The sequence below is a fragment of the Tetrao urogallus genome (genome assembly GCF_951394365.1).
Source record: "Tetrao urogallus genome assembly, chromosome: Z".
In the NCBI taxonomy this organism is placed as follows: Eukaryota; Metazoa; Chordata; class Aves; order Galliformes; family Phasianidae; genus Tetrao; species Tetrao urogallus.
The window spans coordinates 50,367,282-50,655,639 of record NC_136816.1 but is presented as its reverse complement, the minus strand read 5'-3'; the positions used below and the strand labels follow the sequence as shown (position 1 = coordinate 50,655,639).

Sequence of the window (288,358 nt, the reverse complement as noted above, 5' to 3'; positions counted from 1 at the left end):
CCTGGTAGGGGGAGGAAAATGGCCAGTGCATCGTGATTCCTAGCTGCCTATTTTATTGAGTATTCCCAGGATTACCTTGCTTCATTAAAACCCATTTAAAGGAATAGTTAATTTAGAACAGCCTGATGGGCAGAACATACTAGAAATTGTAACTTTACATGAGTCTGGAGTACCTTGAAAGCTCACACAAGGACATGGGTGTAAGAAGAGACTGCATGAAGAAAGCACTAGCACTCCCAATTCTGACTGCTGGTGTGTGGGCTTTCATTCTGTAGTGGAAGGCAGATAATTGTAGATTGCTATCTTTCAGTGGAAGAGAAGCCTTTTTCCCTCACATTTGAGAAGTGAGAGCCAGTACACCAGTAATTACAGTGGGTCATGAAGTAAATTTACATTCTAATTTGCCCTGCATTTATGAGCCTACACTGTATTTTCACGTCAGCTTTCTATAGCTCCGCTATTTCAATTCCTGATAGTGTTTAAGTCTGTTTCCTATGGTAAATCGCTGCTGTTGTAGAGCTCCACTACTGTAGCCCTCAGTAGTCTCAGCTGGGACCCAGCTCCAGTGAAGCCAACAGAAGCCTTTCTGAGATCTTGGTGGGAACGACCAACATCTGGAATTGGTGATTTCCCATTTTCTGATCTTTCACTTTTTATAAGAAATTTCCTTTTCACCTTCTACAACTTTCTGGTATCGATTCCTTCCTGCTTTGCCCAGAAAAGAAAATCAAGAAACTCTGCTTTTCATGACGGAAAACCTTGGAGAAGCCATCTGCTGAACTTTGCAGATCAGAAAAGACTTCTTCACACCAACATGAGTGTTGAAACTAAAGCTCTGATTAGATAGCATCTAATCATTTAGATGGTATCCAAGATCCAACTGCTGTTAGAAATATGACACTGTTCATCAGATTAATATAACATCAAAATACAAACAAGTAACTCTTTGAATAATTCTCGAGCACTGCCAGCTGAAATAGGGACCATATCACATTTTTATAATCTGTTACCAAACCTAACTTCCTGCTGTTGTTGAAGGTATTTTTTCAGGTAGCAAATAATATTTTACTTTCTAAAAGACATTAAATAAGCAAAAAGTAATGGAAAAGGAAAGTCACAGGTGATCTGCCCATTCCACATGGATCCAATTGCATCTAATCAGTTCTTTGGGGTTGAAATTGCTGAGTTATGGGCATTTGGTATGAGATGACTAACGTCCTCTAGGTAGACTCAACTTACGACCCTGGGGACAGAAATCTGTTAAAGTAAAATCTGACATTTTGCCCTAAAAGTGTAAAGGAGTTTTTGATAGTATGAATGCTTTTACTTGAAATGTTCTCAGCTTTCTCAGAACAGATGGGTCTCACTAAGAACAGAGGCCAAGTCAAGCTGCTGGTGTAACTCATCTTTTTGAGTGCAGAGCCAGGTAACTTGTCTTCTTTTTTTCACTTGCTAAGTTTTCTACTGGCCAGCATGTTTTTGCAGTTGCTTGGTATGGCTGTGGAAGTTGGAGTGTCAAAGAGTAACTCAGCCTCACAAGGCACTGTGTTTCATTAGTGTCTTCTTTAATTTACAGTCAATATCCTTTCAAACACATGAGATCCATCAGAAGTCAGACAGAACCCAAGAAAGGCTTGGAATCAAGTCATTGCTGAATTCAAAATTTCCCTCTCAGACTGTGTCCTCCCCTCCTGCATCTCCAGATCATCCTCTGATGGAGAGGAGCATGTCCTCAGGGCCTTTTCTACTATGATCACAGCACAAGACAAGAAGTGATAAAAACTATGCTCCACTGAGTACATACCTCTCATAAACCTTCTTCCCACAGCACTGAATGCAACAGCGTATAGTGCTGAGTGAAACTTAAAAGGTTTTCTTATACAACTTGAATGCATTTCTGATGTACAGCCAAATTTTAAGTATCTCCTGAGCATACGGAATAAGTTGGAAATTGTGTGCGTACAGTCTTACTTCTATAAGACTTGTACCTTCTGTTCCAAATGGAAACGTCACGGTAGTATCTCTGTGATGCTGTGTCTGGGTTTACAATTTCAGCCACAGATGGTTTGAAGAAAAAGATAACTAAGATCTGTTAATTTTTTAACCCTTCTTCCTCCGGCTCCCTGCTTCAGAAGTCTTTTCTTGGACATTTGTGAAAGTCATCATTGTTTTTATCTTTATTCCAGCTATTTTATCCCTAGAGAACAGAATGATGTGCATAGGCTAGGCCCTCTTCTTGCCAGAGATTGTGCTCCACCTGCCCTGACCACCACTGATCGTATCTCTGTGCTGCATGCCAGGCATTCATACAAGACAAGCTATCTTCTACCTGCCTTTCAAATGCTTTCAGATGGCTTTGCTACACCTCATCTTTCTGACAGAACATTTTAGCAGATTTTCTTACCGTATTCCACTGCAGGGCTATAAATTTCTTGGGGCTGTTCATCCTGTGTATATTTGCACATCCTTGATTTACAAATGCCCTGAGCCCAGCTCCTGTTTCTGCAGCCCCCCATGGCAGCTGATCCTTCATGCCCATCAGCCATTGCTCAGCATCACAGCCCACACTGGTAGGATTATCACGTGTCTGTTGCTTGCGCTGTGCCAACCAGTGAGCCCGGAGGCAGGGCTGATGCTTGACACCTGGCCAGCTTCTTCAAGGAGGGGAAAAGGAGGGAAGACATAGGCGATCACTCCACAAGCACAGCTCCCAGCTCACCCTGTGCAACCCAGGGAGAGTTGCTCAGATTCACCCTGGCTCCTCACCAAACATTTAGCATGTGTGGACTTGCGTAGAAGAGAGGTGGGCTTAAGTAACAAACATGTTACATTAGCCCTTCTCCAGTTTCTTTTTTAATAATATTCTTTCACATGGAAACTAAAAAGGAGCACAGACTGCAGGAAAACAGCAGCAAAGCGTAATCAATGCCAACCCTTTCTTCAGTATTCTCAGATTTCTTTATTTCACATCCTCCCCGTAACTATTAAGTGCCCAGCCTCACCACTACCACTTTTCATATCCTACAGAGCAATTATGAACTTTTACAATTACAGCTACAGTGTACATAAGACAGCTCAGAAGTACAGTTGGGAGAGAAATTTCCTTTATGCTGTGGAAGTATTAAATATAAATACCTTGGAAATATTCATAATGCACCTGTCATCAAATCAGTTCTGGGTTGACATCTCGTGAAAGCACTGAGCTGACTGTGATATTTCAACTTCCTTTGTCACTGAGTGCATGCAGAGTTGGGGATGCAGTCCAAAGTGTTCCCTTTGGTAACTGTTTGAGTACACAAGCTGTATCATTTGCATATACAAATTAGATGTTGGTCACATCTATGCACAACTAGACTCTGCTAACTCAAGTGCAGGGGTGATGTGGGCAAGAAGCACACACAGAAGTGTGTATATGCATGGAGTCTGAGGGATGCTAGAAGCCTATCCTTACAGAGCACCTTCAGACTCATGTTCACCCCTCCTATGGAGTTTGCTGATTGTTTTCAAAACAGGCTTACTCTTCTTCACCTGTTTTGTCTCTCAAATCTTAAACACTGGGGGAAGCTGATAGAAAGATGAACAATAAGATATCCTTAACAGTACAGATGAGAGTGAAACTGCCTAGCTGGAGAAGCTTTATGCCCTGTGATTGCTGTATGGTTAAGTCACACAGCAATCACTTGAATTAAAATAAACTTATATTGTCCCAGTGAGGGATTAGAGCAAATTGGGTTTTTACTCATTTATATCCTGATGATCTGGGCCACTTATTCTATACTGTATTTTTATTGTATTTACAGTACTATTGCTCTGAAATGTGCAGTTAATAACACAACTTCCTGTTTTAAATTCTATAGTAATTATCCTCCTGCCAGAAGTGAATTGCTTTTAATAGGATTGTGTCCCTTCTTGGCAATATGAGGTTATGGAGAATTCATTCCCATCCTTATTATTCATGTTCCATATCAAGAGAGTACAAGCTCACAGTATGAAATTCAGTCTCTGATAAAGTCAGTGGCAGGCCTCCCAGGCATTCAGCAAAGCTGTGTTCCCATCAGGGGTTTTACATTCCCACCACACCCTTCTGCTTGTCAAGCTAATGAAGTATCTCCACTAATTGAACTGTAGAGGAAAGCTTAGTCTGTCTGAAGACCTAAAACTAAGTCACATCATTTCTCCTCTAAGCAAATAGGTCTGGCTATATCCTTTGAATCTCACAGTCTCTCCTGCACTTTTAACCTCTGGCTGTGGATATGCAGCATCCATCAGGAGATGCTGCCCTCCAGGACAGCTCTGAAATGACCAACAACCCCCATCATCCACTGTCTAAACACACAGCAGGTGAACAGACCACCTCCTGAGCAACATGTGATGACACAGATCCAACAGCACAGACCTCACCATCACATTTTTTCTCCTTTTTCCACTCTGCTCTTTTTCTGAGTTGTTCCTTTTTGACATGAGAGGAGAGCTTGTGGGTGTGATGTGGCAGCCATAATCATTTTTATCCCCAAGTTAAAATTCTTTATTTTCCTCACTGCTTTATTTTATTTTACTCTGCTTTTGTGTAAATATAGTCACTACCATGCATAATATAATACAAAATGCAAATGTTTTTCGTTATAAAATGGAATAAACATAGAAAGACAAGCACATACATGCCTGCATATATGAATGTGTGTGTATATATTTACAGATTTGTGTTTTTATGTAATATAAGAGAGAATTTTATTTTCATGGAAACCTACTATGGTAAAACTGTCATTTTTTGGCATAGCTGATGTACCTGTACAGCTGTGTTCTAAGATATCTTGTGTTCACGTTCTAGACCGTGGTCTGGAAAGTATTTCGTGAAGTCAGTACCAGGGTACAACTTTTCCTACAGAATGTTTTCATACCCAGACCTTTAAAGCTTGACAATACCAAATCTGCAAGTAGATGATATCTTTCCTGTGACTATTTCTTTCCAGGAGAAAAAGAAAAGAAAAAAGAAAAAAAAAAGGGTATTTCTTGTGTATTTTTGATTGAAATATTTTGTGTTTAGAATTCATATGACATGCCGAGATGTGCTTTTCTACAGAGCATACGTAGCTCCTCCTTTATAGCTGATATTGTTGATCTAACAGCAAGGTATCTTCTGTTTGCCACAGCTAATAACGGAGCAAACAAAACCCATTAATGGATAAATTAATGGAAAATAATGGGTTTTATTAATGGATAAATAAACTCTGTAGAATCTCAAGAGATGAGGAGAAAATAACAGGTCAGGAAGGAAATGTTCAGTAGAAGTCAATATTGTGATTAGAGAGAGGGTTTAGAATTGTTACAGAAGGACAAAAATGTGATGTCAGTGTATCAGGTGAGCCAGCCCATCCTAAAACACGATTGTTTCAGGAATGACCTCACCTGAAGTGAAAAGACAATGCTGGCCTTGAGGACCACTCACCACCCACACCATACAACATAGAGACTGCCACCCCAAGGCAACCAAGCATAAAACTGCCACAAGCTGTGGCTCACCCGGTGTACTATGAACAGGAAAATGAAGCCTCAAAACTCCAGTTCCCTCTGGAGATCCATAATTGTCTTGCCTTGGCCGTGGGGAAATATGTGGAAACATTAGCAAATTGCCTGTCAAACCCATTGTCCTTCCTACCCTGAGCACAACAGAGCTAGTGGTGGCCCTGAAGAGCAGAAAAGACCACCACCGCTTCGTGAAGTTGTGTGGGGAAGGATGTGGCAAGGGCCCAGGCAAGGCTTAGCTTGTTTACACTGAAGCCTTCAACATGCCACTTATTCCTGGACAACTGGATCAAAGCAAAGGACATTTTTATATATTTATGTAGCCCCAACAGCATGTTAGGCACTTAATTTGTTCATCTTAGTCTGGTTCTTTGCTGTGATATTTCAGACAGGGATTCTCATTTATCACATTGATCCCACTCAGGGGCTGGAGCACAAGGTCAGCTATCATTGGCTCTGTCATGCTCAAAGGCTGCAGAGTGCTGGTAATAAAGACTGTTAGATGGGAGGGCCTCCTTTCCTGCTATTTGATGTAGAATAAGTGCAGATGAAAGATTTACAGTTTTAATTCAAATACAGGACTTGCCTTTGACAACTTAATTGTGTTTGCAGAGAAGTTCTGGACCCTTTCTCTTGCCAAGTCAGTGCAGGAAGGCCTCACATCTTGGATCTACCAGGAAGCCATTTAGATTAAAGAAATAGCTAAAGGGACTCTGCATTAGTGCTGATAGAAGCAATAAACATTTGTGCTTGTAGTAAATATGTGCACATTGCTTAAGATAGTACATTTTCATACTTCAAGGGCAGAGAAGGTATGTGTTTTCCTCACTTTTTTCTGTGTCTATATTAGTCTCTATAAATAGAATTTTCCTCCTTTTTTTTTTTTAACAGTACTCATTAAAATCAATTAATTGGCAGGTGAAATGAAAGCCTAGACTGAGTAAGATACTAAAACGAGGTACTCATTGCTTTAATAAAAATGTGATTATAAGTAATAAAGTATAGCTTAAGTGCTATATTCTCTGCAAGAAGGATTGTTTAACATTTGTGTTGGAGCACTTCACAGTTATCAGAAAATTTTCCTTTGTACCTACTTAGTAGGAGCTAAACGTCAGAACAGCAAAGAGAATTGTCTACAACTTGTGAATGACTGAAGACATCCGACAACCAGATTTCTCATGGATAGGTGTAGTTCTCAGGCTGATTGATCTCCTTGATCTTCAGCACTGGCCTCTGCCAGGAGCTGCTGGCAGGGGCAGGCTGCAACACTCTGCAAAGACACAGGGAGAAAGATGATGCAGTTTTTGTTGGCAGATTACGGAGTAATTCAGGCTTCTGGTACAGAAGCACCTAGCCTCTGTTCCTGCCTCTGGAAGAGGTGATTTATAGTCAGATGAGCACTGACAACACACCTTGCACTGCTCATCTTTTTGGAAATGGGTTCTGAAGAAGTGCCGCAGAGCCTCAGCTCCGTGATCTGCGCCTTCTGCTCTGATTGAATCATCCACCCCTTCATACAAATTGGTCCTTTTACAGCAAGGATAGTCAGTATGTCCAAAGTGATAATAAAAAATGCTTCCTCCTTTGTTACACTTGTCATGGAACAAAGATAGACTGCTTCCACTTATGTGGTACTCATTACGAAGCATCTGAGGGTTTTACAATCATTTCTGCAACTGTCCTAATAAAAGGAAATGAAGCATACAGGTGGCTGATGGTTTCCTGCTGAGATTATCCAGAAATCCCTAGCCAGGCATTTTTGTCAGTAGAGATCTGTATCTTCAAGCTCATAAAAGCCTTTAGATCATAGCTATAGGCCTGAATACTTGAGAAGCAGAATGAGGAATTTAACCCCAATCTCCCAGATTCATCATGTTTGCCACATGCACAGCACAGGGTATGTAGTTTCCTTTCTCCAGAAAGAGGCAGAGGCGTTGAGAAGCTGAAGGCTGCCCGGAGTGGGATGCCTCCTCCTCCCATCCCAGAAGTTCAAATGTAATTAAAGCCCTTGTAAGAGAGAACATCTCTGGTCTTTTTTTTTTTCCTCTTTGTTGCCTGTTGAAATCTTATAGGAAGGGGAGGGAGCACATGGGATGAGGGTAATGACCTCCCAAGGCTCCCAGGTAAGCTGAAGAGCACCACAAGTGGTGGTGGATGTTCCGGGCCTGCAGGGCCAGCAGCAGTGGTACCTTCCTGAGGTTAGCCAAAGTAACAAGAGAAGGCAAGCACTTTGCAGTGATGTAGATGAGGCTCTCCAAGAAGCATGTCAAACTTGTGCTCTCTGTTTTCATAAATTCTCTACGTAACTCCCCCTATTCATACTATTTGTTACAAATAAATCTCATTATTTTAAACACATAGCGGAACAACTTCTTGTTCTGTGTTAACATCCAGATTCAGACAGGACAAGAGGCCTTTCAACTGAGAAGTGTAGTCTTCACAGGCCATGGGTTAAGGCAATGCATTGTCTACCTTGTGCATGAAAAAGCAGCTCTCTATTTACAGATCTCCCTGCTCACTGTGATGTGGAGCCAAGGCCATCAGGCACTGTTTACATCAGGCAGAAACACTGGATCAGTGTTTGCATGTTTTTTAACAGAATGTTTGTATCATTTATATGTCCGTGGATCTTACTCACTTCCCAACAGAATCCAACCTTCCTGTGCTTTTCCTTAGTGCTGAGGAGTTTCTCACTGCTAATGAGCTGACAGCACACACTAATGATACACATATGGTTATGGGATGTAGATTTATAAACAAGTGAGTTTAACAGCTCTCAATATCTCTGGATCTCACAGTGCAATTTAATGGTAGAGGGTGTTATATCACCAAGTGGTGATGCTCCTGCACTGAAGAGCACCGCAGAAGCTAGGAGAACCTGCCCAAGAAGACTAGCTAGGTATTTAAAAATTATTCAAGTTGCTTCAGTGATAATATGTTGACAAAAGAGGTTTAATATCAACATAAAGCAGAGAATCATCTGTAGGATTTCAGTGGTTTAGATAGTTTTCTGATTAGGCCAAATTATGCTTGGTTCCGTAAAAAAGGAGCGCTGGAATGGCAACTGTTCACCACCTTCAAAAATCTGAACAATTTTTCTCTTTATACTTGAAAGTAGATTTAGGAGCTTAGCATCAGACACCAAGCTTTGTAAATGTTGGCCCATAATAATGACAGATTTTCCCAGCTGTATCTTAAATCCATTGCTTCTTGTTATAACCTCATTAAGTGAGAAGCATGATAGATATTCCTGTAGCACATCCCTTTATGTTTCTGCAGTCAGTTGTCATCTATCTGTTTTTCTCCACATCATTTACTGTATGTGTAACTCTCTCCTGAGCTGTAGAGAAGGCTCCAGACAATTCCAGCACTGCAGATGTGTGATTTGGGCAGGACCAGTCCATTGCTGTTCCTCAGAAACAACCTTGCCTCAATGCTGGGGTGAAATGCTGCAGCAGACCCTTTCTAATTAGCTGCGAGTACTGAAGGAATAAGTCTTTCCCAAGTGTTGTTCTTATACTGACAGACCCTTCTCTGTGTGGGAAAGCCTCCACTGACCAGAATGGTATTGAACCAAATAATTCAAAGAGCTCTTTGGAGGGTAAATACAATTCCAGTTGATTGTTATGCATCTTGATTGCTTTTTAACAGGGTAAATTAGTCTGCACAGAGCTCTCAGCTGTCACGACAAGGCCATTATCAGCTTCAAGCCAGTTAGCTCAGACTTTTTGCTCTCTCTTCCTTAAAGGCAATCTAGTTATCTTTTGAAAGGACACGCTCTCATACTCTTCTTGCCTGGGTTTTGCTCACATACATGCCTGAAAAATGCTTCAGCATATTAACAAACACTCAAATCTGCTTAGCTGTTCCTTAATAACCAGAATATCTGGAACTGTGGTGTGGTTGCAAGCAGCAAGTAACAGTGGATGAAATGTTTCCATGTGGCCATTTTGGATATTTGATGGCACATATGAAGTGACCTGATAGCCCAGCTGAAGTGCCTCTACACCAAAGCACAAAGCATAGAAAATAAGCAAGAGGAGATGAAAATTATGATGATTAGAAAATCATGACATAACTGCTATTGCATAAACAAAGTGGGACAAATGTGATGTGGGACTGTGACTGAGGGCTACACACTTTTTAGAAGCGGGAGGCAAGGTAGGAGGCACAGGGGATTTGCACTCCATGTGAGAAGATAAAGTACAAAGAGCTGCCTCTGAGAAACTGTCAGGAACAGGTGGAAAGCCTGTGAGTTAAGATTATGGATAGAGCCAATAAATGACTTCTGGTGGTCCGTTGCACTACAGTCTGCCTGATCAAGGGAAGCCTGTTGATGAGGCCTTCTTGCTACAAGAAGCATCATGCTCAGAGTCTCTCATCCTGATAGGGGATTTCAAGCACCCAGATGTCTACTGAAAAACAACATGGCAAGCTGCAAGTGATCCAGGAGAGTCCTGGAATGTGTTGCGGATAACTTCCTGGTTCAGGTATTCAACAGGCCTGGGTCAGACATTAGTGGACCTGGTGCTCACCAATACAGAGGACCTCATTAAAGCATTTAAGATTGGAAGCAGCCTGGGCTGCAGCAGCCATGCTGTGGTCAAGCTCGTGATCTTGAGGAATGTGGATCTGGCAAAGAGTGGAGTCAGGAGTCAGCCAAACTGTTTAAGAAATTGTTGGATGAGATCCCCTGAGAAACTGTCCTTAGAGACATAAGAATGGAATGGAGATAGGAGTTTTGTGAGGGCACCTTTTTGAGAGCACAAGAGCTCTCCATTCCCCAGCATAAGAAATCAGGCAGATGAGGCAAGAAACCAGCATGGCTGAGCAAGGGCATGCTGCTGGCTGAAAAGGGATAAGAAGAAAAAGGACAGCGGGAGCAGGGTTGGGGGGCCTGGGGAGAATATAGCGATACTATCCAGATGTGCAGGGATTGTATCAGGAAAGCCAAAGTGCAGACGGGACTGAACTTGACAAGTGATGTGAAAAATAATAAGGATTTCTTTGGATACACTGGTCAGAAGAGACAGGCAAAGGAGAATGTTCCCCCCCCCCGATACACGAGAAGGAACTACTGGCTTCAATAGACGTGGAGAAGATTGAGATAACTCAGTGAGTTCTTTGCCTCAGTCTTCACTGGCAATCAGGTTCCCCACACCTCCCATGTTCCTGAGACTTTGAGCAGGGATAAGAAGAGCAAAATCCCTCCACTGTAAGAGCAGGGGAAGTCCAAGGTCACCTCATGAGGCTGAATATGTACCAATCTATGAGGCCAGATGGCATGCATCTGAGGGTCCTGAAGGCTCTGGCTGATAGTTGCCAAGCCGCTCACCATCATATTTGAAAAATCAGATAAGTCCCTGATGACTGGAAAAAGAGAAATATCACACACATTTTTAAGAAAGGGAGAAAGGAAGATCTGGGGGACTACGGGCTGGAGAGTCTCATGTCTGTGTCTGAGAAGATCATGGAGCAAATAGTTCTGGAAGATATGTTAACACATATGTGAGATGAGGAGGCGATCCAAGACAGCCATTATGATTTCACCAAGGGCAGATTGTGCCTGACTAGTCTGGTGTCCTTCTGTGATTGAGTGACAACACTGGTAGGCAAAGGAAGGGCAGCTAATGTAGTCTACTTGGGTTTGTGCAAGGTGTTTAACAGGGTCTGATGCCATATCCTGACTTTTAAATTGGACAGACATGGATTTGAAGGCTGGACTGTTTGGTGGGTAAAGAGTTGATTGGATGGTCACAACCAGAAGGTTGATCAATGAAGGTGATCAATGGTTGCATGTTCAGATGGAGGCTGGTCATGAGTGAGGTCCCAAGGAATCTATCTTGGGACCAATACTCTTCAATATCTTCAATATCTGTCTTGGAGATGAGGAGGTTCCAGGGAGACCTCATTGCGGCTTTCCAGTACTCAATGGGAACTTACACACAGGAGGGGGACCAACTCTGGTAGTAACAGAACAAGGGGGTATGGCTTTAAAATTCAAGAGTGGAAATTTAGGCTAGATTTTTGAAAGAAATTATTTACTCAGAAAGTGGTAATACACTGGAACAAATTGCCTGGAACTACTGTGGATGCCAATCCCTAGAGACATTCAATACTAGGTTGGATGGCACCCTGATCTGATGGATGGCAACCCTGCCCGTAACAGGGAGCTGGAACTGGATCTTTTAGGTCCTTCCTAATCCAAGACATTCTATGATTAATGTGTGCAGGGTGTCACAGCACATCCAGCCTTGCATATCTTCCTGGACTTTCCACATCCTTTAAATCAGGATAGTCATTTGCAGTTTGTAAGTATAGAAAAAGATGTGTCAGGTTACAGAATGAAAAGATGCAGCTATGTTGAATATAAGTCTACTGGATGATTTCTGAAACAAATCTGACTTTTATTTGTATGGTCAGCCTGCTTCTTTATTGGAGCTGTAGCAATTCTCACATCACTGAATACTATCATTTAAAATACAATTTTAATTCATATCACTCAAAAAGTTAAACAGTGAGTTGATTCAGTTCCTTCCAAAGAGGAAGTTCAAATCCACTGGGAAATCACAGGCAACATGTGCAAGCTCTTTTGTGGATGGAAAATGATGAGACATCCCAGAGCATCATTATTTCTCACTACTTCCTGAAATCAGTTCCTCAAATCCCCCAGGCTCACAACCCAGTGGATTTATAATTTATCGAGAGATCCATGGGTTCTCAGACTATTCACCCAGCTTTGTGAGGAAGTGAGGGATTACTGGGAACAACACAAGCAGGTCAGCCAAGGTTCACATCTTGACTTAACTGTAAGTTGATGGTGACGTTTTCCAGATATTTACGGGGATTTCATCTTGGGAGATGATAATTTTATAGACACAGGGTGGAATTTCCAGAATCAGATATTTCCAATGCCATGCACATCCTTTTAGGGTAGTGAACACCTTTTTCTAGGACATTTGAAACATGAGGAAATGGCACCGTGCAGTGTAGGTGAGAGAGGAGAGGGGTTGAGACATGCCCTGTATCCCCAGCCACTCTGCATCTCCAGACATGACTCACATGTGCTGCTCAACCAGGAAGCTGTGGGGCTCCTTGAAAGAAAGAGTGACCAATGATTATGCAGAGTCAGTCCTGGGGTAAGAAAGCCCTGAACCTCAGCACGTTTTTTAAAAGAAGTGTGTGTCTCTGAGGCAGGCTGTCACAAGGCCACTTGAAGCTCTGGAAAGCATCAACAAGTGCCTTCTGTTGTGAGACGATGTCACTGTCAGCATTAAGGTTGATAGAAGCAGCAGTTCAGGCAGGAGGATGTCTGAAAAACAAATGGTGCACTTCTAACTCTAAATCTCTTTTTGCTCTTTAAAATGCCAGATGGTCAGCTCATCCAGCAGTTATTGACAAAAGGATAGAGGTGTGAATATTTCTTTACAGATAAATACAAAAGAGCAGGTCTGGACCGTGGATGGTTTCCAGTCTGGATCAGTCACAGAACAACAGGGGAACAATCCAGTTTTGCATGAGGGACGAAGGTGAGGACCAAAAGAGTGAGAGACCACTCAAGACCCTTCTTAAGTATGCTAGTACTCTCCATTTTGAGGATGCAGTTTGACTGGGGTTTGGGGCAGATCAGTGGCCACAGTAGCTGCAGATGCTTAATTTCAGTGACATTGGAAACAATATTTGTTGAAAGATAGAAACAGTTCTCCTTTGAAAATACATCACTGCTGCTTCCTACAGCTGCTCTCAAGTGTTTCCAAAAATGATAAGCACTCTTGCCAGCCCTCATCTTTCTGTCATTATCTCTTATAATTAATAGAAAAAAATGTGCAGGCAGTTTTTCAGATTATTTTTGCTCTATCTTACCCCAGGTCTGCACCTAAAGATGATTTGTCTCTTTTATCTGTTGGTGAAGAGTAAATTCTCTGAGGAAATCCTACACATTTTTGGTACATGTGGTAGAATTCTGGAGCTCAGTCTCCATTAGCACTGTAAGATATACACTGCTTATGTATGCAGTGGCCTTTCAGATTATTGTGCTATCTATTGCAACATGTATTCATAGAGAAATCTCTGAAAACTAAATGTAAAATCTACTGAGTGACCAGTGGAAAGGAACATGCTTTTGTAGAAAATTTTTGTGGAAAAATGAAAGTTTTATACCAGACACGAACACTTTTGATTCTTGCCTATAATATCGTGCAGCTAGCAATAGTCAAAGCACAGAGATTATCATTCATCACAGCGAGTGCCACTGTATATAAGATGAAATGCTGCTGTATGACACTAATGTGTGAGCTACCTTAAGCTGGATGTGCCTGCAGCAGGACTGCATTCTTTCTCTTTTTATGACATCTTTTTTTAATCTTCTCTTTTTTTCTTATTTTCACATATATTTGGCAATCTAGTACCCAGCCAACTTCATAGATTCAATAAAAGGATCCAACAGTTTTTCTTTTTATTATAAACCTCTAGACACAAAGGGTTTGAATTATTCTGCCTGCTGTTGCTTTATTGTCATTTTGAGTGATCATGAAACTCAGTCGTTTTATCTCAACAAAACTTGAATATACTTTGCCAGGAATTGTCCTCTGTGTAGAAGAGAGCACAAAGCCCACTGCCTGTAAACAAGATTTGTGCATCTGCAACTCAAAGACAGACTTGGAAAATATGTTCTCACAGGACTCTGCCCAGGGAGTTCAGGTCTGTTGCGAGTTTTGAAATTGATTTAAAGGCAGAAGTATAAATTTTAAAATGTGGATGAGGTATGTAAACAGTGAATAGGAGCAACCATGTTTCAGAAAAGAACAATAAGGGTAACAGGAGTTTGTATAGAAATGCCACTGGCTTAAGTAACAGTATCTTATTAACTAAATTTGTTCTGCTGAAACCTTTTAAAATCTGGAAATCACTATCGTAAATGCATTACCACAGTCAGGATGTAATTGTATAACTGTTAACAGGTTTTGGACTCCTTTTGCTAACACTCTTTTCCTTCGGGGTAAACATAAATGTAGAAATGGCGTCTCTGCATCATTCCCTGATGAGTTATCTCTGCTAAGAAGGAGAGGTGCCTCCCTCCAGCCTTTCCACCCACATATGTTGGCTGCCTGGATATTGGTTTTCTGTTTTCAGTGATATAAATGTCAGATGAAAGTATCGCTCTGAAAGGAACTGGCTGGAATATAGTGCCCATACACAGATCTGTGACTCACTCCAATGCCCAATGCCTGCAAAGGCTGTGATAAGAAAGTGTGAATGATGTGCCTGTGTTACACACACCATGATGCATTACTTCCTTTGCAGTATCTTCATCCCATCTTTTCTCTTGAATTAACTCAGTATTGTGTTATGCTATGAACAATCCTTAGATGGTTTGCAGAAGCAAAGTGCTATCATTTCAGTCTACAGTGCTTCTACGAAAGCAGAACTACTCCATTCTGCAGCATTTCTGCTTGTGAGCCTTTATATCCTGAGACATAGGCTCTATCAATGAGGATAAGGTAGGAATTTCTAAGGGAATTTATCAGCCTGGCGCTGAAACAAGTATGAAGAATGGACATGTCTAGTTGGCAACCCTACCACAGCAGGTGGATTGAAACTACATGATCTTTAAGGTCTTTTTCAACTGAAGCCATTCTATGATTCTCTGTTCAAGGACTCTGCTTGTCAGATGGATTACACCCAGTAACACAAGAGCCTTTCACTGCAGGGCTCTGTAGAAGTGGCGGAGGATGGGAATCACCTAGATGCAATTAATTTATACCCATTTCTCCAGATGCAGACATCTACACCTGAGCTAGGACATATTAGGGCATCTAACTGAGGTAATCTTATCTTCAGAGTCGGTGAAAATCTGGTGAATGAAACCAACGGAATCTCAGTGCTTGGCACCTTGTCCCAAACTAGGTGCCTAAACTGAAGAGGTGTTTTATCAACTACTCTAACTTCAGGAATATGATTAGCTAGGAGAATAGAGAGAGTTTAATAACAAATGAACCTGGTCATTTCCAGCCTTAATAATGGCAAAGAAGCAACACAAATATTAATGAAATAATGGCAATTCTGTGTGTGCCATCAGTCCTCGGGGACCAAAAATAGTGCTGCTGAGGCTTAAGCAACTTCACAGTTGAAGTCTGACAGAGTTGAGACTTGATTTAAATATATTTCCATATAAGCTTTACTGGTGCTTACAAGGGGTGTTCGTCAATTAGATGATTGGGTACGTACTTCTTTGCTTACCTTGTTGTGGAGGAACTTTGCACATAAATGCTTCCTTTGCTAGTTAGGGTTTTACAAGCATTAACTAATGTCAATAATTTTTTTCCAAACTACTTTTGGCGTGGTTGCCACTATGTTTCATCATGAAATCAAGTCACTAGAGGAGATTCAATTGGTGATTGATTTTTTAAAAGGGGTTTATTTAATGTACTTTGCAGTTTGATCAATGCAAGAAATTCTTCCTTATTCATGAGTGTCTGGCTACGCGGGCTTTAGCTCTCCGCACTTAGCACAGAAAATATCTTTTATTTTTTTTAACTGACAGAGATCCTCCCATCTGGCAGTCAGGAAGACAGAATAAAAGGGTGTTTCCAACAAACACCAGTTTCAGCAAAAACCTTTTTTCTAAGTTTTCAACCAATTTTGGGTCTGCATCATAAAACAAAAGGACTGGGACAAGAAGTGAAGAGCTGTGCTGTGCAAACAGATTGCTGTTGATGTGTGTTCCACAGCTGGACTTACGGCTACATAAGCTTGTTCTGTTGCGATAAAATTTTAACATCCAGACTTCATGTGCCAGCTGATAAATGATGGGGACAAATTAAAAACAGTTTTGTTAGCACAAAAAAATGCTCTGCAGCAGGAGTCTGTCAATTAGGTGCTAGCACAGAATGTTGTCATTATACAAGTGCCTTTTTGGCCATAAACGACTGTCCATCACCTCTACTAGAAGCCTGGGTCTTGAGGATTGCTAGTAGGAGGCTGATTTCAAAGTTCATTAGGATAAAACTTGGCAGACTTGGTTCTCAAGCCAGATGTGCATTTTTTATTTTCCCCCAAAATTGTATAAATCAGTTAAAGCACCTTTGATCTACAGCTCAGCAAACGACACACAGTTCTCCGAGTTTCATATGGAGGCTTTTATTCCAACCTTTGGGTTAACAATGATTTCCTTGAAGAAAAAAAAAAAAAAAAGGCCTTGTAAGCAGCTAGCCCTTCAAGGTAGCTGTTTTGACTTCCCTTATTTCCCCCTTCCTCCTCCACAATATTACTTGCAAATGGCAGATAACAAAAATACATGAACATGCCTGGTAGTCTTGTTGCCATTCTTCAGTGCCAAATTGAAACCACGCCACTCCATAACAAACCTTGACCTGCAATGTAATTGCTCCATTTTTCATGGTTTCTCACCCTGTCTTGGTCATTTCAAATTGCAGTGACCTGCCACCCACTATCCCAGACAAGTTACCATCCAGGAGGCCAGCTTTTAAATGAAACAGGGTTTTAACTCCAAAATGGCATCGGGAATTTAACTGCTTCAAGATGTATTGTGTATTGCTAACTAAAGCCTGGAGTGCTACCTAATATATGACATCCCAGTGGAAATGTCAGCAAATGCTACTGCAGTGCAGAAATAGCAAAAGCTGCCTACAGTAAAGGGAACGAGGGGGAAGATTATAGCTCTACTGGTGAGATTTGTTGCCAGAAGTTTTCACAATAAACATGTAATTAAAGCTGGATTTTCTTTAGTGAATAGTGTCTCAGATTTCTAGAGAATTTTGTAGATTGAACAACACAGACAGCAATACAATGAGAAAGAAAAGGCACTGGAACGTTAAAATGCCTCTTTAGTGAAGAACTGCTTTTAAAACAGTAGTGAGTAAGCCTCAGTAGAGACAGTTTCATACTGATGTCTAAAAACACATATTTCCTACAGTCCCCCTGAAACTTTTGGAGGTCCCTCTTTGTGCTTAGACCTGGATTACAGCAAAGGTGCTCTAAGTGCTCTTCATAGCACCCTAATTCCTTCAGGTGCACAAGAGCATAATGTTTGCTTTCATGAGGGCTTAAGATACAATATCCATTTCTAGCTGACGCTGGTGCAAAATACACCTTGAAAATATAATTCTCCACCTTGGCTCTGCAGGCAGCCTGAAACAAGGGGTTGTGCCATATAAGCCATCTGGGAGTCTTAATTGCAGGGGTATTTAACTCCATCAGCAAACCCGTAACAGAAGGCATCTGTGGCAGAGGAAAAAGCTGGCTGGCCCAAAACACCATCTAAGGCAGACACCACATGTGCTCCACCAGGCTTAGCACATGCAAGATGTAAGGTCTGGCCTTCGTACACTGTGCACTGGCTGTTCCAAGAGAGGATCCATTTTCCTCAGAGCTGGTGGTGATTTCAGCTAACATTGCTAGCACCAGGGTGGCATCCGAGGGGACACCACTCCTGTGAGTGCTACCCTAAGGCAGAAGGGCATCATTCATGGGGAGAGGCACCTGTTATCCTAGCGGGGGGCTTTTGCTTTGCACATTGCCCCTTGATGAATGGCATTAATAAGGCAGGTGTTTTACCTAGCCCAGCCAGTGTTTTGTCCCACGAGAGGGGTAATCTGGGGATGCAGAAGAAGGATGCTCATGCAGTAAATCCTTTATTATTTAAATAGGAAACATTTTTTTATGGGGGATATGAGCAACACTTAAATGCTGCAGAGCTAGACACTCCAGGGATCAGCTGTAAATGAAGGTTAAGCCTTGCGAAGGCCTCTACCTTGGCTTTTTTATTGGGACTGCTATTGTGACTGAGGTCTTGATGTTTTATTACCCTGGCCATATGGTTATGTGGTTTTGGAGAAGAGAGTTTGGCGAGGGGCAGGGAAAAGAGTGGAAGGAAGGGAGGTTGTTGTTATTACTGCGGCGGAACGACTACGTTCAACTTTCCCAGTCTGGTGTATTCTAACTAACAGCGTATGGACTCCAGTCCCACTGTTCTTTTTTACAGGGAAATCACATGGGAATTTTAAATCATTTAATCTAAACTTTGAAAGGGAAAAATAATAAAGTGATTAAGGACAATCTGAAGCTACTTGATAATGTGATGCTGAGGGGATGGAATGACCTTTCATTACTGTACTAGGATGAACACTAGCTGCTGAGTGCAGGGAAGAGGCAGATTTTTCTGATTTTTTTTTTTTTTTTTTTTTTTTTTTTTTTTTTTTGTACAGCAGCTGTTTATGTTCTTTCCATTATAAGAGCAACAGTCACATGGAGCAAGAGCTTCAATGCTTTCTGCAGAGAGCCCCATTAGTTCTGAGCTGAAATCGAACCATGCTAATTTTAAAGTGCTGCAATATAGCCATTTTATTTCCTCCAGCTGTAAGTCTTGACTTTCAGTTTGAAAGAGGGGGCAGAAAGACAGGGCAAAAGAAGGGCTGGAAAAAATAAAACCACAGGAAACCTGTCAATACCTGCTTTTGATATAGGAGACCCTGAGCAAGACTGAAATCACAAGAAGTGATTGAATTATTGTGCTGTCTCCCTCTGAAAATAAGTACAATCCTTCTTCTTTAAATATTTAAGATGCACAAATCAAGAATAATTTTCCACCTGTAAGTCATAGGATATTGAAAACATTGGGAGTGCCTGGAATATCCTAGCAGAGTGCATGCAACCCGGCCTACCATCCCACTTCTCATCAGCAATACCAGTGGGAAATCTTTTCAAAGGGGCAAAGGGGAATTGGGCACCTACCTCCTACTTAGGGCTTACATCCCCTCTGTGCCACTGGAAACCTCCCCTTAGATAAATAATCAATGAACTCTGAAGAATCCATTTCCAGATGTGGAACTGGATTTATGATACTAGAAATTCTCTACAGCGGAAAAGTGCTGAATTTATGGCTCTTGTTTGGATTCTGTCACAACGTCTTGCTTACTAGAATTCTGTTGGAGATTTCCCTAATAACTGATAAAAAAGTTGAGATGAGGCAAATCATCATGGATCAACCAGCAGATGCCCACTGGTTTGCAGGCATTTGCTTTGGTGACATTTATGAAATGTTAGAGTAGTTGTGTATTGCCAAAGTGTCAGCCCACACTTTGCAAGATGTCTATGTGATTTCATTCTACAGAGACAAAAATCGTCTCTTTCTTTACATCTTTCATGAGACGTGGCACAAGCTGCAGCAAGGATTTAAAAGCCAAGAATTGCTTTATCTCTCTGTTCTTTGACCATCAAGAGTAAATTAAAGCATTTTAAAGTATTGTGATAAAATGTTATTGTTACCCACCCTGCTGTTTTTTGAAGAAATGTATCTGAGTCGTGGCACATGTGCAGCTTAGGTAGCACATGAGATGCTTCACAGTTCAGAAGTGGCTGAGCATCAGCAGTAAAGCTGCCAAATTGTAGGGTGAGTGTTCTGGCATTGCCAGAGCTAGTACCTCCCAGCTGCTCTCTGCAGAGTAGCAAAAAATGGCAAACCTTACTGGATGAGATAGCTCCTGGCAGTGACAGGAGGATCGTCTCACTGAAAGGAGAGAGAAGGGAAAATTGCCTCACTTTCTTGGGGCCAGATCTATGGCATTTCTCCAAGACTTGAGCTTTTTTTTTTTTTTGGGGGGGGGGGGGGGGGGGGGAGGGGTAGGGCTGTCAGTGATTTAGCAGTGCCAAACTGCTAGCAACTAAATTCCTACAACCAACATTCCTACAACTGAAGCCTAGCTCTGGCAACTCAGTGCTTTAGTAGACAATATTAAGGTATATTAATATTAAGGTATTATCCTAGGTAAAAACCTTTGTAGCAAGTGTGTGACTGACCCACTTCTGGTCTTCTGAAGAAGTTAAAACATGAAGAAGGCAAAAGGTGGGTTAGAACTGCCAACCAGCAAAGCACATACATGTGTTTGTGCTTTCAAACAGGAGAAACATCACTGCTTTCAAAGAACAAGCACATCTCCTTGCAGCTAGGATACCCATTTGACTTCCAGTTTATTTTTATCATGAGCATTGTAGAAATGCTTGACGATCAGTCATAAAATTTGCTGTCTTGGTGAGACTCTGGATTGACGCTGAGCTTCATCACTTTTGCCAAGTGAAGGCCCAGAAAGGGTGACAATACACATGCCTGCATTCCCTCCCTCTGAACACAGAGCTGGAGAGGGCCACAGTCAGAGCACAGCCCTGGGACATGCTGGGATACAGCCATTAAGGAGCCCACCAGTTTAGTGTAGCCTACAGGCAGGGGAGGAGATAAAAAGGTTTACGTGCTCTGGCCATTCCTCATATCAGAGCTACCACATGGTTGCTATGGAGGGTGGTGGCTCTAGACCAACACTACACAACTGAAAGTCCTATACAGATAGACACCAAACAAAGGTGTCACTACTTCCTCCAGAGACTGAAAACAGCCAAGCGTGCAGTTGTATGAAGGGGGAAGTGTGCAACTGTAGCCTGCAGCATGCCACTAGCAAGATGTAGCATCTAGCCATTGCAATGGAGCTCTGGAGCTACACTTTTTTTTTTTTTTTTTTTTTTTTTATTAAGAAAAAGACACAATGAGTATAGTTGGAGTCCTTATCTATTCCTTTCTCTGTGGTACATTGCACAGAAAAAGTTTTTTTTTATATTTAGTCCTGGCTCCTAGGTGTTACTGAGATTCAGTGACTTCCAAATGCTTTAGATCAGATCTCTCTTGTAACCTTTTGGGGATATACCCCCTACTTGGGAAATTTGGCCAAGTGCAAAACTGACCATGTTGATGGTAATGCAGGCAGGACCAAAGCATGCGTGGGAAGCAGTTTGACACTGGCATAAATCCAAAGCCAACTAGAAGGTAGAGATCTTGGCTGCTAGTAGAGAAATGCTGGATATAAGAACTCAGTGTTCTACACATCCCTGTGTTAGCCAAGTTCTAAATTTCTGCCATATCAAATGCTTCTGGCCTTCAAGCCACCGATGGAATATTTATGCCTGCATATTTAGTTGCTTCATGTTGCACCAAAAGACATGTCCTCCAAGGATTGCCCCTTCAATGCACCTGGGGACCATCAAGTTCCACAGCTGTCACGAGACCAAGGCTGTGTGACCCATCCTTAATTGGAAGTGTGAGACAGTTCTGGAGTAACTGAATTAGTGAAACTCAATGGTCGTAGCAACCACTAATTATTCTAAAATAAGCCAAACTCATCCAATCAATAATTGATACTTCTTATCAACTTCAGAAGTGTTTTCTTTCAAATCTTCATTCCTCATGAGGCTGGAACAGTTCCTCATATCTCAAGGAAGCAGACGGGAAAAACGTAAACCAAGATCTTTGAGACACATGGGGGAAGGTCAGGCTCAGACCCATGCATCTATTTTTTAATCCCTGTCATTGGCTGTGTTACAAAAAGAATTTTGAAGCAGAAATTTCCCTTTGCTTTGATTAGTATTTCCACTTTAAAACCAATGACATAATGTATCCCTTGGGAAGGTAGCAATTTCTGAGAATAAATGAAGACTTGGTTTCTGGATCTTGGAAACAGCATTAAGACCTGCTGAAATGCAAACCAGCTGTTTAAGAAGCTCCTTAGAGGCTTCTAAAAGACAGAAAAGATTTGACAATTGATCTTCAAACATAAGTGTTTAAGTTAAAAATTAAGTAACACTAACAAGACTTTGATGTCTTATTGTCTAAAATTAGACACTTTCTTAGCCCACTGATTTCTTCTGTTTTTCATTTTGTACCAGCTGGAAGCATTATTAACTTGCAGAAATCATCCCCAGTGTGTTAGCTAAACACCAGAGGGACAATAAGGCAGGGACTAATGCACAGGCATCACAAACAATGCAGTTCCTGATGAAGTCTTGTAAAAGGCAAGAAGCAGCTTTTGTTCTTCTAGTCTGCATGTATCTATGCAAGAGATCTCGGGTTATGCCATCAACCTGAAGCTGCCCTTCCAGATCAGTGAGCTTCTGGGGTTTAATCACTTCAAGTAAATGAGCTATTCTAGTTAACAACAAGGAAACAGTTGCCAATCATAGCTGAGAAGAAAGCAGACCTACTGCAGGGCATAAAATTAAATTTTCCAGGTAGTAGCACGTAATTGATACCACAATGTGACCTCTGCATAAAGCAGCCAATTTAGAGCCCTACAGAACAGCAGTTGGGGTAAGCTGGAGTCTGCGACCACCGACAAGTCTGCTCAGGGACAAAGCAGCTGTCTGCTTCATTGGCAGGTAGCTCTGTGGCTCTGCCCTGCATTGAGGGAGGCTCTCACCTGGTGCCGAGAGCATCCTAAGAATATTCTTATACAGACCCATTTTTAGTAGTTTAGCTGGGCTTGTTGGTGTATTTGTTAGATTGCTGTGTGGCAAAATCAGGCTACAGCAAATGTACACATAGAAATGACAAGGAACTGACAACTTTCCTGAACAGTGCCATACTGTTTGTGGAAAACAGAAAACAGAATTTTTTTTTTCCCCTCCAGGCTGCAAGCTAAAAAATTACTGAAAAACTTTTCTGAATAATCCCCTAAAGAAATAAGGCACAGCTCCTTCCAGGGGAACTCTGTACATCCCTTCTAAATCACCAAACTTTCAATGACAAAACACCACATGAAAATGATGATTTCCCTGTGGTGCAGACTCATCCTAGTGCTGTAACCAAAGGCTGACAAGCTTGACCACAGCACAGAGCTGTCCCAGCCATCCTGGGCAAGAGTGACAAACATTGATGGAGAGGGTTTGTCTCAGCTGCAGGTTCAGTTGGCCTACAGCCCATCTCACCATCTCTACCACTCAAAGAGAGAGTCAAGAGTCAGTAAGCCACCCAAATTGGCACCTTGGTTTAATGACCAAAGCAAAGGAGGTATTATCTTATTCTACGCACTGATGCTAACAGAAGGTTTTTCAAAGAACTTCAGATGAGAACCTAAAATCTCATCCACCGTCAATTAAATCAAGAGGGACTTTATCACCAGCACTACCCCACCCAGAATCAGGCTATAAAACCAAAATCACACATAGGGGAAACTTTATAAAGTGACTGTCTTTCACACCTTACAAAATACAACAGCTGCTGAAAAACACGTTCTCATGCCTAGGCTCCTGCAGGCCTTCCTATGGATTTTCTCCAGTACATTCTTCTTCATGATCTTAGTAGGACTACTTGTGTGCATAAAACCACACAGGAGACTACACAGTTCATTGAATCAGTGCCTGGAACAAGACCAGCATCAATGGGGATCCTCACAAAGTATGCTTCTAGTACTGAATATCAAACTCTTTGCTGACATTTTTATTGCTGTACTGCAAGAGCAGTAATGCTGTCTCTCAGGCCACTGAAGTTTGAAGCTGTGCACTGAATGCAAACCTAATAGAGCCAAGAAATGCTACAAATGCTATCAGCAGGAAGAAATTAGATCATATCATTTAGAAATGCTCCTTCAAAACCAGTTGTTTCCCAGATTATTTCTTCTTGTAAGTATGCATCCGTAATCAGACATGAAATTCTATCTATTTGATTAGAAATGCCTCCTGAGTTTGGACTTATTAGAATACAAAACCAAGTGCAGAAGCAGGAAGAGATTTAAAAAAAAAAAAAAAAAAAAAAAAAAAGTCAACCATACAATTAGATTTAGCTCTCTCAGCCATGTAATTTTATGATTGCAGAAAACTGGAAAATCACAGCTCTCCTATTCAATTTAGATTGCAATCAGATTCTAATTCAGATTTCAATTAATATTCTAATTTTAGAAAGAAAAATAAAGCCACAGTAGCAAGGGGAAAAATGAAATGCAGCAACTCTCTCATTCAAAATGGAATGAAAGTCAGTCAAGTTTGTCGGGCTGTCTGGAGATCCCATGCTGTTCCTTACCACCTCTACATAAAAGGAAAGTGCAACCACATCAGACTTGCCTCTTTTTTTTTTTTTTTTGCTTGGGTCACTACCTGGTTTTTCCTAACTCTCTCTCATTTCACCTGCCCACAAACAAGACCAATAGCTGTCATAGACCTCTTTGACATGTGTGAGTAGCACCAATAAAGGAAAGATGACATTTGATTGTCTCATAGTCAAAGCTAGACCTCATTCTCAACCAGCTGTCACTGAGTTGTATTGTACCATCAATATCAGGGATCTCTTGAGGGCCCCTGAGCCACTGGAAAAAAAAAAAAAAAAAATTGTTGCTCCAGTTTAAGAATGAAATTACTTCCTGGCACAGGATGTGTGTGACATAGACCTTTGCTTCCATCCGGATGAACACAGTCCTTGTTTCCAATTCTGGATCCAAGCAAATCCTCTTCTGCTATTCACCTTCTCCTTCTGCAGCAGCTCCCTATGCTCTCCTTGCATCCTCTCACTCAGGGCCTTCTGCACCCACTGTTTTGGCCCAAACCACATTGCAAGGAGCCCTACCCAAGTCCCTCAGCCCATGGAAAATGGCTACCAACAGCCATAAATATGGGTGCCTGGAAATGCTATGCAGTAGTGGGCATCACCAGCATCCAGATCAGAATGGTGCTCTGCCACAGCTTGACATCACACTGGAAATGCTGACCATCCACTGACCATCCTCCAGCCAGTGTGAGTCACTGCTCACACTTACCTTTGTCCTGCAGTCTGCATGATCAAGCAGGTATCTGCTTCTTGATTTCCAGACTGGCTGTGGTCTTCTGCTCCTTCAGAAAAGTTCAGTAGGCTATGAAAATCAACACATGCTGACAATGAATAATCAGGGTACAAAGAAGCAAGCATTTTCCCTCCTCTTAACTGTTTGAGGATCATAAGGAACATTTTGTGAAGCAATCTGATTGTGGAATGTGCTGTGGCAAGCTCGAGTGGGAATGATACTTGAAGAAACTTCTTGAAATTATATAAGAGCACTATATACCAGGCCCTATAAGAATCTGAGATAAAAAGCACAGGACAGCTTTCAGCTAATAGTTTAATCTTGTCAACACTGGGTACTGAAGCCCTCCCAGAACTTGACCTAGCTATTTGTAGTTGACCATTTGCAGAGACATTCATCATGGAGCAGGTAATTGCCCCCAAGACACCAGCAGCACAGAGAGGCAGAGCCAGGTGGTGCACCAGCAGTGGAGATGCCAGATCTGCTCAGATGGCAGCTCAGGTGAGGAGACAGCAATGGTCAAACCAGTAGAACATGTCAAAAGCTAGGGCTTGTAATGTGATGAGTTCCAGAGCCACCACACTAGGGACATGGTGGGTAGTGAGTTGATGGTTGGACTAGATGGGCTTAGTGGAGTTTTCCAACCTTAGTGATTTTGTGATTCTGCGATTCTGTGATTCTTTGAGTGAGCACCAGCCCATGCAGCTGGGCCTGCAGCACATTGTGCTGTCTGATGCTGCCTGGTGCTTGTCCTGCCCTGTCCTGCTTCCCAAGCCTTGCCATCCTACATTTCACAGCATAGCTGTTCCCAATACCTGACATGTAGAAAACTTCTGCTGGCTTTTCTTTTCATCTCAGAGCCTCTTGCTGCTGAAGAAAAAAGAAGCTGCAAGCACTTTGCATCTTGAAGAAACAAATTAGGTTACAGGGCTGAGTGGGGGAGAACACAGCTTCACAGCTTCCTGCCTCCCTGTCCTCTCACCAGCACTTCTCTCTCTCATTCCAGCTATTTCTTTTTTTCATGTGTCAGGCCACAATATTTCAGTGTTAATCCCTTTGTGGGGTAAGAACAGACAGCCTGTCTCCTGAACTTACTCATCATCAGCTAGATAACAACCTCATGAAGAGAAATTCAGCATACTTACTATTTTTGTCCTGATGAAGTCCTCTTTCAGTGATGCTAAGGCCAGCATGTCCTCAGCGGCTTTTGGTGGTCCTGACCTTCTCAAAGTGCTTTGTCTCAGAGATTGGCTGCTAGCCCATGGCAGAAGAGCTCCTGATGCAGCCAGGCTGAGTCCTCATCACAGCAGCACAATAAGGAGTTCAAGAGCCAATCAATAAGACAGCTATCAAAATTAATGTTATGGGCGTCTCGTAGGGAACTTAATTAATTTTATGATAACATCTATGAACTGATAGTTGAGTGTCATTAGGAGATGACTTTGCCCTCAGAGCTTTTGGCAAAAGCAATTATCTAGCTGTGTGGAAATTATTGTTCTGCCTACATCAAAAGTTGTGGCAAATAAAGAGTGAAGATATCAGCTTTTTATAAGCAACAATATAGCCTGTGTGTGTTGCAACTCTACAATTATGCATGTGTAGCCATCCAAAGTTGACTGTTAGTTTTTTGAGACCTTCCTCTGTTGTCTCTTCTCCATTGCTCTCAGCAACACTGGGCTGGTGGTATACATCCTAATGTGAGCTAAGAATTACGTTTTTTTAGCATTTCTGTATAAGGAAGGTTTTATTTAAGCAGTGCAAGAAATAAGTTTATGTTGCAATTACATCTGAAGTTAATATTCTATATGATGATTCTATGAGATGCTATTAACATTCATATATATTTTATTGCTTTTTCCTTTATATGAGTAGTATGCATAAGTGCATGCTCCTCTATACCAACATAGTATTCTGTATTATCATGGGCTATCCTTAATGAAAAGAACCAAATCTTTGATCATCAAGGAGATTCATACTATTTTCCTACACACAATAAGCCTGGACTGAAATCAGAAATTCATGAATTTATAGCTTTAATCTTTCTGTATATCTCTCATTTAGATACAGATCAAGATGGGAGAATGTGTGAGACTTGCTGCTTCTCAAGAAGGCATCATTCTTGCAGATTCAGCAGTTTCCCTGGTGTTTTTGTTTTGGAATAAAATCTAACAGAGTAGATTTTGAAATTCCAACAGAATGAAGCCCAAGTCTAGTTCAGCCTCAGATCTTAGCTCTAAGCTACATCAGCCTCATGCATCCAAACACTGCCTTATGATGAAGAGAGACTAAAATGGTTTCCTTTCCTATTTTAGGAACAGACTTCTGTTGTGTTGTGACACAAATTTGTCTCTCCAATAACCTATTTCAGACATTTAGGGAGGTGATTGTGCCCCTCTGCTCTCGTGAGATCCCACCTGGAGTACTGCATCCAGTTCTGGGCCCCCAGTACAAGAAGGACACTGAGCTGTTGGAGCAGGTCCAGAGGAGGGCCACAAAGATGGTCAGAGGGCTGGAGCACCTCTCCTATGAGGACAAGCTAAGAGAGTTGGGGCTGTTCAGCCTGGAAAAGAGAAGGCTCTGGTGGGACACCATAGCAGCCATCCAGTACCTGAAGGGGTCCTATGGGAAAGCTGGGGAGGAACTTTTTGCAAGAGCTTGTAGTTACAGGACAAGGGAAAATAGCTTTAAACTGGAAGATGGTAGAATTACAGTAGATACTAGGAAGAAATTTCTTACTGTGAGGGTGGTGTGGCTGGAACAGGTTGTCCAGTAAGGCTGTGGATGCACAGTCAGTGCAAGCATTCAAGTCCAGACTGGATGGGGTTTTGAATAATGTAGACGGAGGTGTCCCTGCCTACAGCAGGGAGATTGGAACTAGGTGATTTTAAAAGTCCCTTCCAACTCAAACCATGGTATGATTCTATGATTCTGTGATTTTAGAATAGTATTTGAACACATCTTTTTTGGACAAAATGTAGCAAATCATGATATTTGAATTGGGATCTTCCAATCAGAAAAGATTCAGTTGTCATCTGTGACACAAAAATAAATGGCTACTTTAGAAGAAAAAAATATAATGTTGTTAAAAAAAAAAAAAATCCAAATAAGACTATATCTATATTTATTAGAAATATAATTTGTTATTTGTCTGTAAATTTTCACAGGGGTATTTGGAAATAGAAAGGGGACAGATATAAATAGAACATAAGCTTGAATTCCTGGAATATTTTGATGAACACTGAAAGAACAGAAATCAGCAGGGCACCGTATGTAAAATTTCTGTTGTTCATCTGCTGAGAGTCTTGAAAGCAGCCTTTTTACAAAGAACCACTGTGCTATCTTAATTATCAATGTAGAAAAAGAGTAAAAGAAAGTTTCTGGCTACACCCACACTGACAGGAAATTCAAACGTTTTCAAGCATATGAGCCACTGAGACTGGATTCATTGGGCTGAGGACTTTGTTTTGATGTGTGTGAGATGTGCCTGAGGCTGGAGGTAACTGTGTCAGGCAGATTGAAAAAGAAGGAGCAGGAGGAGGAGGGAGAGGATGAATAGAACACCAAAACATGCTTTTTCTGTGAATGCTTGGTGGGTGTTTCCATGCCCAGCACAGCACAGCTTGCTGCCTGCTGCATCACTGCACAAGCTGCTTGCCCTTGGGCTTCAAGCAGAGTAGCTGGGACTTGCCCAGCAGGAAATTAGCATTTCCTGATGCCCTTTGGGCAGACCATGCTCACAGGGCTGGCATGAATTTTCCTCCTTCATAGTATTTGCCAGCTCCTTTCAGAGACTGACACTGTAATTTTATTCTCTTTCCACATTTCCTCTGCTTGACACATGGTGTACCATCTCAAGTTGTTAATCATCACTGTAAATTCGCTCCGGCTTCCTCTGAGGCGTTTTCAGAAAGACTCCATATTTTTTTATCTAGCTGTATATTTATTCTTCTCAATCTCATTTACATTCAAGCACATACACACAGACACATCAATTTTACAATCACTGTTACCATCAGCTGAAGGTGAACTCTGGCAGCCAGACAAAGCACAGCCTATTTTGATCTGCCAGGCTTAAATGAGCAGAATCTAATGAACCAAAGGCAGTTACAACAAGATAACTTAAAAGATTGGGGGAAAAAAAAAAACAAAAAAAAAAAAAACAAAAAAAAACTTTTATGCATTGGGTAAGCTAAGATTATTAGGGACCAACACATTTGGAAAATGAAAATGTACAGAAATCCAATTTGCTCCTTGGAGTGAGGGGAGGGACTTGGGGGGGGAGGGGGAGGGAAGGGAAGGCTGATTTCCCCATCAGTGAGCTACTCAGTCCATCTACTTACATTGAATACTTTGACTCAAGTATACAGTATTTCATCTTCTATAGCTGTTGTGTTTTTGATTGCAGATTTTCATGCTCTGCAATCTACTCTGGCTGGGTTGTACTTCACAGCCCAAGCAAATAGCAGTGAGCTTTTGTTTCTGAAACAAGACGTCTTTTCACTCAAAAAAGATTTCTGTCTTGGCTACTGCTGAACATTTTCTTTCATCACTAACACTGCAACAACATATTCTTTTCTTCCTGAAATCTAATGACATCTGAAGAACGATTTCAGGTAATTTGGTGAGCCTAGGTTCACCATGACTCACTGCAAAGCCAGCAGGGATTAGCAGGAGGCTGCCTGTATGCTATGCAGCAGTGGTATCCTCAGGCAGCTGAGCCACTAAAGAGCCTCTGGATGAGGTGCAATCAGGACAACCCACACACCACTCTTGACACTAAATAACCAGTAGAGCTGACAGGGGACAAGAGCACTGTGCCCCTGAATGTGTCTCACCTGCACCTGTGCCTCGTTATTCACAGGAAATTTGGCAGAATGCTGAGCAGTGGGTGTATGCTCTGGGCCTGGTAGCTGTGGGGCCTAAAGAGGCTGCTCACTGCAGGAGGCCACTGAGCTCCTCGCAGTGAAGGGGGCTTGCTGAACTGTGAAATAGGACTGACAAAACCACACAAAACAAAGCACCACTACCACCTGCATGCTCCTTGTATGCACACCGCTGCAACGCTGCCGCATCATGTTTGCATCCAGAAAAGCATTGCTGCAAAGCACTGCACAACCAGAGCCTAGCAGATCTGCTTCTTACTCTTTTTGTTCTCTGAATGTACGGATCAGTTCCTTCTACTGTGTGGAGCTAATAAGCTCTTGATAGAGCTGTAACCAGGGAGCTTGTGTTTCTGTAGCTAAGAAAGTAATACAACCCATATTGGCTCCAGGAAATTTTCTTCCACTGCACCCTTCTGATCACCCCTGTGGGTCCTTTAGTCTTGAGAGAGTGGGGAAGGCCCCACAGGGACAATGATAAACCTAAAATTCAGGTAGAAACAGGCTCCTTTACCTCAGTTGCCCTTTTCCACCCTCAGCTGCCTCCGCCCTGCCCCAGCCTTACCCTGCAGTGCCGCGGACAGGCAGCCCTCATTGCTCCCCAGCCTTCATACCTCCCTGCCCACCTGGTGGCTGTCTTTCCCAAGCTCTTCAAAAGCAGAATAATACATGCCTTGCAATTTGGTTTGTATATGTCTTTAATCAAATCTTCCTGTTCTGCTGAACAAATCTCACACTTTCTGTGCCCTACAGATTAGTTTGCTGCTCATTCCTACAGCTCTGAAGAGACAGGCTCTTTTTCAGGTCTGCGATATTGCTTTCATGGCTTATTTGCTTTCCTTTGTTAGAACAGGAATTTGACAAATACACCAACATTGCAAATCCTCTTCACCACATTCTTAAGGATTTCTGAGCTTCCAAAAAAATTAAACTGCTTCTTTCTCTTGCTCAATTTAACAAAGATTACAGATCGCCATAGCATATTTTACATTGTGCTTCTGTAGGAATAGCTGCAGTAATATTACGTATAGGACACCCATAACTCTACAGTGCTGTAGTACTAGCCAAGGAATGGGTCTGGGGAAAATGAAGATGGGAGTATGCTTACCTACTTCTTGGTTTACCCTTCACAGTTTATAAAACACTTGGTGTCCAGACTACAGCTTCAACGGAAGTCGAGGGGCAGCTCTGCAGCCAACAAAAGCAGATGGAACTCAAACAGTTCCAGTCCTTTTAGTTGTCTGCTGTAGCTGAGGCCCACTAATAAGCTGGAAAGCACTGGCTTCCTTCGAAAGAGCAGAAAATCCTCTTGTCAAAGTGTTGCTCTGCACGGTGTTTTCCAGAACAAGCAAAAAAGGAAGATGTCTGAAAAGTCTGGCCAAACTGCTGACCTGGTAGATCTTGGTACCGTGGTTGTACTGCCTCTAAGGGAAGGTGACCAACTGTTGTTTGGGGGTTGGAATGAGTAGCCAGACATAGGAAAAAGTGGGGATCTCTTGAATCAGCTTCAGAGTAATAGGGAGCTACACTCTCAGGCAAAACAGGAGAGGCGTTTATACAGAGCAAACCTTCTGCTACAAGAAGAACTGGTGACCCTAGCTCCAGTAAGTGCGGAGTTCAGCAGTTGTTTCGGCTCCATGGCAAGAGGCAGAGATATAGCACACATTATGCCATCCCTCCCAAAACTTGTAACAAAAATCCCTTTTGTTTCATATTTTGCACAAATGTTTAGGAATCAGCAGTGTCCCTGAAAGCAGAGCTCTTTGGCCAAATCAGTTTTTCAGATAAGGGACCAAGAAACTGTCACAATATGGACATTTTTCTAGTACATACACAATCTTTTAAGAATTCTTTATTCTCAAAAAAGGTTGCAAGTTTGTTCATTGTCATGGTGAGAGCTGGTGGTTGACAGAGCTAAGGAAAGGCCAACAAAGAAAGAAATGCAATGACAGACAAGAGATGCAGTAAGGATATAGAATGTTCATATGGGATCCTAAACTACCCTGATACAAGCAAATGTCCACATATTTTTCAAACAACCTTCTCATCATGGCTCATACCCTCAAGTTTACGGGGGAAAGGACTCATCACCATCCCTTGGCTTTCATGGAGGACCCAAGCTTCCACAAGTTCCTGAGACATCAACCTGAGACATCATTCATTTTCTTTCCTGCTGTGAGAACATAGCCCTCAAGGTACTACTTCCATAGAAAAGCTAAAAGTATACTGCTGAAGAAACAGCTTCCAACAGCTTGTGTATACAGGATCCATCTCTATTCCTAGCAACCCCACAGACACTTGGCAGCTTTTATTCATGGGCTGAAGTGCTGCTGAAACTGTGAACTTTCCAGGATTGTGTGGGTTTGTGTGCCTGGAGTGGTGATGGGGTGGCAGCTTTTGCAGCCCTGTTCTGGCCATTTTCTTCCTGCCAAGGTACAGATGCCAGCTGAGGTCTGGCACCTTGCTTTATTGTGTAAAGGCTGGAAAGACATTTCTCGATTAGCTCTAAATTAACTGCCTCTTGTCATTATGTGTTCCCTGAGGATGGGAGCAAGAGTGTGCTCAAAAAAGGTCGTTAGGCAGCCTGCATTGCATCCTCTCTGGGCACCTGCCAGACTGTGGCTGCCGCTTCACATCCCCAGGTTTCAGGCCTTAATGAGGAACCTTCTGTGTGTCCAGTCTTCACAAGCACCATCTGGCACACCACAGAAAATATGCTCCATTTTCATCGCAAATCTTATGAAAGTTGTTGGTGTGCATGTGTGCGCGCGTGTTTAAAGTCAGGCACTGGTGGGGCAGAGGACCTCCAGAACTTTTCAAGAGCAGAAAAAATCTAAGGAGAAGATGAAACCTGTATCTAAGCTTGGTTTTGTTTTTAGAATATTTCAGTTTTATGCAAGCTTTTCATTGTCAGAACTTCTGTATGTGGACTGTGCTGCAGCATGCTGGAGCATGACTATGTTTATAACTTTCAAGATAAACTTGAGAAATATGAGACTCCTCTTTATATGTGTCCTTCCTTTTCAGTGCACATCACCAAGAAGTAGAATTTGGTTACCTCAAAGTTTACGGCCATGCAGAGGATTTTGATGCACACTAGAGACTGCCTCATTAAATGCAAATCCTTGCTGGAATTCTGCAATATCATTAAATCAGAAATGTCTGTAATTTTTTTATAGTAATACACACATCTTCTCATCTTATCTACTATCTTAGTAGATTAAGCTGATGATAATTCTAAACACCCATCTGTAGCTGCTGAAACACAGTGCGAACAAACCTGTGAACAAAGAACCATACTGCCTGAAATCACAAAAGCTGATCAGAAGGTGGCTGGCTGTGGTCTTTGTGCCGTATCTTCCATCTAAGTGAGAACAATGACGTTTTCTATGGCACATCTTGGACACACTACAGATGGGAAATGACAAAAAAAAAAATGCTTAGTATTTGTAATGTTTCCTTCTCTATAGTCCACTACTGGGATGAGCTGTGATTGTTCCAACCCTGTATGCTGCACGCACCAGCAAGACAAGAACATATTGCATCTAGGGCTGCTGGGAGGCCATGCTTGACAGTGGTAAGCTGAGAGAAAGCAAGCAGCATGATGGAAGAAAAAAAAAAAACACTCAGCAGACCTTTTTTTCCACGATGCAAATTACATGAGAAGAAAGTTTGGAGTTTAAACAATTGAATTTTTCAACAAGGGAAGCGTACATTCAGCTATCAATGTAAAGAAAATATAAACATGAAAAATGAAGGTTAATGTGTCTATGTCAACTGTGATTTTAATGGATGGATGCGGTTATAAAGGTTTATCAGAGTAAGTAGTACGTATGAGGAACAGCGGTAGAGTGCAGACCTGGTTGGATTAGGTTTCTTAGTGCAGGAAGTAGTTTAAGAGGTGTCTCTTCTTGAAGTTTATATTGGACCATTATCTCTGCATGGGGCTAAGATAGCTTTTGGACATGTCAGATTTCACAAAAAGTCATAGAGGAGTTTTTCTGCCAGACCTTTTGTTTGGTACCTGCAGTGGGAGTGGAAGACTTCTGGCTGAATGGTAAATGAACACCAGTTCCTCTCTCCCTCCCTTCTGCCTTTGCGTTCGAGCCCGATTTTTCCTAAAATCTGCAATAGCAGTGCTGTAATGGTGTATTTTATGCTGGAATTGGATGCTGAAATGTATTGTGCACAGTGGAGGACTTCATGATCATTAGCCTAATATATGCTAAAATATTTCAGATGTTCAATTAGGTTAGAATTTCGGATGCAAATTCAGCACTTATTCCATGGGAACTGTTAGCCTTACCCCTCGGGGCTCACATCCCCAGATGATAAGAAATGCTGCATAACCTTCAGCACTGGGGAAATCGAAACAGTGGGCCATTATTCCTTGCGGCTGCAAGCAGGCAGGAAGGAGCTCTTCTTTTCCCATCCCTAATTTGCTTTCCCCGCATCCCCATGGGAGCCGCGGGGGGGTACCGCATCCGAACTTGAGAACGAACGGCAGCCCCCGACGTTATCTCCCGGCGGCGGCCGTCGGGGCGGCCATGGGGATGGAGGACTCGGGAGTGGATGGGAGGGTGGGTGGATGGGTGGATGAGCGGATGCCCGCCCACCCTCCTGCAAACCTAATTGCAGGCGCTGAACGCGCCGGGATATCCGTTTCCCGCTCCACTCGTGGAAACTCTCACGCTTTTGAACTCTCTGGACACAATTAAGGGTCAAAGTCTTCGTGACCGGTTCTGACATTACGGTTTCAATGGCCTTTTTCCTGGGGGCATTAGCATGTCGTCCTCTCAAGTTGAGCTGAGAGGACCTTTGTTAGCTGGTAACTGTTGCTTTGTTAATCTAATGAATGGTTCTTAAGGAAACAACAGAGAAAACGCTTATTAATGATGAAAGCTTCATCCATTATAAAGGTCCGTGCCTCCGAGGATATCAGGAAACGACGGAATGTAGAAGGAAAATTTCAGTCACCCGTCCCCATCAGTCTTAATCATTTGCGGTATCTCAAGTTTTGTCCGATTCGGGAGAAAGAAAAGGCCCGCTTCTCACATGCCCACAGTAAAAAGCACGAACGGCATCGTGGTTATGGGAATTAAGATTTTTATCATTGAAATAACATTCACTGCTGTGTTTGGTGAGATTACTGCACCGTGAAAATAAATGCTGCAAGTGAAAAGTTGGCATAGAACTGGATTTTATGCCACCGATGCTCTGAGACAATGTATTAATTACTTTTCTAAAGACCCAAAATGTGCTGATGTCATCTGATAAAAAAAAAAAGTTTCTTGTTTTATTTTGTATTTTATATTTTATATTTTATATTTTATATTTTATATTTTATATTTTATATTTTATATTTTATATTTTATATTTTATATTTTATATTTTATTTATTTTATTTTGAATCTAACCATTTTCTTAACAGTAGCAGCACTCATAGCGGTATTGCCCAGCCTAATAAAACAACCAAAATTAAACCTGTTCCTTCACCCTGTACCCTGGTATATAATTTTGCACAGGAATATCTGATTTATCACCTCCTAACATAATGAATCAGCTGCTTCTTTTTCATAGTCTGCTCTGCTCACTCTCAAGAGAAATGGGAAGCAAAGTGCTTGCTGTGCAGGGACCTCTTTCGGCTACAGCCACAGAACAATTAACATTACCTCATTAGCTTTTGTCATTCCTTGAAAGCAGAAAAATCCAGATTTTCTTCTCTCCATCTGCTGTCATTATTCAGCACAGACTGCTGGGTGAGAAGTAGGTTGCCTTAATTTGAACAAAATCTTCAAGGCAAAAAGGCAGAAATCCATGATTGCTAAAACGAATGTCCAGACTAAACTGCTGTCCCCGAATGGACTAACTTGGAAGGCAGAATTCATTTATACACCACTAGTAAGACAAACGACTATTAAATTCTCTCCCTTCTTTCCATTTTTTTTTCTTTTTATTCTTTTTCTTTTTTTATGGTGCCATAAATGAAACTCTGGTGTAAAGCTGCATAAGAGACAAGGCACAGCTTGTGCCACAGATGGCTGGCAGGATGCACTGCGCTCCTCCTATTCCTGAATCCTGAGCAACAGAGCTTGTATGGGGAGAAGCAGAGGCAGACAGAACTCGTAGCAATCCCAGATGAAAAACACAGATTATGACCCTGTCCATATTTGGGTCACATATTACACTGTACCAAGAACAGCCGAGTTTTCTGAACAGCATTGTCTGTCACAGACAGGGTTGTGAGGGGAGATGCAGCCTGCCTATATGTTGGGCTAAGAAATGATTTGGTATCAGTCAGTGCCTACTGACAACGGCTGGAGATATAGTTTATGCCTGCACTGCACTGCGGGCTGGGAATATAGCACTTGGGTCCCTGCAGTGTGGGTGCTGATGCATCCAGGCAGCAGGAATGATATTTAACAGACACTGACTCAAGCCTTTCAAGATACCCTTCTGTATGGGACTTTCACAGTCCTTCAGCACATTCAGCATCAGTGAGGTCACTGTAAATGAAACAATGGAGCATTACAGTATATTTTGCCTTCTGTCTCCACATTTCTTGAATTACACTGAATTCACTCCAAGTAAGGTATCACAGCACCGTGAGTTAGGAAAACACTCAGCATATGCATTCCTAGGTGAATTTATTATCAACACTTCCAATGGTCTCAGTGAAAGCTTCTACATCCTTAGCTAGACTTTTCCTGCAGAACATAATGGAAAATGGTAACCCTGCTCCTGAAATAAGGCGTTCCATTACCAGTGAAGTTAGTACCTTTCAGGAATTTGTGTGCAACTTGTCACAGATGGTTAAAGTAACCTGTGAGTGCTCTGAAGTGCTCTTCACAGCAGGTGAGCACAGCAGCATCAGGAATGCCCCCAGACAGTAACGACAAATACATTACTCTGATTGGATGCTGTATGTATACATTATGCTCTTATGCCAGCTTCTCCTGAGTGGTGTCCTCTTTGGGATGCACAACTGTCCTCCAGCTTATGGTACATTGTTCCTAAAAAGTTCGCCCAAGAACTTCAGACCTGCATTTTTCTCCAGCAGATCTTTGAGCATGATCAATGTAAATTAAGGCTTGGTTCAGTAAAACATAGAAATAATTGCTTAATTCAAAGAAAACATTTACTGCTGTTGTTTCTAAAGAGATGGGGCAAATGAACATCAGCCAAACTTGCCTAGTGCAAGTGTGTGTTTGAACAGATAACAGAACCATTCTTTCAGAAAATATTTGGTTGTAATACAAACTCACTGAACATGCAAATACAAAAGCATAAAATTATGATGGAAGGGAAGGGAAGGGAAGGGAAGGGAAGGGAAGGGAAGGGAAGGGAAGGGAAGGGAAGGGAAGGGAAGGGAAGGGAAGGGAAGGGAAGGGAAGGGAAGGGAAGGGAAGGGAAGGGAAGGGAAGGGAAGGGAAGGGAAGGGAAGGGAAGGGAAGGGAAGGGAAGGGAAGGGAAGGGAAGGGAAGGGAAGGGAAGGGAAGGGAAGGGAAGGGAAGGGAAGGGAAGGGAAGGGAAAATCAAAGCTTTCACTCTTCCTCACCCTTTTCACCCCTGCAGACTATTGAGAACTCCTCTATGACATGAGAGTTTCTGGGTGTTTCCAATCCACAGTTTTCTGGATGTGGGCAGCACATTACACCAGTCTGTCAAGTCTTGAAGATTCCATTTTGTATGAGGAGATGAGGGTCAGTTTCACCCAACTAGCACAGCTCATTTATTTCTTTTACCCAGTTAAAAGAGAGCAAGGGTTCATCAGAAGCAGCAGCAGCATTGTGCTGCATACAACAGAAGTAACACAATTAGTATGTCTGTCTGGAAGCTAGCTGGCTATTAGCAATTGCTACCAAAACCAGAATTCACATGGAGGTCATTGCAATTCAAGCAGCTATATAAGCCGACTTTTAAAAGGACAAGAATAAAGTAGCCTGATTGTATTCCCTGGGGAACCTGGTGTTCAGCTGGGAGAGGTTTCAGCTTTGTTAACTGTCTCAGCGCTGGCAAGTGTTTAAACTGGAATAATAAGGTTTAAATTCCCAGGGTCAACAGGCCAATGTGGAGCGTGTATTCTTAAAAGAAAAGCATGCGTTATAAAGCAATTAATAAAACTCAGACCCTAAGGTGGCATCTGTTCCATTTATTTCAAGAAAGGCAATGTAGCAGATCAGCAAATTGCCTTATTTCTTTGTTTGGGTCCATTTAAAAACATATCCAATTGTAAAAGAGTCCCCAGAGGACAACCATCAGGTACAGCAGTCATCTGTAATTCTCCTGGGTCCAACATTGTATAACAAACCATTTCAGCAAAACTGGAAAAGAAACTTGCTGTCTGAAGGTGGCAACTATATGTTGTCACTTTCAGGCACATTGCAAGATTTCATGCAGTGCAAATTTCTAAAAGAATCAAGAAATTACATGTTTGGGTTTGGTCTGATCTCCTATTGCTTTCCTTTTTCTTTCACTTTTAGTTAGAATAATCAGGTAGGTGAGCAGAGATGAAGAAGATACTCATTGAAGATACCCATGGGACACCTCAGTCTGGCAAAAGCTGTAATTGTACGGGCATTAAGTTTATGTATCTTCTCTTACTGCATTTGAAGGATTAAACTCTGACTTGTTTTACTATGAGTTACACCCTATCTTTCCCTACAACAACCTTTGGTCTGTTCATATAGATTGGTTGTAAGTCAGCAGTAGTTTTAAGTTACCACAGAACAAGTTTTGTCTTCTTACAAGTGCTGTAAATGCCACATAGCTTATATAAATCAAGCAAACTACTGGTCGTTGTCAGCATTTGGGCTTGGGCTGCTGCTCTCAGTATTCCAGGCTTTCACTATGTATTTCAGTCTCAAGGACTCAGCCAGCAGTTAAAATAAACAGCATTAACAAATGATTACAAATTTGTAATGGAAAGTAAAAAGAAAAATAAATATACATTTCTTATTTTAGAGAACTTTTGTTTAGGTTTCCCAGCACAGTCTAATACAGTGTGATCATTCGCATCGCTCATTTCAGGCTCTCATGCAGATTTATCTACACTTCAGACTGTGCAAGTAAATTAACTACACACATTTGTAATCTAACCTCCCCACCAGAGCTTATGGAAGACATTAATAAGTGAGAAGACTGTATGTGGGATCTGAGAGTTTGTGCAAAGTGAAGACTGGTGGATATTTTCAGAAGTACCTATATGCTGCCTGTAGGAGTTGTTTTTAATGCAGATAAACTTAGGTTGCTCTGACAGTAATACTTCCAATTTACTTCCATAGAAACTGTATCAGATACAAGAATACAATAACACTATTTGATAGGGCACACTCTCAGCTACAAAACACTGTTTTTCAGCATAATCACCACCATTAGCTACGTGTTTTCACTAGCAGTGAACATGAGCTTGCATGATACACACATAAAAATATGCATGGCCATCAAGGTCATGGCTTGTCTTTGACATTGCTGTCACTGCTCAAACGTACCATCCACTGCCTCACTGTGCTCACATCCACTATTGATTTCCATAAACATTCAGCAATCCTTGCTGAATGTCAGTGGGTACAATTTTTTCCGCAGGGAGGAATTCAGTGACACACCTTTGCTCCGTGTGCACTTCCATTTTGTCATTGTGCCCCTCTGCTGCCATCTGTCACACAGCAATAACAAGTAACCAGATTTTGGTGGGAAGGTTCAACCTTTACTGCCGTATCACCAACACCCATCTCTGAAGCCATGGGCCAACACTGTAAGATAGGAAGTACAAGTTTCAGAGCAGCCCTCATAGGTGGTTCTCTCCTGTTAACCTCACAGTAACAAAGTACCAGAATACTCCTCAAGTTTTGCAGCACTTCTTATGCTGACAAACACAGTGGAAGAGCTAAGTGTAAGAAACTCCACTTGAACTGCTACTGATGTAGATGTTGACCCTCACTTCACAAGAACTGCATGAGATCCTTAATGAGGCACATAACTAAGTGGAAAATGCTAACCAAAAATTCTGTACAATAATTGATCTAATAACACTGCAGCAAAAGTGCATTGTGTTAGGGAACAAATACGCCTGAAAATACAAATCTATCACCTCCATTTTGAGTTATTCTCTAAAATATAACTAGAACCTAAACAATATAGAACTGTTCTTCAAAGCAGTCTTGAGTAGTAAAATACTCTTCCAGCAAAAGCACTGTTCGGTGCCTTTAGACAGCACTTTTCCATGTTTATGCTTTGAAGATAATTTCTTCTACTCTTTGAAACTGGTCCACTTTGGGGATTACGATAATTCAGATGTGTGTGAGCCTGCTTGGAAGCTGCAGTATTTAACTACCAGTCATAACAGTCTTGCAGAAGGCTGAAATCAAATACCTAAACAGGAGAAAGAATTTTGATCACATTTTTGGGGGGTGAGATAAATTAAATCCAAAGTAAACAAGGAACATGCGTTTTCCATGGTTAACTGACTTCATGTCAGTAGTTAATTCCTTTGTTGAAGGCTAATCCTGCCAGGGATGTTAATAACTCATTGTCACTAGTTATTTCTTCTGAAAATTGCATACAGAAGGGTTAGCTTTGTTCAGCTGTTTTTAAAAAATTGCCTATCAGTTAAGCTCTGTGTGCATGAGAAAGCTAAGAGTAGCCTCCTGTCATAAAGCATAAAATTATATTTCTTCTCTTTTGGCAACAAATAATGGCTTATTCCTTTTCAGCAACCTTAAGCCAGAGTAGGAAGCCTGGATCTGCCTCTGTGTTGTTCCACCACTAAATGTGCAGCACCTTCCTTGTCTACCAGGGCAGGAGGCTGGGATGCTGTTCAGATACAGCTAGGAGAGTAGAAGGTTTCTACCTTTCCTTTTTGCCATCTCAAGTAGAATCACAAGGAGGTAAAGCGGAGGGCGTTGGCTTGACACAAAGAGCTATGGTTTTCATTGCTGTCTTCAAAGGAGGCAACACCTCGTCACCTGCTGTCTGTTTCACCTGCCAATTAGAGCTAAGACACCTTTGCTTTGATGTTCAAGGTTGGCCAGCAGCACAGCTTCTTCCTTGCGTTGCTAAATGGTATGAGGAAGCACTTAATTCAAAGCCAGCCAGTGTTTATTAATAGAACAAAGAAAAAACACACCCATGTCTCACTTCTTCACATACTTAAAGCTCACATGGCATTGCTGACCTGTAAGCTGGCTTTTTAGCAGTATCAGTCACCTGACTTTGGGAATAGGAAAATACCACTGCAGCTTGGAAACTGCTGCTTCTCGTGATCCTACCTCCTGACCTCAGGCAGCAACAGTGTCACTTCCAACACCATGAGGAAGAGGACCTTTCTTCACAAAGTGAAGAAGCCTCTGGTAGTTTGTCTTCGTGCATTTTCCAGCTGGAACTGCAGCTTCAGGGTTGCAATTTATTTAGCAGTACAAATCAGATCACATTATTCACCTCATGTGAGCTGCTGGTTGCTCAGTGCTATCGTAGACTGGGCCAGTTAGGCACTCATTTGAGTATTCCAGTTGGCAATTAAAAGCAAAAATTTCCAGGTACATTACTAATACTATTTAATGGTTGGAATGTTATTTATACTGGCTTCAACAGAATAACTGTATTCAAACACAGAATTTTATGAAAAGCTTATGTCTTCCCTAATAGTATGTTCCTACATAAAAATAGGAGTTTGCACAGTAATACTTCCACAGGATAGAACAACCACAGAATTACAGAATCAAAGGGGTTGAAGAGACTTCTAGATATCATCAAGTCCAACTCCCCTGCTAAAGCAGCTACCCTACAGCAGGTCACAGAGGTAGGCATCCAGCCAGGTCTTGAATATCTCCATAGACTCTACAACCTCTCTGGGCAACCTGTTCCAGTGCTCTGTCACTCTTACTGTAAAGAATTCCTCCATGTGTTAGTATGGAACACCCTACGTTCAAGTTTTAGGCCATTCTTCCTTGTCCTACCGCCACACACCACTGAGAAGAACCTGACCCCGTCCTTTTGCCTCCAACCACCCTTTAGATATTTATAACTATAGATGTTTATGAGATCCCAGTGACATTACTAATTCAGAATTAGATGAGGTTCTGAACTCTCTTTTACAAGTGCCCTTTCCACTACCTTCATCCAACAACCAAGGTAAAAAGTCTGGGAATGGTGTGGGTTTTTTATATTTAGAGACCAGCAGTGGTCAGGCTTTGGGGATTTTGGGGATACCAAAGCTTCAGCTATATAAATCACCATGGATATACGTGCAAGAACAAAAATATTTCTATGTTCACCTTCTCTTGAATATATGCACAAAAGTTAATCAATCCTGACTATAAATGATTAGCTGATTGTTGGGAAGACAAAGCATAAGGTAAATTTTTAGGTTCCATTCTCACTGTGACTACAACCTGATGATAGCAATTATCTAAGTCGCATCTGGGAGACAGAAGTGCCTTCTTTTACTTTCTGGAATGAACCTTCCCCCGTGTGTTTTAACCTCTCCAGAAAAGTTCATGCTGGAATATTTACAACTTCAGCGTCACTAGCTTGCTCTAGTGTTAACGCGAGTGTTTCCAAAAACATGGACTTGAGGAAACTTATCTTACGTGGTCTACAATTGCTGTGAAAAAACCACAACTTGTGCAGTTTAAGTAACTAATACTGTTACTTGATGCTCTGAAACTTGTGCTGTCCTGTATCAATAGGAGCTTAGAGATAAGACAGTCAACTGCTGTTGCCAGGATCATAAAGCAATAGAGAGAATAGGTTTCTTCTCTCTGCTCTGCTATTGGTCTGTGACAACATCTCCTAGGACATGTTTACTACAGGAAGCAAGTCTCATGCTAAGAATTTAGTGTGCTTTACATCTTAAAGCAGATACAGAAGGCTGGATACTTCTCAAAGTGGAAATTGCAACAGTGTCATTAGGAACAGGTGTTTATTGTTATCTCTACAGGTAACCATTGCAGATATCATTAAAATCCCATCTCTACCTGATGTGTGTAGAAAATCCTCTGCTTTACACCTTCTGTTTTATCTCAAGCAGAAAAGTTGCTTGGATGGAGGATTTGACTTTTTTAAGTAATCCTGTTTATGAAAGTGCCAGTGTTGCCATCATTATTGCTTGCACTAACCAGAAAAACCCTTGATAGCAGAAAAACATATAGCTCTGAGATGCTCTGGGGACTTTGCAAGGAAACTGACAGAGAAGCAGGATGTGCTGTGACTTCCCTCTTGATGTGCAGACTGCATGTCAGAGGGTGAAAACATGGGGCAGGAGTGTTCTGACAGAGACCCTTCAGTGTCAACAAAATAAGCCCTTCAGCTGAAGGCAAAACCTTTCTCACTGGGCTCATGGCAAAGCAACTTTCTTGGTTTATACAAGTACAAAAATACCAAATAATGAAAGTTGAGATCTGCATCTGAATGCAACCATTCATTTAAGAACCATAGCTGGGCTGTGGTATTTGTTTGCCTGTAAGGAAGGAGATGGGTACAGAGAGGCTGCCTGCCCCCTGTTGCTAAGGTCTTTCTTTTCTTCCATCTTGTTTGCTCTTTAAAAAAATCACATTTTGATTTTCTTCTGATGGATCATAAATTGCAGTGAGAGCTCTCCCAGTGGTCTAATATTTCAGGATGGAAACAGCAGGAGTAAATCAATACCTTCTCCTGCAACCATTTGCACAGTGCCATGCTTCAAGAAAATGAAACAAAATGACAACCAGCCCCTGTCATCTCTCCTCTTACAAGCCCTGGAAGCCAGTGCCAAATCCAATACAACCCATCATTTTAATTCAGTGTCTCTCTGGACAAGAACTGTTGTGTCCTTATTCAGCTTTTTATAAACAAAGTCCCTGTCCAGCAAATAAGGAGAGATGTCAGCCCCACATCAGAGCTCTGTCCCCATTGAAAGTCAGTGTTGTGCTGCACAAATGACTTGTGCTCAGCTCGCTCATGCACTGCAGTGCTTGCTCATTTAATACTCTCGCTTTTCACACGGTAGCCCCTCCAGCACTTCCACTGGCTGCTGGTAAGGCACTGGTGTAACAGCTGCAAGTGGCAGTAGTAGCAGGCATCAAGTGCAAAGAACAGTGGGTATCAGCAGTTCTGTTTAGCAGTGAGAAAACAGAAGGTATGATTCAGAAAAAAGAAAAAAGAAAAAAGAAAAAAGAAAAAAAGATAAACAGCTTTTACTGTAATCACCTCAATCCTGCAGTGCACTTCTGAGACACCATAACAAGTGCCAGTGCAAAGAGATGCTTCAGCTGGAAGGACAGCAAAGCTGGGGGACAGAAAGGACATTTAGGAAGCTCCTTATGGTCAAGTAACTCTGGAAATGTGCTTTTTTGGCCTGAGCCCCATAGAGTCCTAGGATGATCTAAAGGATGATCTAATCTGAAGTGAGGTTGAGAGGAGCAGTGCTCCTAACAATTTTACCAGCATCTTGCAGGCAGAGTGCTCATCCCCTGCAGCATGTCAGTAGCAGTCATGGTTCTGCCCAGACTGAGGTGCAGCTGAGGAAGCCATTACCAGTGTTTGAGTTGGCCCTGCTTGCCTGAAGAGGCAGAGAGTCTCAGCGTTTTCTTGAGTTTCAGGAGAGAAGAAATGAGAAAAAATATGGCAGGCAGAGCAAAGCTCTCCCTTGAGTGTCCTGGATGTCAGATTTGACATGATGGCTAAGGAGAGGGACGAGCAGTCAGGAAGTGGGAATTCCCAGAGCAGAGTTACACAACGTCTGTAAAATATGCAACCTTGGTCTGAAGTGTTCTTGCCTCCCACACTGCATGTAGACAAGGGAAAATTGCCAGGAGCTGTCTGTGCTGGAGTAATCTGGCAGAGGATGCAAGACTGGATGCTGGAAAATGGGTACAGAGGCTTCTGACCATCCCACCACTGCTGGTTTTCAAACAAGAAGTGCTGTTCCAACCTTCCCATGTCTAGCCCCCACTTTGCCCCTGTGGATTTGGTTCTCACTCACGTGAGAGTGTGCAATGTGTTTTTCTCCCTTCTGTCCCAATCCATGCATTAAGAAAATTTGAAAAGATTATCCTTGTTTTCACATGGCATTTCTTTGCTTGATACAGGTACTTTGGAACATATCCAGCATTTGGTCTGAAAGAAGGAAAGAAATGTATAGTAATGATGCTTTGCATTTCCATAACCCCCTGTATTGATCACTTTCAAGGTACCTCTGAGTGAGATTGAGAGATTTGCTGCTGCACATTCACTGTTCTGCCAAGCAGCATTATCCTGCTATCAGTGCTCTGCAGGCGCACACCCTTGGCTCTTGTATGTCTGTCTCTGCTGAGCACCACCACTTCCTTCCCTCTGTATGGCTGGAGTCAAGCGTAATTATGCAAAGCAAAAATGTCAGCTCATGCAACACCAATCTCTGAAAAATGAAATCCCTACACTTGCCTCTTAGCGGTAAGAAGATCACAACTCCCTGGTGCTTGATTCTGATCTCACACTTGTTTTCCACTAATGGGATTTCTTTGACTTCAAAGGAGAAGTGATATACAAGGGAGAGAGATCCTTGTATGGCCTCATGCATATAAACTGATCTCAGACAGTCACATACACACTCTAAAGATCCAACAGAGAAATAATCTCTCCAGGATTGTGCTCTTCCTCCTACTCCATGGCCGATATCTCACCAAATGCTTGTTAACAGCAATAAGTAAATATGAATCCTTCATTTCCCAGGGTCTGACATCGCATCAGCATCAATGGGATTAACCAGCTGGACCCAATCATGGCAACAAGCACCATGATGTCAGGTTTTAATCTTGCCCTCAAATGCTGTGAGCTCAGAGGGATGAAAATATGGCAACAGAATTGTGTATAATAATGCTGCCGCACACAAGGGAAAAATAATTGAACATATTTGTTATGTTTGAAAAGCAGCAGGGAAAATGACTAACAGTTTGTGTGGGGCAGTGTAGTACAATCTAACATGTCTCCAGCTAGCATTTCTGAACAGGATTAAGACAAGTGGCATAAAAGCATCAGATTAAACAGTATGTGTACAATAAACTGCATGTAAATACTACGTACATCAAATACATGTAGATTATATGGCATAGCAGGAAAGAAGTGAGAAATGGATGAAAGTGTAGAACAGCTATGAGGCTTTTAACTTCCCCTTTTCACTTTTTACACAATAGCAGCCCTCTAAGTATCTCATGTAGCCAAGATCATAAATCCAACACATTAGTTACATTTTGTCAGACTTCCCCACTAGTCCAAATTATAGATAAACCCAAATTATATCACTTTCCCCGTTTTCCCACAGTGTCTCCTGGTGAGGGAAAGGAGAAAAAAAAACCCAACAACTTTCAACTACAATAGACTTCTCACTTTTTAAATGAGGTTTATGCTGGGAGATGTTACCTGCATGGAATTCAGCTTTCTAATGCTGCTGCAGATACAGCCTCCAGAACCACAGTGCACTGCAGACTCAACTCTCTGTGAAGTAATAATCACAGAATCATAGAATCATTAAGGTTGGAAAAGACCTTTAAGATCATCCAGTTCATCAACCCACCATCACCATACTCACTAACCATGTCCCTCACTGCCACATCCATACAGTTCTTGAACACTCCAGGGTCTCCAGCACCACCCTGGGCAGCCTCTGCCACCACTCTTTCTGTGAAGAAATTTTTCCTAATATCCAATCAGGCACAGTAGGTTTTTACCCTAACAGACCTAGAAACCACAGAGAGCCTGTCAGACACTTCTGCAGAGTCTGCAGAAAGCATCTGTGGAATGCAAGCCCATGACAGCAGGCTAATAATTGCTGTACAGGTGTGGGCACCTTCACTGAAAAAAAAAAAAAGAAAAAGAAAAAGAAAAAGAAAAAGAAAAAGAAAAAGAAAAAGAAAAAGAAAAAGAAAAAGAAAAAGAAAAAGAAAAAGAAAAAGAAAAAGAAAAAGAAAAAGAAAAAGAAAAAGAAAAAGAAAAAGAAAAAGAAAAAGAAAAAGAAAAAGAAAAAGAAAAAGAAAAAGAAAACAACTAGAATAATAGATATAAGCTGTGGTGGTTTTTTTTCATTTTGTGTGCATGCGTCTGGGAGTTGGGTTTTTCCTCCTAAGATAAAACAGTGTTCTGCACATTAGACAGAAAAAGAGGGTGAGGTTTTTTGTTTGTTTGCTCTTTCTTTCTGATAATAATATATGATGCATGTCAGAAATGAGTGCAGGTAGAGGATTAAGAAGTGTTTGACTTTTGGTGACACTCCTACCTGTTTTGATTTTTTTCAGTGTTTGGAAAGCTATATGAGACCTATCTGTCAGAGAGAGCATGAGCTATGATGGGAGTTCTGAGATTTTAGCTTTGCGCTGGAGTGGCCCAAGTGATCAGAATTCTACCAGTCTAATGTTGAGATGTATTCAATGCTCTAAGAAGGAGAGATCCAGAGAGAATCATAGAATCGTGGAATGGCCTGGGCTGAAAAGAACCATAATGATCATCTAGTTTCAACCTCCCTGCTATATGCAGGGTCGTCAACCACCAGACCAGGCTACCCAGAGCCACATCCAGTCTGGCCTTGAACACCTCCAGGCATCCACAACTTCCTTGGGCAATCCGTTCCAGTATGTCACCACTCTCTGTTGAAAAAGTTCCTCCTAATATCTAATCTAAACCTGCCCTGTCCTAGTTTAAAGCCACCCCCCCCTTTTCCTATGACTATCCACCCTCGTAAACAGTTGTTCCCCCTCCTGTTTATATGTTCTCTTCAAATTTTGGAAGGCCACAGTGAGGTCTCTCTGCAGCCTTCTCCAAGCTAAACAAGCCCAGTTCCCCCAACCTTTCTTCACAGGAGAGGTGCTCCAGCCCTCTGACCATCTTAGTGGCCCTCCTCTGGACCACTCCAAGAGCTCCACATCCTTCTTGTGCTGGGGGCCCCAGGCCTGGACGCAGTACTGCAGATGGGCCCTCACAGGAGCCGAGGAGAGGGGGACAATCGCCTCCCTCTCCCTGCTGACCACCCCAGGGTAGATTTATTTACTGTTTGTTTTGTTTTGTTTTGTTTTCTTCCCCTCCATGCTCTATAATGTCAGTCAAAGTGAAGCAGCTTGTTCTCACAGCAGTATTTGCCAACCAATGCTCCTGTACCAGGCAGGTAATTGCTGAGACCCATGTTTGTTCTCTGGTTTGCCTCTTACAATGATCCACTCAGCCTGCAGTAAGGTTGTTATGTATTTTAGGGCTGGCAAAAGTGACAAGATGCAGGAAGGAAAGGATGAGGCGAATGCTGGAATTCATGCCTCCATTTGTTTAAATCCTGGCACACAGCAGTTATCCACGCAAATACTTAAAAGCAAATTAAGTACAAGCAGCTACGCAGCACCAGGTAATACTATATTACCACTAACTGTGTAATAGCACACTATCAGACCATATTAACCCTGGCTGGTGGGTGTCAGAAAGCCATTATGGTCTTTGTTATTATTAGTTTGTGTTTTATGACTTCACCCTTTACCTTACAGAAATATACCTTAATGCACCTTAAAATACAAAATGCCCTCAGAGGCAACTGGTGTGTTTTGCTTGTGCAGCTACAGTCTCTGTGGCTCCCCAGTGCTCCTCTCCCATTCTCTGGTGTGTCTCAGATGTTCCTGCTGATGAGAATGAGATAGAGCTTAATGGTGGGGAAGGAGCGATAAGGATCTAACACTCTCAAAGTGTGTAATCTTGTTGTCCAATTCAGTGTGCTACAACTAAGCCAAACTTTGATATGATAATTAGCCTATGGCCCCTTTGTAGCCAGCTCTGCTTAACAAACTGGAGATTCTGAAGATTGCTGCAGTTCTCCCTCTCATTACAGCTGCCGCCTCTGAACACTAACATCTCCACAAGTAGGAGGACAGGGAGAGTCTGGGCATGCAGAGTTAAATCAATCCAAAGATTATTTGTATCACATTAAACTTTTCCTGTCATTTGCTTCATACAACAGAAGAGGCTCCCAGATGAGGTAATGTGCATGGAAGGCACTGATAATATATTATGACAGGTAAAGTAAATTAATTTGGAGGCTTCTCTAAACAGTGTGAGAACATTGGTTTTATTGCAGTTTCATCTGTGGAAAGATGGCAAAAATATATCTTTTCTTAGTAATTTAAGAGATTGTATTTTCTTCCAAAATGTGTTGATGAAAACTTCAGCTTCTTAGACAAGGGAGACTCCACTTGACTGGACAGAATCCAGAGGAGCTTTAGCAAATTAAACCAGCTGAAACCATGGCCCGTAATACTGTGTTTACACCCTCAGCCCTGGAGAACATTTAAACAGGACAGATCCAAGTTTCTGCAGCCAGTGGAAAGACTAACATTAATTTCAGAGCTCAACTGAGCCACTAGCCAAACCAAGTTGATTCGTTTTAGACAAAACAGAGGTATATATGAAAACAAGTAAGTCTGATTTTTGGTTTTGAAGTGCAAGTTTCAGGAGGTGAGAGAACTTGTTAGTGAGACCACTCAGGCAAAAGTTACATGTAAAATGCTTCAGGTAAGGAAGACCTGGAATTTCTTTTAACTAAAAGTTTCAAGAAAATCTCTGCAATTTGAATTACAGGAGGAGGAAAAACCTGCAGGAAAGGGCTGCAGACCAAAATGGATGGAGAACAACATTATAAGTCTGACAAAGTATCTCTTTGGAAGGGAGGAAGGAGCTAATCAGCAAAGAAAACTTCATTTGGAGGCCAGGAAGCATAAGGTTGGAGTAAACATTGCCAAAAGTCAAACTGAGTTAGAAGTTCGGGGAGGAAATTAAATAGGAAACAATAAAGTTATTTAGCTATTGAAACACAAAGATTTTAAAGCAGAAAAGATTTTTTTTATACAGGGAGGATTAGACCTAGCGTAGGTGTGTTAATACAGTGAAACTGTTTTGGTTTTCTGTAAGAATATTACAATCTAGAGAAAAGTGGGACAGATATGGGACGAGTGTCGGAAAACCGAAAATAATTCCTCTGAGGCAAGACTGGGATGTGGATGTGCTCAGCCAATGAGGAGCCGATCCCTCAGAGCAAGACTCCTCGAGACTTGGCAGAAACTCCAAGTAATTTTGTCAAACCATGGTGGGAAGGGATCCACATGACTTGGGAACAGTAAATGTAGTAACAACAATTAAGTGAGTGAACTTACATTGAAAGTCATGCTAGCCTGATGGACAAGGAAATTTTAAAGGAAAAGAATAAATAATGAGATGATAATCAACCAAAGCCTGGGGAAGGAACAGGCTTGTCCTGCCAGATAGAGGTTACCAGGTCAGCTGCACACCTTTCTTCTGTAAAAGAGCTGATTGCTTTATTGTGCAAAGCAGTCTGGACAATCAACAAAGCGCTTGTGATATGGGCAATCATTAGTTCAAGTGGAAGAGAAAAAAGGGAAAAGCACACAAACGACTGCCAGAAACTAAGAAGTGCCCTTAATGGGAGATGACAGTGTGTTGTGCTGAAGAAGAACCCTGGGAACTGGGAAAAGGGGCCTGCTCTAGCTGTTTCCATTAAGGTCTGTGACTGAAAAAGAAGCACGCACCAGTGGAATTTGCTAGCAGATCTAGGCAGAAGACTCCTTGGCACAGAAAGACAGTGGAACATGGTACCATTAGAAAAAGATAACCTGCAAGCTTGGAGTAACATTAAGAGTGTGAAACAACACCAGTTTTCAAGTCCAGTTTTCACACCCTCTGCAATAGGAGGACTCTGAGGATTCATCAGTCAGAAATGATAGAGAAAAAGCCAGAACTAGGAATTTTATCTGCTCTCACGAGTTACAGTGAATGACCAGGGTGACACAGATGTACAAAATGCAGATGTGATCCTTGAATTTATTTGGGAAAAGTACTACCAGTAGAAATAGGAAAGCATTCACAGTTTTGTTCAACACACTAATCAGGGGGTTCAAATATTGAGAATTGGACCAGTAACTCACATTTGAGATAGAAACTGCCATATGAGAAAAGGTTAAGATGAAAATTCTCTTCTGTGTCAGGAGACCTGGAAAATCTAACTTAGCAAATGAAGAATGCTTGAAGTACTGACTTCTTGGCTGAGTAGACTGCATAACATAGTATAGTAGCATAGCATAGCATTTCACACAGTAGAATGCACCTTTGAGATTCAAAATCCCAAATATGTCCTCTAGGGATCAGTCCTCATTTTCTAATCCTAGTTTCATTAGATAGCTCTGGGAAGGCATGTAACTGAAAGTACCTATCTCCACCTTTGGTAAAGTATTCTTCTCTACCAGGTTTGGCCTTCCTTACCTGACAAACCCAAAGAAATATGAAGACATAAATTTAAGATGAATGTACGCAGTAAAAATGTATGCAGTAAATTAGAGATACTGCTTTGAAATTTGCCATCATGCCTGAACTTAGGTATACCTTAAATATCCCTCTGAATACATGTAACCAGAGGCCTGACTTATAGAAGGCTGAAAGTAGGATACATCATTCCTGCTTTAAGGCCTGGATCCAAGAGTATGCATTCTCATTTTCAGAAATGGTGTTAGAGAGACTTCTGGGGTGTTTTTGATACAACAGTTTGACATTTAAAGGACTTGCCCAGACAATGAGTGAGGTGAGATCAACCTCTAAAGTTCAAATCTATATTTTCATTTGTCTCAAACAAGAGAGTGACCAAACCTCTAAGCTGTAGGTGTGCTTGAGATATGGGAACAGTGCACCTCTCTTGCTCAAGCCATGTGACTGAGCATCTGAGAACTGAGTACTTGTGAGACTACAGATGGATGAAAAGAAAGGAATGTTGCTTATTAACAGAGCTTGGCTGAGAGAAAGATAGGCAGGCAGAGCAGATAACATGAGTGTTGTTCCCTTAAGAAATTTGAATAAATATTCATAAAAGTGAAGTGTGCCCAGTCCTGACAGCAGGAATGCAGACTGCTGTGTAACCTTTGTTAGAAACAGATTGTATTGCCTTTAAAACCTGGAAGAGAAATGCGTGCATGCTTGTGCATAAGATCACAGGATGAAATGAGAATGGGTCATATCCCTCAAGGTGCTGCATTCAAAGACACAGTTAAAAGGCACCTATGTATTGGGGAAGTGTAAGTGCCTGCAGCACCTCTGATATCAAGCACTTGGGTGCGCTTACTTGATTCAAGCCCTCAAAAATATTACCTAAATTGCATTAATGGCAAGTAGGGATTCAGTGTGGAATTCGTGTCACCTGATCAACGTGGGGCACCTGGTGGAAGCCAGTTCTGCAACTACCCTCACAGTAAATGAAGGGATGATTCACCACTCCTATCTGGTAAATGCCTTCAGGTGTCTCTCTTCTGGTTACAGGAAGAGCTGGACAACTTGCTTACATGACACACCTTAATGAGAGCTAATACTGTGTGGGACAAATCCCTCCATGTAGAGGGAAGTGGAATAAAGATTCAAGTCACAGACATTTAGGCTCCTTTAGACTTCAGATACTTTTGAAGATTGTACCTGGCAGAAAGAAGGAAGGAGAATGAAGACCGGCTTTCCTGTGAGAGACTTCAGGCCAAACAGCTGTGGATCAAAGTGTTTAATAGCTCAGTTGGCAAAGATTATAGATTTTTGTACATTCAGCAAACCTAATCTCGGTATTTAACTTAAGAGTATTTACAAGTTCTCCTGGTGCAGTTGGTGGGACTCATAACCTTTGTGATCAGAATAAGCCAACAGAACATACATGTGCCAGTTAATTCAGATGTTGCTTTCCCTTCTTGCTCCTTTAAAATGACATGAAAGTAAAAGTAAACAATAGCCTTCAAGATTAAAAAATAGAGCTTTCCAATGACAGGAAATCTCCCAAATCAGAAATCCTACAGTAAGAAGTAATTCAGTCACTCTTATCTTCCTGCTTTCTCTGGAAAGTGTTTATCATCAACATGCAACAAGAACACAGGAATTATCATTGCCATTCTGTCTGCAGTCTTCATAGTGTCACAGAATAGAATAGGTTAGAAGTGGCTCTTAAAGATCATCTTGCCTCTTCTTGATTTCTCAACCTGATTTTTTTCATTAATGTTAATACTTCACTTTTCATTATCCTCCTATTGGGGAATGACTTGACACAACAGTTAGGAATGCCAGCTTGATGCAGGAGTTTGTTTACCACAAATGTACTCATTTTGCTGTTTGTGTTCCAGGACTCTGCATACATAGATAAACAAAGAAGATCCTATATGTTTGGGAATAAATCAAATGCAAAGAAAGAAACAGGTAACCCAAGCTAACTCCTTGCTGCCAAATAGTTCTGAGTCCACTGGATACATCAGTAGGATAGGAAGTGAAGCGTGTTACCAAGAGAAATGCTTAGGTGGAGCACTTTGAGGAGATTATACCTAGTCTGAGCACAGAGAGCTGCTTTGACTGCTCCAGATCTGACAAAGGCAGTGTTCACAAAGGAAGGTACAGCAAAAATCAGTTGTCAGTGCATGTGGCACCTCTGCACTCAAATATCCCCATCAAGTAAGTCTATTGCTTATGCACAGCACTGGTACAAGCTACTCATGGACATCCTCTACAAGCTGCTTTGAGGTGGGTGAGATTGGGCAGCAAGCATGATTGATTTGGAGACCCTTTTTAAGGCAGTAGGTTGCTTTTCAGCTTGATTGAGAATGGTCCACCTCAAAATACTTCCTTGAGAATAGCAAATAAAGTTCAGCAACTCTTAAAGTAGAAACTCTGGCACCAGCTTCAAAGGCATTTGTGGGGAGAGTCTGAGTCAAAGCGCAAAGTGGGAAGAGATTGGTCACAACCCTTCTTGTGTGGGCAGATGTATCTAGCATTGCACAGGTGCCATCAGAGAAGGAAGCAACATCTTTCACCTCTTCTCCTTCAACTTTTCATCCCACCATACTTGCGGGGTTGCTTTAACCAGCGCTGTCTTGTGTTTCTGATTCTTGCACAGGGGTGTAGCTCGTGCTCCAATGAACAATACTCTGAAACATCTTAGGTTAGGCTTAAAATACATTGCTTATCCAAAAAGGTCCCAGGGTCCCAGGGCCATTGAAGTTTCACAAACACCTGACTATCTCAAGAAGGTTAATAAGTATTGGCTGCAGGGAGTCAAGATCTGTGAATGTTGTCTGGAAGTGCAAGTGTGACTCTCAGACCAAGAAGGTCATCGTGAGGAGGCAGCCACAGTTTTAGTACTTCTCTGTCAACAACTGTGAATTAATTAGTGAAGCAGGGTTTTTGAATCTGGATCTAGATCTGCATCCACATTTTCACAAAATCCAGCACAGTTGGAACTCGGGCTTTGCTTTCAGCTTACCTCCAGAAACCTTTGTCTTCATGTCTAAACTCAGTTTTGAAGCTATTCCGCCATTTGTTCTTACTCACTTATGCAAACATGCATACGCACATACAGATTTCCTTTCCACCTTTTTAAAAGAGCTTCCATCTTTTTATAACTAAAATTCTTGCTGAATGCTTACATCTCACATCCAAAAAGCAGGCAAACTGGTTATTTTTATGCCTATTTAGCACAGTTTCCTAAGGAAACAAGAAACCTTGAAGATTATTTTCTCTGGTGAAGGGAAAGTGCTCAGGGCTCCCATTCCAGCCCAAAGCTGGTGTGTCTCACCTGGACAGCAGCACCCAGCTACTTGCAGGTAAGGACACAAGAATCATAAAATCGTAAAATCATAGAATAGCCTGGGTTGAAAAGGACCATAATGATCATCTGGTTTCAACCTCCCTGCTACATGCAGGGTTGCCAACCACCAGACCAGGCTGCTCAGAGCCACATTCAGCCTGGCCTTGAATGCCCTCAGGGATGGGGAATCCACAACCTCCTTGTACAGCCTGTTCCAGTGCATCAGCACCCTCTGTGTGAAAAATGTCCTCCTTATATCTAACCTACCTCCCCCCCTTCTCAATTTAAGACAACCAGGCTTCTCTTCTCCAGGCTAAACAAGCCCAGTTCCCTCAACCTTTCTTCATAGGAGAGGTGCTCCAGCCCTCTGATCATCTTAGTGGCCCTCCTCTGAACCCACTCCAAGAGTTCCATGTCTTTATTGTGCTGGAGACCCCAGGCCTGGACGCAATACTGCAGATGGGGCTCACAGGAGCCGAGTAGAAGGGGACAATCACCTCCCTCTCCCTGCTGGCCACCCCTTTTTTAATGCAGCCCAGAACACAGTTGGCCTTCCGGGCTGCAAGCACACACTGCTGGTTCATGTCCAGCTTCTCGTCCACCAGTATCCTCAGGTCCTTCTCCACAGGGCTGCTCTCAAGGAGATCTTCTCCCAATCTGTATAAATACCTGGGATTGCCCCAAACCAAGTGCAACACCTCGCACTTGGCCTTACCGAACCTCATTATGTTGTCATGGGTCTAGCCTCTCAGGTCCCTCTGGATGGCTTCCCTTCCCTCCAATGTATCAACTGTACCACTCAGCTTGGTGTCATTCACAAACTTGCTGAGACTGCACTCAATGCCATCGTTTATGTTGCGGATGAAGACGTTGAAGAGCACCAGCCCCAAGACTGACCCCTGAGGGACATGCTTGTGACCGGCCTCCACCCTGACACAAAACCATTGATCACGACCCTTTGGCTGCAACCAGACAGCCAATTTCTAATCCATCAAACAGTCTGTCCTTCAAATCCATGCCTCTCCAATTTAGTGAGAAGAATGTGGTGAGGGACCATGTCAAAGGCCTAGCAAAAGTCCAGGTAGATTACACATATCACCCTTCTCCCATCCACCAAAGCCATCACTCCATCATAGAAGGACACCAAATTGCCCACACAAGATCTATTCTTGGTGAAGTCATGCTGGCTGTCTCAAATCACCTCTTTATCTTGTGTGTGCCTTAACATAGCTTCTAGGAGGATCTGCTCCATGATCTTTCCAGGCACAAAAGTGAGACCCACTGGCCCATAGTCCTCCAGGTCTTCCTTTCTCCCTTTCTTAAAAATAGGAGTAATGTTTCCCTTTTTTCAGTCACCAGGGACTTCATCGGACAGCCAGAAGGAAGAAGGAAGGTGGAATGGAAGATGTGGGAGGCAGGGGAAGATGCAGGCACTCTTCTGGGGGCCTTAAGTGTGGGGCACTGGGCTGATGCTGATCTCACATACTGAAACTACACTTGAGAGTATGCCACATACTGAATTCAATAAGAAACATGCAACAACCCAGCCACACTGAATACAAATTAAATGGTATCTCACTCTCTTCAAAGAGTGTTGATGCACTTAAGCAGTTCCCAGACACTCTTTGGTTTTAGCAAGGCAAACTCCCATTAATGTCAGCACTACTGGGAGTGGACCAAGAATGTACCACTTGGAAGTGATTTTTCTTTTTCTGAATGAGGGACAATTTTGCCTTTTCTGCCTCTTCCTCATTGGTTGGATTCACATAAAAGTACCTGATTCCTGTGGCTAAGCATGTGATTAACTTGTATGCAAGCCATAAATCCCTCTCTTTTTGATATTTTTCTGCAGCTGAAGAATAGAAATATTTCTCACTAGTCCCTTGAATTCAGCGATTTATAAATGAAGGTAGTGCAGGGATGTTTTTTGCCATTCTTTTGGAATAGACGAGAGGGCATTGCTGACCAGTAAATCAGTTTCAGGTCAAGCCTTCTGCAAATTGTACAATATTAGTAAGATAATGCAGTGTTAGTAAGGTAAATCTTTGTTTGCTTGTTCGTTTGTTTTGTGAGTGCATTCAGACTTTCTCTTTGACAGATTCAAACTTCCACTGCTGCTGCCAGCAGTAAGCTCAGATACACACTTAAGCATCAGCTTTAATACAGATGCTCTGCATGCTCCAGCACCAAGTTATTCTATTTCCCATTTCCTGAATCCTGTATACATTTGCTCTTAGTGACCTGGAGTCAAGCTTCGGTCTGCTTTTTCTCTAGCAACATTCTTCTGTTGGACACACACAGTCCTTTCAGAGATCAGTGGAGGAGACCTCTCGTGGCCAGCTGTAGCATTTTCAGCAGGGAAGTGATAAATGCCAATGATGGGTGATGCTGGTAGGTGCTGAGCTGGCCCTCCTTGAAGAACGTGAGAAGGGAAGATGAAGCGATTTGATCATGATCACAAAGTCTTTACGGTACAGTCCTCTATCTTCTTTCTCTCCACTCCACTAAAATTTCATTATTACTTTTGAAGTTCCATCATGTTGATTTTGTTGTCCATCTGGTCTGAACCAGTGGCAGCTATGTAACCTATATGACAACTTCTTTTATTCTTATACATAGTAGCAACTAAAATTCACTACCGTTTTTCCTATCTGTGTCCTCACATCAGGTCCTAGGCAGACCTCTTCCGGCAGCCTCTCAGGACAGCCAGAGTATACACATCTCTGGTTATTCCCATACATGCCACATCATGCCCATCAGAAGCAATCAGCATCAGAAATTAGATCTCAGCACAGCATCAGCCTCCTAAAAATAAACAGTAATTTGGGTATTTTTGGTAAATTTACTCTTTAGGAACTTAGGAATTGCTACGGCTCATTCTTATGGAAGTGTAAGAAGGTCAAATTGCCCAGCTCCTGATTCATGTTCTCCATGAGTCAGGTTCAGCCTCTCTGGGAGCCCACTGTTGTCATTATAGCCTGGTCTGGACCCAGGTTGAAGGCAATGGGAAAAGTGCTGAAGGCACATGCTGCATTTTTGTTCGTTTCAAAACAAAATTTTGTTCTGTACATCTGCTAGATGTATGAAGGCAAGTGAGATGATGTGGTTAATTTTTACCAGTGAATACTAGTGAGAGGATCCTGAGCTATCTAGCTGCCAGCTAACTGTGTAATGGGCAATGGCCTGTACTTGAAGGGCTTCAAGAAAAGATGTAATCAGGCATTTGCTATCTTTCTTCTTTCCATTAAGTTCAAAGTACTACATAATCACTTCAATTTTCTTTCAGCAGTGATAAGGCTCAAGAATAAACCACAAAGCCTGAACTCTCAGTCAGCCTCCGTGTTTTATCCAGGATTTATCTCCAGCCATCATCAGGTGCTGTGTTTCTGCCTGACCCCATATGGAAACTGGCGTCCAAGGAGGGTCAGGCATTCACTTTCATGCTCCTCTGTGCTGAAATGCTTTTCTTGGCAAGATTAGATAAAGCAATTCCCTTTCATTTGGGGCCATCCCAAGTAGATTCTTCAGAAAAAAATAAAAATAAAAAGTCTACTTTAGACTAATTCTTCTTATTATTTGCTGTAGGTTCATGGCTTGAGACTACGGCCAGGCTATTTTTGCATTCACTGTGCCAGGAATAAAGCTGAGTAATTTTCTCTGCCTGTGGGAAAAAAAATAGATTTTTATCTTAAAAGAGGTATTTAGAGGATATTGTCAAAGACTCTTCTCCTGACCACTACCTGGTCAGAATCTGCAGCATGGCTCTGTGCCAGACTTAGCACAGCTTGGTTTCTTTGCCCTGAAGCCTCAGGGGAGAGAATGAGAGGGCTGCCATTTTCTGCATCACCTGGAGCATGGACATAGGCTGTGACACTCCCATCAGACATCAGAGATGAGGGTTTGTGCCTCTGAAGGGGAAGTATGAAGCATTTTCCTTTCTGTGCTAACATCCTCAACACTTGGCTGTCACTGAGTCTGACATTTAAGAACGGGAATTACCCTTTTAGAAAGCTTCTACTGACATATGTGAAGTCTGGAGCACTACTGATATACAGGGACTCATTTACACAGCGTTGCTTCCCCCTGCCCAGATGGTCCCTGGTTTCTCAGGGCCAGAGCTGCTGTGCCCCACAGCTCCTGCCCTGTACCTGCAAAGGGCATTTGCTCCGACCCATGACCCAAACAGGAGCTGGGGCTGAGCAGATGGGCACTGCAGCTTGTCTTATGTCTGGCCACTGGCCAAACAAGCACGTGCTGATGTACGCAGTTCACTTCAGCTTAGCAATAACGCTGCACTCCTAAGTGATGCTGCTCTCCTTTCCCTGTGCTGCAGTGGAGCTGCAGGGCCAAGCTCTGTTGTGAAACTTGTTGAACAGCAGGGCACAGCCATGGCTCCAATGTGAAATCAATCATGCAGCAAACACCTCCAACATCTGTGCACACACACATGTACTTGCATACACACACAGGCACACACTTTTCCCTCAGTGCACATGCAGGTCCAATCCAGCAGACAGAGTACACCCCAGAAATGAAATCTCTGAGTATCCACAGATCAGCACCAACTGGGAGCTCTCTGGTGTATATCTGTGTGACAAGCTATGCAGCAAGGACACAGAGCTCATGTAATCTGCTTCAGACAGGTGAAATAAAATATAACCAGGAGGGCTGGTATCTTCACCCATTCTTAAGGTTACCAGACACCTCTCATTTTAAGACCGTGTTTGCAGTTCTTTATATGCCAAATGTTGACCATTTGTATTTGTTTTTATGCGTGCTAGATGTTTGCATTAAGTTTCTGTACTGCTGGTTTCCACAGATGGAGAAAAGAAAGAGTTCAGGCACTTTTGAACAGCAAGGTAGGGAAGACGTGTTGCTTTGATTTTCTTTGAAAAGCATTCCAGTGGCCTTTTCTGTGAGCATCTCGGGGTGCCCTGGTACTTTGAGAAAGATTTGTCAAGCTGAATAAAACTGCTTCACTACCTGCACCTGCCTTCTGCCATCACGTGAAAACATTCCCAAATTTGTCCAGACCATTGGCTTAAAAATGATCTCTAGTAAGTGATTTTGTCAGCTGAAGATTTGGGAACTATTCAGACAGGACTTGTCCCCACACATGCTACAACATGCGCATACCTGCAGAGCTCCTGCGTCATCTGTACCAGTCCATCACCTGAGCTGAGTGACCATGCCTAATGGAGGAGCAAAGACAGTTCTTCCTTTTTCTGCCATGACCAGGGAGTGTAGATCAGAAAGCCGCAGACACTAGAGAGAAGCCAAAAAACCTCCCTTCCATCTGTGCTATCTCCCATCATCCCATCTGGAACAAGAGGGACTAGGTGAGAGCAAGGAACATGCTTCAGCTGATGCAGGAAGGAGGGTCTAGTGTCTACAGGGGAAAAGAGAGCCCTATATATTAGGAGCCACAACATACATGATTGTGCTTCCAAGATCTCACCCAACTGCATCTTGAAAGTACCTTTTTTTTCCCATTGCACGGGTAGAAGTCTGCTGCATATTTCTCTGATGCTGAAGTTCTTCCTTTAAATTATGGTCTGTAAGTTTTTGTGGGAAGTTTGTAACCGTTCGTTTTCATGCCAATCTATCCTTTAACTCAAAAAGTGGCTTTCTTACTTAAGTATTTTTTTTGTCCATGTTTGTAGGCTGCTCCAATCTTTGTAGGCTGGGCAAAGACAGAACTATGGTGAGGAACTCTAACCCTAACTCCAAGGCAGAGATGGGATAGGTGGTTCAGGGTGTAAGCCTTGCACTGCAAGCACTCACTGTTCCTCCTCTAACAGCTACTCAATAATCTCATATTTTTCTTAAGGGAGGAACATAACCTCAAATCAATGGACTTCACGTAACACCCTTAGATAGAGCTTGCCAGCTAGGCAGCAATCATAATGTGGAGCAAACTTCAGGTACACAGTCACAATCTTTTTTTTTTCAATATTATCCAGTGTGCAGAATAGGCCAAACTCAAGGATGAAACAAATGTTTTCCCTCAGAACAAAAGATCTGGGACACAAAAAACTCAGGCTATAAATAATCTACTATCCTGCATACTCAAAACTAAGTATCTAAACTTAGGGAAGACTTTTGATCCTGGTCAGTTTATGTTTCAGCTTGCCAGCTCTGAGACAGAAATAACTCTCTCCATCATCCTGCAGAGCTAGGGGGAGGATATACTCATTATTTCTGTGAAACATTCAGGCTTCATAACAGTAAGTACTACAGAAAAGCCCATAGAGCAGTTAATATCTTCATCCTCACAGCAGGATTTACAGGGATGAGTAATAAGTAAGATATAAAGCTTCATATTAAATAGCAAGGACAGAATAAAACAGTGAATAATTGCTCACTAAGGAAACTCTTCACTGTGTACTTACTGAGGTTTGGGTCCGTGGGTAAATTAATATCTGAGTTTCTTAAAATTAAATCATGCTGCATAAAAAATAAACTCAACAGTAATGCACAGGAAATCTGCACTCTGGCATTTCCTATGTTTTGATTAATTGATACCATAAATTTGATAATGTGCTTTGACACAGCTTATTGTCTGTGCATGTGTTGTGATACAAATGGAGGAGAAAAGATAGCTGTGCTTTCATTGTGCCATTCACACTGCCTTACCCTCACTACTCTTTTATTATTCTAGAAAGCATTTCACAGGGTTGATGTGTAGCTCAGATTTCCAATACAATATCCTGGTTTTAGGTGCTTGTCCCACAGAAAAAAATGTGAGAGTGTCACAGGCTGCTTAGCAAAGCAGAGAGGAGAGCTGCAAAGCTGGAGGCTTTGCTGGAGTTATTAAGACTCTTTCTCATGAAAGTCACATCTGTTCAAAAGATATTTTTCAAATGCCTCAGAGGAGGATGGACTGTCAGAATTTGCATTCTGTCACTACTTGCTGGGCCAGCAACTTTCCCCACACTAACCCCCGTCTCTGTCTGAGATGGGTTACTGGCAGTGCCACTGACATGTGTGCAACTCAGTTGTGAAATCACTCATTTGCCCCCTGCCTGATTACAGAACTGACTTCAGAAACTGCTTCTTAGAAAGCAGTGAGCACTGAAGGTAGCTGAGCTCTGTTCGCAGCCGACTCAGGTGTGGTGGCACCCAGCGGCCTTTGTGCCACCTCTGTGCAGTGTGGCTGCCCTTCTGGGTAGTGCTAGCACAGGCAGGAGAAGGATCAGGGCATGGTCTGATCTGATGGCTGCTGGGATCTGCACTACCTGGGGGATGCCCAGTAGCTCTGTGGTGTCTCCTGAGAAGGTATTGCTCATCTGAAGAGAGCTGCTGCACTTCAAACAAAAATTAAAATGAACTGTGCAATTTGTTTTTCAATTAATCGAAACAAATTGCATCAGGCATCACGAAAGCCAGGAGTATAACACTTCATGCATACACACACACACATATATATGTATATATTTGCTTAAATATGTCTGAGTGTGTATTTTATGTGCAGGAATATAAAAGCACTTGTGAGGGAGACAGCAAGCTGCCCGCAGTCACACAGCCCCCTGAGGATGGTTCAGCCCTGTCCTCAGGGCTATCCTATTCAGTATCATGGGAAACCAGCTTGTTAACAGGACTGGCAACCCGCAGCTCCAGCCTCCCATGATAATTACATCGTGACTGTCTACTGCCTTGCAAAAGACTAGGAACTTGGGCAGCACACAAAGAGGAAAAGGCTCAGACTCTCAAGAGCACAGAAACTCAGGAGCAATGATGTGGACACAGTTGTCCGAGTACACAGCCCCAGCTCAGGTTTCCGAGACAATATCCGGCTTTTAATGTGCTGATGTCTCAAAATATAGGTCCCAGGCAGTCTCCAAGTGTGATGGTATAGATTCAATGTTATGTTTAAGGTCATTTTTAATATACGTTCTTTACAGTTGTTCTTTCCTTTTTTATTTCTTCTTCTGTGCTGGAATACATATTTCACGTGATTTCTTTGTTGTAGTTCCAAATTTTATAGTTGTGGCTCTTTTTTTTTTTTAATTCTTTTTTTTTTTTTTTAATATTGGTGAACTTCCTGCTCTGTTGCTGCTTATTAAATTATTCTTTTTTATTTTTTTACAGGGTGACTTGCATGGTTTCCGCTATCTCTCTCTGGAGATCAGGGTTTCAATAAATATATTTCAAGCGGCTCTTACATTGTTTCTCCCTTCTTATTTCCTACCCAAGGGATTAAGAGAAACAGGCCTGGAAATCAAAGAACATTTCCAAAGAGATAAGTAAATGTGGGAAATAGCTCATTTCCTCTGAATCAGCAGCATCAGTTACCTACAACTCCCGCAAAGACCTCCAGGACCAAGACAGGAGATAAGGCAGTTATAGCTAACGTCACTCTTCCTTCTTTCTTTAGAACTTGTTGGCTGTGGGCACTTACTCAGGTTTTTCTGAGCTAGTTCTTTCAGGTCTCTCAATAATTTATGCTTCAACAGTGAAAACTGCCCCAATAGATTTAGTAATGACACTTCAGCTTTGAAAGCGGAGATCACAAACCCCTTCCAGTGATTTAATGCCATACTCCCAGCAGCTTTCAGAGACTTACATGGGCAATTATAACTGTCCAGCCTGGCTGACAGATCCCTGGGCAGGAAACAGAGCTCCCTTTTAGAGTTCTTCAAAACTTCACCTGAGGGCTGCCAGTAATACACAGTAGGTTGCAGAGGCTTCTCCCAAGCCCTGCATTATTACCACCATCATGGTAAGAAGTACTGTCTGCAGTCACCACTGAATGTATGCCATCTTCTTTTCATTCAGCCCCAGAAGCAGGTGAAGCCAATCCTGGCAGCTGCTGGTTCAGGTGACAGTGAGTGCCGTCACTGCAATGGAAAAGTTGTGAAGGAATAATTCTCTGCCCTCAGGTGTGTGTGAGAGGTATGAAGATATCTCGTATGAAATAGGCCTCGTATGAGACCTCTGTGCTGCAGATTGCATGCAGTGTCCAATAAAATATGAAACATTTAATTAGAGTGAGTGTTTACTCTCATTTGCTCAGGACTCCAAGAGCTGTAGTAATTTGATGAAGGAAGATATGAAAAATGAAGTGTGAGAACTGTAATGCCTTCATGCAACACCTACAGGGGGGATAAAAAGGGGAAAAAAACAACACTGCTACCTAAACAAGGACACTGCAATATTTTTTTTTTAAAAAAACTGCAAGTCTTCACCCAAAATAAAGGCATCTCCTTTAAAAAGAACATGACCAAGATACAACAAACAGCCCTGGTTACAGCTATAGGCTTCTCTATGGATTTATTATTTTTTCAAGATTAGAATGAACTGACTGATAAAATCCAGTGGGATGTGATCTTTCTATTAATCAAAGTTATGGTTCACTTGAAAGTTTCCTATGGGACAACCTGATTGTGCATCTCTCTGTCAGCCCTGGACATGCCTTTACAGAATCAGAGTTACAACAAATGCGTGAGAGTTACTTTCTTATCACAAAGACATTTTAAAACAGGCTTAAAGGAGAAAGAGCTGAACAAACCAAAATCACAGGCACTATAGGGCTGTGGTTCATCTGTTTGGCTGTTGTGTGGAAGGGCTGACTCTCTAATCAGGGCTCTGAGAAGGGTATGTAAGTGGCACAGCAGAGGAGGCACTCACATTGCCACAGGAGGAGGGCCATGAAAGGAAGTCTCAGAGGATGCTAGCACCACACTCACCCCTCTCCTTCAATGAGTTTTGCTTTGTGGTCTCCCCTCTATCTCAAGATAGCACTACTTGATGGCAGCCACTGAACAGCAGCAGTCTGCTTCTTCACACGCAGCCCCTTGACTTGCCCATGGTAATCTACTGCTGGACAGGCAGTAGTATGGCAGGCCAGGAACACAAGCAGCTGCTTTGCTTATTTAGAAGTAGGATAGTGGTTCATGCTCCTTCAGGAAGCAGTTTTATAAGTAAGACTGGTAATGAGTCTTACTTATAAGTAAGTAAGGAACTTACTTATAGGAACGATGCAGCTGTGGCAGGATGTACCCAGATGTCTTTAATGCCCAGCACCCAAATCCTAGGAGATTCAGCTGCTGTGTACCAAAGGGACGTGGATATCTGGGTACCAATCTTTTAATGTGGGGACTCTGGTGTATGGCCAAAATTAGATATCTGTCCAGCAGTCCCCTACCTCTTCTCTGCCCAGCAGTCCCCTACATCTTCTCTGTTCCTCAACTCCATTCCTGACTCCTGATGCTCTCTTCTGAGTGTAAGTACATTCCCTCCAAAAAGGCTGTTCCTTCTGTCTTGCAAAACATGCTTGTGAGGTCTGTGATAAAGAGGAGCAAGCACAGATAAAGCAAGCCTTTGCAGAAACTGTAGACTCTGCTACATTCACTTAAAAAGTAAAGCACAAGAGATCAGATGTCATTGGCAAAACAGCCCTAAGTCTACCCAGCCAGCTACTGTCTCCTCAGAGGTCCTTGGACCATCAGTCAGACATCTCCAATCCTGCATGACAGCCCAAGTCAGTTTTATTAGACTGAAAACAAGTAAGAAATGATCTGCTCGTTCATATCAGGTATCTTTTTGATCTGTAGATATAAATATGGCCTTTTTGAGCTCTGAAAAAGGCAAAGGGAAGGAATTCATCTTTATTCTTGATGTGAAGTGAGATATTTTTGCCCATAAGCCTGTGCCCAAATAATATTCCCTGTAGAAACCAGCCATTTTCAGGAATAATTTTGAGTCAAAAGTACATTGTCTCTTATGCAAATATAGATCAACAAATCTTCTTACAGAGACTTGTTGGATTTAGATACACACATTTCAAGTGCATTTATTTGTGCTATTGTAGCATTTGTAAGCTGCTTGATACTTGCTAGCCATGGGCTTTGCAGACCTAAATTTCCTCACCACAAGGAATGTACGTATCCAGACTATTTCCCCCCACTGCTCATCACACACCTAGGCAGACTTGCAGTGCTGGGAGACGCCGAGTTAGTCATGTGACACTGCTTGTGGCAATTAGGAAACAACTCATGCATCTGTTTTCTTGGCATCAGACAAAAAAATGGGCTCACACATCTGAAACCTGTCTCTTAGGAACATTAAAGGTGTGCTTATTGTTTAAACCTAACCACTGCTGTTGAGGCAGCTTTTGATGCTTCGCTCTCTTGGACTTCATGTACAGCTGTGTTATTCCTCCAGTGGAAGGAAGCCTCTCTCCCAGCACCAGTGCCTGCTCCTATTGAAGTCAGAGGAGAGCACGCCATTACCTTGGGCGAGTCTGAAAGGGTGTAAATCAGCATAACGTCTTTCTCCACTATGCTGGAGATGTGCCAGTTCAGGCTGGTTGCAGATCTGCCCTTACAGGTTCATACTTCATCTGCTCTGTGGTTTGCTGATTTCTCAGACTGGAAGTGTGAAGCTCGGAGGACACTCACAGAGGTGATGAGCACAGTCCTAGTGCTGCACAGCATGGCTATATTTACTTTGCAATGCTACACAAGCTGCAAGTTGCTGGACAGAAACTGATGTGATCTGGAAAAAAAAATAATCTGTAGGAACACGCCAGCCTTCTACTCTATCAGAAATAAGGACTTGTACTTCCCTTTCAAGCTCATCTACTCATGACATGCCAATGTTGGTAGACTTCAAAGTCTTCCCTTTTTTCTGCAAGGATCAGTAGTTTCTTAGCTCAGGGTGGGATGAGTAATCAAAGCTTTGCAAGCATGCCATAGAATTTACAAGGGTCATAATTCATATGGAAATAATATATATATTCACAGTTTTGCTCTGAGCTTCTTGTAGTGCAAGAGCAGTGAAAGAAGAGAATCAACATAAACCTCACCAATCTGATCTGTCATGTTTTACAGAGAGAAGCTGCTTGTCCCCAAAGTGTAAGTAACTCCATACATGATACAACCAGGTGAGGGAAATCAGATATGAGTACACTGCAATCATAACTGCTGGCCTAAGTGCTAAGAATGAAGGTCCAGTGGATGAATCAGGCTCTGCACCTGGCTCTGAACAACTTCCTGCTTGCTGCAGTAGCATTTGCGATGTATTTTAAAATACCTTGCAATAATCCATCAGAAGTTGGACACACGGTGTGCTGGCCACATTGTTCCCTCAACACAATGTTTGCTTATTCTTCCCTTTCTCACTTCATTTCCCAGCCTTCCCTCAGAACTGTCCCTGCTGTGAATACTGGCAGGAGAAGAAATGCTGCCCTTTCAGTAGCAATTTTTTCAACACATTTCCCCTATTCATGCCAGCCAAGGTGATTCATTTTAGGAACCACCTTGTGCTGCTTATTCAGTAATCAATTGTGAATAACAGAGAAACTTTTCAAACTTACTGGCTTGTTTTTTGTTTTGTTTTGCTTTGTTTCTCTTAACAGAGGTATGTGTAGTGGCAACAATTGAATTACTTCTAACCAGCCTTAGTAAAACTAAATATGAGTATGGTACATGCGAAATTTTATGTCCCGTTCCCATATGCTGACATGCTGAAAAACATAATGTTCATCTTCTAAACTAACAATCAAACACAAACACTAAGCTTTTTGCCATGATGCCACATGAGGGATAAAACTAGGAAGTAGATTTGAAGAATGCTTACCTACAAGGAGAGAAAATTCAGAAGAATGGAACAAGCATGCATGCTGCAAAGAGATGTGTCAGAAAAGAAGATGGGGCCTGGCCAACACGTCCCAGCACATTTGACTGAGATTCCGGCATGCAGAGAACTGTCACTATGGATTTACCAGAGTGGTTCCTGGAGGAAGAGGCCTCTGAATTATCAAGGAACCTTCTCGAGGCTCTCACAGGATATCCCCCACTCAGGAATATCAATAAAAAAATATGCATTAAAAAAAGCAGAAGAAATGCCCTAAAGGCCTGTGATGATTAGATTGCAGTTAAAATTTTCCAGGATTTCTGAGCCTTACAAGTTACATTGGTGAGGAAGGCAAACTGGTGCCAGGCTTTTTTACTAGGTTGCACTACTTGTGAGGCTTTGCCAGCCCTTGCTACAGTTACCAGAGATGATTCCAGCCTCAAGCAAAACACAGCCTAGTGTTCCAGTAATCAGGGGACCATGAACTAGTCATCCGTTTACACACCGTTTACACACAAACATGCACAGCCCCTGATCAGAGCTTCGCCTTCTGCCCTCAGTTGAGATGGAATTGCCAAAAAGGACTTGTCCCCTCTGTGAGCTCCTTCCCACTTCCTTGCAGCTAGGCTGCTGCAAGACACTCGGTGCACCCTCTTTTGAACATTAAGAATGCAGCTACAGCGGTGAGGTTGCAAGGCAAGGAAACATTCAGGTGGCAAATCTGCAAAAGAGGGTTGTGAGATGGGACCAAATAGAAAAATTGTCTTTTTGCAGTGTCGTGGCTTAGGTTCTGGAGTGGGGCAATTGAGGCTTTCTTTTGTATCAGGTAACAATCTCATTGCTGAGAGAACATAGTCTGTTGTCCCAGACCTATTGTGTAGATGTTATACGGAGGCATGCTGCAGCTCTTTACTCCAGCAATTAATCATGTTCCCTAAATACTGTCGACAGAGGCTTGTTTCTCATTAAACCACCTGAAAGCAGACCTCCTGACTGTCCCAAGAGGAAAATAAAGAAGAAAGGTATTTGTTTCCAGACACAGTTCAAAGGCAACAAAGCTGAGAACTGCTGAAACAGAAACAATTACCATTAAATTTTTTTTCTGCAGCCTGAATGAATTCCCCAAGCAAGATCCTACTGAGTGAGAGTTGCACAGCTGTCTGCTAAGATACTTGACTGCTCTTGCATGCTTTCCCCATGGGGTGACAGGAGGTAGCTTGAGGAATGGCAAATTAGTGAGACAAAAAGTTACTTTCAGCTCCAGAAATGTAGATGGGCATTCACAGCCAGAGTGTTGTGCCCGTTCTTGGCTCCTCGGTACAAGAGAGGCATGAATATAACTGCAGAGAGCACAATGGAGGGCCACAAAGAAATTGAAGCATCTTTTCTATGGTGAGAGGCTGACAGAACTGGAAGTGTTCAGCCTGGATGAGAGCAGACTCGGAGCAATCTCATCAATGTCCATCAGCACTTGAGAAGAGGGTGCAGAGGATAGAGGCAGACTTATTTCAGTGGTGGTCAGTGTTAGGACAAGAGGCAATGGGCACAGACTGGAACAGAAGAGGTTCTTCTGGGATAGCAGGAAACACATACCATAAGGATGCACTGACATAGATTGACCGAGGACACTGTGGAGTCCTCCTCCTTGGAGATGTTGAAGAGCCACCTGGACATGGCCCTGGGCATCCTGGTCTGGGTGTCTGCCTGAGTAGAGGCTGGGCAGATAGACTCAGAGGTCCCTGTCATCCTCAGCCATTCTGGGATTCTGGATAAATTCCTTGAGGTCAAAGATACAGTTGTAAGCATGATACAAGTTACACCAGCATGATAAAGGTCCTACAGCAGCTCAGTGTACATTCTCACAAGAAGATACACAGGTGGTTAAACTTTGATTAAGACATAGATAAAAAGACAGACAGACAGACAGTGATGCACTTGAATCTTCCTGCCCCCTCACTGCCAGTACGACTGGTGGACCCAAAGCAATACGATTTGAACCAGCAAAATGGTGAACATCACAGCCAGAAGTGTCAACCCTTGCAAGTAACAGGTTGAAACTCTTGCAGCTGGTGTACATACAGGAGGCTTGATGTTTGCTGCAAGCCCTTTTTTTTTTTTTCCTTTTTTTCTTTTTTTTAAATTATATTTATACATATTCCCTCCACACAGGTTAAAATGCACCTGATTTTGTGAAATGACAAAACTGCACTTCCTCAGTCTGAACTGTGAGTTCATTGTTTCCCAGAGTGTGTCTTATCTTGGTGCTTTCCTGAAAAATAACTGCAGTCTTCATGCCAAAGAGCTCAGTTGTATCCAGGCAGAAAGGAGGATCCTGGGATATGCATGCAGCAAGCATGTCCTGGAAGAATTTCTGGCTGTTAGCTCTTTGGTGGCCTTGGCAACTCCATAAAAGCTATCCTGGACCCTTAGTTTTCTGGTACATAGCATTTTTGGGTGGTCTTGTGTGGAGGCAGGAGTTGGACTTGATCACAGAATCACAGAGTGGCCTAGCTTGGAAGGGACATCAAGGATCATGAATCCTGCCCTCTATGCCCAGGAATATCATAGGTAGTATGACTTTCCAATTTTCCTATTTGTTCTCAGCCTGTCATAATGTTCATGATCTCTTCTTTGCTAGTATTTACAAATCAGCTATGCCTGCCCTTAAAGTCTGTCCTTACACCATCAGCCATGAACAAAGCAATACCCAAATACCGGAGTTTTTGTCAGTATGTCCTTAACCCTTAGCAGCATTCCCCAAAGCTGAAGGTGCAGGCTGTGGCAGAAGGAATCTAAGTTTTTCAGACAGAATATTAGTACTCAGCATGCAGGATTGGCATTCACTCTGAATGGATCCAGCTCTAGGTCCAGCTCTCAGATTCTGCCTTTCTGCACCATAGCCAGAAGTGATGGCAAATACTCAGCACTCTTAAAGAAACATCCCATACACTGCCTGGATGCTCATTAAATAATGTGATATCAACCCCTCTTGCTAGCTCTGACTGGCAGACAATCTCACCAAGGCCAGTGAGGGAAACAGATGACCACAGAATGGTTTGGACTGGAAGGGACCTTCAAGATCATCTAGTGCCAACCCCCTGCTACAGGCAGGGACTCCTCTCACTAGACCAGGTTGCTCAAAGCCTCATCAGCCTGGCCTTGAATGCTTCCAGGGAGGAGGCATCCACAACATCACTCGGCAATTTTTCCAGTGCCTCACCACCCTCACAGTAAAGAATTTTGTCCTGATATCCAGTCTAAATCTACCCTCTTCCAGTTTCGAGTCATTTCGCCTCATCCTGTCGCTGCATGCCCATACAAAATGTCCCTCCCCTGCTTTCCTGAAGGCCCTTTCAGGTACTGGAAGGCCATTATATGGTCTCTTGGACCCTTCTCCTCCACACTCTCATGGTCACCCTTGCAGACTACACACCATGTGGTGAGACAGTGGCTTTTCCTCCACTGGTGCTTCTGTCCCTAGTAAGTAAAGGAGCAGCTGTGTGTGCCTGGTTGGTATCTTTCCCAAATGCTCCCAACAGTATTTGTTTTGAGTCCACTGAAGCCAATGCAGTTCTTCCCTTTTCTTTAACTGGCCTTAAAAAGATTTAAAAAAATTTTTAAAAATAACCTTAAACTTGCACTTGAATCAGTGCAAGTGGAAGAATTTGAAATTAAATCCTTCACATTAAAAAAAAATAATTATCAGGATTCAAATTATAAAAAAGAGATACAAATTACTTTGAGACTGTATCATACGTTTGTGTGCAAAAATACTTACTAAGATCACAGGTTTTCAGCAACAAATTGCATACAGCATTTTATTCTGTAGCTTTGATAAACTGACACAATGCAGACTGATGTTTATCATGCTTCAGATCCTCTATTGCCTCAGGTATTATTTCTAGACATCGTGTGAAGCCACGGCTTATGTTCTTCAGTCCAAGAAGAATATTTTAAACGAAAGTATTCCAACCCATCTTCTGAGCCCATTGCCTGCAAAAAATCAGCTACACTGAAGATGAAACAAAAATAACCCAGAGAAGCAAAATACTTTTTCAGTGTTGTGCCCAAAGTAACAGAGTTTCGTATCATCCTTTGCAGAGAACAATAACTGTGTAATAAAATCCAGGTAAAGAACAGTCACCACTAGAAATACTATCAGTGAAAAACAACTCTGAGTAATGTTGTAATATGGAATTTGAAAAAAGACTAGAAACTTTCTGTTCACAGTAATAAATTCTGTTATGTGCCTTCCAAGTCAGAGCCTGAATGAAGGAGGTGGTAAAAAACAAATGATATGCCAAGACACCAGGAGAACAATACAGACAATAAAGCTTTTATAGTCTGGCAGACAGGATGGGCAGAATAGATGTGGTAGTAATTCCTATAAAATCAGTGGGTGACCTTTTGAAAGAGATCTCTAGAAGTGTTTGCTTCCCTCAAAGCAGGATTATGTTCACATTAAATTAGCCTACTAGGGTTCTTGAATAGTTTGCCACTTCATCTCTGCACGTGTCCTGGCACACATCCTCCTTCCCATCTCATCATGTTGAAAAGCTTTTTCTTTAAACATAGTAGAAATTCCTCTTGCTGTTGTTTACATGTGCTGCTTGCTTTCACTGTGGATCTCTGAGAGAAGTCTGGCTCCATCTTCTCTGCATCCCCTATCAGCCAGGTGAGGGCAGCAGAAATATTCCAGTGCATCACTCTTTCTAGTGGACCAAACCATCCTGGTTGCTCTGTATTCTCCATGTATGACATCCTCTCCATGCTTCTGTGGGCTCCAAACTCCAGTTTCCTGATAACTTCTTGTACTGGTACTCCAAGATAGATCCACTATTCTTGATGTAGCCTCACAAGTACTCAGTGCAGGAAAATAATTGCTTCCTTTGACCTGCTAGCTATGCTTCTGATAACTGCTGAATTTGAAGCTCAACCTTCTGCACTGTAAGAGACTGCTGACACAGCTTCATCTGGTCCACTAGGGCCAGTGGCTATTTTCTAAGGTAAGCTAGATGCAAGACTTTACATTTGTCTTTGCTGTTGAACACCTGACCAATGTAGTTTAAAGAACTGCAAGAGAGACCACATTGAACACTTTGCTAAAGAAGTCATGTATGGAATCATAGAATCATAGAATTGTTGGAAACAACCGGCAAAATCTTCAAGTCCAACTGTGCTGCCATTCCACTGCCACAACAAGCACTAACCCATATCATGCAGCTCTTCATCCAGATGCCTCTTGAACACTGCCAGGGACGGCGACTCCACCACCTCCCTGGGCACCCATTCCAGTGCCTGACCACTCTCGGAGAGAAAAAGTTCTTCCTTATGTCTAACCTAAATCTCCTCTGGTATGACTTGTGGCCATTTTCTCGGGTCCTGTTTGTTGCCTGGGAGAAGAGGCCAAGCCTGTCCTCATCAAAACTTCCCTTCAGGAAGTTGTACAGTGCAATGAGGTCTCCCCTGAGCCTCGTCTTCTCCAGACTGAACAATCCCAGCTCCCTCAGCCGCTCCTCATAAAACTTGTGCTCCAGACCCGTCACCAGTTTCGTTGCCCTTCTCTGGACACGCTCCAGGGCCTCGATGTCTTTCTTGTGGTGAGGGGCCCAAAACTGAACACAGTACTCGAGGTGCGGCCTCACCAGAGCTGAGTAGAGGGGGACGATCACCTCCCTGCTCCTGCTGGCCACACCATTTCTAATGCAGACCAGGATGCCGTTGGCCCTCTTGGCCACCTGGGCACTCTGTCGACTCATGTTCGGCTGAGCATCAACCAACACCCCCAGGTTCCTTTCCTTTTCACAGTCATGTAGTTAAGTCCAGTTCTAAGTTGCTAGGAAAACAAATTCAGGCATTGATGCAGAACATGAGTTTCTGTTCTTGTCTTGTTTGACAAAGTTTTAGCAATAAACAGTCCCTGAGAGACTTTGGGCTTTTTTGACCTAGAAGATGCAAAACTCCTTAACAGTACCCAAGCTCTATTTCTTTAAGTTGGCTTGGATACCACAAACATCTTAGAAACATCTGTATGGCAATCACTACAGGTCATTTTCCCTGCCAAAGAGTTTAGCACATGCAGAGCTTGAGGTTTCCACAGCTGCATTTTGTGTAGCGTCCAAGCCAGTTGATTTATATCTAGGTGAAGGCTTTTAATGGTGTTGCTTTGTGCAGCCATAGTACAACATCTTCAGATATAAAAGGCGATTTCAAGACTAGTTTCAAATTTCAGTAAGGAAGACAGACAGCTAAGGGCATGTGGGAAGATAATTTAATGAAGAATTGTAGGAGAACTTTTGTGTGAATAATGTAAAAGCATAGTAACATTTTACTTTGTGATTACTATTGGAAAGGAGAAATATCCCTGATGGAAAAGATGGCAAACAGCTGTAGGATTAGCCAACAACTTATAGATGCTTAGAATTAAGGAGTAGGGATGAGGCAGGAAGGTAGTTAGGCCTACCTAAAACTAAGAAAGTATCTAACTGAAATCCAGTAGATGTTAACTAAATATACGTGCTCAGAAACTATACGTATAAGAAAAGTCTGATGTAGGATATTATGAAAGTATGCTCTGGGTGAAACTCTTTTACTTGTTTAAAGAGAGTGTGAAGACAAGTCTACATGTACTTGAAGAAATGGTACAAGTTTCTTCTTTAATGCTATTGGACTGTGGCAGAGATTTGCAACCTGAATTCTCTCACAAAATCGTGGACATTCCTGCTCAGTGGTTCATTGAATGTATTGCTGACACGGTAGCTGAATCAATATCTGCACTCTATTTCAGACCTTTCTATTAAAAAGGTTTTCTGTGCTCAATTTAGTTTTATCCATTTTATCAAATTCATTCATTCAATCGCGTTAATTTTTCATCTTTCTCTTAAAGATTTATTTCTTCATATTATGGATTAGATGGTGCTTTTCTTTCTGCAAAAAAAGTTTTCTAAATCAAAGTGAGAACAAGCAAGCCTCTCATTAGCAACAAGAATAACACAAATAAATCTAGACTCATTCAAAAAGCAAGCTGTAGTCTTTTCTAATTATTTCCATAACCCTAAGGAACCCACATTTCCCAGGAGAGCATCTGAGATAATCCTTGAATATTAAGAAATAAGGAGAAAGTGCAGCAGATTTAGCAGGCAAATTGGAAAGAGAAAGAGGATTGAGCACCTGGGAAAGAGACGTGCTTCAGCATTCATCAGACTGGCAGTTATTTCTCGCAGTTGGGAAAAAACATCCATCATTTTTCATTCCTCGGTCACGCAGATGATTCAGAAAGTTTTACACTACAAATAATGCTGTTTAAAAAAATAAGTTTTTCAAGTACCTGATTGTCATATGAGCAGCAGACTGGGGTATGAAATTTCGCCAAGAGTGCTTAGAAAATCATTTTTAAAATAGGATCCAGGAAATGAATTGTGCCATGGAAATATTTTATTTAATAGCTCTCAGCAAGTTAATATATCTGCGCTTGCACTCTACTTTACTTTTCTTACTTGAAAATGCTTAATTTTGTCTAAATACTAGAATATATAGCTTTTTTTTTTTTTTTAATTTTTTTTTTTTAATTTTTTTTTTTTTTTTTTTTTTTTTTTTTTTTAATTAAGAAAAGCTGGATACTTGTCCCTTATAACATGGAGCTCTGAGGCTTTCACAAAATTTCAACTGGAAACATTGCAAAGATTTTCCTTTCACTCTAGGCAATGTGTGCAGTTCTGAGGTGACTGCTCTTTTTCAATGAAATGCACTTGGGAAACACTGTGAGCAATTTTTGCATTTCTTTTTTCAATCAGCTGTGGTCCCAATCCAGGAAGGTATTCACCAGTCAGCCACAGCTACCCCAGAGCACTATTACTGCCACTTCTAAAAGCTCGAACGATTATGTTCAGGTAACATTTTTTCTAGTGCACAGCTTACTTTATTTTCTCCTCCATGCTTTTGAGTGAGGCTTCGAAAATTCCAGACAGTCCATCTCCCCACGCAGTGGCAGCAGGAGAACAGGAGTGGTGGTGGAAGAAACGATGACTACTGCTAGACTTAATCTCTGGATGAAGCCTTTTCTATGAGTGGCCTCTTATTCCCAAGCAACAGACCCCGTGAAGCTCAATGCATGTCCTGAAGCACCAGATGACTGGGCACTGTTCCCTCCCTGTTAGGCAAAGAGGAAAGAATTCAGTGTTGTCTTAGCAATCTCAGGTTCTATTATAGGCATATAGCAAACCTCACTGAGTAAAGGGGGAGGGAGAAGGTTTGGGAGTGATTTTTTGGTACTTCTTTTGAGCTCAGCAGTACCCCATATGCAGCAAGGAGCCCTAAACTTTACATTCATATGCACTTGCATAAGCTTCCCTTCTCTCTTTGCATGCTTAAATTTATGTATACATATAAATGCCCCCAAAAGCTATGATACATCTGAGGTTTTTCAGCCAGCATTAAATGCTACTCTTTAATCTTGATCTATTTCACAGGTGAACAAGCTCTTCAGAATTCCTGGATTTTGTAGGAAGAGGGAGGGAAGCTTGTGTGTTTGATTTTGGCATTTTTATGTGAAATATGATGACCCAGATACATGCTGATTTTAACAGTCTCTTTTTTTTCATTATTTGTATTTTCAGCATGTAGAGGGCATCACTCTTTGTATATCAATAATTCATTTTACCCATAACATAAATTAAGGTGGTTTGCTTTCTTTTCCTTTGTTTTTCATTCATACACATGCAGGCACAGGCACACATGCATATTAATTACAAGTGGAAGGTGCAAATGACACTACATACTACACAGCATCTGCTCAATCCTTAATTAACCAACCTTCATGTGGTTCCCATGGCAACAATGCTTAACAGACTCCCCTGACTTAGAATATTCAATAGAAAATCTTACACTACATATTTTATTCAAATTGTGGCCATCAGATTACGTTTGTGTTAGCATTGTAGTGGCGGTGTTGATGGGAACAGAATGAGTCCTTGCTCTTCTTGACCCCTCCACATATATTTCCTCATTAAAATGTACAATAATGCTCAAGCTAAGTCACGTTAAGGCAGACTCGGTCTTTTTCGAAGGCTAGGCAGAAGCCCATTACCCCTTTTTTTGTTTGTCAATTTTCTCAAGCTTCAGAAAATGAACAGGAATATTTTTCAACCCTGCTCTTACAACAACCATCCTACGGGCAATTATGAAATTCTCAACAGCAAAAAGGCATTTCCTTGGTGTATTTCCTATCTCTTTATTTCTCATTTCTTATCAGCAGTCTCCAAGCATATGTTTTAGCAAGGTATGTTCCCCATTATCCCAAGGGAATGTGGAGTAACACTTGCTGTTATAGCTAATGAAAAAGCAATATATTTTGGTGACTCATTTAGCAAGGGAAGCCCTATTCTCGTTTTTGGCCACATCCTCTGTGGCTTTCTTCTAGATGCACATGTCTCTCTACACTGAATGGTGCACTATGATGGTGTTGGACTGCTCCACTAGCTAGACTTCAAGACCTTTTTCTTGTCAAGAATGAAAAGCTACACCCCACAGGAGAAAAGTCCTGATTGCCACGGGCCAATTGTGACCCATTGACAACATGGCCCTTCCCATACCCAGCACAGCACCCTGCAGCAGGCCATTTGGATGAAAACTCTTAGAAGAGAATCACAGAGGGAGGCAGGAGCCATCCCTGCTGTTTTCTACCCTGCTTATGCCCAGAAAGCTCTCTCCCCAGAGACAGGGATAGGACAGAGCCCTCTGAAGGCCAAGAAGCTCTGCTCCTTCGGGGACAGGCTCCACTGGTAGGCTGGGGCAGGGAGCTATATGGGGCCATAATCACATCCAACATTTTTTGTCCTGTAAGAACAGTCATGAATAGTATTGCCCCCATGTGGGAAAAACCAACCAACCAACCAATAATGGGATAACAGGACAAGTGATTTGAGAAGGGTCCTGGGTACAATGAGAAGAAGGAGGCAGGAGCAGGTGACTTCAGGCCATGACTGTACACTAGTGACAACTGGAAGGAAGGGCATGTTGGCTTGCAAAACCTCTGTGTCTTTGCATTTCATAAACTGCTGTATCTTTCCTTTGGGTATTAAATTACAACTTTAAACACTGGCTGCATACGGACAGAGTTGAAAAGAATGATTTTGCTATTGTACGCAGAAAACTGTATTGCTCTCAAAGTATGTACAAATTAAACGTTACTCTGAGTTCAGGGATAATCTAATTATTGCTTCCTTTTGAAGTAAGAGAACAATATTTACTCAGTAAATTATGGACCTTTAAAGGTAATACTTTCTTTGAAGATTAAACAACACACACGTTGTCAGTTATTATAACCATATTTGACCCCTTTTGCTCTGTAAAAATAGAAATGAATTTTGAGCTTTCACAGAGATGTTACATTTCAGAAGGCATTTCACTGCTTCATATCCCTGTCAAATGCCTTTAATGAGTGACTGAGAGGGCGAAGTATCAGAAAATCTGTTTGTGTGATGTGTGCAGTGCACAGCTACTCTGCAGTTCACAAGAACTTCTCATTTTAGCATGGAGGGGGCATCAGTGGCATGGAGAAACCATCCTCAACATTGGGGTTGGCAGCAGGTCGGGCTCATAAGTCAGCAAGTCTGCTCTTAGTGACAGGAGTCTAGGGTATATATGTCTTCTGGAAAGGATGCAGAGCATCCTGGTTTTGTGCTAGGGGCTGGTCACAGCATAAGGAAGGACCTCAGTGCAAATCCTGGCATCTCCAGGAGAGTTCAGCAGGTCCAGCAGGACCAGGCAGTGCAATATCATGCTTCACAGCTGTGGATCCTCAATGCATCCAGCCAATGCAAAGGCTGCCATAGACAGAGATGATCCTTCCTGCAGTGAATTCCTGCAGTGATTACATCAAGCTTAATTTTCAGCTCTGAATAGTGTAATTTCATGGAAGTCCCATGTGGACTTTTTTCTTTACTAAATTCCTAAATAGTGTATAGAAGCTTGAAAAACATAGCACTGAAGTGGAACAGTTTGAGTCTTTCAAGCTCAGAATAAGTTCCAAATATCTGAAGGCCCTTGGTTCTCTTTTATGTTCAGGCCCATCTTTGTAATTACCCAAGAATTGCTGACAGAAGTTATAGAAATAATAGGTTGGAAACTTCTGAGCAATGTTTAGGGAAATGTTTCTGCTTATCAGAAAGCAATCAGGAAATTAAGCAGTGAACAGTAATCGAGTTACATTTAATTGAAATTATAGATGGAAGGACTGCATTCCGGGGAATTTCAGATGTTCTAAGCTCCAAATTTCTCAGAACGAGGAAAATTTTGAGTGCTCAGGTTGCATGTTCAGAATATTTGAGAAGCATTTTGAAGCTTTGTCATCTCACAGGGCATTCGGTTGTAGGACTATGACGCAGTCCTGCCTGCAGGACAAGCATGAGTGACTAAGCCTTTGCAAATATGTTAAAATGTTTCTTCCTCCTTTTGGTGGTTTCCCACAATGCTGATATGTTGTCTTTGAAAGTTTTTCTCCTGATCTTTCTGAAGAATTATGCTTTAAATAGAATGAAAACAGCTCGAGTCAGAATTAGAAATTGAGCCAGTGTGCAAACTGAGACTTCTAGTGAAACAGCTGAGGAGTCTTACCCTTCACTACTAATTACTTTAAACTGTGAAGTACCCTTCAGCAGCCAGCATTCAGTCTTGGGTACTGAGCGGTCTCCCGGTGCTGTTCCACCTTCTGCAACCTGCACACAACCAACTCAGCTCTAGGTAGGCACCACAGGGATGACAGCTAAATAGGTGGTTGGCCTGTGTGATTCAGAGGTTCCTCTGAGGTCCTGCTGCTCTCCTGTGTGTTAAAGCAGGGTTGAGTGTGGCACCGGTGATCCAAGCCTCAATGGCATCAAACAGCTTGTTTCTCTCTCAGCTAGGTTTTTGGATGCCAGCCTGCACTGTGCTGCTGCCAGACATGTGATAGCCATTAGGAAACAGATGAGAATGCCCCACAGATCACCTACTACCCATGCATGGATTGGCCATATGCAAAGTTAGCTTTCTGTACCACTTACTTCACCTTCTGGTAAAAAAATAATGCAATTCCAGAAGTAGAAAAGCACCTATCTTGTTCTCTGCCTTCAAGCTTTACATATACACTGAGGACTTAAAGAAACTGATCTTATCAGTTCAACTTCCAACAGAAACCTTGGGCAGCAGCTTGAAGTTAGTCAGATTTGTTTAAGATACAAGCCACAGCATTCAACAGGAGCAATGGCATTTCCAACTCATGACTTACCGATGAGAAATTTTATACATCCCTTGTCTAGATACAACGTGGAGGCTAGCTGACCCAGGACATCATCTCCATGGTGGGAAAGAGTCTGCAAACCATCTTGAAGAAGGAATAAACTATGTGCAAGACTTTTCTGTCTATAGAAAATCCAGAAGCACTCCCAGATCTCAAAGTAAATGACTGATTTGATGTATACTTCAAAGGAGGCCACACCTTAGCTTTGGAGCCTCTGAGTCCTTCCTTTGCCTGCGGCATTGCCACTGTCCAGCCTTCATTGAGATACAAGCTGTTTCAATATTACTTCAGAACGAAGCACTTGGAGATAATTTAATGAAGCCTGGGCAACCTTGTCAATCCACCAAGTGGCTGTACGCTGGTTTTAAATCAGACCACAGCTGGCACCTGCAACTCTGCAAGGAAAGCAACATCAGCAGAGCAGCAGTTTGACTCCCTCTGATGTTATCCATTTCACTGACAGCCAGAGCACCTCGCCCCGAAACCCTGCTCCTTGCACAAGTGAGACATCAATAACACATTGTCAATAGCATCAAAAGTGGCAGAGAGTCCCTACAGGATGATAATGGATGCCCTCCACTGCCTTTGTATCTAGCTTGGGCTTGGATGAGGATATTTCATAGAATTTACTTTAGTTTATTTGCTTTAATTATTTTTTTCTAACTGGCCTATAATTAACTCTCAGCATTGCTAGGCCAACTGTGTGCAAGTAGAAAAGTTTCACTGCAGGTTGGATATTACATACTTCAGCCAGAAGTGACACTAATTTCACGTGTTTTTTGCATCTTTACCTGAATGTCCACCCAGGGCTGCCGATCCCAGGGTACTGTCAATCCACTCACCTAGGAGGGCTGGGGACAATCTATCTTCAGCTCATGAGATACTTTATCCATGCAGAGCATACTGGTGAGCAATGATAAGCATGGGTGACTGAAAGGTTCACACCTTTGCACAGCTCCTTTAGGCATGATTTGGCAATGCTATAGAAAGCTGCTAAGAAGGTTTCCTTGAGTGTGATAAGCATCCTCCAGAGGAGAAATTCTTCGTTTCAACTTGCACTGTTCACTGTCACTTTTGTAGATATCTGATTCTCACTCTGTCTGGCACTGGTTTTCAAAATATCTAATTTAACCATTCTCAGATTATCAAGCTCACAAACAATAAGCAGTTCAATAATTACTGATTGTTTTTCCCCAAGTGGAAAAGCTTGTTACATTATGGAGTTTATAAAACATCCCAGAGATAGGATATAGTCTTCCTGCATCCTCTGTTTCCAGAGTGTTTTTTTCATCTTCCTTTTCTTTCCTTTGTGATCTTTTGAGTCCCAACCTCAGAACTCAGTAGGGGCTGCAGATCTCTGTGAAGCTGAGTCCCTCTGTGCGAGGGGTGGGGATGTCTTCAGTGGGGCCTCAGAGTGAGTTATCTGAAGAAGAGGTAGGAACATCTATCCAGCTGAATGATAAGAAATGTTCCTGGGGAATTCTGGAGACAGCTACTGACTTGGCTTGAGCTGCCATCAACACTGCTTTAAATGTCTGTGAAAAATTTTGACATTCCCAATGACGGTATGGAGAATTTCACTGCTGTGGCCTACAGAATATATTCAAGTTCCTCCGTGATCCTCTTAGTTTCTGGTAATCTCCTGATACAAAAAGCCAAGCTGCCTATTTTATGATACATTTTTGCAGAACAATGGACAGTATTAATGATAATTACTTAGGTAACTGCTAGCAAGGATATGTGTGAGGTTTTTCATTTAAATTGAAGAAATGAAATGGTCTAGTTTCATACCAGCCTACTAAAGGAAGCCTTTGTGCAATCATTCAAGACACTGAATTTAAGCCATCCTTGTAGTTGCAACTCAGAACAGGGCATAAAGTGAAACATGAAAACCTTGCTGAAGACTAACATCTAGCTGTCATGACTAAGATTGCTAAGAATATTCACAGCTTCTTCTGTAGTGCTTCCACATTCAGGTCTTTGACAGGGAAAAAAACCAAACACAACCAATTACTTTGGCAAGAAAGTCTTGAGGACTGCAATTCAGTAACAGAAAGAGCAGACATCCAACCTGTTACAGTATGCTGATGCCCCATAACCTATGCCATTTCTACCTCATACATAAAACAGGAACACTGACTGTTCTCTGGAAGGATTTGGGGCTGCAATTCTTTTCAAACAGAGTATTAATTAGAAGGTATCTGAGAAGTCATGTTATTTCCCCATTTGTCATCAAATGCATACGGAGAACTGCTTCATCAGCAACTTTCGCTTGCATTCAGAATTCAATCACTGGCATTTCCAGGAAAGATACTGATCACAGCACAGCCTCGTGATTATTCTCTGAACAGACAACTCCACAAACATGGTTTTACTAACAGTACAGCATGTTACTACAGAATTTGCATCAACTTAACTGAGATGCAGTGAAACATTTTGCTAGTTTTGTTATGGACAGCATACAAACCAGTGCAGCCAACAGGTCACAGTGAGCAAAATGATTAATGTTGCAAACATTAAGAGATTTTTTTTTTTAGAATTCATCTTTATAAATGATCTTCGAGGAGTTTTGCTGAGAGCCTAATCTGTATTTATTTTGGACATTTGAAAATCACATCTGTGCATGGACTGGCTTATTGAAAAGTCTCTAAAACTGCAGCTGAGTTTACCCTAACACTCTAAACAACATCCAAGCACTTGCTCTATTCTGGCCTCATCTTGTAAGTAACTGAGTGCACAAATCTAAAGTGTTGATTCAGCTCGCTGTAAGCTTGAAACCTTTTCTTTACCATCTTACAAAAATTGACGAAGAAAGGTTTGTTGTGAACTTCAGTTAAAATCTAAAGCTATGAAATATGGCAGCACTACTAATATCCAGCAATATCAAGGAGAAAGTGCGGGACAAAGTCTAGACATATAGTGAAGAAAGCCCTCTTTGTTAAGGATGGAATAGCATTAACAAAAACAAAAGGAACAAAGAGAAAGCCCAGTGTAGTGGAGATTTGCAGTAAAGCACTTGTTTCTTTAATTTCAACACAAAAATAAATGACTCAATTCAATTTTGAGCTTTCACAGTCAAGACGTCTTGACAAGCATATCAAAAAAGCAAGCACAATATGCAGTAAGAGTTAGAAAAAAATACAACAGGCCATGTGAATATACCCATTTCAAAGGAGAATAAAGAAGCTGAGGCGTAGAAAGTACTTCTGAATATATATTTCTATTTAGAAAAGAGTAGGAATCATTAATACATGACTGACAGTGACTGAAAATGCAACCCCCTAAAATGATCGAGTCTCACTGGGGCTTCATTTAAATTCTGCAATGTATTAGCAAATGCCTGAATAATGGACAGAGTTCAGGGGTTCATAATACATCTTGTTATAAAGAACACCTGCCGAGACCATACTGATCTGTAGTTTAAACATCTTATACAATTAAAATACCTAAATCTAGAAGCCACCTGTTTCCTTTGCCTTCCCAAGTGCCTTAAGTTTTACTGTAAACACAGGTGAGCAAAATAAGATGCTGTCTGATATTAGGGGACTTGAGAAATTTGCACAACAGCTGAAGTCCCGGTCAGTGGCTTTTGAACTCCCAGCCCCCCAGTTAAAACTGATGAGAGAAGCAGAATCCTTTCTTTCTCTCTCTCTTTCCTTGCCACTTACAAGGCAATTCCCACACTGGTTTGGGACAGCAGCTATCCATCCAGCAGCTTGGATTTGACAGCAACCAGCACCAGATGTTGCAGTAGAGGCATAATAAAAAGCAGTATGAGCAACTGTGGAGGAAACTTTTTAATTTTTCCCAAATTCCCAGTGGGGCAATGTGCTTATCCCAAGACATGCTGTATCCCAGGAACTGAGATGCCTGTTCACAAATTTAGCAAAAGCTAAAAAAGCTGTCCAGCAGCCCCTTCTCCACTGATGATCAGTGAAGCGAGGCTGTGGTCTGCAAGATCTCTAACAAGAGGCTGTATTTCCCTTCTAATTTTAGTCTAGCTGTGAAACAGAAAGCACATAAAGCACCTTCTGAAATTCTACAATGGTGCTTTGCTGTTTTGTTTTGTTTTGTTTTGTTTTGTTTCTCATACATAGATACCAAAGCAGTGCAGGTGAGTAGGAGCCTTGAAGGCTGGAAACTGAAACTGAAAAATACACTTGCAGGCCCAATCTTTCCACAGTGAGACTGGCACACCAGTTAACAGCATCTGGGAACCAAGATCTATTCACAGGAAATGTCGGTTGCTCCACTGTTCGCCCAAGACATCAACCAACCTCTATTCTGACAGCACAGGGAGAAACGACTCAGCACTGCTTTTGATGTTCTCAAACAGCACAACAGCCTTGGAAAAGAAGCCTCCACGAACAAGAAACCCTTGCTGACAAACATCTGCTATCCAAGCTTGTGCTCCTTGCAGATCTTGCACAATGCAAAGCTTTGCAGAAAACCTTCAAATCTATACAAACAACCCTGCACTCCCCTGTGCCAAAAGCCACGAGCTAACCCAGAGCAGCACAGCTGTGCTCCTTCCATGTTGCTGCAGGACATGCCTGCTCCTGGTTTTACCAGCGGAGGTGCCTGGAATGCAGTTTTGGCAGCACTGCACCAACACAGGAAGTGGACAAGGGGATTTAGGTTTTTCCTCCTGTTTTCAAATTTGTTTGGAAGACCCAGCATTGCAACAGAGTTACAGTTTTGCAGAAAGGCGTGGAGCATTTATTAAATTCAGTGAAACTATACAGACATTTCTGAAAGACAAGAAGGTATAAAACAGGCCTCGTTTCTTACTACCTAATGCTGATGATCCCATGAACCTGAACACAAGAAGCTAGCTGGCTCCCACACGGGAAAGCAGCAGTTTCCAATGGGATCAATTAAACTGAAAGCCTACTATTTTGCCCAGAGAAGCTGTGGATGCCCTTTCTCTGGAAGCATTCAAGGTCAGGTTAGACGGGGCCCTGGGCAACCTGATCTAGTGCAAGACCGCCCGGCCCATGGCAAGAGGGTTGGAAGTAGGTGGCTTGTAAGTTCCAACCCACATCATTCTATGATTCTACGATTCTACAGTTCTATGATTCTATGATTACATGATTCTATGATTCTATTTATCCCCTATTTCTTCCTTTGACCAGTGGAGTTTCATCCGCTAAATTTTAATGCACATACTGAAATAAGTTATAACACGATAACAAACTGACATAACAGCATCTCTGCACAGAGCTTGGCAATAGTACCGAAACGGTGATAAGCTCTGGGACATGAACAAACACTTACTAGCAATTACACTGATACCATAAAAAACATCCCCTTCTAAGCAGTTGCAGAGCCAAGGGATAAGAAAAACAGCCTAGTAATTAAGGATACATAGCGCATTTCAGAAGAGATTATAGTTATAACTCACTAGTTGCTGTCTTTTCACATAGTAACTCTATAGTTAGAAGGCTACTGATCCATACCCTGAATTCCCAAACAGTAGGCTCATCTCTCTTAGTTTGCCCTTTCCAAAAGAAGACTCCAGAGAAATGGAACAGTCACATTCATCGCCCTTGGTGGCATCTTTGTAATTCCAAAATGCTACATCTCCCTTGCTACTCACTGCTTCTTGCAAAGCATTTGAAATCACATCATAAATTAAAGATCATAAAAAAGGCTCCAAAATAACTTAATCGTTATATTTATCATTGGGAAAATCTTGCATTGGGTATTAAATACTATCCTTAAAGCCACTTGGTCATACAGAGAGTAACTACAAATATTTAGAAAACCAAACACAATTATATTTCCAAAGTGCTACTGAAATTAGACAGTGAGCCATCAGAGGTAAACAATGTTTTCCTCCCCCCCGTCTCCACTTTCTGCATCCTGCAGACTCTCAGGCTGGTGGTTCAGCAGCAGCGCTTCCACTCGTGGCGGCTGAATGGATCCATGGTTTGGACTGTCTGCCTGGGGATCCTGGATCTGTGATGCATTTAAATCTGTAAGAAACAAGAGGAGGACATGTGACAACACATCTTCTTTTATGCCCATGCAACCACTAAGAGCAAATTTTAACTTTTTGATTAGCGATGTGCTAAAGCACCATCTCCAAGAAAGTCACATCTGTCCAGAAGGAAAAACACTCCTGTATTATTTAATTATATGAAAGACTGGTGAGAAATAGCATGCCCAAAACTACTGAAATCTGTTCAAGTCCTTCCATTGTCATGAAAGAGCTTGGATCGGTCTCACTATTTTTACAACAAAAGACATTTACATCCTTACTTTGCCAACCAGAAGCACACTAGTGAAAATGTATACAGACTGTCAGAGTTGGGCTGGAGGGAAACATACCGTAGATAATCAGTACTCTTATTAGTAAGATAATCCAGTTATTAAACTAATATAGTTTCCATCATTACATAGAATTATATTTGCAAGACTATTTTCTTATGGATGTGAAAGTTAGCAAAGTACAGTTAAGAGACTGCTTGACTTGCACTTGCAGTCTGTAACAGATATGTAACTAGTCAGTTTCTTCCACCAATTTCATCTTTATTTCTTTGAGCAAACTACTTACTCTATTCTTGTCTCAGTTCTTTAGCTGTGGAAATATTAATTCTACCCAAGCACTACGAAATTATTTTATAGGACCTTTCATTTGTTATCTTCCCAATTTTCTCCTACAAATGCAGAGAATCAGGCACTTTTTTTTTTTTTTTCCTGCAGAGCTCTGAAGGCTTTTGCAATCATCTGTAAGTTACTCAAAAAACAAACTAACTAACTAACTAACTAACAAGTAAATAAACAACAACGACAAAAAACACCCACATGGTTGAATTCTCTTTCAGTGCCATTTCAGGACATCAGGAACTACGTTATAGAAGTTAGCTTTTCTACAACTTTGTTTCTACAAATCAACATTTCCCATATGAACAAGATGCATGAGAAGGGAGCATATATCATCATATTTGGTATGAGAAAAGCCTGCGACAGACAAACTGCAATACTTGGACCATTCTCATTAATACAGTACCAACCCAACCAACCTCTGCTACTACACAGGATTAAGGGCTTTGGAAAAACAACTCCACAGGAGGAAGCAGCATCCATGCAACAGCCATCACAGGTAACATCAGAAGCAAGCAAACCCAGCATTGGGTCCTTTGAGCCTTCTGTCACTCATGCAGAAGCTAAAAAGACATTCTGTGCCCACCTCTGTCCTCATCCCTTCTCTCTTGTGTGCAAAGGAAATCTCTTATAAAGAAGATAATTGTTTTTCTTACTCACTGTCACTCTAAATGATCATGATTTACAATGATACCTGCCCACAGCTGGCTCTTCCAAGATGCATGCAGCTTTCACCAGTCTCATTTATTAAATTCATGGAAACATAAGTTTGCTGGCTAACTAAACTCAGGCTGCTCACTACCACTGGGAATGCAGAGCAGTGCAAGTCAGCTGTGGGACAGTGTATGAGAACAACTGATGAACTGCCTTCAGTATGTTCTCCACTCTGATAACCTGAGAGCAAACAGCCTCCAGTACTTCACTCCAGTGCAAGCAGTACGTATGCAGTACCTGCTGCTGAGATTGCAGGGCAGGTGCCAGGGCCAAGGTATTTATATATCATCAGTGGTTGGTCAGTACCAGGGTGACACAGAATGCAAGAAAATGCAGCCTAAATTCCCCTCCTTTTATTGTTTTACACTGGATTTAAGTGATCAAGTTTTAGTCTCTGCGAAAATCCACAGTAAGTTTTGATTGCAGGTGCACTACTCTGGATTTGCAGAATGTAATACAGGAGGTCTGGACTCCCTTACTCAAACAGCTTAGCTTTGTTAGTTGACATCTGCACTTTTTTTTAATAGCCATATTAGAAAAAGATTACAATTTGCTGACTCGGATTCAAGAAACCAGAAATATCCTAACACCTGCTTGTCTTTATGCAAGCTGGATGCTTCAGTTTTATTTATTTAGTAAAAAGAGTGAAAGGTTCTCAATCTCTGAACGCTTGTACTGAAGGTAATTTTGCCCACATTAATATTCCTTTCAAGTCCTGTGAGTCTGTTCATCTTAACAAAGTTACATGCATAAAAATATCAGGCAGTAAGCATTTATGTGAAAGATCTTCTTCCAAAGTTTATGAAGTACATAATTGGAGAAGCCTAATTACAAATTTGAAGAAACCTAGAAAAGAAAAGAGAAACACCTTACACACAGTTTATTTTCTACCATCAAAACTAAACAGTAATTGCTTCACCAATTAAAGCAGTAGCTGTTTCCAAGCCATTTCTCATGAACTGGTACAATGCTAAATGGCAGAGCTAAGCAATGAAAACTGACAATGTTCTGGAAAAACAAATCACATGCAGTCACTGTTGGAATAAGTGATTTATTGGCAGTTTAGTTGCTTTTCTATTCTCTTATTATTTTTAAGCCCTTGCATTCTAAGAACCTGAACAACAGGAGAGTTTCAGATTGGATATCAGGAAAATGTTCTTCACCAGAAGGTGGTTGGGTGGAACACTGCCCTGGAACAGGCTCTCCAGGACAGTGGTCATGGCACTGAGCTTGTCAGACTTTCTGAGATTCCCCTCCAGATACTCTGGAGGGAAATATGTCCATGATGCTGTGACTCCGTGATCCAGGGAATGACAGCCCAGACACCATCACGGTTGATACACACTTTGGTGAGGTGGAAAGGATCTGCTTTTCCAGCAAACAAGGGAAGGGAACAGTTTCAGATGCACCGGGCTCTTTCTCACCAAGGAACAGCATCCCCAGGCTGAAGCCTCATCCTGCTATCGGTGCCACACTGCAGGCTGCCTGGCAGGAGGCAATGCAGTTTGTCATGCAAGCAGAGAGAATGGCTTGTCAGTGATAAGCCACAGGTGAAGGGGCTGCTGGTGGTAAGGGACTGCCCAGAAACTCTGTGCTGGCAGTCAGAGTGGCACTGGGGAACCAAAGCCCGGCCTCTCTGCAGTGCTGTGATGGGCAGCCATGGCTTGGAGTGGATTTAGAGCTGGGCCAGTAAGGACCATCTGCCTTTGATGAGCCTCCTCTTCACTTCTTTTTTTTTTTTTTTTTTTTTTTTTTTTTGCATAGCTCCAGCTCAATGAGGCCAGGTACCAGGCAACTGCAAAGAAGACTTTATGACCATAAAGTATATTTTTAGACAACAAAAACAACAACACAAGCCTGTGAGGCAGCTTTCACATTATTTCCAGGGAGGACCTGAGATCTCAGATCAGGGCCTGGTCTCCAATGCAGAGAACCAAAAGCTCCTGGCTTAAAACATGATCCAGGAAATGAGAAATGTGGCATTCTACTTCTTATCTGCCTTATCCTACCCTTCCTGTAACACCAAAAGACAGGATGACTGGCATAGCACAAACCACTTCGAGGTGAAAGACAAAGCAATGGAATTTGCACAAAGCTGAGATCAACAGTAATTTGCACAAAGCTGAGATCAATACATACCAAAACAAACACAGGGTCAGAGACTGGTGGTGGGAAGCCAAGTAAACACCTTATTAGTCACACTGATTCTCACCTTCTGTCTGTTGTCACAGGATGTAAGCATTTCCACATCAAATAAATGCCACAGATTTTCTCCTTCACCTCTCCCCCTTGGAGGACAAGAGCTCTGCAGGTAAGCTTGGAGTGCCCACAGTGAATGTTACAGGGAGGATGGGATGATGTTAACAAGGTGCTAGAAAACACTTCAGGCAGCAATCCCTGCTTAAGTGTCTGTGTTTTAAATAGAAAGCCCTTTCTCTTCCAGCTCTGACCCCAATTTTTCAGCATCACAGGATAAGTCACATTGGAAAGGATCTGAGAAAGTCTTTGGCCCGAACTGAGTCAGTTCTAAGGTCAGCACAGGTTGGAGGCTCAGTGCTTTTCAAAAGAGAACAAAGGAAAAAAAAAAAAGAGGGAAAAAAAAAAAGAAAGGAAAAAAGGGGAAGAGAAAAGGGAACTCATCACATGGACTATATTGCATAAAGAGTAAATGCACTGAGTGAATTTGTTATGACCTTCAGAGACCTGTGTCATATGTTGGCCCTCTTTAGAAAACAAACTGTCGTTATACGAAGAAAGAGATGTGCCACTTTGAGCAACATGTTAAAGATTTTTAAAACAATTATTCATCTGTGGATAAAGAAAAAAAATACACAAAAAAACAGAATAGAGTTATGTCTTGGTTTTACCATTTGTTTCTAATGACCAGTTTTTATACCAAGTTCATCTGGACTGACAGCTGACACATCAATTTAAGGCCAGAGCTATATGAAATGGCAGAGCTGCTGTATTTAATCCCCCACTCCCTCGGGCACTCATGCATAATGCAAAGCACAGGCAGACACCTAAAAAACAGTGCTAACTCCACCAGGACTGGGATATTCAACGGAATTCACGGGAAACAGGCTCCTATTTGCCATCACTGTTCAACAGCAAATGGCAGGCTAGCTCCTGTAAGCTCCTCTGGAAGTGTCCTTCAGCAACAATAGGGCAGCTCTTTGTAAGAATGCTCCCAGAGGTTTCCACCCTGATTCCTTTGCAAGAGCCGATTTTCCAGGGAACTCTAAGCATCTCAGCCTCCTTCCCTTTCCTCCCAGCAAACAACACTGTGATCGGTTTTGATTACTTTTTTAGTGTGACGGATTTGTGATGAATTTCCCGCTGAACAACATGCGGCAACATCTAACCTGCAGGGACATCTCACCCCTTCACCACGGTGTGACCAAGACCCCAGCTCTCAGCAAACACCGGGAAAATATTCTGACCTTGAAGTTACCATGGAAAGAGGAGCCTAATTCATTCCTCAACTGAATAAGTAAGGCAGGAAATCAATCCGAGAATGTTAATGCCTCTATTTACTTGTAACCAATCCTAACAGGAAAAAGCAGTAATTGCATTTCTCAGGCAAACAAGCACCTTCATGAATCAGAGGTCTTTTCACAAAAGGTAGATGACCAATTAGGCTTTACTGGATTCTAGATTAATTAGTCTCATCACCTTTTGGTGCATTATTTTGTTAGGAGACAGAGAACAAAAAGAATCCAAAGCCTCTGATGATAAAGGTCTGAACTGTAACTCTTCTTCATGTCGATTCCTTGGATTTTTGATATTACAAGAGAAGTCATTACTCCGCGTTTCTGTTCTTTGTTTAGCTCTTGGTGCGGTAAAACAACGGCATTTGCTTTTCTGGTTTTCTCTGATGCTTGTCCTATAGCCCCAGGTTTTGGGGCACGTGACAATTCAGCCCTCTTCTCTTATTACTGCTCAAAACATTATCTATAGCAAGGTTATATCAAAGAAAACATTTAAAAGCATCTCAGTCTCAGACACTATTAGTGATAGCTTCTCTAACATCAAGTTCATATCATGCCATAGGTCAAAATTACTTAAGTTTTAACCTCCATACACAGCTATGTTATTAGCTGTGTTGGATTTAAAGCAGACAGCTTCTAAACCATTTTTGGCATGCTATTTCTTTAATGCACATCAATAAGAGAGACTTAAAAATAGGTCTGACATGAAATTGTAACTTGTTTGTACATTAAATGCTCACAGTCCCACCTTGGCAGAGCACACTGCCTGCCAGCTGTCTGCTTCTGCTTAATCTTAATTTATTTAGGTATGAATTCCCTATTAAACTGTCTTTGTGCTAAGCTTTGAAGCATTAGTTGGTCAATTACTGATGCACACATGGTCCAACAGGTATTTTGCTAACAATGAACACATGTTTTATTGATCTACTTCTTTTCCAGCTCATTAAACACAGCTGCACTCAAGTGATCAAGAGAGAATAACCATAAAACCCTAAGAACACCCTTCCTACAGAGGATCACAAGGAATGGCACCAGCTGCCTGCACAGAGCCGCTGCTATGCTGGCATGGCCACAGTTTGCACCTCTGCAGAGGCAGACATCCATCCAACTGATGACAAAAGTGAGTGCAACAGGTAAACACCTAGAGCCCCCTCCTTCAAAATCCTCATGCAGACATACCAGGTGATCTGCAGCGATCTCCTCTTGATCTGCATGACCCCATGATCTGCAGAAGACACATGACCAGCAGCTGAAGCTACAATCTGCAGCCAGGAAGATAAAAGCTCCAACTTGAATACTTGCTGGAGAATTGTTAGAGAAAGTTACAGACAGAAACAGTTTGACAGCAGATGAAACCAGCTCACCTCTCTTCCACCAGCCAGCAAATTCCCATGCTTTCCTTGCCAGCCCACACCAGTTTGCACCCCACGAGTAACACATTGCTATGAAGCTTCTTCTCCTTTCCTCCCAAAGACACAGACAGCATTAGCACTGAGAAAAACAGCATCTCTGGCACAGGAATTCACTCCCTTTGAAGCAAGATGGGACATTTGCACATCAAAACTATTCTGTTGAGCTCTCTGTTACCACTGACAGGCATTACTGTGCTGATTAACCTCACTTCATATTTTATGGTGTTGTGTTTTGCCTTAAAAAAAAAACAAAAAAACTTCAAGTTTGCTTTGAAATAAGCATTAAATCAAAGACCTTGGAAAACACGGTTTTGACTCTCGCTTTTGGCCACTTTCTCAGGTGCAATACAAAGAAACTGTGCTCTCAAATTCGGTAACATTTTCCTGAAGTAACAGGAGGGCACTGCTTCATAACAGAAGCTGGAGGGAGAGGTCATTATAAAACACTCTGAAGCCTCCACCTAATCACCTTGGCTTTATATAACAGTTTCCTGACAACAAGCCAGCTCCATCTTTTTTTTTTTTTTTTTTTTTTTTTACTCTTTAAGGCTGACGATGTAAAAATTCTGAGTAAGTGGTGTGAGAATACTAAGCCAATATAGAGAGTTGCTGCAAAAGCAAAAATAAGGCAAAGCACTTGTTTCAAATCAATTACATGCTAACTGTACCCTCTAATAGAGGCTCCTACTTGGTGATTAATACAGGAAAAATACAGGCATTGCTATGAGTGAGCATCTGACAGAAGCCTCTTAACAGATGGTCACAGAGATACTTGGTCTCCACTGAGCTCAAAAGTCAGGGAAATGTTCGCTAATTTTTAAGCGCAATTCAATTCAGCCACTTTTATCTGTTCTTAATTGAGTTAGCAGGAAGTATACACACTGACATTTGTTTCTTGCAGTCAATTAATAAAAAAAAAAAAAAGGAAAAATTGAACAGATGCACGTTCTAAAAGTTCTGCATTGTAAGCACGGGAAGTTTCAGGGTGTGATCAAACATTTTGAAATCAATGCCATCTTCAATTGTTCGCTCAGCACCCTGTGAACATCTAACTGCTGCAACAACAGTTTGCATAAAAGCTAAAGGGAAGACCATACATTAAAGCTAGAGTAAAGCACAATTGTCAAATAAGCATGTGCTTTCATTTCTCCAGCAAAGTGCTTTTCTCAAGTAAAAAGAATGTACTCGTGTCCACTTGCCTTTCTTCTGCTTCTGCTTAGCACTGCAATGGACAGCTCTGGTTCCACCTGTACATCTCAATTCATCACCACCTCCTTCCACATTGTCTTTCCTACAAGTTTTTTTTGTAGTTCTGCAGCACTATCCTGGGATGCTGCTTTGGTCTGCTCCTTCCAGTGCTTTCCCATCCCCTCATTTCATGCTGCAGCTCTGCTCTGGTCTCATTCCAGCACTAATCAGGCTATTTCCCCATTGTAGGAAAAAGTAATGCTACATTTAAAAATACCTTCCTCCTTCAATTTGAGATTCAGGCTAAAATTTCCAACCCTACTGCTGTGCTGTAATGGCAAGCTCCTTTGCATGAGAGACAGCCTCTCTGCAGTTTTTGCTGTCAGCAACAACTATCATGTCATTCTCAAACTCAATTAAAAGAAAAAAAGCACCTTTCTTTTCATCCTTGCTCTGTCATATATTCTTTAACCAAGAATATATTCAACAACTTTTAAAGGTACGTGGGTTTCTTTGATTTTTGCATGACAGACCCTAAGCCAAATTGCATTTATTTTTATAGCATTCATGTTCTAGCTCTAGATCACGCTTCCAGGGACAGACACCAAGGAATCTCAACAGGTTACTGCCAGAGATCTTCCTATTAGATTAAATTTAAAAACACCTTTCATAGCAGCATTAGATTCCTCCCCCCCTACTGCTCCACCAAAAATTTGCACCCAAAGGAGAATTTTCTGCAGCATCTGGGGAAGCAGAACAAGATACTCCATGAAATCTCCTCTAGCAATTTGGCCAATGCCAATGTAATTTATGTGGAAGGCAACTGAGTGCTCCTGTGATGAATGCCAGTAGAAGACAGACAGACAATCTTCCCCAGTTTCTCAATAAATATTTAACAGCAGATGCTGCTAAGGAGGTTTCATATTACTAAGGCTTCATTACTTTTACACACCATGCTACAGGCCATTTCCTGGAATATGTAAAGCACTATACTAAATAATTAAAATGAGATTGTCCTCTTCAAAATAAGCCAGACACAATTGGTGATTCAGCTACATGATTTTCCTGGGTGTGTTTGCATACTCACTATCTTGCAAAATTTTATCATTTATAAACAGCTTCTCACAGCCATTAGGATGGATTATTTATTCATACTTGTGCATCTACTTCAGGCTCTAACTGCAATACAAAAACATATACAAAACATTTTAAATGTACTAAAGCAGGACACCTAACCAGGCCTCCACCCACAGATCATATTATCTATTGAAAACATGGACCTCCCAGGGTACCTTCTTGACATCAAACAATTAGCAAGGCTCTATTTTTTTGTGACTGCTCCTCCTCAGAGATCACCCTTTACCCTGCAGACGTTCTGTTGTACAGCCCTGAATGGCACCTGCCTGACTACAAACAGAAAGAGCTGTCCTCAGCAAAGGACTCCCTCCACATGTTCTGCCTCAAAACTTGTTCCTTTCCCCCTCACAGGTTCTTGAAATCCAGATTCACTGGAGCAACCTTATTTAAGCAAAGATTAGATCTGTTTATAAGAGATGAGGGTCCAAACCATTCCAATCTCATTGATGCCAGTAATTCCACTGGTTTCAAAAAACACTGTGCTGAAATTGCTGGAACCACAACTAGGAGCAAACTGAGAAAAAATTGGCCATCATTCTGTTGCTGTTTATGAACTCTGCAGGCAAGGCATGCCTGAGTACACATATACACCAATGCCAGTGGTACCTCAAAAGACAGGATGGACAACCTCCACACTCTATTTTCATTACCTTGAAGACATGGCACTATTTTAAACCTCCCTCCTAATGAATGAGTTATAAGTGAGAAGATGCTAAAAAGAATAAAATCTGACAGGCATTACAGAGGAAAATCTGTACTTAAATCAGCATACAGAATAAAAACAGAATATCATTAACTGACTTAATTAAAAGGTTATGCAATACCACTGCACTTACTGCGGTCACATTCAGAAATGGGAAGTGTTTAGAGATGAGAAAACTAGTAATGTAAGTACAAAACCCTAATGCTGCAGAGCTGAAAAGCATTACTTCAAATGCACTAATTGCAAATGCCATACAGTGACATACTTTTCACTTTAATATCACACTGCCATGTGATTTAATCTCTTTTGCCATCTACTTTAAACAAATGGCAGTGTTACTCCCAAGAGGATAAAATACTTCCCCTGTGATTCATGTCCAGCAAGTATCCCACAGATACTGATATCTAATGGCAGAGTACGAAACTCAGCATACTGCGGTACAAAGAGGAAACAAATTTCCCATTATCACTTGCAGCATTAAGGTCTTCCTCCTTCTGTTAAATCAAGGTGATTTAGAACCTGGGAGATATGGGTGCTGATGTTACTCAGTTACATATTCTTACATATTTCCATTGCATTTTATTCTAATAATAAAGTTGAGCACAAAGTGGGCTGTGTCCTCTGCTTACCTATGCAGCCACCCATGTTAACAGCAGAAAGAATAAGCTGTATACAAAAGGCAGTTTCTTAATATGGAATTAATTTGATGTTCCCAGATTTACATTTACTCAATTAAAAGACAGAAAGTTTAAAATAGATCAACACCACATCTGCACAGGAGGCTTTCTGAAAACCCCAGAGATTCATAGTCATGCCACTCTCTGCTTTTAAGAGTTTCCCTCTGTTTCTCAGGTTAAAGAACTGGGGGAATTCACTCTTTATGCAGAGCAAAAAATAAAAAAGAGCCACCAATGCAAATGCTGTGAAATACAGTGGAAAAACAGTATCAAAATAGGCAAAAAACCCATCTTTCCATGCTACAGGCAATACAGGGCTGATATGCTTTTGGCTACAAAGGATGCTGTTGAAACACGAGAACAGTAAAACATGCACTGTGTAGAGTATAATTAGTTCAGAGAATGAGTGAATCAAATGTATTCAAAAGGAGCTCACACAGCAGTAAAATCACAGAAATTAACTGACAATGGTCACATACACAGAACTGTATGTTGTTGGATGATGTTTTTTGTAAAAGTCATTATTTAACAGGTTCCCACTGACTAAAGTCATCTTATTCAACAATGTCCTCAACATGGGAACCCACCCACCAGTGCTGGCAGTAATTGCTATGCTTATTTGAATAAGGCCCTGAGTTACTGTGCTCCAGCCCTTGCCAAAATCCTGTGCTGACTTGGAACAACGGGGAAACAGCTTGTACATTTTCAGATGGCTTTTAACACTGTAGTACAAAGCATCTTGCATGAGATTTTTATCACACTTCCATCAGCTTTACATTATACAACTTCTGACATCAACTGAGACAACAAGGAAAGAACCAAGTCCATGCAGCACCACTCTCAGTTTCTCTGCTGCAAACACATTCACATACTTTTATACACTTTTACACTATGACTATGTCTAGGTAGCCAAAAATAACGTGTCATTCTAAACCTCAATTAAAATATTATCAATGGAAAATAAATCTCATCCAATGTTTTAAGAACAGGTCCAATCAGACAATCAGAATTAGAACAATCTACCTTTAAGAACAGGAAAGGAATTTCCTGTACAGGACAAAGATGATACTACACACTGTTTCTGGGACTGGCTTAGGTTTTTGTTTTTTTCTATTAAGAATTAAATACTTTGCAACACTAGGATACACTTTTTTCAATAAACAGTTTCTTTTTCTACAGTCACATTATTTCATTTTCTTGCGTGCATATATGCACAGATTTTCAAACAATACAATTGTAAATGTTGGGAAAAAAAACCTCCCATAATCAAGTTTCTGAGTAGTTTTCCAGACCTATTGCTTTTCAGCTATATTCCTGTAGATACAAGATCTGAATAATTAAAAAAAGAAGAAGAAATGAAAGAAAGGCAATATTATTTACTACGATGTCATTCACTTCATAGCTTAAAAGAATTAAAATTGCACTGATTCCTGAAATCAAAGAGCTGAGTCCATAGGTAAATGTTTAGACACTGATTTCAGCTAGTTAACCTGACATGTCAATTAAATGCAAGATGTAATTTATTCAATTCTCAGTCTGATCTGACACAAAACCTATACTTCCCCAATTCCTAATTAGCCAAAGTACTTGTCTTCTTTCATGCAGATAATTTCATAACCATTAGTGTAAAGCATTAACACGTTTGTCTTTCAATCACATTTTCCTCCTGTTGACTGACACACCTTTTCTAGTGAGTGTACTTGTGCCAGTTTCAGCTTTGTGGGAACTTGCCCCAAGGTCTTCAGTAAAGTTCACTCCCATACACATAAAGCAATCATACATAATCATGATGCTAGCTATGGAAAGACACATGTCTTACCTTAGAAAATATGAGCGGAAAATTATGCACTGGAGGAATGTAGTTATTTCCATTTAAACAGCATAGTATTTAACATACAGTTGAATGCATCATGATTAACTCCTCAACATGATGTTCAGGTGGTGTTTTTCATTAAATAATTTACAATTTTTTTGGCAGACCAGACTTCTTATACAATGCCTACTAATTCTACAGAAGTCAATCAAAATCGAGAAATTAAATTGGTGTTCTGAGCACAAAATTATTATATACAAGATCTGGATATGTATGTCACCTATACACTGCTATTTTCAGTAAGATATACTCAGTTGTTTTTTTTTTAATTCTATTTTAACTCCTTATTTAGGATTGATTTTGGAAAAATGACATATGATATGCATAGAGCTGGATGAAAAATGCAGAAAAATAAAATGTCACATTTTATTGACATGAGAATGAGGAAAATTTCAACTAACTTTAAAATTCTGTTTTTTTCCTCATTGTATCCTTACTGGTTTCCATTCACAGCAATCAGAGCTGACTTTATCCTGCAGAGGAGTCAGGAAGAAAATCCACAAGCACTTCTTAAACTCTGCTAAACTCTCTGGGGAAAAAGCATGGCCAAAAAGCATCACACGGCATCTGCTTCCTAGTATGAAATGTTTACACTATTCAGCTTGATTCCTATTGCTTAGAAATGAGCGATTTACTTCACTTCCATGTACAGAGTTTGCTGGAGCTTCGGATGCCATCTGTCATTCAGGAGGAAGCTCAGCATTCTTCTCATTCTCTGCTCCCCATATGGCATCTCCAAATACATGACAGAAGCAAGCTCGAATCATGCAGACTCATGCACTGCATGACATACTTGTCATCCTCCAAGTCACAAATGTGACTGTGGAATGTGATCCCTTACAGGGCAGGTTCCCTTCTTTCCTGCTCTAGCGGCGCACCGGGGGCTTCACAACACAACCTGCACCACCAAGATGCCACAAGAATTTGCTGTGCTGCTTTGCCAATAGTGCTCTGTGACTCAGCGAAGGCAGTAGCTGCAGGTTTTACAGACCTGACTTTGCCAGAGAGATTTCTGCTAGCCTGCTGCTCCTCCCTCTCAGGCAGGTGTGTAGCCAGCACTGCTCCCCAGGCTGCTGGGGCTACTACACTGGTGCCCAGTTACCAGAAGGGCATCTTTACACAGAGAAGCACCACCAGCTCATCTGAGAATCAGTGCAATTACACCGATGCAAGCCAGTTTAATTAAACTAGACACTCTCATGTGGGCTTAATGCAGAGAGCATCCTGGTTAGCTTGCATTTGAACACTTGCCAGTGCAAGCTAATCCACTTTTGGGAGGTTTAAACCCACATATGTGTTCTCTTTCAAATTTGGACTAGCTTAGCTAACCTGTTACTAAAAGGACAGCTTCATTGAAACTAGAACAAGTTTCACCACACTAATTATTTAAGCATTTTTAGAAATACTCATCTCTTTTACTAATCAGCTTTGTTTGCTGATTGTGGTGATGAGAATAGTCAGCTTTGAATACAAAATGCTTTTCTGGCAATCTGTATACTAAGAATGATGTTATAGTAAGGCTGTAGTGGATGCCTGCTTAATTCTTTACAAGAAGTACTAAGGAGCAAGTTCTCTAACCAAGGACCTCCCAGTGTGTTTGACCTAAGAGTATTAGAACCACTGTACCTGCGTATGTTTTTAACTTCTGATCCTACTTAGTTCTGCTGTCCATTGATCCTTGCTGTGACCTAATTAGTGTGCAGCTTGCATGGGGACAGAAGTCATCCCACACTACCAGCTCAGAAAGATGGCAGCAAGTCAGCTACAGTCTTGATTTGCCATGTGCCACCTCAATCTCTTGGTTGTACAGGAAAAACCTACCAGATCACTTCAGCTATCACACCAAAAGCATACCACTGTCTTTAATGATTTCTAGATGCTAAGGTTTTTTTACATCCTTTTCTACAACTTTCATCATAATGAATGAAAAGGCCACATAAGATCAAAACTAGACTCAGTGTGACAGGAGAGAGAAACAGACTTGGGTTTCTCATTAATATGGTTTTAAGTCCAGGGAATTCAGGGAATTTTCAGTGCAATGCACTGCTAGGATAGCATAGCTTTATGCCAACAAAGAATAGGGATACATTTTTAGCAAAAGCTGTCTATATTTGTGCTTTGTTCTACTGATTTTCTCAGTTACGCTGAGCAAGAATGTAAAATGGCATGCAACTTTTTTAACAAAACTGATTACTTTCACTACTGCCAAGCTGCTTTCCTTCCTGGGACTATTCTTTCTGCCCATACTATTAAAAATGGTATTAATTACCATTATTAAAAGCATCCTCGTTGCTTTTGCAGGAGAAAGACATCTGCTGGTAAGGGCCAGTTGGTTTCCACAGTTCATTGGTCAACGCTGGTTGACAAGAAGTATCAGCCCTGAGGTCCACCTGATTTTCACAAGTCCTTGCCATATCCAAGTTTGAGATGCCCAGCCCATACACAACATCTTCATAAACAAGAGAAGAATCTGATCTGTTGAGGCCACTTACAGACACGCGTACTACAGCTTCATTTAAGTAGAACGCATTTTCACCACGTAAGCTATCCAACTGATCATGTCCCATTATCTGCAGAACAAAAAAAAAAAGAAAACAGTATTTTTATCTCTGTCCAGCACCAGAAGAAACCTTATACCAGGATACCTTCAGTTAACTGTCAAGACAGAAATGAGGATTCATAACATATAGTGATTTCGTTTCCCAGAAGCTAATATCAAAACATGTTAAATTCCCCATGCACTCAGGAACAAACAGCAGTAATTGGGTATACTTTGTCTTGGCCCCTCTCAAAACACAGCAATTCTCAGTAATGATGTTTGGCCATCCAAAATCAACTAGGTAGCTGGCTCAGAGAGATGGCAAAAATAATGGGCTGGCTCTCAGCCTCCCTGCTCCAGCTCTGCTGCTGAGGTATTGGAAAATGCAGGACAGAAAAAAGCCCAGGGCATGAAGTGCATTCAGATCTCATAGTTTATTTGAAATTAAAACAGATATGAGATAGTCTTACACATAACACAGCGTCACAAATGAAACAATAGATTAAGAACTATTTTAAGCCTGTGGCTCTTTGACAATGAGAATTTCATTATTTTGCCTCTGTCTGTGACATTCCTGGCTATCCCTGCATCTGGCTGTCATCCTTCAACTTTCCCTCCTCAGAAGAGTTCAAAAGTCCCATTGATTAAAACTGATGGGCAACTTCAGCTTGTATTTTATCATCCACTTCTTAAGCTTGGCCAAATAAGTCAAAGTTTTATCACATGTTATACTACTCCATGGTGCTTCATTGTTTGAGTTGTGTGAGCAATACATAGAAAAGTAATGTTCACACCATAGTCACAAAAGCTGGATGAAAAGGAGGAGGTCAGAGGCCAATTTTTCATCTTCTCATTCAGGCACAAGCTTAGACACTGAATGGTCACTGCCTGAGATGGGTTAGCTGCCAGCTGAAGAAGTAGGGAGGTGATGACCTGAAGAAAGGTTCTACTATTTTTCTCATGAAAATGAAAACCTCAGGGGAAAAAAAGCTGCTTGAGTGAGCAGGCTTTGAATCCAGGTGACTTCTTTTGATTTTCAGGTGCTTTAGAGAACAGTAACGGAAACAAGACTCTAAACACTGGAGCAAGAGCTTCCTTCATACACTGCAAGAAAAACTATTTTCAGTATGAAATGCTTAAGCAGCCTCAGAGCTGCTTTAAACTGCATCACCTATCAATGACCATCTCCAAGCAATTTCACTGTCCAGGTTGGAGCCATGCACCAAGGTAATTCCCTTAGGGGCTGCTTGTTTCAGGGGAGCAATATAGCTGATGCCGGGTCTGATAGATAAGGCTTCATGAGAACCAGGCTATTCCTACTCCTACAGTTTCTGCTCCTCAGTGGGGACAGCACTGCTGTTCAGGAGCAAGGAGAGTATCTGAAAACCTTCACTAAAAGTGTTTCATGCCTTAGGCTTTACAATAGTATGATTTCCTACAAAAAGCAAGAGGCATGATACATCTTGCCAGAAGGTGCAAACACTCTGGTAAAGCAGAATAAAACACAAATTTCCATCTCTTGAATTTAACACTCATCAGTTTGACTGTGGCTCCCATGAGGCTCCAAAGTCAAGAGCAAGCCTAGGGATATGCCTGAACCACACACTTCCTCATGGTGCTATCAGCCAACAGACACTCTGGCATGGCAGACCATTTGTCAGGGAACATCTCTACATCTTTGCAGCTAGGGATGTAGTTACAGTGGAGAAAAACATACCTCATGGCTCCCTGTGGGCAGCATCAGGTTGCTCTGGAGACCATGCTTCCAGTGCCAGAGGAGTTTCTTCTGCACTCTGATACTGTCCCTTTTTTTCTCCAACACTTTCTGTCCTTCCTGCAACCTCTCCAGGCTCTGTTGGAACTCCTGCACCTGCAGTGCAAGGCCCTGGCGGCTCTTCTCCAGCAGCTCCTCCTGGCAGCTGCAGGCCCGCTCCCGCTGCTCCAACAGGCCTGCCCTCACCTCCTGCTCTTGCTGCCACTGCTCGCATTCACGCAGCCAGCGCTGCTGCTCTTGCTGGAACTGCTGCTGGAGTTTGCTGATGTTTGCCATCTCATCCCTTTGTTTTTCTGAATTACGGTATTTTTCTGGTTCCAGGAAGAGGGGTATCCGAGAACTATGGCTACGACTGGTCTTCTCATTCTCTTGCAGTAGTAACCTATGGAGCTCTCTGTGGCTGTCCTGGATAGCTAATGCTGCCTAGACACCACAATGAAACCAAACACAAATGTTTAAATATTAGCATCCGCTCATTTCTGTATTTTTGTTTAAAAACATTATATAAAAATGTTTCACCCTCATGCAGAGAACTCTGTGTTCATGCCTATTCCAAGGCATGTTTCTAAAAGCATGCAAACATTTCACGCACATTTAATAAGGCTTCTGATTTGCAGCTGGTGTTATAATATATAATGTTTAGGCTACAGCTGCATGCCTCAGTTACAGTTGGGGTCCTGTTCTGTCAGATGATGTTAAGACACAGGAAAAACAATCTTTCATGGTTAAAGAGGGCATTAAAGCATTGGCCTAGGGAATGCAACACTCAGCAAAGTATTCCTAAGACAGATTTGGTGCATACAGAGAAAAGTGCACCACTTCTTGTGCAGCTCACACAAGGCATAAGGGTCCCCTTGTAAATCTGCAGCAGTTTAGTCCTACTAACAACAGTTCTACAAACATCTTCCAAGACAGCCAGGTCGTCTTACTCCTTACATGCACCTGACCTTTGCTGCAGAAATTGGCAGTGTAGTCATGGTTTTGGTTCAAAGTTTCAGTAGCTTTTCACAACCAAGAGCACTATGTGTCATCCTTCACAAGGATGTTGTGACATGGCTTGCACTAAAGATTGTGACAGTATCCACTATAAAAATGAAATAAAACTGCTGGTATCTAAAAGAAAAGCAAGAAGAGTCTAGGCTTACTAATGCACTTAGTGCACAGTTGGTCTTTGAGAACTGACATGGGAAGCAGATGTTCCCAGAGAATTCCCTCAGCACCACTGCCCCAAGCCATCCACTCTAGCTTTACACACAATGTGCAGTTCCCACTTTTCTTGGCTCTTCCTCAGTAATAGGTCTGCTAGTACTAGATCACTGCTCTGTGAACAGAGCAATGATAGGATTCTCTGCTTGATTCTCTGCACCTACACTGCCAGCATACACAACTTTTCATAGTCAAAACCATAAGGCATAATTCTGAGCCTACTTTATTGCCACCAGTATTAAGCCATCTATTTTTCAATTTTTACAAAACTCTTCCTGATTTACAAGTTTTTTTTTGTTTTGTTTTGTTTTTTTTTTTTTTGCTTTTGATTTGCTTCCACTTAATTTCTAATCCACAAGTTTCTGGGATTGCTAGGAAGTATGCTAATATCAAGATTTAAAAGTTAAACATATTGAAAAATAAACATTTTAAAATTGATATTCAAAATTGCACCAAAGGAGAAATAAGTTAAAATGTTCTAACTTGTCAGAAAGAGCCAAACACTTCTGACTAAGGCTCTACAGAATAAAACAATAATGACTTGATGTTGAAATATCTATGAAGGTTGGTTGGTCACATAAGTGGCCTAGGTGTGGTTTAGAAGTCACCAGGATAATATTCTAAACAAAATACTTACATCTGTATCTATATCTAAATTTCAAAATCTGCACATGAAGTGACATCAGTTCAATATGAACTATCATTTTACTCCTTCCCTAGACGTTTGGACTGTACATACTTCCTCTCAGGGAGGAAAGTGATCTCCAAGCAAGCATTATTCAGTTCTTAAAGGAACAAATCACTGACATAGAGCAAAAATATATGGTGAGACATCTTGTACAACAGTCAGTAGAGATAACATAACAACTAAAAGTAGTGCAAGATGAAAACAAGCCTTAAGAAGTAAATTACTAAAACCAATTACTCTACAAAGTTGATTGTGAAGTAGTCACCTGTATGCTGTACAAGAGACGAGTTAGATTCTGGATTGCTTGTACAATCTAGAAAACAAAAGAGAAGGATTTTCAAAGTTTTGTTCACTCTTAACTAACTACACTCTGTCTGGGGTTTAAATAAACTCACCTCTGTCCCTGTAGATCCTGGGAAACTCATACTTCCTCCCTAAAATAAATACATGTTGCTTTAAAAACTAGTTCTTTACTTTGCAATTGTATCATCTAGGAATTTTTTTTGTTTTACTAGTGGAGACATCCACACTGCTATATGCAGTGCTGAGTCAAACCTTTTTGTGAGTAGGTGAAAAAAGACAGAAGCAATAACCTAAGAAGACTAATAATTCATCAACACTGGAGTTTCCGTGCAAATCACTAGAGATCCTAAGCACAACTGTAAAAACAAAAATATTTCATCCACAATTTAAATCCTCTTGTGACTAAAGCTACACAAAAAAAAAAACATTTCCATTCTCTCTTTGTTTACTTGACAATTTTGAAATACAGTAACCAGACTTCTGTATATTGAGCAGAATGGGTTTAGATTACATTTAGTATGATGAAAAAGCTCATGAATCTTCAGAAATCAAGGCATGAATACTGCAAGAAGCTGATGGCAGTTACATTAGTGGGTTACAGGGAGTGCCTTTGGTGTGCAGGGAGCTGAAAAAGGACTGCATACATGCTGTGCACTGGGAAACCTATCAGCATTAGGGCTGCTGTCCACTGCAGCTGGGCTTGCAGTGCACTCAGACACTTTACATTTTCCACCCCATCCTTTTTCTTAGGAAGCTTTTTTAATTTATGGGGTGAAGCCACCCATAATCCCTTCTGCACAAAAAACAGCTCCTCTGAGAAAGATAAGGTGAAACAGTGGAGAAATAAAACACAATCCTTTCTGAGGCTACACTGGAAAGACTTCCTGTATGATTTCTGTTACTTCTTCTTTTTTTTCTTTCTTTTTTTTAGGAGTGGAGGAGGGTTTGGAGAATATTTGATCTTTCTCTGATTCTCCCAAGTTCTCTTCTGAGCCCATTTCCCACCACAGAGCACAGCAGGCTGCTCCATTTCACTGCAATAACTGGAAATGAAAACAACAAAGTCCAAGCCCCAAAACACAATGAAGATGTGGTTGAGGAAAGGAAACACCAGGTGCTACATTCCCTCCAGCCCTTTCATTCTCCATCACCTCCCTTCATATTTCTGTAGCCATACCTTCACCTCCTCCTCCACTTACTACTGCAGTAACGAACCAAACAATTTGCTCTGCCACCAGACAGAGGACATAATGGGGATGCTATATAGTACCTGGACAAAGTAATTTGGCCCTCCTGCACTGGACTGCTAAGATGGGCAGCAGGCAGGGAAGAGGAGAAGTGTGAAGAAGCAAGAGGAGGAGAAGATGTGGGTGAAGAGAGGAAGACTGCATGAATGAAGACCCAAAAACTGAACAGAGGTGTGGGATCAACTCTACACTTTTTTTGTTTTCATAAAACCTATTTAATTTAACAGAGGAGATGTGCATAAGGATTAAAGGTTCAGCTAGCTTTGTCATGGCTAAGAGGCAGCAAGTGGCTAATTCAAGCACTTGTCATGCTCTCCTAAAGGCAGCAGCACTTGAGGATTGGACATAGTCTGGATATAGCCATGGGCGTCCTGCTCTTGGTGTCTCTGCTTCAATGGAAGTTGGACCAGATGGACCCAGATGTTCCCGCCAACCTCAAGTACTTTACAATTATTACAATGGAAGTATGAGCAAAAGGAAGGTTTAACCAAGTCACCTAGTGATATAACAGTATCACACCACTTCAGCAGTGTCCTTTAAACCCAGGTAGGTCAGAATCAATGTATTCAGCTGTTTAACCTGTGCTGAATGCTAATACCACCTCTCTGCCCCTCTTCCCTCTTTGTTAAGAGCAATAACAAGCAGCAGAGATGTGGATATTCAAATCCTGGTGCAAGCTGCATATGTTCCTCAAGCAACCACCTGCAGACACAAGGCAAGAGCAGGGGGATGAGATCGGGACCACGTACTACTTCTACCCACTTGGCACCCAAGTTTTGCGTGGGAAACGGTCTTCCTGTTATATAATGCACCTAACCCCGGAGCTGGGGGCTTTCACTCTGGCTTTCTGGCTCTCTGCCCATGCAATCTGCCTAAGCCCAGTGCTGCCATCTCACAACCTCACAGCACAAACAGCATCCGAAGGCAGGGGCTGGAGGACATCCCCTGCCTTTGAAAGACCTTTCGTGTTTTGTTTGCTCGCTCTGCCACCTCCTGGTCAATCTAATTTTGACACGGTTAGATGTGATAAAACAGCTTCCCAAACAGTCGAGACCTGAAGAGTAAACTGGGATGGAAAAGCTTGCTTGAGACCCTGTAGATCCACTGATGCTCAAAACTAGCTGGAAAGTTAGATGAGGTTGTTCAAGGCCTTCTCCAGTCAAATCCCGGAAACCTCCAAAGATGGAGACTCCACACCCTCTCTGGGCAACTTGCCTCTGCTTGGTTACCCTTCCCTCATGGTGATTTTTTTCCTCACATACAGTCAGAATTTTCCTTGCTTCAACTTGTAATCTTCGATACTCACCATGTTGCTATGCACCTCTGAGAAAAATGTGGAAAAATAGACAGATACTACTAATGCTATGTATCTATCTCCTTTTCTTGCAAATTTTTCATTTCATGTCCTCTCTCTTCATTTCTTCCTTTTACAGCTTTTGTGATTTTATCTAAGCCTTACACAATTATACTTCCATTTACTTTCACATTAACTCATGTCGCTCTTGCTTTAGCACTCCGTCCTGCTCCCTTAAATTTGCCATTTATAATTCTGCTCAGAACTGACTTTTGATTCTGCTTTTTCTTCAGATTTCTTTAAGAGCTATAGGACTTTGAAAAATGTGCAGTTTCTCTTCTGGTCTCTAATTGCTCTGTTTTATCTTAACTCAAAATTCTGAAGCAAGTTACACGCTCATTCTCAGGATGAAGTTCTTCCAATGTATATGTCTTCCTTGCATTAGCAGAGGTCTCTGTCACTGCATGAGACTTTCATCATCCTAAGAACAGGAGGAGGGAGTAGAGGGAATACTATCAGCTCCACAGGGATGGATGCATTGAATGATGACAGCAGAGAACCAGGATCTTAAGTGGCCCATAGAAAAGCATTGTGGCTGCCACCACACTCATTGCTCTATAAGCCTGGTAGGAAAATTGTTCTGTGCTTGGATTTATTATGGTTTTTATGTTTTGTTTTTATTTAAATGTTTTTATAAATTCATTGTTAATTGCAGTGAATTCTCCTAAACTGAATTATCTGACTTTGATGAAATGTGCCTATCCTATGCTTTAGATTTTAGACTGATCTTCAGATATTCCATAAAAATCTGTACAGCTCTCATATTCCCAGTGCCCAGAGAGATAAGTGCAACATGAAAGAGAAATCAGTTACAATACCTTGTAGTCTACACTGGCATCAGAAATTTCCTTTTCAATAGGGCAAGCACTGAGATCAACTTCAGGTGATTCTTCAGCTTCCTTCATTTCTGCATCTAACATATAAGATCCCAAGAGGATGCAAGAAAAAGGTATCAAAGCATATTCTGACTGCAGAAACAAAGGGTACACTTTCCTACAGCTACTAACGGGATGCTGTAAATACCTAATGCTGAAGGATTCTAGGCTGGTGGAAAACAATATTCAAAGCCAGGATGGCACAAGTGGGACAATCTTATCTTAAAAATCATTAGTATTTCGATTATGAAATATTTCAAAATACAGCCATCTTAGTAAACATGCTCCACAAGTGTACAGGACTCCATTTGCCTTTTATTGCAACAACATTATGTTGTACTTTATACAGTTGAAATAACCAGAATAGCAATCCCAGTGACAAATTGGTTTTCATGCTTTGTGACAAAAATTGTCTGCCACAAAAAAAGGCCTACATAGCAATATACATTTGCTGCACAGCTGAGCAACAAAGATTAGAAAACATAAATACTATGTATGAAGATTCACAAATCGGACTCAATAATGCTGATTGCAGACATATGTTATGGAAAAACTGCAATGGATACAGTTAGTTCACTTCAATGAAATTATATGACAATTTACTCAGAATGTTTGCCCAAAGACAATTTTTATTAAATAATTTTCTACTGATTCTGCCACAGACTGAGAAGACTTTCCAAAAAGAAATCCTGTATCAATTACTTTAGTAATCTGAACATGTAAAAACATCAAATTTTACTCACCACTAGGGAAAGATTCCAAGATTTCACTGGCACTAAGTCTGTGCTTCGAACTTAATTCCTCTGTACTTTCCTCTGATGATCTGTCCGTTTCATTCACTTGTGATGACGTGACAGCAACGTGGAGACTTTCAACTAGGGAAGAAAATATGAACAGTTACTGAGACCCTGGAAATTGATCCTTTATGCACATATCAATGACAATGAATTGTAGAATAGTTTAGTCTGGAAAGGAATATTCAGAGATTATACAGTTGACCCTCAGGTCAACAAAACTGGGTCATTCAAAGTCCTGTACACACAAGCTTGTGGTATGCCCAAGAATGGCCATTTCACAACACTTCTGAGCAACGTGCTCCAGTTTTTTACCACCCTCACAGTATATATTTTTCCCTTTATTTTATTGGAATTCTCCATGTTCCAACTTGTTTCCTTGTCCTACTGCCATGCACGTCCAAGAAAAGTTCAGCTTCTCTGTTACAGCCCTTTCAGGTGGTTGAAGTCCATCAAACCACCTTCTTTCAGAAGGGAGCTCTACCACCCCTTTTCAAAAACCATGTTCTCTGGACCCCTAATCATCTTGGTGCTCTTTGCTGAACATTTTCCAATAAGCCTTGTGCTCAGGAGTCCAGTGCTGGACACAACACTACTAATATTTCTGGCTATGGCTCAACAGAGGATGAACCATCTCCCTCAACTTGCTGGAAACACTTCTCCCATTAGGATGTTGGCTTCCTTTGCTTGCAAGCATACATTGCTGGCTTGTAGTCAACCTGCTGTAGACTGGAACTCCCAGGTGCACTTCTGTAAAGCTGATCTACTCAGTATCCAGCCTATATCAATACACACACTACTCCATCACAGATGCAGACCTTTGCACCTGTCTTTGCCAAACTTCTTGAGGCTTCACTCAGTCCATTTTCCCAATCTGTTGAAGTCTATCTTTAGTTGATTACTCCTCCAAGTTTGCAGTCAACCATGAATTTGCTGAGAGTTTACACAATTCAACTGTTACTTCATTAATAAATATGTTGTAATGATCTCAATATCTATCCCTTAGAGAATCCCTTAATAACACATTGCCAGCTGATCATAATCCTCTAAGACAAGAAATCCAGCCAATTTTCCAAGCAGTTATGCAGTCTTTATGCCACCAGTTCAGCTGCAAGGATATTACAGACAGCACAGGCAGTGTTGAAGGACTTGTAGATGTCATGGCAGAAAAAATGTGATGCTCTTTTCTCATTATGAAAGCCACCAGGTTGCTCAGACACTATTTGCCCTTGATGAATGCATGTTGGCTCTTCCCAATCACATCTTGCCCTTCATTTGTGCTTGGAAGTGTGTTGAGCCTGTGTTTTACCATCTTCGCAGAGGTTGAGGTGAGGATGACTGCTTTGTATAACCCTGCATTTTCTCTCTTGAGGAACAGTGTGATGACGTTTGCATTCTTTAAGTCCTCAGGAGCCTCTCCCAACCACCATGACTTTTTGAAGATGATAGAAAGCAGTCTCAAAATGACACTGGGTAGTTCCCTGAACAACTTTGATTTATCCTGTCTTGTCCCATGGATTTGAGTGTATCCAGTTTGCTTAAGTACTCCCTAAATTTATCCCTCTGTACTGTGCTTTACTGTTAAGAGTCTACTGCTAGTTCAGGAAGTTGTATTATGGAAGTAATTCCATATATATTGCTGTTAACTTGTTAATGTGAAATGAAAAGATAACAACAATAACACTAGAACGAAAGAAAGTGAAAATTAAGAGTGGGTAGAATCAGGTGTGTCAGTACAGATTGCCACTTTAGATAAAATGACATCTGTAATTTTATCCCTGCCTTATATTCCTCACCCAAAGACATCTATTCTATCAATAACATTGTTCTCTGAGTTCCAACCTTTCCTGTTTCTAGTTGAAATGTGGTTATTTGCCCACAACTCTCATGCTAGGTAACACTATAATCTTGCAATACCTCTCAAAGAGCATATGGCCTATGATGAATATGGCTCAGTTTATTAGGACTCATTTCAACTGAATTTAACAGGAATTCAGTTGAACTTCCAAATAGACAAGACACCCACAAATATTATTCCCTTCATTCCCTCAGAGGACTGCATTATAGACAGTGCAAGGCTATCTGCCCTCTGATAGTGTGCAGAAAAATCTGGCTCCTAATTATGGCAGGCATTTCTTGGAAAATCTGTTAAGATTGTCTGCAGTTCAGTTTGTACATAATCCCACAGGATTCTGATCTGTCATCAAATCAACAAACTGTGAAGATAAGGGAGCAGATGCTGTATCATGCTGTATCCAGTGATGTACTTCACAAGGCTGTACTGCAAGGTGACCAGTTATTGAAACATTTCTCAAATGAAATCTAACACCATGGTCCGCACTGTTTATAATAAGATGTTATTCACTAAACATATCCCCACTAAACATATCTTACAGTCTTCTTTGTGTTCTTTGCCAACCTTTGGCACAGCCACCTCTTGAGACTTGGAAGAACCGTAGCACAAGGTAACAGGGATATACCTTATTACCTTGAAATATCTGTTGTGTACGCCATTGTATGGCAGCTGAAGAGCCACCACTGCACACTCCTGCACAAACTCACCTTCTCTGAGTGCTGCTACCAGCAACGAAGCAGCCTGTGGAGTTTCTCCATAATCAGGTTTGACAAGGAGGTGAGGTTCTACATGAACATCTTCAAATCCACTCATATCTACTAGTTCTGCATAGATACGCAATTTGTCTTCCAAACAACTGCAGATTTGCTGGTCCTGGTTACTCAGTGATTCTGTCAACCAAAATTGAATACTGTATTAATATTTTTTATCCTGCAGGTAAAGCATATTCAAAATATTACTTCTAATCTTTACACCACGTACACATTGCTAACTTGAGCTAGGCAACATACTTGTTCAATGTCTTTTATAAGTGGCCAGGAATTGAATTCATTCATAGCCTGTCCTGATGAAAGCTGGAAAAGACACCGGGTAGGTCACTGCCTTGTACCTGTCTGGCGCACTTCTTCTGAACTCACAATAAGCAACACTGGAAAAGCATTTGGCTCAGGACAGCAGAAGACATGCTGATTCAGTGTGTCAGTGTCAAAGAAGAACATGTGCTCTCTGTAGAGGATGCCTTCCCCTGTGGCTTTCCCTAGGCAGGATGCTGAAACTTCTCTCCTCACAGCAGTAAAAAGATGTGGAAATTGTGCACAGGGAAGCCAAAGAAACAAAATTCAACTCTACATTTTAAAATAAAAATAAAAACAATAAAAGATGAAATGTGTCCTGGTTTCAGTCCATTTTCTTCCTTGTGTTGATTGTCTGCTTTGGCTTTAGGAGAAAAACAATGCTAAGAACACACCAATTTAGCTGTTGCTCAGCAGTACTGCACAGAGCCAAGGTCATTTCAGTTATACAGTACCTTGTACTGTCCTGCCAGTCAGGGGCTAATGGGTACAAGGAGCTGGGCTAGAACAGAACCAGGATAGCTGACCTAAACTCACCAAAGGGATGTCCCATACAATATGGCATCGTGTTAAAAAACCGAGGGGAGTTGGCAGCCACTGCTAGGGGTCTAAATGTGTGTCGGTTGATAGGTGGCGAGCAATTGTACATCACTTGTTTTGTAGATATCTGTTTATATATATATATACACAAACTATCATCATTACTATTATTTCTCTCTTCCTTTTCTGTGTTAGAAGGTAGTATCTATCTCAAACTACGAGTTCTACTCTTCTTTTTTCAATTCCCAGCCCCATTCCACTGGAGAAGTGACTGAGCTAAAGGCTGCGTAGTGTTTAGCTGCTTGCTAGGTTAGACCACAACAATCCTTGTGACGAACAATGAAGGACTTGAAAAGTTGAGATAACAACAGATCTAATCGAAGTGCATTAAAACAAAGTTGTAAGTCGTATAACAGCTTAACAGTTGCTGGTCAAAATGCTGATCTTCTTGTTCACAGTGTAGTTCTATTTGCTTTCAAGCTTATTTTTCTTAATTGCTCTCAGGTTTATTGTCTCTGAGGGTAGGACTGAGCTTTATGGTTATTTATGATTTTGCTAGTTTGTATACAGCAAGTGCTCATGTTATATCAGTCTTCAATTTAATTTGGTACTTGTACTCAGTAGTGCCATCATTCTCACAGTTCTCTCAACAAATACAGTAACCTAAAAGAGTTGTTGAAAATTTTGTGTATACCTGGGATATTCAAACTAGCATGATCGTATTCCTATGTCTTCTGCATGTGTTTCCAGTTTTATTACTGGTTAAGAAACTATTTAAAAATACCACTCACTACCTTGAGGCAGGTTGATGTGGATGGCAAGTTACATCGGAGGATAAGGGCAGGCTTCTATCACAACTGTGATGGGTCTAGAGCTCACCTCTGAAGAAGTGCAGAAAGCTGACAATGTTTCAAGAAAGTTTGCCCTCATCCTGTTAAGGCCACTGTGCTGCAGGTCTGGCCCATGTCCACCAAACACTATTCAAAACTGTGATCACCATCAAAAAGAAGAAAATGCCTCTGGATCTGATGCAGCTTGTGCAACAGGCCTTGCAGCTGACCTAGAGAACCAATCTGTATCCATTGTCCCTGTCCACAAGTAGAAACAATAGACATGAAAGTCAGTTCCTTCAGTGAAAGTCAGTTTCCTCAGTAAGGAAGGAAGAAGAGGAAGACTACTCCATACCACAGCCATCACAAGAAGTGGAAGAAGAGGCAGAGCTTATAAATGAGTCAGTAACCACCTCACTACAGGTGAGCATTGGATATGTGGAGATACGTAGAAAGATTTCAGCTGTCATCTAGGTGAAGCTGTTGTCACCTGGCTGTTCCAATGCTGGACAGCAGGACTGACAGCATGAATTGAGTCAGGCATGGAAGTGAGGCAGATGGGAAGGCGGAACTGCCAAGAAAGAAAAAACTTCCCCTTCCTGTGCTCTGGACATGAATCCTCTCAGGCATTCCTAAAAGGATGATGTCTGCCAGTCAAGTGGACAACCATGTAAAGAGGTACCCAGTACCTGACAGAGTTAGCTGTGCTGTAGGTGATGTGTAATGCTGACCTGAAAAATGTTCAATTATCTCAAAATCTGGATAGTGTCAAGTGCATACAATCCAGATGATATAAATATGTACAGAGTTCACCACCATTTTACTCGCTGGCAGTAATTACCTGGAAAGATGGAGATGAGCAAATACGGATGAATTGGCTGACTAATTCCAGCAATACAAAGAAGGTCACTCTCTCTCCATGGGTCTGTCTCAGCTGTAGAGAAATTGGTTCAGCAGCTTGAGAAGAAAGAAAGAAAGTTTTCTACTCCACTTGTACAAACCAGTGTGCCTGCTATTAGAAGACTTCCTCTGCTTGAGAGAGGGGATTTAGTAGATACACACCATGTGCTGTGTGACTACAAAGAGAATATGAGGAAGTGAGTTAGAAAATCCACTTCAACCCAATACATCTGTATTTTTGGAATGACTGGAAGATGCCAAGAGCCATCTGTATTGGAGGCTGAAATGGGCCTAAACTGAAAATGAGTGGCAAAAGCACCCCACTGCAACTGGCCCAGAAGCTCTGTGTATCCTTGATATAGATTACCTCAGGAGAGGATACTTCAAGGACCAAAAAGGGTACTAATGGGCTTTTGGTAATGCTGCCCAGGGGATGGAGGACATTAAGCAGCTGTTTACACTGCTCAGCCTCTCAGAGGACTCCTGTTGTGAGGCTGCTAAGAGTAGAAGAACAGCAGATGCTGTTTGCTACCACAATAGTGTGCCAGTGGTAATATCACACCAACCAAAACTCCCTGATCTCCATCCATAAGCAGATTTGTCAATTGTAGAACAAAGGAGTAATCACAAAAAGGAAACACAAGCTTTTTTATGTGTTGCTGGTTTTATGAGAGTGCATATTACAGATTACAGTTTGACTGCAACCCCTCTCTATCAAGTGACCCAGAAGAAGAGCAATTTCACACAGAGCCCTGAGCAACAAGAAAACATTGAACAAATAAGACAGGAGATAGTTGCAGCAGCCCTTGGACCAGTCTGGTGTGGGACAAGATGTAAAATGTGCTCTATACTGTAGCCAGGAAGAATGGCTCCATCTGGATCCTCTGGAAGAAAGCAGCAAAGGAGACTCAAGGTTGATGCTAGGATTTTGGATCTGGAGACAGGCCTCAAAACCTGCAATATTCCAACTGAAAAAAAATATACTGGTAGCATAGGAGGGGGTCTGAGCTGCTTCAGAAGTGGCAGATAGTGAAGCACAGGTACTCTTGCACCTGACTGCTTGTACTGGGCCGGATGTTCAAAGGGCAGGTTCACTCCATACATCATATAGCTGATGCTACATGGAGTAAGCAGTCTGCACTGATCACACAATGAGCTCCAACAGGAAACTTTAGTCACACAGGAATCATGGAAGCGATCATAGACAAAGATTTTGAAATACTGTGAGAGGAGGAGGGGGCAAGTTGAAAAGGTTGTATGATAAAATACCAGAGAATTAGAAGAAATATGCCTTGTTCACTGATGCGTCTTGTACTGAGGGAAAGCATGAAGATAGAAGGCTGCTGTACGAAGCCCTAGACAACAAGGTGCAGAAGCTATTGAAAGAGAAGGTGAATCAAGCCAGTTCACAAGAGTGAAGACCACACAGCTGGTTTTAGATATTGCTGAACGAGAAGTGGCTAATGCTCTACTTTCATACTGACTCATGGATAGTAGGAAAATGTCCTATGGAAGCAGTGGAAACAGAACAATAGGCAGCACAGAGGCAACACCACTGGGCCCCTGCACTTTGGAAAGATATTGCTGCCCAGGTAGAGAACATGATTGTAAAGGTATGTCACATAGACAGATGCCCAAGTACCCACAAGCCATACCATTGAAGAACACTGAAACAACCAGCAAGTGGATCGGGCTGCTAGAACTGAAGGGGCTCAGGCAGATTTGGACTGGCAACATAAGGGTGAATTATTTCTTGCTCCATGGGTCCATGGTACCTCAGGTCATCATGGAAGAGATGTAACATATATGTAGATTCAGGATCAAGGGGTGGAGTTCACCATGGACAACACAGCACAGGTTATCCATGCATGTGAAATGTGCTGCAATTAAAAAAGTCAAATGGAAATTCTTTTCTGGTAGAGAGAACTATGGCTGAAACATAAATATGAGGCTTGCCAGTTTGATTATATCACACTTCCACAAACCCTCTACAACAAGTGCCGTGTACTTACAGTGGAGGAAGCAAGCACTGGATGGCTGGAAACATATCCTGTGCCACATAGCTGACTGAAATGCTGCCCTGGACTTTATACATATGTGTATATATGCATATACATAAAAATAATCACTAATTTCCTTTTCAGTCATGTTAAGTAGATTGTATCTCAATCTACAAGTTCTACAGTTTTCTTCCAATTCTCTTCTCCATCCCACTGGGAGGGGATGAAGTGAGCAAAAGGCTGTATGGTGTTCATCTGCTTGCCAGGTTAAACCAAAAGAAAATGCCACAAACAAGTGAAGCCATATCGTTATTGAATATTTGAGGTATTTCCATGAACAGGAAACTATTTGACCTCAAGGATAATTTCATAATTTCAGTGTTTATTCTGAAAAATACATTTCATTTTTGTATTCAAAATAACGTAACAAAAATATGAATCATTTTAAAAAAGGCTGTGGACATTCCATCCAAGGAGGTATTCAAGGTCAGGTTGGATGGGGACTTGGGCAGCTTGGTCTAGTACTAGATATGGAGGTTGGTGATCCTTCATGGAGCAGGGGAGTTGGAGCTTGATGATCCTCCAGGTCCCTACCAACCCAAACCATTCTATGATTCTATGATGAAAAAATGATTCTCTTTCAGACAACTCACATAATACAATCAGACAACTATGGCTTTCTCTACTGACTCTGCTTATTAAGCCATTCTGACCCCATCAGCCAATATATGCATGTTATTCATCCATCCTAACCTCTCAGGACATGGGAGCTCTTAGAGTGGCAAGTAAGCTACCGTACCTTGACATCTCTGAATTTTGCATGCTTTAGCCTCAGCGATACGTCTGTCCTCATCAAATTCACCCATTTTTCCTTCTTCTTGTTCCTCTGGACAACTGTTGAAATGAAGGAAGGACAGATAAAGTCATATATAAATATATACTGTTTTTTAGTACAGTGTTGCATTCATTAGAAACTACAAAATATTAACCAATTTTGGTACAGACTAGATCTGTGCCATTTGCCCACTTCTATATAAAGCAGAAACTAGGCATAAACAAGACTGAAGGATTCCTGTAAGTCTTAGTATAAGGCTCATATCTGAAGAGCAATGTCTTCCCTGCCATACCTAATGGACAAATACCAAAGTAAGACTGGGGATTTACCCAGAATGGATGCATGGGCATTTGCAAGATTCAATAAAGCATCCAGTGCCAAAGGCAAATGTAAGGGAAGCTTAAAGTGACAGGTAAGGACATCTTGGAGGAGCAGGAAAGGTCTACTGGTTCATTGAGAAATTAGAAGTAACACAGTAGGTCTGATAGAATTGACGATGACGTCTTGGGGTCTCCGATATCAATAAAGAATGGAAAGCACACTGCCAAAAATATCCAAATGACCTCCTTTTCACTTTGGACTACCAAAGTGAAAACAAAAGCCTTTTTCTCTACCTTTCCACTGCATCTTGAATATGCCTCATCCAGCTGTTACGCTCCTCTTTGGAGTTTGTATGAACTTCATACATCTCAGGTCCTGCAGATGAAGCACTAATCAAAAACATCCCCCTTTCTTCATTGGCTACTTCTCTTACAATGAGCTTCTGAAGAGAGATGACTGAAGGCTTCTGGTCCTGGGAAGAACAGTCACAATACACACAAAAATATATGTACCTATCATAAAACACCAAACTTTTAGAAGAAGGCAGTTTTTCAATTGGTTGAAGTAATTATCCATCAGAAGAGGGGTGGCCAGAAGGGACAGGGGAGAGATCGTCCCTCTCTACTCTGTTCTTGTGAGGCCACATCTGGAATACTGCATCCAGGCCTGGAGCCCCCAGTACAAGAAAGACAGAGAGCTGTTGGAGAGGGTCCAGAAGAGAGCCACAAAGATGATGAGGGAGCTGGAGCACCTCCCCTACGAAGGCAGGCTGAGGGAGCTGGGCTTGTTCAGCCTGGAGAAAAGAAGACCTCATTGCAGCCTTTCAGTACCTAAAGGGAGCCTACAAATAGGAAGGGAATCAACTCTTTGAAAGGGTAGATAACAGCAGGACAAGGGGAAATGGTTTTAAGTTGAGGGAGGGAAGATTTAGGTTGGATGTCAGGGGGAAATTCTTTACTATGAGAGTGGTGAGGTGCTGGAACAGGCTGCCCAGAGAGGTTGTGGATGCCCCATCCCTGGAGGTCTTCAAGGCCAGATTGGACGGGGCCCTGGGCAGCCTGGTCTAGCATTAAAATGGGGAGGTTGGTGGCCCTGCATGTGGTAGCGGGGTTGGAGTTTCATGATCCTTGAGGTCCCTTCCAACTTTGGCCATTCTGTGATTCCGTGAATTCTCATCCTGGTACACTCAGCCTATTTGTGTTCCCACCAAGTGAGAAGCCTGCAAGAGTTGACTATTCAGACATCTTATTTAACCATTTTGTTAAATACTTTATAGTATTCATGAATAACTAAAACACTGGGTATGTGCTAAAAACAAATACCAGAGGCTCAGTGATACTGATTCACTGTGTTTATATAGCATTTATATAGTTTGGGAAGTTCAGTTTATGATCTTTAATGCATTTTATGTGCCACTACCACCACATTTACTACCACCACATTTGCAGTCAAAATTATTATTCTGTTTTGGTTTGTTGTTATTGCTGGTTTTTTTTAGTTGTTGGTGTTTTGTTTTTGTTACAATTTATTTTAGATAAGTGAAATAGCTTGCTCTGCTTCCTAGCTTCATAATCAGATGAGGCACGTCACTAAACCTCTGCTTGTTGTTTTCATCTTAACCTTCATATTAACCTTCCATATACTGGCATATTACTGTTATGAACATATTATCAGTATTAAAGAAATTAAACAGTGTGAGAATAACGTGCAAAAGGATCTAACCGTTGAGTAGTACATAAATAAAAAAGTAACATATATTCACAGGTCTGACAATATACTTACAACAGCTGCAAAAATGTACTTCTGATCTTTTTCTTGTAAGAACAGCAGCATATCAGTTAGAAGCAGAGCTAGGGTATCTCAAAATGAGAAAAAAGAAAATTACATTTTTAATGAAAAATATTACTGTTCTGCTTAACTGATTTATCTTTGAAAAAGAAGAAACCCTGATCAGTAAGTAACTCACAGAATCCTACAGTAAAGCCAAACAAGAAATACTTGGATTATCCTATGTATTGCACAAAGCAATGGCAAGCCATCATTTTGATCCTGCTGGGAAAGACCACACTTCCTGATATCCACCCTCCTGCAGCACAGTGCTAAAGCACTGGCCCACAGAAAGAAGAAACTCTCACTCAAACATCCCCGCAGCTTCTCCAAGCTTTCAAAAGTCAGCCTACTAACAAGCACCCTACACAAGTTTTGTTTCGTCCACATAGTAAAATATACTCGCAGTTGAACATCGTAATAATGAAAACATTTACGGAGTAACAGTGAGCACACAGGCTTGTAAAGCTGTATAACAAATATTAGCTAAGTTTCAAAAAAACAAATCCCAACATGTGAAAATTAGATTCTGGGCTTGAGTGTGAAAATTGGGCTCCAGCCAAATGTAGCTTCAGGATTTCTTTACCACTATCTGTGTCCCAGTACCACTGCAGAACAGTGATGATGGTCAGTGCTGTGAACAGTTCAAACGCACAATATAAGAACATGCGTAATGGGATGAAACTACAAACTATAGAAAAGTGGACTAGAGGAAGAAATGCAACTGAGAGTAAAATGTAAAAGCACATTTTCCCAAGCTTTGTATGCAAGCTCGTTATTTTAAACATACAAGGTGTTCTCTATATATGGCAGCAGCTTCTAGAGCTACTCTTCTAGTTTCTAGTTATTAGTTGAATATTCTCAATATCATTCCCTCAGAAATTTGTGTTTCCAGTGCAGTGTAGTAAAACACTCTTAAACCAAACAATCTCCATATGTTATCTGCAAAGGACTTCAGAACTAGGATGGAATACCTTTGAAACGACCAGTAGCTGTTTTCCAGTATACTAAACCTTCATGAAGAAGTATCCTCTCTTTCCCCATCAAGTCTTGCTTCCTAAAAATGTGTCCACTTTTCAGTTTTGTATATGTTTTGTTTTCAGTTCTGTTGAGAATTTCCATCAGTTTTTGTCTTTTCTCATACTCATTAACTTTCAAATCTACTGCTGCAATCATGTCCTTAATTAAACGAAGGGCTTTGCGTAGGTCTTTATGTTCTTCTGATCCTTCTGTATGAAGCAAAACATAAACAATGTGATAGTGACTGACATATTCAAGACAAGGTATTACTCATTACTTCTGGGAACTGATGAACATAATGTGAGGCTAAAATTAATAAATCTATAATTTTGCCTTGAACCTGGCAACGTTTGCTAGAGACATTGCAGGTATTTGCCTTTGATTTAACTACTAAAAGACGACACCTCAGATTTATTCACTAGTCAAAACTATACATTCAGTATTTCTGACCTACTTATGAGCAGCTAAAATTTATTTATTTTTTTTAAATCTAAGTAAATCATACAGTATAGTACACTTCTGGTTAAGAGTTAAACTTAGAATAGGACATCAAAGACAAAACATTTATATTTGGATATGAAGCTTTCTACAACACTAATTCATAGACCATTTTAGGGGCAATTTCTGTAAGCTAATAGCATTTATAAAATGCTCTACAAAACTATTAATGCTTTGTTTGAAAAACTGAAATGTAATTTATGAAGCATTTGCCTAACCTCACAAGACACTTGACTGTAATTCATTTCATAAAACATGCAGAACATGCCTGAATTAGTTCACATCCTCTGTTCAACATCTTTCATTAAAACATGTTCTTCGGGACTTCTAGGCCTTACCTGGATGGAACCTTGGAGATTCATAACCATGACAAAGACTTCATATAGCAGACACACTATTTGGGCAATATCTGCCTGAACAGTAGATATTTGATTGCTCTGGTTTGCACAGAACAATGAATTTCATCCTTTGAATAAACTGTAACAGTACATATTCCTTTCATTAGAAATGTACCTCAATTTCAGACATGACACAACGCTCAGCTTTTATTCACCTTTTGTGTACTGCAATATCCTTTCAACTAGAACAGGGTATTTGGTGATTCGCTGAGTGACAAGCAGAATGCACTCAGGGATTCCTCGGCGGCGTGCCAACAAATTGCTGTTCCTCAGCTGCACAAACACAAACACATGCTATCAATAATAAATTCATATTAAAGCACCAACTGACTAATAACAAATATGATCTCAATGTGTTAGAATGAACTAAAATAAAATCTTGGGTTATCTGAACTATCCCCAAGTAATAGATGCTGCCCTGAGGGATGAGGTATGTTGTAACAGGAACATGCATGTAACATACTGGATGCCAAAGCTTTCAAAAACTTGAAAAGAAAAATTTATCAGCTTTCTCTTGAAAAAGGAAAAATCTTGCCCTTTTTATTATATTAAAAATAAATTCTGAATAAATAAATAAATAAATAATATTAAAAATCCTGAATTTAAAGTAAAAACTACATAGTGATCATACTCTTGTGGAAACTTACTTTAATAAAGTTCTGGAACTTCTTATTTTGTTGCAACTCTTTGAAGAGATTAACAGCTTCTTTCTGGTGGCTGCAAAATTCTCCATATATTTTCTTCATTTTAGTTGCATTTTCCTCTGAAAACTGCAGAAATTAATAGTTGAATTATGCTCAACTAAAAAGCATATACCTACAGACTGTAGTATGTATAATATTTTATAATATGTATATAAATGTATAGTATTTTACATACATACAGCCCCAGCAACTCATATGCTACTTGCTTCTCAACTTCTCTGAATTTCACTATCACGTCCCACCAATGCAGAATAAAAACAGGCTAGCCATTTTAGGAGCAAGAAGAGGAGTGCAAGCTGGACAAGTATGAGCATTACATTCTTGCCAATAAAGTAGACTAGTTACTGTAACATCACTTCATCTTTTTGCAAACACACTTCCTTTAAGGCTTATTCACATTCATCTGATCTCTTCAATTCTAGAGAAGAGTACAGCTAGTATAAACAGAGCCATCACCCCTCCTCTCACAAACAGCAATCCTTGATATGCCATGCGCTGAGCACAGAAAACAGACTATTTTTTTCTTGTTCTCATTATTCACTCATCTGCTTAGCTGCTAACAAAGCGAATCCATTGCTTTTGTTTTTGTTTTTAGCAATCTGTGGTATTATGGGAGCAGCTTCCTACCAAGAACAGTATCTCAAGTTCATCACTTTGTCACCTGTACCATAAATGTAGGAGTTTATTTCCAGTTCCTAACAATTACCTGTCAGCAACGATTTTCTCTTATTGCTACTTCAGCCTGCAACATAAAGGGGCCAAACTTTGAATTTTATAAGGCAATCTTAGTCCTCTTCCCACCCAAAGAAGTTTTAAACTCTGTATGTTGTTTGGGAACCTTGAGTACATAAAGAACTAACAGAACTGATGCCTCTCTACCTGTTGCACAAGGATATCTCCGATTCTGCTGATTACAAAATTACGCTCATTCCCCTCCTCACACGATTCCTGCCGTCTCTCCCTCAACCTGCAAAAGAACTGCCTATGGATCTCCAGTAGCTCATCTAAGCAGGGGAATATTCTGTCCACTGTGCTATGGTCCAGCTGTAGTTCTTCTTTCATTCCCTTCCTGAATATTTCAGACATAATGTAGAGGGTGTGAATGTGATGCACTTCCGTTTGCATCAGCTCTGCAGTATAAAAGAAAATAGCATATTAATCATTTTAAACATTATACAGTCATTATCACTTTTTCTGTATTAGCCTAAAACCTATTAGATTATATCAGTCAGAAGTCTCAATTTATCTAGCTCTCGTGCAGCTCTCGAAACTGTCCTGCACTGAGTGTACTGGGGTAGCCACTGCTTAAACTGGAGACGGGATGAGTTCCAGGGCAGGGTAGAAGTGTCTTAGGTAGTCGGCGTGTTCCAACTCTTCCTCAACTCTAGGAAACATTGTAATTTGTGGCAAAAAACGTTTTGCTCTCATTCTACCAGATATAAACTCATTCTACCAGATATAAAATAGGCCTGGTTCCCTCTATTTTTTACAATAAATTGTTTTACATGAAGCTTTGATATACTGACCAAAAATGACATCCTGCCTCTTCGCAACATCCTTTTCTTGCTTGTTACAGAACATTGGATCCACAACGAGACTCCATGATTCAGCCTCAAATTCCTGTGCATCTGAACTGATGTCAGTCCACTGAGACGAATCTACCTCAACTGTGGTAAAATGTACATCTCATAAATAACAGCCAGAAAAACATTAAGGGACATTTCTTTGACTGTCTATTGATTAAGTAAGGGGGACACATCATAGGGATGAACTTCAAACAACTTCTGCAAATGCTGACAGTGCTATTACAGAGGAAAAGCTTGCCAGATGTCAACAGCATTACCAAAGTGTTGAAATGCTAATGTGACAGCGAGGGACAAGAACAAACAAAAAAATCTTAGATTAAATCCTTTTATCCTTCTTTGCTTGGAGAAATGATGTAGGTTAATGGTTTGCAGTGTGCACTGCTAATGGAAATGACCTGATGAGTGCAGAAATAAAGTATATTGCTTCTAAAAGGATGCCAAATATCTTTTCCCTACGATTTTCCAGTGGCAATACCATGCAAAAATATTCTAAAAGTTATTGAAGAGTTACTTTAATTGTACTTTTACTGTACCAAAAAAGTTATATTTTAAGACTGTTGTATCTGATTGTATCACTTTAATGAAGGCCCAGTTGTAACCAGTAAAAAAGATGTTTTACTTCTACTAGATGAAGTAGTTTCCTACATCAACTTACAAATTTTGCACTTTGCACTACAGGTTAAAAAAGGCAACACTTGTGCAATACTTCTCACCTTCCATCACAAAAGAATCCATTGAAGAATATGTCCCTAATGCCTGTAACATCTCTTCAGATCTTGACTTGGTCCTCCATGTGCTAGCCTCGGAGTCCTGCTCAGGAAATGGCATAGATCTTCTATGGCACAAAGGAAAGGAAAAAAAAAGACATTTATTTAATTGTTGCAGTTTCCTAGAAATACTCAATAATGTATTTAGCATTTGGTAGCTGTCCTCTACCTTTCAAAACTGGCACCAGGGACACTTTTGGACAAAGAATGGGACTGCTGCAAGGCTTCTCTCCTCCCAGCAGATAGTCCAATAGGTACAGAGGAAGAAGGATGCACTGACAAAATCCCAGGCTGTGAAATGTCTCCAAATGACAAATCTGTGAAGCAAAGCATAAAGCAACATTTTGACAATGTACAGTATGTCATCAATAGCTTTAAACTGTAAAATGTTAATCAATTTTCATATACACCTATGCCTGATAGCACAACTGTCCCTCCCCAACAGTAAAATCCATGATGCTTTACCACAGAATATAAACACAAGATCCTCAAGAAAGTGGAATAGCTCTGATGTGGATATGGAAGAAAACAATCCTCAACTATAAATACTCTCACATCACAATCTGAACCCAGGGACATCTCAGTACATATACATATGGTGAATACCATACTCAAAAGCACAAGACAGAAAAAAACGTCTACATTTGATTTCCAGTCTCACTGAAAACAAAATTTAGTAAAATTCACCCTCCTTTAAGTAGGTGAGAAGATAACTGAATTTCTTCATGAAATCCTGCTTATCTGTATCAGATATGAGAAGCACAACTATTTTTCCTGATGATATTGAAAACGAAATACAACAATGATGAAGGAATGTTTGTGTTGTCATTCCCCTTACTTCATAAAAGAGACTTAACTTATTCACACCATATTCACACACACTCTCTAATCTACTAAATACTTACTTCCTGTGCCAACTTGAGGTTTGTTTTTGCTATGGTACCTCTCCTGGGATTTCTGAAAAAGAATGATTTTATGAAACTACAATGAAATCACCTCTGACAACACACTCAACAGTCAAGTTAGTAATTCACTTCCATGCACTATCATATAAAAGAGCCTCATGAAAAAGATCCTAAACTACGGTCCTAATTTCAACCAGTGTCAAATAAACCTACGACAAAGTACAACATTATTCGTACTGCAACACAAAATTGAATCTGTTATTCAAAACAAAGTCACTGAGCTACTGCTTTCTGAATTTCTATATCAGTACTGCCACAAAGACTCCAAGAAAAGGAAATAATCTTCAGGGCCTTATATTCAAACATTCTTGAAGGATCTGTGGCAACACACTGCCTGATGGAGCTTCAGAATCAGAGGCAGAACCGATTCCCCTTCCAAGCTGTACTTTCCAAAACCTGTAGTGAAAGCTTGCCATAGTTAGATATGTATTTTCCCTGAGATGGGTCAGTAAATATTTTCTGTAACTCATTCTCATTGAGATGAGTCAGAAAGTGGCCCTTGTCTCCTCCTGAGAAATAGCTTACCAGTTCCAGTACTTAAACTGCCAATTCAGCTGTCTTAGTGTCCTCTACTCAGCCAGATATTTGTGCTAGGCTATAACATGACTAAAAGAAATATAACTAAAATAAATATAACCAAAATAAATAAAAATGCAGGGTTTTTTTGAGGGGCCCAAAACTGAAAACAGTACTCGAGATGCAGCATCACCAGCGCTGAGTACAGAGGAATGAGCACTTCTCTGCTCCTGACAGCTATATTATTTCTTATACAAGCCAGGATGCCATTGGCCTTCTTGGCCACCTGGGCACACTGCTAGCTCATGGTTAGCTGAGTGTCAACCAACGCCCCCAGGTCCACTCAGGTCTTCCAGCCACTCCGCCCCAAGCCTGTAGGATTACCTGCAGTTGTTGTGGCCAAAGTGCACTTTGATGGCCTGGCACTTGCTCCTGTTGAACATCATACCATTGGCCTCAGCCCAAAAATGTAGACTACCCATATCCCTCTGCAAGGCCTTCCTACCTCCAGGCAGACTGACACTTTCTCCCAACTTGGTATCATGTGCAAACTTCCTAGAGGATGAGTACATCCTTCAGGATGTACTCAACGCCACCACCCAGGTCATTAATAAAGATACTGAACAAGATAGACCCCAGTATTAGACCCTGGGGAACACCACTTATGACTAGTCACCACTTGGATTTAACTCCATTTACCACCACTCTCTGGATCTGACTCACAAGCCAGTTCTTTACCCAGCAAAGACTGTACCTGTCCAAGCCACAGGCTGACAGCTTCTCCAGGAGAATACTGTGGGAGACAGTGTCAAAGGCTCTGCTGAAGCTTGCATTAACAGCTTCTTTCTCACCCACCAGGTGGATTAATCATAGAAGGAGATCTGGTTGGTCAAGCAGGACCTGCCTTTTATGCTGGCTGGGCCTGATCTCTCAGCTATCCCACACATGCCATGCAATCTCACTCAAGATGACCTCTTCCATAACCTTCCCTGGCAACAAGGTCAGGCTGACAGACCTACAGCACCCCGATCCTCCTTACAACCCTTCTTGTAGTTGAGAATCAAACTGGCAAGCCTCCAATCTCTGGAACCAGGAATACTGATACATGATGGAAAGCAACTTGGCAATCATCTCCACTAGCTTCCTCAGCTGAGCCTTTAAGTACCCTCAAGGCACACCATTACTCATCTTGTCCTTGTAATTTTTCAAAAATACAAGTAACTCTTCATACTCGTTCCTTATCCTCTTCCAGAAATTCTTGTTCAAGCACAGTGCTTGATGATGCTCACATAAAATTTTTCCATACCCTTGTAATGCCTTGCATATAGTCACTTGGTCTGGGGAAATTTCCTATACATTTTTTTCCCTTCATCATTTTTTCTAGAACCCACAGAAAGCAAATCTAATAAGAATAGCGTGGTAGAGGAAGTTACCTTAGTGCACACAGGGACACAGTCCTTACAGTTCTTATGCACAATCACACTGCAATCTGAAAGAGAAGTAGATTTCAAAGCTTGATGTAGAACACGGGTCTCAGGCTGCAGATGATGTTAACTCCGCAGTTTCACTACGCTTCCTCCTTCAGGCCCCTTTACTAAAATAGCCTGGATGTTGCTCCAAGCTACTGCCCCTGGCTGGGAAGGAGCCTGTTGTACTGGGCTAGAAGATGCCCACTGTCCCTTCTGAAGCTGCCACCTGCTTTACCTCACCACCCTCGCTTGCCCAACTCAGCCCATTACATAAAATAGGTACTTCCAAATCCAGGCAAGGCTTGTTTTAAAACAGAATGCTGAACCAGGATCTCCAAGCAGGTTTCAGAGCACTGCAAATTCATACATGAAAACCATTAACTACTTACAAGAGCACTGCAATGATTCTTTTCCTAGGAGGGCCTTTTCACAGGCCATACATGGCATAACTCCAGAGAAGGTTCCATTTATAAAATTATGCCTGTTCAGCTTCTCTTTGTCTTTGGTATCTTTATTTTTTGTCTTCATCCCCAATAGCACAAGCAGGAAAAAAGGGGGAGGGGGACAGGAAAAAGAGGGGGAGTATTAGGAAAGAAAATAAAGTGATTCAACCTTAAAAACACAACAGTGTTCTCTTTTTAAGAGCAAAACATTTTGAAACATTTATTTCCTGTACTGAAAGACCTAGAACAGTATACTGTATTATTATATCTAACATCATTAATGGCATTGCTTACACTGACAGGCCAGCAAACCTTAGCAAGAAAGACTGGCAGTTATAAGCCTGCAAAAACAAAAGAGCCAGAAAACAAAATTTATGAAGTCTTACCGACTGGCCACACACAACCAAACAAGTGTCAATGTTTGCATCTCCTTGTGAAATCCATGCAAACTCATGCATATGCAATAAAAGCTATCTTTACGTAACCTTATACAGCCTGTATTCAGGTACTAAATGACATGGGAAACAAACTATCAATTAACAACATTAATGAATTTAATAATTTTTGCCTATTTTTACAGCACTTCTGTTGGTGTGAGTACACATTCCTCTGAGCTTTTTTGGCATCATTATTTAGGAGACCACACAGACACACTCTTATGCATGGCTGCTGGACTGGACACGAATATGCACAGCCAGCTCTGCCATGTTCAAAGGGATCACTGCAGCACCAGTTTGCCATCTTCACATCCACATATTTCATAATATCCTGGGACACAGGAGAATGCAACAGGCCAAATCCACCTCTAAAGCTGCTGATGCCATTCGTTAATCTACATTTCAGGTACCTCAAAATTAATCCACAAATGTTTTAGTCTACATTTCACAGTAGATGTGTCTGGCTGTGAAGGCCTTGTATCTTTAATGTTAACTCTTTAATGTTAAGCAATACTTATTCATTCAAGAAGCCTTGTTAACATCAAATTAAGAAAATGTAACTGATTAAGTGCCAACGTAGAAGTTACAGAGCTGAGCACTTGCAGGAGCAATTGGAAGAACAAGACCATAACTTTTATTTAATAGGTAAAATTATTTGTTAAAAGCAATTCAGATATTTCTACTTCAAGAAGGAGTCAAATCAGATTATTCATAATATAAAAAATGGCAAACGGTAACCCTTGATGTAATTTGGCTAAAGCTACTGTTTAAAAGAAAAGCTGTTCTTCTAGTATGAATGCCCTTTCAGGACATTCTGCATGTATTTTAAAATTAAAAGATAAAGATTGAAGTTCTCTTTCTTTTGTGCTTTTGTAATAAACAATGATCTATCTTTATGTAAAAATTTAGATTCTCATCTACAAATCACACAATCATAGCATTATAAGTAATAAATAGTACATACATAAATCTCAAATTACCTTGTACTTATTCCGTGTGCTAGTCATTCTATTCATCAGAAAGCTGAAAGTTCGACTCACTTTGTATTTTTCAGACTCTGTTTTTGAAGGTACAATATACTTATCCCATTCTTCCTCCTGAATCCTAGAACACAGACCAGCAAAAACAACTCATCCCAATGGCAAAAAAAGCAAAATCTGGATGGTGGTTGCCTAACATTTACAACTACAGTGTTCAATTCTGTTTTTTTTTGTTTTCATTGTTAAGAAGATTATAAATGCTTTTTATAAAAATAAATACTACTAAAGTACAGGAGGGGCTCTGGGCAAACTGACTAGGGAGGCAACACTTCCCATGGCAGGAGGGTTAAAAGCAGATGGTCTCTAAGGTCCCTTCCAACCCCAGCCATTCCACGACTGCACGTCAGACCACGTAGCGCACAGACTGTGCGATGCGTTACTTGTCATGACTATCAGTAAACACTTCCTTGCTTTCCTTGAAGTAATTTGGCTGCCTCCTCAGATTGTTCCCACTGAGCAAATTCTGTGGCACTGTGGGACATGCACATCACAGTGAGCCCAGAAACAAGGAGCCAGGGGCTGAGCTCTGTGCAGAACGCAGGCCTGTGCGTGCAGATGGCCTGGCAGGTGCCTGCTTCACTCATCAGGTGTGCACCTATATAGAGTGTTACTGGAGCTGGGACACACATGTACAACAAGCCCCTACCTTTTCTCTCGGGAGTGCTCGGGCAAGCTGTACGCTCGTTCTGCAAGACACAAGCAGTTAACCAACACTCATGTGAGGAAGTCATCATGCTCAGGGGAAACACTCAACCTTCATCAGATCATAAGCTTGTCATTAACCAATTGCAACATCATTTGAAAATTAGGGAAGCAAAAAAATAAATACGTTAGAGGCAGCTTTTCCTACACCATGTCCTACTGAGCCATGGTTAGCAGACAGAACTTGTCAGAACTGAAATGGACACCTGCAAATGCCAGTTTCCACAAACAGTCTGTTCTTAAGAACTAGAAAATTCATTTTGTTTTACTTGACAAGTCAGACTTGAACCAATTGTACTGCCATTTGTTTTTTAACTAATCTGTCATAATATATCTTAATTATATTCTTCTAACATTCACAAATGCAGCTTTATCTAGAGCCATTTTTTTAAATCCCCTTTTATACAGAAGAATATTACTAGCCTATGTTCTGCAAAAACTGGGTGATATGTTACAAATTTACATCCTGGAAAGACTGACGAGATCTCATGAAGACACTTTTCAACAAAATGTCTAAAAAGCAATAAGTAGGTAATAGATGGAGGTAGATCAGTATTCTGGGTTGCTTTGAAAAATTAGAGCCCCCTCTACTATTTCCATTCTGGAAGTCATTTACTTTTGCAGAGACTGCTTGGAAGTATTACAAAGGTACTGCCAAATCTAACTTGAAGCGTTAGACTGCGCCATGTTTAAAGTTAGACACAAATGTGAACGCACTGCACGAAGTCAGTTTGTCTTCAGGCAGACATACACTTCATGTTAGTTAGAGCTGGAACACTTATCAAAGAAGCCATGAGACCAGAATAGCATTTCACTAAGCTGCCAAACAAAACCTGTGCAACACAAAGGCCACATGCCTGAGGGAGATGAAGACAGACTCATGCATAACAGCACCACAGGGTTGTCATCTTGGTACTTACTACAGGGGTGGAGCAGGGACACTGACTTAGAGAGTGAGAGAGCCTGAAGAAGGGACCGGCCACTGTTCATAGGAACACCATCTACAGAGCAGGGACAAATCCTTTACTGTTACAGCCTGCTGATATCTTCTCAAATAAAAGCAAGTAGTTGTTCTCAAGCTCAGTGTATTGAAAAGTTTCCATCAAAAACAGACGGTTTCCCACGGCTTCCCACTTTTTCCTTGTACTCATTTTGAGAAAGATGAGCCTTCTGCCACTGTGCTTTGGTGTTTACCTCACTACAGTGCAGGGTTTTTCTGTGCTTTCCCTGCTGAGCCCTAAGCGAGACGCCCCCAGCACTGGCAGCTGGGCAGAGGGATGGGGCAGGTTTCTAGAAAGCAGATGCCTGAAGGAATCCAGACACAGCTCTGCTACAGCCTGCAGAGGTCAGGGAGAGTTTTAGGCATTTGTGTCCCTCACTGCCAGCAGCTGGTGGTGCAGCACATGCCTGTTGTGCTGCACAGAGGACTGTTTCAAAAGCACGGCAAGGAGGTTTACACAATACAGGGGAATGCCCAGCACAGATTGACTTAGGGGGAAAAGAGAAAAGAATGAAAGGGACACGAACTCAAGAATGAATCAGGTTGGAGCAGGTAACGATGTCAGAATGAAATTTAATGGTCTATGACACCAAGAGTCCCTTTGGGAAGGAGGTCAAAAGAACTTGGTTTTAAGTCCAAGCACACATGTTGCAGAGTTTTGCTTATCAGTCATCTCATATTTCCATGACAGATTCTCCTTGTTTACTTCTTTGCTTTTACAGAGACTTCTCACTAACCTGCTGGATACAAACGATTGCAAACACATAGGTGAAGTGGCAAAATACAATGCAGCTACATGCTGCAGTACATAATCCTCCTCACAAGACAATCTGAAGTTTTGAAGTTTTACTATGTATCTTAAAATAAAACATGTTAGAAACAATACAGAAGAAATTACAGTAAAAGAAATTCGTTTTCTACAACATAGGAAGTGAAGTGATCGGAAGTGGACTGAGTCCACAGCACGTCCACCACTTTTAGACATTCTTCAGGGTCTAAGCAAAGCTGGGACCACCCATTCCCCCAAGGAATTTCTGCCCGTCCTTAGCATCCTTGCAGTTTCCAAAGGGCACACAGCAGGTTAGGGTAAGGCTCTTTGGAAAAGCAGATTATTACTCTCGTCTGCATTACTTTTTATGACTAAGCACTCTCACTGTCACAAATCTTATGTCCTCCCAAGGATTAGCTTCTATGGGTGGTGTGATGAAGCAGGACATGGCAGAAGAGCAATGGAATATGGTAGGGGTACCTAAGGGCAACTAACCCACTCTTCCACAGGCACCGGTGGATGGTTGGACTGGATGATCTTGAAGGTCTTTTCCAACCTTGGTGATTCTTGTGATTCTGTGATTCTATTATTCTGTGACTCTGTGATCTGCACTTTCACAGACTTTGGGCATGCAACTACCAGAAGGAGGGTAGGCCTCAGTAAAGAGGTCAGCACTGGGTTGAAGCACGTAAACGTGAGATGAGGCTGCACATATTCAAACACAGAGTAGAGCTGGCACTGACCTTCACCTGAATCACCAACTGTGAAGTCCTGAGGAATGCGAGGTCTTCCCAATGAATCTTTGGGGGAGGAACAGGAATACGAGCGTGACCGAATTCCAGAGGGTGAGCATTCCTGCAAGAAATTGCAGCAGGTAAGAACCTGTATGGATTTGAAATTCTTCACCAGTAGAACCAAAATAAACAAAAATAGAAGTCGCAGAATTTCTGGAAGAGACAGCCGATTTCATACATAACTTGCTTTTAGTAAAGCTTTAAATTTAAGTACAATTACCGAGTACTTCACTTGAATTCTTACACAGCCTGTCGTAATTTTGTCATGAAAAATTTTAGCATATTTCATGAAATAATTTTTGCTTTTAGGTCAGACTAAGAAAAAGCTTACATTTTCCTCCAATTTCATGGCAAGAAGCATTCAGCTAATTTTGTGCACCATTATATCTGATGACAAAGTTATGTCCTCTTACTATGGAGGTCACTAATTCTTTGTGTTTTAATACTACAAGAACATTTCAAACAGGCTAACACCTTATCAGGGCAATTAGTGATAAGAAAACAGTTATCTTCTCTCTCTCTCTTCCTGCTGCTTTTTTTTTGTACTGTACTTGAAAAGACATTCTGATTCCTAATTATGTCAGTGATATAGCTTGAAAGAAACTCGCCATGATTTTTCAATACATCATTTAAATTTCAAGAGGCTACTCCTAAACTGCTTACTGCCTTTGAAAGTAGCCCTAACAAAATCAACTGTTTGAGCAGGACTTTTTTCTTCCTTAATGTAATTATTTGCTGAAGTTCAGATAAAACTAAACTTTGGTAAGATGCTTGTCTAATAAAATATAAAAAATCCCTTTGAATATAAAATAACTGTGCATGCATGTCTGAAGTTCCCAGAAATGGTATGAGGGTCTAAGGAAAACAAAGCAGCCAGAATATTTTGGTAATTATAATCAGGAGGAGAGATTTGCACTGTTCATTGTACAAAACTCAGCTGACTCTCCTGGCGTCTGGCAACTGCTTTAAAACAAGCAGCAGATTGGTTTTATCCTGTTGCCTTTTCACATTACTGCAGCTGGTTAAATATTTTCTAACTATTTTTATTAGAAAATGCTGATTCACTAAACCTGATCTATTTCCTCTGAAACACTTCCAATAAATGATGTTTTTTTCCAAAGCTGAAGCAACTCTCCAGTGGTCCATTCCATGGGCTGCTGTCAAGCCTGCCAACAACCAGGAACACCCCCACCCATGCTGCTCCCTAAACAGACTAGCACCTGTGACTTTCACCTGGGAAATGATTTTTCCCTTTAAGATGCAGATACTTCCTCATATATTTTCAGTGACTGACATAACAGGAAGACAGCCCAAACCAAAACAGCATTGAATACCTTGGGCTGTGGACTGATAGATAAGGGTAATGATTCTGTCCGGCTGATGCTCATCTCACAAGGGTCTAATCCATCTCTGCTACAAGCCTTCACCTCCGGATGTTCAAGAAGAGGGTAGGGTATATTGGATCTGTCCGAAACACTTTCACTTCTGCTGTTTACTTCAAGGTCATCAAGACTTGAACTGAAGCAGACAACACAGTATTTAATTAATATATGCTCTAGGAATCAGTCTCAGTGCAACATGCAATACCTCCGTATGCCCTGCTAATAAGTGACAACCCAAGCTACCACCACAGTGTCAAGTCATGCTCTGAGTGCCCTCTCACGTTTCCAGTCACCTGGTCATGAATCACAGCTTTTCATCCATCAGGATTCCCAGGTCCTTCTCTGCAAGGCTGCTCTCAAGGACTGCTCCTTCCAGTCTGTATAATGCCTTGGATTCCTCCGGCCCAAGTGCAAAACCTGGCACTTTGTTATGTTGAACCTCATTAGGTTCACCTGGGCCCATCTTTCAAGCCTGCCTTTCAGTCCCTCTGAATGGCATCCTTTCCTTCCATTGTGTCAAGCGCACCACTCAGCTTGGTGTCATCAGCAAACTTGCTGAGGGTGCACTCGATTCCATCATCAATGTCATTAATAAAGATGTTAAAGAGCACTGGTCCCAAGACAGACTTCTGAGGGACATGGTACTTCGTCACCCTGCACAGGACTCACCTGTCCTGACCCTGTAGATCTGCAGTGCAGATGTTTACATTGCTGACCCCCTGTAGGACCCCACCACAGTCAGCCACCTCTGGGATAATGTTCAGACCCATGGCAGGCATCACTCTTAAAGGCGAGTGTTTTGTTTCACACAAGTACCCACCTCTCTACATACACAACACAGAGAACTCAGACAACTAATTCATATTTAATAGAAAGATAAGTACACACACGTGGCTTTTCTCATTATATGTGCATGCATGTGTGTTTATTTAAAATATATGATGTGGCAATTCACAGGAGTCTTCTACAGCTGTGAACAGATGGAGGATGGAAGAGGAAGTTAAAATGTATGAAGGAGAATATGAAATAGTTTATGAAATTAATTTCAAGACCTATACTTTTAAAAACATAAAAACATATAGATATATACAGGTGATGAGACATTGAAACAGACTGCCCAGAGAAGCTGGGGATGCTCCATCCCTGCATGTGTTCAAGGCCAGGTAAATGGGACTTCGATCAACCTGAGCTAGTGGGCAATGTCTCTGTCCATGGCAGCTGAAAAAGATTATCTTTAAGGTTCCTTCTAACACCAACCATTCTGTGATTTTATAAATGGGCTGAAAAAATCCCTAGCATCAGGGATCAACACATCAGATATCTAGAGATTTACTGAGTGGCAGAGGTTCTGGTAGAGAGCAGGACCATAATGCTTTCCAGCGGCATCAGGCTGTGACAAATCCTATGAGTCTCAGTGAATGTGTACGTGAGTTCATGGTCTGTGTGAATTAAATGACTGGTTGACTCCCTGCAATAACATTCCAGCCTTGCAACATAAAACTTTAAATAATGTGCAGTATTTGTAAATAGCCAGAGTTTCTACCAGGAATATTAGCACAATTCCTTCCCACACCACTACAATTCACTTTGTTAAAGACAAATCTACTAATACAATTTCTGACATAAAAAGATGTTTGAAAGATCTGCTAGCCTGCCACATTACCTCAGACACCTCGAGGAAGTAGACACTGAAAATAGATACTAATATTCTCATTTTATGTGTAATACTTGATCACTTACAGTTGATTTATAAAGGTAAATCAAATCTCTCTGAAAACTCAAATAAGCTCATAAAGCTTATATAGACCTTAAAAAGTTGAAAATATTTTAAAAGTACAGAATAAAAAGTGTTTATTTCAGAGAGGCAGAAGAAGGTCATTTATAGTATTCTACGCATTACCACCATAGCTAGTTAAAAGAAAAGAGCTGGTGGGAAAGAAGCACTTTTAGCCTAATATGTGTGGTGTTATCTGTGGAAAAACATTCCTCCTGGTAGGACTTTACAGTTACTTAAGGAAAGCAAAGTTTTGATATAGGAAATGCTTTTGATTACTTTAATCAACAATGATGAACAGACATTACTGCTTCCTTTACAAGTGCTTTTATGTAAATGTAGTGCTCTAATTCCAGTTAGCCCAAACGCTCCTGGACAATAGGAGACAGTTCCCAATTTCTTCTGTGCAAGAAGAAACGGATTTCAGGTCTCTTCTACTCAGAAGAAGCCATAAAGCTTGTTTACTGTTGTTGTCATTTTCCTTCCCCCCTCTCTTTTTCTTTTCCCTAGGGAATTAACTACTTGTTAACAACAAAAATAACAATTTCTCCTTCAAGACCCTCTCTGCCTTCCTAAAGACATTTAGTTCCTACCATAATCTAAAGCCACCTAAGGGAGTGCCCTCAGAAATCTGCCTCAGAGTTTTATACCAGCAGGAGAGCAGAAAAAAAGTCTGAGCCTGCTGGAGACAGGAGCTGTACTGTGTATTCTATCTTCTGAGAAAAAAAAAAGTATATGCGATCAGTGCTAAGAAAGAAAATATATCCACAGAATTAGACAGACTTTGAAACATTTCCTTAACGGTAAATATAAATGCAGAAAAGTGGGGGTGAAATTGCAATTTCTAGCAAAAATGGCACAATGGAAGTTCTTACAATAAAGAGCTGATTTTTGTTTTTTGAAGAATACATGCATAGAAAAAAAAAAGATTAAAAAAAAAAAGTATACATTTGCATTAAAATTAATTTACTTAAGCGTTCCCTTTTTTTAAAAAAAGAACTGTAGCTACCATACAAAAACAGATCATTAAGTCAAATATCCATGGTTGAAAACAGTAATTTTTCTTTGATAAAAATATTTATTATCTCAGATTCTGCTTCACCCTTTGAAACAAAAGGTTATCAGAAATAATTCTAACTCTGGCTGTAATATCAGGTCAGTTCCATACCTTTTCTTTTTCGTAACAGCATGAAGTTGGCTCTGCTCCTTAATAAACTCATTTGTCTTGAATGGAAGGTAAGAATCTGCTTCATGCAGATCAGAAGGTGAAACAGTAGGTCTTAAGCCTACACTTCCTTCATTTTTCACTGACATCCGATTTCCTTCATTTGGATCACATCTACACTGGTCATTCTCCTCAAGGGAATGAGATGAAGAGCTCTTTGCTACTGCGGCTGAGCTGGTGGGATTCAGACACATTTCACTGCTAATACTATCTCCATGAATGTAGTTCATTTTTAAATCTTCAGCCTGCAGAGAAAAAGCAAATGCTGGTAAAACACAGTAACAAGATGCATCATCAAAGAGCAAGGAACATATTATTTGAACATTACTCATGATTATATGATTTGCCTTTTTATCTATTACTTTTCACAGCATGTGAACTGAAAACAAGTTATATGGCTTAAGAATTATTAGACCTCGCATTACCTTTTCCATAATAGCAGCAGTAACAAATTAATATTTGCAAGTCTAATTGAATTCTCTCTCATATCTGTGACTTGGTTAAATATATCAAATCAAATTTATAGTTTGTATTTAAAAAAAATCTTCAGGTCAAGCAAAAAATATTTATAACACATTAGTATGGGGAAGATTGTGTGATTTAATTGGAAGACTCAGCCTACACATTATGGCTTTTTTTTTTTTTTTTTTTTCCCCAGCACTGGCCCTCCAAGCTTTGTAATAAATGTTACAACCTGGAGCAGAGGTTGTCTGTGGAACGAAGGGAAAGTAATCTTTCTTTTTTGTCATTAGCAGTTGCAAGCATGAAGCATCCTTCTGCTTGCACAAAAACTAAGGAATGCACTTAGGAATCATGTTTACTCAGGTACAAGGATTGGGATTTAAACTCTGGTTAGAAATTACTAACTTTTTATTAAATATAGGTTGAAATCTCCCATCAACTCTATGGAATCAGTGTCAGTCTTTTAGAAACTACTACTGTCTAGTCAGATGCTGAATAATAATGATTTGTCACTCAGCCAGTGAAAATGACCTTCAAAAAGCACCTGGATACGCAAGCAAAAAGAAAGGAGTGAAGGAAACCCTGGATTTTCAGACTGCTGCCTTCCTCCTCTCCAGCTCCACTTGAGATGTGTTTTCATCCTGATCATAACTATGTTTCTCATCATAAAATACAGAAAGAACTGCTGACATTTTTACAGCAGTCCATATTTCTACTCAGGTATTTCTGTGGTGCTGCACAAATGAGATGTGTGAAAGTAAATTTCTTCTCCTGGAGTTCATGCAGCTGCTCCTCCCTTCAAAGTTATTCCCTTTGGGCACTGCTCCCACTTCACAGCAGAGGGATTCCCTATGGCAGCTGCAGACAAGAGCAGCAGCTCTAGATGAGCAGCACTCAAAGGGAATATCACTCCAAACAGCAATTTAATGAGGTTGAATATGGCTATGCATTGAGCTGACAGAGGGCAATAAACCAAGCTGAAAGTCTCAAAGCAATACAGTCAGATAATATTTGCATTTCTGCTGCTCTCTCCTTACAGCAGGATATTGCTAAAACTAGGGGTCGTGCATATGCATGAACAGACCTTGCTGTCTGCTCATTGCTAGGTCATTATTTTGTGAATCTCTCAGTAATGCTAAGTGTATTTTGAATATGCAGTCCTCCAGCTGAAACTTCTATCTCAGCTGTAACAAAGACCTGGGCCTTCAGTGTATGCAGTACTTCTGTGTTTCAGGCAGATAAAGCTTTCTTCTAATATTTCAACCTTATCATTTCTTATTCCTACATTCAAGATTTTAACCAGAGAGAGTCCACAGAACATAACAAACACATCAGTTCAACCATCATGAAAGCCACAGCTGCATGCCATCAAAATGTTGCAGCTTTTTAACTGTACACAATGACTAAGGTTGGACTAGTTCCTCTTCCCCAAGTTATGATACTTAAATGTGATCACAGAGATGGATTTCAGGTGCAATATGATGATCTACAATACAAATTGGTCTGGACACAATCTCCAGTGCTGCTGATGAATGAGAAGCACAAACCCTCAGTCAGGAGCACCAGAGGCACAATGTTCCTTATCAACCAAAGGACACTGACTTCACCTTTTCACCCTTACCTTTAAATCCAAACATAAACTTACTTGGTCTACTAGCATGCAGTTTGCATAGACTTCATCACTTCCATTCAGCATAGTAGAAAGTCTAGCTGCAGCAAAGAAAGTAGGTGGAGTTTTCAGCTTCTTAAAAACATCAAGGGTAGAATGTCTCTGTGCTGAAAAAAAAAAAAATGTGGAAAAAGGTAATTATTTCTCAAACCATTTTCTTCTCTTATTTATATATTGTCATAAAAAATGTAAAAGTTTAACTATTAATCACAAAATCTTAAAATTTGAGAAATATCTTCATCGCTTGTTGTGGTTTAACCTGACAGGCAGATCAGCACCACTCAGTCATTTACTCACACCCCACCACCCCACTGGGATAGGAAGGAAAATCAATAAGGAGGAAAAAAAACAAAATATCAAAGGATGAGATAACAGACAGTTTAGTAGGATTAAAAAAGGAACATAATAATACTAATGGAATGTACATAACAAGTAATGCACAACAGAATTGCTCAGCATCTGCTGAATGAAGCACAGCCAGCCTCTAAACAGAAGCTGCCCCCCAAGCAGTTTTATTGTTGAGTGTGATGCCACATGGTCAGCATGATCCTTGTGGTCAGTTTGGGTCAGAAGTCCAGGTTCCAACACCTCACATCTCCTTGAGTCCCCCCAGTGCTTGTTGGCAGAGCACTGTGAGAAGCTGAAAAGGGAATCCTTGATTCCCCTGCAATCGCTGCTCAGCCTCAACTAAAATATCACTTTGTGATCAACATGTTCTCATTCCATATTCAAAACACAGCACCACATAAACTACTAGGAAGAAATATAATCCAGCCAAGAAAATGACAGACCTCTCAAAAATGTGCAGTTTCTTAATTGCTTAACATTTGGTAAATGTTCCTAGAATCCAATAGTTGGAAAAAAAAAAATCATAAAAGTTACCATAGAATGATTAAATGATAAATTAAAAATAAGTGTTCCTGTAACTTGGCAAGTAAAACCTTCTATTTTCGGACTAAGCTAGAACTTTGTACAGGTCTGTGGCTGCAGAATTTTAACTACAGTAAACAGAACAAGATTTATGGGTTGGAATGAGACTGGCTAACATACTAATTATCTAATTTCTGATATATTATAATGAACAGAACACAGGTAATCTGCAGTCAAGTAATGACTTTCCTAAGGCATTCTGCTTACTGGAAGCAGTAAAATAAAATACTACTCCTAAATCAGTAATGGACATAATGATTTCTAAAACAAAAAGCAAAAAAAAAAAAAAAAAGCAATAAAATTGTAAGAAGAATAAAAATAAAATGGTATCAATAATTCCTTTGCAGAATGACAGCCACCAATCAAGATTTGATCTCTGAACATGATGCTGAAATGTTAAGACATCACTTTTAACAGCAGCAGGGGTTTGGAGTTCCCTTCAATCACCTACAATTCTGTGATTTTGTGATTAACAGACATTCAGGATTTAGTTTTCAGTAGTGTGCTCCTGACTGCAGATATTACAGAAAGCTGCATGAGCTGACTCTGTTTCATGGCTCTGAGCAGCAGCAAACCTAACTAAGTGCCACAGACACCATCAGTCTGTCCTGTGGGCACGTTTCTCTTCAAACTGCTTCTGATTATGAAGAGTATACGCTAATCTAGCACTTGAACTGGTAGCAAAGGCCTCCTAACATTTTCTGCTTCTAGAAGGAGCAAAGCTTCACAAAGGGAAATCAATACAAGTCTAATTTTATGAAAACACACTGCTAAAAAATCATTTAAGTTTTAATAATTTAACTTTTTTTACGTTAAGATGCTGTAAGTCAAGTATTTCCCTTGGAAGTGAACTGAGATTAGCATAAGAATAATGTGATAAAAAATAATTGTCATACTCTGCACAATAACCAAAAAACAAAGCTCTCAAAAAACTTAATTCCAGTTTGACTGCTATTGAAAATTATGCAACAATTCCTTCTTAGTCTGCACCAAGTACAGTTTATTTTCTGCAAAGGTGGAAAGTAGATTAGAAACTACATTTGCCAAGACCTGGTATATTTATCCCTTAAAAAAAAAAAAAGCTCAGACTGCTGCCAAAACCGCAATTCTGTACCATAGCTTTTCTTTAATTTTAAGATCCTATCTCATAAAGCCCAAGAACAGTAAGCTCCATATTTATAGAAAACCAGAAATTCCCATTTAAAATGGCCTACTATGAATTATTTGGTTTCTAGTATTGGCAAGCCTTATGGGATCTGATACCATTAAAAACATCCTTATACTTCTCATTTCTCCTCTTCCCTCCTTCAGGACTTCAAACATGATTTTAGTGACTGATATTTTGAGATGTGCTAGAGTTACAAACCATTTCCTTATGTCTGCCAAGATCTCAAAGCATTATATAATGCTTATATAATGTTTATAAACAGTATAAACTATTGTTTTCTACAGCAGTTAAAATCAAATGGAAATGTGATTTAGCAAAGCAGGCAGAGCTTTCTTGCAATGAGCAAAGTTTTCTGAGTGCAGGTCTTAAACTATCAACCACTAAAGAAAAGCATGCCAGGCTCTACGTCCAACCCACTGCTTTCCGGACAATGCTGCCTCAGTACCAGCCTGCTGGGCACAGCTAGCAAAGGCCGCAGTCAGCTTGGTGCTCAGCTGAAGAAGCATCCCCTGAATCAGCCCAGGACTAAAAATGCCACAGTGCAAACCCCAGGCAGCTCCTCTGGGGACAGCCTCCTGCTCCATGCACAGTCCTTGCTTCCAGGGTCTCGGCAGCCAGCTAATGGACCATGCTGTGACTTACACATCTTGGGCCAGAAGCAACAAAAACCCCCTACCATGTTGTACTAGTGCTTATATAGCAGTTTTTAACACCGAATTTTGCACAACTTCCTATACTAGATTAACAACCTGAGTAAGATTTTCTGCAGGAAGCTTGCTGCAAATACCATGATATATTAACCGGAATATGCTATCTTCAGTACTTCCAGTCAGTAATCTTTATGGATTATTGCTGTAGTATGACCTATACTTTTTGGGTGATGCACCAGTCAGTCCGCTGTTAAAGGTGAGATCTGCAAACAATCACTTTTGCGTTTGAAAAGTGAAATCACAGGGTTTGAAGTGAAAAGACGAAAGACAGAGGGCTACTTTGGGCTCCGTGACACAGTATGATCCCCTTGCACCTCCTTACCTGCACCTTCCTTGATTTCAAATGCACGAAGAGCCAACTACATCACAGTAATTTTGTAACAGGAAAGGTATTTCAAAACTCTGTTGAATGCAGGGGACAGCATTATTAATTACACATTGACTCTGCTAGTAACTTATTTCTACTGGAAAGACCAGCTTCGTTTATAAATAAATGAAATTGCAACAAAAGCCCACATCACACACTGAATGACTGCAACGCTGCTAACCAACTCCAGCCTACCTAAAGAGCAGACATGAGTCACCAGTAATCTCTCAGGGACCACTACCTATCTTCCACCAGTTTAAATGGCAGCAGGTAGTAGTACCCCATTGCACTAGGTGCCATTATCAATACCCAGCAAGGTTATGAGTAAATCTATTTTCAAAGGCAATGTCTCAGAAGCCTCCCCTACCCATTCAGTATGGTTACTCTCATTGCAGATGTAAACTCCAGTAAAGTGAATGGACAGGCAGATAAGACTTCGGCATCTTTTTGAACAGTGAATGTGTCCCAAAGAGTTCTAGCTCTGAATGGCAATGGACTTCAAGGAGTTTGGTAATGGACTTCAGGGTGATTGGTGAGGAAAACATATGACACAAAAGCATTCACTCCGCCGTTGGCTACTGAAGAACTCAACAAGCACAGTGCCCTTCAAGTACTGGAAGGCTGCAATGAGATTACCCCAGAGATTTCCTCTGAGCTAAACAAGCCCAACTCTCTCAGCCTTTTTTCATCAAAGAGGTGTTCCAACCCTCTGGCCATCTTTGCGGCCCTCCTCTGGACCTGCTCCAGAGGACCCACATGCTTCCTGTACCAGCAACCCAGGCCTGGACGCAGTACTCCAGGGGCCTCACAAGAGCTGAGTAGAGGGAGACAATCAATTCCCTCTCCCTGCTGGCCATTCCTTTTTAATGCAGCCCAGGATACTGTTGGGTTTCTGGGCAGGAGTACACTGCTGGCTCACGTCCAGCTTTTCTGTCCATCAGGACCCTCAGGTCCTTCTCAGCGGGGCTCCTCTCAATGAGTTCTTCTCCCAATCTGTACACATACCTGGGATTGCCTTGACCCAAGTACAAAATCTTGTACTTGGCTTGTTGTGAACCTCATTATATTTTCATGATCCCACTTTTTAAGTCTGTCCTGGTCCCTCTAGATGGCATCTCTTCCTTCCACTGTGTCTACTGCACCACTCAGCATGGTGTCATCAGCAAACCTGCTGAGAGTACACTCAATCGCACTGTCTATGTCATTGCTAAAGATGCTGAAGAGCACTGATCCCAAGGTGGACCCCTGGGGAATGCCATTTGTGATCCACCTCCACCTGGACTTAGAGCCAGTGACAACAACTACCTGGCTCATAATCCATGCAATCAATACTTAATTCACCTAATAGCCCAGCCTTCAAACCCGTATCTCTCCAATACAGATAACGATGTGGTGTGGAACCATGTTAATGGCACTGCATAAGTCCAGATAGACAACATCAGCTGTCCTTCCTTTGCCTACCCTCCATCCATCCCTCCACCATAGAAAGCCGAAGTTATTCAGCTGTCATCAGTTATTCAGCTGTACATTTTACCAGGCAAAAAAGTCATAAAAATTCATTAATTTTAGAAAACACATGATCACCACAGCAATAATTTAAAACAGGCTTTGAATTGGCATGCATGGATGTATAGCCTTAAATGAACTGTTCTGGAAAACCACATGAACATAATACTGATTTTTCCCACAAAAATCCAAACTCAGATTTTCAGAGAGAGCACACAGCAAAGAAGAAGCGAATTACAGCAGTGTGACCAAGGTGAGAGCCAGGAAAGAAATCATGAATTCCCTCCTCTAGATACTGTGAATAGTTTTCAGACAGCTCATCGCATTTACCCCCAGCAATCCTAACACAGGTTAATGTGTAACTGGAAATAACAGTGCTATGGAGTCAGAAAATAAAAGCAGACAACGCATGGGTCACACATGACTATGGAAATGCTCCTCTCATTCCAGAGGTAGTCATATGAATTTGGGAAAGAAAGTCCACAAATTCCTAGCTAGGCACTGACAGAAACAATAAGTACGTCTGCAGATGTGATTTGATTATTTTCAACAAAGAATCCTCATTCCTAGCTTGGGAGTCTTAGCATGCATTCAGATAGTACAACTATTCCTAAGAGTAAAATAAAGCAAGTATGTAATAGCATTACACAGTGGGTAAAGCAAGGTAAGACTTTGAGGTGCCGATGTCACAGAGTTGTCACAATGAATATTTGTATGCCTCAATCTCTGGTGTGGAAACTCAGGCATTGTGTTTCCTATACAATTCATGGAGACACTCGGGGAGCTGTATGCTAGAAATTATATCCAAGATGTTCAAGATGTGCTCCTAATGTAGCCACTAAGAAACGCAGAGGATAAAGGCACATATTAATCATTACCTCTGATCTTTGTCACTTAAACCTGGACTGGGAAAAAGCATCCCCATCCAACATAGGTTTCACAGCTTCAACCTCACTCCCTGAAGCTGATAGTAAATGACTGAGTAAATAGGCAAAAATAAGTTGGTGTCTCATTTTATGCAATGCAGCAATGCATAAAGAACTTTTTCAAAATACAAGATGTTTACTTTCAGTTCCCATTTCAGCCTGAGAGAACTCAGCACATTATCTCCCAAATCTCAGAACAGTGGAATGGATTCATAAGGAACAGGTACTTTCTGCACCTCTGAGGTTGTTAAAGCCTGTCATTATGTTCTGCAAGTCATTATGTTCTGAGAAATTAAGGCTTACAGATACATCTGAGGGGAGGGGAGAAGAGATCCCTTTCACGACCATTTCAAATTAAGTAACAAATAATTGTAAGGGTATTTCAGCACGGAAGAAAGCTTAGATCTCAATCACTAAAGAGAAAGCCACGTTCATATTCTCTGCTGAGCTCAAGTAACCTTTAATCATGCCCTACACACACAATCTGAGCAGGAGGGAGAGAGCCTGCAATGTGGGAGGCAGATACCCAAGCTGGGCAACCAGCACCAGGAGTTCAAGGCAGGAGCTGCACCACACAGCTGCCCCAAAAACCAGAAGGTGTCCAAGCAAGGACAAAACCTGAAGTTGGGGTGAGAAACTAAAAACTGGAAAGCACAACTTTCTTCTTAGGACTTTCCCACTGGAGGTCTGCACAAATTTCCTATTTCTCAGGAGGAGCAACTCCAGACCACTCTGGGGGTTTAGGGGGTGAAGGTGAAACACCCAATACATGTATATAAGGAAGTCCTCATGACTTGGAGTGGGGAGGAAGAATCTCACACCACCTCCAGCCAGCTCTATGTCTTGTTCGCTGAGATGTGAACTCCTTTCTACTCAGTGGCTCCATGCCCCACACAGCCATATGAAAACATGCCACACTCTGGGAAGGAAACTACCAACACATCCTTCCTAAGGCAAAATGAGGACAGATCACAAGCCTGCCATCCCCTTGCAGAGGTGCTTCAGGTCCCACCCCATGGGCACTTGGGATTTCAATTCTCTAAGCACAAACTGGAATTTATCACTGACACACACTCCTGCACCCAGAGCATCTTCTCATTCCAGCAATCCCACACGGATACCCATCTGGGCACACAAAAGACATGTGTTGGTGTGCTAATAATAGGGGTGGGAACCAAGATATAACATAGAACATGTGAACAGAAGATGTGTATGCCACGCTATATAACAGCTAAGTACACAAGAATAGTAACACTAAGGTAAAATAAGGTGCTAAGGTAAAATAAAGAACAATCATAACCATGGGTGCACAGCTACAACATTTACAGATAAAACAAGTCCTCATGCAAGACACAAAGACTGCACAACACGCAACCCCTTGCACCTTTATAAATTGTGTACAAATCCATGCACACCATAGAAATTCCTCTGCACTTGGGAAAAAAAACTGACTTTCCTATGAAGAAAAAGTCTGTAAATGCTGTACATTTTGTACATGTTTTTTGCTCCAAAAGATAAGGTCAAAGTCTGAGCCTGTGTAAACAACACCATTCTCTTGGCTCACTGACTTTAATGACACTGATGGATTTTGCTTCTCTTATTTGTTCCTTTCCCTTTCTGAAGTTATTTTCCTTTCCTTCTCTGAAATACACACAAAAAAGCAATTTTATTGAAGGAATTATAAATTAACATTTTACTCCGTTCCTTCACTTCTAAACACAGGAAAAAATATTTGTCTTCATTAACACTTTCAGTGCTAATTCTTCCTTACATAAATTTGTTGCCCAGAGCCTTTCAACCTCCTTAAAACTGCCTGTATCTTATTGGCAACACTTAGAATGCTTAACTCATAGAAGCTTTTCTACCAAGGACAATAACTAATTGCACCAGGATTTTTGTAAAGAGGGTGACTGACCCTGAAATCTTTTTCTTCTACAGAAAGCAAGACTTTCATCTTCACCCTGATCAGATTTCTGTATATAATTAAAAAGGTTTCCTGTTAGCTGTTGAGACATATTTGAGTTACAAAATTCCCTTAAATGAAAACAACTGTAACTAGCAGAGCTATCTGCAGCTGCTACAACACCCTTCTGCAAACTGGAAGCATCAAACTGTTTAGTGAAAGCAACATATACAGTCCAAAGAAACTTTGCGAGAGTATAGAAATAAAAACAATTTTAATAAACTGTACAGAATTTGGAGGAAACACTTCTTACCTAACAAATTCCAGTATCATTATTTACAAAAGTGTAACTAACAGCAAGGTAGGCTTCTGATAAGAAGAAAATCTACCTCATTACAGCTGTTGATAGCCACCTGCACAAAACCAGAGGCTGAAAAACAGGCGGAGTTTGAAAGCAAAAGTTATTTAAAAGAAGACAGTTTTTTCTACCTTGTTTAGATGCCCTTCTTCGAATCCGCATCTTAGGTAGGGAAGGCCAAGAGTAATTAAAAGGTGAATCAGAGTCTGAGTCCATTATTTTTGCTCAATAAGCAGCAAGCAGATTCTCAAAGTTGCACTCTGCTGTTCTCAATAGCAAGTCTAAGAGTGATGTAAAATAAAGGAACAGACAAAGAAGGATCAAATTGCCCACTAAACACAGGGGAGGGAGAAGCTGTAAATGTTTGCTCTCTTCAGGCGTCCAGGCATGTGGACAGATCAGGCTGCAAATATTAAGGCAGAAGCAAGGAGGCTAAAGTATGAGAGCTTTTTGAATAGAGCTGTTGCATCGTGGTCCAGAGCTATTTGAGAGGTCATTGTGTGCCAATGAATCATTAACTCACCTTTCCATTTTGATGTAAATGAAAACAATAAGAGCTGAGTAAGGAATGAGAAAATATGTCTCAAAAGTAAACAAACCAGTGCAAGCTTTTTCAAAGCTTTGTTTCCACGTTAAATCGGGGATTTTCAAAAACTCAAACTGAAGATAGGCAAAATGCTGGAAGCCAAAGATTAACAGAAAGCTAAGAACTCTAATCTACGTGCTGGACCCCACATTACTGCAAGCAATGCCTCCCCTCACAGTGTTTATGACTTTGGCAGACCTTGGGATGCTGCAGCTGGAAAGCAGCAATAACCCACTCAAAAGCCTGTTGCTCCCATCTTTCTAGCTCAAATGAGTGTAAAGCTAAGTGCTATATAGAAAGATTACAGTGTCATTAGGGGAGTTCTCTTTCCAATAATATTTAGTCTGAATAGTATTTTCTGCTTTACACAATCACTGTGTTAGACTGTGAATCATAAGGATTTTGTAAAGCTGGCACCCTTACAGTGCTGGTCTCACCTCATAGCAATGCACAATACAGCTAGTGACTAATTTACAACAAATCCTCCATTCTTACAGTCTCCCTGAACAACTTGTAGGCAATTAGTATTCAGTAGGAACTCATTATCCCTTCCCCCAACATCTCTGCACTATACAAACTACATTTTTTAAATAGGCTCAAATGCACTATACAAGACCTACAGCAAAAATAACATATCCAGTCTTTCTTAACCAGCTCCACTAAACATTTCCTTTAGTTACTGCACAATGCATGCGCTTTTGTGCTCCACATAAAAGAGGAGAGGGAATGTGGATCAACTTAAATATTAGTTTTTGGAAGATTATGACATTTGAGCTTGTTAACATTCCTTACTTCACTTCAATTATTTTTCAGGCTGCTGAGGTCTGCAGACACTTTTTTTAGTATGTTTCAAGTGATTCCACAATCCACATTGCAGTTGGAGATAACGTATGTGCTGAAAGAAGATCGCATGATTCAAATGCAAATTTAATTCAAAACCTATTATAAAAGTATCTGTCAGATTTTCAGGGACAAAATAATTATTATACAAACACTTTATATGAAGTACACAAATTGCACAAAGCACAGTTGAAACAGATCATTGTTCTGCCATTCCCTTAACTGAAGTCCTGCCAGCTTTGTTAGGCCTGGAAAGAGTAATTTGCCCCATACGCTCAAAGCCTTAGACTTTCACTTTAAAAATTAGACACTCCCATAGACTTTGTTTGATTTATACATATAATTAACAGTCCTAGGGAATCACAGCAGACAATCCATGACTGAGAATACATAGAGGATATAAATCCGTGGTTTGAGCATCCACGTTAATATATGTTGGCTCCCTGGAATACCAGCTTGGAGCTTTCCTGATGAGTCCCTAGGGTGCATGGGAATGTAGGGATGGATCTACTCTTTCACACCTGCACTCTGCAGCCTCTGCCTACCTCCAGCTGCAGCCACAGATTAAGAAAAAAGGGAAGGACACAGCATATTTGCTGGATAACTTGTTTGCTTAGAAAATGTCTTCCTGGCTACTTCATCACTAAGGATTTCCCCTGTCCACATCAGTTCTCCCTAACCAAGCTTGTTCATTCTTTCACCAGGCATGTTTAATGCCAACCCGAATAAAAACCTCAGTTCCAGACATGTACTCGGGGCAGCACTCTGTGTGAGAACTGGGATTTACATTCAAAGAGCAATGTATGCTTTACACTGGCTTTAAAATTCCTCACCTTTCAACTTTGGCATTCACTCTTATGTCCATGAAAAATGTTAACTTTTTCTCTACGCAAGCCAACTGTCTTTTTTCACTTACACAATCAAGAAAAATACATTTGTTCACTTCCACTGGCCTTTCTGCACTTCAAATTAGTCCAGGGAGGGAGAAGCAGAACTGAACAAAACTCTGACCATTTGGAAATGCAGCTGATGTGTTTAATGGCATTAAAATATTTTACATGCCAAGGCATTTATTCTTCTGAATGGTCTCTGTTTGTTGCAATAAAGTTTCCACTGGCTGTTCAGCTATGCCCTGCTTTTAAATTAGCAGCATTACTTTAGAACTTCCTAACACGAATGAGTAATTGAGACCTGCTAAGTAATTTTTAAACATCAACCTTATTACATAACATGTGAAGAATCCAGCTGTTAAAGTTCTGCAGTGACAGAGACTTGATCACTTACTCCTGCTTCATATTCTCTCTTGAACAGGTCTTACATGCTTCTTATAATCTTCTATGAATAGGATCTTATATGTGAATTTGTCAAAGGCATTTTAGAAGTGCAGATAAACTATCAACATTAACCCCTATTTCTGAAGGGTTAATTGAATACCACTCACATTATGTGTGTTGTTGAGGCCTCAAGAAAGATTTTTTTTTCCTGGCCCACAGAGTTCCTCCATGCAGTCATTAAAGACCTCACGATGCTTTTTGCCATAAAGAAGGGCTTTGCCTTATAGTCTACAGATAAAAATATTTTTCTTCCTATTCTTGCACTTTTGCGGGATGATCCAATCTATGTCTCACCTGCCACTCATCATTTCCAAAGTGGCAGCATTTCAGTGGTGGCATTTGCATGCAGCTGGCACAGAGATCTGGCAGCTTTCTAGATGGAAAATATTAACCTCATCATTCTTTAAAAATGTTTTCAATTATGTATACCAAGGTATAGATGGGAAGATAAAGAACAAATGCTTTTTGTGCACATTACCTAAGGCTAATGCTTTTGATAAATACTAATGTAACGTTCTAAATTCTTTCACCCAAAGCTAGCCAAAACACACCCGCATGCTATAAATGTTTTTCAGAGACATTACAGTCTATTGTATATTGTCTGACCACTCCATCAGCTCACAGCAAGATGGAAGGAAGTACTGGAATGTCACTACTACCCGCAGTTTGCATGGAACAGCACCCTGACTGCTCCAGAGCATGCAGAGCTTCATGGCACAGTACTGTGTGGCCTGTTCTGAAATGCTGCCAAATCAGGCCCATGGCTAGAATTTCATTCCAGCAGGACAGACAGAGAAAACCCCTTTGAGTTAGGTTCCCCCTTCGCAGACGGAAAGCAGATCTGCATGTGATGGAGAACAGACCTACACTGTGTGGAAAGCAGAGCTATGCAGGGCTAACAAGTCCAGAAACAAATGCTGACCATCTCCAGCCTTGATAGGGGTAATAAGAATGGCTTGCGCTGGCTTTGTCAGAAATGCACTGTCATTTGTTCTAGACGTTATTCCCCAATATTAAAGAATGAAGTTGGTTTCCTTCAGCTTGATTCTGCCCCAGGACTAACATGGCCTGCAATCATTTTCAAAAACTGGAGAAGGCTCTAACAAGGAAAGATACCATACAAAGAGCTATATGCTCCTCAATAGCAACTTGTATGATCAGCAGGCATGTGTGGCTTTTCTATTGTCACTTCCATGACAACATCATCGCCACACATTACCATTCCACCCGGACATTTTCATTGCCTGACAGGAGACTTCATTACTGTATTGAAAATTCAGCAGATGCAGATGAAAGTGACTGAAAGTATAACGCTACCAGCCAGGTCCCATGCACTCCAACCAAAATGCTCTTTCCACCTGCCCAAAGCAATTACAGGTTGATTTTGCAGGTTGCTTTCAGCAACAGCATTACAGTTCAAACAGGCCAGCTTGTCACACAAGTTTTACCACCTTCCATCTCTTCCAAACACTTTGGTCTTCCTTATGAAACTTTAGACTAGATCTGCTAGAAAACTTTGTCACATCTCTGTTGCTTCCCCCTCTCCCTTTCCCAAACCATCAATAAACACACTGAAAAACACAAAAACATTGTCGAGATCCTTAAGATCTTGACATATGGACTCCTCAGCTTGCTTTTTATCATTTTTCTTACTGTTTGGTGATTCATGCATTTAGTTTACAGAACTGTCTTTTTCAGTGTATTTATTTCCTTATTCTGTGCACAAGAAAAAGAGATCTGTGAAGGCTGGTCACAGGCAGTACAGCAGCTTGGAATACATATTTCTCAGCAGTAGATTCCAAAAGGCAGGCATTCAGTGGCTACCATCACTGTCCAAAGTTTGATAGTATTTGACCAATCCCATCTCTGTCGTTAGCATGATGTTCAAGCTCCCTGTCCCACCTCACTTGTAGTAGAATGGAGCAAGGAAGACCACAGGAGAGAAAGAGGGACTGGTGACCTTCCTGCACCACAGACATCCCACTGCAAATACATTTCATGCTACAAGGGTAGTGGTTTCAAAAGAATGAAAAAAGCATTAGTATTTAACATCTCAGAGTCTCTTCCTCTCATCACCAGTTTACAGAAAAGCATACCCCTGGGTGAAGGCAAACTCGTCAAAGCTGTTATAAGATTAAATGGTCCTGAACCCTCAGTCCCCTCATCTACCCCTCGCATCTTTTCTGAGTGTGCTTCACTTTTCTATTCAAGCACCTAGTAACAAAACCCAATACAGAGGTCCCTTTTCTGCAATGAGCATCTCCTACCAGTGATATGTCTATCATGACATCAGAAATATCAATGGAAAATAAAATAAATGTGGAACTATAAATTTGGATTGATTTTTCACTGTCTTATTTCTTTCACTGTGCAATTTCTTGGACACTAGTATAAACCAAGAGAGTAGGTTTACACAGTCCTTGCTTGGTTAGAGCAGAACTCTTGGCTTGCCTCTAAAAATGTTGTTGTACATAGATACATAAGTTCACTGAAGGATTCAAGTCATGGCAGGCTACTGAAGAAGCAGAGCCAGTTTGCGTGCACTGCATTTAGGATTGCTTCAAGCTAGATTGCCAGTCAGAGCACTTTAATGCTCCATTGCATTTACTTCCACATGGACGAATAATTTTACTAACCCCAGACAGCACACACAGAAGCACAGAGTTATTAACCATCCAGACTGAAAGGAGAACATACTCATAAACTGTACACTAAAGATACATTTTTAATTAGTATGTGAACTATGAAATAAATTTTTATGATTGTTCTATATTTTTTTTTCTCTGACAGTAGGCTGACAGCTGCAATTAGAATAATCATGACAAGAACAACATTTTCCTGTTAGAAACACCATGCTTTTGATATTCAGTGAAAGCAGCACTGCTCTACAAAGACCTATTACCAATACTTATCTTTTGCTTGAAAAGCAACTGTTCTTAAGTGGTGACAGTTAAATGTTGCTTCTTGGCTAAATTAAAGGAGCAATTAACCTTTAAAAATTTAAAATAACCAGGTTTGCAAAAACTATACTGCAAAATCTGTGGAGAACACCCAAGATACTGGGATGAAGAAGTGCTCACTCTACCCAGCTAAGGCAAAGCACCACCTCTACCCAACTCTGAGTCCAGTTCCAAAGAATCACTGGACAAATACACTGCCTTTGTCCCAAAAGTTGCATGTCAGCCAATTTACTGTACTGCTGCTATGGTTTCACAGTGCTCCTCAGAATCAGAGTTTTCTGAAGTCTAGCTCATGACTCACTCATGCTTTCTCCATTTTTTTTTAAACCAGTACCATTCACCTGATGTGGTTTAGGATAACGATTTCAGTGAAGGGTAACAAGCTCATTAATATACTTTCATGCGACAGCGGTCAGTATGCCCTGACTCCTGAAACAATCACTAATCTGTTCCAACAAAGCACATAAAGAGATACTTTGACTGAATGTTCTTGTCCATATCTACTCACACCAAAAGGGCAGCTAGGATGTACAGTCAAATGTAGACAAATAAGCCCACTGCTGTTTGTCTCACACCATGATGAAAAGGGTCCCCTGAGTTTATTTGCAAAAATTTGAGAATTAAGGGCTAGAGTCAACAGAAATCTCCTCCTGGTTTCTGCTGCACGGAGCACTGCACAAGCCCAGGTAACACAGAGAATGCACATGGCCATACATGAAAGCACACCAAAGTTTGAATTGGACCTTGCTCATAATGAAGTTTCGCCAGTGACTTGGTTGTTGAGTCTACAATTATGCTGGCAGGCTGTGCTGCCAAAAAGGTCAGTAAAGACTCGTTCCATTTAAATTCAGTTTTCCATGTTTCAGGAAAGATTTCAGTGGCAGAGCTGATTCTCAAGGAGGAAAAAAGTTGAAACTGTGTTCATCTGCGCATTTTCAAGACTACAACTGTTCTCTTCGAAATGCCTTTCTGGAATTTATTTCAAATTTGAAGATCTGAATTAGATATATCCCAGATTGTTTATTTGCGTTAGCATGAAATGAGACTGGGCAGAAGACAGGCGAAAGAGCTTATTTAAACATCAGGAAAAAAAAAAAGCCTCTTTTTGAAGGATTATTTTGTTGAGCAAATTTGTTTTCGATTTTAGGCAGAGAGGACGAGTTCTGGGAAGCCAGACAGCACATGTTTGTAGTTTGTTCATTTTTCTTTCTGTCTTCCTTCTGAGGTTAACTTGAATTACAATGTCTCAGAAAGTCAAGAGTGGAGGAAACTCAAAGAAATAAGAGCAAGCTTGTTTCAACATTTAATGCTGCTTCTTCCAGATTTCTCCACAGCTTATTAATTAAGCTTACTTCAGGCTCACATCCCAGGAAGACTTTACTTCCCACAACTTCTGAAGTCTCAACTATTCAGCTATCTTCAATGTTCAAGTTCAAACAAGCAGGAAAATGCTTTATCTACTGAAATAAACAAGAACCAACCACATCTTGCTGAAAGGTTGTTTCTGAAAGAGTACCAGCCCCAAGTTAAGCCTCTCTTCCCCAAGATGCAAGGAACTATGCAAAGGTTTTGCACAGCGAAAAAAGCCCCACAAAGTCATTATAAGACAGAGGCAGTAGTAACTCTGCCGTTTTCTTCAGATAGATAGCATTTTTCTTCACAACTTTCAAACCAACTACTTTTCCAGTAAGAATGAGTTTTATGTATAAAGAGTCTCCTTTTACTGCAAACCAATACTCCTGAATTTTTTCAGCACATCTCCAATCAGTTTAATATTGCAGTGTCCTCATCTCATGCTAAAACCTAAAAGCAAATGATAAAAAGATAGAGAATCAAACAAGCGAATAAATAAAAAACAAAAACAGAACTGAAATATCTAACCTGAGTCAGTAGAACTAATAATCATTTTGAAGACCTAATAAAAGCTGTATAAAAGCAGGGCTCCAGATAGAAAGGCTGCAATTTCTTTGTATTTATGAAAAAAAAAACTTTTAAGTCTTACGAATCATGGTAAGAAAATCTAATTTAAAAAAGAACAAAAAAGCAACATTAAAACCAGACTCCCTAAAGATTACAGTGCTGTCCTATTGGTTTCCACAGAGAAGAAGTTTGTTATGTTCTGTTCCTTAAACCGATCTGTGGTTAGACTGGGATTTCTGAGGAACCATGAAAATCAAAGGACAGATTCTACTAAAAATGTTTCGAAGCTGCCTGGCCACATACACAGAACTGCCAAAAACTTGGCATCAGTATTTTTATCTCCCAAAGTGAAAAACCTGGCTTGCTTGCAAAACTTTTTCACTTTTGCTAGCAGAGCAAACAGAATAGATTAGACAGACACCAGTAGGTCACTGACACTGTAACTGCAAGAGCAGGAAAAATATTTTGAAAAATTTTCCTGCCTTCCTGAAGTTATATTTTCTTGGAAGAAAAACTAGGAGCTTAGATTTTTCTTGTTGGAAAAAAGAAATCTTTGCAGCTTTGTAAATGGCCGTAAGAACATCCTCTTTCCAAACTGGCTATGAAAAACAGGAAGGAATTATAACCGTTTAAAAACACTTGCCCTGCTAACATCGTCACATGCCCAGTAGTAACAGCATTCAGCTGCCACCTCCTAGAGTCTATTCCAAAGAGAACAGGGCTGCTTACTCTTGAAGATGACAATGGTTGGCAGTAACACATATGCTTAACATTGAAAGAGAAAAAAACTTCTATTTTTCTTGCTTCCCTTTTTGTTTATTTCATTCACTCTCCCCAACTGGATATTGTTTCTCCTCTCTCAATCTTTCCAGTGTGTCTTCTTTGTGTCTTCTTTCACTGAAAAAAAGTCATTTTTTTTCTTTTTTTTTTTTCTTTCTTTTTTCCTTCTAAACACAAAACAGATCTTTAACAACTTCCAGTAGAAAGAGGAAAGAAGATTGGCAGGTGTGACACTGGCATTGAATTCAGCAGTCTGTGTGTAATCCACTGTTCGCCCTGCTCTAGCATTCTCTTGTGCTCACAGTTTGGTCCCATTCCCCCATCTGAGACATCATGTCGCTTCTCATATGCGCCCTTCCTCCCCAGCACCCACCAACATGGAGCCACTGAGTATACCTTCCACCTAGGATGACTGGAGCCTCTTGTGCAGCAAAGGCAAAGGGGAGCTATTATCAAAACTGAACTCTGAAACTTGAACATTGCCTGAGGCAGCCAAGTCCCAAACCAAAGATGAAGACATGGAACAAGCTGGAACCCTATCAGTACCCTACCAACTTCTGCAAGCACCCCTGAGATATACCCCCAAAAGTTTGTTGGGTGTTGGGAAAGGGCCACAGCAGTTATGCTTGAAAGGGAAAGGTGGGGAAGAAAATAGGCAGCAGGAACCAGGGAACCCTTCCTGGATCTTTGGAAAGGGCTTCTCAAACCATATGGGAAAAGCAGAGAGAAGCAGCAGACAAACTCACATTAATTCAAAGAGTGCTGGTGTTCTTGCTTTTAGAAGTCCTCTTTGATTTACACATCCAACTTCCCAGTAAGATTCCAGAGTTTGCTTGTTTCTATTCATTCTTCTTTACTCAACCCCCTTAGCTGTTTTCCCGCTTCCTCTCCCCCACTGACAACCACTTCCATTTCGTTGCTTATTCCCCACTGTGTGCCCTTCCTGACAAACATGCTGCCATTTAACAACAATGCCAAGCAAACAAGTTTTTAAATAGTAGTTCAAAACAACCCGGAGTAATAAAACTATAAAATTTAGCAGTATGGTTACGTGAGTCAGGTTAAAGGATTATACAGTTTTTTATATTCAAACAAAGCAATAAAAACAGCATTAGCCAACTTATACATTTTCGGTTGTCATCAAACCCTACTTCCACACTTCTTTGTCCCTCCCTACCTCCACCTTTTAGTGCACTCCTGGCAGCCCCTTTACTCTCCAGTTTGCACTCCAAACTCATCAGCTCTCACACACAGTGCAGACTGGAAGCCCTCCAGGTTCTGCTGATGTCAATAGCAAAATCTCACCATATGTCTATACTGTAAGCATTTCAGCCAAGCTCAGTACTCTGATAGAAGACAGGTGAGGAAAGCACAAGACATAGCCAGCAATGAGGCCCATGCTCCAGTCCTCATGTGAGATGAGCACATCTATGCCAATTTACTTCTAAAACAAGGAGAACAGACTACTGAAGGTTCACCACATAAAAGTAAATCTCTTAAGTATACTAAAAGGTAATCAAAATTTAGAAAAAAAACACACAAAAAAACAGAAGATAGGTTCATTTTCAGATGGAAAGTACAATAGGTAAGCCTTCTGAGTTTAATATAAACTGAGCATATGCTAAGGACAAAAGGTCTACATGTACACATCCATACATAGAGATATATATGAACACATTCACCTACATATCTATAATTGAATTTTACACGTACATAAGAGACCTAAGTAATATATCAAATTTTAGGCACATAAATCTTGATCCAAGTTGTGTGCACATACTATTTTTTTCAACCAAAAGATCCTCTGAGAATCTACATTTCTCCACTCCTCACTAGCTGTACGAACCATGGCCAAAGGCTCTTGCTTGCTTTCTGCAGAGGACCCAGGATTTGCCTGCAGCTCCCATTCAAGCATCCAAGAGGAGAGTGAGAGCTGGTCTGATGCCAGAGGGCCTGGCTCCTGTTCCAGCTGTCACATCCCACCCTGTGCAAATGATGCCTTAGAAGGAAAAGGCATTTAAGGGTAAGAAAGAGATCTATCAGCTAAGATTTCAGGGTGGAGAATTTCTACTCTGCCAGATTTTCAGCTATCTTCTGCCCTCTCCAGATGGTGTAACTTGAGCTGAGACTGGAGCTGATGTGGCTTCAGATTAGTAAACCATAATCACTCCCCAATGGTTCCACTCCCCCCTATGCCGAGATCCAGTCCAACACTTTGGTCTTCTTTGATGAAAACTATTTGATCATATGGGCACTACCATCTCAAGCATATGCACTGTGTTTTTGTGCAAGACAAGGACTGCTACCCTGTGCTATTCACAAAAGCAATGAAGGCAGGATAACCATGCAGGAAAAACATTTTCACTGCTACACTGAATACCCTTATGCAGCTCCCATAGTCCTTCAATAGGAGAATAGACCAGCATGATGGACTTATGGACTTGATGCAGTACAGGCGTTCGACCTAACTACAATTAAAAAATATGAGAGCTAGATGATGATTTTAATGAGAGATTGTTAAAGTAACCCACGTTCTTACCTTACATGCCTCTTAGTTGATGCCAGCCCATTTGTAGCATATAATTTCTCCATTCATGCACACGAACACACAGCAACCCTTTGTTTTGCAGCCACTGGAGCCTGCAGGTGGGTAATCTGAAATGCCATCATTTGGGCTCAGCACAGGATCACAGGCAAGCCTCTGCCTGGCACAGCAGCTCCAGAGGTGGAGCTCAGGTCCTCATCTTTTTCCTCCCTGCTTTGCCTTGCATGAGATCCTCTATGCACCCCACCATTGGAGCTTATGACAAACTTGAAAACACTCAAGTTTCCATTGTGAGCTTCATTTCCTAAATACACAGTCTTAGTATGATAGAGCCCTTATGGCTCTACACTTTGCACTGTCTACACATTCCTACGTGCTTCATTTAATATACAGTCACATATGTTGACTATATTGGAGGTTATACTGAGGTTGAGGTCAGACTCTTCTCCCAGATAACTAGCCACAGATAAAGAAGTAATGGCCTCAAATTGCACTAGAAGAGGTTCAGGTTGAACATTAGGAAAAATTTCTCTTAACAAGCAATGAGGCACTGGCACAGGCTGCGCAGGGAAGAGGTGGAGTCAACATTCCTGGAGCCATTCAAGAGCTGTGGAGATGTGGCACTGAGGCACATGGTTAGTGGGCATGTTGGTGATGGGCTGACAGTTGACAGTGGACTAGATGATCTTAGAGGCCTTCCCCTACCTTAATGATTCTACGATTCTATTAGAAATAGTTTTCAAGACTGTAATTCATACAACAGTTAATACACTGCTGAAAAAATTCGAGGCTACCGTGATACTCTTGCATATGCTACATATGTACGCTAGAAGCACACAGAGATAGAATTCATTTGGTCTTCTGCCAAGTTATGTTGCAATGTCAGTGACATTCAGACTTCTTAAAAACACCACCTTGCGTGTGTTCAGCATCACAGCACACATCCATAGCTCTCTGGAATTCAAAATGGTTAATTATTTCTTACCTACGTCTAACAGGACATTATCTTCAATTTCTTTACAAGGAACCACAGCATCATGGAAAGGCTAGAAAGAGAAAACATCAGCTAAATCTTTGAAGATGACTAGTTACATTTGCACTTAGTCGTAGGATGTGTTTCAGGCTTTCAGAATTCAGTTCAAGCACAGTCAAGCAGCAGTTATTTCATTTTAGCCATTTTTTAAAAGGCAACAGATACAGCATGCCACTCCCAGACTAATGAAAATGAACTGTAGTGATGACCTTACGGGCTCAAATGCATCATCGAAGAAGAGACCAAACTACTTTCCACACAAGCTCCAGATTTCAGCCTATTCTCCCCCTACAAAATTTAGCTGTACGTAGAGCAGCCACTACAGCAGTCTGGAGGAAAAAGTCATTTCTGAGACAGCTCCATCTTCAATGCCTGAGTTGCCTGTGCCTACAGAAGTATTATAGGGTAGTTCACCCTTTGTAGAGTCAGCTACAGCCCTTCTGCTATCTCAAAATAAGAGGCAATTAATAGAATAACAGAACTTTTTAATTCCGAATAACACTTCTGAGCTGCCACAGTCTGCTTCAATGTATGTTATCTGCATAATCTCCAAAATGCATGCAAAATGCAGAGATACCATTTTGAGATGATACAAGATAATACTAACAGCACTTGAATCCCAAAGAAATGGTCAAACTGCTTTAAACTGGCACTTCAAAAAATAACTATGGACATCATACTCAAAATCATGATGCAACAGAAGTGGCAGTCCAACATTTCTAAAGCTCAAATGTTACTGAAAAAAATCAATAGTCACTGAACATGAAGAGATAGTACCTCTACCAGATTTTGCCAGATTTTGTTTGTCATTCTAATTTATTTTCATTGTGCTAATAATCAATATCCTGCTTTAAAAGATGCTAAGAAAAACAAACAAATAAACCAAATAGTGTTGAGATAGATTTTCTGGTTTTACAAAGAGACACATATAAGTTAAAAGCAGAATAAAAGATTCAAATACTGTTGATTAAGAAGAAAGATATTTCTCAAAAATGCAGTTCCTTCCCAAAAGCTGTTAGATGGCTCCATCTAAAAGGTAATGGGAACTGTCATTTTTCCTACAGCAAACATTTTTTCTCTGTTAAGGATTACGTCACCATAGGTGGATTGCTCTAGGTGCAGTAAGCCACTGCACTCTGGGATGAAGTACATGCTCACAGGAGACAGGTTTTGTCCCCACAGACTAACAGAAGAGCTAGAAGGCAGGCACTAGGAATGAACATAAACATGAAATTTATGGTCCAAAAGTTGAGCATGCTTCTCTGGCCCAGCTTTCTGGCCCACAACCACAGAACAGAATCCTTCAAATGACAACCATTTACACATGCAGTACTCCCACGGAATAGGAATGGACAGGAAACGTTACCTGGCAGACAGCAGTCATTTACTTATTAGCTCTGGGAGGTGCTCAGGCAAGCAGAGGTTGCTGTTCCTGAACCTAAAGAGAGCTTAGTTATTTGTATAAGGAGAAATCTGTACCTTCACATCATCCTGGGACAAGTCATCAGATGTCAAGCTCACAGGACCTGCAAAAGCAAAGATTCTTGCCTTCAAGAGCAAGCAAATTCAGTTTGGGTTTGCTTTGGTTTCTGCTGCTGTGCTTTCTCCTTTTTTAAACAGGAGAGGGACAACAACAAGCAAACAAACATGCAGGCAAGCCAGAACAATGGACTAGTGCAGCCCGTGCATCCCCCCAAAGCAGCATTCCCGTGGGCAGCGTGCAGGCTAAGAGCACAACAAGTGCTATGTTATTGTCATGGGCCAGTTATGAACAAGCTATTGAAAACAAGGAGAGAGGCTAGGAAAACACTGTGACTTGTCAGTCAGCTGCTGATTAACCCCCATAGGGTTCAAAGAAACATTGGTTCTTGTGCTATGCCTTGCAACAGCTCTGAACAACACTTAAACTCTGCTTCTTTTCCTGAAAAGGTTTTTCGTGTTTTCCAAAACAAGATTTCACATTTTAACACACACAAAGAAAGGGAAAAATAACTTCATTTCTGTCATTCTCTCTTTTACAGTTTCTTCTCAGAAACACACATACACAAAACCAGGATCACATTTAGCAAGTTTGGCCAAACACAGAATCCAGTGCTACTGTGACACAGCAAAAAGGAATAATCTGGCTAAAGGAATGCAAATATGAACACCAACATCACCAGGCAACCAGGAACAGTATCATTTAATAAGTATATTTTTAGAAATAACAGCTAAAGCTATGCTGGTAAACATTTCTTTTTATACTGAATCTTTTGAATTGAGGTTCAAGTCTGTTCTCAGCTATACAAATCCCTCTCAATCCTCTATCTCCAGGAAATCATTAAACAAACTGTGACTCAGTAACCGATGCACAGTGGCTTAGGGGATCACCTTAAGGAATGCTATGCTTTTGGCTACATGCACCACTACCAGCATGAAGCACTGCTTCTGCTGACTGTGTCAGGCTGTTGATGCCACCTCACATAGGTAATGTTGTCTCCCTGTTTTAACTCCTTATTTGTTAGCTACTCATCATAATTGTTTTCTTCTCTGAGGTGTGCTAAAAAAACAGAAGTGGGAAAAGTAAAAATTCTTAATTGTCACATTGTGGCATAAAGGGTGGTGGCAATAAGTGTTAGCACCCAAAGGGATGTGCGGTCTAGCACAAGTCAACAAATCAACTTCCTCTAATACACTGTCATCACAGACCACAGAATCACTGCTGTCATCAAACAAAGCATCCCACGTATCGTCTTTCTGTGAGACAGAATAGACTATTCCTTTTCTAACTGTGATCAGAGACTTATTTTAAAGGCTTCACTAGTAGATGAGGAAAAAAGCTGCACTTTTAAAGCTCATTTCCAGAAAATTGATGTCCAGGTTTTCTCAGATACTTATTTTTTTACAGCACTGACATGCCATCATTTTTATTATTGTTGTTACTGTTATCTGAAAAATAATAACTCTCAGAATAAAGTATGTTTCCTCTATAGCTATAGTTATTCAGCAGAAGATGGCTCAGGCCTCCAAATAACAGCATTCAGTCAAATTCCAGGGTCAGGAAACAAAAAAAAAAAAGCCCAAAGTGGACTTGTATTAACTGAAACACCATCTACTTCACATTTTGTTCTTCATCCTAATGGATAATGTATCACTCATGTATTTTAATTTAATGAATTTGCTCTGGGAGATTCACTGCTGACTCCCTGCTTTAATTTGATTCGCATTACACAACAAGCAGTACACTGTTAGCAGTCTCTACAGGATGGAAGCTCAAAGCTTCTGATAGTATGATTCTGATTGTATTTTGAAGGCTTATTGGTCTTGACTTCAGGCCCATCCTGAAATGACTAGCTATTGGAACAGTACTATAACAGAACCACTTGGAACAGCAACAGTTTTGAAATCTGAGGGCTACCTGCTCATGACATTAATGCATCAAATAGTGTTGCAAGCTTAGCAGCCACTTTGCAAAGGAGCTCAATGACTGCAACTGAGAACATAAGCAAAGTATATAAGAAGTACTCCATTAATGGTTTCTTATCATTTGTGCTTGTAGAGCCAGCAATATTAATTACATACAGAAAAAAATCTATTTGGGTTGCTTGAACGCTTGCCAGCGGAGAGCTAGAGAGCATAAACCACACTGTCACCAGTAACAATCATTAATGAACTTGCAATACCTGGATTTGGTGGTAAATAGTGAAAAAAGAAGGAAATAAATAAATAAATATGAAGAACTGGTTGATACAAAGATGGTAAACAAAGAAAACAGAAAACAGGAAATTCAGATAACTTTGCTGCCTGTTAACAATAGCTAAGGACTACTATTGTGTATGCGTAGATAATGCAGAGGGCAAAAGGTGCAAGTCTGATTAGCTTGTTACTGTTTTTTGACACTTCCAAGCCAGTTTCATACTAGTTTGTATGGTTTACTGTTTACTATCCAAATGTGGCATACTTTTCTTGCCTAAAATGAGATTATTTTTTTTCCAAAGAAAACAAAAACCAGCTCTGGTCGATAAAGACACAGAACTATATAGCTACCATTGAAAATACAAATAGAAAAGTTTCCCACCATCTTCGTGGATCCTGATATAGCATGAAGAGTGTACGAGGATCCTCACAACTGGGAACTACAACAGGTTGCTCGCACAGGTGGCAGCTGTCCTGTCTCTGGCAACATTCAGAAAGGGCTCTGAGCAACCTGATGTACCGTAGATGTGATGCCCCTGTTCATTGCAGGGGAGTTGGATGAGATGATATTTAAAGGACCCCCCTAACGCAAACAATTCTATGAACTAGAATCCCCTTCACCTTTGGTGAAAACATCAAAGCAACTATCACCTAAAAGTTGCACTGCCCAAACTAGTGCTACCTATGTAGTGCAGTGTGAAGACCATGCTGGATGGAGTATGGCTCTCAGAAGAATATCCAGAGTCACGTGTGTCATCACAGTTATTTGTATACCTTACAGTAAAAGTGAAACACATACTTTGTATTGCATTGAGTTCAGCCACTCACTGAAAGCGACTAGCTGATGCTACCCAGAACTGTGGTCTAGCCTGGTCCTAATCCTGACAAGAGCTCATACAGGTACTTGTATCATTTCAGGACTGCATGCAGCACAACCACTCAGCCAGGGCACAGCCTCTGATGGAGCTCGCTACTTCAGCAAGCCACTACATCCCAATGTATAGTGCCAGCCACATAAGCAAACTTTTACTGATTCCTAACAATCATACTTCTGATGTTTAAGAATGTATTTTTGTTGTATTTCCTTTTCATCTGTAAAATGATCGTTGCTTTAAGGTACACAAGGAAGCATCCCAGCAACGAAACAGCATTCTAATTGGAAAGTACAGTTTTGCAATCTTTATGGAGGAAAAATGCTAACGCTTACTTCAGTGTCTAAATGAAATAGGTGGAAATTTTGCCACATTAAGAAGTCTGGACTCAATCCCAAAACTAATCACACAAAACACTGCTTTTTTTTAACCCTGGCTTCACTAACTAGATATACTTCACTGAAGTTCACAGGCTGCAGCGTTGATTCAGTTAAACACTGCCCTCTCCTGGAATCTACTGACATTTTTCTGGCTCTTGCAAAAAACTTTGTTCAGACCTTTCCAGTCACTACACATTCCATAACATTTTTTTAAAGAACAATTTCTGTTCAGTATTGGAAAATCAATGCTTTGTAGGGAGTGTAAAGATTTGCACATCTCTCATCGTGCCTAATTTGTATTTTCCACTGTCACCTACTTACAGGTCTCTAATGTCATATGAAATGTGATCTTCCTGAATAGATGGTATATGAATTTGTGCCGACTTTCCAGAGCTTTTAGGGACTTTAACATTATGGAATAAGAAACTGTACCTTCTAGAGAGCTCGTTGTGCTGCAGCGCATTTCTGGATCTTCCACTGGCTTGAGTTGGTTTGAACTGATACTCTATTAAAGAAAATGAAGATGATAGTAATTTTGTTTCATGCCCTCAACATTTATGTTAAAACTCAGACACAAAATCAGATATATAAATATAGTGTAAGTAATACACTGCAATGACTGATAAGAGATTCCACAGGATACATTAGCAGTTTCCCTCTCTCAAGAGGAAGAGGAAAATTATCCTCTGCTTACAGTATACGAGGGATATAACACTGGTACTTCAGTGTTCATAACTTCCTTCTCCATGAGAAAGACAGCAAAGCACTACATAGAGTGGCCCAGAAGCCACATGGTACCCCTACAGAGTGAGTGATTTTTACTGGTAGGAAACATACAGGCCCAGCACAACCAGCTTCAGTGCAGGAGCTGCTCCCTCCTGGGCTGACACCTTGCTCAGGCACACACAGCAGACATCACTCCATGGGCAAGAAGGGTTCAGGTCCACACCCTGATTTTAGCAATTACATTCAATGAGTGTAAGAAATGGAGGTGGAGCAGAGTGAGCCTCCTTTTATGTAGTTAGTTCATCTCTGTTTTAGTGCTTTCAGTCTTTCCCTTTTACAGACTGAACTATCTTAGAGCTGAATACTAAGAACTGAATCTGTCACCTGACAGAGCAGCAGAGAACAGCATGGTAATTAGACCACAAAACAGAAAGTCAGGGATGACACTGCTGAATTTTGCACCCAAAAAAATGTGGCTACAAATCCTACATCTCCCTCTGGGTGGGCTCAGTCATATTTTTCTCTGCTGCCATAAGTCTGATGGTTTGCAGGACTCTTTCCTACTCCTGCAGTTAGCAGGCAGAAATAAGCTATTGAAGTCAACTTTCCCTCAGGAAATCATTAAACCTGGCAACAAAATTATTTTTCCGAATTTAAATTATCCTGCTCACTTAGGATGATCATCCTGGTTTGTCCTCTTTTTTCTTTTTCTTTTTCTTTTTCTTTTTCTTTTTCTTTTTCTTTTTCTTTTTCTTTTTCTTTTTCTTTTTCTTTTTCTATTAATCCTGACATCTTTCTCTAGCAAACTGATCCCTTCCACTGGCCACGTACAGCTCTGCTGGAGGCGCAAGACAAACCCCACAGGGCTCGCCTTCCCATTGCTTCCCTCTTTCAACCTTCTCTAATCCTTGAGTGCTCCTTGCAGCCTCACTGACAGATGCTGCTACCTCCACAGGGTCAGCCTAGGGGAGTTTGCTCACCATATGAGCAATGTCACAGTCTTCATCATCTTCAGAATCTCCTTCTCCATACAGCCCAGCAGAATCACAAAACTTCAGAGTTTAAACTTTTTTGAATTGCAGAGCCCCTGAAGGTTTCCAGTGAAGGCAAATCTCCTGCATGGGTGACTCAAGCTTACCATCAGCTTTCTTTGTTTTAAGTTTTTCATTGCTCAGACGCATAAGGAATACTCAAGGGGCCAACAGGTACCTGCAACCAGGGGCTAAAAAGCTACGTTGGGGTTTTCTGATGTGAAAATTTAGTGCTCCACGACACTCTAACTGGCACAAGTTTCCTCTGTTTAGTCCATGTCTTTTTCTCAGCCAAACCTAAAATAACAATGTGAGCATTTGTGCAGTCTTGAGACAAAACAAACTAGATAGACATTTATGGTCTGCTATAAGGAAGTTGAAAGATCCAGTAGAGCAATAAATTCCACCTCTATTTTGAAGTGTACTGGAACAAATCAAACTCCTGGCAGTACATATACAAGATTATGCAGAAGATATACACAAGACTATATTTCATGCAGTCTTTCAAGTCTTGATCCAAAAATGTAATGCGCTTCTACTTAAGAATTTGTGTTTATAACAAAATAAGACCCAGATCATCATAACTAAACTCTTCTACAGCAAAAGTACATAGTCTGTATTTTCTTGCTGCATATAATACACTGGGCTTGGTATCTGATAAAAGCTCCCAAGTGTTACACCAGCACAAAGAAAAATGGAACTAAATTAAATCTTTCAAAGTATCAGGACAAGTAGAACAGCAATGTAATCAGAGAGATTTCAGGGGAAGACATTCACCAGAAAGTCTATAATGAACAAGAAACATTTTGGGGTGTAAAGTAGGCTTTGATAAAGGTCTCCACATCTCTTGTTCTCCAGCTCCATACACACAAAGAGCTGTATTTACTTGAATAGAAGCCTACAACAGTAATCCTTCATTACACTACCAGAAGTTAAAGAAGCAGCTCATACTAAGAGGCTATTCATGGAGAACAGCAAGGAATGACTGCCAACAGCCTGTGGCAGCCCTGGGCCAGGCTCTTCCTACCTCATGGAGCAGTGGCCTGTTCCAGAAATACTTCCTGAAGAGCCTCACATCTGACTCCAGTAAGTGCTTGGCCGTGTGGTCCAGCGTCAGTGTCAGAGCTGCTGACGAGCGCACAAAGCGCATGCAGGCCCCCTTGCTGATCTCCACCTTGGCAACGTCAGGCGAGCGGCTGCCCTGGAAACTGGAACAAAATGCTTGTTGAGCCAGAGTAGATGCTCTGCATGCAGGTAGGGTGGGCACACAAGCATGGAATCCCTCCTGCAGCACAGCCAGCCAGCACCCCAGCATGTCCACGACAGAAAACCTGACATATCCACTCAAAACACAGCTGGGCAAACAAATACCCACCAACAACTCCTCTCAGAACTAAAATGCAACTCAGTGTGGAAAAAAACAGTGACTGCCCTAAAAGTGCTGGTTAGTCACCAGTAAAAGAAGTTAGTAAGAGTAAGCAGTGACAATACCTACCTCTCCTCATTTCTGTAAGTTAGTAATAGCACCTCTTCCTGTTACTGTTGCCATATATAGCAGTAGGACATGACTGGCAGCTAGGTTTTGTTATCCCACCGCTGACAAAAAACAGAAAGTGTCTCAAGGGAACATAGCATTGTTCGGATGTTACAAACAATTCCTATCAAGATGTACTCCACCAGTGCGTTAAGTGTTTTGGTTGTTTTCAGACAACTTGAAGTCTACATGTGCGTAACTCTAATATTAACTCTATGCTGTATGGAACTGGGGCTGAAAGATACACATTAAAAAAAAAACAAACATATATATATAGCCTTGTTCTGGCCTGTTTCTGTGTATTTGCAGAGAAAATCAACAGGGAGAAGGGCTTCTGGCACTGAACATTTGGTGCTGTGAGACACGCACACCATGCAGCTGTAAAGGTCCATGCAGGGCAGATGGAACTTGCCTGAAAGCACTTGCCCTTTAGTCTTTTGTCAGCCATGCAGCCCTCTGGCAAAAGCAGTCATTGCTGCATCGGTGCATTTGCCATCAACTCTCTCTCACTAATTCCATCTCAAGATACACACAGGTAACAAAGTCTCCCCAGGGTTTTGTAAAATTCATGTCTCTGTACCTGCAAGCTTTTCAGTGCACATTTCAAGGTATGCCTTTACGGGTAAGTAGCAGGTAAGCAGTCAGGTGCAACAACTCTGAGAGAGGTACCTGATGGTCCTCTGTCATATCATGCAGATCAGGCTGGAAACAGCTTTCACAGCCTCCAGGACCCCCTCCTGTCATCAACTACAGTCTAGTTATTCAAAAGTTAGAGCTCTACCAGTAAACCCCTGAGGGCTTTGCATCTCTTAAACTTTACTTAGAACTTGAACTTTATTTAGTTGCATTTTCAAAGCTCAGACAGCACAAAGGAATGACTCTGCTTCCCTTTCGAAAGACTCCTGCTTGACTTAGCTGGCTCCATATACAAGCTGTGACATTATCACAGAGCTAGGTATCTCAAAAGACCAATGTTTCTTTTTTTCTTTCTTCTTCTTATTTTTTAGATTTCATGATACACTCTTTAAAAATGTCAGGCTCAAATTCAGCAAATATGTCCTTTTTTCAGAAGAAGGAACATAATGTACAATCATTCCGGAACCCCCAACACAAGAAGGACATGGAGCTGCTGGAGCAGGTCCAGAGGAGAGCCACAAAGATTATCAAAGGGCTGGAGCACCTCCCCTAAAAGGACAGGCTGAGAGAGTTGGGGCTATTCAGCCTAAAGAGGAAAAGGCTCTGGGAGGACAGTGTAGTGGCCTGCCAAGACCTGAAGGGGACCACAGGAAAGCTGGGGAGGCACTTTCATAAGGACAGATAGCGATAGGATGAGGGGAAATGGCTCTAAACTGGAAGAGGGAAGATGTAGCCTAGATATTAGGAAGAAATTCCTTACTGTCAGTGAGACACTGGAACAGGTTGCCCAGCAAGGCTGTGGGTGCCCCATCCCTGGAAACACTCAAGGTCAGGCTGGATGGAGCAACCTGGTATGGTGGGAGGTGTCCCTGCTTACACCAGGTGTTGGAACTAGGTGATCTTAAAGGTTCCTTCCAACCCAAACCATTCTATGATTCTATGATTCTATACATTGCTTCATTTTGTTAGTTTTACACTGGTAAAAGAAATAATTCTAAACACACTGTGGGAATCACTCACAGAAAGACAACAGTTTTACAACAACCTTTGGACAACTGTTCTGTAGAAAGCCCAGGAACATGGATATGTGTTGCTTAATAATTTCCTTTTATCTGTTTATGAAATGCTAGAATAAAAAGTCTTCCAGCTGTACTTTAATGTTAGATGCCATTTATGAGTCAGCTTGAAAGGAAAAAACTAATAATCCCTAACTGGATGATGACAGTGTATATTTTGATACTAACACTATTAATGCACTTGCAAATGTACGAAAGGATATACATCAAAAACTTGCTTTACTTGTAAATAAAATTTTACCATTTAAAATAAATGACAAAAAGCAACAGAAACTAACACAAAATTGGCAAGACTTTTGAGAAAAACAGTACTTCTTATATTTCTTAAGAGATGAGAGATGAGGAGCATAACAAGAGCAAGTGTGAAGTCTTGCACCTGGGGAGGAATAACTGCATGCATCAGTACAGGTTAGGGGATGACCTACTGGAGATGAACTCTGTGGAGAAGGACCTGGGGTCCTGATGGACAACAGGCAGGCCATGAGCCAGCAGTGTGCCCTTGTGGCCAAGAAGGCCAGTGGTATCCTGGGGTGCATTATAAAGAGCACAGCTAGCAGGTCGAGGTCCTCCCTCTGTATTCTGGCCTGGTGAGACCACATTTAGAATACTGTGTCCAGTTCTGGGCTCCCTAGTTCAAAAAAGACAGGGCTCTCCTAGAAGGAGTCTAGCAGAGGGCCACAAAGATGATTTAGGGCATAGAGTACCTCCCAAATGAGTAACATGGGTCTGTTCAGACTGGAGAAAAGAAGACTGCAGGGGGATCTGATTAATGTTTATAAATATCTAAAGGGCAGTGGGAGGCAAACTGATGAGGCCAGGCTCTTCAGAGGTGCGTAATAATATGACACAGAGAAATAGCCTAAAACTTGAAAATACACAGTTTCCTATAACATGAGGAAGAACATCTTTATGGTAAGGGTGGAGTGCTGGAGCACGTTGTCCAGAGAGGCTGTGGAGTCTCCTTTCATGGAGATATTCAAGACATCTGGATTCCTGTGCAACCTACTGAAGGGTACCTGCTTCAGCAAGCAACTTGGATTTGATGATCTCTTAAGGTCCCTTCCAACCTCTGTGATTCTGTGATTCTGTGAAATTGCAAATTGTTATACTTACTTTGAGAAGACTTCAACTAGTTTGGAGTGCCCGTTTTGCTCAGCCAAATCTAATGGTGTTGCTCCATCCTCATTAGGTAGTGCTAATGCCAATATCCCTCCAGGCTGGCCCACTAAGAACTCAGAAAGTTTAACCAAGCCCAATTTCATTGCAAGATGGAGAAGAGTTTCTTTGTGCATAGGCTCTGAAAAACACAATAAACAAATAAAATAATCACTACCAAACTAGCATTTTGTTGGCTAGGAAGCATCAAATGAAACTCTTTTATTCTGAAGCAATAGCTCAGCTCAGGTTCAGACCTCTGAAAGTAGTTAGGCCAAATCCATCTTTTACTGAAAATAATAGGGGTAGGTACTTAGCTGTGTCTGCAGAGTTAAAGTGAGATATACAAACACCACCTATGTCCAGGAGGTAAAGAAAACATTTTGAATTATATGACTCCAGTATTTCTCTCTTTCTTTGTATATAATAAAGCATTCAGCAATGTCCTCATATGTACGACAGAGGATGGCTGAGGCTATTTTCTAGCTGCTTTGTTCTGCCTCAGCAGCATAGCTAAGTATTTGATATTTTTTAAATTAAAGTGCATGATTTTTAAAGGAAGGCTGCTTAACATATAGACATGCTTAGCAGTGCAGTGAGCCACAAGCTTGCAGAATGGGTAAAGAACATACAATAATTATTGCAACTCTTCTCAGAAATGCAGCCTGAGCTGCCAATTTTTCCTCTTTTAACACAAAATCATCAAGTACAACAGAGCTGAAACTTAAAATAAAGCAGAAGACAACATGGATTAAATCTTGAGATGCTGGTTCTCCATCACTCAAGCCTTTCCCTTGCCTTTATGCAAAGTAAGGTCTATTTGTCTATACATATTTTCAAACACAAAGCCTTTGCATTTGAAGGGCAATAAAAGAAACTTAGCTTAAGTGGTACCCAACTTGTTCCTTACATTCACGTTTTCGTAGGAAGCTAAATGTAAGGGTAAAGTATTTAAGTATTTAAGAGCAGTTAATCTACTCTTCTCAGAACTGAAATTTATTAGGATTCCACTAACGATATTGCACTGAAAGCTATCACCCCAATTCAATAGATTTTCTACCCTGTTACCCAAACTGTTAAGCATATGTTATTCAAAATTCTATGTTTCGTTGATCAAGGGAATACGACGTTCCCAAAGCACATGTAAGTATGTATGCTGATCTGTGGAATTAATACAGTCAAAAACAATTTCAGTGTACCATCACATTTTCTCTGAATCAGTGTCTACAGGATAAAGCTCTTATTCTGAGCAAAGGTGTTGTGAAGTTACATACAAAAATAGTGGCTCACTGCTGATTCCCATTCAGTGTAAGCACTCACTAAGAGTATCATGAGCATTTCTTTTATATAATCATCAAAAGCAAGCTTGAGGAGTTCTCAAAAGGTCTCTAGTCCATTCCCTGCCCTAAGGCAGGATCAGGTCAACCTATTCACCTCTGACAAATGTTTGTCTCATCTGTTCTAAGACCCTCCTGGTGACAAGAGGATTTCATAACCTCTTAAGTAAACCACACAAGGCTAATTTACCCTCACAATTATGAAGATGTGAAATGCCTAACCTAACTGCCTCAGGATAAGCCTGCTGCTTCTTGCCCCATCCATTATGGGCCCCACTCTAGTTTTCTGCAGCTTCCTTTTACATAACTGAAGGCTGCGGTCACGTATCAGCTGAGACACTTCCTTTCCAGACATCTTAACTGGAGAACTGCCTTCTGCAAAGCTGGGTCTTTGCAAACGTCCTCTCAGAGCTGGGAGCTCATTAACCTCTTTTGATAAAGCTGGCCTTATAGTACTTACATATGTTCTAAGTGAAATGGCATATATATCATATATACTTCAAAGTTTTCAAGAACATGCTACCTTTTACTTCACTGAATCCAACTCAACCATTTGTAGAACTGCTTTGATAAACAGGGATATATCTGTTCATATATTTGTGGATAAGATATTACGTTGCTGATTTGGCCCCAAGTATTGAAAATCTTTAACACTGGGCTGAAATACATTATAGATGCACTTTGCAGTAGCCACACGTTAAGAGACACAAAGGAAATTTTCAGTATATCAAATCCAGCCTCTTCTCCTTACACTGATGTAATTTTGTGCTAGCTAGGCTTTCAAACCCTCTGACTTCTTTTCAATCCACTTTGTCTAGCAGACTCAGCATGAACAGGGCTATGTTTGCAGGAAGGGAAAGTAAGTGACGTGCCAGAAGAAAGAAAAAGCAGGGTAAAAGGGTTCCTCAAAAGAGCAGCAGTGAAGAACTTGTCTATATCTGTTTATCTTCAGTGCAGACAAGCTCAAGAAAGCCAGGACAAGCTGACATTAGAAACAACATTCCTTCTCCTTTCTGTATTGGGGAAAAGGTTTCTTGCTTCATTCTTCAGCACCGCTACTTACTCAACCCAATGATAGCATCCCCTCTGCAGCCTGTCCAGGGCAGCAAACCATGGCTACTATAGATAGCCCCTGCCAGCACAGGCTCCAGGCCTGCACACAGAGCTGTACTGGGCTATAGGCTTTGGGCTAGGCCTACAGGTCTAATGGTTGCAAGCATTAGCCAGCTGATGCTGGCTGAGAATCCAGGGTAAGATCTAGGACATATACATCTAAAAATGAATCAGCTGATCCTGTGGGGTCTGGGTGACTCAACAAAGACACATGAAGAGGGGGCCTCAGAGAAGAAATTCACAGAAACCCACACGATGATGTGACTCCAGATTTGAAGCCCAACAGAGTGCTGCTACCCATCAAACTCCTTGGTCTGCCTGGATCTGAGACCTTCTTCTACAGAGGACCATCTAAAAGAGCATGCCTCAGGCTTCTCAGAAAGATCTGCAGGCCGTGGAAACAAACAGTGATAGCAATAGCAGACCCCAGTACCTTCCAGCTTCCACCTTGGCAAGATGAGATTTGGACCTACATCTTCACAATTCTTCAGATCACTTCTCCAATGGGAGCCTGTCCACTCTCTCACAGAGTAATTAAAAATGAGCCCCTGAGCAGGAGGAAACCTGAGGGGCTCACAACAGAAGACCAGGAAAGCAGCCTGACTAACACAGAGCACAGCTGGAAGTCAGGCACCAGCACACCCCCAGCTGGCATGCATACACCAAGGAGTTATGGTTTAGATGCACAGGAAATGTTGTGGTCTAATACACTGCCCCCAAGCAAATATTACACATTTCCAGGTTAAAATTTTCATTGAAGTATGGGTTTTTGGAATTGTTCTTTGCTCTTAAGCACTTGAATTCTGACAAAGTCCCATTTTTAACCTCTAATAGGTTCTTTGGATGTTTCTGATTAGACTCTTTTTTCTATACAAGCAGTCATAGCACGCAAATATTTTAACAGGTATTAAGCACACTAAGCATCTGTTTATATACTGACCACACCCTAACCCTCAGATTGAAAACATGAAAATAAAAGGGCAAATTTTACCCTGAAGTCCATTACATGATTAAAACTTTGGTCTCGGGCCACTGAATTTCAATGTATTTATAATATTGTAAATAAGTATAAGTAAGGATGAACAGATGGTCAGATGAAAGAAGGGAAGGAAGGAAGGTAGGAAGGAAGGAAAGAAGAAAGGAAGGAAGGAAAAGTAAAACAACAACAGAACACAGATAAGATGTGGTAAGGGGTAAGACAAGAGTAGGATTTTTCTGCTTGGCAAAAAAGGAGCCCTTGGAAAGAATTCCACCATTAGGAATAGCCTACCCTATGCTTTGACAACGCAGTAAGTAAAGTTACACTTCTGGAGGCCAAATCCTAAAAATGACATAGTATGAGAAAGTCTGTCACAAAAGAATACAGGCTTAAAAATAACTTAAATAATAGCTATTGATCTCTATTGCCTTATAATCTACAGTAACATCTTCTATGACCTCACCACAAACATTCTCTTAACTAATTTTTATCTGTCCTACCTAACAATCTATATATGTAGCATTAGCTTAAATTTGCTCATGGCCAGCTTAAAAGCATGTTGTATCAGACCCAGCATGGCAGCTCACACAGTTGTTTTCACTTCTCATGTACGTAGCTGGAAACAGCTCTTGAGGAAACATCCCTCTGCTGCCTGCAACTCTACAGACTGTAGAGTTGTTTGCTGTACTCCTCTCCTCACTACTCCCACCTTGCTTGCCTACAAGCAAGCAGAGCACTGATGATCTACACTGATTATTACTAGCTTTAGAATACCTAAATCGGAAATACAAATTTTAAAGTCTTCAGGGCAAAGATAAATTACTTCCTTCAATACAAGGAAAACATTTTTCACCACAATGATGGCCAAACACTAGGACAGGCTGCCCAGGGTGGTTACAGACTCTCCATCTTTCTGAGGTACTCAAAACGTGAGCCTGAGCAACCTGATCCAACTCTGATTTTAGCCATGAGCAGAGGAGAGGAACAGATCACATCCAGTGACCCCTTTGCATCCAACTTCTGCTGTGAGTCTTCTCCATGGTTCACAATATCAAGCAGGGGAAGAAAGGGAGGAAGAGGAAAAAGAAAAGACTTGATGATTGGTAGTAAGTTTTTTTAGCTAGATCAGCCTAAAAAGTAAAGATTTTCCACTACAAAAAGTGAATCTGAAACAACTTTTTTAAATGGTGCTTCCTTACAATAATATATACATATTTTTAAGAACAGTTTCCTTTTTCTCTTACTTCTCTTCTTCTGGTTCATCAGTGTGAAGCAACAAATGGTGTTTTCCTGTATTTTTTCATTTTCATTTACACTTCCCTTAAGGAAGATTCTAAATGTGGCAAAATGGCAATACAAACAAAGCAATAAAAAAACACCACATCAAGAAACAAAAAATAAAGATGTGGTGAAAAACAAGTACAATAATTCACTGAAACGCATTCAGTGGTAGAAAAGGGAAGAAAACCAGAAAACAATGAATACATAAGATTTCTTAAATAAATTCATATTGAAATGGTTATAAAGTGTCATTTTCCATCAAGACACAAAAACAGCAATGAATAACATTTGAAAGATGCACTGCTGGCTGATTCATACAGGGTTAGATATCAAAGGCAAGTGATTCTGTAAAGGATATGCACTATCAGGATGCTGTTTTGCATCGCATCCCAGACCTCCAGCCAAAACACTCTGTTTGAGTTAAACAGAGCTGAGCCAAACACAATCTGTTTTAAGCATTAAATAAATGCCTTTGTTCTTCTTTGCAGCTGAATCCCTTCCTATGTCCAAAACAATAAACCAAAAACAAATATTTCTCTCTAACAGAAATGACTAGGCCCTTTCTGGGCTATGTATCTCATTCGTTCCTGGAAGGAGACTAAAAACTCAAGACTTGGGACGTGAAAAGCAGAGAGAGACATCAAAATCAGCTGACGAATTCCAGTTTTTCCAGGCTTCATTCTTTTATGTATTACTCTTCATTTTTTCCATTTTCCATTAGAGGTATGAGATTGTTTATAAGAAGGTGTTCAGCAACACCCCACTGCTGCAGAAGCACAGGTATGCACTTAACATGGCGAGCATTTCAATGAATGATGTCAGGGCTGAGGTGGCAGCTCCCTTTCCACTTACCTGGAACATCACATCTTTTCTATGTCCTCCCCATTCCTCACATCATCATTTGCCCTCCATATAGTACCTTCATCAATCAAACAGTTGGACTCAATGATCATCTGTGTAAGTTCCTTCTAGCTGAAATTATTGTCATCTACACCGACATCCTTTCATCTACCTGAGATAAAGCCAGCTAGACAGGGCCAAGGAAATGGGTCACCACAGCCAGTCATATCTTCTGCCCTGGGTCTGGCTGAACCAGACCAGCAACCACCAAGCTGGCATGAACTCTACAGAGGGAAAGAAGAGATGATGGAAGGTGACTTTAGGGTGCCTTTATCAGCTGTCCCATCACAAGAGGCTCCCATCACCAGCCCCACATGGTAAAGGCACAGCATAGCACAATCACCTACACCTGCAGATGAAGCTTCAGTTTACCAGTACTCACTTTACTATCACTCTGCATGTCACCATCTCCTCCATGTCATCAGTCCTTTCCCTGAAAAGCTCCTTCATGGTCAGGACCTCTCTGCAGACCAGGTAGCTGCAGACCAGGAGACTAGGATATGTGAATGCCTGGAATCAACAGGTTCAAGCATGCTTACCAGCATCCTGCCTCGTGCCCACCTTCTTGAACAGCAGCAGGACTGGTGACACCTCTCTGCCTGCCAGTACTTGTGTTAACTTCCCCATCTATCTGCCCTACACTATTTCTAATGGGAAAAACTCCTGCAGGGACTGTTTCTCTAATGCTGAAAGCTGGCTGAGCAATACAAATATTTATATATATATTCCGTCACAAGTCTCACCAACTCTATACATTTTTTTCAGCTGTTCCCAGTATTTTCCTTCTGTCATGGAGGAAAACAGACATTTTATGCCTCTCTTCCTTTTTTTCTTTTTCCCCACAGGAAAATAAAAGTTGAAATACACAACTGAAGAAAATACACAGTCAATTGTCTTTAATTTTGACAAAAAATAAGACATACACTAGCCATGCAGCGTAGCAAGACCATGTTTAGCAGTAAGCAGGAACAATAACAGGATTTACATAGAAAGAGGCTGGCGGAGGAAATTGAAAATGCCAAAAATGCAACAGAACACAGAACAGTGTTCCTGAAAGGCAAACTGTGAAGAAGCAAGGTTGGATGCTTCAGGTCATTCTGTAAAACATACTCCTAGAACCACTCATTTATGAAATAAAATGAAAATTGTTCATAAAAAAGGATCAAACAAGTATAGATATTGTTCACTTCCCTATGAGCCAAAATTAATTTTCACAATTCAGAGTGTAATTTTATTGCTTCCACTAAGCCTGAAACCTAAATGATTACACTTCCTCAAAAAAATAAATAGTGACAAAGCTGGCAGCACGTTTGTGTTTAACTATCACCACAGTTAGGTCACCCAGACAACTGAACCTGGCCTCACAGCAGTGCCCTTAAAGCAAATCGAGAACCCTCAGCCGCTGCAGGTTCTGTGGCCCTGCACACCCACACCCCCCAGAAATAGTCAGGGGATAAAAGCCTGAGTGTACCAAGGACATAACATTTGCAGAGAAGATGCTGTGCCCATGCCTGATGGATTGTAGGGCCTGCCAGTTCAGAAAAATGGCCCTGATCTGACCCTGCTGTGGGAGGCAAAGAGATACTCTCCAAAGTTCACTCTGAAGCATTTTTTCTCATCTCGATGGAACACTCCATCTTATTCTTTTTTCTTTCATAAATAATTAAAAAATTGGAAGATTCTCAATTTTTGACCTGCAACATGTTATTTGACTTAACTCTGACCATCTTCATAAATGGAGTAATCCAATCTTCTGAAAGAAAATAGCCTTTATGAAGGTGCCAATAGCAAATAAGTAGCTTCTCCCTCCCTCTCCTCCCTTCTCCCTCTCCCCTTTCCTCAAACCCACCAAGGAGTGTCCAAGCACACACCACAATCAGTTCCTCAGTTTCTCTGGCAGCACGCTGTCTGTGGGCAGGTGGTAGGACTGTCAGATCCACTTCCGTGAGCAGGTAGCTCCTGACACCACTGTCAAACAGGCACTTATGACAAGCCAGAATGAACAGGAAGTTCATGCTCTCGTTTCCTTTGTCAAACTTTAAATAATGTGGATAACAAGTCTTGACCTGTGCAATGGCACTGAATTCCTGAATTATTTGTGATGCTCCCCAGACAATTCAGTCTCTCTGTATCCGGTCCTTTTTATGCCTTATAAAGGGAACACAATCACTTTTTCCAGATACCAAAACTCTTATGAATAAATTATCCTTCTATCTTTCCATACATCTCTAAATCCTCATAAAAACAAAAGAGGTCCAAAAACACCAGATGGTACAACAATTTCCTCAGTGTGTCATTCAGAAGTAATTTTTTGTAATAAAAGTAGCCCAGTATCTTTGAAAACTGAAAGAATCAACAGCAATTCAGTCTCATGGGCACAAGATCTGAGCCAGTGATGGGCTGTACCGCCCAAAATCTATTAGAATATCGATTCTGAAAGGAATATCCAGACATCGTCAGGTGCCAAGACACTATGGAACGCTCAGGGCAAGAAGTCGTAGGGGCACCTGCTACTCTTCAGCATTCACAGGACTTGCTCAGACACATGCAACCCATGGCTTTGGGACAAAAACACTGGGACAGGGACAGTGAGGATGTGCAATGTGAATCAGTGCTTCTAAGGCTCAGGTTAAAGAGAATTTGGCTATGAGACAAAGGAAAAGTATGCTTTCAGAAAATAAAGGATTCCGGAGATGACAAAAGCTTACACAGACCAAAAAAAGATGAACTCAATGACCAAACAGAGAAAATACTAATTATTTGTAAAGATCTATGCAGAGACTTTTGAAGTAAAATGCTGAATAATCAATTACTGTAGGTGAGATGCCCTCCTATCAAGCTGTCTGTGTGCACACTGAGGCAGCATCTTGTTCTATTTCTGTGCAGGGCCATAATCAGGTATTTGTGCTACCCAGGCCACTCTTTCAAGAAATGCACTTTAAGAACCCTTCAGAAACATGGCCCAAAAGGCCAAGAGTTAAAACTTATTTTCCCTGGGTCTGGAAGACTCTCCACCAGCTACCAGCATTACCACACACACAGCAAACTCATCCCAAAGGCCAGGATCCATTTTGTCCTGGTTCAGCCTCAGTCTTCTCTGTTGTACCAACATAATCCTACCACCGTACATTTACTGTGCTGCACAAATCCTGACCAAAGATCCCTGCTTCATTTATCAGCAATGGGTAAGGTATGAATGTCAACGTAACCCCTCAGTTAAACACACACTCCTCCAAGAGAGGATGGAATGCCACTGAGTCAGCATGCTTTTAACAACTAGCATAACCAAATGCTCAAAAATCATGCATCTGTGTATCAGCTGCCCCAGCAGAGCTCTGCCTAGTACTGACTGCACACCAGACCTACAATACATCCCACAGAAACTTCCCAGGTAAGCAGCTAGCTTTGCCTGAACATCTCTGATTAGTTGTGGTATCCTGATGATATTTCTTGGCCAGACTACAGCTCATTTTGACAAAAAGCTTAGCAAAGTATGTGAAAAACTACATCTGATTTCTTCAGGCTTTCAATCAAGGTCTTCATTGCTCCAACAGTCACTCCAGCCATTGAGCAATATGAACAACTATTTACTACACACCAAAGTGAAACAAGTAAAGTCAATGTCTAGCCCATACTTGAGTGAGGCCCTGTATTTGTTTTTATATCTCTTGAAAGAGCTGTTTACAGCAGACAGACAAAACCCATCCTTCTCCTGAGGAAGACAGCAGCAGATTTCAAGCTACCTGTCATTAAGAATTAGGAAGATTTAAGACAGGAAAAAATACCTCAACAAAAGAAATGGGCTAAGCATTGCGTTTTTTAGTTCCCAAAAGCTTGCATCAATCTCTCTTTTGGTTTGGCTCATATGGAAACTGCCTGTCCTCCAACTTCCAGCAGTTAAAAGTACTAAAAGGAAAACAGCCAAAAGTACCAAATTTTCAATGAAAAACATGTGTAGCCATCAAGTTTAACACTGTTTCCAACCCCAGCTGTAAATCAGCTCAGTCTGCAAAAAAAATTATACTCTTCAGCAAAATCTAACTGCAGCCTTAAGTCTGCAATGAAACATAAAACTGGGCAAATTTCACCTGATTTTGTTACAGTACCCTAATGTAAGGTTTTGTTTATATTTTCCTTCCACTTCCTATTAAAAAAAAAAAAAAGCCACAAAATTTGTTAAATGATACTCTGCCTCAAAATGATCAAAGTTGCAAAATAAAGAGTAGAAGCTGACAGAACTGTGATAAACAGTACATTTACTTTATATATCCAAAGACCTATAGCAACACATAATTCTGTTTTTGGGATGTATACTTTGTCTCCTTTTTGTTTACACAATTAAAAAATATCACTTGAGAGGAATATTACTGCAATTCTTGTTTATGTTTTTAAAACTGACATCATTTAAATCTTGTAAAGGTGATGTCTATTCATAAAAAGAATTTATTCTTTTGACAGTGAGTCAAGGTACAAAAATCTTCTAAAGAAACTGAGTTACAATACCCAGTTACAATACCTTTTCAAATTTCTGGGCACAAACCAAATCTCTGACTACTGCTCTCATACTTAATATTTTATCATCAGAACCACAAAATAAACCAGAAGGTCTGGGAACTTCTGCAGCAAGCCATCACTAGAAGCCTTCCAACTCTATAATAAATAAAATATTACCTCCTTCATAGCAGTTTCCGAGGATGCTCCACGTTGATGGCAATTCTTCGTGAGCAATGGCCATCGTCAAATCAGTATCCAGGGACTGCAGATCTTTTACTGTTAGCCCAAATTTATCCAGTAGCATCTTGTGACTTGTGGCACTGACATATTCTGTGTGACTGACCAGAAAACGAGACAACTTGCAAGACAAGTTCTCCCTGTAAGTGACAGGACAGCTGCCGAGGGCCACAGGTGAGGATCCCCTTGCATACATTAACACAGAGACAGAAACTGCTTCCTGGCATCCATGGCCTGAAATCACAACATAAAGTAATCATTAAAACTGTTACTGTTTAGGAAATACAATAGTTTTTCCTCCTTTTCAGTCCTCTACGATGGAGGATCAATAACAATTTCATTCTTCCCTTCATCTACTTGTTTTAGGGCATCCACCAAACATTTTTTTTTGTGATCAGCTTGGATCTGAACAGCCAGATTCCCTGATTTTACTGACAGTTCATTGCAAAGACAGCTTTTCTAGGTGGAGGTTCTTCATCACAGCAGAATATGAGGTGATGTGACCAGAGGGAAATGCCACAAACAAAAACAGGAAAATTTCTGGTTAAGAATTATGAAAAACAAGATATCAATAAAATATATCACTTGTAGCCCGCAACACAAACGCTAAGGAATTATCTATTTATTAACACCCATTTTGTACTCACCCAGCATTTCCATGTGGGCCAAAATCTAGGTGCTTTTAACAAATGCATGGTTTGTACCGTAAACAGGCTTGATTAAATGCTGTATCAACTGTCTAACTTACAACCAGGATCCTCAAAGCCCAAGGGAGTCTCCCATTCAAAAATCTTACATACCACACATGTTTTTCCCCCTTCTCTGCCATCTCATCAGGAACAGATATCACACATCTACAAGCAGTGCACACTGTACACACAGCTCCCACTGGAGAGCTAACCATGAGGTACTATGTGTGTAAACCTAGACATCACAAAACAGGCCCGCAGAACTCAAAGTACTTAGGCAATCCATTAGCTGCAGAAGCCAACACATGCTTACCACATCTGCAGCTGTTTCTGAAGTGCCGTGCGTTCTCTTATGTTTAATTTGGCCGGTATAAAACACCAACTATACTAAGGATATACTTTAACCTCTTCATTTTCATCTGCTGATGGCTTCTGTTGAGATCAGGCAGCAGATTAAGCATTGTCTGTTGCCTCCTGTTTTTATTTCTACCTGAGAAGTAATCATGCAGCAGTGCCATTTCAGGACTTTCAAAAAAATGGCTTTGCTACCCTGTGAGCACCTAGCACTGCATTTTCCATCAGATAACATTTACTATTTACCAACTCAAGCAGCCACCACATATCTGTGGCAAACATTTCCTTTTTGTATTAGTTACTAGCTAGTGTGCCAGTTACTTTCACACTCTGAATCTTCCTTAGAAAACAAGGACAAACAACAAGCAGAACCTACTATGTAAGTACACCACATTTATAGCCACCTTCTCCCACAAACAGGACACAAAGCAAGTAGTAAAGACAATAGCCAGGGTTTACACCACACCAGCAAGGGGGACAATGCCAAGGCAGACCTGGCTGTGAGGGAACCCACATCACCCTCTCACAGCAAGGCACCCTTGGGTAATTCTCCCCATGGCTCCACGTAGCTTCAAAAACACTGGGCAGCTGCCAGGTGAACCCTGCAAGCCAGGCTGACTGCTGCCACAGAATAAAGTGCAGACTTCTGCAGTGATGGCAAATGGCAAGAGGTAAACCATAAACTGGATTTGTTGGATAGAATTAAGTAAATCAGGCTAAAAATTATGCCATGCCTGAAAACGCACTTTCATGTACACCCAATCGTCTTTGCTCCCTTCTTTGCCTGACACCGTGTCAGTGCAGACAACTATGAATGGCAGCACCACCTACGGCCAGTCAAACACAGCCTGCATCCAGCGGGCCATCACTCAATTCCTACATTCTCTACAAAGCCATAAGACACAGTTACTCAAAACATCCAGTTGTACCCAGCTTTGGAAGGGGGCTGGGGTGTTGCTAAGACATGAAACACAAATAGCACTCACCTGGAACAAGGGACTGAAGAGCATTGTCACCAATACGCTCAGCAAACATTATGTGCCTCTTCATGGATCCATCATAAACAAAGTAAAACTCAGCGTCTTCCGGGAGGTAAATGCCTTTGTCAAATTTTGCACTTATAGTCACCTGCCCCTGAAAAATGAATAAGCTTTCATAAACATCCAGGAACTTTCCCCCCTCCAACAAATTCATGAACATGTTCTTCTCTCGCAATCTTATCACAACCTTTTCAGCAGTACTACACAGAACCTCCAGTTTTTTACTTCCACTTCGAAAACAGCACTGTTTTTATGCCTGTACAAGCAAAGGTGATGTAAAAATTTGCCTTTAAACAATCTTTCACCTAATTCCTTTCATCTTGATCTATGCAAATATATGTGAATCTTAATTAAAAATACCTCAGAGCAAGCAAGTCAATGAATCTGAGTATTTTACTATTTACAAAAGCACTCGTGTTAAAAAAAGAATTAAAATCAGGAGTGCTTGAAATACTTTAGACTTCAATTACAAAACAATAGTACTGATGTAATTCTACCAATGGTAGTTCCCAGATATCTGCCAAAGTGTGTTTTTCGATATTTTGTTTTCTTTATAGTAAATAGAGCAACCAGCCAAGAAAAACCTGCCATACAATGGCTTCAAAAAAGAACAAAAAAAAGCAGGAAAAGGATCTGAGAAGCACCAAACAATAAGAAGTGTCTGACATGTCTACAGGAGGAAATTCAGATGAAGCCGTATTTCCTCAAGGCAGAGGACAGCTTGCTCCAACACTGCTCCTCACTACCACGATTGCTCCGTAACTGTCTGAACCGGAGTTTTTCGGAAAACGTAACACAGAAGAATATTTCACCCTTTTATTCTCCCAAATGATGGTTATGCTACCCCTACACTATGCAGTTACCACAGAATGAGCTCTATCGCCTGCAAAGAAGCGTGCCAGAAGCCAGCATCAAAGCACTCTGTGGCACCATAGAAATTTCCACAGCTGAAAGGCACAGTTACAGCCAACTGCTCTGACAGGCACCAGGCTCCTTCCCGTGTTCATCATACAACAAATGAGTCTCTTTGTTCAAACATGCTGAATAACTTCTCATGGCTTTGGAAAAAGAAGCACTCAGCTGTTTCATCATCCCCATAGCCACCAGCATCCTGCAGCAGTGCACAGTATTTCCCATGGTCTGCGTGCTCACCTCTCCGCAGGGAGACCGTGGTGTCCCCTGAAACACCTCATCTTCGACCACATTTCCTAAGGATTCTGCATTGTCACTCCAAACAACACCAATCCTGATTTTTTTTTTTCCTTTCCATTACAAATGAGCGTATGGGGCTGAAGTGGCAGAAATGACTTTCAGTCACACAAAATCTTCCTTAAATAGGACTGTTCTTGCAAGGTTAGATGCATACCGTTTTCAGAGCTGAATGTTGAGAGCAAACATGCCTGTCATCTCAGAATCTGACATGCATCTCTTTTCAGCCTGAACTGCTACTATAACTGGCCAAGCATTTTCTCCTAACTGTTTTTGGTTTTTAAGCTGTTACACGTAGAATTGCTTCTCTTACTTCTACTAATATTTGTAATTTACAATCCTTTTTAAAAATCATTATCATCTTTTTATGTTAGGTGCAATCAGCCTTTTTTATCAGTTGAATAATACCATGGATGGCTACTATAGGAATATAGAAACAGAGTAAATCCCAGACATAGCTCGGATTGGGCTGCACCAAGGATTACTCCAGTATGAGCTCTGCTGTGAGCAGCCTGGTGCACAGGAGCACACTGCTTTCTTCCACATGGAACATCACTTACAGACCACATCTGTATCACTTGCACAACTACAAAGCCAGCCAGTCAGCTGTCACACAACAAATGCAAGAAATAAGGGAAATATTCTGTGGCAGCATTTCTAATTTTATGAGTCTATTCTTTAAATTAAAAAAAAAAAAAAAATCAAGCTCAAATTGTAGCTGTTGTTTTACACTGATCCTTAAAATAAAAATGTCAGTTCAGACTCAATGAAGAGAGAGGAATGCTTAAGAAACACTAATCCCTTTGCTTACTGTTTACAGTTTCACGACTCCTTATCTTATGAAGTGTGGAGTTAAAAAATATAGGGAATAGGGCAGAAAGCTCATGAGGATCACAGAATCACAGAATCACAGAACTGTAGGGGTTGGAAGGGACCTCCTGAGATCATCGAGTCCAACCCCCCTGCCAAAGCAGGTTCCCTACAGCAGGTCGCACAGGTAGGCACAAAAACGTTTTTTTCGTAATCCATACCTTACAACTCTCCAGAATAAGAAGTTACTAATAATATTTAAAGGAAAGATTTTAGGGAAGAAAGGCAAAAATGAATTTTCCAAATGAAATGGAAAATGCCATGTGATTCAAAAAGAGGATTAAACCATCTACTACCAGACAGATCTCAAAGACAAAATAAAGTTACTTTCATAGTGAAATACTAGGCTGCATAATTCTTGATGCTGGATCACTTATTTTGCAAAATACAAGTTCCTGTCATCTTCAACAGCACTTCCAATTTGCCATCACATTCATCCTATTTTTAGACATCCTCATATCAAAACGGTTAATTTCAGAGCCTTTGTTTTTACTGCCCCTTTTAAACATTCCTCTTTCACTTCAGGTTTGTTGTTTAGGCCACTGTGTTTTTTTCTCTAGCTTCAAAATCTCTCTTTTATTCTCACCTTGGTACGTTTACATCTCCCCTTCTTACCCTCTCGTAGCCTCCCACTGCTGTGCAAAGCACTCATCCCTCCATGCTCTGTCCTATGTCAGCCGTCCTCATCCTCCCCTCTGAACTTCAGCCTTCAAAAGGAAGCTAATGTCACATTTAAACCTTAATACTTAAGCACCTCTTCCTTTACTTCAGTCTTCCTTTAATTTAGAATTATGTTTACTTCATGGTGGGTTTGAGTATAAAGCGTTTCTTGTCTTTTTGTTTGTTTTTTTGACAGATTGTATACTTTTGTTTTAGTATATGTTAAGGCATTGTCCAATAACAAGCCAACCTCTTAGAGTGGGTCCAGAGGAGGGCCACTAAGATGATCAGAGGGCTGGAGCACCTCTCCTATGAAGAAAGGTTGAAGGAACTGCGCTTGTTTAGCTTGGAAAGAGAAGGCTCCAGGGCCTTCCAGTACTTGAGGGGAGCATATAAAGAGGAGGGGAATGGCTGATTATGAGGGTCGCAGTGCTAGGACAAGGGGGAATGGTCTTAACCTGAGACAGGACAGGTTTCAGTTAGATATGAAAAGGAAGATTTTCACACAGAGGGTGGTGATGCACAGGTTGCCCAAGGAGGTTCTGGATGCCCAGGAAGCATTCAAGACCACGTCGGATGTGGCACCGGGTAGCATGGTCTGGTGGTTGACGATCCCGCACACAGCAGGAGCTTGAAACTACGTGATCATTGAGGACCGTTTCAATGCAAGCACCTCTACGATCCTAGGATTGTATGGATATGCATAACATACGTGCCCACCGCTCTCTGGTGCAGGCCCTTTCCCTGACCCCCAGCCGCCCCTGGGGCCCCCTGCCACAGCTCCATGCCGTTCCCTCGGGCCCTGTCGCTGTCACCAGGCAGCACAGCACAACTCAGCGCTGCCCTCCGCTCCCTGTGAGCAGCTGCAGCCGCCATGAGGGCTGCCCTCAACCTGCTCTGCTCTGGGCTGAGCACAGCCACGGTGCTCAGCTGCTCCTCAAACACTGTGCCCTCAGATCCTCCTCCATCTCTGGAGCCCTCCTGTGGACACTCTCTCCTCGCATCTTATGCAGTGGCACCCCAACCTGCACCCAGCGCTGCAGGCGAGGCCGCACAGCGCAGAGCAGAGCGGGACGGCCGCTTCCCTCGCCTGCCAGTGCTGGGCCTGACGCACCCCAGGGTACGGTTGACCCTTCTGAGTGCCAGGCGCACTGCCGCCTCAGATGCAATTTGCCGTCAAACCAGATCCCTTTTTGCCAGGCTGCGCTCCAGAACTTCACCCACAATGTCTGCACACAGAGCCACGGCACCCCATCCCAGGTGCAGAACCCAGCGCTCGCCCTTCTTTGTGCAGATGGGAACCACCCTCATTTTGTCCAGATCTCAAGGCAAGGCCTCTTTATCCTCAAGGAGGTCAAACCTCCTCCCAGCTTAGCATCGTCCACAAACTCATTGATACAGCTAACAGATCTTTATTGGAACCAACAGTAAAAACAATATAGAGAAATGGCCTGGAAATGGAGCCCCTCAGAATCCCAGTGGTAAAACACAGGGCAACTGTCAGGACAAAGTCAGCCAATCCTCCAGTGCAGCCATGTTTTAGTTCTCAAGGAACATTCTAAGGCATCCATAGCCAAGGCTTTATGATGCCATGAGGCAACACCCCAACAAAAGCTCTAAACACGGGAAACCTGACAACAGAACACCAGCTGTGATGCAAGCCAGCCAGCCAAGGCAGGCAGGCAGGCAGGGGCCACGGCTCCAGCCAGCCAGCCAGCCAAGGCAGGCAGGCAGGGATCACGACTCCAGCCAGCCAGCCAAGGCAGGCAGGCAGGGGCCACGACTCCAGCCAGCCAGCCAGCCGGGGCAGGCAGGCAGGGGCTATGACTCCAGCAAGCCAGCCAGCCAAGGCAGGCAGGCAGGGGTCATAAATCCAGCCAGCCAGCCAAGGCAGGCAGGCAGGCAGGGGCCACGACTCCAGCCAGCCAGTCAGACAAGGCAGGCAGGCAGGGGTCATGACTCCAGCCAGCCAGCCAAGGCAGGCAGGCAGGCAGGGGCCATGACTCCAGCCAGCCACTCAGCCAAGGCAGGCAGGCAGAGGCCATGACTCCAGCCAGCCACTCAGCCAAGGCAGGCAGGCAGGCAGGGGCCACGACTCCAGCCAGCCAGTCAACCAAGGCAGGCAGGCAGGGGTCAAGACTCCAGCCAGCCAGCCAAGGAGGCAGGCAGGCAGGGGCCACGACTCCAGCCTGCCAGCCAAGGCAGGCAGGCAGGAGTCGTGAATCCAGCCAGCCAGACAAGGCAGGCAGGCAGGCAGGGGCCACGACTCCAGCCAGCCAGCCAAGGCAGGCAGGCAGGCAGGGGCCACGGCCCCAGTCAGCCAGTCAGCCAAGGCAGGCAGGCAGGAGTCATGAATCCAGCCAGCCAGCCAAGGCAGGCAGGCAGGCAGGGGCCATGACTCCAGCCAGCCAGCCAAGGAGGCAGGCAGGCAGAGGCCATGACTCCAGCCAGCCAGTCAGCCAAGGCAGGCAGGCAGGCAGGCAGGCAGGGGCCACGACTCCAGCCAGCCAGTCAACCAAGGCAGGCAGGCAGGGGTCAAGACTCCAGCCAGCCTGCCAAGGCCGGCAGGCAGGCAGGGGTCACGACTCCAGCCAGCCAGCCAAGGAGGCAGGCAGGCAGGGGCCACGGCTCCAGCCAGCCAGTCAGCCAAGGCAGGCAGGCAGGGATCACGACTCCAGCCAGCCAGCCAAGACAGGCAGGCAGGCAGGGGCCACGACTCCAGCCAGGCAGCCAAGGCAGGCAGGCAGGCAGGGGCCACGGCCCCAGCCAGCCAGCCAGCCAAGGCAGGCAGGCAGAGGCTACGATTCCAGACAGCTAGCCAAGGCAGTCAGGCAGGGGCCACGACTCCAGCCAGCCAGCCAGCCAAGGCAGGCGGGCAGGGGCCACGTCTCCAGCCAGTCAGCCAAGGCAGGCAGGCAGGGATCAAGACTCCAGCCAGCCTGCCAAGGCCGGCAGGCAGGCAGGGGCCACGACTCCAGCCAGCCAGCCAAGGAGGCAGGCAGGCAGGGGCCACGACTCCAGCCAGCCAGCCAAGGCAGGAAGGGAGGCAGGGGCCAAGACTCCAGCCAGCCAGCCAAGGCAGGCAGGCAGGAACCACGACTCCAGCCAGCCAGCCAGCCGAGGCAGGCGGGCAGGGGCCACGTCTCCAGCCAGTCAGCCAAGGCAGGCAGGCAGGGGCCACGACTCCAGCCAGTCAGCCAAGGCAGGCAGGCAGGGGCCACAGCTCCAGCTAGCCAGCCAAAGCAGGCAGGCATGCAGCGGCCCCGGTTCCAGCTAGCCAGCCAAGGCAGGCAGGCAGTCACCATGACTCCAGCCAGCCAGCCAAGGCGGGCAGGCAGGGACCACAACTCCAGCCGACGCAACAACGGACCTCGACTCCAGCCGACGGACGCAGGAACCACGATTCCAGCCAGTCAGCCAAGGCAGGCAGGCAGGGCCATGACTCCAGCAAGCCAGCCAAGGCAGGCAGGCAGGGGCCACGGCTCCAGCCAGCCAGCCAAGGCAGGCAGGCAGGGGCCACAGCTCCAGCCAGCCAGCCAAAGCAGGCAGGCATGCAGGGGCCCCGGTTCCAGCTAGCCCGCCAAGGCAAGCAGGCAGTCGCCATGACTCCAGCCAGTCAGCCAAGGCGGGCAGGCAGGGACCACAACTCCAGCCGACGCAACAACGGACCTCGACTCCAGCCGACGGAAGCAGGAACCACGATTCCAGCCAGCCAGCCTAGGCAGGCAGGCAGGGACCACAACTCCAGCCAGCCAGCCAAGGCAGGCAGGCAGGGGCCACGACTCCAGCCAGCCAGCCAGCCAAGGCAGGCAGGAAGGGGTCACGACTCCAGCCAGCCAGCCAGCCAGCCAAGGTAGGCAGGCAGGCAGGCAGGGGCCAAGACTCCAGCCAGCCAGCCAAGGCAGGCAGGCAGGCAGGGGCCACGACTCCAGCCAGCCAGCTAAGGCAGGTAGGCAGGGGCCACGGCTCCAGCCAGCCAACCAAGGCAGGTAGGAGGGGCCACGGTTCCAGCCAACGCAACAACGGACCACGACTTCAGCCGACGGAAGCAGGAACCACGATTCCAGCCAGCCAGCCAAGGCAGGCAGGCAGGGGCCACGACTCCACCCATCGAACAACTGTCGTCAGGAAGTGGCTGTGACGCCAGCCAGGATTCAGAATAATAAAATAAACAGAGAAAAAATGAATTAAACACTCCTTGGTCATGTCCGATTTGTCCAGACCATGCTGGGGCAGTTTCTCCCCCTAACAAATTTTCAGAGACACGACTAATTGGGTGGTTTTGGTCTTTTTTTGTTTGTTTGTTTGTTTTTGTTTTGTTTTGGTATATGTTAAGGCATCGTCTAATAACAAGTCAACTTCTTGGAGTGGATCCAGAGGAGGGCCACTAAGATGATCAGAGGGCTGGAGCACCTCTCCTATGAAGAAAGGTTGAAGGAACTGCGCTTGTTTAGCTTGGAAAGAGAAGGCTCCAGGGCCTTCCAGTACTTGAGGGGAGCATATAAAGAGGAGGGGAATGGCTGATTATGAGGGTCGCAGTGCTAGGACAAGGGGGAATGGTCTTAACCTGAGACAGGGCAGGTTTCGGTTAGATATGAAAAGGAAGATATTCACACAGAGGGTGGTGATGCACAGGTTGCCCAAGGAGGTTGTGGATGCCTCCTCCCTGGAAGCATTCAAGGCCAGGCCGGATGTGGCTCTGGGCAGCCTGGTCTGGTGGTTGACGATCCCGCACACAGCAGGGGGGTTGAAACTACGTGATCATTGAGGTCCTTTTCAACACAGGCAATTCTATGATCCTAGGATTGTATGGATCTCTCCAGTTGGAAGGGTCCCCCAAGGATCAGCAAGTCCAACCCCTCACTCCGCAGAGGACCACCTAAATCAGACAGTCCTTCATCTGCAGCACCTCGGGGCCGTGCCCACTGCCCATTGGGGCAGCCCATTCCATGCCCACCGCTCTCTGGTGCAGGCCCTCTCCATGACCCCCAGCCGCCCCTGGGGCCCCCTGCCACAGCTCCATGCCGTTCCCTCGGGCCCTGTCGCTGTCACCAGGCAGCACAGCACAACTCAGCGCTGCCCTCCGCTCCCTGTGAGCAGCTGCAGCCGCCATGAGGGCTGCCCTCAACCTGCTCTGCTCTGGGCTGAGCACAGCCACGGTGCTCAGCTGCTCCTCAAACACTGTGCCCTCAGATCCTCCTCCATCTCTGGAGCCCTCCTGTGGACACTCTCTCCTCGCATCTTATGCAGTGGCACCCCAACCTGCACCCAGCGCTGCAGGCGAGGCCGCACAGCGCAGAGCAGAGCGGGACGGCCGCTTCCCTCGCCTGCCAGTGCTGGGCCTGACGCACCCCAGGGTACGGTTGACCCTTCTGAGTGCCAGGCGCACTGCCGCCTCAGATGCAATTTGCCGTCAAACCAGATCCCTTTTTGCCAGGCTGCGCTCCAGAACTTCACCCACAATGTCTGCACACAGAGCCACGGCACCCCATCCCAGGTGCAGAACCCAGCGCTCGCCCTTCTTTGTGCAGATGGGAACCACCCTCATTTTGTCCAGATCTCAAGGCAAGGCCTCTTTATCCTCAAGGAGGTCAAAACTCCTCCCAGCTTAGCATCGTCCACAAACTCATTGATACAGCTAACAGATCTTTATTGGAACCAACAGTAAAAACAATATAGAGAAATGGCCTGGAAATGGAGCCCCTCAGAATCCCAGTGGTAAAACACAGGGCAACTGTCAGGACAAAGTCAGCCAATCCTCCAGTGCAGCCATGTTTTAGTTCTCAAGGAACATTCTAAGGCATCCATAGCCAAGGCTTTATGATGCCATGAGGCAACACCCCAACAAAAGCTCTAAACACGGGAAACCTGACAACAGAACACCAGCTGTGATGCAAGCCAGCCAGCCAAGGCAGGCAGGCAGGCAGGGGCCACGACTCCAGCCAGCCAGTCAGACAAGGCAGGCAGGCAGGGGTCATGACTCCAGCCAGCCAGCCAAGGCAGGCAGGCAGGCAGGGGCCATGACTCCAGCCAGCCACTCAGCCAAGGCAGGCAGGCAGAGGCCATGACTCCAGCCAGCCACTCAGCCAAGGCAGGCAGGCAGGCAGGGGCCACGACTCCAGCCAGCCAGTCAACCAAGGCAGGCAGGCAGGGGTCAAGACTCCAGCCAGCCAGCCAAGGAGGCAGGCAGGCAGGGGCCACGACTCCAGCCAGTCAGCCAGCCAAGGCCGGCAGGCAGGCAGGAGTCGTGAATCCAGCCAGCCAGCCAAGGCAGGCAGGCAGGGGCCACGACTACAGCCAGCCAGCCAGCCAAGGCAGGCAGGCAGGCAGGGGCCACGACTCCAGCCAGTCAGCCAAGGCAGGCAGGCAGGGGCCACGACGCCAGCCAGCCAGTCAACCAAGGCAGGCAGGCAGGGGCCACGACGCCAGCCAGCCAGCCAAGGAAGGCGGGCAGGGGCAATGACTCCAGCCAGCCAGCCAGCCAAGGCAGGCAGGCAGGCAGGGGCCACAACTCCAGCCAGCCAGCCAGCCAAGGCAGGCAGGCAGGGGCCATGACTACAGCCAGTCAGCCAGACAAGGCAGGCAGGCAGGCAGGGTCCACGACTCCAGCCAGCCAGCCAAGGCAGGCAGGCAGGGGTCATGACTCCAGCCAGCCTGTCAGCCAAGGCAGGCAGGCAGGCAGGGTCCACGACTCCAGCCAGCCAGCCAGCCAAGGCAGGCAGGCAGGGATCACGACTCCAGCCAGCCAGCCAAGGCAGGCAGGCAGGCAGGGGCCACGACTCCAGCCTGCCAGCCAAGGCAGGCAGGCAGGAGTCGTGAATCCAGCCAGCCAGACAAGGCCGGCAGGCAGGCAGGGGCCACGACTCCAGCCAGCCAGCCAAGGCAGGCAGGCAGGCAGGGGCCACGGCCCCAGTCAGCCAGTCAGCCAAGGCAGGCAGGCAGGAGTCATGAATCCAGCCAGCCAGCCAAGGCAGGCAGGCAGGCAGGGGTCACGACTCCAGCCAGCCAGCCAAGGAGGCAGGCAGGCAGAGGCCATGACTCCAGCCAGCCAGTCAGCCAAGGCAGGCAGGCAGGCAGGGGCCACGACTCCAGCCAGCCAGTCAACCAAGGCAGGCAGGCAGGGGTCAAGACTCCAGCCAGCCTGCCAAGGCCGGCAGGCAGGCAGGGGTCACGACTCCAGCCAGCCAGCCAAGGAGGCAGGCAGGCAGGGGCCACGGCTCCAGCCAGCCAGTCAGCCAAGGCAGGCAGGCAGGGATCACGACTCCAGCCAGCCAGCCAAGACAGGCAGGCAGGCAGGGGCCACGACTCCAGCCAGGCAGCCAAGGCAGGCAGGCAGGCAGGGGCCACGGCCCCAGCCAGCCAGCCAGCCAAGGCAGGCAGGCAGAGGCTACGATTCCAGACAGCTAGCCAAGGCAGTCAGGCAGGGGCCACGACTCCAGCCAGCCAGCCAGCCGAGGCAGGCGGGCAGGGGCCACGTCTCCAGCCAGTCAGCCAAGGCAGGCAGGCAGGGATCAAGACTCCAGCCAGCCTGCCAAGGCCGGCAGGCAGGCAGGGGCCACGACTCCAGCCAGCCAGCCAAGGAGGCAGGCAGGCAGGGGCCACGACTCCAGCCAGCCAGCCAAGGCAGGAAGGGAGGCAGGGGCCAAGACTCCAGCCAGCCAGCCAAGGCAGGCAGGCAGGAACCACGACTCCAGCCAGCCAGCCAGCCGAGGCGGGCGGGCAGGGGCCACGTCTCCAGCCAGCCAGCCAAGGCAGGCAGGCAGGGGCCATGACTCCAGCCAGCCAGCCAGCCAAGGCAGGCAGGCAGGGGCCACGACTCCAGCCAGTCAGCCAAGGCAGGCAGGCAGGGGCCACAGCTCCAGCTAGCCAGCCAAAGCAGGCAGGCATGCAGCGGCCCCCGTTCCAGCTAGCCAGCCAAGGCAGGCAGGCAGTCACCATGACTCCAGCCAGCCAGCCAAGGCGGGCAGGCAGGGACCACAACTCCAGCCGACGCAACAACGGACCTCGACTCCAGCCGACGGACGCAGGAACCACGATTCCAGCCAGTCAGCCAAGGCAGGCAGGCAGGGCCATGACTCCAGCAAGCCAGCCAAGGCAGGCAGGCAGGGGCCACGGCTCCAGCCAGCCAGCCAAGGCAGGCAGGAAGGGGTCACGACTCCAGCCAGCCAGCCAGCCAGCCAAGGTAGGCAGGCAGGCAGGCAGGGGCCAAGACTCCAGCCAGCCAGCCAAGGCAGGCAGGCAGGCAGGGGCCACGACTCCAGCCAGCCAGTCAACCAAGGCAGGCAGGCAGGGGCCACGACGCCAGCCAGCCAGCCAAGGAAGGCGGGCAGGGGCAATGACTCCAGCCAGCCAGCCAGCCAAGGCAGGCAGGCAGGCAGGGGCCACAACTCCAGCCAGCCAGCCAGCCAAGGCAGGCAGGCAGGGGCCATGACTACAGCCAGTCAGCCAGACAAGGCAGGCAGGCAGGCAGGGTCCACGACTCCAGCCAGCCAGCCAAGGCAGGCAGGCAGGGGTCATGACTCCAGCCAGCCTGTCAGCCAAGGCAGGCAGGCAGGCAGGGTCCACGACTCCAGCCAGCCAGCCAGCCAAGGCAGGCAGGCAGGGATCACGACTCCAGCCAGCCAGCCAAGGCAGGCAGGCAGGCAGGGGCCACGACTCCAGCCTGCCAGCCAAGGCAGGCAGGCAGGAGTCGTGAATCCAGCCAGCCAGACAAGGCCGGCAGGCAGGCAGGGGCCACGACTCCAGCCAGCCAGCCAAGGCAGGCAGGCAGGCAGGGGCCACGGCCCCAGTCAGCCAGTCAGCCAAGGCAGGCAGGCAGGAGTCATGAATCCAGCCAGCCAGCCAAGGCAGGCAGGCAGGCAGGGGTCACGACTCCAGCCAGCCAGCCAAGGAGGCAGGCAGGCAGAGGCCATGACTCCAGCCAGCCAGTCAGCCAAGGCAGGCAGGCAGGCAGGGGCCACGACTCCAGCCAGCCAGTCAACCAAGGCAGGCAGGCAGGGGTCAAGACTCCAGCCAGCCTGCCAAGGCCGGCAGGCAGGCAGGGGTCACGACTCCAGCCAGCCAGCCAAGGAGGCAGGCAGGCAGGGGCCACGGCTCCAGCCAGCCAGTCAGCCAAGGCAGGCAGGCAGGGATCACGACTCCAGCCAGCCAGCCAAGACAGGCAGGCAGGCAGGGGCCACGACTCCAGCCAGGCAGCCAAGGCAGGCAGGCAGGCAGGGGCCACGGCCCCAGCCAGCCAGCCAGCCAAGGCAGGCAGGCAGAGGCTACGATTCCAGACAGCTAGCCAAGGCAGTCAGGCAGGGGCCACGACTCCAGCCAGCCAGCCAGCCGAGGCAGGCGGGCAGGGGCCACGTCTCCAGCCAGTCAGCCAAGGCAGGCAGGCAGGGATCAAGACTCCAGCCAGCCTGCCAAGGCCGGCAGGCAGGCAGGGGCCACGACTCCAGCCAGCCAGCCAAGGAGGCAGGCAGGCAGGGGCCACGACTCCAGCCAGCCAGCCAAGGCAGGAAGGGAGGCAGGGGCCAAGACTCCAGCCAGCCAGCCAAGGCAGGCAGGCAGGAACCACGACTCCAGCCAGCCAGCCAGCCGAGGCGGGCGGGCAGGGGCCACGTCTCCAGCCAGCCAGCCAAGGCAGGCAGGCAGGGGCCATGACTCCAGCCAGCCAGCCAGCCAAGGCAGGCAGGCAGGGGCCACGACTCCAGCCAGTCAGCCAAGGCAGGCAGGCAGGGGCCACAGCTCCAGCTAGCCAGCCAAAGCAGGCAGGCATGCAGCGGCCCCGGCTCCAGCCAGCCAGCCAAGGCGGGCAGGCAGGGACCACAACTCCAGCCGACGCAACAACGGACCTCGACTCCAGCCGACGGACGCAGGAACCACGATTCCAGCCAGTCAGCCAAGGCAGGCAGGCAGGGCCATGACTCCAGCAAGCCAGCCAAGGCAGGCAGGCAGGGGCCACGGCTCCAGCCAGCCAGCCAAGGCAGGCAGGCAGGGGTCACGACTCCAGCCAGCCAGCCAAGGCAGGCAGGCAGGGGCCACAGCTCCAGCCAGCCAGCCAAAGCAGGCAGGCATGCAGGGGCCCCGGTTCCAGCTAGCCCGCCAAGGCAAGCAGGCAGTCGCCATGACTCCAGCCAGTCAGCCAAGGCGGGCAGGCAGGGACCACAACTCCAGCCGACGCAACAACGGACCTCGACTCCAGCCGACGGAAGCAGGAACCACGATTCCAGCCAGCCAGCCTAGGCAGGCAGGCAGGGCCATGACTCCAGCCAGCCAGCCAAGGCAGGCAGGCAGGGGCCACGACTCCAGCCAGCCAGCCAGCCAAGGCAGGCAGGAAGGGGTCACGACTCCAGCCAGCCAGCCAGCCAGCCAAGGTAGGCAGGCAGGCAGGCAGGGGCCACGACTCCAGCCAGCCAGCTAAGGCAGGTAGGCAGGGGCCACGGCTCCAGCCAGCCAACCAAGGCAGGTAGGAGGGGCCACGGTTCCAGCCAACGCAACAACGGACCACGACTTCAGCCGACGGAAGCAGGAACCACGATTCCAGCCAGCCAGCCAAGGCAGGCAGGCAGGGGCCACGACTCCACCCATCGAACAACTGTCGTCAGGAAGTGGCTGTGACGCCAGCCAGGATTCAGAATAATAAAATAAACAGAGAAAAAATGAATTAAACACTCCTTGGTCATGTCCGATTTGTCCAGACCATGCTGGGGCAGTTTCTCCCCCTAACAAATTTTCAGAGACACGACTAATTGGGTGGTTTTGGTCTTTTTTTGTTTGTTTGTTTGTTTTTGTTTTGTTTTGGTATATGTTAAGGCATCGTCTAATAACAAGTCAACTTCTTGGAGTGGATCCAGAGGAGGGCCACTAAGATGAGCAGAGGGCTGGAGCACCTCTCCTATGAAGGAAGGTTGAAGGAACTGCGCTTGTTTAGCTTGGAAAGAGAAGGCTCCAGGGCCTTCCAGTACTTGAGGGGAGCATATAAAGAGGAGGGGAATGGCTGATTATGAGGGTCGCAGTGCTAGGACAAGGGGGAATGGTCTTAACCTGAGACAGGGCAGGTTTCGGTTAGATATGAAAAGGAAGATATTCACACAGAGGGTGGTGATGCACAGGTTGCCCAAGGAGGTTGTGGATGCCTCCTCCCTGGAAGCATTCAAGGCCAGGCCGGATGTGGCTCTGGGCAGCCTGGTCTGGTGGTTGACGATCCCGCACACAGCAGGGGGGTTGAAACTACGTGATCATTGAGGTCCTTTTCAACACAGGCAATTCTATGATCCTAGGATTGTATGGATCTCTCCAGTTGGAAGGGTCCCCCAAGGATCAGCAAGTCCAACCCCTCACTCCGCAGAGGACCACCTAAATCAGACAGTCCTTCATCTGCAGCACCTCGGGGCCGTGCCCACTGCCCATTGGGGCAGCCCATTCCATGCCCACCGCTCTCTGGTGCAGGCCCTCTCCATGACCCCCAGCCGCCCCTGGGGCCCCCTGCCACAGCTCCATGCCGTTCCCTCGGGCCCTGTCGCTGTCACCAGGCAGCACAGCACAACTCAGCGCTGCCCTCCGCTCCCTGTGAGCAGCTGCAGCCGCCATGAGGGCTGCCCTCAACCTGCTCTGCTCTGGGCTGAGCACAGCCACGGTGCTCAGCTGCTCCTCAAACACTGTGCCCTCAGATCCTCCTCCATCTCTGGAGCCCTCCTGTGGACACTCTCTCCTCGCATCTTATGCAGTGGCACCCCAACCTGCACCCAGCGCTGCAGGCGAGGCCGCACAGCGCAGAGCAGAGCGGGACGGCCGCTTCCCTCGCCTGCCAGTGCTGGGCCTGACGCACCCCAGGGTACGGTTGACCCTTCTGAGTGCCAGGCGCACTGCCGCCTCAGATGCAATTTGCCGTCAAACCAGATCCCTTTTTGCCAGGCTGCGCTCCAGAACTTCACCCACAATGTCTGCACACAGAGCCACGGCACCCCATCCCAGGTGCAGAACCCAGCGCTCGCCCTTCTTTGTGCAGATGGGAACCACCCTCATTTTGTCCAGATCTCAAGGCAAGGCCTCTTTATCCTCAAGGAGGTCAAAACTCCTCCCAGCTTAGCATCGTCCACAAACTCATTGATACAGCTAACAGATCTTTATTGGAACCAACAGTAAAAACAATATAGAGAAATGGCCTGGAAATGGAGCCCCTCAGAATCCCAGTGGTAAAACACAGGGCAACTGTCAGGACAAAGTCAGCCAATCCTCCAGTGCAGCCATGTTTTAGTTCTCAAGGAACATTCTAAGGCATCCATAGCCAAGGCTTTATGATGCCATGAGGCAACACCCCAACAAAAGCTCTAAACACGGGAAACCTGACAACAGAACACCAGCTGTGATGCAAGCCAGCCAGCCAAGGCAGGCAGGCAGGCAGGGGCCACGGCTCCAGCCAGCCAGCCAGCCAAGGCAGGCAGGCAGGGATCACGACTCCAGCCAGCCAGCCAAGGCAGGCAGGCAGGGGCCACGACTCCAGCCAGCCAGCCAGCCGGGGCAGGCAGGCAGGGGCTATGACTCCAGCAAGCCAGCCAGCCAAGGCAGGCAGGCAGGGGTCATAAATCCAGCCAGCCAGCCAAGGCAGGCAGGCAGGCAGGGGCCACGACTCCAGCCAGCCAGTCAGACAAGGCAGGCAGGCAGGGGTCATGACTCCAGCCAGCCAGCCAAGGCAGGCAGGCAGGCAGGGGCCATGACTCCAGCCAGCCACTCAGCCAAGGCAGGCAGGCAGAGGCCATGACTCCAGCCAGCCACTCAGCCAAGGCAGGCAGGCAGGCAGGGGCCACAACTCCAGCCAGCCAGTCAACCAAGGCAGGCAGGCAGGGGTCAAGACTCCAGCCAGCCAGCCAAGGAGGCAGGCAGGCAGGGGCCACGACTCCAGCCAGTCAGCCAGCCAAGGCAGGCAGGCAGGCAGGGGCCACGACTCCAGCCAGCCAGCCAAGGCAGGCAGGCAGGGGCCACGACGCCAGCCAGCCAGCCAAGGAAGGCGGGCAGGGGCCATGACTCCAGCCAGCCAGCCAGCCAAGGCAGGCAGGCAGGCAGGGGCCACAACTCCAGCCAGCCAGCCAGCCAAGGCAGGCAGGCAGGGGCCATGACTACAGCCAGTCAGCCAGACAAGGCAGGCAGGCAGGCAGGGTCCACGACTCCAGCCAGCCAGCCAAGGCAGGCAGGCAGGCAGGGTCCACGACTCCAGCCAGCCAGCCAGCCAAGGCAGGCAGGCAGGGATCAAGACTCCAGCCAGCCAGCCAAGGCAGGCAGGCAGGCAGGGGCCACGACTCCAGCCTGCCAGCCAAGGCAGGCAGGCAGGAGTCGTGAATCCAGCCAGCCAGACAAGGCAGGCAGGCAGGCAGGGGCCACGACTCCAGCCAGCCAGCCAAGACAGGCAGGCAGGCAGGGGCCACGGCCCCAGTCAGCCAGTCAGCCAAGGCAGGCAGGCAGGAGTCATGAATCCAGCCAGCCAGCCAAGGCAGGCAGGCAGGCAGGGGCCATGACTCCAGCCAGCCACTCAGCCAAGGCAGGCAGGCAGAGGCCATGACTCCAGCCAGCCAGTCAGCCAAGGCAGGCAGGCAGGCAGGGGCCACGACTCCAGCCAGCCAGTCAACCAAGGCAGGCAGGCAGGGGTCAAGACTCCAGCCAGCCTGCCAAGGCCGGCAGGCAGGCAGGGGTCACGACTCCAGCCAGCCAGCCAAGGAGGCAGGCAGGCAGGGGCCACGGCTCCAGCCAGCCAGTCAGCCAAGGCAGGCAGGCAGGGATCACGACTCCAGCCAGCCAGCCAAGACAGGCAGGCAGGCAGGGGCCACGACTCCAGCCAGGCAGCCAAGGCAGGCAGGCAGGCAGGGGCCACGGCCCCAGCCAGCCAGCCAGCCAAGGCAGGCAGGCAGAGGCTACGATTCCAGACAGCTAGCCAAGGCAGTCAGGCAGGGGCCACGACTCCAGCCAGCCAGCCAGCCAAGGCAGGCGGGCAGGGGCCACGTCTCCAGCCAGTCAGCCAAGGCAGGCAGGCAGGGATCAAGACTCCAGCCAGCCTGCCAAGGCCGGCAGGCAGGCAGGGGCCACGACTCCAGCCAGCCAGCCAAGGAGGCAGGCAGGCAGGGGCCACGACTCCAGCCAGCCAGCCAAGGCAGGAAGGGAGGCAGGGGCCAAGACTCCAGCCAGCCAGCCAAGGCAGGCAGGCAGGAACCACGACTCCAGCCAGCCAGCCAGCCGAGGCAGGCGGGCAGGGGCCACGTCTCCAGCCAGTCAGCCAAGGCAGGCAGGCAGGGGCCACGACTCCAGCCAGTCAGCCAAGGCAGGCAGGCAGGGGCCACAGCTCCAGCTAGCCAGCCAAAGCAGGCAGGCATGCAGCGGCCCCGGTTCCAGCTAGCCAGCCAAGGCAGGCAGGCAGTCACCATGACTCCAGCCAGCCAGCCAAGGCGGGCAGGCAGGGACCACAACTCCAGCCGACGCAACAACGGACCTCGACTCCAGCCGACGGACGCAGGAACCACGATTCCAGCCAGTCAGCCAAGGCAGGCAGGCAGGGCCATGACTCCAGCAAGCCAGCCAAGGCAGGCAGGCAGGGGCCACGGCTCCAGCCAGCCAGCCAAGGCAGGCAGGCAGGGGCCACAGCTCCAGCCAGCCAGCCAAAGCAGGCAGGCATGCAGGGGCCCCGGTTCCAGCTAGCCCGCCAAGGCAAGCAGGCAGTCGCCATGACTCCAGCCAGTCAGCCAAGGCGGGCAGGCAGGGACCACAACTCCAGCCGACGCAACAACGGACCTCGACTCCAGCCGACGGAAGCAGGAACCACGATTCCAGCCAGCCAGCCTAGGCAGGCAGGCAGGGACCACAACTCCAGCCAGCCAGCCAAGGCAGGCAGGCAGGGGCCACGACTCCAGCCAGCCAGCCAGCCAAGGCAGGCAGGAAGGGGTCACGACTCCAGCCAGCCAGCCAGCCAGCCAAGGTAGGCAGGCAGGCAGGCAGGGGCCAAGACTCCAGCCAGCCAGCCAAGGCAGGCAGGCAGGCAGGGGCCACGACTCCAGCCAGCCAGCTAAGGCAGGTAGGCAGGGGCCACGGCTCCAGCCAGCCAACCAAGGCAGGTAGGAGGGGCCACGGTTCCAGCCAACGCAACAACGGACCACGACTTCAGCCGACGGAAGCAGGAACCACGATTCCAGCCAGCCAGCCAAGGCAGGCAGGCAGGGGCCACGACTCCACCCATCGAACAACTGTCGTCAGGAAGTGGCTGTGACGCCAGCCAGGATTCAGAATAATAAAATAAACAGAGAAAAAATGAATTAAACACTCCTTGGTCATGTCCGATTTGTCCAGACCATGCTGGGGCAGTTTCTCCCCCTAACAAATTTTCAGAGACACGACTAATTGGGTGGTTTTGGTCTTTTTTTGTTTGTTTGTTTGTTTTTGTTTTGTTTTGGTATATGTTAAGGCATCGTCTAATAACAAGTCAACTTCTTGGAGTGGATCCAGAGGAGGGCCACTAAGATGATCAGAGGGCTGGAGCACCTCTCCTATGAAGAAAGGTTGAAGGAACTGCGCTTGTTTAGCTTGGAAAGAGAAGGCTCCAGGGCCTTCCAGTACTTGAGGGGAGCATATAAAGAGGAGGGGAATGGCTGATTATGAGGGTCGCAGTGCTAGGACAAGGGGGAATGGTCTTAACCTGAGACAGGGCAGGTTTCGGTTAGATATGAAAAGGAAGATATTCACACAGAGGGTGGTGATGCACAGGTTGCCCAAGGAGGTTGTGGATGCCTCCTCCCTGGAAGCATTCAAGGCCAGGCCGGATGTGGCTCTGGGCAGCCTGGTCTGGTGGTTGACGATCCCGCACACAGCAGGGGGGTTGAAACTACGTGATCATTGAGGTCCTTTTCAACACAGGCAATTCTATGATCCTAGGATTGTATGGATCTCTCCAGTTGGAAGGGTCCCCCAAGGATCAGCAAGTCCAACCCCTCACTCCGCAGAGGACCACCTAAATCAGACAGTCCTTCATCTGCAGCACCTCGGGGCCGTGCCCACTGCCCATTGGGGCAGCCCATTCCATGCCCACCGCTCTCTGGTGCAGGCCCTCTCCATGACCCCCAGCCGCCCCTGGGGCCCCCTGCCACAGCTCCATGCCGTTCCCTCGGGCCCTGTCGCTGTCACCAGGCAGCACAGCACAACTCAGCGCTGCCCTCCGCTCCCTGTGAGCAGCTGCAGCCGCCATGAGGGCTGCCCTCAACCTGCTCTGCTCTGGGCTGAGCACAGCCACGGTGCTCAGCTGCTCCTCAAACACTGTGCCCTCAGATCCTCCTCCATCTCTGGAGCCCTCCTGTGGACACTCTCTCCTCGCATCTTATGCAGTGGCACCCCAACCTGCACCCAGCGCTGCAGGCGAGGCCGCACAGCGCAGAGCAGAGCGGGACGGCCGCTTCCCTCGCCTGCCAGTGCTGGGCCTGACGCACCCCAGGGTACGGTTGACCCTTCTGAGTGCCAGGCGCACTGCCGCCTCAGATGCAATTTGCCGTCAAACCAGATCCCTTTTTGCCAGGCTGCGCTCCAGAACTTCACCCACAATGTCTGCACACAGAGCCACGGCACCCCATCCCAGGTGCAGAACCCAGCGCTCGCCCTTCTTTGTGCAGATGGGAACCACCCTCATTTTGTCCAGATCTCAAGGCAAGGCCTCTTTATCCTCAAGGAGGTCAAAACTCCTCCCAGCTTAGCATCGTCCACAAACTCATTGATACAGCTAACAGATCTTTATTGGAACCAACAGTAAAAACAATATAGAGAAATGGCCTGGAAATGGAGCCCCTCAGAATCCCAGTGGTAAAACACAGGGCAACTGTCAGGACAAAGTCAGCCAATCCTCCAGTGCAGCCATGTTTTAGTTCTCAAGGAACATTCTAAGGCATCCATAGCCAAGGCTTTATGATGCCATGAGGCAACACCCCAACAAAAGCTCTAAACACGGGAAACCTGACAACAGAACACCAGCTGTGATGCAAGCCAGCCAGCCAAGGCAGGCAGGCAGGCAGGGGCCACGACTCCAGCCAGCCAGTCAGACAAGGCAGGCAGGCAGGGGTCATGACTCCAGCCAGCCAGCCAAGGCAGGCAGGCAGGCAGGGGCCATGACTCCAGCCAGCCACTCAGCCAAGGCAGGCAGGCAGAGGCCATGACTCCAGCCAGCCACTCAGCCAAGGCAGGCAGGCAGGCAGGGGCCACGACTCCAGCCAGCCAGTCAACCAAGGCAGGCAGGCAGGGGTCAAGACTCCAGCCAGCCAGCCAAGGAGGCAGGCAGGCAGGGGCCACGACTCCAGCCAGTCAGCCAGCCAAGGCCGGCAGGCAGGCAGGAGTCGTGAATCCAGCCAGCCAGCCAAGGCAGGCAGGCAGGGGCCACGACTACAGCCAGCCAGCCAGCCAAGGCAGGCAGGCAGGCAGGGGCCACGACTCCAGCCAGTCAGCCAAGGCAGGCAGGCAGGGGCCACGACGCCAGCCAGCCAGTCAACCAAGGCAGGCAGGCAGGGGCCACGACGCCAGCCAGCCAGCCAAGGAAGGCGGGCAGGGGCCATGACTCCAGCCAGCCAGCCAGCCAAGGCAGGCAGGCAGGCAGGGGCCACAACTCCAGCCAGCCAGCCAGCCAAGGCAGGCAGGCAGGGGCCATGACTACAGCCAGTCAGCCAGACAAGGCAGGCAGGCAGGCAGGGTCCACGACTCCAGCCAGCCAGCCAAGGCAGGCAGGCAGGGGTCATGACTCCAGCCAGCCTGTCAGCCAAGGCAGGCAGGCAGGCAGGGTCCACGACTCCAGCCAGCCAGCCAGCCAAGGCAGGCAGGCAGGGATCACGACTCCAGCCAGCCAGCCAAAGCAGGCAGGCAGGCAGGGGCCACGACTCCAGCCTGCCAGCCAAGGCAGGCAGGCAGGAGTCGTGAATCCAGCCAGCCAGACAAGGCAGGCAGGCAGGCAGGGGCCACGACTCCAGCCAGCCAGCCAAGGCAGGCAGGCAGGCAGGGGCCACGGCCCCAGTCAGCCAGTCAGCCAAGGCAGGCAGGCAGGAGTCATGAATCCAGCCAGCCAGCCAAGGCAGGCAGGCAGGCAGGGGCCATGACTCCAGCCAGCCAGCCAAGGAGGCAGGCAGGCAGAGGCCATGACTCCAGCCAGCCAGTCAGCCAAGGCAGGCAGGCAGGCAGGGGTCACGACTCCAGCCAGCCAGCCAAGGAGGCAGGCAGGCAGGGGCCACGGCTCCAGCCAGCCAGTCAGCCAAGGCAGGCAGGCAGGGATCACGACTCCAGCCAGCCAGCCAAGACAGGCAGGCAGGCAGGGGCCACGACTCCAGCCAGGCAGCCAAGGCAGGCAGGCAGGCAGGGGCCACGGCCCCAGCCAGCCAGCCAGCCAAGGCAGGCAGGCAGAGGCTACGATTCCAGACAGCTAGCCAAGGCAGTCAGGCAGGGGCCACGACTCCAGCCAGCCAGCCAGCCGAGGCAGGCGGGCAGGGGCCACGTCTCCAGCCAGTCAGCCAAGGCAGGCAGGCAGGGATCAAGACTCCAGCCAGCCTGCCAAGGCCGGCAGGCAGGCAGGGGCCACGACTCCAGCCAGCCAGCCAAGGAGGCAGGCAGGCAGGGGCCACGACTCCAGCCAGCCAGCCAAGGCAGGAAGGGAGGCAGGGGCCAAGACTCCAGCCAGCCAGCCAAGGCAGGCAGGCAGGAACCACGACTCCAGCCAGCCAGTCAGCCAAGGCAGGCAGGCAGGGGTCATGACTCCAGCCAGCCAGTCAAGGCAGGCAGGCAGGCAGGGGTAATGACTCCAGCCAGCCAGCCAGACAAGGCAGGCAGGCAGGGGCCACGGTTCCAGCCAGCCAGCCAAGGAGGCAGGCAGGGGTCACGACTCCAGCCAGCCAGCCAGCCAAGGCACAAAGGCAGCGGCAACGACACCAGCCAGCCAGCCAAGGCAGGCAGGCAGGGGCCATGACTCCAGCCAGAGAGTCAAGGCAGGAAGGCTGACAGGGGCCACGACTCCAGCCACCCTGCCAGACAAGGCAGGCGGGCAGGGGCCACGTCTCCAGCCAGTCAGCCAAGGCAGGCTGGCAGGGGCCACGACTCCAGCCAGCCAGTCAGACAAGGCAGGCAGGCAGGGGTCATGACTCCAGCCAGCCAGCCAAGGCAGGCAGGCAGGCAGGGGCCATGACTCCAGCCAGCCACTCAGCCAAGGCAGGCAGGCAGAGGCCATGACTCCAGCCAGCCACTCAGCCAAGGCAGGCAGGCAGGCAGGGGCCACGACTCCAGCCAGCCAGTCAACCAAGGCAGGCAGGCAGGGGTCAAGACTCCAGCCAGCCAGCCAAGGAGGCAGGCAGGCAGGGGCCACGACTCCAGCCAGTCAGCCGGCCAAGGCCGGCAGGCAGGCAGGAGTCGTGAATCCAGCCAGCCAGCCAAGGCAGGCAGGCAGGGGCCACGACTACAGCCAGTCAGCCAGCCAAGGCAGGCAGGCAGGCAGGGGCCACGACTCCAGCCAGCCAGCCAAGGCAGGCAGGCAGGGGCCACGACGCCAGCCAGCCAGCCAAGGAAGGCGGGCAGGGGCCATGACTCCAGCCAGCCAGCCAGCCAAGGCAGGCAGGCAGGCAGGGGCCACAACTCCAGCCAGCCAGCCAGCCAAGGCAGGCAGGCAGGGGCCATGACTACAGCCAGTCAGCCAGACAAGGCAGGCAGGCAGGCAGGGTCCACGACTCCAGCCAGCCAGCCAAGGCAGGCAGGCAGGCAGGGTCCACGACTCCAGCCAGCCAGCCAGCCAAGGCAGGCAGGCAGGGATCAAGACTCCAGCCAGCCAGCCAAGGCAGGCAGGCAGGCAGGGGCCACGACTCCAGCCTGCCAGCCAAGGCAGGCAGGCAGGAGTCGTGAATCCAGCCAGCCAGACAAGGCAGGCAGGCAGGCAGGGGCCACGACTCCAGCCAGCCAGCCAAGGCAGGCAGGCAGGCAGGGGCCACGGCCCCAGTCAGCCAGTCAGCCAAGGCAGGCAGGCAGGAGTCATGAATCCAGCCAGCCAGCCAGCCAAGGCAGGCAGGCAGGGGCCATGACTCCAGCCAGCCAGCCAAGGAGGCAGGCAGGCAGAGGCCATGACTCCAGCCAGCCAGTCAGCCAAGGCAGGCAGGCAGGCAGGGGCCACGACTCCAGCCAGCCAGTCAACCAAGGCAGGCAGGCAGGGGTCAAGACTCCAGCCAGCCTGCCAAGGCCGGCAGGCAGGCAGGGGTCACGACTCCAGCCAGCCAGCCAAGGAGGCAGGCAGGCAGGGGCCACGGCTCCAGCCAGCCAGTCAGCCAAGGCAGGCAGGCAGGGATCACGACTCCAGCCAGCCAGCCAAGACAGGCAGGCAGGCAGGGGCCACGACTCCAGCCAGGCAGCCAAGGCAGGCAGGCAGGCAGGGGCCACGGCCCCAGCCAGCCAGCCAGCCAAGGCAGGCAGGCAGAGGCTACGATTCCAGACAGCTAGCCAAGGCAGTCAGGCAGGGGCCACGACTCCAGCCAGCCAGCCAGCCGAGGCAGGCGGGCAGGGGCCACGTCTCCAGCCAGTCAGCCAAGGCAGGCAGGCAGGGATCAAGACTCCAGCCAGCCTGCCAAGGCCGGCAGGCAGGCAGGGGCCACGACTCCAGCCAGCCAGCCAAGGAGGCAGGCAGGCAGGGGCCACGACTCCAGCCAGCCAGCCAAGGCAGGAAGGGAGGCAGGGGCCAAGACTCCAGCCAGCCAGCCAAGGCAGGCAGGCAGGAACCACGACTCCAGCCAGCCAGTCAGCCAAGGCAGGCAGGCAGGGGTCATGACTCCAGCCAGCCAGTCAAGGCAGGCAGGCAGGCAGGGGTAATGACTCCAGCCAGCCAGCCAGACAAGGCAGGCAGGCAGGGGCCACGGTTCCAGCCAGCCAGCCAAGGAGGCAGGCAGGGGTCACGACTCCAGCCAGCCAGCCAGCCAAGGCACAAAGGCAGCGGCAACGACACCAGCCAGCCAGCCAAGGCAGGCAGGCAGGGGCCATGACTCCAGCCAGAGAGTCAAGGCAGGAAGGCTGACAGGGGCCACGACTCCAGCCACCCTGCCAGACAAGGCAGGCGGGCAGGGGCCACGTCTCCAGCCAGTCAGCCAAGGCAGGCTGGCAGGGGCCACGACTCCAGCCAGCCAGTCAGACAAGGCAGGCAGGCAGGGGTCATGACTCCAGCCAGCCAGCCAAGGCAGGCAGGCAGGCAGGGGCCATGACTCCAGCCAGCCACTCAGCCAAGGCAGGCAGGCAGAGGCCATGACTCCAGCCAGCCACTCAGCCAAGGCAGGCAGGCAGGCAGGGGCCACGACTCCAGCCAGCCAGCCAAGGCAGGCAGGCAGGGGCCACGACGCCAGCCAGCCAGTCAACCAAGGCAGGCAGGCAGGGGCCACGACGCCAGCCAGCCAGCCAAGGAAGGCGGGCAGGGGCCATGACTCCAGCCAGCCAGCCAGCCAAGGCAGGCAGGCAGGCAGGGGCCACAACTCCAGCCAGCCAGCCAGCCAAGGCAGGCAGGCAGGGGCCATGACTACAGCCAGTCAGCCAGACAAGGCAGGCAGGCAGGCAGGGTCCACGACTCCAGCCAGCCAGCCAAGGCAGGCAGGCAGGGGTCATGACTCCAGCCAGCCTGTCAGCCAAGGCAGGCAGGCAGGCAGGGTCCACGACTCCAGCCAGCCAGCCAGCCAAGGCAGGCAGGCAGGGATCACGACTCCAGCCAGCCAGCCAAGGCAGGCAGGCAGGCAGGGGCCACGACTCCAGCCTGCCAGCCAAGGCAGGCAGGCAGGAGTCGTGAATCCAGCCAGCCAGACAAGGCTGGCAGGCAGGCAGGGGCCACGACTCCAGCCAGCCAGCCAAGGCAGGCAGGCAGGCAGGGGCCACGGCCCCAGTCAGCCAGTCAGCCAAGGCAGGCAGGCAGGAGTCATGAATCCAGCCAGCCAGCCAAGGCAGGCAGGCAGGCAGGGGTCACGACTCCAGCCAGCCAGCCAAGGAGGCAGGCAGGCAGAGGCCATGACTCCAGCCAGCCAGTCAGCCAAGGCAGGCAGGCAGGCAGGGGCCACGACTCCAGCCAGCCAGTCAACCAAGGCAGGCAGGCAGGGGTCAAGACTCCAGCCAGCCTGCCAAGGCCGGCAGGCAGGCAGGGGTCACGACTCCAGCCAGCCAGCCAAGGAGGCAGGCAGGCAGGGGCCACGGCTCCAGCCAGCCAGTCAGCCAAGGCAGGCAGGCAGGGATCACGACTCCAGCCAGCCAGCCAAGACAGGCAGGCAGGCAGGGGCCACGACTCCAGCCAGGCAGCCAAGGCAGGCAGGCAGGCAGGGGCCACGGCCCCAGCCAGCCAGCCAGCCAAGGCAGGCAGGCAGAGGCTACGATTCCAGACAGCTAGCCAAGGCAGTCAGGCAGGGGCCACGACTCCAGCCAGCCAGCCAGCCGAGGCAGGCGGGCAGGGGCCACGTCTCCAGCCAGTCAGCCAAGGCAGGCAGGCAGGGATCAAGACTCCAGCCAGCCTGCCAAGGCCGGCAGGCAGGCAGGGGCCACGACTCCAGCCAGCCAGCCAAGGAGGCAGGCAGGCAGGGGCCACGACTCCAGCCAGCCAGCCAAGGCAGGAAGGGAGGCAGGGGCCAAGACTCCAGCCAGCCAGCCAAGGCAGGCAGGCAGGAACCACGACTCCAGCCAGCCAGCCAGCCGAGGCAGGCGGGCAGGGGCCACGTCTCCAGCCAGTCAGCCAAGGCAGGCAGGCAGGGGCCATGACTCCAGCCAGCCAGCCAGCCAAGGCAGGCAGGCAGGGGCCACGACTCCAGCCAGTCAGCCAAGGCAGGCAGGCAGGGGCCACAGCTCCAGCTAGCCAGCCAAAGCAGGCAGGCATGCAGCGGCCCCGGCTCCAGCCAGCCAGCCAAGGCGGGCAGGCAGGGACCACAACTCCAGCCGACGCAACAACGGACCTCGACTCCAGCCGACGGACGCAGGAACCACGATTCCAGCCAGTCAGCCAAGGCAGGCAGGCAGGGCCATGACTCCAGCAAGCCAGCCAAGGCAGGCAGGCAGGGGCCACGGCTCCAGCCAGCCAGCCAAGGCAGGCAGGCAGGGGTCACGACTCCAGCAAGCCAGCCAAGGCAGGCAGGCAGGGGCCACAGCTCCAGCCAGCCAGCCAAAGCAGGCAGGCATGCAGGGGCCCCGGTTCCAGCTAGCCCGCCAAGGCAAGCAGGCAGTCGCCATGACTCCAGCCAGTCAGCCAAGGCGGGCAGGCAGGGACCACAACTCCAGCCGACGCAACAACGGACCTCGACTCCAGCCGACGGAAGCAGGAACCACGATTCCAGCCAGCCAGCCTAGGCAGGCAGGCAGGGCCATGACTCCAGCCAGCCAGCCAAGGCAGGCAGGCAGGGGCCACGACTCCAGCCAGCCAGCCAGCCAAGGCAGGCAGGAAGGGGTCACGACTCCAGCCAGCCAGCCAGCCAGCCAAGGTAGGCAGGCAGGCAGGCAGGGGCCACGACTCCAGCCAGCCAGCTAAGGCAGGTAGGCAGGGGCCACGGCTCCAGCCAGCCAACCAAGGCAGGTAGGAGGGGCCACGGTTCCAGCCAACGCAACAACGGACCACGACTTCAGCCGACGGAAGCAGGAACCACGATTCCAGCCAGCCAGCCAAGGCAGGCAGGCAGGGGCCACGACTCCACCCATCGAACAACTGTCGTCAGGAAGTGGCTGTGACGCCAGCCAGGATTCAGAATAATAAAATAAACAGAGAAAAAATGAATTAAACACTCCTTGGTCATGTCCGATTTGTCCAGACCATGCTGGGGCAGTTTCTCCCCCTAACAAATTTTCAGAGACACGACTAATTGGGTGGTTTTGGTCTTTTTTTGTTTGTTTGTTTGTTTTTGTTTTGTTTTGGTATATGTTAAGGCATCGTCTAATAACAAGTCAACTTCTTGGAGTGGATCCAGAGGAGGGCCACTAAGATGAGCAGAGGGCTGGAGCACCTCTCCTATGAAGGAAGGTTGAAGGAACTGCGCTTGTTTAGCTTGGAAAGAGAAGGCTCCAGGGCCTTCCAGTACTTGAGGGGAGCATATAAAGAGGAGGGGAATGGCTGATTATGAGGGTCGCAGTGCTAGGACAAGGGGGAATGGTCTTAACCTGAGACAGGGCAGGTTTCGGTTAGATATGAAAAGGAAGATATTCACACAGAGGGTGGTGATGCACAGGTTGCCCAAGGAGGTTGTGGATGCCTCCTCCCTGGAAGCATTCAAGGCCAGGCCGGATGTGGCTCTGGGCAGCCTGGTCTGGTGGTTGACGATCCCGCACACAGCAGGGGGGTTGAAACTACGTGATCATTGAGGTCCTTTTCAACACAGGCAATTCTATGATCCTAGGATTGTATGGATCTCTCCAGTTGGAAGGGTCCCCCAAGGATCAGCAAGTCCAACCCCTCACTCCGCAGAGGACCACCTAAATCAGACAGTCCTTCATCTGCAGCACCTCGGGGCCGTGCCCACTGCCCATTGGGGCAGCCCATTCCATGCCCACCGCTCTCTGGTGCAGGCCCTCTCCATGACCCCCAGCCGCCCCTGGGGCCCCCTGCCACAGCTCCATGCCGTTCCCTCGGGCCCTGTCGCTGTCACCAGGCAGCACAGCACAACTCAGCGCTGCCCTCCGCTCCCTGTGAGCAGCTGCAGCCGCCATGAGGGCTGCCCTCAACCTGCTCTGCTCTGGGCTGAGCACAGCCACGGTGCTCAGCTGCTCCTCAAACACTGTGCCCTCAGATCCTCCTCCATCTCTGGAGCCCTCCTGTGGACACTCTCTCCTCGCATCTTATGCAGTGGCACCCCAACCTGCACCCAGCGCTGCAGGCGAGGCCGCACAGCGCAGAGCAGAGCGGGACGGCCGCTTCCCTCGCCTGCCAGTGCTGGGCCTGACGCACCCCAGGGTACGGTTGACCCTTCTGAGTGCCAGGCGCACTGCCGCCTCAGATGCAATTTGCCGTCAAACCAGATCCCTTTTTGCCAGGCTGCGCTCCAGAACTTCACCCACAATGTCTGCACACAGAGCCACGGCACCCCATCCCAGGTGCAGAACCCAGCGCTCGCCCTTCTTTGTGCAGATGGGAACCACCCTCATTTTGTCCAGATCTCAAGGCAAGGCCTCTTTATCCTCAAGGAGGTCAAAACTCCTCCCAGCTTAGCATCGTCCACAAACTCATTGATACAGCTAACAGATCTTTATTGGAACCAACAGTAAAAACAATATAGAGAAATGGCCTGGAAATGGAGCCCCTCAGAATCCCAGTGGTAAAACACAGGGCAACTGTCAGGACAAAGTCAGCCAATCCTCCAGTGCAGCCATGTTTTAGTTCTCAAGAAACATTCTAAGGCATCCATAGCCAAGGCTTTATGATGCCATGAGCCAACACCCTAACAAAAGCTCTAAATATGGGAAACCTGACAACAGAACACCAGCTGTGATGCAAGCCACGTAGCCAATAAAGGCAGGCAGGCAGGAGTCACAACTTCAGCCAGTCAGCCAGCCAAGGCAGGCAGGCAGGGGCCACGACTCCAGCCAGCCAGCCAGACAAGGCAGGCAGGCAGGCAGGCAGGCGCCACGATTTCAGCCAGCCAGCCAAGGCAGGCTGGCAGGGGCCACAATTCCAGCCAGCCAGCCAAGGCAGGCAGGCAGGGGCCACGACTCCAGCCTGGAAGCCACGGCAGGCAGGCAGGCAGGGGCCACGACTCCAGCCAGCCAGCCAAAGCAGGCAGGCGGGGCCTAGACTCCAGCCAGCCAGCCAGCCAAGGCAGGCAGGGGTCATGACTCCAAACAGCCAGCCAGCCAAGGCAGGCAGGCAGGGGCCAGGACTCCAGCCAGCCAGCCAGCCAAGGCAGGCAGGCAGGGGTCATGCCTCCAGCCAGCCAGCCAAGGCAGGCAGGCAGGGGACACGACTCCAGCCATCGAACAACTGTCGTCAGGAAGTGGCTGTGACGCCAGCCAGGATTCCTTGGTCATGCCTGGTTTGTCAATACGATGCTGGGGCAGATTCTCGCCGTAACAAATTTTCAGAATTTAAAAATAAGAAATAAATAAAAAATAAAACTGTCCTTGGTCATGGCTGGTTTCTCTTGACAATGCTATGGACGATTTTTTAAGTTTATATAGCGCTGAATCTGTCAGTTTTGACTTGTAGGGAAAGTAAATTTACATACAGGCAGCACTTCTACTGAGATCCTGCCAGTTATTTTACTTACATTTATACCCTATGCAAGTACCTATGCTTTACTTATACACCACACTGAATCAGGAGATTTCTCAATTAACATCTAGGCTGGTAACAGCCAAGAACTTCAGAGCCACATTAACACCTCTGACTGCAGAAAGCTTACACAAAAGTCTCCAGAGATTCTTGTCAATCAATTCTTGTTAACCACCTGGTTTGCTGCATGGACCTCCTATTAAATAATTAAAAAAAAAAAACAAACAAAAAACCTGATAAACTTTAGGTCCTTGTCATTTTCTTTAAAGAGCATGGGAGAATCCCTTTGTGCACAAACGAAGAGTTTTGCCACTTGTGTAATGATAGCCAAGACTATTATTCTGGGTTCCTTAAGTGAAAAACAAAGCAGCATCCTGCAAATTTTGCAGGCCCTGTGCACAGGACAGGTTCAAGGAGCTGTAGTAGCAGCTGCAAGGGCATTTAGAGAGATGACAGTCGTACTTCAAATGCGTTAAAGCTGTGAGCAGTTGAGTGGCAGGTTTGATATCTCTGGGAACTGTGAAGAGAAGTATACTTTTCATAATCACTCAAAGTGCTGCCCTGATAGTGACACCAAGAAGATAAGGAAGGTGTGTGATTGATTTTTATGGGATTTACAGCTGCAAGCCACCAAATAGGTTTTTTGGATGTATATTTTTATTTGGTTTCTCCAGGGTGCTTAACAGTCAACAGGGACAGGCTCTAACCTTGTTCTGCACAAAGACTCTGTGGAGGGACTGGGTAAACATCCCAGCAAGGCATCCAGCATAAGGGAGAGGAGAATGTAGGTACCTTGAGACAGAGGCATGGCAGCACCCAGGCAAGCAGCACAGGCAACAGAGAGATGGTGATATCTGATCCCTGCTGTACGTCACCATGCTTTCTTAAACCGCCCTTTACCCAAGTAGAGATTCTTCCTTTCCAAATTCATTTAGATAATATCTCTTTCTTCACTAGCAACCAGCTCTAGCAAAGCTGGTAGAACGCAAAACAACATCTCCAGTGGTCTGCCAGGCCCAGCCCATCATGTTAGACAATGCTGAACATTTAACAACTGAACTGTATTCTTCTATACACAACATGCGTAAATCTATGTTCCCAGCAGTCTTTTACCATAGAAATGATTACTTCCATTCTGAGATATACTTAGTATACATACTCATGTCTTTATGAACTATTATAAGCAACATAATAGCTTAGGAAATTGTGTATGAACACAGAGCTTTCAAGAATATTATCTGTAAGTACAAAAGGACAAGCAGACCTCACAGTCACAGTTACATGCATTAAGGAAAATATTTATGCAAAGAGGTATAAAAAGGCTCTTTTTCTTTTCTCCAAAAAATGCAAGTCCCAGCATCTTAAAAGTGAATGCGAGTCACCATCTGTTGCCTGCAGTAAGGGGACTTTTATCCCCCATGTCAGCTGCCACTACAATGTAACAGGCAGTCTCAGAATCATGTTCACTTCAGGTAATTAAAGCCAGTGCATTGAAACTGTTGTCCAACTTAAACAGTTGTAAGACAAGACCTCACAGTGATGCACCAAACATAAGGTCATGAGATAATGTAATTTATAACACTACAACATGAAAGACGTGAGAATCTAAGTCACTAACAGCCTCATTTTCACAGACTGGGTGGTCTGCTTTGTTGTATCTGAACATAAATGCATTGCAACATTTATTCAGTGCTCAAAAGGCTCACTTCATAAAATCTTGCTATTTGGTCAATTTTTAAAATATATAGGTCAATTTTTTAAATATATTTTACTGTGCTTAGGTAAGAGGAGGGGCATGATAGTTTCCCAGAGCAGCCACTGAGACTCAATGATCTTTGTAATAAAGCTTAGCTGCAACAACCAATACTTGAAGGGACCATATAAACAGGAGGGGGAACAGCTGTTAATGTAGGTGGATAATGATAGGACAAGAGGGAATGGTTTCAAACTAAGACAGGGGAGGTTTAGGTTAGATATTAGGAAGAAGATTTTCACACAGGGTGGTGAAGCACTGGAACGGGTTGCCCAAGGAGGTTGCGAATGCCCCATCCCTGGGGCCAGGCTGGATGTGGCTCTGGGCAGCCTGCTCTGGGGGTTGAAAATAGATGATCATTGTGGTCCTTTTCAACCCAGTCCATTCTATGATTTTGTGACGATGCTAAGATGACAAAGCAGCAATAGAGAAACTGTTAACACAACAGCGGTTGTTTAACACAAAAGAAATTACCTAAGTCATAAATCACACGGACAAAGTAGTAAGTGTGCCTTTCCTAATGTTCAGTGGTATTTCTGTAACATTCAACAGGCAGTTCTTGTAGCCAGACTGCAGTAAATATGACTGACTTATTGAAGAAAGTCTAAGGCCTATTTTAAAGCAGTGCAATAAAATTCAAGGCTACAGAGGAAGAGCAAAGTGAAAATAAAATGGGAGATAAAGGCCAAATGTTTCTTTGTAGGCATTATATATATTTATCTAATATATATATCTAATAACATAGTAAACAAAAGAAAAAGCATTTCTCCCAGTTGAACTATTGAGAATAAGGAGCAACAGAAATAATTCATTTGTTTTATATCTATAATAACAACACTTGCAACTCCACATATAGTATAGACACAGCACGCAATGGTACAGTAATATTCAAAACAGTGTTACACATTGCCCAGAAGTATACATGTAGGCATTTGTATTCAAATTAAATATGCACATAATGGTGCTTTGAGAGAGCCAGATCCTCTACTGATATACAATGGGAAAATTTCACCGCCACCATGAGAACCTCACTCATTCCCAGCAGAAAAAAGTCACTCTTCTGCATTTGTGTGTGTGAACAGGAAGTTCTTGAAACAACTGGACCTTTACGCACCAAGATTTGTAAGCTCTTTCTCAGCATGAGGTAGTTTTGTGAGAAGTGCAGAGAAAGTATTTGCACAGAAACCTCTGGGCACAGCAGAAGGCTCTGCTCCAGCTGCAGTCAGGGCAGGACAGCAGGAGGGAGTCCTGATGACTGCTCTCAGCTCTTGCCAGAAAAGCGATAAAAAAGGGGCTGACTGAGGTCTCTGACTGCAGTCTGTAGGATGCTTCTAGCAAGGTCCCAGCACAACCCTGAGAACAAAAGCCCTAACAGAGAAATTCCTTAATGATGAGCAACACACCTACCTCTTTTAATACGGAATATCAACTAGTTCACTTGGCCAAATAAACTGCAAAAAATAAAGCATTCAGTTATGTCCTAACAGATGACAGATGTTTGTTCCTCCAAGACAAAAAATGGAAGGTCAGGGGAGGACCAGTACTACTGGAGATATTTCCCTAACAAAGGTTTTGTCTCACCTGCCATTCAAGATCCCTGCAGGCCCTCACCCCATGCACACTCCTGGGAACTTCTTCTGACCAAGGCAGCTCCCGCTTGGTCTCTACCTGCTCCACAGCTGGCAGTACTTCAGCTTTTCAAGGAGCTAAAATGCCTGGTCTCACAAGTCCTTGGTCTTGTACACAGTTAACAGGGCGAAATGTAATGGCCAGGAACTTGCCAGAGGGCTGCACTAAATAATTCAGCGCAGTCTCTGCTTCTGTACCAGTGTTTTCACACGCAAGTTGATCTCTAACAGAGGTTAATGCCCCTTAGGCTGGATGCTTTTTATTTATTTTGAATAGGAGAGGAGGTAAAGGGTAGTGTTTTGTTCAGTCAGGTTTTAATAGGAGATCAAGCCTTAGACTACATGGCTTTTCAAACTCATTGCAATGCTCCTCCTTTAATTACAAACTGGAGTACATTGGCTGTCATGGGAGTCTCTGAACCTGCAGGAAAAGGCATCCTCCTATAGCTGGTGCTACAAAATTAGTCACACCTTCTGCCTCCTCCCAAGTTCACGTGTAAGCTTCAATTCCACTAAAAAGAACAAATGTGGTAGCAGGTTATGTCATTTATCTGTCTGCACATCTCTACGCTGTTCTGCACAGCTGAATGATCTCTCACATTTTCCACAGAAAAGAAGCATGTTTTTAGACATATGGGGGCAATTAATTCAATTCATGTAAAAAACCCAGATGCTCCTCAGTTCCTTATTTTCTGCGACATTATCTCATTACAACAAAATGCTCTCCTCAGCCTCTTCATTTCTGTCAGATACTCCCGTTTGCATTAATTTCAACCCTGCTGCAAAGTGCTATCTCAAACAAAGATGTCAAAAACAAATGCACTAAAAGCCTGCATTTCAACAAGATTGAAAGAGAAGCTGAGCACAACATGCATTATGCCATGCAGCGAGGATGCAGGCATAAATGCGTAAGGCTGGCATGCAGATATCTCCTAAGACTTCCATGGTATGCTGCTGCACTATTCTATAAAGTGATGATAGGGGAAAGTATCAGTATGAGGTTACTGAGCTCATAAAAGAAGATCAAGAGGCACATAAATATACTATAAATCAAACGATGATCCACTGCAGAACTATATTCTAGTGCCAAACTGAGAAGTTCAGACCCTTTATATCATCACAAATAAGCAGATGGTTTCCCCTATGGCTTGGCTGCTGGAACTCAAAATTCAGCCAAAAGTAAGAAAGCCCCCAAATGAATGCAAATAGTAAAAATGAACAGAATGAGACAAAAGAAAAAGCATCCACTAATTTTTCCTTCAGTGTAGCTTAGTGAGCGATAAGCTGCTTTTTTCAGTCTATTTAAAGGCAAGCCTGAAAGGACAGTAATCTCTCATTTAAATGCAGTTGGCAGCAAGACCATTTGCAAGTCACCATGCATCAAGCCACATCAATAACAGGCACAGTCACACAATCTCATTTTGTCATGTAATGAGAGCACAGAATACACAGTTTACACTGGCTTTGTGCTTTTTATGCCCACTGTATGTCAGCAGCAGCAGGAACACAGACAACACCTAATGTGACTGCTGGCATAGAGCTAACCTACACATGTTTAAACCATCTGAACGAGCAGAGCAAGTTTATACCAAATCAGCACTTTGCATCATATGGCCAAGATTTTTTTAACCTGTCACTAGCAACCTTACAGTTGTGTTTAGTGCAACATCACAACCAAACAGGTAAAGTGAAGAAAAGTCTTCAGCTTCCAATACAGCAAAGTAAACAGTATATACATCATCATCTGGAAACAGCTGGATACACATAAAAATAGGCTGAATGCCTTTACTGGAAGGACAAAAAAAGAGAAAGAGAACCAAAAAAAAAAAAAAAAAAAGCTTTTCCAGAATTACATTCACATTACACATTAACATTCTTACTGATTTGTCTTGAAAATACCATTCAGTATTTTGCTGTCACTGACTACACACTTTATGTTGGTGTATAAAAACACATGCAGGAATTAAGAAGCCTGGGAATGAACTTTTTACATACAGAGGTCAGAAAAGTTCCACAACAAGGCACATTAAAAAAGAAATTAACTCTCATTCTGACATGCATCCATTAATTAAAAGAAAGGAGTCACCTTGTTCATTTGACATTTAAAATAAATAAATCCTAAAGAGGGGCTGCAAGTAAAAAGAGGACAGGCTATTTAGCAGGGTCTGTCGTGACAGGACAAGGGGAAATGGTTTCAAACTGAAGGATGAAAGATTTAGACTGAATCTGAGGAAGAAGGTTTTTACAAGGGTGGTGAAGAAGTGGCACAGAGAGGTGGTGGATGCCCCATCCCTGCAGTCACTCATGGTCAGGCTGGACAGGGCTCTGAACTACCTGACTTAGCTGTAGGCCTCCCTGTTCGCTGCAGGAGAGATGGACTAGATGGCCTTTAAGGGTGCCTTCCAATGCATATGATTCTATGATTTTATGACTAACATAAGTTAAAATATAAAAATACAGACACATAAAATTCAAAGTAAACAAATATTCTCATGTCTTGTTTGACATTAGTATTCTACTCTTGCTGACACTGTATGAGCATGTATTTGTACTCTACCACAGAATGGCCTGGGTTGGAAGGGACCTCAAGGAGCATGAATCTCCAACCCCCTGCCACATGCAGGGCCACCAACCTCCCCATTTTAATGCTAGACCAGGTTGCCCAGGGCCCCATCCAATCTGGCCTTGAACATCTCTAGGGATGGGGCATCCACAACCTCTCTGGGCAGCCTGTTCCAGCACCTCACCATTCTCATAGTAAAGAACTTCCCCCCTGATGTCCAACCTAAATCTTCCCTCCCTCAACTTAAAACCATTTCCCCTTGTTCTGCTGTCATCTATCCGTTCAAAGAGTTGACTCACCTCCTGTTTATGGCTCCCTTTAGGTACTGAAAGACTGTAACGAGGTCACCCTACAGCTTTCTCTTCTCCAGGCTGAACAAGCCCAGCTCCCTCAGCCTGTCTTCATAGGAGAGGTGCTTCAGCCCCCTGATCATCTTTGTGGCTCTCCTCTGGACCCTTTCCAACAGCTCTCTATTTTTCTTGTATTGCAGGCTCCAGACCTGGACACATTACTCCAGATGGGGCCTCACAAGAGCAGAGTAGAGAGGGAAAATCATGTCCCTGTCCCTGCTGGCCACCCCTCTTCTGATGGAACCCAGGATACCATTTGCTTTCCATGCTGCAAGAGCACACTGCTGGCTCATGGTAAGCTTTTCATCCATCAGGACCCCCCAGTCCTTCTCTGCAGGGCTGCTCACAAGGACTGCTCCTTCCAGTCTATATAAAGGCCTGGGATTCCTCTGGCCCAAATGCAAAACCTTGTACTTTGCTGTGTTGAACCTCATTAGGTTCACCCAGGCCCACCTTTCAAGTCTGTTGAGATCCCTCTGAATGGCATCCCTTCCTTCCATTGTGTCAACTGCACCACTCAGCTTGATGTCATCGGCAGACTTGCTGAGGGTGCACTCAATTCCATCATTGATGTCATTGATAAAGGTGTTAAAGAGCACCGGTCCCAAGATCCCTGGGGGACGCCACTCGTTACCAGCCTCCACCTGGACACAGAATCATTAATCACTATCCTCTGTTTGTGGCCTTTCAACCAATTTCTCATCCATCAAGCAGTCCTCCCATCAAATCCACATCCCTCCAATTTGGAGATAAGAATGTGGTTGGGAACCATGTCAAAAGCCTTGCTCAAATACAGGTAAATTACCTGTAATCGGTCACCTTCCCCTTGTCCACAGATGCCACCACTCCATTATAGAAGGCCACCAGACTGGTTAAGCATGACCTTCCCCTGGTGAAGCTGTGCTGGCTGTCTCGGATCACACGCTCATTCCTCATGTGATCAAGCATGTTGTCCAGGAGGATCTGTTCCATGATCTTCCCAGGCACAGAGGTGAGACTCACCAGACTGTAGTTCCTTAGGTCCTCCTTGCTCCCTTTCTTGTAAATGGGAGTGACGTGACCCTTCCTCCAGGACCTCACCTGACATCCACAACTTTCCAAATATGATGGAGAGCAGCTCGGCAACCACCTCAGCCAGCTCCTTCCGAACCCTGGGATGCACGCCATCCAGCCCCATAGATCTGTACACATTCTGTCTCATGAGGCAATCTCGAACTTGCTCTGCCCTTACAGTGAGGGGGGATTTACCACCCCAGGCCTCACCAAGAGGTTTAGGGATGCAGGGCTCAGGGACGTGAGAAACATTAGAATCCTGGCTGTCACTGAAGACCGAGGCAAAGAACTCATTCAGTACCTCAGCCTTCTCTTCATCTGTTGAAGCCAGTTCTCCTTTTACATTTACTAGAGGAGGTACATCATTTTGGCCCGTCTCTTCTGGCCAATGTACCTGTAGAATATCTTCATACTATTTTTCACATCCCTCGTCAAGTTCAGTCCACTTGCGCCTTGGTTTTCCCAATCCCATGTCTGCAAATCCAGACAGCATCCCTGTATTCTTCCCAGGTGACACAGCCTTATTTCCAGAGCTTGTACACACCTTTCTTTGCCCTCACTATGGCCAGCAGGTCCTTGCTGAGACTTGCTGGTCTCCTACCTCCTCTGCCTGCTTTCTTATTCAGAGGAACGGAGAGCTCTTGCACTCTCAGAAAGGCATCCTAGAAGAGTAGCCAACTCTCCTCAACATCTTTGTCATCATCTAAGGCTTTCACATAGAGGAAAAAATAAGAGGGAAAAAAATACACTCTGGGTGCAAAAAAAGACTCCTGAGTGCTGATGAACGTGCTTTAAAACGCCCACTATATTCTTCCACACATTTTAAAATAGACCCCATTGTTTCACGTGCATTTCATGAGTCCTTCTGTGGCAGCAGCTACAGTTTGAAGAAGACACCAACCTCTGTGCATGTCCTTTTGTGTGCACTTCAACCAAGCTGCCCACAGAAGACCTGACAGTCCTACACGGGTCAAACCACAGGTCAGTGCTGGACCAGGCCAGCAAACACAGCTCTGTGCACAAGCAAACACATACTGGTAGCCCAACATTTAAATTTTAAACTACACTTCTCCATTGTATTACAAAGTCACTATCTAATAGGACAGTGATTTCAGGCTGGCTGAATGCAGAGCGTGTCCCAGATACAGCCAACAATGCTGCAGCAGAAAACCTTTCTGTTCCCACAGAAAAGAAAGCACAGGACAACAAGGTGGGCAGAAGCTGGCTTCTTTCCCCACATTCCTGGCCAGAAAAGACTGAGCATATTGCAAAGCAGAAAAACCAAAATGTTATATTCCACTCAGGGAAACTACTCCCTTCCAGCCCTCCTTCCCACTCAGCTCTTCTAAGTTCAGCTTGGAAGCACAAGAAAGGCAGAGTCTGGCAAAACAGACCATCAATTGCTTACTTCAGGAGCAATGCTACAGGCCCTGCAGCCACCTTCTACTTCCACAGAGGATTCCTAAACCAGTTTGAACTTCATGTCAATCACATTTAGAAAACAGAACACACTGTTGAATTACGTCTGTTAATTTGTTTCCCTGTTCTCACACAGATGAAACCCATGCATTTGTAAAGATAATGCTTACGGTTCATCTGCCCCTCTGGCTGTAGTTAGATATTCAATTACTGTATGTTAGAAAACTATTTGGAATTTCGTTCTGCCAAACAAGATGATTCACAACTTTTTAACTGCCTTACTAAGTGTTTTTAAATTCCCTCTGCTTAAGGACTTCTGATCATTTTCTAGCAGAAGATATATGCACTCAAATTATTCCTAGACAAACTACCAGAGTACAAATAAAACCTTGTTTATTTTATTGCATTTTGCATGGAGCTCAGTGCAAAGCTGAAAAATTTCAGATGTGTTCAGGGTTGTGTGAACGTTGGAGTGCGCTTTACCATTGCCTTCAACTAGGGCAACATTATCCAACACCCAGCACTTTGGAAAAATCTCAATTTTGAGGTAAAACCAGCAGAGACAGACAGAAGCTCCTGAGAGAATATAAAAATAATCCAATTCCTAGATCTACATTAAAACCCTCTTTTCAAACTGTACTATCAACTACTCTGCTTTGTAACCATTCTTTGACTCCTAACCTAAAACTTTTGTCTTTAATTTATTCTTCTGTACAACAGGCATTCATGTTCTGAATCTGGCCTGGAAGTATTTTATGTTAAGTACACAATATGAAAATCTGTAATTACTTTTCCCCTACACACTACTGCTGTGCAGACGGTACTGGTGTTACTTTAACAAAAACCAGCTGGGGGGTGAAAGGCAGGGTGAATACCAGTTTCTGGCTGAAGAGAGCTTCCCTTCTTAGTTCCTTGGCGAGTCCCTGGTGGCTTCCATCTTTTCTTAATGGATTATGAAATGAACTTATTTGTAAACTAAAACCTTTCCTAATTAATTCTGTCTCACCATGATTCCTTCCCTCACAAACTCAGGTCATTAATTTGTTGTACGTAAGCTTTTGCTTTGAAGAACCTTAAAATCTAGCCCAGGAATTCAACATTGCTGTTCTCTGGGCCCCAAGGATATGAAGTGAGCCCCTTACTTCACTTTATCTTCTCTGTTCTGTATTTAGATACCTTCAACTGCCAGGGTGCCTGTGAATAAGCGGCTGTGATTTCAGTTGAGCCCCAGGTTATCCTTGAGGAATAAAAACATTGCAGATGAACAGTAAAGATGCTAACAAACCAGGCTGTAGGCCAAGTATTTGCAGAAACATTCCTAGAAGGAAGATGTACCCTACAAAAAAGGCATCGTAAGATCAAAAGAACTTTAAAATTGTGATGTAATATTAAGGAAATAAAACAGCATGGATCCAAGAGCTAATCAAATGAGGTAGGCTGCAATCAGATGTACCTTTGTAGGGATGGGCTACAAGTATTTACATGTGATAAAAGAGCAGCCAGCCTCTGTCTTGCCCACAACAGCATTTAAATTCCAGTTTTGCACTCATCTCTGAAAGCAGTCAAGCTCCTGGTCAGCAGTTAATGCAGGGAAATTTTGTGAGCCAAGCAAGCCACATGGCCATCTCCTCTTCCTCAGAGCACACCCAGCTGGAAGACCAGTCAAAGCCACCATACTCACTTCTGCATCCTTGCTGCCACCAAGGTCTGGGTACCTACCTCTCCCCCATGGGACCACACACAGAGGACAGAGCTGGAGGCACAGCTCCTTAGGACCTCTCTTATGGTCAGCTGTCAACACAGCTCTGCGAAGCCATGGTCTAAAGCAGCTACTTGATGTGCCCCTGTCTCTCTCCACCCAAAGCAGCTGAGCTTGTGTCTTTTGTACCTTACATGAGAAGGGATGCACCTGAGCTATGATATGCCACAAGCAATTTGCATTAGAAGCAGTTTTCACTTGTCAAAACAAAGCAAACCACCACACATGATAATGCTCTTCCTACAAGCATACTTAACTTCTGAAGGCTAAAAGCTGAAAGGTACAGGGGAAAAATGCTGCCTCATCCGAGCACTAGGTGAGGGTCTGAGAAACCTGGACAAGAGTATATGCTTCACTATACTTGTGTTGACTTTTAAGCACTTGGCTGCGCTTGCTTTTACAAAGGAGGTCTGAAGTGATGAACTTAAACATTTCTTGACCACAAAAGGGTATTGTGAGGGACTACACCGTGTGCACTGCAAAGATCATCAGGCACTGACATTATGGCGTTAATAGAAAACACAGGCTTCTAAAACAGAAGGAATTAAAGAGGTGTCACACCACTCAGAGCAAATCTCCAATCCAAAGAAGAAAAGAGCAGGACAAGCAAAGAACAGGTTGGACTATGTGAACTCTAAAGACAAGGAAAAACACTAAAGACGAAAGCATCAGGGTGGAAAGAAACTCTAGAAAGCTTCACACAGTTGGCAGTCTGAAGCACAGGCCAGGCAATGAGAAACACTGACACACTCTAAGGTGAGACGTCTCAAGGCACTAATTTGCTCTGTAGCTTCAAGCAGTTTAGTGCTAATTCCTAACCTCGGCTATCCGTGATCCACCCAGAGGAAAACCCTAAGACTCTCAACATCAGTAAGAGTGTTTTAATCTACCAGTGAATATATAAACACTCCTCTCTCTTGCAACCTGCACTTCATTGAAGAATCTCTAACAGAGTGAAAACAAAACCTCAGCCTGAAACAAGTACAATGCAGCACTGAGGGGTGCCCGCACTGCAAAGTAAACTATGTTATCTGGGGCTCTATTAGCCAAAATACTGCCAACATGTAACAGAAGTGATTCCTACCCCTCTATTCAAGCACTGGTGATTCCAGTGGTGAAGCCACAGTACGTACTTGGAGTGGTGTGTCCAGTTCTGGGCTCCCAAGTACAAGAGAGACATGGACATACTGGAGAGAGTCCAATAGAGGGGCAGCAAGATGGTGAAGGGATTGGAGCATCTTTGCTATGATGAGAGGCTGACTATTCAGCTGAGAGAAGAGGTGGCTCTGGGGGAACTCATCAAAGTGTATAAATACCTGACAGGAGAATGCAAAGTGGAAGGCACCTGCACAGTGCCAGGACAAGAGGGAAAGGGCACAAACTGGAACACAGGAGGTTCACACTGAACATCAGGCAGCACTTCTAGGCTGCATCGGTGACTGAACCCTGGCACAGGCTGCCCAGAGGCTGTGGGGTCTCCTCCCTGGAGATCTTCAAAAACTGCCTGGACGTGGCCCTCAGCACCCTGCTCTGGGTGTCCCTGCTTGGGCAGGGGTTGGGCCAGAGGGACACAGAGGCCCGATAGCCTCAGCCACTCTGGGTTTTTGAATCAGTTGGAGGGACAAACTGGGTACAGCAGAATATAAGGGAAGTGAACTATGCTTTACCCTCATGCTCTTTTAATTGACTCCAGAGGCCGTGGCAAGAGCACTAGATATCTTAGGACTTTAAGTTAATTCTGGGAACTAGGAAACAACGGACAGTACAGAGCCAAATGGAAGTTTTATCTTCTTGAGACTCACAGCTGGGAGAGAGCATGCCTCTGCTTCTTCCTGCAGTATTAACGTCCAAATACTCCTCTGAAAACAGAATTGAAACACAATCTCCAGAAACTCCTCGGGAGATGAGGCCCCTTTGCATCCACAGGGAACTGATGTGACTACCCTACAAAACTCTCCATCTCTTTATTTGCCTCTGCTGCTCCCCAGGGAAACATTTATCAAGCTTTTAGTAAAAAGTAATTTACAAACTCTTCCAGAGTCCCACAGTCTGCTTACCCCATGGCAGCAAAACATTTCTTTGCCAATGTCAAAGATCAGTGCTGATGATCAGCAACACTTCTTTAGAAAAAATAAACATAGTAGTAATGTTAACAGTCACCTACCATTAAATAAGAAGGAAGGATTTTCCACTGAAGAGATTTGTGTTTATACAAGAGCAATCACTTTCAACAGCAGCAACAACCACACTTAACGTCTGTCATATCTGAAAAGTATTTCATCAAATACTTTTATAGTTTACAGATATCCTTTCTGCCATTTATAACGAAGTTAGCAGCTGCCTGAAGGCAATTCAGTCTTACTTTACATACTCTGTTTACTATGCTGTAAAATGAAGAGACTGAACTTGCTGTTGCCCTTGCAGACTGAACTGGACAAACATAAAACTTAAAAAAAACTTAAGTTTTACTTCTCAAAGCAACATATTAGCGTTGAAAGAAGAGATGTCAGTATCAGTTTCTGCTTGGCTAATCAACCCTGAAAATTAGATGGGTTTATGAAGAGTAATTTTCTGATGTATTTACCAGTGTTTTGCTGCCTAGAAGCCGGAAGCAGGCTCCTCAAATTAACTGAAAAACATGTGCTTGAAATATTTAATTTTCTGTTCCACTACCATTTGTTTTTTAAATCATGACATTTATGTGTGCTTCAATTAGATTTTAACTGTATTGCTGCCACAAAAATTATATATAAGAAAAGGTGTATCAAAATAATGCATTTTTGAACTGGAGTAATTTCATAGAGTATTTTTAAATTATATTACCCCAAAAAATCATATTATTCAGCAAAGCCCTTGAGCTTTTTGAATACATTCAGTCTTACACAACAAAAAAAACAGACAGTCATCTCTCAGATGACCAGATTACACAAAATGTTAGATGTGCAAGAAATTCAGCACTGACAAGGCGTAACAGTATGAAGTACTAACCCTGTTGTTATCCAAGGAAGATATCCGACTAATCTGGTTCAGATCTCTATGACAAAATCATAGTGAACTTTACCCATTAGCATCACATCCCACATTATTTTTCCCATCAAAATTTGTCATTAAAACCTTGCACACAACTGACATCACATGAGCAGGTCTCACAAGTCTCCCCCCCAGCTTTACAGACGCTGCACTTAATTTTCTTCAGCTTGAGGTTCCCACTCCCAAATGGCCAAACACAATGCAAATTCTTCAGGGTGAATTAGCAAACTCTGTTCTTTCAGTACTGCAGGGTACAAAGTATTTGCACTGCTTCACTTCCATCCTTATCACAGTAAGCAGTTAGTTGTTTGATTTCTATCTTGCATCTTATACTACCCTTTTCATCAACCCCAATTAGTACCTTAAAGAATCACAGAACTGTTTGAGTTGGAAGGGACCCTTAAAGGCCATCTAGTCCAACTCGATGGAGTTGGACTGTGACAGGGACACCTGCAGCTAGATCAGGTGCTCAGAGCCTCATTCATCCTGACCTTGAATGTCTCCAGGGATAGGGCATCCACCACTCAGCAACCTGTTCCACTGCTTCACACTTTTCCACTACTATCCTACACACGGATATTCACGTACCCCTGCTATCATCCTCATTGAAAACCAAGGCAGATCAAGCTAAAAAAAGATAAATGTTAGTTTATTAGTAATAGTCATTAAGTTGCCCAAGTTTCAATCCTCATCGTGCTATCTCAGTAAAATACATTTAACTACTTCACTTCCTCACATCTTTTAACACCTCTTTGAACTCCTCTGAGTTCACTTGTTACATCCAATCACTTCACATTCCATAGAAAAAAAAAATCCTTTTTATTACCAATTTCAACCTATGAGGCTTTTTTTTTCCATATATAATTTTCTGCTTTGAGGAAATTGAAAGAACAGTAATTTGAAATTTTATAGGGGAAAAAGCATCTGTAAGTTGTAAGCTGTAACCAGAGAGTGTTATTCTTCACAGACAGTAACAGTTTCTGCAAACTGCAATTGAGAACACTGAAGAAGGAAAAAATTATCCAAGAGGGACAATAATTTTATTCCAAAGAATGTATCTGCAGTATTGAAAACCACCATACTCTCACATGCTCACTTTTGACAGCAATGTTTAGCAGCCTAAGGTCGCAGACAGCCAGAAAGTGGTGTTTGGTTTCTTTTGCTATTTAGAATGAGCCAAGGAAAATGCCCCCCAGGACAGATGTTGCAGTACTTACATAAAGAGGAACTTCAGTGCAGCTTAGCTCCATTGTCGCAGCACCTAGAAAAAGAATAAATCAGTGGAATTATTACACACCAAATCAGGAGGCATCAACACCACTGAATCCCATTTACTGCTGTGAACTAAGCTGACGTCTTTCCAGAGCTACCGAAAGAAAGCACACGGCAAGCTCTGCTCAGTGCCCTGCTGCCATGGGCTCCCCAGCAGGATGAAAGGCCAGAGGGATGATGCTGGAGGAGGAGGCAGTGTGCTGCTTGCATGATGGGCATAGCATACAGAACAGGTCACAATGGCTGATCCTGACAGTGGAGACATTCCTAGTGCCAGCAAGCGAAGAGCAGGGGATTCAGCACTCCTTATCTCCAGAGGTAAAGACAGGAATTGAAAAGCTGACCTACAGCTGTAGCAGCCTTTTACTCTACACCAGCAACTGGGATAGGTATTTCAGCAGCTTCGCAACAGATATCCCCAAAGCAGGTTCCCTTTAATACCCCAAAGAGCAAAATACTGACATGTTTGCAAACTTGCTACACCTTCAGCACTCATATCTTATGCACAGCATTCCTAGCAAACAAGAAAAGTGTACCAGGAGCAACTACTTAATTTCTGCAGCATGTCTGAAGGGAACTTCTGAAATGCTACCTGGCTCAGAGCAGGCCATACCTATGTGCGAACCAGCAGTGCACTGCACAGCCCTGAGCCCCGCTGTTCTTAGAAACTGTTCAGCTGTGAAAACAAAGCCACTTCTGAGTGGAGGCAGCCTCCTCTTGAGTGAGACAGGAGCTTCTTGGGACCTGTTTCAGTGAGTGGAAAAAGACTTGTGTGTAGTTGCTGGGCCAACCTTGCTGTTTTAGAGACATAGCTTGCTGCTAGCTGGGGTTTGTTGAGACCCTTTTTCTTGCTATATTAGAGTTTCTTTTTCTCTCTCTTTCTCCTCCTTTTTCATATATATATAATTTTTTTCTGGTGGCTGAATGTTTGTGTCTCAACAAACCCCAGCTAGCAGCAAGCTGCAGACAGAGGGGCTCTTATGTTCGGCAGCAGCAGGAGGAACCCTGCAGCTGACTCCAGTGTCTCACTTTAACAGGCACAGACAAAGCTCAGCAGTTTCCAGCACCAGTATCTGAATGCAGCCTTAGGAAGCACAGCTCTGTTTGCATAGAGGGAAACACAGCTACAAGTGAAACGAAGAAACCATAGCACTATGGCTGCAAGGAGTGTTTCAAGGTGGAGCTTTTCTCAAGCGTCATGCTACAGAGCTGATGAGCCTTTCTGACTACCATCCCAGACCTGTCACCAACTCAAAATTACTGCGACACACAGATTACACACAGAGAGAGCATCATTTAAGGGCAGGATGAAGTGGGAGATATGCCAGCCAGCTGTGTGTGCACCACTGCTCCATCATGCTGCATAAAATCCCTCCACCTGTAATGCTGTCCCTCTTTCAAGGTGCACAACCAAACTACATCCACCAGCTCCTCTGTTAAGAAAATGTGAACATAATCAAATCATTATGCCATGAGAGAGGAGCAGACTTACTGCAGGCTCCTTTGGTCGTATGACCTGCTGGACTTCCACAGCATCAACAGATGTACACTGCTTCCTTTTCTGCAAAGGATGAGCAAGGCAAGCACCTAGTCCAGTTCGCCCGTTGTGCTGCAAGCATGCCTGGGAAGACTTAATTTCACCCTTCCCTTGATGTATTACCATTATCATCAGTGCCTCAGGCTTCTTTTTCTTTTTTACTGGATACTGCAAACAGAACTCACAGATCTGATGCCATCCTGACTCCAGTTCCCTCCACTCTTCATTTAAGTCACCCTGTGAACACTCTGGGCGTAGGTCATTCTGAAGCACCAGGTATGTAGCTCAGTACTGAGTGGATGAGCAGACCTAAGATTTACATCATTTGACGCAATCAATACTGCACTCTTTGAAAACATGAGATACTGAACACTGACAAGAACCACTCTGAAATATTTTATCACTAAATAATATAATCAGTGTAATAAATATCAGTGTTTTTAATATAAGCCATCTTATTATGGCTTTTGCTGGAGACAAAAGTGTACCTAAGCTGCAAAAGAACCAGTAAACATCCACACAAAATCAGTCTGCTCTCCTCCCACTCTTCAGAGTGCCAGCTGTTCAGAAAAGGTTTTACACAAGTACCTCACATCTTTCCTCCGCCTGGGGCTTGCTGTAACTTGGTGTGGTTACTGGAAGTGGCTGGGAGGGGCAGGAAGAAGAAGAGGATGCACGTAGGGAGGAAATATTCAGCTCTGGCTATGGAGCTGCTCTTCGTTTCCGTTTCCATACAATCCGTTTCAGAGAGAGGAGCTGAATGGGACTTTGTGCACCCTGCCTGTACAGTGAAGGGCTGCTCAGCTCCCCCTGTACCACTTTCACAAGCTGTTCCAGGGTGCTGAGGAGGAGCCTGAACCTGAGCAGCAGGCTCAGACTCCAAGTCAAACTGGAAACAGTGGGTACACACTCTTGTACAGCAAACAACCTGACCTGTTCCTAGCTGACAGGCAGGTCCAATTTCAGGCACCGCACACAGATGTCAGCCTCACATCTACTGCAGCAGAAGCAGGATTCATCCAAACAAAGAACAATACCTTGTCAGCTTCCAAGTTGATTCCAATTAGCAGTAAATTTAATGAAAGCATTTTTTGTGGTGAGCATTTCATCCCACTAGAAGTATGCAAGACAGAACAAAAGATCTGGAAAATAAAATTAACGACCTTTTATTTTATTTTATTTTTTTATATCTACAGTTTCTCTGTTAGTCTAGCGTCAAATGCTATTTCTGATCTCCTGACAAGCTCAGGGTTGTTGTGATGGGTATCAGCAAGTTTTGTGGTTTTATCTGTTTGTTTTCCCAAAAATGCATAAATAATCCCTCCCATGATTTTCCAATATTTTCTTTATTAGCTGCTAGTTGCCGGACTCTCATATATCACACAGTTAATTTCAGGATTATAGATCATGGTATTCCCAGTTATCAAGACACATTGAAAAGTCCGGAAGAAAAAAGTACTGACATTTCTATTTTCCATCTGCATTCCGACTTAACTGCACTTTAACGGTAGAGACTCTCATTATCAAATTGCTCACTCTTTTTTTCTTTCTTTTACACATCCAAGAAATTACATATGGAAAAGTGTTATCTAAGCCTCAGTGGAAAGGCATTTCTGCTGGCTGAAAAGGTGACCCTTCAGCCACCACCATTACTGCTATTTGCCTGTCCTGGCACCTATTGTGTATCATAATCAGTTTTTTCCTAAACAGAAGATGACACTTCTTGATCCCACAGCAACATATTTTCCCACTCGGAATTTCATCATCTTCTTTCCCCTTCAAAGTAACTGGAAAAAGTACAGAGAAGGTGAAGACTGGGCTCAGGCCTTAATGCTGCCCTGTGGTCCAGCTCTGGTATGGACCTCACTGCACTATGGGCTCAGCTGCTGCTGTGAAAAAACCCTGTGGTTTGTGCAAGCATAGAGAAGTGCTGCAAAGCATAAGCAGCAGTTTGCACTCCACAATTCTCTTCCATATAACACTTATCACAGAATCACAGGATCACAGAATGGCTTGGGTTGGAAAAGACCTTAAAACTCACCCAGTCCCAACCCCCTGCCATGGGCAGAGCTGCCACCTACCAGATCAGGCTGCCCAGGGCCACAACCAAAATGGCTTTCAACACCTACAGGGGCTAGGAGTTCAAAGATAGCAAATCATCTTCTCATCAACTGGAGCAACACAAAAGACACAGAGTCCACTGGAAGACAGTCAGAAATTCCCTGGGGCTCATCTGCAATGCCTGACAATCCAGCATTGTCTTCTAAGCAAAACATGCAACTGTACTGAGTCTGGCAGCACAAGCATTGTAAGAGAGCTTCCATCCATCTCTCTTCCATTGGATGTCCATCACACATCACCAGTGCAGTCCATAAGAGCCTGATGCTATATCATCCCCCAAGACAGCCTCTAAGATGAATACAAACTATAGTACATGTGTTTATACATCTCACAGCTTAATACTTTTCGATACTCCGGTATGGTGCTCAAGAAGCTAGCCAGTTCCATTAATAATGTTCATTCACACTGCTTCCTCTCAAGAAATACAGCAATAGAACCAATCTAATGTATTTTCAGATTTATAGGTTCCTTCTGAGTTATGTTATGCATCTGTATACCTCAAGGCTCACCCGCTGCTTCCTAAGGACCAGCAAACGTGCTGCTGCACAGAGATCAGATCTGATTTAGTACAGAATGTTCTCTTATGTGCAGATCCTTGCTCCGGGCCTGATTAAAAGGCCCTGGAAGATTTAAACAAAAGAAAAAAAGTAGAGAGCTTAACTGTACCCATACTAAACGCTACATTCCAAAATACAGAGATTTGCACCTTTGCAGCCAAGTTTTCTGGCCTGGATCTTACACTTAGCTTTCTCGAAAATCTATAGCATGATGGGGGCAGGGAGGGGACAAAGCAAAGCCCTCAGCCAGCACTTTGCAAGCTTTACTTCCTTCTAACAGTATTCAAATTGACAAGTAAAAGAAACCCTCACCCACTAACTTTTTAATGAAGCTGCTTGCAGTAGTGTTGATTACTTCACCAAACATTAGCTGCTCTTGAAACAAAAGAACGGAAGAAATGCAATTAAATACCTTTCTGAACAGCTCCCTTTCCAACTATTTGAGACTTTTAAAAATCTTAAATCTTCCAAAAACGTCACCTGACTCATGGCTATCATACTGCCCTTTCTTTTTTTTTTTAAACCATATTTTCCATTAGCACAGAAAACATATTAAGATTCTCTGCAGAAGCTCGCATTTTTTTTAAACTGTTAAAAGTTTGAGTTTTACAATAGGAACATCTCTATTGAAGTGCCTCTCTGAGGTTGGCAAAATGTACTCTTTATGCATTCTTCTATTAACTCCTCAATGCAGCATTTTCATTTCAGCTAAAGCCAAAACAGAGCGCCAGGTTTTAGAAACCCGAGAAGCCTTAGATAATTTGTCTTATACAAAAAGAAAAACAAAGGTACTTATAGGGCCTCTAAAACAAACTAGAATCTGTTTGATACCACTGCCAGATATCTCTTACCTCCCTCTAATGCCAATCTTGACAGAGAAAATAGAGTTTATAGAAGATTTTTTTTTAATGGTTTAGGAATTTACCACTCCTTTCTGTGCTGTGAAGCCGTAATGCTCGAAAGGAAAAAGGAACTCATTAAAGGATTTATACAGGGTAGATGCACTGCTCACTGGGAAGGGAGCAACGAAGTCAACCAGAAATGTGGGCTTTACACATGCATTCAAACATGTTCCAGTGCTATTGGTGATGCACCATCACCGCTCAGCCCCAGCCATCACCGCAGTGCTGCAACTAAGGAAAGAGCTCGGGGACATATGGTGTGTACAATGATACCTCTGTAATTTCCACTCCACATTCATCAACAGCCAGAATTAGTGCCCTCAGAGCACTGTTTATTTAAATCAGGAGCAGCCAAAGTACATCTCAGCTTGCTCTGTAGAGACAAGACTGTCTCGGTTTCTGATTATTCCAAGGGCGGCAGCAGAGCAGAATTAAGGCAATTTGGGTGACCTTCATGCATTCAGCTACTTGGAGCACTCTGTAACACTAAACACTGCCAGACTGTTTAGATGTATTTGCTGGAAACTGCACAGTTCTCTCCCTCTTGTTCAAACTGAAAATTGAAAGTGAAAGAGAGCATTGTCTGAAATTTTAATGGGTTTATTCAAATTCACAACTCTTCAGTAACTCATTTCCTCCTACAAAGCTTGCCTGTAGAAAAGTCTTCTTTAATATTTCAAAGTGTGTGAGCTTGAAGCTGCAGCAGATGAGTTCCACTCCCCCTCCAGTATCAGCTGTGCATTAACCAGAAGCACAACAGCAATGCTGAATCTGATTCAGCTGGGGCTCCTACTCCTGTGCACAGCCACGCAAGAGGTGATGCACAGAACTGCCATGGTTCAGCTCTCTGTTCACTGACTCTTTTCCAGCCAGATGTACCCCACGTATTGTCACACAGCCTCCTCTCAAACTGCCACCACACCAGCGGAGCTCCCCAACATACCATTTCCTCTACTTAGATCACACTGTAAGCAGTGTGTCAGCAACTCTGCTAGTGAAACTGCATCCCATTATTATGCTGCTGACTGTGCAAGGCACGACAAACTCTACCGTTGTTAAGAAATATATTCTTTGAAACGAAAAGTCATGAGAAATCACTCTGATATTTACGGAAGCAGCTACCAGTCAGAAGAATGACAGAGGAAAGGGACAGCCCCCTGACCAGTACTGCACATAAACAGCATCCATCGTAATGATGCTGAGCCTGAAAGACACACAGCTTAGCTGTCCGTGGGGCGTTAATCAAAAATCTGTAACTTCTGAAGAATTTCGCTGACAGCTTTGAGGAAAATTGCAGGAAGTATCCCTGAGAGGTGACAAGATGCTGCAGATGCAGTGATACTCAAGCTAACACAGCGGAGAAACTCAGGCACAAACTTCCACTGTGACACACCTGCAGTCTGCTGTTCTGGGCAGTGTGTGAGCACTTGGAGCACACAGAAGGGACACATAGTGCACACACCTGCCCGAAGTTTACCATATTCCCCCATCTGTACACTGTGCTGTATGCCCAACGCAACGCCGTGCAGAGCAGGCTTTCAGCTGGCATAGCCAACGATTCAAACTGGATCCTCTGAGTCACTGTGTTACTCATAGGCCATCCTTCCTATGTCCTGGTACAAATTCTTGTTTGTGTTATGGAGATCGGAAGCATGGTAAGCCATTTCACACACCATCTCTTTCCCAAGCTGACCCACAAAGCAACTATTCTTGGGGGAACAATAGGAACTTCTCCTGAATAACAGCAGCAGCTTCAGACTGAGAAAAAGAATACTCCCGTGTGACATTACATAGCCAGATCTTGGCAGAAAAGTCCAATTTAGACATCAACTGAGAGGGCCAGAGGAGTATCACAGCAGATATTACTTACATGAGATCTTTCTTCATTGCATTCAGAATTCAAATCCTGCTTTAGAAAAACTCCAAACTACACGAGTTTTTTCATTCGATTTCCTTGTGTGAGCTTTCACACTAAATTCTCAGAACACAGATCATTTTCCAGCTAGGTGGGAAAATCCCTTATACTCAAACGCCTCCTGAAATCATACTTCTTCAAAGCACAGTAGAAAGAAAATTACAAAAGAGAAAAGTAATAATATATGTCAGCTTCTTATCACATCTGTGTGTCTCGCTATGCCTCAGAACTACCTTCATTCTGCATCGCATCAAATGCAGAGGCAGGAGCAAGTCAGAAAAATGAAGGCTTTCACTGTCTTTTTTTCAGTGTAAAAACACGTCCCAGTTTGAAAACTTGCCTAGCTCCAAGCTGCACACAAAACAGTGCCATGGAACAAAACGGTACAAAGCAGCACTCCCGATCTGCTGCTTGGAACTGCACCGCTAAAAAAACTTCTCTTTTACATCCTTCAAACTGAAACAATTTTAAACCTCTTTTGGCTCAGAAAGGCTAATGCTTGTAAAACGAGGTGCCTTGTTAGAGATGAGAAGTGAGACTACGGCAAAATAAGCAACAAACAGAAACAGAGACATAGGTAGAGTTATAGTTCTCTACACATAAAATTATGTATCTATAGGTACATATGTACACAGTTACATGTGCACGCTTTGCCGCCCCACTGCAGGACTCCAGAAGCCAAACGGCCGCAGCTTTCCAACGACGCGGCCGCCAACAGAGCCCCGCAGCAGCCCAGCACAGCACAGCACAGCCCCGCCGGGCCGGGCCGGGCCGGGCCGGGCCGGGCCGGCCGCCGCCGTGCAGCAGGTGCCGCGGTGCGCTTACCTGCCGAGCCGCCCCGAGCCGCGCCTTACCCGCGGGGCGAGCGAACGAAGCGGCGCTACCGCGACCCCGCGCACGGCGGCCGTTGCCCCTCCGGCACGGGGCGGCCGCGGGAGGCAGCCCGCCCCCGATCGCGGGAGGGCGGCGGCACCGCGGGGAGCCCCGCGCGGCCCCGGGCGGCTCTCGGAGCGTTGCGCTGCCCTCTCCCGGCCGCAGCTCAGCCCTGCATCGTCGCTTCGGGAGTCGGGGGGACGGGGGGGACGCCGCGTCGGGGACGGGACCGACGGGGCTGTTCAGCTGCTGCGCTTCCTTTAGCTGTTCTCAATTACATGGTGTTGACTCCCAAGCCCATTCGGACAACGCATTTCATGAGCAAAGACAGTGGAGGAGTGGAGATGTAGTGTCGGGTATGGGATGCGGAGATAGTTTGTGTCCTGCTTGTTGTAGATAGACACTATACTTTCTGACAGTGTGTGGGGATGAAAACAAGGTTGATGCACAGGTAGACAGTGATAGGACAAGAGGAAATGGATTTAAACTGAAGGAGATGTAGGTTAGATTTCAGGGGGAAGTTTTCCACTGAGGGGACGGTGAGGTGCTGGCACAGCTACCCAGAAAAGCAGTGGATGCCGCATTCCTGGAGGCATTCAAGGCCAGATTAATGGGGCCCTGGGCAGCCTGAGCTGGCAGGTGGCAACCAGAGCACAGCAGAGGGCTGGGCCTCTGTGTGCCTTATGGTCCCTTCCAACCCACACCGTTCTATGGTTCTTTGATTCAAGTGCTGTAAGCAGTGCACGAGAGAATTATGCTTGACTTAGAAGCATCATATGTAAGAGAGTGTAGCTCTGTATTTCTTCAGTACGTTAAGTATCTGGGAAAGGAAGGGAAACAAAGGCAACCAGAGGAAAACACAAGGATCTGTCCAGTACAGAACTAGAGCTTAGCTAGCTTCTAATTTTTGCCTTATTGAGCTATGTTACTGGTTAAAATGAACTTGGCCAATAACTCCAAAGAGTTATCCAAGTCCTCTGGGAGCATCAGCTGAGATGAAAGCACACTCCTGGCATGCTTGTTTCTTGTTTCCTGTATTCTCCTTTCCCATACCCACAGGAATAACTGCAGGTCCTGACCTCTGAACTCTCTATGACCCAAAGTAGCAATGTGAGCACAAATAAAAAGAAAACAAAAACAAAAACAAAAGAAGTAAAACAAAGCAAAACATGAGCAGAGATGAAAAGGAAAAGCTTTTAAAAAAGCAGCAACAATTAAAAATAAACAAACAAACATGGTATGCTGTTCTTCAGAGGTAGGAAACAAGGCCTTCCAACAGGGGCTGGGTTAAATACTAGGAAAAGCCAACAGCAAACACTGCTCCCCAATTTCCCCAAGTTCCCCAAGATGTTCTAAGTATGGAGAGAAAAGACATTCCTTCCCTAAGGGTTTAAAGAGAAAGTGAGGTCAGATACACAGACTGACTCCTGCTTCTCTGCACTGGGTGAAGCAATGACACACCCCCCACACACACCTCCACCAGTTCCCCCAGATGGGTGTCTCCATTGGATTCGCTTCCCTTTAAGGCACTTACATAGGAGTAGTAGGTATGTTAAACTGACAACACAAACTGGTATTTTAAATATGTATATATGTATATATGTGCATATACACACACAGCAGCAGCACAATTTGGGCTGACATTTTCCTTACTGAACACTGGAAGGCCCACATGCCATGTATCCATCTTACTGAAAAGTTGCATCAGAGTGGTCAAAGCTCCAGACTCAAGTTTCATAATAAAAAAAATCAAGCTTCTCAGTTGTTGTTTTCCTTTGATTCCTTAATGCCGTTATACTCCTAGCACTTGCTTTCCCCCAGCTAAATGCGTGATAATTTCACAAGCATTTCTTGAAAGAATGTGACATGGCTGCTATAAAAAACTATGCAGATGCGGATTAAAATCAAAATTTAGTCTAGTACCCTTTTAAAACACATTGTTCTACACATCTCTCCATTTTTAAGGGTGATGGTTAAAAAAAATGTAAGAGATTGAATACAAGGCTATTGTTTCTTTAGCATTGCCTTTCAAGTGTAAAATGCGTGAGATCATCCCCAAAAATGTGATCTGCAGCTAGAAAATTTGTGTTTTAAACAGCAAAATGTAATATCTGTTAAGATCTGGTGTTGCTGTTTTCTTATAAAATCTCTGACTTCTTCATTTTGCAGCTTTTCACTAAAGTGGGTTACAGACTCCAACCAAGGAATGTTAGTAAATGGTGGACAACTATGGTGGGCATCCTGAAAGCATCCCTGCTCAGTTTCACAACCATAACCTTCACACAATTCGAGTTCAAGTATGCGTACAAATCTAAATCAAGAATTTGGCAAGATTTGCTTGTGTTACGCAAGAATTGTTAGGGCCACTGAGAGCTTTTTGTGTTTAGACGCAGAGACATGAAACTGCCTGGAGACTAATGATTTTGCTTTGCTGGCAATAGCAGTGAGAGATTTGCCATCCGGACGGACTGCAGTACAAGGAGGTCACCTCCACAAAACAAGGCCAAGGAACAGTTTTGGCAACCACACAGAGGTGAGTTTTTCCTAGTACTGCTCAAAATTTTAGCCTTTATTCCGCTCAAAATTTTTCCTGACGTAGTCCAGCCTTGTTTGGTGTTGCCAAACCCATGAGGTTTCAAATCTAAAACAAAAAACATCTGGGAGAAGGTTGAATGATCAGAAAATGCAGAGAAATCCATTCTCTCTCACAACCTCAGATTTTAGGTGTGCAATCTTGATAACAGTTTTAAGCACGTGATCTGATTTGAGTTATCTCAGCTCATTATTCCCCCCACTCCCCCTCACACCTAGTTTACAGCCCTCCCAATGAGCCCCGCTGCCTTTTCCCCAGGGACTCTCCTACCCCTTTGAGAAAGGTGAACTCCATGTGGTGCCCTCAAACCTGGTACCATGTAGGCTAATTGGCTGTCAAAAAAATCAAAGTTATGGTGACAGCACCAGCCACAAAGCTAGGTATTTAAAAATAAGATCCTTTGCTTTGTTTCTGTGTCCTCACCCAAGGCAAGGAGGGTTTTCATTTGCAGCTTCAAGCGCAGACTTATCTCCATCAATTAATCTCACACATCATATAATCATAGAATCATTCAGGTTGGAAAAGACCTTAAAGATCATCCAACCACAGCCTAACCATACTACCCTAACAACCCTCTGTTAAATCATGTCCCTGAGCACCACATCCAAATGGTTTTTAAACACATCCAGGGATGGTGACTCAACCACCTCCCCAAGGAGCCTATTCCACTGCTTAACAACTCTCTCTGTAAAGGATTAATCAATCCTTCAATTAGCCAAGGATTTACAGGTGTGTTACCCTGTTCTGTTTTATTCTTATTATCCCTTTGCTCTAAACTAAGTGAAGATGAACTCGCTTCTTTTACTTGGTGTCTATGTCCTCTCTACTGACTTTGTCCACTGGCAAAACAGCATTGCTTTTCAGCAGTGATAACAATTACAGTGGTCACCTCCTCTGGTGCAGATTTTTATGACTGCAGCATGCAGGCTCTTATTCATGGCTGTTAGAAATGCATAGCTAACAGTGGTGATTATGTTGAAAAATAGAATTTGGTAGCTGAGAATTTGCTCTATCAAATAGTGTTATTGTGCTCTTTGTAGCTTTTTTAGTTTCCAGGGAAATAAATAGGAGGCATTCGTTTCAGAGCAACCTATGTATATCTTATGATTATAACAGAGATTTGAACGACTTGAGTAATTCAATTTAGTAAACTAGCAGTACATACTTTGAAGCACATCTGTTGAAAAAGAAAGGTTTTAACCTTCAGGAAGGCTGAATACTTGAATAGCTCAGCTATTTATTATAAGTGTCACTACTCAGCACAGGCATCTAGGGAAGAGAGATCAATGGCTTTCCTGAGAAATGCTTAGTGTTAAGCCTTGGTAAGAGCAACCAACTAACCAGCGCATTCTCCTTTTATCCCCTGCAATTCAGCTGACAAAAGATAGGACGGTGCAAAATTTACTCTTCTTTTTGAAAACCAATCTATTTCTGGTTATACAGGTATCAAGAAGCATTTTTTTTTTCTGGCAATTGCCCACATTAAATGGGAGGGAAAGTCGTCATGTTTCCTGCTTTCCCCTTTCAAATAACCAGATGAAAAGAAGTAAAAGATGCCATCTGTCTAAAATTTGCTACTCTGGGAAAAAAAGAAGTTAACTATACTTCAAAGCCAAATCAATTCTCAGATGACCTACAAGTCTAAGAAAATGCTGTCTTCAAGAAATACCCACCTTTCCATATAGGCAGAACTCCTTTTCTGAACAGGAACACTCATCTAACACTCTTTCCAACTCAATGAACAATTAGTTGTTCTAAACATTTCAGTGAATGACATTTAATCTAATCTTCATGCTTCAAAATGTTAGATTCTGTGTTATAAGGTAATGCACTGCTGGGAAAGTAATCACATTGAAAACCTTAGGTTCACATTTAAGACAAAAATATTCCTGATTGGTGCACCATCAGTGCATTTTATTAAACATCAGCTAACAGAAACCACTGCAAAAAATGCCACCTGAAATAATTTTCTGTCTTCTTTGAAGTTTTATCTTAATATCAAAATTAAAGTAATAATACAAACAAGGTTTCATTGTTGGTGGGAATAATGCCTTATTTTGGCTCCTCTGTAACTTAACGGCATAGGTAACAAAAACTTGCCTACTGAAAAAAAAATCTTACTAAATGAAAAAAATTCCATATTTTTAGTAACAGACAAGAGAAGGATCACAAACAACAGACAGGTTTCACAAGCAGATTAGGTTTCACCTGAACAAATACATCAGAGGGATAGTAAATTCCCAGCAGAATTCATTATACAGTTTGGTACTTTTACTGAAATAGCAGAAAATAGTTGGCCAGCGAGGCAATAACCTACAAAAATTCATTTTAGTAGCATTCTTAGAAATGAAAGTCTGAAATAGCACTTTTTTTTTGTTTTTTTTCCACCTTTGAACAGATTTGTTTTTGTAGATTGCACCTCACACCACGGCCAGTTCCCTTGGTATAACCAATTGCAAACCACACAATAAAACAAACCAGTGAAAAAAAAAATCAAACTAACCTGCTAACTTAATGTAACTTCCTCCTGCACACATGAAATTTCAAGGCAGTACAGTGGTTGCATACTTCAGATACAAAAAATAATCCGTAAGAACTCTGTGTATGTTATCCTCGGCTCATGGAACACCAGGCTGCTAACAGAAATGTCACCTCCAACAACTACTACTGAGCAGCGATGAAATAAGGCAGCTCAAGAAGGAGCTTCCCACTCTAAAACCTTCATTTTCTCTTACATATTAAAAAAAAGTGAAGTAAGCATTGAGAACATGTTTAATGTTTCAACAGACATTCTCTTCACTATTACCTATTATTGTCTTATGTCTTTAAAATACTACTAGTAAATCCCAGTAGCCAGGAATATATATTGGTCAAAGATGAACAATCTTCTACTAAGTTACACCACTAACTACCTTTTGCTGTCAGACATGACATAAACTCCTTTTGAAGGAAATTCATATTGAATAAATTTGTTTTGCACTTTGTGTTCCTTCAGATGCAAGATTTTTCTTCAAATTTAAAATTCAAAAATGTCCATTTCTTCTATTGCACTAAAAAAAAAAAAAGACTACATGTACTCTTTTGTTTGCTACTTTCTTTGTTTTGTATGAATTTCTGGAAGTTTGATGTGGAGTCAAAGCAGTAAGAAAAAACACAACACAATCAAGTATTATCAAACACACTCTTGGTTTTTATTCCTTGGTCTTCCAAGTACCTGAGATGTGAGATTAATCTTAAATAAGAATGATTACATGTTCAAATTACACAAATCTGAATTATTTTCTGGTGAATAAAAAGTAAGAATTGTTGACCAGCTCTTTCAATTGAACAATGATTTAGTACAGGATGCACAAAGCATGCTTTAGAAGTTATATAGCTTTGGAATGAAATTTTAAGATCCTGTTGTTTGAAAAATATTACATGGAAAATCTTGAACAAGTTCTTCTTCCTATCTCAGCCTTTCCAAAATTGCACCCAGGAAGCAAGAACTTCAGCAGACAGTCCACATAGTTTTTTTGACTACTTGTTGTGTCAGATGACATTCAGGTACTTATGTCCCGGTCCAGAGTCTTTGTAAGGCCATTATTTTCGTTCTCTTCCAGGTAAGTAGCTCTTTTTTCAGTCAAAGTAGCAAATAGTGCATCCATCATTCCTAAAACTTCTAACAGTTCCTCTTGATAGTCAATTTCTCTTCCTATGGCTTCCTGAAGCCTCAAGAACTGTTTATCAACAAGCGCTGACTGTCCAACCACAGGCTGATAAATGTCTGTAAAGAAAAGAGTATTTAGGACCCCTATATCTAGTAAAAACATAAAAACTACTGGCTACTTAAACAGACATTTAAGGAATTTGGCACCAGCCCAATACTATGTGCAAATAAGACAACTTTGATGATGTTGTGAAAACAGCATAAATTATTGATGCACACTCACACAAAGTACAAACTAACAGAAAAAGAAGTTTTTACTGTCTCAAATGCTATTTTTATTTCACCTGTAGTCACTTGTACTACGCAAGTGTGGAAACATGAAGAATCAAAAAAATTGGGAGATTATGAGAAGCTTCCTATATAATGCAAATTAGGTACTGATTGTGGTCAAAGTTATCCAGCAAAATTTCTGTTTGGGTCACTTTCTTGCCACTGAGTTTATACTTATACACAAGCTTATAAAAGTTTAGTTTCTTAAAAGCATAACACTTTTCATCTTATATTCAAGCTGGCTGTTGAGCTCTCTTTTTGTGCTGTACTTTTGTACTTACCAGTGATCATCTCTGCAACAGTTATCAGTACTGGAGTAAACCTAGGTTCAACTACACGCCTGTAAAATTAGAACACATCCGTATTTTTGTTTTTGTAAAAAGCAAGTTACAAGCAGTTTTATCATGCTGGCATGCAGACACATTTTTTCCCCTTGATGAGAACTCACAGAGCTGCCCTCAGGAATACGAGTCAAAAGAGTTACGTATGGCATGTAAGCTTCAGTTTTCACAAGGGCACTGTGGCTTCGAGGAATGGCAAAAGCCTCAGGTAGATGAAGACGTGAGTTGCATTGAGGAAATGGAAAATAAAGGACTATGGACAAAATGTCTGCCAAAGGAGCAAGGTAATCTCTCTTTATGGCTCTCTTAGCATCAGCAAAATCATTTTATGCTAATACAAACTATTTCAGTGCTGCAGCTGAAACCCCAGACCTTCACTTTAGAAAGCAGAACGTAATTGAGATTGCAAGTAGAGTTCCAATCATGATGTCCCCTATGGCGTCTGTGGCAAAGGCCATTAAGAAATACAAGTCTCAAGATGTCAGAGAGAACTTAAGGCAAAATAGTACCTTGTCACAAAGGTAAGGAGGAGACTAATTTGCTTCTCATCTCGGCCTGCAAGCGCACTCCTTAATGTTCCTCTGCGATTTAGTTCCTGCATAACTGCAACCGTAACTTCAGGAGTATAATGCCTAATGTGTGGCTGGACATACATAAGAAGAGTTTAGTACCAAAGCAGCTTCTGTGTACAGTAAACAGGGGTTGGTATCAATTTGCAAAAAAGCAAAATGAAAAAAAACATACAAGTAACCCAGACAGATTTGATTCCATGCTAGTCATACATTGAAGTTAGCTTGAGATACAGAAAAATCTACTTTAGATGACAACATACAGATTTGCTGAGACAAAAAAATTAAAAAGCCTTACTTCCAGTACAGCATCCAGGGCCTTGGATGACTGAAAGCTCTTAAGCAGCTTGTCATATTTTTTCAAAATACATCTTACAGGCTTACTGACATAGAAATCCTCCTGGAATTGAAAGACAAGTTCTGAATAATACACATGCACCTACACAGTTAGATAGCATAACACAAACATATTCCTACAGACAAGCTTCAATGTCTTTGTATCTCCCCGCCCTTCAACTTAACATACAAAACGAGAAATTTTGATTGCTTCAGTAAACATTTGCTCACTACATCCTACCTGTTTTGGCATATAATTTCTTCCTTTCACATGAGTTCTATATGCTGGCTGTCTCTTCTTCTGAGACTTTTCTTTGCTTTCTTCAGGTTTTCTGTGTTTCACATTCAGCACCCCATTGGTCATGCCTACAATTATAGTTTCATCTTCAGGCTAAAACGTAAAAATCACAGAGTTAAGAACCTCATGTTCTATCTGATGATACATGTCTTATTGTTGTGGCAATGAGGTCACGGACTCTGCTGCATTTGCATAGCGAAATCCTTTATTATCTGCATCTATGGACTTTTATACCTATACTAGCTTGACCTGGTAATTTTCCACTATTCTTTGCACCCCAAAGCTGCATATGCAGAGCAAGCAGTTCACAATCATGTTGGACATAAACAGTTACAATTCCCTGACAACTGTTGCTAAAGTGTAGGTTCTTTCTCCCCTGTATTCTGGACATGTCCTTAGTTCTCAGTCTTGTCTTCTCATGTTGTTTATTTTCCTCAGCAGCCTCTGCCCTGAATAGTCTTGTATTCCCACATACTATCGTGTAGATTTCTCAGTTTTTATGCTTAACAATAAAGCTCTAGTCACAATATTATAAGATTATCTAGTTGGAAAGTACCTCTATGAGATCCTACAGTCAAACTCTCTATTCGTAACAGGACCTGCCTCAAAGCTATAATCCTAAGCAATGTTAGACATTATTAAGCCTCTAATAAACACCTACAGAGATAGCAACTGACTAGTTAAGCAAGGCTGAAATTTGTTCTAATATCCTTCTTACTTAGGCCTCAAGCAATGCATCATTTCTAACAGTTTATCTCAAATGGCATGCAGCTGGCCTTGGCTACTACAGACTATACGAACATGTGAACAGTGTCTGTGAGAAAGCTCCTGTAAGGCAGCAGAATTCCCAGAAACAAGTGAAAATTGTTCAAAATATCAGTCATTGGTGCATGTTCTACCTACACACCAAAGGTTTCATTTATTGATGACAAGGGTTATAACTTTAAATGATGCGTTAGAGAAAAACTCTAATTTTACATATAAAAAGGTGGGTTCTGACCTTTTAGTACAAAAACATTAAGCATGTTCAGCTGAATGCTGGACAGCTGTGATAACAAAAAGTAAATAAGAAATTGGGAAGTACTAATAAGAAATAAAAAAATAAGAAGGCTGATATGGCACTGAATAAATTCATGGCATGTCCAAATCTTAAATCCTATGCATATCATATTCTCAGATAGCAGCAGCAGATTTAGAATAGAAGAATCAAAAAACCCTAAGGAAAATAAGAAGTTGGGTCTGACTTAAGGTAGAACTCTACTCCTTAGTAAGGAATTTAGAGAAGGTTAAAACTTTGTACAAGGAGAGGCTGAATAGGCTTATGTAAGAGAAATTATTTGAGTGAGTTACACAGAAACTGCATTCTAACCAGCAAATTTTTCATCTAAAAATGTCCATGGAATTTGGGAGAACATTGGGAGATTTATCATACACAGTTTTCTTGCTTTCAGTTTTACATAAGCATCTGCTAATGGCTATAGCTGAAAGCAGAATCTGGGACAGACCAACTTTTGGTTTGACCTAGCAGAATCAGTTCTGTGTTTTCATTCAATCTTGTGATGTCCAGGTGTCAACCAGATACAAAAAATTATGTCTCAAAATATACATACACAGCCACACAAATGCCAAACCACAAGTACTGCACATGTTTTGCAGCTGCAGCACCAGTCCAAAGCACATGCATTTTGTGGTTGTGTGAAACATACACCCCGTGACAGTCTTCATTCAAAACCCAATTAACTCCAGTTCTCTGAGGTGAAGGTGGGAAATACATGAAGGAAGATCTCTTGACCTCCACAGCCTGTTTACCCTCAGTTTCAAGGACAATAAAGTAGCAAAGACAGTAAACAATCTTCACTGTCTCTTTTACATAGCTTCCAGAGGCTACATCATGATAAGGCTGATCTAGAAAGCGGTGCCCACCTTCACAATTTTTTGGTTATCCATCAACACTCAAATGCTGCAGAGAAATAAATATCTTTGTTTTCCTTTTCCAAAAGGAAAATACATGTGCCTCAGCAAATGCATTTGTTTATGCTCATACCCCAGGCCTTTTCCTTTTCCTCAGATGAACCAGGGAGGTGGTGGAGTCTCCTTCTCTGGAGGTGTTCAAGACCTGCCTGGACGCCTACCTGTGCGACCTGCTGTAGGGAACCTGCTTTGGCAGGGGGTTGGACTCAATCATCTCTGGAGGTCCCTTCCAACCCCTACAATTCTGTGATTCTGTGAACTTGTATGACAGATTCATCCTATTCTAAATATTTCAAACAACATTTTAACTACTTTTTCAATTTATCATCCCTGTAGGAGAAGAAACACATGGGTCCTGAAAAGCAAACAATGAGTAACACTCTCCTGAAAAATCAGAAGGACTTCCTTACAGACTTCCTCTATGCTACATACAGTCCCTGGTAAACGCAAAATTTTGTACAGATCTAATCAAGTAACACCTGGGATATTAACCTGTTATATTTAATGCCCTTTCATGCAAACTTACTCAGAAGAAATACATTCACTGATCCTAGTTCTCAAGTACAGTGTTATTGTGAAACATCTAAGAGCAATGAAAGCAAAATGAAACCACTTCAGTGATTAGCTGTTATCAATAATTAAACAATTTCTGAAGCACTTACCGACAGTGCAAGACTAAGGATGGATGTTGCATAGTTAAAGCTGTGGACTACTTTGTAGGAAGTTGTACTGTAGATCTTCACATGCCTACATAAAGCAGTGATGATTAAAAAATTTGTTATTAAGGCTTTACTGATGAAAATTCTGTTTTTACATTCTCACCTTTTAGGTAATCATTTCCGAAGACTGAATACATAAACAAAGTTTTTTTCCCATTACCTGGAAGCATCTTAGCTTTTACCTCTTCTGCAATGACAGAAAGTCTCCAAAAAAAAAAAAAAAAAAAAAAAAAAAATCCAGAAAAGATCAGAAAGTTTTATCTTTACACCAAAAGATGAAAACAACGCAAGGACAGAAAAACAAACTGAAGGCAGATGTAGCTGCAATCCGATTTCAGTAATGTTTATTACAAAACATTAGGACAGTATTTCCTCCAAACTGTTCTTAAGCTTTAAATGGAGGATTTATTGACAATTTCTGGAAGTAAGTTCATGCATATTCTTGCATCCTGCTGCCCTTTAGTGATTTGATTGACGGTGAGCAGAAATCCACAAGTTGGGAAAAGAAAAAACAATGATCCTGAAAAACGTATGAGCTCTGCTGTTAGGAGCACTGTATGACAAATATCTACATGGCTGGTGTGATCCTTCACACCTCATGCTTTACGACTGATGGCTTGAGGAAACCCACTGCACTCCCTGTTGTACTTCCTGGAGAAGCAAGCTAACAGACCACTGTCATTTCAGATCACTTCATATTTTTGATGCGTCAGGGACAACTGGTTGAGTATCTGAACTCAGCAATAGAATTTAAAAAACAAAAACAAAAAAAAACAGCCTTACAAAGAAGAACATAATGCACCTCTGCACCACCTTGAGTACACTCCTGTTGACAATCTCATTTCAAGGGAGACACAATATATGTTTTTAAACAAATTACACCCCTAACAGCTAAAAGGGTTTAAGCTTAAACATGTACGCAGCTTCAGGCTGATGTAGAATTCCTTCCAAAGGGGAAAAAAAAAAGTCTAAAAAATTTAAATCACAAAAAAGTCACAAAACATACTAACCTGTCCAGGGATCCTGACAGTAACCTTTGTCCAGAGCTGTTCAGACACAAGCAAGTTACGGTCTTATGATGATTTTTAAGTGAAACTAGTAATTGTCCACCCTTCAGTACATCCCAGACTTTGACATATCGACCTCCTATGAGAAAGAAGCACACAGAAGAGCTGGGCAGACACACAGAAATTTATGCTTGTCTGAAGTTTTCACACAGTGATACAGTGCCACCTTTGCAGCACAGAGGTTTCTGCACCTACTCACCGTCTCAGTCCGCTCCTGACTACCTTCTGGACAAGACATGTTACTGTCTGCCTTTTTTTTTTTTTCAAGGTCATTCTGTAGACACAACTGAATGATTCAACATACTCTCTACGAAAAGGATTTATATGCCACTGGATCATAAAACCCCTCATGCAACAGCAAGAAGAGAATAAAAGTACCTGCAGACACTAGAAGACCTCCAGAAGGGAAGAGAAGCACACTCTCCACAGGATGGCCATGTTCTATCGTCATGACACTGCTCTTTGTTCGTGCATCAAATACCTTCACAGTGTGATCATAGGAACCTGAAACACCATAGCTGGTTTCAGTTACATAATTTCAATTACTTCAGGAACTAAAACAGCCACATGCTACAATTTAAAGGAGTTCCTGCCAAATGGAAACAGCTTTAAACCATGTATGTAAAAATTCTAGTGGTTCACTCAAGTTAATATACCAGAAAAACTGCTGAAACCTAGCACCTTGTGACCTCTAAAGTCAGAAAAATCTACATTTTTTCGTACTACTTTAATTTACAGTTTCAGTACAAATTAATAAAAAGTTGCTGGTATGAAAACCAAAAGCATCTGATTTTAAATACTTCTCATACAACTTTGTCATTTCTGAGTCTGCAAGTTTTAAGGTGTACAAACCACAGTGGAACTAGTGTTATTCTGAAACATCACAAAACACCAGATTCAGTGAAAGCACACATTCACAGCTTTTCTTAAACTTTCAAAAGCAAGTCAGAACGGTCCCATTAACCTTAGCAGGGTACAGCAAGATGTTTAACAGTTACAGTTCCCCTACAAACATCAATATTTGGCTTGAAAAGCAAGCAAAAGAAAAATAACACATTAGGCCCCGAGCTGGAAAACACATTCTTCATGTTTAAAATAAAATAAACATGATGCTACTGTTATGTATTAAAAGCTTCCTGCGTTTAAATTCTGTTCTAGCCAGAAGAAACATATATGAAAAAAGAAAACCAAACCTGTTATAAAGACATCTCCATTCAGTTTACTTGCACAGCCACATCTCACATAGTCACTATGCTCACTGTAGGACACTATTTCTGCAGCACTTGGAATATCCCACAGCCTCGAGGAATAATCATCGCCACCAGAAAATATTCGGTACTTATCAGACAGGAAGCCCACCACGTGAACAGCTCTAGAAACCAAAGTCCAGAACATCCAAAGTTAAAATATTCTGTCATTTCCATAACACTGCATCAAAAGCTTGTTAAAGAAAGGCATTCTCTCTAGCCTGAAAGCACAAAACATTTGCTACTGGAAGCTACAGACCCTCACTTCAGAAGTTAAGAACTGTTTAGGTTTTATAGTTTCAGCCAGGAAAGGATCTTTCATCTTGGATCACACCAGATGCACATGAAAAGTTTTAGAGGACTACCGTCTGCTTGCTCAAGAGATGTAAATCCTATATTTCTTATTCTTTATTATTATTCTTATTATTATTTATTATTTATTTATTATTAATAATAATTATTTTATATATAATTATTTTAATATATTAATATTAATATTATTTTAATATATATTAATATATTAATATAATATATAATTATATTAATATATAATTATATATTATATAATTATATTATATAATTATAATAATAAATATTATTAATAATATAAATAATAATTATTTATTTATTATTATATTATTATTATTCTTAGTTACTTAGAGGTCTGTGAGCTAGCTTAATTCTTTAGACCACATTTACAATATTGAGCTTTAAGTAAGACAAGGTTGGACACTTCGTGGCCCTTAAAATCACTACCGGAATTACTAATACAACAACAGAGAATGATTCCAACAAATAAAACAGGTTAACCTAACTATAATAAAATTTGTGATACCTAAGAGTCACAACATAAAGTAATATCTTATCTAAAAGCAGAGAGCTCAAATGGAAATACAGTCTCAAGTTCTCTGTGGGTGCTCTCCTGAGGGAGGATGATTGTTACTTTCCATAAAGATAAGTCACTCACAGGTCTTGAAAGGGCAGCAATTTGTCAAATCAAAGTATTACCACTCTTTTCTATCTGGAACATTGGAACTCCTCTTCCAAATTTTTCCCCACCCAGATGTGTTGGTTTTTGTTTTTGTTTTTGTTTTTGCTGTTTTGATTTTAAGTGAAAAAGGTGCACTTTTTATAACTGTTCCTCCTAGCAACAAATAAAATTTGTCTGTCAGCACATGCAGGCATGAGACTACATCTATGCAACACATTAACAGACATCTCCCTGAATTAGAGTACATACTTATTCTTCCATGTACTCAAGTCATACTTAGAATGAAAAACAATGTTGTCACTGCAATTCATAACTCGATTTTAAAATCTATTTTTCGGTAATACGTGCAACAGTTGCAAGCATCTGATTAATAGTGCTCAGATTTTTAGCAACGTGCAAAGCAGACGTATGTAAACACACAAAATAAATTTATACATGCAAAGAGCAAGACTTACTTTGTATGACCATCAAATTGCCTCAGGGGTGCCCTTCCACTAATATCAAAGAGGCGAATGCTGCCTTCCTCGCTGCCAGCAACAAGCAATTTTCCATCATCCCTGTACGTGGCACAATAGGCGGCATCTTTGAAGCGAGAAAATGTCCTAATTGGTTCCTGAGAATAGCGTCCATAAATGTGGACCTAGCAAAACAAGAAGACATTATCTTCACACAAGGGGCATCAGTTGAAAAGCAGCAACACAGCAACCTTACAGACAGCCACTCACCCTCGAGGACGCTGTGACAGCGTAGTTATACGGAGGAACTGGAGAGAAGTCTATTTTATTTATTGCACCAAACTCCTTAATCTGAACAGGTGTCTAAAAGAGTCAAAATAAAGACAATTAAATTCACATCGGCACACCATCAAAAATGACAACAGTGTAAAGAAATCTCTTCTTGCCGCTGAGCTTAAAATGCAATTGGGAACAAAATTATCTCTGAAGCACCATCCTGTTTTTCCCTAGGCTGTTTCTGCTTTCGTGCTCTTCACACATTATAACCGACCCATTAATTACACACTTTGTCTGAAAGGGAAAAAAAAAAAAAAGAAAAAAAAAAAAGTTCTATTCACTCCCAGTACTCCGCTTACTCCAACAGAAGCAGTAAGAAATACTTTAGGACAGCCAGGACTCCCGCAGCCCAGCCCGTGATACAGACTACCCCAGCCGCGCAAGGAGGCGCCGAGTTCCCTTACGCCACGAGCGCGGCCCGGCCAGCACGCGGGGCACAGAGCCAGCTGCAGCCCCGCGCTGACGGAACGCCACCGGCGCTGCCCCGGCTCCGGGGCCCTTCCCACCTTGTACCCGCTCCAGTACAGCGTGTCTTGCGTGATCTTCTCCCCGAGCTTCGGCACCGCCGGGATCGCGACGGGTTTGTAGGATGCCATGACTGAGCCGGAGGAGGAGCCGGGAGGTCTCCGAGCGTAACGCCGAGGTGCTGCGAAGGAGCGATGCGCGCCGGGAGATGTGGGACGCGCCGCCTCAGAGCGCAAGGAGCAGGTCGCGCCGCGCCGCGCCGCCTCAGAGCGCAAGGAGCAGGCCGCGCCGCGCCGCCACGCCTAGCCTCGCAGCGCCTCGCGGACAGGCAGCACTTCGGCGGGAGACTGCGTCATCGGCGTGCGCCGCCACCTGGCCAATCGCAACGCTGTAAGGCGGAAGTGACGTCTTACCCCCACCCAATGAGGCGGAAGTGATGCCTCACCGCCCTGGGGGTGGTAAGACGCCGCTTTCTCCTCTTCGCGGGAGGCTGCGCGGGGAGCACGGCCTGGGCCTCGCTGGGGTCCTGTTGCAGCTTTCCTCGAGGCCTTCCTCCGGCTGCTTCCCTGCCGAAAAGAGCCCGTCGTCTGCTGGGGCGTGCGCTGGGGCGCCCTTGTTTCTGTACGGTTCGCTTCGGTGGTGTATCGTGAAGGAGCAGAGTCGTTTGTGTTCTCCTTCAGGTCTAACGCTGAGAAGACAAAACCTGGTTCACCGCTCGGCGCCTTTCTTTGCTTAGGGTGAGAAGGGCGGATGCGTTTTGTTCTTTGCCCTTTTTGTCTTGTTTTTGTTGTAGACAGACTGACATCTAAATTCAGCTGGAACATCCACTTGGTCAAAAGCTTTTGGGTGTGGTAGCGTTGGGATTTCTAAAGGGTTTAACTACCTAAAGCAAAGATAAACCTAAGCGATGCGTGCACAATGTATCACTTCAGTGTGGTGAAGTGTGTCACTTCACCAGTATCTTATCTGTGTTTGACTACAGGTAGGATCTCCTTGGAGCTTGGCTGACCAGGGCTGCTCTTGGCTGGAAACCATGAGGAAATACTTTCCATAAAAGTGTCACGCAACCGAAGCCATGGCATCTTCAGCTAACTTAGACACCGGGGCCCAGCTAATTGTGGAAGAGTGTACCACTAGTTACAGCCTTCCACCCATGCCAGACATCAAGGTGGAGCACCAGCTTGACTCCAGCACAGAGGAGGGCCCATCCCATAGTGTGGCTATGGGCATGAAGTTCATTTTACCCAATAGATTTGATATGAACGTCTGCTCGCGATTTGTGAAGTCTCTGAATGAGGAGGACAGTAAAAATATTCAAGACCAAGTTAACTCTGACCTGGAAGTGGCATCTGTCCTGTTTAAAGGTTGAACTTTTATGGTACAAGTTGTTATGTCCAGACTGTCTCATCATGCTCTGTTTTTTAAAAAGCCTGTGCCATGTATGTGTGTTAATCAGTAATAGTTTCTAAGATATTTTCTGCTAGCATTTTTTAATAAGCTTGATCGTTTATTACTGTATAATTCATTTCCCCCAGGATTTTTTATGTCGCACTTTTAGGTTTGTTGGTTTGGTTTTTTAATCAAAAAAAGTTGAAGAAGTAACAGCACAAAAAGCTTTTAATTCATAAAGAGCTGATGCGGATTTTAAAAACAAGGTTATTTCTGGTAGCAAGATGAAAGTCTAAGATGAGCTATACCATGTTGAATGTATATGTCTTTACAAAACCTTACTTTTCTTTCCACTACTACAATGACAGAGTAACGTCAGTGATGCAGTTGACTTTGTCATACCCATACAGCTTGTAGTCACTGCAGTGATCATCTTGCTGATTCAGTTTGAAAGTGAATGCTGCTGCTGTTCTGTAAATTGTTCCCTGCAGCTGTTCTCTAACCACTTCTGTCCAGCTTCATAAGAATTGATCTGTGCTCTTTAATGGCAGAGCGTATTGATGGGAAAAATAATTTTTAAGATTTCTGTTTACCCTTAAAAAGTGTGCTTTTTTTCAGTGTTTAATTCAGTATTCTGGACTCTGAGTAGTTTGTCATGTCATTATGTTTAATTTTACACTTTTTCTATAACGAATACACAGACCTACTATGGGTTTCCATGATTTCACTGTGTTTAAAGGCCCTGAATGCTTTCTAGCGGAGCTGCAGACTTGTACGAGAAATTTAGACCTGTCAGAAGTAGGGTTGTTTTTCTTAGGTAACAACTGTGAACCTTTTAGAAATAATCCTGCAGATCCAGGGTCAAAAATCACTTAATTTGATAACTTCTGCTGTAGCTGCTTGGCAAACAAAGTGGAATTTTGAATGTATCCTGTTACCCTATTCTTACTGGCTCTCTTATGAAATTTGCACTTGGATTTATGACCACAAGGTTCTCTATACAGTGAATTCTGTGTGCATGTGGATTAGTTTCCTGTCACTAATTACTAATTATAAAGAGTTTAACCCTTTAATAATTGGCTTCACAGCCACTTCTGTTGCATTTTCTGTAAGCTGGTTTGGAATATATCTATTCCTGATGGATAAACACTTATAAGGCATCAATAATGCAGTTATTTTATCCGACAGGAGTGGAAGAAGTCTTGGTGAAGACTCTTAGTGCTACAATATTCGCATTGTATTCTTTGCACTGGAGAGTGCTAGTGAGTGTACTGAATGCCAAGCAGTACCTGATAAATCCATGCCAGATATGTTGGAGATCTAGGCAGAGAGTTTCCTCACTTAGACAGCAAATTGTCTCTGGTGACATGCCATACTTAAATGTGGGATACTAGCACTGTTTTATGTTTTATATTGAAAACACCTCTTTGTTCAACTCACGTAGTACACAATAGAAAAAGCACACGCTACATAGATCACGTAGTGTGTGTCTGAAAGATCTTACTGTATTGGTGCTTTCTAACTTGGTCAGAATCTGTGGCTTTGATTTAATTCTCTTCCTGGTACTAAAATTATGTCTGTTTTCTCTAATGTAGCTGAATGCAACATCCATACTTCTCCTTCACCTGGTATCCAAGTAAGACATGTTTATACTCCATCAGCTACTAAGCATTTCTCACCAATAAAACAATCAACTACCCTAACTAACAAACATAGGGGAAATGAAGTCTCTACAACACCTCTGCTTGTAAACTGTAAGTATCCTTCTGCCCTTCAGCTAATAATTCTGTTGTGAACTGCAAGTTCACTCAGCTTGCCAAGTTTTTTCCTTTTTTGTTTTTTTCCCACTTTAATAGACTTTAGTGTAGGAAGAAAACATTGTTTAATGTCACAGTGTTCCAGCCTGTTTTGAGTGCATAACTGAAGTGTATTTTCCAGAAAAGGGTCCAGTTCTTGATTTGAAAAGCAGAGACAGTGATTTTTTCCGATCCTCTTGGAGCTTTAAGCTTTTGTGCCTGATTTTCAGATTATTTTCAGATTATTTATTTTATTTAATTGTTTTCAGAACTTATGAAGCGTAATTGCTCCAGACTGCTGCAAACATCATAGTTATCATCTTGAAAATCAAGAAGACACTATTATTCAAGGGTTTTTTAATGCTTAGTTTCAGGCTTTTTCTCTATAGCCAACTTCTTTAGGATTTACTTTACCTCTTATGAACTACTGTCTTTTTAAATTACTTTTAAATCTTCAGTGTGCATCCTTAAACTGAGTAAGACCCAATTTAAATAAATTGGGAAAAGTAGATCTTGACATAGACCTCAGCCTGGCTAAAACAGGTAGTCTGCCAGAAAAAGAAAGCTTTCATGCACTGATCAGAGAGGGAAAAGAAAAAAAAAGAGATGGTATATTTACATATTATGTAATCGTTAGCTGATTTTCTTATTGTGTAGATCTGAGATAACTTATTGTGTATATTTCTTCCTGAGCATCTTTCAGATTTGCCCCAGGTTGTGATTGTCAGAACCATGCCCTTGTGCAGTATTTACTATGGGATCAAAGAGTTCTCTTTCGTAACTCCTTAAAGAGTGCTACTGTCTTCATGGCTTGGCACTTTTGATTAAAAACAAAAAAACTCACCACTTTATTCTTCCTTGGTAGGTGTCATGTTGTACAGAGTTCTGTAATGTCTGCTCTGTCCCACCTTGTAGCGAATAAGAGTCATGTTTGGGTTTTCCAGATATTTTGTGGTCTCTTCACACAATAAATGTCATTTGTAAATTACACAATCGTAAAATATCAAAATAAGTTTGTTTCAATTTGATAAATGTTCTTAATATGCTCTGGGGTTGCTGACCAAAAATGGGAAAGGGTAGCACATTGCCTTCTCAGAAGCCAATGTAAAGAACCTTTTACCATAATTTCTACATTAATTAAAAAATTATGGAAACTTATGAAATTATTTGGAAAGGTCTCACATTTTATGATAATGATTCAGAGTAAAAGGTGATATATATCTACACTGTCATGACTGGACTCTGTATAGTTCAAGCCAATGGATGTTCCATGCCCACCTCCAAACATCAGAATGAAAACTGATGTCTGTATTACCTCTTCTTGCTTTCTTTTCTGCAGCTTTATCAGTTCACCAGCTGGCTGCTCAGGGAGAAATGTTGTATCTGGCCACACGTATTGAACAGGGTGAGTCTGAGGAAAGGTTAAATACCTCCCTCTTTATCTCGTGCACTTATATCCTGCTACACTCAGCTTTTTCACTGAAGATGCATTAAAGAGATCTCCAAATCTGATACGATAGAGAGTCCCTTCCAACTTTTGACTTTCGAGATACCTGTTCTTTGCAGGTGAACTGTTGTTTTCTATGACTCTCGTTTCACTCAGTGCTTTGATTTGCATTTAAAATGAAACATTAACATTGATGGAAGTTGAGAAATCTGTAATTTTCCCTGCTTCCCGCACTGTGGGTGATCTGTAAACTTTTAAGAGAATGTTAGTTCTATCAAAAGAGGTGAAGTTGGCTTGGTTTTCTTGATTTTTGTTGTTGTTATTTATCATTTAAATGCATACTGTTAATTGAAACTTTCTGATTCTATTTAATTGATCAACAATAGGGAACTGTATGTTGGGAATTTAAGCTATGGATCAAGCTTGCTATATAAGAGCACTCATTCCAAGTTGTATTGTATTCTTCAGCGTGGTAGTTGTGTCTATAGTACATACAGAAAATTTCAACCTTTATATCTGTATTACATTGAATTGAGTATTGTTCACAAAGTATGCTTACTCTGTTATTAATAACCAGGCTTGTTTTCAGTCCTTCTGTTAAAACTTTCACAGAAAGCAAGAAGTGAATATCTGAGTGTGTATACCTTCTCAGTGAGTTGTCTATCTGGAGGTCAAATTGTTTTTTGAAATGTTAGTAATCAATAAAAATGCTTATTGTGGTGCTACAGTAAGAATGAAAATTTAAAAGATTTAAATCCAACTAATTCAGTTGGCTGCTTAAGAAGCTTCTTTACTTTTGAAACAGGACTTCTCTCCAAATATGAAACCCATATTAGAGGCAACTTAAAACTTTTTTCTGAGTAAAAACAGAGCTGGGTTTATAGAACCTAAAAACAAAAACTCAGCTACTAAATTTTAGTCTTTTTTTTTCCCCTTGGACAAGGATATTTTCATCACCACTGTTATAGAAATTTATTTTTAAAGTTAAAATTTGAGTGACTTTAGAACATGCTCCTACCTCAGTTCATTCACAATGGATATGACTAAGCATTCATTCTACCATATATTATGAAAGGGATTAATAAGTGGTATATTTTGCTTTGAACAGAAAATGTAATCAATCATAAGGATGAAGAAGGATTTACCCCTCTGATGTGGGCTGCAGCTCATGGGCAGATAGCAGTGGTGGAATTTCTCCTCCAGAATGTAAGGAAAAAGAGCACACTTCATTTTAAATTTCTTGATTTACTTGGTAGTTTATTTTCCCAAAGTTTTGTCAGTTCCGCTATATGTTTAAAACTTGTAAAGTTCTCTGTAAAATCTCACTTCAAAACAAATTGGTTAGCTTTCTTTTTTTTTTTTTTTCTTTTTTTTTTTTTTTCTTCCCCATTATTTCAGGGTGCGGATCCTCAGATTCTGGGGAAAGGGCGAGAAAGTGCCCTCTCACTGGCTTGCAGCAAAGGGTACACAGATATTGTAAAAATGCTGCTCGACTGTGGAGTTGATGTCAATGAGTATGACTGGGTAAGTCTCTGGCTTGAATTTACATCAGTGTATGCCTGGTCAGAACTTTGAAGCAGAGCATTGGCTTGGATTTTAAAACTGTTCTCCCAAACTTACATAGGATGTTCTTTGATAACATAAAAGTTGGTGCTGCTAATTCTGACTTATTGGTAAAAAAGAAAATGAAACTAATGCTGAGTCTGATTAGAGGTGTGAGAGTATAATGTCACTGTTAGCTGAAAAAAGATGGAAGTTTTAGAGAACTAAAACTGATAACCTGATTTTTGTGTAAAACTCATGAAGTCTTGTTCTGATATCATAGAATGGCCTGGGTTGAAAAGGACTCAAAGATCATCTAGTTTCAACCTCCCTGCTGTGGGCAGGGTAGCCAGCCACTAGACCAGACTGCCCAGAGCCACATCCAGCCTGACCCTAAATGCATCCAGGGATGAATGTGTGATATATGCAACTATACTGGTATGCTAAGGACTTAAAATTCCAGGCCACTCAATTGCTAAGTGTCTAAGGCTCTTTACTGCTTTTGCAGAATGGAGGTACGCCTCTACTGTATGCAGTGCATGGGAACCATGTGAAATGTGTAAAAATTCTTCTTGGTAAGCAGCCTATCCAAAATGAATTACTGAATGGATGTGTTACCAGTTCTTACTGTCAAAAATCTGACTTGGTTTTCTTTTCGTGTTTTGCATAGAAAGTGGTGCTGATCCAACTATCGAAACAGATGCTGGCTATAATTCCATGGATTTGGCTGTAGCCTTGGGCTATCGGAGTGGTAGGTATTGCAAATGTACATTCTTTAATTTTTGGTTTTGCTGCTCCTTCCTCGTGCAGCTGCGGCAGTGGCCTAATAGAGTTTTATTAGTTACAAAGCTGAAAGAAAATCCCTATTCTCAGAGCCTTAACACACCTAAATATATCAGCATAAAATTAGTACTTTTCCTTATTGGTTCAGAAAGCCAAGTCCCTGATGAGAGAAAATGGCACTAGTGTGAATCTACATCTGTGGGCATGTATAAGGGAGTGTGTAGGTCTGTTGCAGTCATAATCCAGTCAGGGAGAGATGAGCTGCTCCCCAGCCCTGTGCAAGGACTGTGAGTTGTACTGGGCAATAATAACAGTGCATCCAGCCCTTCCAAACCACTCAACCCAGTGCGGTGTTTCATTGGAGTGTGATGCAGTTGGCAAAACTTCTTGCTTGTACTAGCTCTGGTTTGCCTTGAAGGCAGACATAAAGAATGAAGAGATTAATGAAGTAGGCTACCCTATTTGGCTCTGGAAGACAAAGAGGCAAAGATTGGATTCTTCACAGATTTATTTTTTTTTTCCCCTCGTGATGCCTTCAGTTTGAAAGCTGTGAAGTATCTGTTGTTACACAATCTGGAACTGAATCTAAAATAAGCCAGAACTGCACACGTTGCTCTTCCAAACAGAGTCCTAATACACATGTGGGGGAGCCAGTAACTTCAGAGGTATTTAGATGTAGGGCTCCTTCAAGAGTTCAATCTCAAAATGCTTAAGAGATGTAGTTTCTAATAAGCCATTTATACATTTTGAGATTTGCTTGGCATATGCCTATTCAAACCAGAGAACAGATCATCATCCCCATCTGCCTTCAAACCATTTATGTTGTTTTTTATTATATGAGGTGCTTCTTTTCTGAAGGAATGTAAACTGCCTTCTCAGAGTGAATTAATTCCTGCCTGTCAGTATCTGCCAGAAAAAACAGTACAGACCTTAAAGACTTGAAAAAACACTGAACCCTGATTAACCCAAATCATTTCTTGGCTTTAGTTCAACAGGTTATTGAGTCTCATTTATTAAAGCTACTTCAAAGTATCAAGGAATAACAGCTGGTTCTTTCGTGGCTGTCAGTTGTCGTCTTCGAGGTTTTGACTCCATTTTAGCCCTTTAATCACTGAAAAGAGGTGTTTGTTTTGTAAGTTTACCTCAGTTCAGCTATTTGCTGGTTTTACTTAAGCCAGGCATGTCCAACCTGTGGCCTGCCCCCTGCCCCAGACCATCATGTTAGTGGCTCTGTCAAACAGTATTACTGTGCTCTATGTATCGGTTGTAGTCTTCCAGAAAATAAATAGGATACATTACTTTTGAAACAGACTACGTATTTGCGTCCCAAAATAATTCTTATTCACCCAGTTTGACCCAGACAAACCAACAGGTTGGACACCCATGACTTAAGCTTTTAAATATGCTTTCTCTTTCATAGAAAAATGTGACGTCATCCTTTTCTTAAATGTATTTTATATAACCTTGAAAGAAAAGGTCTGTTCTCAAACATGAAAAACTGAATAAAACCTGTTTTCACCCTGTAAGTGTTCACGTAGTGCACTGGACGGCACAGTGCCAAGAGTTCTCCTTGTTCCTGTCATTGATCCATATTCACAGGAAGATGATTGTTTAGATATTGAGGTATGTCACCATAGAAAAAAAGACTTTTACTTTTAGTAGTATCCAAATGTGTGCCATGTGTGATTGTTCTCAAGATCTTCAGCTAATATTATTGTGTCAACTATTGTCTTTGTATGATTTTTTAAGAAGTTAATAAATTTAATGACCTTGGTGGTAGTTTTGATTCCTGGCGGATTTATTTTCATATCCTGCCTTCTGGTAGTTTTGATTCCTGGCGGATTTATTTTCATATCCTGCCTTCTTCTTGTATTCATGGAACAGCTGGACCGAAGTGTTCTTCATATTAACTTCCCTGGTATAAGGAAGTCCAAGTGCAGAATATTTAGCTCCTAAATATCCTCCCTGCACTGGCTGAGCAGAAGATATCAACAGTGTGGGTAAAGAAGCCAGAACCTATTGCAGTCCAGCTGCCTTCAGCTGATGTGTGGCACTTTCCTTATCCTGATGTAGCTGCTTGAGCTAGAACAGCACTATGGATTTGAACAGTTGAAAAAGTAGGTAATGTTAAATGATTTCCTGAGACCCCACACTTAGAACTATACTAGAGTGATGAACGCATTCTATTTTTACACATATAATGAAAAAAACCTTTTAAACAGACTTCAGAAGTTTGTTTTCCAAGCACTTAGTAATTGTGTCCACTAGAGGTCTGTCACCTGTACACACAAATGCACCTCTAAGCCCCTCCTTTCTTTCTCAGTCAATTGGTAATAAACCAAATTCAAAATTTGCCTTCCAGAAGCAGCTCAAAAAAACATCAGTGTAATTTACTAACTGTATTTCTGGCATTGTTTAATTCTTCTATTTGAAACTCATTCCATACACAAATGGAAACCATACTATTTACAGCACTGTGATCCCAAGCAAAGTACTGGAAGGCAGAGGATCGTCCAGCTAGGTTCTCTGGGACTAAACTCCCCCCAAAAAATATTCCAAATGCTGGCTTTGTTATTTCAACACATTCCCTAGGGGCCAGTATTGGAGCCAATCCTGATCAGTATCTTGACAATTTGGATGAGGGAATGGAGTGCACCCTCACTATGTCACTTCCACTAAGCTGAGTGGAAGCGTCAATCTGCCTGAGAGTAGGAAGGCCCTACAAAGGGATCTGCAATGATGGGCTGAGGCCAACGGGATGAAGTTAAACAAGACCAAGTGTTGCACAAACTCTTTCTGTGGAAGATTTTTGGGGGGGGGAGGGGGAGGGAACACATAAGTCTTACAGGGAGTGGCTGAGGAAACAGATTGTTTAGCCCAGAGAGGAAAAGATTCAGAGGAGACATTATTGCTCTCTACAGTGAGCCAGTTGTGGTTGTGGCGAGGTGGAGGTCGGTCTCTTCTCCCAGGTTACATTGGTAGAACAGTGACAGACTTAACGGCCTTAAATTGCATCTGTGGAGATTCGGGTTGGACATTAGGGAAAATTCTCAGAAGGAGAAGCAAGGTACTGGAACAGGCTGCCCAGAGGCTGGTGGAGTCAGCAGCCATGGAGGTGTTTGAGGAAAGAGTAGATGTTGTACTCAGGGACATGGCTTGACATCTGTGGCAGGTGGATGGTTGGACTGGAGGGTCTTAGAGGCCTTTTCCAACCTTGATGATTTTATGATGACTGAATATACAGTAGGAGAAAACGTAGGGAAAACAACGTGGATTAATTCATGGCCTAGTTTCTCTTTGTAGTGAGACTTGTATGGTGTACACAAGATGTATATGAGGTCAGAATTAACCTCTGAATTGTGGTTTTTTTGTGTGAGAGCCAATCAGGAGATCCATTTATTTCCTAAAGCTGAAATCTAAAATGTAAAGAAACATTTAAAGAAAATTGTGAAGCAAGAAAGTGCAACTGATCGTGGAAGTGTTGGTGAAACCTCTGCTACACGTGTACTCTTCCCTTTTTTATGTAGGTTGTTAGCAGTTCTATCGTATATACTTCAAAGTATGATTTAACCAAATTAAATACTGTTAATCTGATGTGGTTTGAAAGCAAAGAGAAAGATTGTTTCGTAATTGAAATCTAGAAGGAAAAAAAATTAATACATAGGTTGCTCTGAAAGCAACATGTCCACAGAACTACAACAAAGAGAACAATAACACTATCACGCAGTAAATTCTCAGCTATAAAACACTACTTTTTAACTAGTCACCACCATGAGCTGTGCATTTTCATCAGTGACAAACAAGAGGCTCCATACTGTGCTCACAAAAATGTGCACCAGTGGAGGCGACCACTGTCACTGTCATCACTGCTGAAACACACCACTCACATCTCACTGTGCTCCCATCCACTGTTTGATCTCCAGAAACATTCACTAAGTGTCAGTGAACGTCAGTGGGTGCCACTTTTTCTGCATGGGAGAATTTAATTCTGCACCCTTGCTTCGGACACCAACATAATAAAATAGGAGGCATTACTTTTGGAGCAGCCTTGCCCTATCAGTAATTCTAAAACAATATGAAGTGGCAGTTACTGCAAAGTTGCATATTGTAAATACTGAGATTTAATGGTCTGTGTAAAATTAAACATTGAACTTCCGTATTTGTTGAGACGATAAAATGCAAACTATTTTTTACAGTATCATAACTCAGCCTATTTCTAAGACATCCTTTGTAAAATCGTGGTATTTAGAACTTAAGTATCTGTAAGGAATAAAACTTCCTTCTTCATCATTTGTGTTAAGGGAAAGTAGTTGTTCTAGATGATGAACATTCAGTACCTGCTTTGTATTTTGTCGTAACCTTCAGTTCACATTGAGTTTATATGAAAAGGATTGACTAATAGTTATCTATTACTTGAAAATGTATCCTAGAAATTTTTTTTTCACATAAGATGGAAAAATAGAGGAATGTGGATTAAGATAGTAAAATATAAATTTTTCTTGCCTACTTTTTTTTTTCCTGTAGAATTTCAAGCATTGATATCAGACAATCTCTAAGCATCCCACAGAAAATGGTTGCAAGGGTGAAAGTGGTCGTCCCTTCAAAAGATCTTTTCCTGCATTAAGAGCCCTTTCCATAGCATAACATTGTTCTGCTAAAGCAGTGAACATCGAAGTGAACTTTCCTGTGGCCTTTGTGAGGATCTTATGGGGAACAACTGACAGTATTTCATAACCAGATTTTGAAGTATCAGCCTGCTGGTTCTCAGTGAGCAGTTGCCACAGCTGCTGGTACAGAGAGAGGACATGAGGAGTTACCTTGGAACCACCGGAAGCCTTGGGTCTGGGTGCTGCACAGCATTTCCTCACTGCAGCATGCCACAATACCTGAGGAACTAGAAACTTCTGAGATCAAAATTTGTTTCTCTGCAAGCTCATTCCCCGAGGTAATTTCTTATGGGAGTATTAAAATATTTACATTTGAAGGTGAATGATAGTGAGCTGCATTTCAAATTACTGACAAACAAGTTGTCTTTTCTGATTAAGGAAATTATTTTTTGCAACATTCAGCGTGCAGTATGTGACCACTGAGCTAAACAACTGTGCCTCCCAAAGCAGATTCCCTAACACAGTTTGATGTAGAAATAATAGCCAAATACTTCAGAGCTGCATAAAGTCCTTGTCTCATTCACTCACATGATGTTGCAGGTTACTGTGGTCTGTTTCACAGAGAGCGTACGCAACAGATGAACTTCAGCCTGCAATGCAGTGGGCAGGATGCTTATCACAATCAACATTCATTTACAGCTGCTTCTGTCTGAAGTAGATTGGAAACCATACAGTGAAGGCAGACCACCTTTATCTGTCTGGCAGAGAAGTAAGTGAGAGCCAAAGAAGAAAGCATTTCAGTTAGAGCTACAAATGGGAATTTCTCCTGCCAAGGAGGAAACAGAACTTTACACATTAGAGCTCAGGGAAACTGCTTTCTCACAAGCAATAGTCAAGACGGATACTGAAGAACAACCAACAAAGACAGACAGCAAAGAACATAAGCAAATTGTTCATGTTTGATTAAAAGAAGCCAAGATTATATCTCTAAGGTGATTTATAAAGGAACACAAATTTAGATCTACACATCTCCATCCACGCAGTTCAGTACTACGCCAGCATTAATATTTGCATGTGAATTTGATGAGCGCTTTGTAATGCTCCTCCTTGCCTGCCCTGTTTTTCTCCGACCAGTCGCCAGTTCCACACTGTTGCTCTTTGTTCACCTTGCTCCCTGTATTCCCCACTCAAAGTTCTGAGATGATCACTGCAGAAAGCTGCAACCTTCTGCCAGACCTTCCCAGAGTGAGGCCTCATCACTCTTCTTCCTCCCATAGGTTCTCCCTTGGTTTAAAATGTCATCAGCATCTCACGCTGTCCTCACATCCCTAGAGAGATGGTGGTCACAATGAGGAGCCAAGGGCAGGACAGGATGGACCTTGTGACAGTGATCACCTGCTCTGGGCCCAGGGACAAACACTGCCTGTGATAGAGGGTCTCTGTGTCACCTTCCTTCAGGCAGAACACGGCAAGTGGTACCAAGAGGATACTCCTGCAGAAGGACACACTCCTGCTACCTGGCACTAAATGCAGAGTCATTACTTCAAACTCTTCAGCAAAACAGCATTCTGTCCAGGGAAGGTTGTTGCTCCCAGATAAGCAGGACATCTGAAGTTTCAAAACACAGTTTCAACATTCCACAAGCCATGAGGAGGCACACTGTCTCCTGCTAGGGCTAGGCACCATAACAGTGCTGACATGCTAATTAGAACTTATTCAGCAGACATACATATTTGGGAAGGAGAAATTCTATTTGTAATCACTGTAATGGAATAGTTTGTGGCGCGTTTTGCAAGAGGAAGCTGAGCATGAGGGGCATTCCAGCAGAGATTTTCCTGGGCACTGTGGACCATATTTTTTTCCTTAAGAACAATGGTATAAATCACTGCAGTGCAGACAGGGCTGTCATTAGGCACATCATCATTAGCATTGTTACAGCCATTCTGTTCACATGCACCTCCCACTGTGCATCACACATGCTTTCAGGAAGTACACAGTTCTGTCTGGCAATGAAAGTACAACAGGGTGAAGGAGATACCTGGTCACCAGGAGCTCTGAAGATCAGAGAAGGTGTGCGGGGTTAGATCTAGGAACAATGTCTGAATAGATTTTTCTGATGAGGCTGATCTGTCACCAGATAAAGCCAGCAGTTCTTAAAGCATGCAGCACAGCAGAGCACATCTCTGTGTTTTCAGCAGATGCAGTCTGATGGAGCCAGCCACGCACACAAACATCAGCACGCTGGGGAAGTTCTCAGAATACAACAGAAAGAGAGATGTAAACTGCATGGCAACAAGGTGAGCTATGACTGGGGCTGCACTGCATAGTTCATCCTTTGTTCATCCTTTCCATGCAAGCAGCAGCCACATAATCCCGAAATAATCCCTTAAAAACACAATGGATTGAATATCCTGACTTGCAATGTGGGTAATATCGCTTTGATTCATGTGCCCTTTTTCTTTCTTTTTAAAGCACTTAAACCAAAACATGGCAAATACAGCTTTATGGCTCTTCAGCATTTGTTTCATAAAGAGCAAATACGGCTAACAGTCCAGTGCCATTTTCACACAAATCACAGTATGTGATCAGATATTTAGAAGTACTTCAGGAGGACTCATCAACACTTCTGAATTGCCATCAATAAGAGAACTCTGGATGTTGTTGTAGGCAAGTTGACATGCCAACCCTTAGCCAGGCTTCTAGAACAGCTGAAAAATGGGCAAGGTCTGGCTAAACTCTATAAACACCTGCATCCTGAATTCGTCCCCATCTGGATGCACCTAGATCGTCTTCAGCATTATAACCTACAGACTCAAAAAACAGTTGCTTCCGAAAATACATAATAAAATCAGCTTGTTTTACTTTCCTCTGTGTTACAAGACCTATCATGAATACTGGGTAAGATCATAGGACTAGCAACGTTGCCATTGTTTACAAAAAGGATTTTGTTAAGAAGCTTTGTTTGCCTACTCACATAGAAGAAAACATACACTTGTGTTTCTCTACATTAGTAGCTATATTTTGGAGGCTCAAATTTCCCTTGGAGTTAAACTTAGAGCCTGCTGATACAGTCTGTCAAACACATCGTATTTCCTAATGAGACCAGAGAGCCAGAGATGGAACATAAATGAAAAGACAGGTAAAAACAATTGCATGCTTTGAAACAAATGACAGTGCTTTCTTTTCTAGACACAAATATTTAAAACGTGCTAAAATGTGAGAGGCATATAATGTAGCAGTAGAGGGCCTGTTCTATGAACACAAGAAGGCTGACACATTTCAATGACATCCCATCCATTCTGCAGCTGCTGACAAAGGTCAGTTTGGATGTGAGTGGGGATGCGTGAAGGGCTGCACCTCAGCAAACGTGGATTTTGTATGGTAGAAGAGGATGACTCAGTGAGCCCTAAAACCTCCAAGCTACACTCTGACTTCTACCAACAGTAAAAATAATAAAATTCTTGAAGATCATCACCCCCAGGCAGAAATTACTGGAGCATGAAATGCTGCAAATGTGCATGAGTATTGTTTATCCAAACGCTGCCCCCAACATACGCTGAAGGCTAACGCTGGGTGCATGAGCTGGCTGTGCTGGTTTCCCTCTACCCATGATCTTCCCTAAATCACAGAGCTGCACCTGATTCCTAACACAAGTGCTGCAATTCATCCACAGAGGCAAATGAATTTTCACATTAATTGCTTCCTGCTGCTCTGGATGCCAGCTGTCCCAGGGACAGAAACTTGTAACAGACACCTCAAACCGATGTGCCTGCCACTCCACTGCCACAGCTGTGCAGTTCTCACTTATTTCATGTTTGACTTAACACAGTCCTTGCGTTCACATTGCCTTTGCGGAACCATACGCTGTCTCTCACCACATTTTTTATGTAAGACTCAAACCCAGCAGGGACTGAGGAATCCCAAAGATACAGAACAAAGTGTCAAAGGACTGATCACTACAGATGAAAACAAAAGAAGAAAGAAAACTGCACAACTGATAAGAAGTGATTAAGATGTAGCTGATCATAATACATCTTGTAAAAACAGTTCCCACCCACTCAGAAGAGGCTCTGAGAAGGCATCACTGCTTTTAACTCTTGCAGAGACAGCAACTCCTGAGATAGAAGGCAGATTTTAATTCAACACAGAAGATCTTAATTCATCACATGTATTGCCAGCACCATTGTACAGTGACTGCCAGGTGCACTGAACAAGCACATAACACCACCAGAGCCAAGACAAGATGCTAATTTCACATAGCTAACACTGCTTTGGGCCCACACTACCACATTCACATTACCTTTGTCCCACACAGCCCCAAGCTGCTAGGAGTGCACGAAGCCCTCCTGGACCTTAGTTATGTCCTTAAAGGTTGCAGTCTTACCTGTACATATTAAAAAGGAGCTCAGTGGAGCTCAGTGCAAAGCAGCAGCCAACAAAATGCTGAAGAGTATCCAGCCTTTCCAACTGCCTGATGGAAATAACAGCAAAGAAATACAGCAGCACTAGCCACAGCTCCTGGAGCTAGGCTTAAATCTGTGACTTCAAACAATTTGAATTTCTGCATTTAAAAGCATTAAGAAAAGCAGGTGCAAACATTTGCCACAAGTTGCACGCTGCTTTTTCAGCAGGACTCTGCTCAGACAGACATAGCTGAAATTGTTCAGATTCCTGCTTCAGCCCACCAGACATTACCTCAGGTGCAGCACCATGAACAACTGCATGGTTCTACCAGAGAAAATAAAACTCAACTTCAGGCATCTCCTAAGAATTCATAGAGCCAGTACCTAAGAAAACCCACATTACTCATACTTCAATCAACAGAAATGCAGAATTGGGGGTTCAAGTGCAACAGATACTTCCACCAGTGTCTGTTAGTATCTTCCAAGCACAGAAAACCCCTGAGTAAGAAAAGTGTTGCAGATATTAGTTACTGGATATGTGAAGCAAAGGCATTATGTGTCGCATGATTAGTGATTAATGCTTACATTGCTAACTGCCTATGATTTTTTCAGATCCATTAGTAACTCAAAAGGCTGGGTTGTAATCCTCCTGCAAAGGCATTACTAATACCTGTTTTTGTTAGAATGGCTTATCACTGCCAACTTACCTTTACTGCAATGGAGAGGAAATGTACAAACTTTACCTGTGAAGCCTGTCTCAACAAAAAGAGACAGATTCTAGGAACACAGTACCGTATTACATAAGCTCTCTTTCTCCTTTGGAGTAACTTTTCTTTACTATAATCCATGCATGAAGTGACAAAAAGTACAATATTAACAGAGCAATTAATACTTGCATGATGAGGGTAATAACAGCTTTTGTACCAAGAAAGATAACTAGAGTACAGAGGAATAGTCATACTCTTGACTCTCAGAGCTTCTGCATACATCCATTTTTCATGCAGAGTTCTTACAGTTCTGGAGGTCAGTTCACAGTCAAACTAACCATGACGCTCCCACATGCTACGATCATCTTAGGAATGCAAGATTGGCTCAGCTGCACTGTTGGCTCCTCGTAAGGAGACTTCACCTCAGAGCTCAGTTTGCTGTGTGGTAGGATCACATCAAACAGAAATCCTTTTCAGCAACCCACAAACTGTTAGATGAAAATGAATTAGCTTAGGAAAATCAAGAGCCGCATTCCACACGTTTCTACAAGCCCATGACACGTTAAGAGTGCTTCTCAATGCTTCAAAGAATCTCAAGAATCTCTCTTCTTGACACATGCAACAATCTTGCCAATTACTAAAGGCTGCAACCTAGCCATTGTCATTACAAACCTCGCTCTGTACCATGCCTCTTCTATCTGCGTTGAATCATCAACTCTCGTCTTATAAAATATTGGAATCCATCCTTACAAATGGGATGTTTGACCACTTCCATGTTCTAGCTTCTCAAGGACAGCTTTTTTCCCCCAGCCTTGAAAAATATTAGCCGCCGCCTTTAACACACATATACTACCAGCCCTGGTTCGATCACATCATTTTCCTTGACTACCACAGCACATACTGCATCCACCCAAGTATTCCAGTGTTTCTTCAAAGTCTTTAAGGCATGAGTTTAATGATTATGAAGACATTTCTAAATATCCACTGAAAAAATTGATGAAGAATTTTGTTAGATTCATTACTGCACCAAAATCAGTTGTCATTAAGTTGAATAGGGCAGAATCTGAATACTCTCTTAGGAAAATTTAAATAAACCATTTTCAACAGTGACCCAAAACCAAAGGCCTGCATTTCTGTTGTCCAAAATATTTGTAACAGCAATATGAAGCTGTTTTTCTTGAGGAAGAATATATATGAATCCCTAATAGCAATTAGTGACAGATGAGAAAGACTTTAACCAAAAAGTTCTTGCTGAGAGGAAATAATGACAGTGCCATTCAAAGCAGAGTATTTAAGTGTTAGAAACAAAGACTGCTATTATGAAAAGAATGAATTCCATTTAGAATCTTCTATAATCAAGAACACACTCTGAACAAATCTTGATCCTTGTTCACAATCTCAAGATACACCAGTATTTCCTGGCTGGAAATGTACCTTCCACAGATGCATCGTACAACTGCTTATCACCTGATTTGTATTATTTTGCATGTCAGAGTTGTTGTTTCACCAAGCTCTGTGTTTTTTGTTTTAAAACCATGTGTATCAGATAGTAAGAAAAAGGTAACACAGTCTAGAATATCAGAACAAGCCACTAAGTTACTGCACAAGACAAGACTTGGTATGAAATATTTCAGAATCATGGGCTGCAGTGGTTCAATAGAGTATTTCTGAATTACAGACATGGCTCATTTACTGATTTAACAAAAACAATCATAACCACCACAACAGAAAGTTTTTCATCTTTCGTGGGGTTGTTAGGTTAGGGTCACCACATCCATTTCAACACTCATTTGCATAGTTTAGTTTTTCCACCTTCTTGTCAGAACTCAACGAACCTTCTTACTTGAATTAATTTGAAACAAACAAACAAAAAAATAGTTTACTGACAAAGAACTTGCAAACTGAGACAAATGAACTGAAATTGTTACTGTAAATTCTTCCACCTGATCTCGGTGGTTACACCCACATCCAGCTCCTTGAAATCACAGGAGCTGCCTGGCTTGGAACAAGTTCCTTCACTCTTTCCCAATAGCTCACTTACATCATATCAAACATGCCTAGCAGGTCAGACACATCCCCACCCTTCCCTGAGTACAATGCAAACCTCATATTATGGTTATCTCCTGTCCAAAGTTTTGCCATGGATTTTTCTCTTCACAGGACAGGATGAATTTGCACTTCAGCAGTATTTGCACTAAAGAGACAACCTCATAAGAGCACTCAACCACCAGCCCTGCATACAAAGCTTAGGTTTTATTATGGAAGCTGTCTGACCTATAATCGGCAGCAAAGACTCACAAATCTAAACAGCTGGCTCTAGGAGCACCATATAGACAAAAGTCACACTGGAACTTAAGAAGTTTTCCTTGTATCCAAGAAACCAGTTCTCTTTCTCTCAAACACACAAAAACAGTGTAAAGAACATATCCCCAAACATCATTATTAGTCTATCATTATAGAACACATCCCAAACATCATTTGCTAAACATAAACTTAAGAATGATAATCAATTCTATAAAGGCTTTTTGCTCCTTCCAGTATCTCACACCCCTACGTAATTGACTTGCATAAATAAGTGAAATGAAAATACCAGGTGTCCTACTTGGCTAGCATAATTGCCTCAGCAGCTGATATGGTGCTCTGTTTTGAATTCAGTATAAAAATAATCAACACACCAAAGTTTTAATTGTTACTGAGTAGTTCTCACAAAAGCCAACTTTTCAGCTTCTCACACAGCCCTGCTTGCAAGGGGCTGCGGTACAAAGAGCCTTGAGCAGACAGAACCAGGACAGATGACCTAGACTGGTCAAAGAGTATTACATACTATCCATGCCGTATCCCAAGGAATAATAAAACTGCAGGAGTTAGTTGCAGTGAAGGGAGGAAGCAACTGGCCAGGCGGTGAGCAAATGCACCACAAATTTCATGTTTTTATATACATACATATTCCATTTTTCCCCCTTCTCACCTTCCAATCCCACCACAGGAGGAGAATAACAGCTGCATGGTGCTTAGCTGCCTGCTAGGTTAAACTGCAACACCGAGACAGTAGCATACGAGCATCGTTAGGTAGCTGTACTCTGGAAAAACCTGTTAAAAACTCCCTGAAGACACAGCATAGAATCTGAGTACCCCCAACATGCCAATGTTAACTGCTTGCCACCAAACTAAAACACCAGGAAGTGTTTCAAAAACACATGCGTCTCTTAAATTCAGTAAATTATTAAGCAACTGAAAGTCAGTGCATGTACTCTTGAGATATCAGCACTGGAGATTCACATTTTAAACCCAAAATGCTCACTTGTGCAGAGAATTTTTTTTTCTTAAAGCTAGTTTTGTTGCTGCAAAAGGAAAATGCTCTGCAGAAAAACAAGACTTCTTATAGTTGCTTAATACTTACAACCAATATTTCTTCTGCTTTTTCTGACAAAAAGCCACACTACAAACTCTACTATATAGATTTTTTATTGTATGTCAAAGTTCATTAAAGATACGGTTTTGCTTGTATACAAGTTACTCAAAAATTGTGTCTAGGAAGAAATTTATTAGCAATTATATTTCAAAGCAGAGGTTTGCTCAACCAGGCCACAAAAACAATATAGTGTACAAGCAATAACTAGAAGGAGCTGCAGGTTCAATAAATTTCCAAATGTTACAGATCCCAAGATCTTAGAAGAAAAAAAAAAACCAAAAAAAAAAAAACAGTCACAATATAAAATAGCAGCTCCACGTAGCTTTTTCAAGTTTTAAGTTTATTCAGAAAGTGACATTTATTTCAGTTTGCTTCGTTCTTTGAAGCTTCATCGAAGTTTTCAACAAGATCTAGAAGAAGAAAGACAACGAAATGTGAATTGGACCTACTTCTGTTTTGCCAAATCTATTTTTCTGAAGTTCTACTTCATATCAAGTGCTTAAGACATTAAAGAAAAGCCTTACAAAACACAGACTGAATAACATGTAAGAGCTTCCAGAATTCACCTTCCTCGTTTAAAGAAATAAGTTTTAGGTGGTTCATTATAAACCAGAATTCTAACATAACACAGCTTTCCTATAACCATACCTAAGCAAAGTGATACTGAAAATGCAGTTTCTTCCCAGCCCTTTTACTGAGGATTAAACAGTGATCCTAGCCATAGCATTTCTGTCCTGTCCAAGAGTAACAGCTATTTCAAACCAATTATTCAATTAATCTACTATGGCATCTGAAAACAATGAAATAATCTGCCTGGAGCAACTGCACAACGGTCAATGATCAGTCTAGGACAAGGACTCTCATTCTCCTTGGCCAAATCTTATGCTACATATGCCATCTCTAAGCAAAATTCAATTCCTCTTTCTCAGGTTTCATGTTTGTTCTTACCTGGAACTTCATCATCATCGTCTTCACCAGTAGCAAGAGGTGCTTTTCCATCCACAGCTGCAAAAGCAAGTATTTCAAAAGCATTATTTCAGCTCACACAGGTACTTTGTGGGTTTTTTGTAAGCATTATCTAAGAGTCCAAGCTAAGCTGCAGTGCTCTGCAAAACCTTCCTGCTAAATAAAAAAATCTAAAACTAGCCAAGCAGTTCCCATTGCCCATATACTATATAAAGTTCACTAGTCAATATCCTGTATCTAGATATCGCGTGCTTTGCATGGTAGCAGTGTTCTGCCAGTTTCTCTTGAAAGTATCTTTGTTTACAGAGTAATCTGTGGCTCTCAAAGTTCATCTTTTTTAAAACACCATTAACTCACAAGGAAAAAAAACGTATGATGAATTCTTACGATCCTACACATTCAAGAAAAAAAAAAATACTGCAAACCTGTGGAACACTGAGCAGACAATTAGAGACATTAAGAGATACTGCTGTTCTCTGAAGAATTCAGAGGAACAGTGAATCAGATGCACGATTTTACACCTAATAGGCCAAGGCAACAATGTGTTCTGGCCCACATCTCTATCAATACAGACTTAACCTCTAGTATATTTGCCAGAGCTACTGTGATTTAACCATGCTCATCTCCACAGATCAGCAAGCATAGGTGAAACTGCAGTAGTACTGGAACAGGCTACCCAGATGTTGCAGAGTCTCCTTCTCTGGAGATATTCAAAATCTGTCCAGATACTTTGCTGTGCAACATACTGCAGGGAACCTTCTTTAGCAGGGAGCTGAACTAGGTGAACTACAGAGGTCTCTTCCAACCCCCACATTCTGTGATAACGCTAAGAATAGGTACCTAAGGTCCCTAGGTGCCTGTGCCACTGCTTTTACTGCTATTCTTGGCTGTACTACCTAGGTTAAGCTGCACAAAACTTTTTAATACTTCCATTGATTCTAATTAATCCTTCTGATTTCAATAAAAGCATTAAGGAAAGAACATTTACACCAGATGCCTGAAATCACTTTACACTGATATCCAGAGAAGTAGACAAATACTTGAAATTTGGTCAGAAATAGCTTGTGACAAGGGCAACGCTAATTCTTTTGTTTCTAACAGCAGAAAGCTGACACAGCTTGAGAGCATCTCAAGTGCTGAATATGATATTTTAATATTATTTTCTCATAAACTGTCTTCATATTCACTCAACTCCAAGACCAGACTAAATTTACTTCAACACCTGCAAATGCAGTCATTGCAGACAGTTCGCTCTTTGATGTCAGGTTTCCAAACCTGTAGACAATACCAAAACCTAGTTTTGTGCAACTGCTTTGGCATTCACCCAAAGTAAAAACAACCGTTTAACAAGTCATGCAAAGCAAGCACTTTGAAAACAGGCTTCTCTAGTATTAAAACTGTGCAGTTTAGCTTATTCGGAATAAATCCATCTCGTTATGAGACTCGAGCTTCAAGCTTTCCCTTTTCTAAGCCCCACCACTATCAGACAGAAGATAAAATGATGTTAGGAAGAAGGAAATTGAGCTCCACAGGGAAATAAGCAGTTTACTTCCTCCCAAAAACTAGTCATAGCAGGATTTTTTATCTGGGAAATTGACCTAATGAATGCAAAGACAACCCCTTTTTCCTTGCGGCAAAGCACAGAAAGAAGAAACACAAGTTCACTACTGCCTGAAACTGCACACATTATAAGCTTTCTTCATTTCCTCCCTTTAGCATGTTCTCTACTTTGTAAGCAGTGGAATTAACATTCTTCTTTGAGAAGCAGGAAGACCATACGAGCAGAAAATGAGGAACATTCTCAGAGTCAGCAAGCCTGTCCTCCCCTAACAATTTCCAAACATTCAAACCTAAAATTTATGTAATTTAATGTTCATACCAGTTCTACATTCTACTACATACACAGGAATTAGAACATCTTTTCTTCCAAGTAGTGTGATTTTTGCAAGCCCATGCAAAAAGCATCCTCACCACATCCACGAGGGTACAAAGCAGAAGCAAGATATCTGTACCTGAGCCTCTCCACCCCACACCACCATATTTATGTTTCCATTCAATTCATCAAAATAAACACCTGAAGTTTATCTGTCTAAATCCTAACTTTTACCAATGATCTATCTGGCTTTAAAGAACTATGTATGTGAAAATATGGTAGCCACACATGGAAGTAAAACATCATAAAATCAAGTCTGGCTACAACACCCTAGACCTAGACCAGCTATGACTCTGCTTTATTTTGGTCATGCTCTTCACTGGAATTGACCTATAAATAAGACCTCAGAGCTCTGTTTCTTTTTGCCATAATACGCCTGCAGACAGAGCGCACTGAACTTCACTGCAGCTATACAAATAAGTCCATGTTAGCTGCCAGCATCAAATGCATTAAAGTTTCAACTTACGTTGCTTGGGTAAGGCTTCTGCCAATCTCCTCAGGCTGGTCAGACTGTCAGCTCCAAGCTGATTTAAGATACTAGGAAGCATTTCTGTCAGCTGCTTTGTTTCAGCATGGCCAGTGATAGTGAAAGTGTTAGCAGCCAGAGATGCCTGAACTTTAGGATTATTGAAGTGAATAACTGTTCCTTGGTTGGTAAACATATTTACCTGCAAGATAATAAATAATTCAAGTAGTTTAGCACTTTTTTTTTTTTTGTTTAGCAGGAAAACAGCTGTAGTTCCTAAAACTCAATGAAGACTTACTGATTTACAGACAAGTTTAAAGTATAATTTAGCAGAATTCTAACACTGATATATTTTACATATAGAAGAGTACTTCCTCCTTTGAAACAGTTACCTCTTCAATGCCAGAAATATTGTTGACTCCAAGTTTCTTTAAAGAAAACTGAAGTTTCTTATCATCTGCTGTGGCTGTTCTATGGACAACCTTCTTCTTCCTGCGGGCAGTACCCTTTGGAAAAAAACAAAAAACAAAAAACAAAAAACAGAGAAGTTACATATCAATATTTAACTAGTTTTTCACAAACTCTAATCCTAATTCATATAACTACTCTGGTCACATATAAATCAAAGTAATACACAAAGTTCAATTCTTGAGTTACAGCGCACGCTTTTCCAACTGCGTTACTGCCAGCTTTGAATGCTTGTGAGAAATGTGAGATTTTAGGAAGCAGTTCACCAGAGACGCTGTATTTCACAACTCTGACTGGAGATTTTCCACTATCCCACTTAAAGAAAAACTGCATACTTACCTTTGTTGTCTTTGGTATAACACCAAAGGCTGAGTACAGCCTTCAGTAATTTTTAAAGCTTATGAATTCTTCTTTAGTTCGCTATTCTGAAGTTGTAGACAAATTTTGATAATGAAGTCAGAAACCACAGTTATCTGTATCATTAATAAATGAGAGCACCCCAAAACTGTTTTATTCCAAAGCAACACCCTCATCTGATAGGCCAACCCATGTATTAAAGAGCACATTTTGTTAAAATATTTGCAGATACATTTAAAAATACATATTTTCACATGGTATTTCAGACTACCTCAGTTCAGAAAGCAAAAGCAAGGTTTAGATCCCTAGAAACACAGAGCTGTAATAAGGGACAATTACTTCCATGGAGAAGTCTATATGAAGATACCTATACCTACGAGAAAGGACGCATCATTCTATACTTCCTTGCACCATAAGACCTGACACAGAATGAACAAGAGTGTGTGAAATTGCATTCCCTTTTCATACTAATCCAAGAAGAAAACGTGTTGCAGCTTCGCTGTATAAATCAATTCCTGCATTTCTTTTTGAACAAAATGGCTGAAGTTAGAAACCCGGCTGATGCTAATACTTCTAGCATAATCCAATTACAAATAATAAAAGACAACAATAGATAAAAATTTATGTGAAAATACAGCTTTGAAGAACACAGCTCAAGAGTTTGGTCATTTGTCTAGAAAGCCTGATCTTCATTCTCTGCTCCTGTCAATCTGGAACAAAAAGCAACGTGAGAAATGGTTTCATTTTAGTACCTTAACTAACCTGTAACTGAGATACAGTTACAGGATAAGATAAGGCCTGTATTACATTTCTCTGGACAAAAGACATTTCAGTCAATCTTAAAATATTATGCCTACAATGAAAAGCTATGCAGGAACATGCTGCCCGCACACTTTTATGTGCATTAAGTACAGACATCAAACTTCAGACAATCTGATCATTTAAATTAAAAGCTGTTGCTTTCATCTCCACAGATTTAAGCTTCTACAGGTCTTCAGTAAGCAAGCTCTGCCATGATCATGCCAAGACACGTTGTCCACGTACCTCTACCACCTGCATATTAGACAAGAAGAATGGGTACAGTAACCCTCAATTCACTACATTCAAATACACATTCACCTACCAGGCCTCTAAAACGGTTTGGAGTAAGTGGCATTCAGCCACACTGATACCACACACAACAGCTATAAGTTTCATATAAGGGATCACAGTACATTTCAGTGATTTTGCAAGTCTACAGCTGTGCAGCATGGTTAAAGCCTGCCAGCAGAGGCAATGTGCAGCCCTTTCTAACAAGAAGTTACTTTTCCCTTTGCCTCCTTCACACCCACGGTAATCAGCCACCTCCGCTCACACTGCAATTCTGTTGTGATGAGTTCCAGTAACCAATTCCAGTCGCAAACCGAAATAAAAACCCGGCTCACACCTTCAAATTATTTCACAGACCCCTCTGAACAACGAACGACAACATCACCAGCACATCCTAAGCTCCACACGACGTTTCTGCGGGACGAGCAGACCACAGACAGTGAAGAGCTGCAAGCTGCAAGCACACTCTTCAGCCACCGACGCCGAACGCCTCCGCGGCCAGCACACACACACCCCAGCGACGGACGCGCCGTCAACAACACAGCAACTCCCCAGTAACCCACGCGAAGCACACGCAGAGCCACTCAGCCCGCAGATCCCCATTTCATCCCGACTTCAGACTGCCCGATCTTCGGCAGACGCCAAACAAAGCCCCGTGGAATCCTCCGTTGTGAGCCGCGCCGAGCAAACCCCCTCCCCGCAGCAGCAGCAGGGCTGTGCCAGCCCCGGCCGTGCCCTGCCCTGCCCCCCCAGCGCCAGTCCGGCGCGGCACCCACCTTGCCGCCGATGCGCACTTGGGCTTGGAGCTTGGCGAGCTTCTCCTGGTTCATGATGGTCTCTTTCATCTACGGGAGCAACGAGAGGACGGTGAAGCGGGGATCACCGCAGGCTCCGCCGCCGTGTCGGGGAGAGGGGTCAACCCGCCCGTCCTCCCGCCCCGTCCTCCCTGCCTTTGGCCAGCCAGCCCGCTACCCGCAGCAGGAGGGCAGCCCCCTGCGCAGCTCCCGACCGCCCCCCTTTACCTTCCCGGAGCGGGCGTAGCGCTGTCGGAGCGGCGGGATCGGAGCGGGCGGGGCGCGGGTTCGGGCACAGCACGCGGCCGGGAGCGAGATGGCGGCCGGAAGGGAGGCACGCCGCGCCGAGCTGCGCATGCGCCGCTGCCGCATCCATCGGCCCCGGCAGGGGGCGCCCTAACTCGTGGCGGGGCCGGGAGGGTGAGCGGCGGGGGCGGGCTCCGTGCCCTCCGCCCACAGAGCGGGGCCGCGGCCGGGGGACTGCGGCCCCAGCACGGAGACTGAGAGAGGTGCTGGACGGGCGCTGCACGAACAACTTATTGACCTGCTGTGATGTAACTGCACCGATGGACGAGGGAATAGCACTGATATTGTCTGTCTGGACTTCAGTAAGGCTTTTGGTACAATCCTCCATAATATCCTTCTCTCCACCTTGGAAAGGTGTGGATTTGATGGGTGGTTGTTCGATGGACAAGGAAGTGGTTGCAAGACTGTGCCCAGAGATTGGTGGTCAATGGCACAACGGCCGGATGGAGGTCGGTGACAAGTGGTGTCCCCTCAGGGGTCTGTACTGGGTGTGATGCACCCAAACATCTTCATCAGTGACATTGACAGAGGGATCGAGTGCACCCTTAGCTAGTTTGCTGAGGACACCAAGCTGTGGGCTGCACATGGCGCACCTGAGAGACAGGACACTGTCCAGGCAGACCCAGACAGGCTTAGCAGAGGGCCTTGGAGGACCTCTTGAAGTTTAACAAAGCCAAATGCAAGGTCTTGCTCCTGGGTCCTGGCAACCTCGAATACAAACTGAGGGATGTAAGAACGGAGCACAGCTCTGACGAAAAGGACTTCCAGCTACTGGTGGATGGAAACTGGAGATGGGCCAGCAATGTGCTGTCACAACCAGAAAGTCAACTGGGTCCTGGGCTGCATCAAAAGAAGCATGGCCAGCAGGGCAAGGAAGGTGATCCTGCACCTCTGCTCTGCGCTGGTGAGGCCTCACCTGGAGTACTGCATACAGATGTGGAGTCCTCAGTGCAGGAGAGACATGGGCTTGTTGGAGTGTGTCCAGAAGGGCTGCAAAAGTGATCCAAGAGATGGAACACCTCTCCTACAAAGATGGGCTAAGAGAGCTGGGGCTGTTCAGCATTCACAAGAGAAGGCTCCAAGGTGAACCTTAAGGAGCCTTTCAGTACCTAAAGGAGGACTGTAAGAAGGAAGGGGGACAGACTCTTCAGCAGGACCTGTTGTAGAAGGAAAAGAGGAAGTGATCTCAAACTAGAAAAGGAGAGATTGAGGCTGAGTATAATGAAAAGTTTTTTACAGTAAGGGTAATGAAGCACTGAAGAATATTGCCCAGAGAGGTGATAGATGTCCTGTGCCTGTAGCATTCTAGGTCATGGCTCTGAGCATCCTGATCTATCTGTAGGTGTTCCTGTTCAGTGCAGGGAAGTTGAACTTGATGACCTTTAAGATCTCTTCCAACTGAAACATTTCTATGATTCTTTGAAAATGTTTAAATGTCATACTTTCAGACCTGCTTATGTATGTTTATCTCCTATGACCATGTCTTTATTTCAGCCTGCCACACTTCTCTCTGGGCTTGCCATGGTCCCTTTGGGTTGGGGCCCACCTGGCATTCATCTGGCTCTGAGGACAATCCTCATGTTTCCCACAACCTGTACAGTGCAACCCAGCACTGAGTTTCAGCATCTCATTTTGTGTTTTAATGTCTCTTATATCAGCTATGCTCTGGAATATCCTCAGTAAACTATTCCCTTTCTTCTTCTTTCTATCAGACAGTATTAAAAATATCCTTCTATGTTCCTTAATGCTAAGGCTTCCATGTTAGTAATTCCCATTGTGAGTCCATATCCAGGCTCCAAATGTGTGTGCAGACTTAATTTGTTCTGATGATCTCTCCTTGCTGTTTCAGAGCTGGGTATTGATTTGGGAATAAGTTGGCAAGCACAGAAGACTTTTTTTGTTGTCAAAGAGTAAAATTCTTACTTCTGTAACTGTAGCAGATATATCCAACACACATCCCACTTGCTGAATGAGGCCCAGCCCGGCCCATCCTGCAGCTCTTCCTTCCTGTCCTGCACCATCATGGTGGCAGCTCTGCCCTGCTAAGTGGCCCAGCCCTCATCATTCAACAGCAACCAAACTTCAGCGAGCAGTTGGAACAATCTGGGCTGAAAATGGGCCATGGGGAGGACAAAGTGCAGTGGTAACTCAGGGTAAGCAAATAATCTTATGCGTTATGATACACTGGGTAAACACAGTTCTGCTAACTGAGAAAAATATGCAGTCGCGCTTTCCATTTTGATAAAGGGATTTGATAATATCTTTCATGATTGCACCAAGCCCCTCTCCCCCCCTTCCCCTTTCTTTTTAAATGTATTTACAACTCCTATTTTTAGCTGACATAAATATATTACCTGAGAATTGTCAAGTGCAACGTATAGAGTTGCAATCAGCAAAAAAAATTGATCATGTCTCTTTATCAGACTTCTGTAAGCATTATTTTAGCAAAGAGAGATATCCCTTGCTTCATGGCGATGCCTTATTCATGTCATCACTTTTTGGTAATACATACATTTGTGAACAACTGTTTTCATGGATGGAGTCCAGAAAGTAAAATTTCATCAAAAATCTCAGACAAATAGCTTGAGAACTCACAGAGAAGTGCAACTACTTCCATCAAGCCAGTCTGATGAATTAGTTTCACAAAAACGTGATCAAATATCCCTTCAGTCTTATGGTTTTGCTGCCCTCCTTTTTATGTTTTAATCAAATATATACATATATATGTATGTATGCATACATGGATATGTATATAAAGTTTCCTTACTTATATGCATTAACTATATCATATATATTTTATATGCCAACTGGGGACAGTTCCTCTTCTCTTACTATGGCCCAGGCTAGCCGGAGGTTTGGATGCCAATGCCCCTAATGAGAACAAATGGAAGAACCCTCTTCCACTCCATCTAGTGGTGGTAAGGGGTGACAAAGCTGTGCTGTTCCGAAGGCGCTGCTGGCGCCAGTACCTCCTATAAGGCTTCTATCGCTTCTGAAAATTAGAGGAAAGTGAGACAGCTGTGGAGAAGGAATACAGAAATTCGTTGCAGGATATCTATGACACTGGAACAGCAAAACTTCTCTTTTCTAAGAGAAGAATGAGAAAAAGACCATATTACCAGATCTGAACAAGCAAATCCTCGAGCTGATTCAGAAGGAAAGGGAAAAACTGAACTCAGGAGGAGTGGGAACTGGGGAGAAATTTCAGGAGGACAGAGTTCATTCTGAAAGGAAAAGAAAGGTTATGAATTGATTGCAAGATGACATTGACAGTTGCCTGCAGCAAAAAAGGAATGTCACCCCAGATAGAAAAAAAATAGGGAAAGAAAAGTAACTGCAGGAAGATTGAAAGTAAAAGCAACAAATATTTCACCTTCAGATTTATCACAGCCAGCCATCAGTATGTAAGAGGGATTTCAGAATTACCAGGGCAACTGATGATTACAAACATGCAGAATGTATTAATGGGCTGACTTACTGAAGTGAAAATGGATCACGGAAAGATTGTTCCAAGATAGAAGCTGCAGAAAACACAGCCCCAGCTGTCAGCCTAGGATTAACTGGAATGGAGGTATGATCTCACGGTCCCCCTATGAGAGATTTGGAAGACAAATTATGCCTAAAACCACATCACTGAGTCATATCAGGAATCAACTGAAGCAGTTCAAGAACTGAATTTGAGAAATTCTGTTAGATTTGGTTACATTTCCTGGAGCAAACAGGAGACCTTCAGAAAATAAACTTTACATCAGAGAATAAGTATTTTAGAAGGCTAAAATAGCACTGGCTTGTTTTCTCCATTCCTATTTGTGTAATTGCCTAATGGGAAACATAAACTTAAGCCTGGATTTACTTGTACTCGAACAACTTCTGTAGAGGGCAAAAGAGATACAAAACCAATAGTACTGAAACGAAGCATGAGCTCGGGGAGCACATTATGAGTTCTCAAAAAGGGATGAAACTTAGAATCTCAAAATCATCAAAGAGTATCAATTACTAAATAAATGTTCACTAGCTTCACAGAAGCATACGAATGGAAAAAGTGAGTTAAATGGTTGGACCTGAAAATCATCTCCTGATTTGTGTGCAAGATGAAAGGCAAAAGAATGGCAAAAGCTCCTGTCATAGTGCCAGAAGGAAACTTGTCCAGGAAGATGTGGCCAGTGCTTTGTAAATTATAACAGGTATACTGAGAAGAGGTGTTAATTTAGTATCATGTTCTGGAAATTAATCTCACACTGTAGCCATAATAAGGCTGAAATGAAGTAATATTTGTTCTGACTGCCAGTGAACACAAAGAGCACATATTAAGTGTATTTTCCGACAGTAAAGGGAATCCATCTGACATTCCGTGTCTCTTTAGAATGTGTTTGTTCAAAAGAATGCTCTGCTCAGCACTCAGGAGGGCCAAAGTACGTGGCATGTCAGCAGTATTACGAGAGAGATGGATCAAAAATAAACCATCTCCAAAAGCCCTGATATCGTTCATGAATTAGGAGCTCACAAGTTTTGTACAGATACTAAAGGTATGAACACTGAACGGGGAGCCCAGGAAATCTGAACTTAAGGGCAGCACTGTTTCCATCTCAGGTACTGCGATGCTGTATCAAGTGCTGTTGATTTGTATGGAGAAATCCATAACAAACTTCATTGTCTAGGAAGAGCATTACTGGATGCTTACAGCTGGTGTAAAACAGACTGGCAAAGGCTTGCCTAGAAAAGGTTTCATCTTGCTGGAGCATAGAGAACAGCCAGAAGTCACTATATTCTTCACTGGCTGTATGTGGAATAAACAGTACCTTATGTTTATGCACAGGTGACAAAATTGAGCAGATGGATCCTGCACACATCCTGTATGCAGAATTTGAGGGAATTCTTTCATATAAGGCATAGAAGAGCTTTGACCCTCGGTAAGACAACAGGTTACACATCAGAGAAGTTGGTATAACGTGACCCCAACACAGCACTGTCTCTTCCAAGGATGGCACATTTAGCCTAGGGTGAATCAGGACTAAGTCTGCCCTGCTTTCAGATGTGCAGCTCTCAACATGCTGCCGTGGACGTGCTCAGCATGCTAATGCCTTGACAGCTGTGTGGGTGTGATTCATTCCGTGTTTTGCCTTTGGCTGCCCGGCCTCTGGGGTCAGCTCGGTGCTCAGCAGGAGGTAAGTGATGGGCGCAGGTGGCCAGAGGCGGGGAGGGAACAAGGACTGTCCTACCTCCACAGCAGCAAGCTGTTAATTCTGCTTCAGTCCTGGCAGGAGCCCAACACCCCCTTAATTTTAGATGGAAAATCGATCTCCTCCATCTTTTACTGCAGTGTAGCTAATCCCCAAGGACTTGTAAGTGGAAGGAAAGTATACCTGCCGGTACTCACCAGTTTCATGAATGGGTTTGTACTACTTCATGGCTTACTCGAATCACTGCAGAATTAAATGGAAAATACCTGAAATATCTGATCCATTAATTATGGAATCTCTTAATTTGCCTGTCTGCAACAAATAACCCAGGGGTGATGTTAGAAAGAATGTAAGGGAGAATGTTAGAGAACTTTCAGTATCAAGCAGAGATGTGAAATCAAATGTAATCTAAGCAAACTAGGAACTAGTTACTGTGATAAGTACCCTGCTGTATCAACTAGATCTACTGGTGCTCTATTCTGAATGTCAAATGTCCTTCTAGTAACAGGAATAGATTCTTGCTTAATTTTTTTATTATTATTATTTTTAAGTAGTACGTTCTAATGAAAATTGTAAAAGCAGATTTAGACATCTTGTGCTCTGCTAAGTGATTGTTTAGACGTGGTTCTTTTTGCAATTACAGACACTTGTGAACAGCTACCAAATGGGCTGACATAGAAAAGGTGTAGAGAGATGGATGGCCAAGGTTATCAGCAGTGCTGTTATTTCTGCACTAATTCAGTGCTTCTGAGACAGAACACTTCAGAATGAAAATGAGACCACCAAACAAGATGTGATAAAAAGAAGTCATGAATGGCAGGGAGAGTTTGGCTGAAAATAATTAATTGTTCACTGCCTCTTCTGGTAAGAAAATGAGGGAGTGTTGCCTTAAATGAGCAGGTAACTGGCTTAAAGCAAACTGATGGAGACGCTTCATATCATGTGTGGTTAAAGCTGGGAAACATTTCACCACAGAACATGCTCAGTGGTACAGATGTACGTGATGTTATAAACTGTCTGAACAAATTCGCAGTGGAAAACCCATCACAGCGTATTAAATTCAGGGGCTATCTTTTGCTTAAAAGAAACAATAATGCCAAGATTTCTGGCTGCTACAAAATATTTCTACACATTTTTCTTGTCCTTTATTCTTCCCTAAACATTTGATGTTGGCTATTTGATGTTGAAGACTTATTTGGTGTTAGATGGGTCATCTAACTTGAAACAAATTCTGTTTGTATTCTTGGGAGATTTTAATCAAATTTTACAGGAATTAAAGGCCCAAATGAGCCTTACAAGAAATGAATTTCACAAATCACAGCAGAAGCACTTGCTGTGCAGGAATTATAGATCAAAGAAAAATCAAGAAGAAGGAAAGAAGAAGAAAAAAAAAAAAAGTGGAACATGATAGGGGTGGATAGTAGGGCCATCTCCAAGGGTGAGAAACTCCTTTCCAACAGTCAGTATGGTAGGAAGCTCCACATTTTCCTTCAGCCTTCTTCAGCTTTTCAGGTCTGATGCATTGCCTTTATGCATGGCCAGACAGACCTGGCTGTAATTGCAGAACCTTCTGATCTCCTAATGGTGGCATTACTCTCACCCAGAACTACACAGCTCTAAACCAGCATTGGAAGAGTGGGATGAATAATGCAGGATAAAAAAAAAAAAAAAAGAAAAGTGGGGCCGTGCTGGTAGCTTCTGTGACACTGGGAAATGAAGACCACAGCTATATCTGCAATGGCCCCTGTCAGGCAGCACCATCCTGTTCCACATCACTGCTGGAGGATGTTTTCTTTCCACACGACAAGCAACACAGCATACACTCCAATTTTTGGCACAGGGGGCTATATTGGTGCAAATTGCATGTTTTCCAGGAAATTTTTTATTTTAATAGTGGAAAGTGGGGTTCTGCAGGAAGGACTTAAATCTGGGTGAGAAGTATAAGGATGTGCCAAAATAGCAACACATCTGGGGCTGGAGTTGCAAGGTGCAGCAGTGCCAGGATGGGTTCTTCAGCTCCAGCAGGGGTAGCTGGAGGCCAGAGTCAGCCTCGCTATGTGCAGGCTGTGCTGGCTCACCTGCAGGTAGCGAAACACTCAGCAAACACCTGGGGATTGACATTGTCCATGCGATGCTTGGGAGGGCTCTGCCATCCTGCTGCACGATTGGGAATTGCTGCAAAAAACTCAGACTGCCCCAGCCAGCACACAGCATGACTGCGCCCCAGACCATGGTCTGGGGAGCTCTGTGAAGCTCCATCCTTGCTGCTTCTGCAGGAGCTGTAGGTGCAGGCCCCCTGCCCACGTAAAGGGCAGGAGTCACCCAGACTTCCTTTGCAAATTGCCGGAGCGGTTTGATCCAACACATGCACTACACTGATAAAATGTAGGGATGCTCATATCCATAGGAATTCTCTGAATTATGATTAATTTTTATTTATATTAATTGTACACATTAGTTATTTTGCTTACTTTTGATAATTAAAAGAGTTATATATTTTTTTATTTAATAAGAAAGAAACCTGAGCAATGAATACAACCCTGCCTGCATGCCTGCATTTCGTATCTTGGCTCTGTGCTACTGTTGTCTCAGTTTTATGCTATCTCTTTCACAACCAGCAGGAAATCACTGACGGCAGCACCTGACGTCCCAGGCTCACCCTTTTGCAGCCCCTCTCCTCTGGCGGTGGAGCTCGGGGCATGCAGGGGTCGGAGCAGCTTCAGCCTTTGTGGGAGCCGATCTCCCGGCAGCTCTCCCGAATTCTCACAGAACCACAGAATGGCTTGAGATGGAATGGACCTTAAAGATCCTTACCCTTCCAATGTCCTGCCCTGAGCAGAGCTGCCAGCCAGCTGCCACCTGAGCAGAGCTCAGGCTGCTCAGGTCCCCATCCTGCCTGGCCTCAGACACCTCCAGAGATGGGGCACCCATTGCTTCTCTGGTCAGCCTGTGCCAGGGTCTCACTACCCACTCTGTGAAAATTTTTCTGCCGACATCTAACCTAAATCTCCCCTCCTTTAGTTTAGTCCTATCACTATCTATCCGTGATAATAATAATAATAATAATAATAATAATAAGTAGTAGTAGTAGTAGTAGTAGTAGTAGTAGTAGTAGTAGTAGTAGTCTATTTACCTCTTGCTTATAAGCTGCATTACGGGATGTCCGGTCCCCCCGATCTCCTGCTGTTCTTTATGGTCTCCCCTGTCCCCGGGCGTTATGTCCTGCCCCAGCTCAGTACCGCCGCTCCGGAGCCGCCCGAATCCTGCTCTGGCTGCCGATAGGTGGCATCCCCCGCCCGCGGAGCGCACTGCCCGCCTCGGGGCTTAGCGGAGCGGGAGCCGCCGGGCTGCCCCGCGGTACGGTGACGGACGAGCCCACGGACAAGCGATGTGTGGAGAACGGTTTCTGCCTTCTTGGTCCGACGTGCCGCCGCCGCTCGCCCTCCCTTCCCTCCGTTCTTTCCGTTTTAAACACCATCTGCCAGGCTGGGAGGGAAACAAGTGCGAGAGGAGCGGCACAACGAGGAGAAGCCGTGGCTAACAGGGACCCGCGGGGACTGCCAGATCGCAAGCGTCCGTCCGAGGGCTGAGCCTGCTGCCCTCCGGACAGCCGGCTCCTCGGACATCTGCTTGAGACTCGAGAGGGCTGACTGCGTTGTCCCAGCCTGCGAGGGGTCCCCAGGGCCGCGAAAGCGGCGATCTGGGAAAAGCCGGAGCGGCCCTGGCACTGCGGGGTCGGGGTGCGGGAGAGATTCGGTGCGGACGGAAATGTTCATGTCACTCTCCTTGCGGCACATTGTGGGCAGGGTCGGGCAGCCTGCTCCGCGTCGGTGCCACAACGGTCCTCCGCGGGGTTTCCTTCCTTCCTTCTTTCTTTTTCTTCCTTCACACTTTTTTTTACTTATTTCCTCCCTTCCTTCCTTCCTTCCTTCCTTCCTCCCTTCCTCCCTTCCTCCCTTCCTCCCTTCCTCCCTTCCTTCCTTCCTTCCTTCCTTCCTTCCTTCCTTCCTTCCTTCCTTCCTTCCTTCCTTCCTTCCTTCCTTCCTTCCTTCCTTCCTTCCTTCCTTCCTTCCTTCCTTCCTTCCTTCCTTCCTTCCTTCCCTCCTTCCCTGCCTCCCTTGCCTCCTTGCCTCCCTGCCTCCCTTCCTTCCTCCTTCCCCCCCTCCCCTGTTTTCCCTCCCTCCCTCCCTCCCTCCCTCTCCTCTCCTCTCCTCTCCTCTCCTCTCCTCTCCTCTCCTCTCCTCTCCTCTCCTCTCCTCTCCTCTCCTCTCCTCTCCTCTCCTCTCCTCTCCTCTCCTCTCCTCTCCTCTCCTCTCCTCTCCTCTCCTCTCCTCTCCTCTCCTCTCCTCTCCTCTCCTCTCCTCTCCTCTCCTTGTTTTTTTTCTTTCTCTCTATCTCTCTTCCTCCCTTCCAGTCTTCTTCTCTTTTTCTCTTCCTCTATCTCTTTCTTTTTCCCCTGTTTTCCTCTCTTATTTCCTTTCTTTCTTTTCTTCCACCTGGATTGAACACATCAAGTACCAGAAGAGGAGCAAGGATAAGGGGAAGGAAAATTTAAAAAAAAAAAAAAAAAAAAAAGCCAACCCATTTTAAAGAGGAAAGTTCTCGCCGACAATAACAGTTTTCTGTCTGCATTCCTTCTAGTAATTTGTCCTGGGACCTCAAAATTAACTCTCAAAATTACTCAAAATTAATAGGGAGTCATTTCACTTCCTATTCTAGAGTAGCATTATCAGATTTTACAGGAGAAAAAAATGTTTGTGAACACTTCATCGCCTCTCTTGAAAGTTCTTTTCCTTCCTTTTTTTTTTTTTTTTTTTAGCTTTCTTTTCCTTTCCTCTCTCAAAACTTCTGATGGCATTCTCCTGCCTCCTGCTTACTAGTGAACAAAATGCAAATAGGATTATTCGGAAATTGTAGAAAGGATTACGCTGTAAATCCACGAAACTGAGTTTGAAACAGGGTGGTTTTAAGCTTTGAATTAGAACAATATGCAGACAACGCACTGGAGGAAAATGGTGCGTTTGAGCCGTTCGAGAAGTGAGAAGCGAGGACGCAAACACTCTCCCGACCATCTCTTTTGGAGCACGGAATGGTCTCGCGCTGCTTCGACGCTAATCGGATTTCAGCCTTGGGTCGTTCTGGCGGAGCTGGGGCTGCTGTGCATTTTTGAGGCATTTCTATGACTTTTTTCCTTGCGAGTCTTTGCGTAAAGGGCATCTGCTCTTCTGCTGCCCTCGTATTGTCTATCACCTGAAACTGGGAACGAGGGACTTAATTAGGGGGCAATCCTTTGTGTCACTTTCTTTGCATTGCTCCTGCTCTCAAAGCAGAAGTGGCATTTTAAAGGCCGGTGAACTGCTTTCCTTTCCAGGAGAAAGGGGTATAACTGATTCTCTGTTAATGTTTCCCATAATGGAGGGATCTGCTTCCCTGCCCATAAAAAACAACAGCCCCACGAATAAACCATGAGATGAGTGTTGCGCTTTGGAAGCGATTCTTCGAGAGGTCGACATCCAGAAATACTTGACTTCATTCTTAAATGAATTAAACTCTGGAGGAGGAAGAAGCGGGGACAGAAGCTTCAGAAACCATCCCACGGACAGAACTCTTCATCTGAAGTTTATTAGCTCACTGCCTCTCTCGCTTAGCGGTTGGGGAGGGGGCTTTGGGTGGAAAACTTTATTTTAGAGGGCTTTGAAATATGTCACACAGAACCACAGGATATTTGAGGTGGGAAGGGACCGCTTGGGATCGCACTGCGCAGGGTCGCACCCAGGCGTGTTTGGAGTACGTCCGTAGAAGGAGACCCCCCAACCCCTCCGGTCAGCTCCTCTCGGTCGTTCTCCTCCCCGAGCTGCGGCGCAGCCCCCTTCCAGAGGCCGTCCCCTGGCAGCGGGGATCTCCTGCGGCGCCCACGCGGGTCTCTGGGAAGGGGAATCCCGTAGAGAAGACGCTTTCCCCCCTTCCCGCGGGCAGCAGGGCGCGGTCCCGGGGCAGAGCAGTGAGATTCAGAGATCCCGGCACTGTCCTCGCAAAGATGCTTCAGCGCTCTGGGACAGACTCACTTTTTTTTCCCTTTCTTTCTCGGAGTTCGTCCCTCCTCCCGCACTGTGGACAGGCCCCTCCTCCCACGCCCCCCACCCCGAGGAGGGCACGGCACCGCAGCTCGCCCCGCCGCGCACTGACGCCGAGAGCCATGTGATGGCCCCCTCGCTATAAGGCGGGGTGGAAGGCCGCCCTCTTTGGGACTCGGCCCCGGCCTCCGCACCGTCTCTCCTAATGAGCCGGCGAGCCGCCCCCTCCGCCCGCCCTCTTCTCTCTTCCTCCCTCCCTCCTTCCCCTCCCTCTCCTCCTCCCAGGACTAGGCGCGCTCCCTCTGCCCCGCATCCATTAATGTCTGGGGGCTGAGGTGAAAGAGAAGAGGGAACGGGCTCCCAGGCGCGGCGGCACGGCCCCCCACTCCCCAGCCCCAAACAAAAGCAAAAGACAAAAAAAAAAAAAAAAAAAAAAAAAAAAAAAAAAAAAAAAAGGGGGGGGGAGGGGAGAGAGAAAGAAAAAAAAAAAAAGAAAGAAAGAAAAAAAAAGAGGGAGAAAAATCTTGAAAAAAGCAGCAAAAAAAATACGCCAAACCATAAGGCACCGCCGCCTCCGAGCGGGCGGCAGCAGCGCTCTCGCAGCGCGGCGGCGCTGGGGCCCGGCCCTCGTGCCCGCGGCGGCGGCGGGGCGGCTCTCGGCGGAGCGCCGCGGGGGCCCGGCGGGGAGAGCGGCCGCCCGCCCGCCGCGCCGCGCCGCCCGCCGCCGATGCGCTGTCCCGCCGCCTCGCCATGACCCTGAGCTCGGAGATGTCCGAGGCGTCGGCGCTGGCTGAGGAGACCGACATCGATGTGGTGGGCGAGGAGGACGACGAGGAGGACGAGGAGGAGCCGCAACCCCGCCGCCGCCGCCGCCGCTCCTACGCCGAGGACGAGGACGAGGACGAGGAGGAGGAGGAGGAAGATGCGGGCGACCTTCACGACGACGCCCTGCTGCCGCGGTCGCCCGTGCGCGCGGGCGGCGGCGGCGGCGGCGGCGGGGACGGCCCCGGCGGGGACGGCCCCGGCGGCTCGCGGCCCCCCTCCCGGGGCGGCCCGCAGAAGGCGGCGGCGGCGGGCGGCGGCGGGTCGGGCGGCGGAGGCGGCGGCGGAGGCGGCGGCGGCGGCGGCGGCGGCGGCGGCGGGGCGGGAGGCGGCGGCGGCGGCAAGAACAGCCTGGTGAAGCCGCCCTACTCCTACATCGCGCTCATCACCATGGCCATCCTGCAGAGCCCCAAGAAGCGGCTGACGCTGAGCGAGATCTGCGAGTTCATCAGCGGGCGCTTCCCCTACTACCGAGAGAAGTTCCCTGCCTGGCAGAACAGCATCCGCCACAACCTCTCCCTCAACGACTGCTTCGTGAAAATCCCCCGGGAGCCCGGCAACCCGGGCAAGGGCAACTACTGGACGCTGGACCCCGAGTCCGCCGACATGTTCGACAACGGGAGTTTCCTGCGCCGCCGAAAGCGCTTCAAGCGGCAGCAACTCCCGGCCCCGGAGCTGCTGCTGCGCGCCGTGGACCCCGCCGCCTTCCTCCCGCAGCCCCCGCCCCAGCCCCCGCAGCAGCCGCCCTGCGCCTACGGACCGTACGGCTGCGGCTACGGCCTCCAGCTGCAGCCCTACCACCCCCACTCCGCCCTCTTCGCCTTCCACCACCCCTCCCCGCCGCCCCGGCAGCCCCCCGCCGCCCCCGCCGGCGCCCCCGCCGCGGCGCTGCCCCCCGCCGCCGCCGCCGCTGCGCCGCCGGGCCCCTTGCTGCCGGCGGCGGAGCTGGCACGGACGCCCTTCGGCTACGCGCACCCGCTGGGCCCGGCGCTGGCGGCCTCGCTGCACGCCGCCAAGCCCGGCAGCGGCGCGGCGGTGGCTCGCTCGCCCTTCTCCATCGAGAGCATCATCGGGGGGGGGGCCGGCCCCGGCCTGGGTGCCGGCCCCGCTCCCGGTGCGGGCAGCAGCTGCGCTTCGCAGTCGGGCGCAGCGCCGGGGCTGTCCCGCTCGCTGGGGAGCGGCCTGGCACCCGCCGCCGCGCTGCCCGCCGCGCCCGGCCTGGCGGCCCGCATCTCTAACTGTTAAGGGGTTCGGAGTCTTTCCGAAGGTAGGATCTGGGCTCTTTTTCTTCGCCGCTCGGATGCCCGGCGGACGCACGGAGGAGCGGCTTTGCGCGGGATTTGCGCGGGATTTGCGCGCGGTTTGCGCGTTGGGGATATATGAGGCCGTTCTCTGTGGCCGGCGGGTTGCCCGGGACCGGTCCGAAGCACAGCCAGGTCGGTGTGCTGCACGGGCGGGCGGTCACGCTGTTGGAAAGTTACTCGTTACTCCTTAAAAAAAAAAAAAAGAAAAGAAAAGAAAAAAAAAAAAAAAGAAAGAAAAA

General features: G+C 43.6%; 5 protein-coding genes across 6 annotated transcripts; 2 read left to right on the top strand and 3 right to left on the bottom strand.

The window, feature by feature from the left end:
• Positions 1–85,272: 85,272 nt before the first annotated feature.
• Positions 85,273–224,980, bottom strand: ARHGEF28 (Rho guanine nucleotide exchange factor 28; the record flags this gene model as incomplete). The annotated part of the gene is made up of 36 exons (XM_079548919.1): positions 85,273–85,433; positions 99,529–99,829; positions 101,516–101,995; positions 103,732–103,779; positions 103,862–103,900; positions 107,189–107,283; positions 107,989–108,120; positions 110,602–110,784; positions 116,034–116,128; positions 116,684–116,862; positions 118,173–118,249; positions 119,192–119,446; positions 120,289–120,406; positions 120,781–120,903; positions 121,717–121,967; positions 122,364–122,504; positions 123,137–123,258; positions 123,360–123,507; positions 124,096–124,147; positions 126,105–126,160; positions 126,530–126,662; positions 128,001–128,124; positions 128,707–128,746; positions 129,683–129,763; positions 131,275–131,386; positions 132,660–132,843; positions 135,650–135,951; positions 137,814–137,944; positions 157,656–157,716; positions 159,183–159,229; positions 163,063–163,135; positions 165,415–165,595; positions 168,747–168,930; positions 179,070–179,363; positions 181,159–181,306; positions 224,948–224,980. 36 exons carry the CDS (start codon positions 224,978–224,980, stop codon positions 85,273–85,275), a joined length of 5,184 nt encoding a protein of 1,727 aa, XP_079405045.1.
• Positions 224,981–239,042: 14,062 nt separating this feature from the next.
• Positions 239,043–248,405, bottom strand: UTP15 (UTP15 small subunit processome component; the record flags this gene model as incomplete). The annotated part of the gene is made up of 12 exons (XM_079548278.1): positions 239,043–239,266; positions 239,761–239,819; positions 240,330–240,463; positions 240,688–240,789; positions 240,967–241,116; positions 243,657–243,741; positions 244,724–244,859; positions 245,159–245,284; positions 245,974–246,152; positions 247,474–247,658; positions 247,744–247,836; positions 248,316–248,405. 12 exons carry the CDS (start codon positions 248,403–248,405, stop codon positions 239,043–239,045), a joined length of 1,563 nt encoding a protein of 520 aa, XP_079404404.1.
• Positions 248,406–249,346: 941 nt separating this feature from the next.
• ANKRA2 (ankyrin repeat family A member 2) lies at positions 249,347–256,274 on the top strand (the record flags this gene model as incomplete). Its single annotated transcript, XM_079548157.1, has 8 exons — positions 249,347–249,638; positions 251,259–251,417; positions 252,799–252,864; positions 254,015–254,112; positions 254,305–254,430; positions 254,957–255,023; positions 255,119–255,199; positions 256,219–256,274. The coding sequence occupies exons 1-8, from the start codon at positions 249,350–249,352 to the stop codon at positions 256,272–256,274; spliced, it is 942 nt and encodes a 313-aa protein (XP_079404283.1). The 5' UTR covers positions 249,347–249,349.
• Positions 256,275–268,723: 12,449 nt separating this feature from the next.
• Positions 268,724–274,484, bottom strand: BTF3 (basic transcription factor 3; the record flags this gene model as incomplete). Of its 2 annotated transcripts, XM_079548539.1 has the most annotated exons (5): positions 268,724–268,770; positions 269,309–269,365; positions 271,726–271,927; positions 272,118–272,231; positions 274,416–274,484. In XM_079548539.1, 5 exons carry the CDS (start codon positions 274,482–274,484, stop codon positions 268,724–268,726), a joined length of 489 nt encoding a protein of 162 aa, XP_079404665.1. The 2 variants fall into 2 exon arrangements, with proteins under 2 accessions (XP_079404665.1, XP_079404666.1); XM_079548540.1 differs by lacking the exon at positions 269,309–269,365.
• Positions 274,485–286,743: 12,259 nt separating this feature from the next.
• On the top strand, positions 286,744–288,060 carry FOXD1 (forkhead box D1; the record flags this gene model as incomplete). The annotated part of the gene is made up of 1 exon (XM_079548406.1): positions 286,744–288,060. One exon carries the CDS (start codon positions 286,744–286,746, stop codon positions 288,058–288,060), a length of 1,317 nt encoding a protein of 438 aa, XP_079404532.1.
• Positions 288,061–288,358: the final 298 nt, after the last annotated feature.